The sequence below is a fragment of the Podarcis melisellensis genome (genome assembly GCF_964234715.1).
Source record: "Podarcis melisellensis genome assembly, chromosome: 11".
Lineage (NCBI taxonomy): Eukaryota > Metazoa > Chordata > Lepidosauria > Squamata > Lacertidae > Podarcis > Podarcis melisellensis.
Window position 1 is genome coordinate 11,653,971 of NC_138543.1, and position 288,358 is coordinate 11,942,328.

At 44.2% G+C, this 288,358-nt stretch overlaps 4 protein-coding genes and 2 long non-coding RNA genes across 8 annotated transcripts; 3 read left to right on the forward strand and 3 right to left on the reverse strand.

The window, feature by feature from the left end:
- Positions 1-12,621: 12,621 nt before the first annotated feature.
- Positions 12,622-15,004, forward strand: CKS2 (CDC28 protein kinase regulatory subunit 2). Its single transcript, XM_081930844.1, has 4 exons — positions 12,622-12,696; positions 12,739-12,864; positions 14,237-14,364; positions 14,580-15,004. The coding sequence occupies exons 2-4, from the start codon at positions 12,806-12,808 to the stop codon at positions 14,630-14,632; spliced, it is 240 nt and encodes a 79-aa protein (XP_081786970.1). The 5' UTR covers positions 12,622-12,696; positions 12,739-12,805; the 3' UTR covers positions 14,633-15,004.
- A 3,118-nt stretch (positions 15,005-18,122) lies between these two features.
- On the forward strand, positions 18,123-45,663 carry SECISBP2 (SECIS binding protein 2). The gene is made up of 18 exons (XM_081930502.1): positions 18,123-18,287; positions 21,590-21,735; positions 23,871-24,132; positions 25,547-25,652; positions 27,027-27,262; positions 28,427-28,490; positions 29,323-29,468; positions 30,889-31,023; positions 34,044-34,145; positions 34,984-35,124; positions 35,583-35,712; positions 37,920-38,089; positions 38,813-38,954; positions 40,566-40,725; positions 42,134-42,354; positions 42,560-42,714; positions 43,620-43,821; positions 45,539-45,663. Exons 1-18 carry the CDS (start codon positions 18,258-18,260, stop codon positions 45,601-45,603), a joined length of 2,613 nt encoding a protein of 870 aa, XP_081786628.1. The 5' UTR covers positions 18,123-18,257; the 3' UTR covers positions 45,604-45,663.
- Positions 45,664-50,334: 4,671 nt separating this feature from the next.
- Positions 50,335-52,911, reverse strand: LOC309380647. Its single transcript, XR_014172990.1, has 3 exons — positions 52,752-52,911; positions 51,676-51,773; positions 50,335-50,605 (listed from the first exon to the last, which is right to left on the reverse strand). It is a non-coding gene; the product is annotated as an uncharacterized lncRNA (long non-coding RNA).
- An 18,433-nt stretch (positions 52,912-71,344) lies between these two features.
- On the reverse strand, positions 71,345-183,502 carry SEMA4D (semaphorin 4D). Of its 3 annotated transcripts, XM_081930506.1 has the most exons (18): positions 183,125-183,502; positions 163,043-163,085; positions 112,175-112,294; positions 109,928-109,983; positions 100,501-100,890; positions 97,335-97,480; positions 95,562-95,624; positions 93,502-93,600; positions 91,110-91,203; positions 90,085-90,198; positions 89,172-89,323; positions 84,039-84,214; positions 83,792-83,948; positions 82,175-82,397; positions 80,948-81,063; positions 80,559-80,731; positions 76,223-76,269; positions 71,345-73,740 (listed from the first exon to the last, which is right to left on the reverse strand). In XM_081930506.1, exons 5-18 carry the CDS (start codon positions 100,589-100,591, stop codon positions 72,821-72,823), a joined length of 2,571 nt encoding a protein of 856 aa, XP_081786632.1. In that variant the 5' UTR covers positions 100,592-100,890; positions 109,928-109,983; positions 112,175-112,294; positions 163,043-163,085; positions 183,125-183,502; the 3' UTR covers positions 71,345-72,820. The 3 variants fall into 3 exon arrangements, with proteins under 3 accessions (XP_081786632.1, XP_081786630.1, XP_081786631.1); XM_081930504.1 differs by lacking the exon at positions 109,928-109,983; XM_081930505.1 differs by lacking the exons at positions 109,928-109,983; positions 183,125-183,502 and adding an exon at positions 182,935-183,049.
- Positions 183,503-220,075: 36,573 nt separating this feature from the next.
- Positions 220,076-226,668, reverse strand: LOC309380761. Its single transcript, XR_014173118.1, has 3 exons — positions 226,404-226,668; positions 222,522-222,667; positions 220,076-220,223 (listed from the first exon to the last, which is right to left on the reverse strand). It is a non-coding gene; the product is annotated as an uncharacterized lncRNA (long non-coding RNA).
- An 18,532-nt stretch (positions 226,669-245,200) lies between these two features.
- Positions 245,201-247,419, forward strand: GADD45G (growth arrest and DNA damage inducible gamma). Its single transcript, XM_081930270.1, has 4 exons — positions 245,201-245,489; positions 245,699-245,830; positions 246,019-246,232; positions 246,638-247,419. The coding sequence occupies exons 1-4, from the start codon at positions 245,437-245,439 to the stop codon at positions 246,746-246,748; spliced, it is 510 nt and encodes a 169-aa protein (XP_081786396.1). The 5' UTR covers positions 245,201-245,436; the 3' UTR covers positions 246,749-247,419.
- The last annotated feature ends 40,939 nt before the right edge of the window (positions 247,420-288,358 follow it).

The window sequence follows — 288,358 nt, forward strand, 5'->3', positions numbered from 1 at the left end:
CGGCACCCTTTTTTCCTAGAAGAATAGCACTGTGTGAAAGGATTTTATTTTGAGCATTACTTTTTGACTGACACAAAGTCAACTCCGGTCTCTTCAATAGCCGTCAAGCAGGAAGCAATAGAGAAAATATGCTCTGCAATTTATACAGGACAACGGTTACACGACAAGCACAAGCTGGATCTATCAAAGCACTCATTAAGGAACAAAATCCCTCTAGCAATCAGGATACGAGATCCATTTTCAGGGGTGAGATGCTGAAAGCTCATATCTAGGGCTGTCTTGTACATTAAGATGCATCAGCTAGCACTTTGTAAAGTGGTACCTCGGGTTACAGACGCTTCAGGTTACAGACGCTTCAGGTTACAGACTCTGCTAACCCAGAAATAGTACCTCGTGTTAAGAACTTTGCTTCAGGATGAGAACAAAAATCACGCGGCGGCAGTGGGAGGCCCCATTAGCTAAAGTGGTACCTCAGGTTAAGAACAGTTTCCAGTTAAAAATGGACCTCCAGAGCGAATTAAGTTCTTAACCCGAGGTACCACTGTACTTCTTATTTATACTGTGGTCGCTGTGTGCCTTCTTTGTGTGAAAAGAACAACACCCAAGAAGCCTGCCAAAGCTTTGGCCATAGTAAATGTGTTGATCTTTTGCAGTGTCACACAATTCTTTGCTGCAAAAGTCTTAACACGGCTACTCCTCTGTTGTTGTTGTTGTTTTAATGTGTGTTTACTTTGGGTATCTCCGCGAATGGAAACCTTGGGGCGAGAAGCGCATCCGAGAGTTTCTTTCTCCTGCACGAGAAGATAAATGCTCATTGTGCTCCCCGCCCACTTTAACATCCTGTCTCGCCCAAGGTGATGCTACTGCTGCCTTGATGTGAGTGGGCTAGCAACGTCGCCATAGCAACATGGGCCTGTGGGTGGGAGGTTTCAGATGGCATTGTAGGTGTTCCCCTTCCATTCTCCCTGTGGGTTAGTGATGATGAGAGTTGCTTCAGCATGGCTTATCATGAGAGGTATTGGTTGGGATAACTCGAATCTTGTCTGCCTTCTGTCTGTGTGACTGTATGTCTTCCGCACTGCATTTGTGGATATAAGCTCTGTTTCTTTGGCTTAGCAGCTTTCAGTAAGGTTACAACGTTCAAATTTTGCTCTCGATGCTGGGTGACAATGTGGTCTAAACCACTGAGCCTCTTGGGCTTGCTGATCGGAAGGTCAGCAGTTTGAATCCCTGCAATGGAGTGAGCTCCCGTTGCTCTGTCCCAGCTCCTGCCAACCTAGCAGTTCGAAAGCACACCAGTGCAAGTAGATAAATAGGTACCACTGAAGCGATAAGGTAAACGCCATTTCTGTGCGCTCTGGTTTCAATCACAGTGTTCCATTGCACCAGAAGCGGTTTAGTCCTGCTAGCCACATGACCCAGAAAGCTGTCTGTGGACAAACGCCGGCTCCCTAGGCCTGAAAGCGAGATGAGCGCCGCAACCCCATAGTCACCTTTGACTGGACTTAACTGTCCCAGGGGTCCTTTACCTTTTACCTTGATGAGTGTGTTTGGGTATAAGCAACGTTGCATGCCTCCAGTCAGAAGAGGGAAAAGTTGAGATTAACAGACAGGCAGGGGAAACTAAACCTTGGGGTGGGGGGCGTTTTCTGTCCCAAACTCCCAGGTTCCAACTCCCCCCCCCCCCGTATGAGGCAGCCATGAAACAAGTTCTCATCATGCAGACTTAGAATCCAAAGCCATCCTTTTAAATATGAAGAAATGAGCCTTTTTTTCCTGTCACAAGTGGCACCTCTGGGTGATTTATCTACTCTTTTTAAGTAATGCTGGTCATGTGTGAATGAGACAGAACGTGTAGTAGGAATGGTAAACTTCCAACTTCTGGGCATCTAAATCTGCTCTATAAACTAGAAACCTATTTTATTTTGAAACCGAAATGAGTGTTGTATTGTTCTTAGATATATTTCAAATCTAAAGTAATACAAAATCAACCCAAACCCCAAAATGACACCCTCCCGCTGGATAACGAAAAAGAGAAAGGGAAAGTTGGAAACAGGGAAATGGCATACCTCTGGATCTGACACCCCCCCACACACACAAAAAAAGCTTCGTGTTTTTCATAGTAAAGCAATGTTCGTTTTCTACGTGCAACCAGAAGCTCATGCAGTAGCCCACCTCCTGACAAGCATGAGTCATCAGGAGCAATTTACGCCAGCTCTCCACTTTCTGCACTGGTTATTAGCAGCTTCAACCCAACATACTGTGGGTCCTGTCCTCTCTGCTATCGTAAACATGAGGATTAACTGAGAACATCTTCTTAAGCGTACCGTCTGCATGCAGTGAGGCACGTCGAGAGATGTTCTCAGAGGCTGCCTCACAACTGCAAACTCCCTTTCTTGTAGAGCTGCTTTCCCTTGTTTGGGTCCTCAGATGTTGTTGGACTACAATTCCCATCATCCCTGACCACTGGTTGTACTGGCTGTGGATGATGGGAGTTGTAGTCCTACACATCTGGGGACCGCAAGGTTGAAAAAGGCTGCCCTAGAGGTTTGCTGGAGATGTGCATCTTTCAAACACGTCACATATTGGAGCTCATATCCCGACATATTGGAGCTCATGTCCCGACGTTTCCACCAAGGAGTTGTACATGGGATATCTCACAACAGCCTTGTGAGGCGGGTGGCTGACCTGAGGACCTAAAGAGTATGAGAAAAGGACAAGATGAAATACAAATGATGGAAGGAAATGAGGGGTTAGACTTTGTTTTACAGTGGTACCTCTGGTTACGTACTTAATTCGTTTTGGAGGTCCGTTCTTAACCTGAAACTGTTCTTAACCTGAAGCACCAATTTAGCTAATGGGGCCTCCCGCTGCTGCCGCACCACCACTGTGCAATTTCTGTTCTCATCCTGAAGTAAGGTTCTTAAGCCGAGGTACTATTTCTGGATTAGCGGAGTCTGTAACCTGAAGCATATGTAACCTGAAGCATAAGTAACCCGAGGTACCACTGTATGTGTTTAAGGAAACTATCGAATGCTCAGCTTATGCTAATGGTAAAGGTAAAGGTAAAGGGACCCCTGACCATTAGGTCCAATCGCAGACGACTCTGGGGTTGCAGCGCTCCTCTCACTTTATTGGCCGAGGGAGCTGACGTACAGCTTCCGGGTCATGTGGCCAGCATTACTAAGCCGCTTCTGGCGAACCAGAGCAGTGCACGGAAACGCCGTTTACCTTCCTGCCAGAGCGATACCTATTTATCTACTTGCACTTTGACATGCTTTCGAACTGCTAGGTTGGCAGGAGCAGGGACCAAGCAACGGGAGCTCACCCCGTTGCAGGGATTCGAACCGCCAACCTTCAGATCGGCAAGTCCTAGGCTCTGTGGTTTAACCCACAGTGCCACCTGCGTCCCTTATGCTAATGGTAGCACCTTGGAATTTGAAATAATTCCTGGGCGCTGGTGGATCTAAGCTACGAATGCTATGCCTAAGAGCCTCATGCTGGCATAATGTCAGTGGTATACCAGTGCATCCCCACTGTTGGTGGAACTCTACCAGTGGAGGTGCCAAAAAGAGGGCGGAGGGAAGCTCAGTTTGAATCCTATTCTTCTTCACAGTCCACTGTACTCCTCTTCTTCTTCTTCTTCTTCTTCTTCTTCTATTTAATTTCTATACCGCCCTATACCCGCAGGTCTCAGGGCGTTTCACATAAAATATAAAATACATAAAATCAAAACAAAACCAACAACCCAATAAATAAAACCCCCAAAAGAGCCAGCATTTTTAAAAACGGTATCAGATGTAGATCAGGCTTCCTCAAGCTTGGCCCTCCAGATCTTTTTTTGACCTACAACTCCCATGATCCCTAGCTGGCAGGACCAGTGGTCAGGGATGATGGGAACTGTAGTCTCAAAACATCTGGAGGGCCGAGGTTGAGGAAGCCTGATGCAGATCAAGTCAGGCAAAGGCCTGGTTGAAAAGACCCATGACAGCAAAGATGCTGAGGCTGAAAGTGAAAATGCTACCCTTTAAGGTTGCGTACGCCCTACATTGAAAGCACCTGACTTCCCCCAAATAATTCTGGAAACTGTATATAGTTTAACCGTCACACAGCTACAACTCCAAGCACCCTTAACCAAGTACAGCTCTAAGTATTCCGTAAGGGAAGTAAATGTATGGTGTGCAAACTGCCTAACTCAGCCGGGGGATGAAAGACAGCTTGCTTCTCGTTGCTTAGCTGGTAATAATAATAATAATAATAATAATAATAATAATAATAATAATACTAAACATTTGTACCCCGCCCATTTGGATGGGTTTCCCGAGCCCCTCTGGGCGGCTTCCAACAAAGATTAAAAATACATTAAAATGTCGCACATTAAAACCTTCCATGAACAGGGCTGCCTTCAGATGTCTTCTAAATGTCAGGTAGTTGTTTATCTCTTTGACATCTGATGGGAGGGCGTTCCACAGGGCGAGCGCCACTACTGAGAAGGCCTTCTGCCTGGTTCCCTTTAGCTTTGCTTCTCGCAGTGAGGGAATCACCAGAAGGCCCTTGGCGTTGGACCTCAGGGTCCGGGCAGAACAATGGGGGTGGAGACGCTCCTTCAGGTATACCGGGCCAAGGCTCTTTAGGGCTTTAAAGGTCAGCACCAACACTTTGAATTGTGCTCAAGGGTCCACCCAATGGGTGGACAGGGCATCCATGGTGCCACCAGAAAAGTGAGGAGAAGCAACAGCAGCTTCTGGTGAGTTCTCACAAGAGCCCTGCAATATCTTGCCAGATCCTGGGAGACACTTCTGCGTCCTCGCTTCTCTGGCAGCGGGGGTGGTGGCACCAGAGAAGCCAGGAGAAGCAGCGGTAAGATCCCAGAGAGCCCTCCAAACTCTCATGAGCTCTCACGAGAACCTGGAACCCACCATCACTGCTTCTCCACGGGTTTCGCTGCCCGAGGTGGCTGTCTCAGTGTGCCTCATGGATGCGCCAGTGATGCACACATCTAGGCTTCCAGAGGGTCCAATTCAACCTTATGCCAGCAGATTTAGGTTGCACAGTTGACGTGGACTTGCTACTCTCACCTAGTTCCAGATTTACATATAAGCTAAACAAACTATAGCTTAGGGCCCCACTCTCTTGGGGGCCCCAAAAAAATTTAAAGGCGAAAAAACTTAATGTACATTTCCAAAATATAAGATAAAAAACAAATAAAATCAAACCTACATACAGCAACAGGGTTTGTGTTGTGTAGGCTCCTAGGATGTAAGTAATGGGCCCCGCCTGCTAGCCTGCTCCCTAAAATATCACTGGTTTGCTCATTTCTAGATATAGGGTGCCTACATTCTGCATGGACTGGCTGCATGGCAACATGTGCAAATGGATTTAGATACCTATTATATCCATACATTACCATATAGCATATATTCAACACAAATAACAGAAACAATTTGTTGTTGACAAAGGACTGCTGGACATATAAAGGGCCCCATTACCTTCAGTAGCTTAGGGCCTCATCGAACCTAAATCTGGCCCTGCTCACAACAAACATGCTTCCAAAAAACACATTAGATCAAACTTTTTATGGTAATGAAAGTGATGAGGAACACACTGGGAAGTGTGGAATAACAACTACTTGCAGGGTTTTTTTCCAGCCAGAACTCATTGGAACTCTCAGGTGGGTACCACTGCCACTATAAGAGCACAAGGGAGGTGTTCATGGTGAGTTCTGGCACCTCTTTTTCTAGAAAAATAGCACTGACTACTTGACACGATATTGCATAACCTCTTCACAAGGTGTTATGTACTGAAGTTCTCACCCTCGGCCATCAGGGGGGATACTGTAGATAGTTATGCAAATGAAGGATCGAAAGTGATGTTCGGTGATTGGATAGTTTTAGAAAGTTGCTACAGTTACGTTGTTCTGGAGTTCTATATAAGCAGGCTGACTGAGCTCTTCAGTTCAGTTCTGTTCTGGCCTCTGAATAAACAAGAGCTGTTAGAAGAATTGCTATATCGTCTGATATGTTCACCCACAACTTAACACAAACAAATCAGAAGTGTTCAATAAACAAGCTTTCAAGAACCATACTGTTGGTATTTGTCTGCTTCACGAGACAATGCAGTGACAATGGGTGAAGTCAAACTGCTGTGTTAGCAGCACTAAAGTTACCTCCCCGGGGCCCAAGCCTTGGCAGTGTGTATGGTGGTCCAGGGCTGCTCCCTCAGCCTCACTGATAATACTCCAAAGGAAAACAGAGCGATATGTTTGGCATCAGCTTAGCTGCAGGAACTGCTGGAAGGAGGCGCTATCCAAGCACCTTAGGGACTCCACTCTGGATATGTGTAGGCTTTACTTCTTAGCCTTTTCTTCTCCTGAAGATATCTCGCAAAGCAATGGATGTTTAGGATCAGTTTTCCTTCTCTTATATGGGCTACCGTCCTAGGTTGATGAGCCCCATTTGCCCCTCACTTCCCTCTACAGCATGTGCAGAAAACCTCTCTCTCTCATTTTTATTAATCTTTTTTGTTTTACAATTTAGAGTATTCATTTCAACAACCTTAAAATATCAATGACTTCCCTTCTTCTCTTTCCAGGGTTCATTTTGCATAGCATAATTCCCTGCATATGTTATATAAACTAAACCATTCAGCGTTCCATTATTACTTCCATCAAAACTTATTTACACTGCTAAATTTATCTTGATGCTGCCCACGTTTTCAAGTGCACACAATTTCCCCCCATATATTCAATAAACATTTTCCAATATTCTTTAAACGAATGTTCTTCTTGTTCTCATATTCTATATGTTATATCCGCAAGCTGCGCATATTCCATCAGTTTAAGTTGCCATTCTTCTTTAATTGGGACCTTGCTCGTTTTCCATTTGGGGGCTAACAAAACACGGGCCGCCGTGGTGGCACACGTAAATAACCTTTTTGTGACACCTGGGAATTTCCATCTGAATTATCCCCAACAAAATGGACTCTGGTTTTTTTGGAAAGGGGCTTTTAATCCCCCCCCAATTCATTATAAATTATTTCCCAATACTCTGTTATCCTTTTACAGGTCCACCACATACGAAAGAATGTACCCTCAACTTCATTGCATCTACAGCACTTATCTGATTCAGTCTTATACATCTTAGCAAGTCTAAAAGGTAAAGGGACACCTGACCATTAGGTCCAGTCGTGGCCAACTCTGGAGTTGCGGCGCTCATCTCGCTTTATTTGCCGAGGGAGCCGGCGTACAGCTTCCGGGTCATGTGGCCAGCATGACTAAGCCGCTTCTGGCGAACCAGAGCAGTGCACGGAAACACCGTTTACCTTCCCGCCAGAACGGTACCTATTTATCTACTTGCACTTTGATGTGCTTTCGAACTGCTAGGTTGGCAGGAGCAGGGACCGAGCAACAGGAGCTCACCCCATCGCGGGGATTCAAACCGCTGACCTTCTGATCGGCAAGTCCTAGGCTCTGTGGTTTAACCCACAGCGCTACCCGCGTCCCTTAGCTAGTCTACTCGGAGTTAAATACCATCTGTAAATCATTTTCAAGTAGTTCTCCTTCAGGGAATAACACGTTCTTGACCATTGGACCCGCTATCAGTCTCGTCCGGAGTCTGTCTGTATGCAGGGGAAGAAACATTCAAGTAAATGCAGTCATTATTTCCTAAGGCTGCAGTTCTCTGGAATCCTATGAACCTAGCAGTACTTCTAACAGTACAGTCCTATATATGTGTCTATGCAGAAGTTAAATCCCAGTGAATTCAATGGGACTTACTTCCATACAAGTGTGCGTAAGAGTGCAGCCTAAGTAAAAATGTACAGGACTGAGCTGTACACGGGCAGATTGTTACCTACGGTATATTGCCCTACAACCAGGCGTTGTAAAATGGGATCAGTGAGCCCTCCAGTGGTATTTTTCAATGTTACATGATGAGAAAGTAATACCAAAGTATATTGCAGTATGGTAGTCTATTTATATAGTATTTGCTTAGTTTTACACAAATTCAATTTTTTAGAAGTTTCACGCAGCATCATTATAGAAAACCAGTTTGAAGCTGTTGGAATAATCGCCAACCTTGGTACCATCTGTTCCCTTTCATCTGCCTCCTCGTTTGAAAAATATATAAATTACCAAATCTAAACCGAATGTAAGACGTTGAACCCAAACCATTCATAGACCTGAAAAAAGACAAACATTTTGGTTGGCTTTGAGTTTGTTTGTTTTTAGCACAGTGAATAATGCTTTCAAAGGTGAGTGCTGAACTTTTCTTCTGAGTTAGGACCTTTGTTTTGTTTTCCTCTTTCTGTTTAGGTGATCTTCTGCACAGCCATCATGCTCTACATTTAACAATTATGAGAAGACTTACACCACTGTAACTAGAAAATTATGAATATGATATTTTACATACAAATGATAACTGGTTGAGATGAATACACAAAGCTTATTGGGCCCTTGATGTTAATCCTGGGGATATAACATTTCAAGATTCATAGGAAGGTGTCATTGCATTACTTTACTGTGACTGCATGCACACTATACATTTAAAGCACATGACTTCCCCCAAAGAATCCTGGGAATTGTAGTTTGTTAAGAGTGCTGGGGTGAACTACTGTTTCCAGCATTCTTTAGTGGACCTCATGGGCTTTAAATGCAAGGTGTGTACACAGCCAGAGTCTGGAACTGCAATAGGTAATCTAAAAAAAAAAAAAGAATTAGGAAAAATTGAGTACCACACTATTTTGCCATCAAATTCTGCATTAATAAAAGGAAAGTAGTTACTAAGGGGGAAATATTCTAAATTACCAGCTCCAGTAGAGAACAGGTCAACAGTGACTGCTTTCTAAATATTTCTGGGCCTTGGTTTATCTGAAGACTCCCAGGCGATGTATATTGGTCCAGGAACCAATTTCTGAAAGGAAGATGAAGGGCAGGTTGGATGAGCACAGGTGCAAGGATAGGCATTCAATTCAGTTGCACTTCCGGCTTAAACAACAATGGCACAGACATTCTGGCATTTGTAAGCCAATTAACACATATAACGTGCTATATACATATATCTAAGTCTCAATCCACAAGTGATAGATCATGAAAGCCATTATGTCAGAATAAATAAATCTTCAAGGTGCTTCAACACTCTTTGTTGTTTTGCTTTGCAGAAGAATGACAGGCTACTGCCCTGGAAATTGATACTTTATCTGGTCAGTGACACTAAGGCACTGGAAGTAAACACAACACCAATCAGATGCAAACAATGCTCAGACAAGATAAGAAGGCCGTTGGAAATACAACACCCTGACAAATGGATAAGCACATCTGTCTCATTTTGAGAAGGGGCTGGTAGTCGAGAAAGCAGATTCCAACCCATTGGCTAAATGGCCTTTTGCCACCTCAAAGACTAATAAACATATTTATTGTACTCTCTGGAAGTTCATTGTTTGTGATGCTAGAGAGGGCTCTTCTGGACTGGTTTGCCTAGATGTTCTGTCGGGAACACTATTTTCTCCCTCTGGCATGGTGTCCTGGTGAGTTTGTGACAGAAGAAAGGTATGAACGAGGGACTTCCCTACACAGGCTTAAGCCTAGAGAAGTGCTGCTCAAAGGGCATGAATGTAAGGCACAGGTGGGGAACCATTTTGAGCCCAAGGGCCACATTGTCTTCTAGGGTAGTTTCTGAGGGCCACATGCCAGCGGAGAGCAGGATCAGAAGTAAAAGTGTGCAGAGCCACGAATGCAAGATTTTACCTTTTCACAGCAGGCTACATAGACTTGCACATCCCTTTCTATCCTCCATCCTGCCGAGCAATAGGCATTTTCAGAGTTCCAGGGCACACTCCAGCTAGGCAAAAGCGCCCATAGGCGTGTGGGCTAGGGAGAGATTGTGTGGTGTAGGAAGAGTCCCGAGGACCAACGAGAGAAGTCTGAGGGCTGCATCCGGCCCCTGGGCCTGAGGTTCCCCAACCCCTGGTGTAAGGTTACATTTCTGATCCCTCTAACCCCTGGCAGCTTCCCCTCCTAAAAATATATCCTTCAGATCAAAGGACCCTCCAGAATAAAATGGCCTAGGTGCATGGACTGAGAGGGGGGAGGCGAATTACAAAAATCCAGGCAGAGGCACATTTAAGACGTTATAGATTTTTTTGGGGGGGGGGATTTGCAGTCAAACAGTGCTAGTTAGTATGTGAAGAGGTTAAGGACAACAGAGTTCTAAATTTCTAGAGTAGGCACTGTGATGTCACATCCACTCTTCTCCAAGCAGAGAGGAAGTAAGGTTTGCTTCCTGTCCCTCCTTGCCCACCTCGCTGTCTCTTGAACCATGTAACTGAAGCTGAGCTCCAGACTTAGATCATGTCTTTGATTCCAACTTCTGTATTTTGTAACCAAGAATACCTAAGCTGTGTTGTTTCTGATGTGGTATTGAACAATGTGTGAATGAGACCTCTGATTACTGTAAGTAAAGCTTTTAAACTTACTTGACATTGTAGTCTATTCCCCCCAAGATGCTTAGAGGCAAGGGGACCACATTGACAGCACTGAGATAGTAATAATAATAATAATTTATTATTTATACCCAGCCCATCTGGCTGGGCTTCCCCAGCCACTCTGGGCGGCTTCCAACAGAATATTAAAATACAATAATCTATTAAACATTAAAAGCTTCCCTGAACAGGGTTGCCTTCAGATGTCTTCTAAAAGTCTGGTAGTTGTTTTCCTCTTTGACATCTGGTGGGAGGGCGTTCCACAGAGCGGGTGCCACTACCAAGAAGGCCCTCTGCCTGGTCTAACAGCCTATATTTGCCACACTTTGCAAACATTGTGCCCATTTCATTTCTGGCTAGAGAGTGAGTCAAGCCCAGCAGACCTTTTGAATTCAGGCAGTCAACAGTTTTTCTTTTGCACTTTCCACACACATGTGGTACTTCAGGATTAACTGGTACTCTCCAGTTATTTCCCAACATTGTGTGGGGAAGGGCTTACTTTACACTTACTTTGACAGTTTTTCTTGCAGCTCCCTTAGCTTGTTGTTGTTTAGTCGTTTAGTCGTGTCCGACTCTTCGCGGCCCCATGGACCAGAGCACACCAGGCACTCCTGTCTTCCACCGCCTCCCGCAGTTTGGTCAGGAATATGACCTTGGAATATGTCTAACTGACCTTGTTTCTTTGTATTTGTTTCTCCAGTGTGCATAATGAGGTGAATGCATTTCTGCACACAGGTGAACCTCTGAATGAGACATCAGCATCCATAAGCAACCATCAGGTGGTCTGGTAGATATAGTATTTAGGATGCTTCAGAGGCTTTTTATGGACAAGTTAAAGCCCCATTTCCATTGTTTCCAGTGTGCGTGAAGGAGGCACTTTGCTTGAGGTCATGTCACAGACAAATGGGGGCCGGGGACCAGTTGTGAACACACTGGGGCTTGTAAAGTAATTCAAGATCAATCAAGCACCCTTTATAAAACAAAACAAGCAGAAGATCCAGAAGTCTGTGAAAAAAATAACAATAATACATTGAAGCTCAGAAATTCAAAGGCCTGGAAGAATTAAAAAATAATAATTTATTGAGAACTAGAAACTGCAAATAAGAAAGTGGGATTTGGGAACAAACTTCAGTCTATACATAAAGCAACTCCCAGTGATTTGTGTGCAATTGCTGTCTGCTCTCCTTGTTTCCCGTCTCCCTTTCTTACTTCCTTTCCCCTTTGTGCCATATATTTCAGATTGCAGACCAGCAAGGAGGGACTGTCTTTATAAGGGAATGTTTACAGCACAGCGGGGTGGGGGAAATGCTTTAAATCCATGACACACCAAATGCGAATTACTTCCATCCTAGTTGTGCAAGAACCGCTGTCTCGTTTAGAAATAGTTTGGGGTGGGGAGAGAGCATATACGCAAAACTGCACAGGAAATTAAAGCACTGCTTTAGCAAACTTTGCACACGGCCAGGAGCGATGTAGGTTGCCATAATACCCGGTGGGAGTTTGCTTCCGTGAATTCAAAGGGGGCTTACTCCAGAGTAAGCAGAGAGCTCTGCGTTGTTTGCAATTCCTAATGGAAAAGGATGCCGAAAAATCCACCCAAATATAATGGACGCATTAATGTATGGGTAGGTAGCCGTGCTGGTCTGCCGTAGTCGAAACAAATTAAATTAAATTAAATTAAATAAAAAATAAATAAAATAAAATAATAAAATAAAATAAAAAATAAAAAATAAAATAAAATAAAATAAAATCCTTCCAGCAGCACCTCGATCGCTCTGCAAGGAGGTAGCCAGGAATACAACCCCTTCCAGGCGTGGGACAGACAGCGGAAACTACCCAAGCGCGCTCCCGCGGCGGCGCGCAACGGGAGGGGCGCGAGGGGAAGAAACTCAAACTCCCACCCAAGTTAAACACGGAACTCGCCCAGGCGAGGAGAGTGTGGGGCGCGCACGCGCACTTCGCGGCGGCCTTCCGGGGAGGAGACAGAGAGAGAGCGAGAGAGAGAGAGAGGGGCGGGGCGGCGGGGCGTGGAACCGACTCCCGACAGGCCCGCCACAGTCACGCGGGCAGCGCGCGCCCCGATTAGCCCTCCGCCGCCCAATCAGCGTCGAGCTGAGGGATTCAAATCGAGTCCGGGCGGGCGGGTGGGCTGGCTTTAAGGGGAGAGTTAGTTTAGCGCTGCCGCCGCCAACGCCGCCGCTGCTTGAGGTGGGAGAAGGAGGAGAGAGAGAGAGAGAGAGAGAGAGAGAGAGAGAGAGAGAGAGAGAGAGAGGAAGGGGGCGGTTTCCGTGAGGCGCCCGTGGTCGCCGCCATCATCGTCGCCTTCGTCATGGCCCACAAGCAGATCTACTATTCGGACAAGTACTTCGACGAGAACTACGAGTACCGGTGAGGGAGGCCGGGGGGGGGGCGTCCCGGGGTCGGTGGGCCTCTTCCTGCCCCTTCGCCTGACGAGGCTCCCGCTGGGCCCGCCGCCCTTCCATGGCGTCCCTCGCCGCCCTCCGCTTTCCCTCCTTTCTTCCCGCCCAGACTCCCTTCCCAGTACCTCAGGAGAGGGGGAGGAAACGAAAAAACGGCGGGCCTCTTTTTCTCCCTCCTCCTCTCCCGCCGGCTGTGGGGGTGGAAACGGCCTCGGGACAAAGGGCGGCGCGGCGCGAGGCCGGAGGAGGCCGTTGCGCCTGCCCGCTTCCCTCACAGGCCCTTTAGGGAAGGGCAGGCGCCGCGGAGGGAAGCGCCTGTTGCTCCACGGCGGCGGCGGCGGCGGCGTGCGCGTGATTCGAACCCAGCTCCCTATCCCGCCGCCCCGCTCCGTTTTAGCCCCGTGGTAACTTGCTGGGCCAAAATCCGCCGCCGATTTTGGGGTGTTTGGGTCAGGGTCGGCCGAACGCCACGGCCATTTCAATAGTCTGTTAACTTTGGGCCCTTCCAACGTTGTCTTTGCGTTTTGCGAACGGGCAGTCTTGCTAGTGGCATAGCCTCCCAGCATTTCCCCGACGAAAATAGGAACGTCCCATTCCATAATAATAATAATTTTATTATTTATACCCTGCCCATCTGACCCGGTTGCCCCAGCCACTCTGGGCGGTTCTCAACAGACTATATAACAAAGAAGAATATTAAGCTTTTTTTTTTTAAACTTAACCTATACAGGGCTGCCTTCTGATGTCTTCTAAAGGTTGTTTAGTTCCTTATCTCCTTGGCTCTGCGGTTGCTTCACTCCCTAACTGCCAACATTTCTGGAATGAAAATAGGGACATCCTAAGGAAAAGCAGGGCATTCCGGGATCAAATCGGAAACTGGGATAGCTTCTGAAAATCTGGGAATGTCCCTGGAAAATAAGGACACTTGGAAGTGTCTACAGATAACACCATAAAAGTCACAGTTAGGATATTTATTGCTCAGTAGTGGGAGAGCCAGCTTTTGTTTCAGGTTTCCTGCATGGATGCAGCTTGCAAGAAGCAAATGGAAGTTTACAAGCCGCCTGATCCTGAGTTTTCTTGTTGCATAGCAAGCTGCCGGGTTTCTCTAAAAGGAGTTAAAAATCTAAAGTTGATATGAAAGCACACCTACAGTGCCATTCCTTCAACTTAGGCTATTCTGTACAAATAATCAAAAATCACAGGCAGAGGTCTGGCCTGAAACTTATATGTTAAAGCAGTTCACAAATGCTATGGAGTCTGATATAAAGCTTCTTTACAAGTTGTACAGAACTAATTGTGGCTGTATAAATGTGACTTGGTGTGTTTTCTGTCCCTGGCAGGCATGTGATGTTGCCAAGAGAGCTGTCAAAGCAAGTACCAAAAACTCATCTAATGACTGAAGAAGAATGGAGAAGACTTGGTGTTCAGCAAAGCCTTGGCTGGGTCCACTACATGATTCATGAACCAGGTAAAAAAGGACATCTCTACCTAACAAGCTATTCCAGAAATACTTTCTGTAAAGCTTTTATGATGTCTTGACGTGGGAGAGGGACAAAGTCACTTCATACATTAAGTAGCTAGCGCTAGACAGAAAATGTTTACTGAAAACCCTATATTATCGGCCATTAAGTGGGATGTCTGGCCACAGACTTATAAACAAGCTTCCATTTTTTCTCTTTACAGAACCACACATCCTTCTATTTAGAAGACCACTTCCAAAAGGCCAGCAGAAATGAACAGCCTCTCTAAGCTTCTGGAACTTTATGTATAAATGTATATATGTTGGTAGTATTCAGTGAATACTTAAGAAAAATATACAAACAAGTCATTACCTGTGCATGAGCTGTATTATTCACAGCAACAGAGCTCAGTAAAATGCAAAGTAGGCTGCTATGGTCTTGAATTCTCACTGAACAAGTTAACAAGTGCCTATTTGATTTTTTCAGTTTTGTTCAATAAAGTTCACAACTTTCATGTAATGTGTTGATTATAAAAATCTTCAAAGATCTGTGCCTTTTTATTCTTAGTAATGAAGCTTCTTCCAACTGTTGAAGCAATTCATCCTGTGGCTTTTCAGCTGCTGAAATAAACATATTTTTAATGCTAAATCTATGCATTTCATGATTTTAGTTTACTACTGTCCACCATATAAAAGCCATCTATTGGTACTCTCTGTATAAAATGCAATACAATTGATGACAATAATATAGAGATTTGTTTGTAGTATTTATATCACTTACCTAGTTTGTTTTACAAGAGAAGGAAAAAACCAGGCTTAATGACTCAGGTGAGTACGAATAAGAAAGATCTACTGCCCTCATCCCACCTGGCTGCTCTCCACTAGTGTGTCTTTTTATTCAGAGCCAGGTTGGGATAATAGGAAATAGGAAGCAATTGTAAAGGAGGGGTGATAGCAATAGGTTCAAGTTCATTCTTTGGTAGATGCTTTTACCCTTATCAAACTGCACTGAATAGCAGAATACATCCCAAGTTTCCTGGCCCAGTGGTTGAAGTTTAGGGGATGGTTGCTGACTAGTCCAAAGGCATTTGCCTAGCATGTTTACCTACTGCAGGGTCACAGCAAACAGATTGTGGCTACCTACTTGGGGTGGTCAGAAGTCATTCACTCCTGATTATGGCCGTAGTTGGTAGGTAAAGATAAATGTGGTTTAATTTGACAGTATTGATTTGCATTATCAGCTCTCCATGAAGTTTCTTCAGTCTCCATGAAATAGTAAAGTTCTTTTTTAAGTATCAGCCAGAACTCTTTATAGACCGAGTTTTATTGCCTCTTGTAACCTGGAGTCTATTTTCATAGGTCCCAGCAAAGGGAATATTTAATGTGATGCTAAAACATGGCAGTTACCTGGAGCATGTTCCCCTTTGATTACTTGTTGCTCATGTACAGCATTTTATTTTATTTTAAAATGTAGATCAATATATTCTGTGTATGAAAAATTCTGATTCCATTTCCCCCCCTATAAATTATGGCAATATAGCAGATTTGCAATTCTGGTTTTGCTGGTTATTGGAAGGTGGAAATCTTGTTGAATCACTTTGACTTCAACAAGTTGAGCGTGTTTTGCACAGACACAAATGCATATCTTCAACCACAAGAGCTACCACAAATTAAAGCAAGAGATTCTTAGGTAGCTTAATTCTGTACCAGTGCCACACTGCAAGGTACCTTGCTTGCTCTCAGAATGACCACATCCACATTGCTTCTCAAAGCATTCAGTAATCACCAAAATTAATATACTATTAATAAGATATTCTGAAGACAAATTAATTTTATTTTTAGTTGTACAAGGATATATTTTTAATTAAATGCTAGATCACGTACCTTTCCTAATGTAATTTTCAAAATGGCAGTGCTATAAAATCCAGCTTCATTGTTGCCTATGTCACTGGTGTTGCAACCTTCACGCCCTGCCCCATACAGATGCAGTGCGAATTCAACTGCTGATTTAGGCCACAGTTGTAGCCAGGTCTATTCAGAAGCAAGCCTTATTCAATTCAATGGGACTTACTCCTAGGTAAGTATGTTTAGTATTACAGCCTTAGACATCTCTGGTGTGGCATTACAGGAATTAGGCAGCTGTACAGTTTACTGTTATTTATATTGCACCTTTCCAAATGAGTCCAGGGTAGTGAACAAATCAATTTTTTTTAAAAGCGTTATAAAAATAGACATCCGACCAGTGATTTCAGGGGTGCCAGGAACAGCCATCAAATGCCTGGGTAAACGGAATGTTTTTAAATTCCTACTGAAAGCCAAATACTGAGGGGAGCATGCCTTGCCACAGATGAGAAGCTACCACTGAAAAGGCAGTTGGGTCAAGTCCAGCCCCTAGTGGTGGAACCACCAAACTCGCATATGGAATGTAGGGTCCAAGGTGGTTGACAATTGGGGTAGGTGCTCTGTAGTTGGGAAGTCCAAAGCCATTTTGAGCTTTATATCCCAGTATTAACACCTAGAATTGAGTGGGTGCTCACTTCCCCAGATATTGGCACAAATGGAAATCAATAATGTCCAGAGCAATAAAAGGCTGCACTGCAAAGTACACAAACTGTTGTTTGGCTATGTACTTCTGCAGTAGTCTTAACAGGCTTTTATAAATTATTTTTAGGCTGTTTCATACTTTATCTTGGTGACCGTTTTTGAAAGGATAGCTCTGTTTTGTTTAAAACTGCCCTAATAATAAAGTATTATTAATACAGTTGCTATCATTCAGTGTATTTTGTTGTAAGACATTTTGGGTGGGGTACATCCAAAAATGCAGAGTATAAATGATTTTATAAAAAAAATAGGGATGTATGTATGTTTTTACCCATAAAAAAATATACATAATTTATGGGTAAAAACAATTCTTAAAGAAAAACAATTTCTATTAAAACTTACAAAAATGTTTACCGTTAGTAATGCTGTATCTATAAAGATTGCTCATTTTTGTAGATAGCAAGAGATTGAAGCTGCAAAATTTCTGTTGTACACACTGCCTATGCGGTGAAGCTAAAATTTATTTTTATAGTATATAATGTTAGATAAGAAACAGGAAAGTGGTGTCTGTGTATTCATAGTAGTGGTTACATGCGGAGAGAAGTAAGTCATGATTGTCCTTTACACAACTGATTAAATAATGAGACAAATATATTAGAAAATATTTGACACAAAAAAAGTTTGGAAGTCTAGTTGCATTGCTTTCTATTTGTTTGTTGGGAGCAATTGTAAACACAGATGCAACCTTAACTGCACAAACTATGACTAAAAACATTCAAAACACTGGATGAGACATCATAAGGAAAGTTCTGCATATACATATACATGAAACCCGCTTCCTAGTTGAATCTGGTAACTTATAACGTACGGTTTTCCTATTACTGCCGCTGTTTTGTTATTGTTCCAACTATTTTCTTCACTGGAGGAATCGGAAGGTAATGGGTCCATAATATTGATAAGGTGTATTGATACGACCCAGATAATACCATGTGCTGAAAGCACTTCTCTTCCTTGCACTCCGTTATTCGTATATAAACAATAAAACCATGCCAAGCAGCGTGGAAAAACTGGCTGTATTATTATGAACAACAGCCCATCACCCGCATTAGGAGACGCTAAACAGGCGCGACGCTTTCGGTAGAGCTACGCCGGCCTTTCCCCGTTGCCCCTGGTGTCATGGCGAAGGGTCACGCGAGCCGGGGTGCGGCTGCTGATTGGCCGCGGCCTCTCGGGTTCAACCCTCGCGTCGCGCGCCCGCCGCGTCTTTAGTGCGCGCCGCCGGGCCGGTGGTAGAAGGGCAGGGTGGAAGCCGCCGTTGGTGGGGCGTTGACCTTTTGTCGCCCCCCCCCCCCACCCGCGCCATGTCTTCAGAGAGGGAAGCGGGCAGCGAGGTAAGGCGGGGAAGCGGCGGCGGCGAGGCCGGGTCTGTGGAGAAGGGAAGGCGAAAGAGCGGCTCCCTCCAGCCTCCCCGCGCGCCGCGGCCGGTTGTTATGTAAACGGCGGCCGGAGAGGTCCTGGAAGGGGAAAGGCAAAGGCGCGCTCCATTCTGGTACCTGCTCTCGCTTAACGTGTGTCTCTATGGCTCAGGTCCTGGCAGGAGTCCTGAACAAACAAACAAAAAGGGGGGGGGATGCCCTTAAAAAAAAAAAAATCCCAATCACCCCGAAAGAAGTCTGTTTCTCTCTGCAGAAAGGAAAATGAGGGACAGCAACACCTGGAGTCCAAAACAAGCCTCCCCTCCCAAGTGGGGAGTGCTCAGGAAATAATAATAAGTTTGATATGGCATGTCTTCTGCTGCTGTCATCGGGAGAAGGCACTGCAAACTTTTTCCTCTCTTTTTTTGGAAGAAGTGCAATATTGAGTATATTGGGCAGAATTTTTTTAAAAGGACTACTCCCCCCCCCCAGGGTTTTAAGCCTTGCCTCTCTGCCCCCCCCCCCCAATGTCTTCTGCTTGCAACCACCATTCTCTTTTCAGGACACTACTGCTTTGTTTTTAGTGGTTGTGCAATAGGGAAAGGAGCACCTGTTGAATTTTTTTTTTACCAAACGCGCAAAATGCAAGTTTCACCTCCTGAACTGTTGTCGTCTTTGCAGGCAAGACGTCTGACAGGAGAGGGGAATGGCCGCAGCTTGTTTTAAGAATACTGGCTGCGTCGTATGTCCTGGTCATCAACTTATTGTTTTTATTTTATTTTATTTGTTTTTTATTTAATTTGTATACCACTCTTCTGAAGAACACAATATACAATATAAACTATTGTAGCACCTCGTGCACTTAAAATACATGTATAAAAACAGATCACCTTTCTTGATACGGTTACAGAAACCCAACATTACGGTTTGGCCAAATAGATTTGAACTAAACCAACTTGGTCAAGACTTTGTCAGTCATAAGGCTCTGGTTTGGGAAGCAGCTTTTGCTTCCTTCAGAAATTGCCTCTTTCCCAGGAAAAAAATTCTAGAAGTGTGACAGTTTTTGGTGCTAGTGCTTTCCTTCCAGTGCAGATATAGTTTACAAACACCGAAAGAGGATAAATGCTGTGGAGCAGAAAAATGGTAGCAAGAGACCTCCCACAGCTGCTGCTCTTTTCACTCCTCTATGCCACCCTAGGCTTTGCAAGCTAAGCCAAAATAGTTGGTTACTATTATTTGTTTGCATGTAATGTGTAATTTTGTCCAAATGCTTACTACTGTAGCATGGCCTAAGTTTTTAGAAGCAATCACCCATTTTGATAACTAGGATTTTGTTACAAATTTCGTGTCAGATTACGCCTAGTAGCTTCAAGGATTACAAATTATTTTTGCTTTGCTAGAGATGCATGTTCCCATGGGGAGAAGTAGTAAAATCTTGTTCTTCACATGGAATTTGATAGGTTGTGCATACACTCCAGCGTAACTCTTGACCATGTGTGCTTTGCAGAATCGCTTCAAATATTTTCCTTTTCTGAATGCAGTTAATCAAAATTTTTCACTCAGATTGGAGTAGAAGTGTCCTGTTTTTACCTGTTTAAATGATACGATAGAAACAAATGAACAATTTGCAGTTTTGCTTTGAAATCAAGCGTGAAAGCTTAATCTTGACTAATTTAGTTTCACTTTGCTGGGGAACAGCTAGATTGGGGCCATTCCATATCTCTGTCCGTAGTAAGGAAGGCGAGTAGTAGAACACTTATATTGCATGCAGAAAATCCCTGATTCAATAGCTGTTATTTCCAGGTAAGGCTCGGAACTATTTTTGCTTGAAGCAGCTGCCTCCTGGCAGTGTGTAGACAATATTGAACTGGATGGACCAATAATCTTGACTCTGTATGAAGTAGCTTTCCATATTTTAGCCATTATATAAACCTAAATTCTGTATAATTTAAACCATAGCATTACCTTAATGGTAATAGTGGGAAACCTGTGGCTTCCAGAGGTTGTTGGACTTTAGGATCCAGCAGTCCCAACCACTATGCCCAGTGTTTGGGGATGATGCCAGTTGGAGTCTAGCAACATTGGGAAGCCACAAGTTCACCCTATATATGGGTGGTATATATATTGGGTGTGGTGAGCAGGTGCTGCTTTACAAAGTTTTGTAAAATCTGTGATTCTAATATATTTTTTGGCTGTAGAATCTGAACACTAGTTCCTGATGTAATAATACAAATAGGTCAGGCACATATAATGTGTCCAGTAAACTCGGCATTTGTGCAACAATATGTACACGGTTTCTATTTCTCTTCTATTATATTAGGGTACGTTTGCCAAAATTCTTGTCAACCATCTTTTCAATGAGCTGCAGAACACAACTATTCATATTATGGACGAAACCTCTAGGCTTGTTTTCAACTAAGTCCTACTCAAAGTAGACCCATTGAAATTCAAGAGCCCAAGTTAGTAATGGCCATTGGCTTCAACGGGCCCACTCTTGAGTAGGTCTAGCATTTAATACTACCCTTAGTGTCCAGTTGTCACTCTTGTTTCAAATGCAAGTACAACCACCAGAGGGTTTCAGTCAACAGACTTTTGACTGTCAGCTGAATGCTTTCTTTTCTCTGATTCTTGTAGGGCCAGTGCAGATGTAATGCTAGTTGGTCATTAATTAGAGTGATGGTATTGGGAGTGGGAAGCAGGCTCTTCTTCTTCGTTTTCATACTTCTCTGTACTTCCCTTTTCCCAGCTTTAGCATTATTTCACACCAAGAAGCTGAACCTGGGTAAAGGCATGTGTGTGTCTAAGAGAGAAATTCTTGCATGAGAGGGGAAAAGTTGGGGCCAGAGGGTGCACATGAGCCTGAAGCCTGCTTCTAGTCTCCTAATCATTCTTAATAGCTAAACCAGCATTGTGTCTGTATTGCCTGCCTATAGTGTATTTTCTGCAGCTGCAGAGATTAGTTTCCACCCCCCCCCCTTATAAATGCAAAGTTGAGATGTTGCATGTGCTGCAGCCAGATACACTCAGAGTTTTTACATTAAAAAGTGAAATGAAACTTCTGTTCTTGAAGCAGCAGTTTGCTTAAGCACTAAAATTCTTGGTGCATTTTTCAGTGTTCTGTTACAGATTTAATTTTTGCCTACTCGTTTTGGTTGAGCAGAAGAAGAAGGCACCAGCTTTTCCTTCTTGTGTGACAGTTTGGTTCACATAGATGGGGCTTTTCACTTATTTTGGTTAATCTCCAAGTGCATGTAGCCAAAACCCATTTTGTTTCTCAGGGCATCAAGTTATCAGCAGAGGTCAAACCGTTTGTCCCCAAATATGCGGCAGTAACAGTGGCATGGTCAGAACCCTCAGAAGCATGTGTCTTTCCTACATACTATGGTACATGCTACCCATATGTTCAAGAGCCACCAGTGGATAAGTATGTACCCTTCTACGTCTCATTTCTTGGGGGACTGTTAACATACCTAAGTCTTTAATTTAGATGCCTTAGCTGTTTGGCAAGTTAAGTGCATTTTGGTCATTAATTGGGTAAGCTCATTCAATGTTTTAGGCCACAACATTGAACCCACCTCTCACGGGACACATTTCAAAGACGATGGTGACTTTGGGCTTTTGATCCCTAAACATTTGTTCTATTACATGTGGAATTACTGTAACTGGGATTTTGCTCTCAAAGCCATCTCTTTGCTGCTTTGTGGGAAGGTTTTAAACTGTCCTTATTGTTTTTGGGTATACATATTGGGGGTTTGTTCTGGCAACTTTTTTCAGTAATCTAAAATCCGCATATTAGCAATCATATATTTCCTCAACCTCGGCTCTCCAGATGTTTCGAGACTACAGTTCCTATCATCCTTGACCACTGGTCCTGCTAGCTAGGGATGATGGGAGTTGTAGGTTAAAAACATCTGGAGGGCCAAGGTTGAGAAAGCCTGGTCTAATGCTACTAAGGATGTGTAGGGGGTTGACTTATTTGAACAAATTAAATCAATTGCAGTACTTTCCCCAAGAACGGACCCCAAAACACAGTGTATTGGTTAGCAATCATACCATGCTCTTTGGTGGGGTGTAGAATCATGTTACCTTATAAATGGGGTTATTTGTCTGTGTGATAGAAGTCCCAGCCCACTACAGCCCCTAAGGCTTGCATACCTGGGAGGTGTATCATAAGTTCTACAGTGGTCATATGGCTACCATGCTTTTCTTTGATATTTACCTAAAGCTCTAAAGGCTCAGAATGCAGTGTGCTCTTTTGCAACATGGTGCTCTAAATTGTGTGTGATTAAGATATAGCTTCAAGTACTTGGGATGGTGGGGAGCTAATTGACTTTCATTGGAAGCAATGGAGCTTCTTGGGGATTTCTAATTTTTTTCCATTAAAAAAATATAGTCTACCATTTAATCACCATAGGCAAAATCATGCTCTTTTAAAAGTTAATTATTGTGAAAGGGGAACAGTTCCCTGACCCACCCCAGGACATATTTTTGAAGGGCACTGGAGACTTCTTGGGAGAAGGAGAATCTGCAAAAAAAAATCTTTCTAGCTCTTCCGTAATTAGTTGGCTCCTGCCAACCAAGCAGTTCAAAAGCATGCAGTGCAAGTAGAGAAATAGGTACCGCTCCAGCGGGAAGGTAAACGGCGTTTCCGTGCGCTGCTCTGGTTCGCCAGAAGCAGCTTAGTCATGCTGGCCACATGACCCGGAAGCTGTACGCCGGCTCCCTTGGCCAGTAAAGCGAGATGAGCACCACAACCTCAGAGTCATCCACAACTGGACCTAACGGTCCGGGGTCCCTTTACCTTTTTACTGGCACAGCATCACTAAGATCAGCAATAGGATATCACCTTTTGAATATAATGTACACCTTTTCATTATATTATTGCTTGCCGCTTAGGGAAGCAGTTCCATACCCTAAATTTGATGCATGCCCCTCTGATTTCAACAGATCAGCCTTACACCACATATTTTGAACACTACCATTTTATGGTTACTGTTTCTCAAAGGGTTGCTTGGGCTGCAATCCAAACGCCTGGTTGGCTGTGACTGGAGCAGCACCAGTCAGCGCAGAAAGTGGGAAAGGAAATATTGCCCCTTCCCTGTACCAGCTCCCAAGATGACACAGTGAAGAAACCTAGAGCACACCTATTGCCATCATGTGATGGGCAGCAGGGCTGGCCCCCGGAACCACTATCCTCCTTCTCCCCAGCCCCATTTTGTGGGTTTGTGCTGATCGCCGCCAGCTTCTGCCCAGCTTTCAGGTGACTGCATGAAGTTCCGTGATGGCAGGACTTCATTCCCCCACCTCCATGGGTGGTGGGGAAGCTGTCAGAGCTGAGCAGAGGGAGATTTTCACCCCCTCCAAGGCAGATTTGGGGTACCCGTGTTAGTAAAATAAATTGGTTATTATGCTTATGGCTTAAATAGAAATTGTTTTGTAATCATATGATAAATTCTGTTACAGCCCAAGCATTAGTTTTCATTCTATTTTTCCTTGCAAACCTTGTCATGTTTGTCATGTGTCCAACTAAAAAAATCATAATATGTTTATTTAATTTAGACAACAGACACATACTCAAGATGCGCCCTGGGATACTGCCACCTCTCATTCTCAATATCGATCTCAGAGCCTTATGGGATGTAGTTCGCTTGGGGAGTATACCAGTTCTCCTTATTCAGTTAATGCTGCACCAAATGTATATGCAGTTACCAACTTTCAGTGTCCGAACAACAGCCCTAAGCTTTACAGCTCTTTGAAACAGGACAGAGACTCTGCCAAACAAACTCCTCATATCCGAAAAGACGCTGCAGCTTTTTGCCAGGTAAGTGAAGACAGCCTAGTAGATAACACCTTTCTGTCTTGCTACAGCTTGTATTGAAGGGACAGGATACCCAAATCCTGTCTGTCAAATCACCCCAGGCTTCAATCATCACCCCAGGCCTCAAGCAGGCTTCTTTAGCGCTCCATTTTCAAAGAGGTGGAGTACTCCCCCCCCCAGCATTTCCCCACCCCCCCACAATGGGTCTTTCAGCTTTCATTGGTCCCTGCCAGTGCCTGTGGCTACTAGGGATCTGTGCGGGACCTTCAGTGACTGATCATAACTAGCTTCTGATTCTCTTTGTATTGGGAGTGAGTGGGTTGACTCTACCAAACAGCGGCCGCGGTCTCTACAGGTTAGATATACTGGCTAATATTATAGAGCTGAAACAAATTGTTAGCTGTTAAACTTCAGCGAAACATTCATAGCCCAGGTTTGTGTGCAACATGAGCAGCTCTGCAGATTCTAGTGGAACAGTCTGCTTGGGCACAAATGAAACCTTATCCAAGGCAGGGAGCAGCCTGCCCACCTTGCATTTGTCTAGCAAATACCCTGCCACAGAAACTTAGCCCTGTTGAAGTAGCAGGCCTGCGTTTTCCCTCTGCTACTCAACAGTTTGTGAGAAACATGAGCTTTATAAAATGCTCGGCAGCTAAAGCAAGAATTGGCTGTCATAATCAGCCCACGTTCCTAGTGTGCGTTTTGGAGAAAACTGCACTGGAAATGAAAAGTGGACCAGCAATTTATGAGGACGCCCTTCCTGCTTTGAATGATCTGCACTTCTCCATGGCACAACAGATGGGTTGGGGCGGTTTTTTAAGGGGTTACTGAAAGATATACGTAAGCTAGGACCACATGCCTAGAGGAACTAGACAAAGTTAGCTGAAACCCTGAATTTATCAGGAAATTCAATATTGGATAATAGCTAAGTGAAGCTTGTTGCAATGCTTCTTTGGATGTTTAATGCACCTCTAGTGACAACTTTAACATTATTTGTAGCTTGACTTTGAAAAGTGCAAAAAACAAATTGTACAGATAAAAAAAAATATTCCTTTTGCATTTGCTCTTGAGCAACAGATACCATTATGTACTACTTTTTAGTGTTTGTGTACTGAAATTCTGCTCTGATATAATTTGAAATATAGATCTAGTTACAGGTAGGTAGCCGTGTTGGTATGCCGTTTAAATTTTTTTTAAAAAAAAATCCTTGCAGTAGCACCTTAGAGACCAACTAAGTTTGTTATTGGTATGAGCTTTGTGCATGCACACAAAAGCTCATACCAATAATAAACTTAGTTGGTCTCTAAGGTGCTAACTGGAAGGAATTTTTTAAATTTTGTTTGGAATATAGATATAGACATAAAAAATTAAGCCCCTTTTAAAAAAGATTGAAAGGTGGTGTTATTATTTTGTACAGAGGCGCTCAAAAGACCATGAATCCAAATGGGAGAGTAAGAGATCTGATGGATCCACAGAGTGTTCACCTTACACAGCTCTGCATGGAAGAAATCCTATTAAAGCAGGTACTACGATAAGAATTGCAGTATTTTGCACATTGGTGTGAGTAGAAGTTCTGCAATTGCAGAAAAAGCCAGTGTATGATTTAGGGCAGTGATGGCGAACCTTTTGGAGACCAAGTTTCCAAACTGCAACCCAAAGCCCACTTATTTATCGCAAAGTGCCAACATGGCAATTTAACATGAATAATGAGGTTTTGGGACGCGGGTGGCGCTGTGGGTTAAACCACAGAGCCTAGAACTTGCCTCTATCGGGAAGCCAGATTCAGACCCAAAGTGGCATATTTCTGAAACTTGTACTGGATTAAAGTGCAAGACTTTTGCTAGTTTTGTAGCTTACCCCCCCCCCCCCATGAGTGTATCATTTTTACCCAGTTTGGTAGATAAACAGGTACCGCTTTATAGCGGGAAGGTAAACAGCGTTTTCGTGTGCTGCTCTGGTGCCGGTTCGCCAGAGCAGCTTCGTCACGCTGGCCACATGACCCGGAAGTGTCTGCGGACAGCGCTGGCTCCCGGCCTCTAGAGTGAGATGAACGCACAACCCTAGAGTCTGTCAAGACTGGCCCGTACGGGCAGGGGTACCTTTACCTTTCCTTTACTTACTGATTATATGTGGTTAAGATGTTGTTAACTTCATTATTTTATGCTTGTGCAATATTGTTAGCTGTTTTGTTCTCTCATTGGGATGTGAAGCAGGATCCAAGTATGAATGAGATAATACCGTATTTTTCGTTCTATAGGACGCACATTTTCCCCTCCAAAAATTAAGGGGAAATGTGTGTGCGTCCTATAGAGTGAATGCAGGCTGCGCCGCTAAGCCTAAAGCCAGAACAGGAAGACGGAGCACTGTGGAGCACTCCGTCTCGCTGCTCTAGCTTGGGGATGGCTGCGCGCACAGCCTCTCCAGGGCAGCGGGGTGCCTTCACCCCGCTGTCCTGCAGAAGCTAGCAAGGCTGTTCCCAAGCCAGAACAGCGAGACGGAGGGCTCCGTCTCGCTGCTCTAGCTTGGGGACGGCTGCGCGCAAAGCCTCTGCAGGGCAGCGGGGCGCTGCGCTCCAAAGGCTTCAGGGATCTTTGAGGCTGGCGGTGGGGGAAAGCAGCGCTTCCCCCCACCGCCAGCTCCACAAGCTCTGGTGAATGTACCTTGAACGCACCTTGTTTTAGAGGGGGAGAACAAGAAAAAAAAAATTTCCCTGTTCTCCCCCTCTTATGGTCCGGTGCATCCAATGGAGCGAAAAATACGGTAAATAACTTTTTTTTTTTGCTAAAATGCATTGTGTGTGATGTGTAATGATTACTAAAAGCAATAAACTATTTACATATCGTGGAGAAATACGTTACTTTGCATATAAACTCTCTTTTTTTCTTTTTCTTTTAAAGACAGGCCCATTAAAGCAGCGAATGGGAAGTTCAAGCAAATTCCAGCTGCTGAGTGTCTTCCGGAACCTGCATTTGAAATTACCCTCTCAGATTTTCCAAAATTGCAAGGCTTGGGAAGTAGTGATCTGCTGGATATTAAAAAATGTGCATGGGGGCCACTGGGCTCGGCTGAAGGAGATAAGCTGCCTCCGAAACCTCCAGGAAAACCGGCCGTTTCAGCTCTGATAACCAAAGAGGTTAGCTATTTCATAGGCTTAGATGCTGAATGATAGTGTGTTAATATGAAGCTACTTGCCTGAACAATGTATGCATGTTTAAAAATAGTGGGAAATATGCAAGAGTAAATAGACACTTTTTCTTTTCAGTATTATCACATCCTGTTACATGTTAGACTAGCTTTAGAACTGAAATCTTCACCTGTCAGTCAGATTTTCCTAAAGGCTATTTGTCCTATTAGTTTTGTAAGTCCTTGTTCTCCTTTTCTTAAAAAGGCAATCCTATATCTTTCTGAAGATCATTTCTCCCCTGTAGCATTAACAGATAATCTTCCGAAAGGTCATCAAGAATATTATTGTTCTGGTGACTTATATTTTATACCCAAGGAAGGAACAATAGAACTCAACAGGAAATCATTTTGGGCTACAGAGAGAGGTAGGCATGGTTAGACTTCCTAGGGTATAAAGGCACTTCATTTTCTTTCTTTTTTTAATCTTTAGATTTTGTACCTGTTTCTATAATTCCTGCAAATGGTGACTCATGGTACTATTTCTCCCTGCAGTAATTTCTGTAGTTCCCTCATGGTGAGATCAGTACATCTTGTGCACGAATCCAGTGTGGTTTATATTCCCTCTGCCAGGAGGCACTTAGCAAATGTTAAAAATCATCCTTGTCGAGTACATGTTGTTTGGGAAGCCCATAAACTATTGATCAAGCATTAATTCTAGTGTGTATAAGGGCAAGATGATGGCCATGTGAATCGGCCCCTTGTATAACAAAAGTTCAGCAACATATGGATAAAGTCAGGCTACGTCTTTCCTGCAAGGCAATTTTTATTGACTTGGTGAAATATAATAAACAAAGAAGGTAGTTCCATTTCTCTCCCCTTCCCCCCCCCCATTTTTTTTTCTGAAGATGAAATATGTCACAATTTTAAAGATGAGTTTCAGCTTTGGTAAATTGCTTGAAGAAAGCAAAGGTTTTCGCACCTCCACTGGAAGAACTTTTTATATCTTTTATTGATACTTGTAAGTTTAGGAGCCAAGGTAAAGAATTCGAATGTGAGCTCAGTTCCAGGAAGTTTAATACAAGTTTTGATCTTTTAACTGCTGCATGGATTGGATAGCGGGACACAGCAGGTTGCTGCCTTGCTTTTATGCTAAAGACTGAAATATTCACTTTAGGGAGAAACAACTCTGAAAAAGCATTTCCCAGCAAGACCGTTAAGTTCTTCATCTGATCCTGGAGGTAAGGGCTATCTGTAGTAATAAATATTTCTTTACTGTTGATATAGCATTCTGTTCATTTAAGGTCTAAAGTGCAAACTTCAACCTAAGCATGCTTTGAAAGGGTAGAGAAAAGGTATTGGCATGTATCCAGCTAAGTTCTAAGAAGATCCACTAAAATTAATGCACCTATGTTGGTCACACCCATGAATTTCAGTGGGTCTACTCTGAGTAGGACTTAGTTGGCAACAACCCTGTTATTCTGGCTGAAGAAAATCCTTTGGAGGTTACAGAGTATCTGGGCTGTTTTGAAGTAATTGTTTAAACATTTGTTTGAAGCGTGTCATACAAATCTTGGACCGAAGTACCGTATTTTTTGCTCTATAAGACTCACTTTTTCCCTCCTAAAAAGTAAGGGGAAATGTGTGTGTGCGTCTTATGGAGCGAATGCAGGCTGCGCAGCTATCCCAGAAGCCAGAACAGCAAGAGGGATTGCTGCTTTCACTGCGCAGCGATCCCTCTTGCTGTTCTGGCTTCTGAGATTCAGAATATTTTTTTTCTTGTTTTCCTCCTCCAAAAACTAGGTGCGTCTGGTGGTCTGGTGCATCTTATAGAGCGAAAAATACAGTATTTTTTTTTAGATTTCAGCACATAATACATCAAAGCAAAAGGGCCAATATTTTATCATTCAAATAGCTACATTAGAAAGATCAATATAGAATGTTGCTGTTTATTGTATATCTCTCAAAATTGCACCTTTTGTAATGGAAAAAACCCTGTGAACATTTGGCACAGCCCCACTAAAGATTTGTCTTTGTCTCATTCAGTGAAGAATTTGTTCTGTCTCACATCAGTTTCTCAGGTGTCCCCTTGGCCTGCTGTGTCTTGGGCCACGGTGCTGTCGCAAGCTCCCAAGAGAGTTGTTTCAACTCCAGCTACAGTTCCTGCCGGTAATAATTCTGGCAGTAAAGGAGAAGATGAGGTTCCCAAAGTTCGTAAGGTAGGATGATGGTTTTTCCAACCCAGTGTTCTGTTACTGTCTTTCGGAATAGCAGCTAACCAGAGTCCCGGACTCAACTCCCTAATGGATTTATTTGAAAAAATAATGTGTTGAGAGAAAATGGTCTTATGGGACAGAAAGAACAAACATCAATTCTCCCTTTCTCTTTTAAACCCTTAATTCGCTGTAGCACCCTTCATGTCCATTGGACTTCACACTTTCTCTTGAGTCAGTCACTTCTTAGAGGCTAAAGTTTCATATATATATATATATATATATATATATATATATATATATATATATATACACCTTTTTCCTCATTGCACTGTGCCTAGCCACTTTCCTGATAATTTCCAAAGGACTTGTATCTTAGTTCATGATCTTGCTCTGTGATCTTCTTCTGTCCTAGATTGTCTTCCAGCCTTTTAGTTAAAATCTCTTGCTCCAACTGTTCTTCCTTTTTAGCTCCTCTTTTTTAAACTCTTCACATTCCTCTTGCATTTACCCTTCTTACTATAATGTTTCTCCCACTTTGGGATGGAAAACAAGCTTCTGTTGACTCTTTTCTACCTTGTCTTATTTTTGTGTGTTTGGTTTCCTTTCGAATGTTCTTCAACATGCTATCTGATGCCTTAATTTGCTTTCTGTTTAGATAATTTTTAATCCGGATTCAATTCTTGTCGCTTCACTGAACCTGCTCTGACTCCTGTTGTTAATAATCTCTTGCTTCTCAAATCACGTGGCAGTTTTCTGTTCTTTTAGTTGATTTCTCTTCAGCTTTTCTGTTACTCTTCACAATGTTAACTGAGTTGAGTTTTGTGTGCAGTAAATATGGCGTGTAAATATATATGTATGACATATTTTTATATACAATTTCAGTGTATATATGTTAGTTTGCGGTATGGATGGATATGAGATTTAGAAAAGCCTTTGGCTATCTGCACTAAAGTTTATTACTCCCCTCTCCAGAAAGTCTCCTGGCCCTCTGGAGGTACTATTGATTGATTGATTGATTGATTGATTGATTGTATATCCCATTTTTTTTCCTCCAAGGAGGTCAAGATGGTGCACATGGATCTCCCTTTTTTCATTTAATCCCCACAACAACCCTGTGGTGTAGTTTAGGCCAAGAGGCAGCGACTGGGCCAAGTTCACCCAGTGAGCTTCATGGCTGAGTGGAGATTTGAACAATCTGAAACAGACAGTAACAAACAGACCTTAGGGAACAGAACAAAGATTTTGTGGACAGATAGATATATTAGGGGGTGTTTTCATATCCTATAATTCCAGATCAGAGGCTTATGAGAAAAAGATAGAGTTGTATTCCGTCAGCTTAATGTCTTAACTTTAGCTTTCATTGCTATGCGAGCTTGAGTGTAACTTTTCAAAATCCTGTATTGTTTTACTCATTTTGCAATAGTCAGAAACAAGAGAGAATGCTAATGACCATGAAGCTGAAGAAATGGCAGATAAGAAGAAGAAAAAGAAGAAGAAGAAAAAGAAAGAGAAAGTTCAGAGCCAAATCACTATAGTTCAAGAACCTCCAAGAATTGAGGTACCGAAGTTGGGTTTCTGGTTGCATCAAAAGCTTTGTGTATGGGCCATTAAGCAAACTGTGTATCAACCTGAAGTTGCAGATATTAAGGAGTACCTATGCTTAGTGATCAAACACAGTGTCTCTTTTTATCTATCAAATAGGACAGTGAAACATTTTGAAAGATTATCATAAGGTCAAACAAGTCTACCTTGGCTGTACTGCATTTAACAATCCATGTGGCATAATGCACTTCCAGATCACATTTTTTAAAAACCTGTATTTCAAGTGAGGATTAGTGGTGTGACCCCAAGGCTTCTCTCATGTCCCACCAACCCTTACCTACCATTGGCCATGATGGGTGGGCCTGGGGGGAGTTGGGTCCAACAACATCAGGAAAGCGCCACCCCTACACTAGTAGATCTGACTTAAGAGTTGAAAGTTGCTGTTTTCCTGTCTCCTCTGCTTTTAGATGGTAAACTTCACAGGGCAGAGATCTTTCGTCATCTTTCTGATTATTGTCTACAGTGCTGTGTATAGTGATAACCTTGTATAAATTACAGGCATTCGTAATTGTACTCTGCGTGTCATGATACAAGGACTCTCACGAGTCTGATAATCTTGAGTGATATACCTTAAGCATATTTTAACTTCTTTGGATCAGTACAATCCCCATCACAGACAGATAAACAAGTAAATTTGTCCACATAAGGATTTGTTTTTTCAATCTGAATGTGTGAATTCGGATTTTATGTTTGTTTGTTTGTTTTCACAAATAGTAACTTCTTCTGTGGCATTTTTGCACAAGTCGTTTAGCTTAGCAAGCTGTAGAAGCATTTCATGTAGTATCCTACAGCTGAAATGATTTGTGTTTGCACTGATCAGAAGCCCCAGCCAGAGATTATAACATTTTCACTTCCAGTGGGATAGGGAGAAACACATTTTTAATTGTTCAGTTGACAGAATGGGACTTGAAAGTGCTTAGCATCGGCTGGGTCATGCTCGTTGTTAATAATAATAATAATAATAATAAATAGTTATTGTAATTAAGAGTACTCAGCATATATATTTTGCTTTGTAACATTAAAAGCATTTCACATTCATTATCATATTGCACTCCTTACCATAACCCTGTATGGTAAGATAGCATTCATATATTCATATTACTGATAGTGTGAAGGTGCTCTAAGGTCACCTAGTAACTGCATGGCGAAGGAGAGGTTCAGAGTTTGGGAGTTCCTTATACTTAGAGCCTGGGGATATCGGCTGCAATCCTAACTCCATGGGCATGACAAGGACTTACTTCTGAGTAGACACGGTTAGGATTGCGCTATTACAGGGGTCGGCAAGGTTTACCCTGTCTGGGCCGGTTCACTCCAGCGGAGAACCCTCTATGGGCTGGACTGCATGTACACGGCCCTGATTTCCGGCATCTGAGCATGCTCAGACGCAATTTCCGGCATTGCAGAAGCAAGTCCCTGCACCATGCTGCCCCAGTTTAGCGCAGCGTGCGGGGACTTGCTGAGCAGGCAGCTCAGTTCGGGGGCAGCTTGGGAGCCGGTTAAATGACCCCTGTGGGCCGGTTATGGCCCATGGGCCTTAGGTTGCCTACCCCTGCGCTATTTGCTACTACAGTGGTATCTCAGACTAAGTACTTAATTCGTTCCGGAGGTCCGTTCTTAACCTGAAACTGTTCTTAACCTGAAGCACCACTTTAGCCAATGGGGCCTCCTGCTGCTGCCACACCGCCGGAGCACAATTTCTGTTCTCATCCTGAAGCAAAGTTCTTAACCCGAGGTACTATTTCTGGGTTAGTGGACTCTGTAACTTGAAGTGTATGTAACCTGAGGTACCACTGTATACTACACCAGCTCCCAAATACTGCAGGTTCTTTTTACACGTCGCAAATAATTCAGGGGTCGTATGTGGTTTTCCAGCAACTTCTCTCCCTCCCCCCTTTATCAATGAGAAGGGAGAAACATATTGATATAAAGTGTTTGATTTCTTTAAAAAAATAAAGATCTAGAACAGTGGTGGCGAGCCTATGGCACGCATGCCAGAGGGGGCACTCAGAGCCCTCTCGGGGGGCATGCGCACCGTTGCCCAAGTAGGGCCATAGCTAGGGGGTGAAACTGATGCTCCAGCACTGCAGGAGGCTCCTGGGCGCTTCCAGCATGGTCCCAGCGCTGCTAGGGCACCATTTTCACCCTTGGGGCTGCTCCGGGAAACTGCCGCTCCGTCCAAAGCCTGTGGGACCGCTGATCAAGTCACCAACCAAGCCCATCTGCCACCGCAACCAAACCTAACAGCTGCCCCTGGGCTGGTTCTGCCTCCCCGCCATCAAGCTCGGTTGTGCCTGACCCGCATTCCTGCTCTGCTCTCGGGTGCATTTAGCGCCATGGTAACCCTGGCAAGTGAGGGGCTGAGCAGGCGTCAACTTTTGATGCGCCAGGGCCTCCCGCCGGTCTGTTGTTCCTACTCGGGAGTAAGCTACCTTGAGTTCAGCAAGGTTAGACAAATTATCAGCATGCGTTCAACAGCAAAAAAATCACATTAATTGTTCCAAAGCATGCCAGATGCAAACTTTTACCTTGCAGTAACAAAATTGTATCACTGAAAACTCTATTACTGTGTTTTTCTTTTAAGACAAAAGATGTTAATGTGCGAGTTGTTTTTTCTAAACTAAAACCTCGGTATTCAGATTAAATTGCCGTGTTGGCACTTTGCGATAAGTAAGTGGGCTTTGGGTTGCAGTTTGGGCACTAAAAGGTTCGCCATCACTGATCTAGAATATGAAGGATGCACAGCAATGCTAGCACATCAAATAGTCCCAAGTGCCATACCTGTCAATGTTTTTCCTTTTTTAAGGGAAATTCCCTTATTCCGAATAGGATTCCTCACAAGAAAAGGGAAAAGTTGACAGCTATGCCGGGTGCTGAAGTGGGGAAGGCCACTTTTAATCTAAATTGTGTGTATGCTACAATGTGTAAACAACATGGTGTAATGTTGCCTAAATTAACACTTTATTTCCATTTCCTCAGGACGTTGAAGAATTTCCAAACTTAGCAGCTGCTACTGACAAAAAAACCAGGCACGCTCAAAAGCAGTTTTGTTCCACGCCACTTACCAAGGAGCACATTGAAGTAAGGCACCTTCAGTTACCTTGCACTTCTAGCCAACCTTCCCCATTTGTTTTACCTTATTGGCAATTCTTACTCTTCAGCCATTTCAGAACTCGGCAACTCTATCAAATTTTAGATTATGGCGTGGCATAATCTAGTGTGACTCGCAAGGGGGCGCGGAACGTGAGGGTGGCAAAACAAGTTCCCACATTTTAATGTTGAAATCTTTAAATTTCGTGTGTGGTGCTGCGGCTATTCTAGAGGAACTGAGATTTGAAATGTGAAGTCCTTACTGCTAGAGCTTGTTTTCTGCTGTAGAATCTGGCTACTGTCAAAGTCGTGGGCCTGTGCAGCAAAGAAACTCCAAAAATCTTCCTCTTGAGATATTTATCTGAGTGTAGCTTGCGCACACCTCTTTGTTCGTTCATAGCATTTGCCTTGTATTATTTTATTTTTGATGAAAAAATTCTTTATTGAAAGTCATTAATGTCAATACAGATTTAACTGCACACATACACATTATATACATGTATACATACATATATATATATATATATATATATATTCTTAAATTAGTTTAACTTAGAATGTTAATTTGACCTTCTAATTCCACTTAGATATCAGCTAAGCTAAAATCTTACAATGGTCCATAAAATAAAATAAAACAACAACAACAAACTGAAGTAAAATAAATATAGACTTCCCATCATTTCCCGATATAGTTGACATTTGTGATTTTGAATGTACTTATAATTATTACCTTACATTTAATATACTTTCTTACAACCTAGCGTACCAATTTCCCTTTATTTCTTAATATTTTATGTACACATTTGTCTTGTATTTCTGTACTTTAAAGGGAAGAACAAGGGAATTTGGGTTTGAGTCTCACGTTGGTTCTCCTCAAAATGAATTGGTAGCTCCCAATTCAGACACGTCATTGGCAAGAAAAGCTCACAAGCAAGTGCCGCCTACTCCAACAGACAAAAGGAAAATGCAGGTAAAATTGTTCTTTCCACATTACGTTATTATTATTATTATTATTATTATTATTATTATTATTATTATTATTATTTATTTTTACCCCGCCCATCTGGCTGAGTTTCCCCAGCCACTCTGGGCGGCTCCCAATCAAGTGTTAAAAACAGTACAGCGTTAAATATTAAAAACTTCCCTGAACAGGGCTGCCTTAAGATGTCTTCTGAATGTCAGGTAGTTGTTTATCTCTTTGACATCTGATGGGAGGACGTTCCACAGGGCGGGCGCCACCACCGAGAAGGCCCTCTCTGGTTCCCTGTAACCTCACTTCTCGCAATGAGGGAACCTCCAGAAGGGCGGTTGGCTCGCTTCAAAACAAAAGTAATATTTATGAATTAAGTATGTGCACGTAAATTTTACTCACTAGATAAAATGCAAGACCAAAGGGGATGAAATGTGTTTCCCTTTCTTCTCCTGCAGCAAACACCCAAGAGCAGTGGAAAGAAGAGTCAGGATCCTGTGCAGCTCGATTTGGGAGGGATGCTGGCTGCTTTAGAACAAAAACAATATTCAGAAAAATCAAAACCGTCCAAGCCTGTGGTGCTTTCAGGTAGAAGTTTTGAGACTGCTTTCGTTGTATGATGCTTTTTCAGAGTCCTTTTTTTATTTTTACAATGGCTATCTCCTGAGGTAGGCTAAACGTTGCAAGAATTCACTACAGTGGAAAAGGTCCGGCAGAATGAAAGAGAAGCCAGCTTTGTGAAGTAAAATAAAAAAGATGAACTGCAATTTCCTGAACACACTGATGTCTAGGAGAGATTACTGGAAGTATAACGATTTCTCTTCAGCTGTTTCTCAGGTGGTGGTTTTTATTTATGAAGATTAAGGATGGTCAGTTTTCTACAGGGTTTTTTTTTTTGTAATTCAATAGCTGGGAGAGAGAGTATTATCAAAATGATTGGCTATAAATAGATAACTGTCAAATTTTACATGCTATACTTTGAAAGCCTTAGTCTGGAGTCCAAGTCCACATTTCAAAGTAATAGCCTATCTTTTGAAGGAAGGTTTTACTCATCCGGCATCTAAGAAAGTCGAACTACAATACAAAGTACAGTGGTACCTCAGGTTAAGTACTTAATTCGTTCCGGAGGTCCGTTCTTAACCTGAAACTGTTCTTAACCTGAAGCACCATTTTAGCTAATGGGGCCTTCTGCTGCCGCCGCACCGCCAGAGCCCGATTTCTGTTCTCATCCTGAAGCAAAGTTCTTAACCTGAAGCACTATTTCTGGGTTAGCAGAGTCTGTAACCTGAAGCGTATGTAACCTGAGGTACCACTGTATGCTGCAGAAGCTCCCATTGCTAATCACAGTCTGTGTAATAGCACATAAAGTTATGTTGATTGAAATTCTTTACCGTTGCTTTCCAAAAGTGGTGGGGAAATAGTGCTTAAAGTGTTATGGATTTTTCAGTATTCACAGAATTAGATTGCTATCAGTATAGAAATTGTCAAAAGATGGCATGCATCTATGTGGAGGATAAAACAGCTGTTAAATCAGCAAAGGGTTTGCTTGTACCATGCAAGTTGTCCACAATAAATCATGTCAGACTTTGTTCACAGATCTGAAGTGCTCTTTGGGAAATAATAAATACAGCAGATGTCTCCACTGAGATAAAGTGCTAATGTTTAATGATTCCTCTAAGTATTATGTCCATGCAATGCAACTACAAAACTGCTTTGCTTGCAATAAGTGATATCAAAGATTGGGCTTAAGCACATTCTGGAAGGAGAGCAACACATGGGTGAAAGAAATTCCAAGATAATTTAGTAGCATTTGTCCAGAAAGAATTCTAAACCAGACTGTTTACTACTGAATACTTTCAGTAACATCAAAAGCTGTTATACTGACTCAGACCATTGATCTAGCTAGCTGACACTGACTGGCAGCGATTCTCCAGAGTTTCAGACATTTGCTGCCCTATTTGGGACCTTTTGCATGCAAAATAGATGATCTGCCACTGAGCTTTCCCGAGTATTCGCCATATTGTACTGTATTTTCCGTTTCCGTGCGCTGCTCTGGTTTGCCAGAAGCGGCTTAGTCATGCTGGTCACATGACCCGGAAGCTGTACGCCGGCTCCTTCGGCCAGTAAAACGAGATGAGCGCTGCAACCCCAGAGTCGTCCGCGACTGGACCTAATGGTCAGGGGTCCCTTTACCTTTACTGTATTTTTCAGATACATAAATAAGAACTGCTTGTTTTATTTAAAGGTTATAGTAGATTTAAGTAATGAGGTACAGTGGTACCTCGGGTTAAGTACTTAATTTGTTCCAGAGGTCCATACTTAACATGAAACTGTTCTTAACCTGAAGCACCACTTTAGCTAATGGGGCCTCCTGCTGCTGCTGCGCCACCGGAGCACAATTTCTGTTCCCATCCTGAAGCAAAGTTCTTAACCTGAAGCACTATTTCTGGGTTAGCGGAGTCTGTAACCTGAAGCATATGTAACCCGAGGTACCACTGTATTTTACAAAAATGCAGCATTCACAGTACAGACCTGTTGAAATTGAAAGCCACACTGACGAAGCTAAGCACACTTTGTAATGTGCTGAATCAGGAAAGGAATGCATTCTTTATATGTATACCTGGGTGTCTGTGTAGCTTGTGTGCTGAGCTGAGTGCGAAAACCAAGTTATGCTCCAGTCCTAAACATATTTGTTCAGTAGAGTCCCAACTGATACTGATTGTGCTTGCTTCCAGTTAAGTATGGATTTCAGACTTGGCCATTGTCACCTGATAGCAGGTTTGCTTTCATTTTAGTTGGTAGCGCAGTAACATTGCATTCCAAGGAACCCGTGACGGTAACGAAAAGTCAGCAATTAAACCAAGGGAAGACCCCACACAACCCGTTGGACTCAAGTGCGCCCTTGGTTAAGAAGGGAAAGCAGAGAGAGGTCCCTAAAGCGAAGAAGCCAACGTCACTCAAAAAGGTACAACATGCAATAATCCTTTATTAAAGTTTAGTGTAGCTGTTGCCTTTTCAAATTTAGCCAGACCGGTATTTCTTACTTTGGTTTGTGCCTGGCTATAACTTTGTCTTTTTTATAAAAAAAATAATAATAATGGGAAAAAGTGTGAAGTTCTTTCAGATTGTTGCTGTAGGAAAGGACCAACTAAACTACGTAATCTTATCTAATCCCAGAGGTGGGAGGGAAGTGAGCAGGTCTAATTTGGGGTTAATCCATTCCTTATAAGACTAGAACAGCCCAAAGGTGATTTGAAAGGGCAGCTTGCAGTGATTATATTAATGTTTTCTACACTAGCACTCTGATGCGACCCACCTTTCAGTCTGCCAGTAGAACCGTCATGTATTGCTTATATGAACTAGAACAAAATTTAAAAAGGAGAATATTTTAAGAGTGTTTCCATCAGTTTAATTTTTGAAAGAGGTCTCTCCCTAAATGGCTATAAGTGGAGATGCAGTTAGCAACTTGCCTGGTTTATCAGTGGCGTAAAGCAATTGCCGCAGGTAAGCAAATTGAATGATAACTCAAAATTGCCACACTCTTCAAATTAAATCAAGCCTTCTCCCAACTCCCATGGAAACGTAAACATTAAAGGCTGTAAAGTACATACATATGTGCTCAAAAAGTATTTCAGAAATAAAGAACTTTGTCTGGAAACTATATTGCAATGGAGTGTTTCCTTTTCAGATTATTTTGAAAGAGAGAGAACAGCGGAAACAGCAGCACCTTTTGGAACTGACGGCGATACCAAATGAGGGTGATGCTGTCCAGCAGGCTGCAAATTCTGAGATGACTGAGAATCAGACATTTTCTGAGGACACCAAAGCAGGTATCTCTTGAATCAGGGGTGCTGCTCGTTTTCATTTCTGACCACGGGGTGTCTAAGCATGGAAATGCTGCTTTTGCAAATTTATTCAGCAAGGGGTCTTAAAAATTGGTTTTTGGGTGTGAGGGATTCAAATCTGCGATTATTTTTGTGACCGGACAACATTTAGTTTGGTAAATCTATAATTATAAAGTGCATAAACTGCTCTCAGAAAACCAAATAATTTTATCTTATGAAAATGTCAGGTAATGCTATAAAAAAGAATAGTTTCTCCACATAAAACATACCCTACTAAGCCTACAACATTATCTTGTAATCATAAAATGATATTAGAAAGTAATGATATCCTTTAAGAATAAATTTAATCAACTAGTTTAATCAAGTATTGCTTTAATTAGTTCTTGGACATCAGCTGCCAACTTACTTCTTGGCCTCTGATGTAGCCGTTATGTTTCTCATGTGTATATAATTTAGCAAAGCTACATTATATTAATTTTGAATTCCCAAGTCATGTTACAACTTTTTAGCATCCATCATTTTTGGAATTCGAAAGTTGAAAAATTCAACACTCCATCTTGCTGAATAGCTGTTGCAGTAGTGTTTTCTGAGATGCAGCTGCCACAGTAATGTAAAATAAAGGTCAAAATGAGCTGCTTGCAATACATGGTAATTCAAACGATGATTTAGTGAGATGTGGACTCCTGCAGAGGAGATCACACCCACTGTTCTCCTCTCCTGTCCTTTTTACTGCTGCACTGAGCCTAGGTTTGGCTTAGCATGTTGTCTGAACCTCAGATTCATGGTAAAGCTAACTAACTACAAACTGTAACCAAGACCAAACCTGGGATTGTTCTTTACCCATTTTATTCTTTAAACCTCCAAAAGATTAACTGAGTATTCTTGTTTGGGACTGGGATTGAATTTCCTCCTGAACAAATGCCTTTTCAGAAGAAGTGGAAGTTTGAAATGGAAAGGTCTGCCAAGTCACAGGACACCTCTTCCTTTGTTTTGCCTTGTTCAGTTTATTTGCTCCAACATCCTATGGGAGATTTTGCCTGCCGTTGGCAGAAATAGCTGTCGAGACAGTTCTCTTCAATCCCTTTATTTCATGTATTGCTAATGATTTGCTTGTATGTTTTTAATATGCATTTTTAAGCCCTGTGGTCAAAACAGTGCATGTGACCCTATTTATCACTGGGGTAGCTCTCCAGCAATATTGAATAGTTTGTGTAGCTATTACAATTTTTTACTGCTAAAACTGACATTCTGCCTACTTTAAACTGCAAATCATAAATATGGAAGGCATGCCATGCTCTTTGTGGTCTAGCTGTTGTTTTTCCCTAAATCTAAAAGTTGCCTAAACTGTAAATGGATATCTGTAAAAACAGTGAAACTGCCCTAGGCCAGAGCCTTGTCTATCTTTTTTGCAGTTGTCCCTTCATATATGTTCAGGGCTTCTTTTTCTTCAGGGCTCTTAAGCACATTTATTTCACGCCATTTTCATCTTGACCCTGGGCTGAAACTGAAACAAGCTCCTAAGGTTTCTAATAGTGAACTGAAGTTCCTCTTCAACCAAAATAACCCCTTTTGTATTCAACTTTCCTTTGGATTCAGAAAGCGCAGATGAAGGCCCTACAGATCCTGCAATTGCAGCCCAAGATAGTTCAGACGTGTCACTGGAATGTACAGCACTGAGTGGATCCACGAATAATTCCCCTGTCCCAACACAGCTGAATTCCAACCTTCCCAAAATCCACAGCCGAAGGTTTAGAGAGTAAGTATTCTGGTGTTGGTCATGCCAATCCTGTCCATGCATTTTTGTTGTTGAGCTTAGTTTGAATGTGATATCCTAATGCAGGGGCTGGCAAACCTTTTCAGCAGGGGGCCGGTCCACTGTCCCTCAGACCTTGTGGGGGGCCGGACTATATTTTGGGGAAAAGAATGATGCAAGAGCAGCACGAGCCCCGGTGGCTACTTACCTGTGTCTTGTGAGCGGCAGGGGCTGGCGGCGGTGGAGAGACAATGAGTGTGGCACGCGAAAGGGCTCCAGAGAGGGGCTGCTTAAAATGGCGGCCGCTCTAGCGCTGCTGCTGCTGGCACCAACGAAGCCCAGCCCCCTTCCTCCTCTAGGCAGGGCAGGGTCCAGAAGGCAGTTGGGCCTAATCTGGCTTTGCCGACCCATGTCCTAATGTGTTTACATGAAGGCTTTTGACTCTTAGTCATACATGTATTTCTCGACCTTCAAATATCAAACTGTTGATATTTTCACCCCTCCCATTGACAGAATCTCCTGATCTGATGTTTTGAGAAAGGAGGGGGCAGAAACTGTTCTTCTACTCTTCCGTTCCTGCCTGACTGCCTGACTGTGTGTGTGGAGAGAGTCTTATCTATGTAGTGACTAGATGGCTGAGTGGGAGCCGTAACATTCATGCAAGCCAGTAGTTCTTTAGTTTGTAGTAGCTATTAGAAATAAAAGGAGTTATGCTTCACAGCTAGCTTCAGTGTTACTTAGTCTGCATGAGTCTGGTGCTCACAATGCACAGTTGTGAGTCCAGGGCACTGAGACCGGTTTTCCAGGATTGGAAGGTCTCTGAAAGTGCTCCAGTCGCCTAGCCCAGTCGGGGCAGAACCAGTTACTGAGCCCAGTCGCTGACATTGGTTGAAAGGTGTACTGACACAAACATGCTAATTACTTCTGGATATAGGGACACAGGTGGCGCTGTGGGTTAAAGCCTCAAGCGCCTAGGACTTGCTGATCGAAAGGTCGGCGGTTCGAATCCCTGCTGCGGGGTGCGCTCCCGCTGCTCGGTCCCAGCGCCTGCCAACCTAGCAGTTCGAAAGCACCTCCGGGTGCAAGTAGATAAATAGGGACCGCTTACCAGCGGGAAGGTAAACGGCGTTTCCGTGTGCAGCTCTGGCTCGCCAGAGCAGCGATGTCACACTGGCCATGTGACCCGGAAGTGTCTCCGGACAGCGCTGGCCCCTGGCCTCTTAAGTGAGATGGGCGCACAACCCCAGAGTCTGTCAAGACTGGCCCGTACGGGCAGGGGTACCTTTACCTTTTACCTATAGTTTGCTAATTTTTTGTGTGTGTGTCTTTGGATAGAGTGGATGAGAAAGAAAGGAACGTGGGGAGAATCAGACACTTGCCATAACACTGAAACAATTGGTTCTTTCTTTAGTTACTGCACCCAAGTACTCAGCAAAGAGGTTGACAGCTGCGTAACAGATCTCTTGAAAGAGTTGGTGCGCTTCCAAGACCGCCTTTATCAGAAAGACCCAGTCAAGGCCAAGACGAAGCGCCGGCTTGTTATGGGGCTCAGAGAAGTGCTGAAACACTTGAAGCTGAAAAAGCTGAAATGTGTCATCATCTCCCCCAACTGTGAAAGAATCCAGTCAAAGGGTGAGCCTTTCTATTAAAAGTATCGCTAACTGAAGCAAATGCAGATCAGATTTCCGGTGGAGGGGTGTAGCTGAAGGAACAAGCGATGCTGGTTTTCTCTTAAGATGTATCTGGGCGAATGAAGCCCTTTTGCCAGCAGTGATAATGAAATTGACCAGTTCTGATGCCTCCTCCTCCTTTTAATCCTCTATTTGTTTTACCCCAGGTGGGTTGGATGAGACTCTGCATCTCATCATTGACTCCGCTTGTGAACAGAACATCCCATTTGTGTTTGCTCTCAATCGCAAAGCTCTCGGGCGTTGCGTGAACAAAGCCGTGCCAGTCAGCGTGGTGGGGATTTTCAGTTACGATGGCGCTCAGGTGAGTTCTGCAAAAGCTGCCGTTGCACCCTGTTCTGCATTATACATTTCAGTTTAAATACAGTGGTACCTTGGTTCTCCAACTTAATATATTCCGGAAGTCCATTCCAAAACCAAGGTGCGCTTTCCCATAGAAAGTAATGCAAAACAGATTAATCCGTTCCAGACTTTTAAAAACAACCCCTAAAACAGCAATTTAACATGAATTTTACTATCTAACAAGACCATTGATCCATAAAATGAACAGTGTACTACAGTCGTACAATCAATCAGTAGCTGAACACACAGTCACAAAAACAAAACAAAAAGAGCCACAAAAACACAAAATAAATAGCAAAAACAGACAGACCTCAGCATAACACTCAAAACGGAAGTGTGGCACTCAAAACGGAGCACGTTTGGCTTCCGAAAAAAAGTTCGCAAACTGGAACACTTACTTCTGGGTTTGCAGTGTTTGGGTTCAGAGTTGTTTGAGTACCAAGGCGTTTGAGAACCAAGGTACCACTGTAGAAGCTTTTAAAGTCTTTGGCAGCTCATGCTGAAATGTTTAAAAATATTAACCATCCTTGTCTGGGAGTACTGTGTCCTTAAATCACCTTAGCCCTGCTGAGGTGTTCTATTTACTTTCATACTAGTGCCCTTCCCATCACCCTCCGCACGTTTGAGTGCAGTAACCTGAACAAATAGAGCTTAGGGGGAATCAACAAATAAATCCTCAACAACGTTCTGCTGCTGGGACCACTGAACAACAATTTTGGGATCTTTGATCTTCTCCTCTTTCAACATTAGTGTGAAATAAAATTGTGGAGCATGTTACCTTCTTGGGTTTGTGGAGAAAATGCTGAAAGCTTGGCGAAGCACTAACCCAAAATCCGATCTTAGTTTCTCGCTGCCTTTATACCCTAGGACTATTTTCACAAAATGGTGGAGCTGACAATGGAAGCGAGGCTGGCCTATAAGGAAATGATTGCGGCATTGCAGAAAGAGTCAGCTGAAGAAGAGAAGGAAAGTGACTCTGCAAACTTGAAAACCCTTTGTAGAGAGCCCAGTCCACTAGATGCTGGTGAAGTGCCCCTTCCAGAATCTGATGAGGATGTCCCAAATTACAGTGAGTTGTGTGTGCGCGTGATTTAATGTGGGCAGTCTTCTCTCTGGTATTAATCGGCCATCTTGACTGTTTGGAACAGGGGTCAGCAACCTTTTTCAGCTGTGGGCCGGTCCACCATCCCTCAGACCATGTGGGGGGCCGGACTATATTTTTTTTGGGGGGGGGAATGAACAAATTCCTGTGCCCCACAAATAACCCAGAGATGCATTTTCAATAAAAGGACACAATCTATTCATGTAAAAACACGCCGATTCTTGGACTGTCTGCGGGCCGGAGAGAGAAGGCGACTGGGCCGCATCCAGCCCCCAGGCCTTAGGTTGCCTACCCCTGGTTTGGAACATGAATGGTCTGACACAAGTCTTTAATTTCTGGTCTTTCTTGATTTGTTAGATATGCTGGTGCTAACTTTGCTCACTTCAAAAAAAAGGAACAATCTCACGTCCATGTGTGTTGCCTTTTGTGCTGCCGAGTACAGTGACTTCGGCCACATAAATATGAGTGGCTGCCCCCAACCAGTCTCTTCTGGCTATGAAATTGCTATGACAAGGCCTCTTGGGGTGGGTGACCAGCACAGTGTGCAGGGAGTTCTATGATACCCATATGCAAAGGAGCGTGTGTGAGAGGGAAATAGAAAATGGTGTTGGCCTGTCTGGGGAAACCAAACCTCACAAGCAAAACAAGCGTTGCTTTGTCCATCTCAGTTGTTGTATTGAAGGCTGGCATTATGGTAAACACTCTCAGGCCTGCCAACCTTCTTGCCCATCCATCATCTTTGGGTACCAAACTTAATCAACATTGTAGGATCTCCCTGCAGAAATCTACCTCAGTTCCAAGCTACCTCCAGCTGAGAACGTGATTTCTTTGCACCTGCTGTCAGTGATTCTTTGGGTTTTCTTCATACGGGTCGAAATATTTTTATTCTATCGTTTTGCTGCATTTGACCAGTCACGGGAAATATTGATGCGATAGCAACCACCATGTTTATTTTGCGGATGCCAAACATCACTTTGTGAGAGCATCGCACTTCCTCTACAACAGGATTAATCCTTCACTGATCTTTCCGGAGTTCTGGGGCTCAGAGTGCTGAGCCACTGAGCTACCGTGCGATTGTTTTCAGATGGAGCCCTGCCAGTCTGACTGTTGCTTGTCTGTGTCTCGGAGAGTGAAAGCGAGCTGTTCCTTTCTCTTGTGTCACGGAACATATGGGGCTGTTCATCTCGCTTTGCTGCCCTCTACAGTTTCCAGTCTTAGCTGCATTCTCTTTTCTGATGAACTTTGCTTCAAACGATAGATTCGACTGGGCATTATAAAAGTTTGTGTGACCTAGAGCTCTCTAGCTTATGTTTTCTTTCATAGAAGAGCATAACTAAAAGCAATACAAAATAGATAACTGACAGCTGACAACAAATTAAGCAAAGCTCTTATCGCATGGAGCCTCTGTCCTTCCCCTTCTTTAAACCTGGCCCAGTTCCTCCGCCTAGATTATCTTGTTTCCTGTGTAAGGAGGCTAATCCTTGAGTCCTTGAATTATCAAGCGTTTGGGGATCTCAGTGCCTGGTAAAGCAATTTGAAGGTTTAAAGTGTGTATGAAAGCATTTCCAAATGCAGTTTTCTCAAGGCTGTGGTGCAAACAAAGCATTGCATCCCCATAGCTGTCCTTGCATTTGTTAGTCTGAAAAAAGATGTAACGCTAACCTTCATACATTCTTTTTCCTAGTTAAAATCTGGAAGCGGAAGCTTGAAGAGGAGTATAACCCATACACACTGGAGCTGGAAAAATAGTCAACTTCTGAAATGTTGACCTTGGGTTTTGAAGAACCTCAGTAAATCAAGACTACCTTATTTGGCCTTATTTGACTTTTTCTTTAATTCAAAAAAATTAAGTGTATGTATATATAGATATGTAAATAACTAAATTATCTATGATTAATTATCCAAACAATATGGCTTATAATGTTAAAAAATTGTCTTATGATTGTACCTGGCAAATAATCACAATGGAACATGCCGTTCTGGAAACGTGCTTTGTTAAACCTTAAAAAGCCACTGCTGACTTGGTTGTTTAAAGGTACCTTAGGGTTTTCTGAGATTGTTTGCGGGCTCTTTGATGCTGGAGAATGCAGTGGTTTCATTCCTTCTGCACTGAAGTTGGTGGCCTGTGCTAGTGGAATGATGGAAGCGGACCTATTTAGATTACCCTCCAGCCATAGCAAAGTCCTTTAGACCCAAGAATGTGATGCCGGCCTCTGCTGTGTGTAAACGCAGGGCGTCCATCTGACAGATCTCACAAGTTACACTAGTGAACTTGGCTTTAGGCAATGAGCTGCCTCATCATCTATGGGAGCAGCTCACTTTGCGACCATGTGAAGGAGAGGGTGGACAGAGGAAACAATGATCGTTGCCTTTGTACTTTCTCCATCTGCTGTGCCAGCGGATATAACGTACTTTTCAGTGTATAAGATGATTTATTTTTTTACTGCAAAAGAATGTTAAAAATGGGCGCGGGGGTCATCTCATACACGGATAGTGCAGGGGGGGGGACGGGCGTTTGGTTGCTGTCGCGAGAAGGCGCTTTTAAGCGGCGATTGGGTGGGTGAGTGGCGTCTGCGGCAATGGCTGCTTTGGATTGGCGGCGGCGGCAATTATGCGTGCGATTTGTGGCTGCTTGCGGCGAGCTGGCAGATGCTAGCATTTCCCGTCCCCCAAAAAAGCTTTAGTCTCCCAAAATAGGGGGCATCTTATACACGGGAAAAATACGGTAGTGATTGCTGTTTCAAAGTGCAACAGCCCCGCCACTTACGTGAAGGTTCAGTTCTAGGGGTCCACAGGGAACTGCAACAAAGGCAGAGACCCCTGGAACGACCCACCGGCGAGGTGGATGCTTGCTTGCCAGGCTCTGGGGACATTGTAGGAGGGCTCAGGGTTGTTCTCAGAGCCAGCTAAGCAAGGAAAACCTACTGGGTGTTCGGGGGGGGGGGGATAAATGGAGAGAGGGAAATGGCAGGTTTTCTAAACTCTCCATTTATTCCCCCCAACACCTGCAATTGGAAGTTGTGTGCCCACTGTACACCTTCCTCAGCCCCTAGCTCACACTTCTCAATATAACCCTGTGTAATTGCAGGTCAAGGCTTTCACGTATAATAATAATAATAATAATAATAATAATAATAATAATAATATTTGTACCCCGCCCATCTGGCCCGGCCTCCCCAGCCACTCTGGGCGGCTTCCAACAAAGATGAAAGATACACTAAAATGTCACATATTAAAAACTTCCCTGAACAGGGCTGCCTGTATGAGGTTGCTTTCCGATAAGGTGTGTTTTTTCGTTTTAGTGTTAACTTTCTCTCTACTGATAAGAGTGGAGTGCTGTAGAGCCTCTTTACAAAACTTACAACGCCTCACAGTTTAATGCTTGCAGATACCATAGGGGTATCTGAGACTTCCAGGTAAAGGGCGGTATAAAAATTCAATAAATAATAATGATAATATGGCAACTTGGTGTGTAGATTAACTATTATGGACAAGCCTATTACCAAAAAAAGAAAAAGAAAAAAAGAACTAGGCTTATTTCAAATACAATCCCACCTAGTAGAGCATTCAGCTGCTTATTAAACACTGATAAGTGGTATTTGGAAGTATGGAACACTTTTAAAAGTAATTTCTTCAAAGTCCCTAAAAAGATGCCAGAAGAAAACGGTTAACAAAAAACAAGAACTGTGATGACATGTGATGGCATTTAAGAAGACTGATCATAAACTGAATTGTATTTTACAATAATATAACAGAGAGAAGTACTGAGAAATTTCTGTTCCTCAGGTTCCACTTTGGCACAGCAACAGTTTTGACCCCACGTGAACTGGAAGGTGAGAGGCATGGGGCGAAGCTTGGTTTGGGCTATCATCAGGCCGCCTACAGTGACAAAGGGCTTTTGATTTCAGCCGGGAGCACCAACTGCTGTGGAGGAGTTTGGCACTCTCCTCCCAAAAATGCTCAGCTGCTCATATTCCAGCCAGAGAGACTTGGAGGACTCCTGTCCTTCGCTGACCGTTTTGTACTGTGCCTTCCCAAACTTTTCTATGTCTTCAGCCAGCTTGGGTTATTTGGTAACTGTAAAACAAAGCTAAATGGCTTACAACATAACATTTGTGCTTAAGTAATAGGTGCTATTTCCTGGTACTGTGGCCAGACTTTTATTGCAGGGACCAAAAGGCTGTTTTTTTGCCTTCGCTGTATCTTGTGTGTCTTTTTATTTTTTAAGATGGACACTTCTTGTCCATTCTTGTAATTCAGTAACATCGGGTTTCTTCCCCCACTGTACTGAACTTAGCAGGTGCTGTTTGCCCTTTTCATAGTGTTGCTTTTACGTAAGACTTAAAGCAAGAGACTTGATGTTCGTTCAAAAAGCACATTCTGCAAGGTTACAATTCAAGGACAGGACTGGGGGACAGGACAGGACTGGCTTATACCTGTGGCCAGTTGCCAGGCAATGCCTTAGTGCCAGGTAACTGATAGGCGGTGCTGGAAGCTGTGAGATAGCTCAGTCAGTAGAGCATGAGGCTCTTAATCTCAGGGCCGTGGGTTCAAGCCCCACATTGGGCAAAAGATTCCTGCATTGCAGAAGGTTGGACTAGATGATCCTAGCAGTCCCTTTCAACTCTACACAACTTGGTGGTTATACCAAGCAGGGTCAGTAGCAAGGGCATTTGGCTAGCTATTTGTAGGACCTGCTTTAATTCCCTAAAACTCTAAGCCTGGATACTTCATTTAACAAAACCTACTACCATAAAATGTGTCCGCCGGCTTCAGATCCTGTGACCCAACTGTGACAAGTGTATGGCTGAACACTGAAAAGCGGCACATTATTAATACTTGAAACAATAGTGGAAACTTATTTTGAGGGTTGGCAGTAGTGTTACACAGTAGCACTGGGCAAAGATGTCCAGCAAGCCTGGTTAACGGAAATTGCAATTTATCCCATTTATCTGGGAGTAAGCGCTATTAAAGTTCTTGAGACTTCCTTCCAATTAGATACGTACAGGAGTGTGATGTGAAGAACTTTCTCTGTTGAATTTGACCTGGCTCATACTACTGTTTGGTCAGCGGCCATTGCCTTTCGCTGATCATGAAAGCAATTGTTTCCACCCCAGTTTCATTTGTGTTGTTAGATCTTGGCTTTCTAACAGGAGAAGTGGATAACTGCAAGTGTTTATCACAAACGTATGTGGATTATTGCTAGTACAACAAAAGGCACAATTTTAAACTAGATGTGGGGGAGCACAGACCTCTTCTCAGGGAGGGCTCCAGGCTTGGCATGTGTGTCCAGCTGCCTTGGCACGTTCATTCATAACAAGGAACGATAATCACTGGCATTATCTGGCAAAAGTAGGCAGCGCCGTTGGGAGTATACAAGCTGCCATCTGCCCTGTAACAATTCTGTCGAAATGCTGACCCCATTTCAGCTGATGAAACATTAAATCGCAATCAAACAGCAAACCTTTCTCACTTTCACCAAGTGATTCGTTGATGTATTTATAGTGTAGTGATCCAAACCAGATCGTATGCTCGGCAAAAATGCTCGTGCCCAATATATATTTTTTCCTGTTTCTCCTTTCAACATCTGCGTAAGAAGAAGTTTGAGTGGGTGGGGATGCTTGTGAAAGGGAAATGTAAACAATGTTGAGCATTCAGATCTGGTATGCACTTATCTCTGCCACATGATGCAAGAGTTTAACTTGATGAGTCTTCGTGTTTAAAGGTAAAAGTAGGTGTGTGTTTTTTTGTTTTAAGGAATTTTGTGGCAGTGGGAGACTTCTTAGACTTTGGTTTTGGTTGCTATATATTTTAGCTCAGAGATGGAAAACCTGTAGCAGCCTCCTAGCCATTGGACCACAGCTCCCATCTTCGGTTACCAGTGGTTACTGGGTGGACTTGATGGAAGCTGGAGTTCACTATAGTCAGGTAGTCCCTATTTTACCATTAGTTTCACAGGAAAGTGAGGCGACCAGTAGGACTGGGCCATATATCAATACATCGTCCAAAACTGCTTTGAAGCCCACATCGGTTTTGCAATTTTTGACCTGGCACTATATCGTGAATCATGGTGTGTGTATGTGCTGTGCAAAAATCACAATGTGGGAAAAGCCATGAAGCCAGTACGTTGTGATGTTTAGCTGGTGGTGCATGACAACGTTGAAAGCCAGATACCGCCCAGCCCTACTGTCCAGCCAATGTAGGTGATAGAATTGCCACATTGTGGGTATGAAACTGTATTTGCACAAATGAATTCTCTGGGAAAGTCACAACTATTTGTTTCTACAGCGCTCCTTGAGGGAAATCGATCCTGTGGAGAAACACAGAGGGCTGAAAGCCTTCAGCCACCTGCTTTGCAGTCGGCATTCTTAACAATATTTTAATTGATGCTATGCAGCGGTGAAATTTAATTTACTATAGCCCATTGCCGAAGCACAAGAGACCCAGTACTCATGGTCTCTTAACAGGCTGAAACAAAAGTCAGGGCTGTGGAGTTTATAAACAACACATTACCAAACCTCATATATTCATTCTTTTCCTTTTGATGGTGGAGATAGATGAGTCTAATAGCAACACACATATATATTGTTCAAGTCAGTCCCAAAACAAGAGATAGGAAGCAGTGTTCTTCAAAGCAGTGAAGAGACTGTTGTGCTGCCAAATGTCAAAGGGCTCTTCCATCGTAAGCTGTTTCCAGTTCTCAGCCACCACTTCCTGCTTCTCATACTGCGCCTTTCCTATTGCAGCTTTCCTGAATAAGAATGAATCAGGAGAGAGAGAGAAAGCATTTTAATTCTTCCGTGCCACTAGTCTACATAAAACATCGTTTTCCATGAACTTTAGTAGTTAAATTACGAATCTCATTTTCCACTGATAATCAAGACTTTGCATGTTCTCCATAATTTGCGCTGCACTGTGATATCTTGTTCAGCCCCATCACTGTGTTTTCCAGTGAATTACAGCCCAGCAGAACTGACGAAAACTGACAGCAGTTCTGTTAATTCTGCTCAGAAAAGAGAGGTGTGGTGGGAAGAACAACTGAAGATTGGTATCTCACTGCTGTGTGCAGAGCAATAAAGCGCAGCTTAGGAAATCTAAAATTTATCTTAAAAGGATGTCCATGAGAAAGTACAGATCCTCAGTAAACTTTTATGGGAAAGGTCTATCTTCCATAAAGCAGGGAAATTTGGACTGCCTGCAGGCTTCAGTGCTTACTGTCTCATAATTCTGGGGTTTGGGGCCTTCCTGTTCAAGCACATAGCGAGGCTCTAGCTATGTTCTGAACTATGCAATTTGTGAGAAGTAACAGTATGCCTTGAGGGGGCTGGTGCAGATGCCAGCTTCCTTTCTTGGGACTGCCTTGGTGTGTGTGTGATGCTTTTGGTCAAGAACGCCAGAGGCATGTAAGATCAGGCAGGAAGACTAGTGGGGAGCATTGCTTTAGCAGCTGTATGTGTCACTCTGATGGGTCTCGCATCTCAGCATGGCTGTGTAAGCAACACTCCCATCACCTTTGATGTGTAATGAGCATATGTCTCTAGCTATCGGAATCAAATGTGGTGGTAAGAGGAAAGGGGGAGGTTGGTCTGCCAGGCTGCATCGAACCAGTACCGAGAGATATGCTGGGTTTGATAGTCACTGCAATCTCCAAACCATTGTGGGGCGCACGTGCGTGCATATTAACACTTCATATGTTAATGCAAAAATGCCAAGGGTCTCTTTTCTCCTGGCCAGGTAACAGACCTCAAATGCAAAGCACCAAATTTCTCCAAACTGGGCAGCAGAATGTGGGTACGTGTTTGCCTGTTTCATACCACCTACCCAAGCTTTTTTCCAGCTCTCCATCTTTCTGTCATGCTCGCTGACGACGCTTTTCCAGTTAGCAAATTCCTTTGACCAGGTATCCTGGTAGCTGCTGCCTGCAAACAGTAAGCAATTAAATGACAAAGCTGGCACCTGTTGAGAATTCAAGCACTGGTTTCTTTAAAAACATCATATCAAAGAACCATAACTGGGACTTCCCTCCTAAACATTTGACCCTTTCCAATACTTAGCATACCCGAGTAGCAATTGTGAAAACCAAAACATTCGTTCAGCACGGCAACATTTCTGGGAACGCACACACAAGCAAACACCCCGCCCTTGCAAATGGCAGTCAACTCTTGTGCAGTTTGCGAAACCTAAGAAGATGAATATGAGTTTCACATATAGAATGGATTATGTGGGAGTAAGACCACATATATGGGACGCGGGTGGCACTGGGTTAAACCACAGAGCATAGGGCTTGCCGATCAGAAGGTCGGTGGTTTGAATCCCCGCGACAGGGTGAGCTCCCGTTGCTCGGTCCCTCTCCTACCAACCTAGCAGTTCAAAAGCACATCAAAGTGCAAGTAGATAAATAGGTACCGTTCAGGTGTGAAGGTAAATGGCGTTTCCATGTTCTGCTCTGGTTCGCCAGAAGCGGCTTAGTCATGCTGGCCACATGACCTGGAAGCTGTATGCCTGCTCCCTTGGCCAATAAAGTGAGATGAGCACCGCAACCCCAGAGTCATCTGCGACTGGACCTAATGGTCAGGGGTCCCTTTACCCCTAAGAGCGCATATGCGTGGACCAGTGTGTTCGCTTCTATTAAACTGCCCAGCATCAGGATTCCAGCTTTTCCCACAGTTCACAACCTCTGCGGCCTTCTGTTGTGACCACAACCAATGACTTGTGGCCAAATGAGTCTGTATTTTTAAGTGCCACTAACTTGTATCTCACAAAAGGGAGTGAATCAAAATAAAGAGGGATTTTTATGCCTCTCTGGGTTTACGCCGCCTTTGTAGGTGACACCAGATCTGAAGTTCTGCCTGCTTAAATTTCCCAAAACACGTCACTCCTTGACATGGCACCATTACCTTCAACAGTGATGTAGGATGTGGAGGTTTTGGTTCCAGCTTTGGAGATCACACGGCAGCAGTATTCCGAATCTTGCACTACAGCATCTTTCACCCAGCTTAGAAGATGCAGTCTTCCATCAGCCAGAGCCTGGGTCTGCTGGCTCACACACACTTCCATTTTCTGCCCATTTTTTTCCCAAACAAAGTATGCATCTCTGGGTCCTGTGGAAAATTGCAGTTGGCTAATTATTATGACAGATGGTATACGAAGTCCCTTTAAAGCAGGCATTGGGAACTGCAGGTGACAAGGCCTCACCTGGACTCCTCATTTGGCCCATGAGGCCATCTTCTCCCAGCCACACCCACCTATCATTCACCTGATGTCACATGATATACTACTACTACTAATTAAATTTATATACCTGGGGAGAGCGTTCCACAGACAGGGAGCCACTGCAAAGAAGGCCCTTTTTCGTGTTGCCACCCTCCGGACCTCTCATGGAGGAGGCACACGAAGGAGGGTCTCGGAAGATGATCTCAGGGTCTGGGTAGGTTCATATGGAAAGAGGCAGTTCTTGAGGTATTGTGGTCCTGACCCATTTAAGGCTTCATAGGTCAAAACCAGCACTTTGAACTGGGCCCGGAAACTAATTGGTAGCCAGTGCAGTCGGACCAGGATCGGTGTAATATGCTCAAACCGTCTTGCTCCGGTGAGCAACCTGGCCGCTGAATTCTGCGCTGGCTGAAGTTTCTGAACCGTCTTCAGAAGCAGCCCTTTGCAGTAATCTGACCATGAGGTCACCAGAGCATAGTCAACAGGCTATCCCTGTCCAGATAGGGGTGTAGCTGGGCCACCAGCCGAAGCTGATGGAAAGCACTCCGGGCCAATAATAATAATATAACAACTACTTTGTTATTTGTGCCCCACCCATCTGACTGGGTTGCTCCAGCCACTCTGGGCGGCTTGCAGCACATACAAAAACATAATAAAACATTGAACATTAAAAACTTCCCAATACAGGGCTGCCTCCAGATGTTTTCTAAAAGTTGTATAGTTCTTTATCTATACATCTGATGGCAGGGCATTCCACAGGGCGGGTGCCACCACTAAGAAGGCCCTCTGCCTGGTTCCCTGTAACCTCACTTCTTGCAGTGAGGGAACTGCCAGAAGGTCCTTAGAGCTGGACCTCGAGGTCCGGGCTAAACAATGGGGGTGGAGACGCTCATTCAGGTATATATAGGCGCAAAGGAACAATGCTGACCCTTGGAGCACACTTCTTTGCAAGCGTAGCTTGTGTTCACTGTCTTTTTCAAATGTGGATTTTTTTTCCAACTCTCCCTAGGAAATGGAAATGGAAGTGTTTTGCACTTTAGCAAAAACACCCTTTTTTGAACCTGGAAACTGATCTCTTTCTTCGTTTACAATGAGATGCAACACTTCTCCCTTCAAAGCACTGGTCTCTTTTCATGCACTTCTCTTTCATGTGACGCCTTTGGTCCAGCTTGTAAATTTTGCTGTGACTAGCTATCCTTTTATTTGAGCCTTTTAACTGAGACCGTGGCAAGGCCCAATCGGCAGGATGAGAGCTGAGAGCATGGCAGGGCCAGCTCACAGCTGTACCAGGTTATATTGGGTCGACAATATTTTAGGGGTGTCAATGAAGCACACTGCACATAGCAGAATGCCCTGACAACTTGGGAGTCATATGACTGTGTGTGATTCAAGTGTTGTCCGCCAGCACAATCTATGGCGTTTGCAAGAGATCATGGAGAGAACTTCTCAGATCACACGACATGGGGCAGCAAAGTATCCGGAAGTGCTTTGAACACATAGGCCAAAGTAGTCTACAAACTCCTGCCTAATTTCCCTTTTATAGCAGTAGGTGGAACAAGAGACTATTGGGGAGATGTGTGTCCACACAAGCAGAGGGTTAATACAATCTGCAGATTGGGGGTGGGGGCGGGAAGGGGGAAGAATATGAAGGAGCTTCTGGACCAAATCCACCGCTCTGCAATTCTAAAGACACAATTATCTCAATATTATTTCCAAAACGTCAGTCCTCTTGGAAGCCGGTCAAAACATATAATTCACACAACTCATTTTCCAAGCAGGCTACCCAAAAGAAACAATCTGTTCCGATATAGCCTGCAGATAACTTCAGCAACCTACAATCTTTTTGGTGGCTTCCCAGTCGTGGACAGGCAATCTGGGGGGGTGAGAGAATAAGTGCTAGCTGAGCTGCTTTGCTCTGTTTCCTGTGATCATCTCAGGAAGCAGGACTTGTCTCTCTCCTCCGTTTCCTCCAGCACAAACTATAGATGTGCATTCATTTATTTTACGCAAAATGAAAATCTCGGTAGCAAGTCCTTTGCCGAATCCTCTTGGTTGCACTTTGTGGAAGGAGATGCATCTTTCTTGGGGCTGTGCATGTACAAAGAATCCAATTCACAGCATCCCATAAAAACCTACCCTTTCTGTTTGTAGGAATGGAATGCTACAAAACATCATTATCTCCCTGACACCTTCATCTGTTTTCTTTCTTTCTGATGGGCGAGGGAGCGCTTCAGTGAACAGATATCATTTGCTCCCTCTCCCTGCAGCCATTCCCCATTCATTCCAAGGGAAGAGGCAATTCAGCATGGCTCCTTCACGGGCATGAATGGGGTGGCAGAGATCCAAAAGCACCGCTGAGTGCAAGCACCATCTCTCAACCTTTCTGAAGAAATCAAAGATCTCTGAAATATGCATAGTTTTTCCCGTATCAGTGGGCTAAAAAGCAACTTCAAGTGCATTGCCGTTTTAGGAAAGTGTTGTTCTACTTTAAAACATAAGAGCGGCGCTTGTGGATGTACGAAAGGTGCAACTAATTAAGCATCTTGTTCCACAAAGAGGCCAGTAATAATAATAAATGCCAAGCACGTGGCTCTAAGAAACTGACATGGAAGGCAGGAAGGAAATAGCCCTCTCTTGCTGCTACTCCCCAGCCCATTTCAGTTCCTTGTATGCTTGCCCTATACTTGCTCTATAGCGTATCACAAAATGCTATTTGTATTTATTTTTTAAGTGGCAGCAGCCCCAATTTGGATCGCAAGGGTCTCTACAGTCCGTCAAGGAAACAAAACATTTTGAATACTTACATTCCACTTTATCTCCTCCTCCTGGATGCTTGAAGGATCAAAGAAGTCAAAAGTTATAGGGTGCGTCAGTTAAAAGGCACACACAATAATTAGTACATTGGGATCGATAAGGTATTCAGAAGAACATATACTGTCAGCATTTTATTTTTTGAAAGTACAGGAATGCACAAAAGGATAGAAATAACCTATGTGGAACTCGTAGACTTTGTAAGTGTGTTTTCCAGAGTTTTGCAGGACACGCACCTTCTCTATGAAAAAAGGCCGGCCTATAGCTATTTCCACATGGAATCAGTATCTGACCCAGGAGACAGCTGCCTCAATGTAAAATTCTATGCAGCTCTAGTGAAAAACAAAGAATTCAAGTGAGTTCGGCCACTTGGTGAGCCACTACTAAGAGCCTTCTATCAGGGTTCTGAGTCCATCTTCCACAATATTGTCCACATTGACTGATGGTGGCTCTCTGGGACTTCAGACACGTTGCCTCTCTCTGCCCAAGGACTGAACTTGGGAGCTTTTGCATGCAAAGAAGATGCTCTACCGCAGAACGTCAACCCTTCCCCAGGCATAGCTCCCCTAAGGAACCCCCACACAGATGCAATTTGGATTTGCAAATCTATGCGCAAGAATAATACAAGATTAAATCCCACTGGTCACAATGGGCCGTACCGCTGAGTAGATTTGTATAGGATTATGTTACATTTCTTCTATTCGCTCAAGGCTCTTAATGCAATTATATTTTGCAAGTACACAGCTCCCTACTTATCAGATTTATCATCCCGTTTGCTTTCATTCACACAGTTCAATCAACGTAATTGGCATTTCACAAAGCCTCCTAAGCGGGGAAAAGGGGTAGCTGACATGGTTCACTCCCTGCCTCCCTTGGTTGAACACTACTTGAGGGTCTGTGCTGTTAAGGCACGTTGGGGAAAGGTTCCTGCTCCCTAGGGGTTAACCTAGGGATGCAGGTGGCCCTGTGGCCTAAACCACTGAGCCTCTTGGGCTTGCCGATTAGAAGGTTGGAATCTGCACAACAAGGTGAGCTATTGCTCTGTCCCAGATTCTGCCAACTTAGCAGTTCTAAAGCACACCAGTGCAAGTAGATAAATAGGCAGAAAGCTAAACGGCATTTCCATGCACTCTGGTTTCCGTCACGGTGTCCCATTGTGCCAGAAGCTACTGTTAGATCCATCATGAGAGGTCCGCCAGCTTCTAATCACAGATACCAGTAGCCTTCCAAAAAGCAAACTTGCCTTATTATCGCTCCCTAGCTCCCTAGGATTGCCTCCTTTCATTGTGGCAGAAACCTGGGCAGTGCTGAATGTCACATCCATTGCCAGGTGTGTCCTGATGGAAATAGAAAAGGGCTTTCCCCTTGGCCTGCCTGTATATCCACTCAGTTGCCAAGTCCTTTTGTGACATCACAAGAAACCCACAGCCAATGGCAACAGCTGGGGAGGCATCATCTTCATTGCTTTGAGCCTCACAATGGTGGGTGGACCTATTAGTGATTGTGTGCTTGTTTATTCAGGAAGCGGGTGGAGCTCTGGTCTAAACCACTGAGCCTCTTGGGCTTCCCAATCAGAAGGTTGGCGGTTCGAATCTGTGTGACGGGGTGAGCTCCCATTGCTCTGTCCCAGCTCCTGCCAACCTAGCAGTTTGAACGTACGCCAGTGCAAGTGGATAAATAGATACCACTATGGCAGGAAGGCATGGGACACAGGTGGCGCTGTGGGTTAAAGCCTCAGCGCCTAGGACTTGCTGATCGAAAGGTCGGCGGTTCGAATCCCTGCTGCGGGGTGCGCTCCCGCTGCTTGGTCCCAGCGCCTGCCAACCTAGCAGTTCGAAAGCACCTCCGGGTGCAAGTAGATAAATAGGGACCGCTTACCAGCGGGAAGGTAAACGGCATTTCCGTGTGCAGCTCTGGCTCGCCAAAGCAGCGATGTCACACTGGCCATGTGACCCGGAAGTGTCTCCGGACAGCGCTGGCCCCTGGCCTCTTAAGTGAGATGGGCGCACAACCCCAGAGTCTGTCAAGACTGGCCCGTACGGGCAGGGGTACCTTTACCTTTACCTTTATGGCAGGAAGGTAAATGGTGTTCCAATGCGCTCTGGTTTCTGTCAGTGTCCCATTGTGCCAAAAGCAGTTTAGTCATGCTGACCACATGACCTGGAAAGCTGTCTGCAGACAAACGCTGGCTCCCCCGGCCTGAAAGCGAGATGAGCGCCGCAACTTCATAGTCGCCTTGGACTTGGGAACACACCTTGCTGCCATTACAGGACAGACGTTCCTTTCTCTGCAAGAGTAACAACCCTGGGAAATCAGACTTCTAAAACACATGTGGAGCCTACAAAAGTGTTCACCCTCCAACTACTGGAGGGGTCAGGTAAGAGCACTCCTCTCCTCTCTCTCCTCTTCTTGATGCTAATTGTGTGGTGAAAGCAGAACAAAAAAACAGCCTCTCTGTGGCAGACGCTCTCTGTTGGGCCTGTGATGTTTGCAAGTATTTGCCAGGTAACTCACCCATCCCTGTACACAGTTCCAGGAATATTTGGTATTGCTATGTTTCATCTTGTAACATGTTGCAGGTGAGCAGTTTAGGATGCTCCAGGCCAGGTCAGAATACCAGTTCCAGGAAAAGATGTCTTTAGTGGCATCTCTGTTGTACCTATTTTCTCCCTCCACCCCACATCACCCCCTTTAAAGGAACGCTATTAAAACCAGCCCCATTGTTGCAGGGCATGACACTTTCTCTAGCTGAAGCTCTGGCAATATGGCTGGGGGAGGGGAAAGAGACTCAGGCTCAGGAGACTTGTGTACAGTCGTTCCAGATCTGTTCTGGAAGTCCGTTCAACTTCCAAAACGTTCGGAAACCAAAGCATGGCTTCTGATTGGCTGCAGGAAGCTCCGGAAGCCAACTGGAATCCGCAGAAGCCCCATTGGACGTTCGGCTTCCAAAAAAAGTTTGCAAACCGGAACAGTCACTTCTGGCTTCGAGGTTTTGGGAGCCAAAACGTTCTGGAACTAAGCTGTTCAGAAACCAAGGTACAATTGTACTTGTGGCTGCTGCCACAAGTCCTTTGTGTGCCACAGCTCACCAACTAGACAAGAGACCTGCCAAGTAGATTCTCTCCCCCACACCCATTCGCCACCTTCATGCGACTGCGAAACATTCCTTTGGAGATGCTGAGGAAAGCACACGCTAGCAAGCTAACCTACATGGTCAACCAGTGGACATTAATTTCTTGGGAGTCGCCACCAAACCCCGGTGGCCTCCGCCACTGCACAGCACAAAGCTGTCCTTAGAAGAAGAAACCAGTTCACACAACCAAGTTCCTTCTCAGGTGGTGAATTTCCTCCCACCTGCTGCTCCTAGGCTGACTTGGATTTTGGAAGCCTCAGAAATGGGTATCGTCAAGATTCATGGAGAACCTTGAATTCCATGTGGATCGAAGTCTAGGGAGACTGAAAAATAAATTAATAAATGACTGTGTGTTGGGGAAACTGGTTAAACCTGTGTATCGTTCCAGGAATCTGTGAAGACTTGCGGAATACTGAATGCTTGAAGATTATCTACTTCCTGCTACTATTGGGCAATAGTCAATATCAGTTGTACCCACAGCAGACCTGTTGAAAACAATGCCCTTAAATCCATTACCGTATTTTTCCCTCTATAAGACGCACTAGACGATAAGACGCACCTAGTTTTGGGAGGAGGAAAACAAGAAAAAAAATATTCTGAATCTCAGAAGCCAGAACAGCAAGAGGGATCGCTACGCAGTGAAAGCAGCAATCTCTCTTGCTGTTCTGGCTTCCAGGATAGCTGTGCAGCCTGCATTCGCTCCATAAGACGCACACACATTTCCCCTTACTTTTTAGGAGGGAAAAAGTGAGTCTTATAGAGCAAAAAATACGGTAATTTCAGAGGGTCTACTCTGAGTTTAACTAACAGGGTATTTATTATTATGATTCACATGAAAAGCTTCCTTGGGTTAGTAATAACACTGGACTGAGCAGATGTGCAGATGAATGAGCCTTCTGCTGTAAAACTCATGTTTCCAGAAAGTACCCCCCCTTGCCAAAACAAACCCAGTGCAGGTAATATCAAATCACCTAAGAAAAGCTTTGCAAGTCAGAATAAACTGAGAGGTGGCCAACGCCATCCTTCAAATTAATTTACTGCCTGTCCTATTTCTGGAGCTAATCTTAGATGAGGTCTCCCTGAAGGTCGCTGAAAATGAGATTATCAAGGATGGAAATTAAGTAGAGAGATGTGAGTAGCGGCGAAGTACGACTGCCAGGTAAGCTGCCAGGAAGAGCTTAGAGAATTGCTGTTGGGCTGCGGAAATCTTCAGTTGGGTACCAATTCAGTGACATTAGCTGTGATCACCATTCTGGTGGCACACAAAGGAACATAGGGGCCAGACCAATGGTCCACAGAGCTCAGCATTGTCTAAAATGACCGTCAGCGGCTATCCAAGGTTTCTCCTGGTCCTACCTGAAGACTGAATGTGGGGTCTTCTGTAAGTGCCACCCCTCAGAGCTATAGCTCCTCCACATGTCAAAACGGAAGACATTTGGACCAACCTAATAAAAATGTGTCAGGTTCCACTGGTGCTTATCACAGTCCATCAGGGGAAATAATTGAACCAAGACTACCTTATCACCAATTCCTAATAAAGTTGTAAACAGCAAGAGATTCTAATCACTACTATCTGTCCGTCTGTTGATGCATCATATATTTTGTTTTCTGTCACAAAGGAAATCTGCTAGACGGAGGCTCCTGAAGCATGAAAAGTGTGTATGTGACCACAGTACAATTTAATCTCGGAAACGAATGCAACATCTGGCGCAATTCCCCCATGTTGAGCTTTGCTGTGAGCTGAACGTGTAAGGATTTGAAACGCTATAACTTTGAAGATCCTTTCATGCAAAGCAAGCATTTGCTATGGCTTCTTGTCGCCCGGGTAGGAGGGAGAACTGGCAAGCCATGGCAGATCCCTTAAGTGGTGGGCAGGAAGTGTTTTCCCTGTGATCCTGCAAAGGCATGCCCATATCCAGCTGATGTTTGGGATAATTCATGCAATTGCAGGAAAGGCTACAAGCTGCTGTTCAGAAACCCAGGGAAAGAACTAGAAGAAATCAGGACCCAAGTTTTTTAAAAGAGAGACTGCAATCTCTCTTTAAATGTTTTAAAGGGAAACGTTTTAAAGGGAAACATTTTAAAGGGAAACATTTTAAAGGGAAATATTTTAAATTCTCGTTCAGCAAACCCTGTGACTCCGTGGGGAAGAGATGCACAAGGAAACATCATAATGAACTGGCACAGGAGGCTCTGTGCCTGGCCGTGGCTTGAGATAACTGAGGAACATTAAGGGGCTTCTGCCGTGTCAGCTCCTGCCAAATCCAGCATGAGGGGGAGATGGCCTGTGGTCCGCGCTGGATTTCTAATGCAGTGTTTCCCAACCTTTTTTGGGCAAAGGCACACTTGTTTCATGAAAAAAATCTCGAGGCACACCACCATTAGAAAATGTTTAAAAAATTAACTCTGTGCCTATATTGACTATATATAAAGTAACTCTCTTTAATAGGAATCAAATAAACACAAAGAAAGTATTTTATAATTACTTTATTATGAAATAGTAAGTAAACAGAAATATGAAAAATTATAAAATACTTTATTCAGTGCGCAACCTGGGCCTGTTTGGCTGAACACAAAGCTGATATTCTGGCTGGAATCATAGAAAGACACACACGTAGCTCTTCGTCAACAGCTCTCAGTCTCTCTGTGTATTTAGTTTTTATAGTAATCATGCTTGAAAAGCTCAACTCACAGAGATATGTAGTGGAAAATGGGAGCAATGTCAAAATAGCTTTGTTTGCCAGAAGGGGGAACTCCTTGGCAGTTTCCAACCAAAAACTGTCCAAAGGTAGATCAGCAAATCTTAGCTTGAAACCACGATTTTGTCTCAGTTCAGTTAGTTCCTCCTGCTCCTGTAAAGTCATGTCCTTTCCACCAACTGATGCTGAGCTATAAGGGTCCCTAACCCAGTCAAGGCATTCAGTGGAGACTGAAGAGAAATAAAATGGCAACTTCCCCTCGAGAGTTTTTAAATGTTTACCTATTATCTCACACAGTGCAGCAGTGTGAACACCTTGCCATTGCTTGGTGAGTGTGAACATTTCAAGATTGCCACTTTCCACGTGTTGATGCCAGAGTTGCACCTTTGAACGGAATCCATTTATTTTATCTGTACTTGTAAGCAGGTTTTCATTTTGGCCTTGCATTCATGTGTTCAGTTCATTCAGATGATGAAATATATCTGCCAGGTATGCCAGCCTTGCACACCACTCATCACTTGCAAGCAGCTTTGCGTAATCTGACCTCTCATTTGTCAGAAACACTTTAAGTTCCTCCCGCAGCTCATACACACGAACCAAGACCTTGCCACGCGACAACCACCGGACCTCCGTATGAAACAGCAAGGTTTTATGCTTCGCTCCCATCTCCTCACACAAAGCTGCAAATATGCGACTTTTCACGGGTCGTGACTTTACAAAGTTTACCATGCGCACAACATCGTCCAACACATGAACTAGGTCTGCTGGTAAAGTCTTGGCTACGAGGGCCTCACGGTGCAAAAAGCAATGCGTAACAATCACATCTGGATTTCTTTCCTTCACTCTGCTTACAGAGCCTTTGGTGTGCCCGACCATGGCTGCAGCTCCATCGGTGCAGACACTTGTGCAGTTTTCCCACTTAAGTCCTCCTTGTTCAAGGTATTCTGATGTGACCCGAAAAATTTCTTCTCCTGTTGCTTTTTCTGGCAATGCCTTGCAGAAAAAGAAGTTTTCTCTAATTGCATCACCATCAACATAACGCACATTGGCCAAGAGTTGAGCATGTCCACTGATATCAGTAGACTCGTCAAGTTGTAATGCAAATTTCTCACTGCTATGGATCTTTTCCAAAACCACACTTTCAATGTCTGCAGACATGTCATTAATACGTCTGGAAATTGTGTTGTTTGAGAGAGGGACTTTGGCTATTTCCTTAGCTGCTTCAGGTCCGAGCATCTCCTCTACAATAGCTTTGCAGGCGGGAAGTATTAATGTCTCTGCCACAGTGTGCGACTTTTTTGACTTGGCTATAAGTTCAGCAACGTGATAGCTAGCTTTAAGACCTCTTTCATTTACCTTTCAGTGGAGATGGAAGGAACCCCGAGGGTCGCCTCCTCCAACCCCCTGAAGCACCTGGCCGCCAAAAGGCTCCTTCCCGCCGGATCTAGTCCACCGCCCCGTCTCTTTCTGCACCCCCCCATCCTCCATTTATAAAAGCATGAATAAAATAGTTGCCTTTTTAGAAAAAAAAAGAAAAGAAGAAGGTTCAGTGCCTTTTGCTCCTTGCAAATTGGTGTATCTGATGGTGGGGGAGGGTTTTTTTTTAAAATAAAAACAAAAACAAAAAACCCCACTAGAACCCCTTTGTGACACCCACCCTGCTCACTTTCAGACAAACTTGGATGGGGGAAGGCGGCTTTTCTCGCCCAGGTTTTCCTCAAAGGAAAGTTTGCGGGACCACTGAGACAGCCGCCAAAAGCTGCCTGGGTGATGGAAGGAGCCGTCCATTCGGAAGAGCCTGAAAATTATGGCTAATTAATAATACCAGAGGAGCCCCCCCCCCCGCCTCCCTCTTCCCCTCGGGGAAGGGCACCATTCAGTCTCGACTGGGCGGGGGGACCATCTACTTCCCCATCCCCGCCCCCCGGAGCCGCGCCCGGCCGCCCCTTCGCAGGAGCTGAGATCCCAGCGCGGCGCCCGCTGCACCTGCCGGGGGCCAAGGAGGGTCCAGGGCCGGGGGGGGAGTTTGCTCTCCGGGAGCCCAAACGCGGCTGCTGTTGCGGCTGCTGCTTGTGGCAGGCTCCACATTGCGAGCGCAAAGCCGGCGAGCCCGTCGTCTCAAGAGCCAGGAAAGAGACGCCGACTCGCCCGCGCCGCTGCTGCTGCCAGACGGTCCGTCCTGCCCGGGCCACCCGCCTCCCGTCGCGGCTGCTTGGGAGGCTGCAGGGCGCTTTTATGAGCCGCAGCCGTCCGACGTTAAATGCACTGCAGAGAGTTCTTAAGGAGCCTGGGATCGATTTTGGTTAATCGCGGCTAACCGCGTCTGGGACCCTGTTTTACAAGCAGCTCGCAGCTCGGCTCGTTTTCTAAGCCACTGCCGCCCGACTCGCCCGCCTCCCGCCCACGGCACACCAGGCAACGTCTTGCGGCACACTAGTGTGCCGCGGAACACTGGTTGGGAAACACTGTTCTAATGAGAGATTCTTGGACGAGCTTCCCTGGCTGCCCACCTCCAGATGTGCGATGACAGTCTCGGATTGCCGATTGGGGAGGAAAACACTTTGCACAGCAGATGCTTGCTAGCCCTCTCATTTATTGCGCAGGAAATAATGAATGAGCCCAGGCATTAAAAATAGGCCCTGGCCTTGGTCTGTGTGGAATCAGGAACCGGACGAGATTGTATCTCTTTGAGGTAGAACATGGCCAGTATTTCCAGTACAGTAGTACCTCGGGTTATATATGCTTCAGGTTACATACACTTCAGGTTACAGACTATGCTAACCCAGAAATAGTACCTTGGGTTAAGAACTTTGCTTCAGGATGAGAACAGAAATCGTGCTCCGGCGGCGCGGCAGCAGCAGGAGGCCCCATTAGCTAAAGTGGTGCTTCAGGTTAAGAACGGTTTCAGGTTAAGAACGGAATTAAGCTCCAGAACGAATTAAGTTCTTAATCTGAGGTACCACTGTACTAACTGCTGTTGCAGTTCTTCTGCTGCTCCCCAGCCTCCTGATAAACAGCAAAAAGGTCCTCTCTCAGAGTGAGGAACTGTGGGTATCGTATCTCAGAGACTGCCTTGTGAATGCTATTGTGAGCTGCCATGGTGGAGAAACGCGCTCTCTTCCAGATCCTGCGCTCGGAATTCCTCACTCTGTGGAAGGACCACCTCGGTCCCTCGTCATTGAGGAGGTGGTTTGTGTGTGTGGCAGAGACCCTTGCCTTGCTGGATAGCTGAAGGCACCAGAAAAAGGTGGAACTGGGGGCGAACAATGAGGCAAGCAAAGGGGTCAAACTTGCTGCCCGCGGCCAAAGGCAACGATATAGTTCTGTGTACCCAGGCTACCTTGTGCCCTTGGCAAAGAGCTGTATTGGCACCTCCAAAGTCGGGAGAGACCGTGTTTCCTTCTGTGCTCCACCAGTGCAGCCATTGGGGTTGGGTCTGCTCAGTCCCTCCTCCCCATCCCCTTCGTCAGTCCATCTGTCTGTCTGCTAAACTCCCTCCCTCTGCTGGCTGCTTTCCCTTCTGCCTCCATCTTCCCTCCCTTTTTCCTCTTCCTGCTCCTCTTGCCTGCTCTTTCTTCCCTCCACTTACACTTCTAATAGTGACACTAGCCCACTGGGGAGGGGGCCCGAGGGCTGCTGAGATGGCCGACGCCAGTGACTGGATTCCTTGTGGACGGGCTCCTGGCCACTCTTAAGATTTTTTCACCCTTGGCAGGGGCCAACCTACCCGGCCCCTAGGTATGCCCTTGAATCTGCATTCCGATTGGGCCAGTCCTGGCCACCTTGTTCCAAATGGTTATTCTATGTCAGAAGGTTCCTTCTCTCCAGGAAGTCTATATTTAGAGAAAGAACCAGATAGCATGGAATTGGAGGTATGTAAGGCCCACACCAGACCTCCAGAGCCTTGATTTTTACAAGAAATGCCACAAGTCCACTATTTCGTCCATCTCACATTCCTAAGAGCAAGAGTTGCAAAATCAGATTCTTACGCCAGTTCAATGAATCCAGAATCCACAATCCTAGACAGAGACTGAAAAGACGACTCCACACAAAGAATCAAGAGAAAAAATGATCAGAGAAGTGGATTTAGGGGCTAAATTCTCTTTTGAGGCATCTGCCTTACGAGCTGAAACTGATAATTAAAACAGTACAGAAGAGCTTTCTTGAAAACCAGGCAAAGTCAAGAAGTGACTAGTGTGAAGTCTAGGTCCCTTGTAACTGCTGAAAAGTAGTTTTGTTTTCACAGGATGAGAAAAGCTTATGGCTACATTTCTGCAAGCAAGAAGACGGCCACATCAGCAAGTTTCGGACTATGCAGAAGTTCCATTTTAATCTCTGCCTCTTGCTATCCTTTTCAGAATTTTGGCTGAGAATCCTAGCTGATACAGTACTGTGTTTTCTGAGTAACACCCTATCTTAAAAGAAACAAAATGAAAAAGTAACCTGATTTTGCACAGTGAGCTACTTTGTTCAATTGCTTGTTATTCTGCAAAAAGTAAAGGAGGAATCAGATCTCTCTCGACGATAAGCTGCTTTGTGAATGTTATAAACCACAAGCAAGCCGGGAAGAGTTGCCACAGCCTCGTTCAGGAATGTGAAACTCCACAGATATATCAGGATAAGAAAACACAAGACTTGAGAAGCAAAGAACTCCGCTAAATCAGATGAAACGTCCACCCACAGCCAGCTGCTGCTTCTGGAAGTGTGGAGAGATGGAGGCTACAAGCTTCCTCCATTTCTTCCCTAGCAACTGATATTTAAGGGCGTGCTGTACCCTTAGAGGACGCCATTGCTTATTTCCTTCCACTGTGAAGACTCTTTAACTCTCCCCTTGTGTTTCCAGTTCTTTTGATCATTTACTGACTTACAACAGGCGTCTTACGTCTTCTCCAAGGTCTGCCAGACTTACTCAGGAGCCTCTAGTGAGGGACTTTATCAAAAGCTCCTTTGAAGTCTGTGGATATGGTATCTACTGAATTACCTGCATCTACACATGCTTGGAGGGACACGGGTGGCGCTGTGGGTTAAACTACAGAGCCTAGGACTTGCCAATCAGAAGGTCGGCAGTTCGAATCCCCGCGACGGGGTGAGCTCCCGTTGTTCGGTCCCTGCTCCTGCCAACCTAGCAGTTTGAAAGAGCATCAAAGTGCAAGTAGATAAATAGGTACCACTCCAGAGGGAAGGTAAACGGCGTTTCCGTGCGCTGCTCTGGTTCGCCAGAAGCGGCTTAGTCATGCTGGCCACATGACCCGGAAGCTGTACGCCGGCTCCCTCGGCCAATAAAGCGAGATGAGCGCCGCAACCCCAGAGTCGGCCACGACTGGACCTAATGGTCAGGGGTCCCTTTACCTTTACACATGCTTGATGCTCTCATAGAAATCCAATGGCTGAAGAGGCAGAACTTCCTCATGCAGAAGTTACTCCAGTTCTTTTTCAGAAGTCTGCTGTCCCAACTCTTCATCCTGACTTACCCCCAAGAACCTAAAAAAGTAGTCTTAAATTGCATACCTTCCAATTTTTGGCAGAGACTGATTTTACTGTCAAATGAATTATTATTAGAATCCAGTTCTCCAAGGACTCTTTACTATCTGGGTTCAGAGATTAGTTTTTTAGCCAGTCCACTGGACCAGGTTTTGGGGGTCCCTCAGACAAGTCTATGAAGCCTTTCTCCCTTCAGTTTGCCATTGCTAACGTCTGCTCACTCGCCCAGACAACTAGCTGGCAGACAAGGCGTAGTGAGGAAAATGAGTGTCTGTCACAGATGCTTCCCAATCAACACACTTTGATTTTATTTTTGCTTTCTTACACTTTTACCCATCTTCTTGTTGTTGTTTTTTACGCTGACGTCAATTCTCAATGCAAATCATTTTGGAAAGAAAGGCAGGATGCAAACACTTCCAATAAAATAAAATAAAAACCTTAGTTGTTTTTATGCATGGGTTTACAAATAAAATGCGTATCATGCTCTTGGACCCCAAGGTTCAAGAACAGTTGGACTTGCTGACATCTTGTTGTATGTTAAGAGCTGCAACAGCTGGTGGCAGAAAACGTGCCCGTTTAGATTTATCTAATCCTTCATTAAACAAATTCACTTAAAATGTAGTTTTGAACAGAATCTGAACAAGTTTATGGAGGAAATCAGAATTTAAGAGCAGGTTTAGATGTTGCATTTCTCAATTCACGTCGGCAATGCAGGATGTCAGCCTGTGCTTGTGTTTATGCCTGCATTGTGCCTACACCACGGAAGCCCTGCTCCTCTTCTCTGGCTTCTGTAGTCGCAGCAGCTGGAGAAAGCACTGAGAAAAGTCTGAAATTGCCGTAGTATCGTAACACGTCCTTGGCATACTTCTGAAATTGTGCTGCTTCAGAGCAAGACTGGATGTGTATCCTAAGCTACATTTTGCAATTCTTAAAGTTGTGAAATCCAGCTGATGAAGCAAGGGTTTTTGTTCTTCTAAACGAGACCTTGTAGAAATAATTAACTAGATCTCTGGGAAGACAGGGGAGGGGAGGAGAAATACTTTTATTATCAGAAGAGGGAAGAAGGGAAGTACCAACCAAGCAAAGTTGTATGTACCAAACTAAACATAGTACAAAAGCACATCTGATATTTGACGTCAATGGGCCAATTTCAGTACAGTGGTACCTTGGGTTACATACACTTCAGGTTACAGACGCTTCAGGTTACAGACTCCGCTAACCCAGAAATAGTACCTCGGGTTAAGAACTTTGCTTCAGGATGAGAACAGAAATCGTGCCCTGGCGGCGCGGCGGCAGCAGAAGGCCCCATTAGCTAAAGTGGTGCTTCAGGTTAAGAACAGTTTCAGGTTACGAACGGACCTCAGGAATGAATTCAGTATTTAACCCAAGGTACCACTGTACTGTACCTACAAACTGAATCACAAGAAGGAGAATAGCATAGATAAGATGTTTCTTGCCGTGCAGATGCAGAAAAGAGTGTGATTCACACAATATTCAACATTCCCATTGCCCAAGATAAGACTCACACAACCTACTTCCTTTGGTGTGATAGAATCTACAGGTGTTTTAAAAAAATATTTTTAGTAGAGTATATTATTTTAACTTCCCTTGTGCAACGTCTCAACCCTTGCACAATCAAGAGTTTGCTAGACCCTTAAAAATGTAGTATAAACACCAACAATTAGGAAACACTTGGCTGTGAGCGCTCCAGTTGGAGAGCAGCCTTTTCCAAAAGTGTCATGGGCTTTGAAAACACTCAAACTCAGGACGCAAGGGAGAAACGTGCTAAGAGGAAGGCACGCTTGGCAAATCCACACCGTGATCAACTCCCGCCCGGAAACCAATGTCCCCACTGTGGAAGGACGTGTGGATCCAGAATTGGCCTCCACAGTCACTTACAGACTCATTGTTAAAACCGTGTTTATGGAAGGCAATCTTACTCAGCTACGAGTGATCGCCAAAGAAGAGGAGACCCTGGAAAATCCAGGAAAAGGTGAACCAGGCCGTGGAGAGTCCTGACTTGGGGAAACATCTAACCATTCTGCAATACCAGTTCCACACACCATTACACATAGAAAGCATCAAGCAGAACTTCATCAATAGTGTCCATATGCTTATATTGTAGCAGGAAGTGGTAATATGATTGAATCACCATGAGCGAGGAAACAACTGCAAATAGAACCTGGGAGGAAGCAAGAAGCAGCATTACGTTTGTAATCTGATCAGCTGGATAACCAGCAGGACTAAGTCATGGCGGCACCTGATGATCTATAATAAATCACATTAAGCAGCCCAAGGGCAGTTCTTACCAATGTACTTATGGTGCTAAGCCCTTTGGCCTAATTAGAAGACACACAACAGCTACAGGGATGCATCATTTTATTTATTTCATCAGCTTGGTATATTAAGAGCAAGCCGAGTTATGGGATAAATCTTCAACACAGATTCCAAGGTTGAAGAAATGACAGAAAATTTCATTTAACTAGATTGGAGTTTGAAGGGACAAGAGGTCATGTTGTTCAGCAATGGAATGGTACATTCTATTCATTTAAAGAATTCGGTTTTATAGCTTTCTTTGGATTGCCATGTTCCAAAATTCTGATTTGTATTCCAAGCAAACAAAGGAAAATCACCTAAACCAGTGTTTCCCAAACTTGGATCTCTAGCTGTTTTCAGACTACAATTCTCATCATTCCTGATCACAGGTCTTGCTAGCTAGGGAGGACTGGAGTTGGTGGTGAAAGAATGGTGAGATGGTTTACTTGGAAATTGCATGCCTATCCTGAAAAGTGTAGATCTGAAGAACTGTAAATAAAGGGCTGGATTATTTAAAGAACCAAAACTAAAGATCACATCCCACCAACCCATGATTTTTTTAAACACAGATCGGGAGACATACATCAACACAGCATTGATTTCTAGATGGAAAACCAGTGCTTTAGCCTTAATATGGTTAACTCCAGCAGATATTTGACATAAGCCAGTTTATTAAAATTGTGAGTACGGTGGACCCTCCAGATATGAACTTAATTTGTTCCAGGGGTCAGTTCGCACCCCGAAAATTATGTAAATAGAGGCGTGCTTCTGCACATACACACACGGCAAAACCTGGACGTATACACTTCCGGGTTTGCCATGTCCGTAACCCGGAGATTCTGTATCCAGAGGGATACGTAAGTAGAGGTCAGACTGTACTTGTAAGTACAAAATTCCTGAAAAAGACGCTCTCAAATATACAGCACAAATAAACCAAAGTTTGGCAATATTTTTTGATCTGGAAAATGTTTCTGAAATGTCATTAAAGTTGTGGCAATGCTCCTATTTCCTGTAGCCACGTACGAAGGAAAAGACATTGGGGACTGATTCTAATGACTGACGTAAGAGAAGTTTTTAGAAGGGATGCTTTTAAAACCTGTGTGCACAACTTGCAGGGTGCGTAAGGCCCTTCCAAGCCGACATCACTGATTTCTGCTGCCTGGGGAGACCCTACGCCCCCATTTTTTGCCACCAAACAATGCTGACTGTGATGGGAGGAAGGATCGCAGTTTCCCATCCTCAACACAAACCTTTTTGGCGCCCTGACCTCTCTTGCCATTCGACTTCTTGGACTCGTGCACAAAAGAAGTTAAAGCAAATGCAATTTGGTGAATGCAACCCTCAGGGATGGGTAACAGCATCCTCCGACTTACCCGTAGCTTGGCAGAAGAGGAAGAAGGTGGTCTGGGCACCCACGCGCCGGATCTGGTCACTTAGGAATGGTGGCATCAAGGTGACTGTGGCAAAATCTGCGCTAGACCAAACATCGGGCTGGGGACTGATGGATGGAGGGCGCGAGTCACTTTCCATACAGGACAAAGAGGAGGAACCAGTAGGAGGGAAAGTTATGGGAGATGAAGCTGTGGCAGAGGAGGACAGAACAGGAAAAAGAAGAAGAAAAGGGCACTAAGGAAAAAAGTTCTAAGAACATGCCAAAGAAACAGTTTGCAAAGGAGGGAGAAATGAGCAGCAAACATTTAATCAAAAGAAAGTTCCTTCTTATTTCTGTTTTGAAATACAGGAAATCACACCTGTTCAAATCTTACAGCGAGAAAACCCTCTAAGGCTTCTGGTTTTTTAAAAGACAAGTTGTTATTGCTCAAGGACAAGGATGAAATACAATGAACTTCAATATTTATTTCCTTATTTTTTTCATATATACAGAATCAAAAATAGAAAAATAAAAGCAAAAATGAACCATACAAAATCTAGAACAGTTTACACTAAGACCATCTAAGGTGTGTGCTGGGGAAATATTTCAACAGGAACAAAGAAAAGAAAAGGACTTTGGGACATGTTGCCTACTCAGTCGTCTCTATTTCTAACCATATTTACATGAGACACAAAAGACAGCGAGAGACAAGGGTTTTTAAAAACTGTACAGCACAAAGGAGTTTTACAGACAAATAGTGCCGTTGTTGAGTCCCAGGAGAGATAAAGTGGTCGACCCTTTGGGCAGTTTTCTGCTCTTCTCTGGTTTCTTTTCTCCAGTTGCCTTTTTGGAAAACATTGGTGGAAGTTGTGAAGAAACAGTGAAAATATTTGGCAAAGTTGATTATGGGAGTGAGAGAGGCTGGAGCCCTATTGCTTCCCAACTGCGGGGAAAAGTTACAAAATGCATGCCATCCTCAACAGTCTCTTTTGAGAGGTCCATCGCATGTTTGCCAAGGTCCGCATTGTATCTCTGAAACAGAAGCCTCTCACACTGCTGCGGTTCAGTGACTACTGTTTGTCCACAATAATCCACTTTTTAAAACATTAAAACGATTCCATAAAATCAGTTAATGTGGCAGTGTCCAACTACATCTTTTTAACATCTTTTTTTCTAAAGCCAAACTCCCCACAACCCAAAAATGAACATTAAGCTCTCAAAATGATTACCATATCAACGCCTCTAAAAAAAAAGGGGGGGGAGAGAGACATTTAACCGAAGCTTATCCCTGAGAACCTTATGCAACTCTAGAATACATCATATTCTAAAAAGGTACACAAACAGTTTTGGAAAGATCCAACATTTCTTTCACCAGCTAAAACTACCAGACAAATGCATTAAAATCACTAGATGCAAAGAAATGTCCCAATCTGGACAAAAAGGCTATTATTTACCAATCTGATAAACTAAACATCATTTCCAATTTGGAATTAAACTGAAATTAGATTTTTAATGGCAGTTAAATACGTGCAGGCAGGAGCTACTGAAATCCTTTTTGGTATGGCTCTGCAACAAGAGTTAATTTTACCTTCTATGAAAAAGAGGGATTAATCAAAATAGTCAGTATGTGCAAGTGTTAAATTTCCCTTGGCTGGGGAACAGGGGAAGGGCAGCTTAGAAGCTCACCGTGTGAAACCGTAACTGGCCATTTAAAATAAAAAAGAAACACATAAGAAATAAGTGTGTAACAGAACCGTTTTCAGAAAATGCGAGATCTCTCTCTGCTCTATCCAGGTGTGAAATGACAATGTGTCACTTAAAAAAAAGCTTAGAACACGTAGCCCTTTCTGGCCCAGTTATCACATCTAAAATGTTTTGTCTTCGGAAACAAATGATTCAGAATGACAGTACTTTCATTAGGGAAGGTGGGGTTTTTCTCCTTTAATCCCCCTCAGCATCCGAGTCAGCAAATTTCAGTTCGCACTTGACATCAAAAGGTTTGTCCTTGACTTCCTTGTAAGACTGTGAATGGTCCTCATCGTGTTGAACGTGGCCGTTTCCATAGTCGGCTTCAGTCTCGTATCCCGTGTCATGTGCCGGTTTCGGGTGCTCCCCGCTTTGGGTCAGAAGACTGCCTGGCTCCACCAGGGTCTCCTTCACGCTTTGCTCACAGTCAGAGAAATCGGCCTTGGGCTTCTTCTTCCCCAGCAACATAGCGGATCGAAACTTCAGGCACTGGTCCGGCAGAAACCCTTTGTAACAGTTGTAGGCAAACAGGCACAGGAAGAGCACGAAAAAGAAGAGGAAGAGGAACATCAAGAGGGAGTTATCGTTGGACCTCAGAAACATGGTCTTTGCAGAGACCTCGGGAGGCGAGTTCAAGAGCTCGATGTCAGGTGCAGTGCTCATGAGGGTGGGGACAATGGGATTCGTCACTATCCTGGACGTTGTGACTGGTACCACCGGGGAGGTGGACGTGTGAGCAGCCGGGTCTTGGATCGCGACAGTCGGCATTTTGGCTGCTTCCGCGTTGCGTTCCGTCGGTGTGGTTGGCTGGGTGGGGCTCAGCGTAGTGTGCTGGACTTTCCTCAGTTCCAAAACATGTTTCGCCAACACTTGCGAGAACTTCTGGTTCTTCACTTTTTCTTCCGACAGGCACTGATAGACGCCGCTGTCGCCCTCCGACAAATTGAAGATCAGCAGCGCCTTCTCCAGCAGCCGGTACTTTGGACTTTCCACCTTGAGCACATCGTCCTTGAATTTCCAAACCACCTGGGCCAGGTTGGACTTCTGAGAGCATTTTAGCTCTGCAGTGCTGCCATGCTTGAAAGTGTGCTGCAGATAATGCTCTCTTACTTTATCTGGAACAGCAAAATAAATGCAAACGAGAACAGAAATGAGTTTTCTTTTCGGTGTGGGGAGCAGGCCTATTCAGCCATGCAGGCATATACTGGGGGGAAAACTACCAGCCCACAACAAGTGTCACGCTAGCCTGAAACAACAACACTTATATACTCAACACAGGGTACAACTTACAATAGATGTGTATTTGTCTAGGGTAAAGTGGTGGCATTCCTAAGTATCTCTGGAACTGCTTGCTAAACTGCTGTATTCCAAAGATGGAGAAATCTGTGCAATTAGCGTAAGATTTGTGTACGGGGATGAGGGGAGTAACACATGAATGCTGCTTTAAGCCTTAAGTGTTAAAAGGTGATGTTCTGTCATCACAGGAACAAAGACTGCGTACACAGGCTCATCCCAATAAAATGAGCACACGTGAAATTGCCAGGGGGAAAAACCCAAACCAACCCAGAAAGTGCAAAACCTCAAAAAAAAATGAATGATCCGAAGAGTCATAAACATTGCTGAAATATTTAAGTGCAACTACCTTTTATCTGAAATACTGCTTTGCGTTGAAATTCTTTTGCAAGAAAACACAACCACCTGGTTCACACAACACAGTAAGCCAAACTATGGCTTTCTGAGACCATAGTATCTTCCGAGTCTGGCAGCGTTCCATGTGTGCAATAGGCTTTCAGTAACTCACACGTGGTGGACAAAGCCAGAAAGTATTTGACCATAAGAAGCTGTGAGTCTATGAAGCTTTGGATCATGTGCCCATTGCAAAGAAAATACTTGGGAGTTCTACTACACCAGGCCTTTTTGGTGATGGCTCCCCACCTATGGAATGTTCTCCCCAGGGAAGTATGCCTGACACTATCGCGGGCTACTTTTAGGCACCAGGCAAAAAACCTTTACAGTCAGGCTTTTGGTCTTTAGATAGTGTGGTCTCTTTTAGTAGACGTCAATGCCTTTTTATGCATATCACTGCTTTTAGCTTTTATTTGTTTTAACTCTGTACTGGTTTCAATTTTGGTATTCTAAGTTGCTTTTCAGCTTTCGTTAAAAAACTGACTAAAAGCCCAATAAATAAATAAAAAAGACCAGAATCTCTATTCAATGTATTCACACCATATTTCTTTCATTAATATAGCAGCAATAGCAACAGCAACTCTTTGCAGAAAATGTGCTGTTATGGCAAGAAATCCCGCGTGTTGCAGCCAAACTGCTGACTGAGGTTGGTTACAGGGAACACAGTTACTCCCTCGTTTAAAACAACCAGATACTGGTCCATTTGCAGGAACAATTCAAATTGCTACTTATGATCCACAAAGCCATATGTGGCTTGGGCCCAGGCCACCTGAAAGATCGTGTCTCCCTGTGTGAACCTGCCTGGGTGCTAGGACCCTTGGGCCTTCTCTCGGTCCCATCAGCATCACACCTAGTGGTAACACACGAGATAGCCTTTTCTGTGTCTCAAGAGAGGCTGGACTGCCTCTTTCTGCCAGTTTTCTTTCTGTCCTATTCAGACAGGCCTTTGGAAAGCAAGGAGCAAGTGATACTGATCAGCGGCGTGCTGTCAGCACAAACTGTTTTAACTGCTGATTCTAGCTGCGCCCTGATGTGTTTAAATTAATGTTTCTATTCTATAATGTTTTTAAATGTAAGCCACCTTGAATCCCAACTTGGGAGAAAGGTGGCATATCAATATGTTGATGATGATGATGATATTCAAGGGTTTGAGGCGGCATCTCTGGGCATGCAAAACTTGTCCTTTTGGAAGGCACACCCAAAAGTATTTTCAGTCAGAAACATTACATTAGACATTAAAATGGTGGTACCTCGGTTTTCGAATGTAATCCGTTCTGGAAGACCATTCGAGTTCTGAAACGTTCGAAAACCGAAAACTCAATACAGAAGCAGTGTGGTATGTTCAACTTCCGAGGCATGTTTGAATACTGAAGCATTTACTTCTGGGTTTACGGCGTTCGAAAACCCAAATGCTCATCAACCGAGACGTTCGAAAACCAAGGTACCACTGTATTGATTTCATAAACCTCATGACAATTCAAGGGTATAAAAGGCAATTTCCTCAAGTAATTACAATAACAGCTAACAGAGGGGTCAACAACATGTGCCCTCAGAGACCTTCTCTTCTGCCCCCTGCCCCTCCGTTCCTCTGAGAGAAGCCTCCTTCAGCCAACAGAAGACTTTTTTGAAGCCTAATTGGGGCATGGAGGAAAGGTTACAGCTAGGGAACAGTTGTAGCACATGAGAGGTGGCCATAGACTGCGAATTGGCCCTATTTTTTTGGGGGGGGGGAAGGAAGGCAAAAACAAGCCAAAAATAAAAAGGTGGGGTGTTTTTTTTTATTGTAACAAAAACTACACATTAAATAGAAGCGTTAGATATCGCACCAAGCAATTCTGTGAAGGAGCTCGGCCCAAATGTTTATTACGCTTATTATTTCCCCACCTCTTTTGGAAAGAAAGATAAGCTTACCAGCGGTACAAGAAGAAGCATCGCCACTAATATTCTGAATCCAGTCCCTACAAAAGTAAACAGACAGTCAGAGAGTCAATACATTTACCATCGCCTACCCTCCCTACCCTCTGTGTGCAAATCTCTTCCCACCTGCAAATCTGTTATCTGCCTCCCTCCAAATGCCTGAAAAGGCGGCACTGACAGGATTTGATAATATCCAAACAAGTGACGCAGGAGAGGGGGAGAGGAAGGAGCGCAGAAGCCGTCGGATCACCTTTTTGCTGAAGGGCAGCATTCCACAAAGTGACAAACAGACCCTTTATTTAAATAAACAAGTTGTGTGTGTTTGCAATAGTTTGGAACACGGTTTGGGAAAGCCGCTGTTCAGGAACCCTTTTGGAAAAACACTTCTCAATCATGGCAGTGATTTTGAGTCTGCTGACTCCAAATTTGTGCCGAAGCCAGGTAGCTTTCTTTACAGACCTTTAAATGGGAAAAATCATTTAAAATATCTGCAGTCTTCTAATACCTTTCTCCTATAGTGTGTGTGCTTAGGATATCTGGTTTTACTTGTGCCCATGGAGGCAAAAGAAAGATCTAGATAAAGAATAGCCCACAATTTTTTTCAGGCTAACAGCTGGCTGCTGTGGATTTGGCGGTGAAATGTTTCATAGGGGAAGTTAGAACCACGTGTGTTATGTCTTGACATCCCGATACCACGTGTGTGAGCATCGTGCTTCCCTTTACTAAACCATGCAGAAGATTTCTAGACTTTGGGAAGGAGGAGCCAGACTTTAATACTTCAATACTCTGATTTACCAGGAACATTCAGGGGACTAGCCTAGTCCCGTAGTAGTAGTAGTAGTAATATATTTATACCCTGCCCATCTGGCTGGGTTTTCCCAGCCACTCTGGGCGGCTCTCAACAGAATACTAAAAACACAATAAAACATCAAACTTTAAAAACTTCCCTAAACAGGGCTGCCTTCAGAGGTCTTGTAAAAGTCAGATAGTTGTTTATTTCCCTGACATCTGATGGGAGAGTGTTCCACAGGGAGGGCGTACCCACGAGAAGGCCCTCTGCCTGGTTCCCTGTAACCTCACTTATTTCAGTGAGGGAACCGCTAGAAGGCCCTCGGAGCTGGACCTCAGTGTCCAGGCTGGACAATGGGGGTGGAGACGCTCCTTTAGGTATACTGGGCCGAGGCTGTTTAGGGCTTTCAAGGTCAGCACCAACACTTTGAACTGTGCTCGGAAACGTACTGGGAGCCAATGAAGGTCTTTCAGGGCCAGTGTTACATGGTCTCGGCGACCACTTCCAGTCCACTGACTGCACACCACAGGGTAGGGAGGGATAATGTAGTGCTGCTGACAGGCTGCCTGCTGTAATGGGAAACTGACCCATCCCACCTAATTGGTGAGCTAGAGAGGAGGAGTGGTGGAAAGTAGGTGGTGATCTGACTTGCGAATACTGTGTACTGCAGCTGTCAGCCTAGGGTGCTATTGGAAGGAAGCTCCTGTAGTGGCCTGATATTCGTGCCCAGCTTCCTGGATGCTTAAAGAGGTTCTCTCAAGGGGATTTGTAGGGAGCCCTGGAATTACATTATGAACAGTAGAACTGGGCCCTGAGGTCATCAGTTGGGGTGCTTCCCCAAATTCCTTCTCAAACAGAGATACTTTTGTTCTGTTTGAGACCTCCGGGTGGCATATACCGTATTTTTCACTCCATAAGACACACTTTTTTCCTCCTAAAAGGTAAGGGGAAATGTCTTTGTCTTATGAAGCGAATGCTGCATGGAGGAGGGAAGGACGGGAGCTCTTCCCTCCTCCGTGGCTCGCTTTAAAGCAGCAAAGCGGGACAGGAGCCACTTACACAGGTGTAAAGCAAGCACAGCAGGAGCCATATAATCCCTCCGCCCCAGCGCTTGGCTGCCCCATTGGGATGGGCTCAAGCACGCACGTACCACCCCCTTGGGATGATGCTCACGTGGGTGATGTCCCACGTACCCACAGGCGATGTGCTGCCACGCAAGACCCTCCCTCTGCCACTGGTTTTGCCGGTACAGTACTGCCTTCCTTTGCAGAAATGTGAAATTTGAAGGGCAGCTGTGGTTTTGTCCTTGTTTTGTGTACGAAGGTGTGAATTAGGTAGGCTTGACTTTAAATGGGAATTGAATCAGATTTCTCCCTCATTCCTCCCGTCAAAGAGAGACTAGGGGATCAAGTCTCTCTTTGACGGTGATGATGCTTCTTAATGCCACTTTTGACTGCTGTTCACTTTACATGGTTGAAATATTATTCTGATATACCGGTAGTTTATTAAATAGTTTAGTACAACATTTGATTCAGAATTTTTTCTTTCTTGTTTTCCTCCTCTAAAAACTAGGTGCATCCTACGGAGCAAAAGTACAGTAAATACAATAAAAATAATAAATAAAATACAGGCGGGGGTGGTGAGGAACAGGCCTTCCAGCAGTGGGCTATGCTCCTCAGAGAGGCTCACCTAGCGCCTACTTCAATGTCCTTTGGGTGCCAAATACCTTTTTCGTTTTCCCAGGCTTTGAAAAAGTGAAGTCATTGCTCTTAACAGCTAAGGGCTTCCCTTTTAAAACTCGGCTGCAGACTGGAGCAAAATGGCCGCCATGCTGGCCCACGCTCCCAGTAAACCCACGCTCAGCTGCCAGGCTAGAGAGTAGGGTGCCCCTATAGACAATGTGAATCATCAGCTTCTTCCCACCGTTTCCCCTGGGGCCAGACAAAATGGGCACTCCTATCTGGGAGAAGCTGTCATTATCTTTGTTTTGGCTTTATGTATGCCACCCGGAGTGTTTTTACCAAGTACAGCTTTAAAACTATGAAATAAATATATAAAAGCAATACGAAGATGCGGTAAACAATGATTACGAAGATAGTTATCAATTGCAATACCGGTATGCTCTGTAATGACAAAATATCTTTAACTATGGAGCTTCTGGTTGTTGTTTTAAGAACAGTAAGGCAGGTTTGCATGGTTGGAAGATGAACAGCTGGATATGCATCTAGCCAGGGGTGTTCTGACTTGGGCAATTTGTTCTTTCAGAGCCTATGTTTGTGAACTTGTTTTCTTACACTTATAGTCCACCAGTCTTCCAGGCCTGCTACATTTATATTCTAAGCCTGCTTAGCTTCAGCAAAGAGCCCTTCACAGGACCATGTGTTTTTCATATGTAATGTGAAAAAATGTGTAGGTTCTGTTGGTATACAGTAATTATTAGTTGATTTTGAAAGTCAACTGAAAGTTGCAGCATTTGCGCTGTACATTCTCTGTGCTGCCTTTTAAGTAAAAGCCTATGCCCCCAAAAGCCTGAACTCTGAACAAATCTATTTTGCATTATTTACTCTGCCGCTCTTGGTTATGCTAAGTGGCAAAGAGCTCTGCACTCCATGATTCAGTAGGAACTTTTTCGGAAATCACTTCTCCTTCTCCCTACAGATTTTTGAGATTTCACTAAAGATTGCCCACACACTAGAAGTGTCTTGCGGTACCTGTTTAGAACAAGAAAGATGACTTGTGAAAATCCTATACATGTTTACTTCAATGCAAGTTCCACTGAGTTCAAAGGATCTTATTCCCAAGTTAACATGTATAGGATTGCAAGAAGAACAAGGAAAGCTGCAGAGGATTCTTCTTAAGGTGTTGCATTTTGTACCAATTTCTGCTGACAGTGTGCTCTTGCAATTATAGAATACACAGAGAGCGAGAGAGAGAGGGAGAGTTTTGCATTCCTTAGTTGACCCACATAAATACCGTATTTTTTTGCTCTATAAGACACACCAGACCATAAGACGCGCCTAGTTTTTGAAGGAGGAAAACAAGGAAAAAAATATTTTGAATCTCAGAAGCCAGAACAGCAAAAGGGATCGCTGTGCAGCGAAAGCAGCAATCCCTCTTGCTGTTCTGGCTTCTGGGATAGCTGCGCAGCCTGCATTCGCTCCATAAGACGCACACACATTTCCCCTTACTTTTTAGGAGGAAAAAAGTGAGTCTTATAGAGCAAAAAATACGGTACATACATTTCCTCTACTTTGCAATACATCGGTGATACTGCGGTACCTCTGGTTGCGAACAGGATCCGTTCCAGAGGCTCGTTCACAACATGAAAAGGACGTAACCCGCAGTGGCGCATCTGCGCAGGTTGTGATTCGCCGCGTCTGCGCATGATGTCATTTTGTGCATTTGCGCATGCGGCAAAACCCAGAAGTAACCCTTTCTGGTACTTCTAGGTCGCCGCGGGACGTAACCCGAAAGAACGTAACATGAAGCGGACATAACATGAGGTATGACTGTAATTAGCAAACATTTAAGTGCTTTTACCTTTCGGTCTCCCTCTCTTTGAAGATATCGACACAGAGAGAGGCACGGGCATTCCAAGCACAGTACGGATCTCTTGCCAGGACGCAGTCCACACAGCTGGTGTATTTGTCACAAAACGCAACGGGAGACTGGACTACTCCAGTGTTGGACCCGGCATAGAGATATTGCTTGCCCTGCAGAAAGCACACGGGGGGAAATTACAACTTTCTTTAGCATCTCGCAGGAACAGTGCCTTTGGGACAGTCCAGGACAGGCTACAAAACCCCCAGCAGAAATGACTGAATTCAACAGCTGCTTTCCCTCCACTCCACCCCAATGGCAGGGTTGGGTATTCTTGCTGTTCTGGTACCTCTCTCTTGCCCCCAGCCCAAATTCTTACTCAGTCCTACCTTTTTCGAAGAAAGCAACAGAGTCTGAATGGGCTCAAAGTTTGGGAAGAGCTGCGTTTCTTCAATGATATGCATTCCGTTATCGTAGCCAATGGCTTTGTGAAGGGCTCCTCGGTCTGAAACAAAAGGGCCACACTTTGGTATACGTAAAAATCAAAATACAAAACCAGCACACACAGACTATAGTCTGGTGTTTTCACCCTAAGGCCCCTGCTTCCTTCCCCTCGTGCCTTTCGTTGTGTGTTTCACTACACAGCTATCCAACCTTGAGCATTTTCATTCTCTATCCAACTTTCATTTCATCCTTTAATTCCATTTCTTCTCCTAAACTGCAGTCGTTTCACCCCTTCTGAGCAGTCTGCTACCAGGACATGAGCTGGATTCTTATACTTTGGCTGTGAACTTTTTTTTTTTGGTTAAGCACCAACCTTGGAATCCAGCAACATTTAAGGTACAAGTTCCCTCAGACCCAGAGAGCTCAGCAAACCTAGGAGCTGTGTTCCATAAATATATGGGGACCCAAGGCTCGGGAACATTATGGACTACTCAAAGTGTCATACTCAGATGAGGAAATTATTCTTCAACCTGTTCTTAAATCAACATAATGTTAAATGATTTCCTTACAATGCTGGTCTGATAGAGCCATTTATTTATTTTTAAAAGTACAATCCACCTTTCCTTGGAAAGAATAATTAAGCCAACTAACAACTGGCAATTAAGCAATTGCTTTAAAAAAAGGGGGGGATCACAGAAACAATTACTATACAATTAAACAAAACCACATACAAACAAAACTAAGGTAGCAACACTAAGCAGCCATCACCAAAATCTTTACCACATAAAAAGTGAGCAATTCTGAGGGAATTTCACAACAACGGTGCCATGACTGAAAAGGCCTTTTCTCTTGTATCCAAACTGCTGAAGCTCAGAGATCTGGGTGTAGAGGAAGGTTCATATGGGAAGAGGAAGTCATAAACGTATCGAAGTCCTGGGCCATTTCAGAGCCTCAAAGGTTTAAAATGCAGGACTCTGATTTACAAATATATGTGTTAGCAAACTAGTTGGCCGGAGTTCAGCCCCGATCTCACAGGCAATTTTTGCCAGTCTTAGAACCCAGGATGCTCTGAATTGCAACAAATATGTAGCTCACAAGACTAGCTCAATGAGCTGAAAAGCCACCTTATCATACTGCAATGTTGTCCAGTTCTCAGAGTGCGGAAAACTCACCTGTGCTGATGAACATGACATCATACAAAGTGCCATTCAGGGCCTGGACTCGGTCTACCACAATCTGTGTATACTTCACATCTCTCTTCACCAGTCGGGGCCGGTCTCCAATTGGAGTCACAGAGTCATCCATCAGAGGATGGTCTTTGACAAACTGCAGGGTTTTGTCGGGTAAGTTGAGCGTAGTCGTGATATTGTCTGCTCTAGCCTCCTTGTTTATACACTGTCCCAAGAAGAATGTATGTCACATGATTAATGAGAGCTTTAAAAAGGAAGAGCAACAGAATAAGCAAGACAGGGAAGCAGTTCTAAAACAGTTAAAGCATTGTTTAAAATAAAAACATTACAGCTGCTACCTTTTAAAATATGTATTTATTCACCGTGGGATAAGCCAGATTCATATCTTTCTTTTAAGCAGAGGTGTGCTCATTCCATTGACAATCAAGAAATAAGCAAAGCGTCTGCGAAGTTTGTGCAGTCTCCTTCCATGGAGGCCTCTGTTACTTGTCTCAAACATTATCTGATTGTATGAAGCAACAGCCATGTATGGCGAAAACATAACAAGGAGGTTCCAAGAAGTGGATAAAATTGTCCTAAACCGTGCAAGTACTCTTTTGTGCAAGCTTTCACTGTATCTTAAAGTGGAAGAACATCTCTGTTCTCAGTGGCTAAAATATATCTTGATGATGGGATGCAAATATCTTTATAGGTAAATTACATGTATTTTGGTCTTTTTGCATAGTGCAGTTGTTTTGTGTACAGTGGTTTTGTGTACAGTGGTACCTTGGTACTCAAATGGCTTGGCTCCCGAACAGATCGGCTCCTGAACACTGCAAACCTGGAAGTGTGTTCTGGTTTGAGAACCTTTTTCAGAAGCCAAACGTCTGATGCGGCTAAACGTCTCATGCAGCCAATCGGAAGCCGCGCCTTGGTTTACGAACGGTTTCAGGAGTCAAACAGACTCCCGGAACGGATTAAGTTCAAGAACCAAGGTACCACTGTAGACTGCATTCAGATTTTACTATTCAGCACATTTTCTTGCTGGATTCTGAATTGCGTAAGTAGCTTGCAGCCAAATGTTAAGTGTGAAGACCTCCTCACATGGTTCAGGTCACTTCTAACCATGCCTGGGACTCCCACCCCAAGGAACAATTTGCCTTGTGTGAATAGGATTGGTTCAAAACATACGGGCTATCATTTACACTGATAGCTTTGTGGGACTCATGCCATGCAAGTTGAGGTCCTGGAAGCATCCACACCGCACAGGAACATGTGAATGAGGCTGCTGGCAAGCACCCCAACACCTGCCGCTAGGAGATAGAAGAAGCTGCAAATCTAAAATAGCAACCGACTAAACTAGCCAACCCATATTCTCTATGGGTGTGTTTGCAAGGAGCTTCCTGTGGCAAACAGTAAGAGGAGTATGTCATGGGAGAAACCATAACTGGCATTGGGTTGTGTAGGCATCACACACCTGCTGTGCTGGTCCTCTGCATCTGCCAGGAAGGGATTAGCACAGTTGGGGGGCCCAGAGGCCCTGAATGAGTGCATGTGGCACATGAACATTTGCTTATTATGAACAGGATCATAACCACCCCTCAGTTTATTCAGACTTACCGCTCCAGGCCGGGGTTTAGGAATCTCTCCGTTGTATCGCAACCATTTTGTGTGGGACTGCTCGACGGTCGCGATTTGCATGTACTTCCCTTTGGCAAAAACATCCTCCACTGTCGAGATGTTGTAGGCACAAACAGCTGATAGCCCGACGTTGTTCCTTAAAACACACCCCAAGGAAACCAAAATCAGCAACTTGTTTCACGCTTCCTCAGAAAAAAATACTTCCAAATGTTCAAGCGTTACTTACAATTGTGGGGAGAAAACCCCATAGATCACTGGCTCCTTCGAACTTGGAGTCTTCAGGATGAAGACATCATTGACAACGTTGAAAAACAAATTTTTCTCTGGTACGGAGCAAAGCAACCTGGCCTTGAGATAGGATGTCCATTTTTTCTGTAAAGTTCTGTGACCACCTTGATCCCCCTTTAAAAGAAAAATGCATTCAAAAGTAAGCAGATTCCTTTTCCAAAGTATACAGAATTCTGCTACATTAAACTGAATAATTGCAACCAATATTTCAAGTATATGGACAAATTCGCCAAACAAGGTGGATTGAGATTAGCATTAAGAGGTTACTATTAGCACATATAACCTGTGAGAGATAGTAAATTCAGTTCTACATTGTATTGTGTGTTGGCCCATCTAGTCTAGCTTCCAGTTCTTGCATTGAACAGCCAGATGCCTTTGGGGAATCTGCAAGCAAATCCCGAGTATAGCAGCACTGTCCGCACTTACAATTCCTAGTAGCTAGAATTCAGAGAAATACTGTCTTCCACAGGTGAGGCAGAACATAGCCTTATCCTCCATGGATTTGTCTAGCCCTCTTTTGAAAACATCCAAGTTGGTGGCCATCACCACCTCTTGTAGGACCAAATCCCACCCTTTAACCATGCACTGTGTGGAGAAGTCTCCTCTCCTGGACATGAACTGCAGACACTTAGGGCCTCAGTACTCATGTGTCAGCTGCTTCAGCTGCAAATCAGCAGAGAGACTCCGAGGTGAACGGTAAAGTTGATTCTTTTTTCCAAGGAAACATAATACAAACAAGAGAAACCTACAGTGAGACTGTCCACAGGTAAAGCAGTTGCCAGAACTGATGATCTGGTCCTCCCACTTCCCCTTAAGTCTCTTCCCCATCCAGCTGTTTTCCCGGCAGTCTTAAACTCCATTAGGGGACGGGACCCGTTGCATTTTTTGTTCTGCTACATGCAGAAGTCTCTAAGCCCTTGGAGACAAGGAGCTGAATACAGTAGGACTGGCAGGCTCCCGTGAATCTGTTCCAGTCTCAACCCCACACCTCTTTCTCCGCTGCCTTGTCGTACGTCTGCAGTGCTTTCTGCCTCTCCTTCCTCCCTCTCACTCAAGCCTGTTGCTTGTTCACCATCCAACCATTCTGCCCCCCACTCCAGCCTCTGACCTGTCTTCCATGTCCCACCACCACTCCTCTAACTCTAAGCCTGGTTTATGGGTAAAGGTAAAAGGACCCCTGACTGTTAAGTCCAGTCGCAGACGACTTGGGGGTTGCTTTTACTGGCCAAGGGAGCCGGCGTTTGTCCGCAGACAGCTTCCGGGTCATGTGGCCAGCATGACTAAGCCGCTCTTGGTGAACCAGAGCAGCGCACGGAAATGCCGTTTACCTTCCCGCTGGAGTGGTACCTATTTATCTACTTGCACTTTGATGTGCTTTTGAACTGCTAGGTTGGCAGGAGCAGGGACCAAGCAACGGGAGCTCACCCCGTCGCGGGGATTCGAACCGCCGACCTTCTGATCGGCAAGTCCTAGGCTCTGTGGTTTAGACCACAGCACCACCCGCCTTATGAGAGGAACGCCCAAATCTACCCCATGTCAGCATTACACCTCCCAAAATAGAGCCAACGCCAGTTTGGAGAGCAGCTTATGAGTGGGCTCCCTTCCACCACAGTGGGAAGAGCCAGGCTTACCAATCTAAAAAATGTAACCTTCATCCAGCAAAGAAGGAATTTTAAATGCGAGCCTCTTATGGGTGAAATATACATTAAGCATTAAAATACCAACTGTGCTCTCCCAACTTTTGCCATGTCTGCACTTTTCGATAAAAGCATGTCTTAATATGAAATGCATTCGAGGTAAGCAAGGATTTTATTTTTCACCGAGGCGGTTTCAAAATAATGGTAGGCAATTTATTTTCCTATGTAGCAAAAAATGCACATATTTTCCTGCTCCAATCTATATATAGCTCCACACAAATCGTTAAGAATGAGAACCCAACTTGACTGCAATAGTGCCGGTTAAAAGCAATGACAGTCAGTCAGCAGACAAGAGGACACAACCACGCCAAAGCAGATTTACTTCAAGCTACTGAGATCTCATAAATTTTGCAGAGTGTATCAGGTTCTGTTGCTTAATTACATCCAATGAGTTTTTAAGCATCTGGTTTTAAAATGCAACCTCACTGCCCCTGGAGATATCTATCTATCTATCTATCTATCTATCTATCTATCTATCTATCTATCTATATCTATCTATCTATGGCAGACAGCATGCTCAGTAAATGTTTCTGGAAATTTTGCAAACGTTTTAAAAAATTTAACCTTGTTTCACATCAAGAGGTTTCCCCCAAAGCCAGGCAGCTACTATTATGTTTAAAAGGCATGAGAACGACAGAATTAGGGCTGGTTGCAATCGTTTTCTTCCAGGCTATGGCAGCTCGCCACCTGTCACATCACAGTCAAGCAAGAAATTTTCTTGGTGTGAGAAAAATGTTGGCTTTGTCTGGTACCCTTTAGAAATGCGTCTGGCATAGCTCAGGGATCCGGCTTCCCTTGAAATTACGATGGCTGGAATTCAATCGACAGCTTATGAGTGATGCGTGAAGGGAACGAAGCGGGAGAGTATAAAGAGTTCTTAGTCTCTCTTTTTTAAAAACTAAGAAAATTAATTTCCACCATCATCTAATAATGGGAGCAACTCGGTTTCCCTCACTGACACAGAATCAACCCGTTTTTGAATGCAGAATGCAATCTTGAATCCTTTTTCTTCTTCTGAAGTCTCGCTAAAGCTATGTCCACATGGAAGCATCCAACAGTCAGGGATTGGAGCTACGGTGGTCTGTTGGAAGCACTGCCAAAATCTTGAGGAAGGGAAAGACTCTCCTCCACGGAAAAAGCTCTGGATGCACAAAGGACACACAGAACCATGAAGACTGCACTGTTCATGCTAGCTGAGGGACATGCGCAGTGGACCCAGAACACCAGGGCAAGGGGCGGGGAAGCAATACAAACAACATGACAACATCTCGGGATCGAAAGGGCCACAACTTTATTCATTTGGTGTAGGCACTGGGAATGTGTTCTGAATCAGCCAACCCAATTGCTGGCTGATTACTTTCAGCAGGGGCGATTCGGGTTAAGGATCCCTCCCATGACACACATCAAATGTGGGTGATCTCTCCAGGATGCCATTTGAAGAGTTCTATGGCCCATTTGCCCCTGTCAGGGCATTCAGACAGAGTCCTTCTCCCTGGAGGCCTTTACAGTGGTACCTCGGGTTAAGTACATAATTCGTTCCAGAGGTATGTTCTTAACTTGAAACTGTTCTTAACCTGAAGCACCACTTTAGCTAATGGAGCCTCCTGCTGCTGCTGAGCCGCCGGAGCACGATTTCCGTTCTCATCCTGAAGCAAAGTTCTTAACCCAATGTACTATTTCTGGGTTAGCAGAGTCTGTAATCTGAAGCATCTGTAACCTGAAGCGTCTGTAACCTGAGGTATCATTGAACTTAAACTTCTTGATAAGGAAGGAGGGAGTTAGGCTCCTTGCTACCTGTTCGGCTTAGACCAAGGATACATGCCAATGACTTTATCTGCCAGTAAGTTGTGACAATTGCTGTGAAATAGGCAACACCTTCAAATGTGGCCCACTTTGTCCCCAGGCAAATTCCTTCCTGGTGCCAAATACATCGACAGAGGACAAAAGGTAAAAGCAGTGCTTCTTTCGGGGGGGGACGGGACGCAGGCGTACACACACCCCTAAACATTTTGTGAATCTAATTTTGGCCTCATTGAGGGGAGGTATTTCAATATGAGTAGGAAAATGAGAGTACCCCTAAACATTTTTTTAGAAAAAAAAACCACTGGGTAAAAGGTAAAGGACCCCTGGACAGGAAAGTCCAATCAAAGGTGACTGTGGGGTTGCGGCACTCATCTCGCTTTTCACACCAAGGGAGCCAACGTTTGTCCACAGACAGCTTTCCGGGTCATGTGGCTAGCAGGACTAAACTGCTTCTGGCACAACGGGACACTGTGACAGAAGCCAGAGCGCATGGAAACACCGTTTACATTCCCGCCTAAGCAGTGCCTATTTATCTACTTGCACTGGCATGCTTTTGTACTGCTAGGTTGGCAGGAGCTGGGACAGAGCAACGGGAGCTCACTCCATTGTGGGAATTCGAACCGCCAACCTTCCAATCCGCAAGCCCAAGAGGCTCAGTGGTTTAGACTACAGCACCACCCGTGTCCTGAATAAACAAGCACACAATCACCATTGTGAGGCTCAAAGCAATGAAGATGATGCCTCCCCCGCTCTTGCCATTGGCTGTGGGTTTCTTGTGATGTCACAAAATCACTTGGCAACTGAGTGGATGTGACATTCAGCACTGCCCAGGTTTCTTATACTTGGAGGAGGCAATCCTCTGGCAGTGGGATGCTAGGAAGCGATAAGGCAAGTTTGCTTGTTTGAAGAGTGCTGGTATCTGTGATTGGAAGCTGGCGGACGCCTCATGAAGGGCCTAACAGTAGCTTCTAGCACAACAGAACACCATGACGGAAACCAGAGCGCATGGAAACGCCGTTTACTTTCCTGCCACAGTGGTACCTATTTATCTACTTGCACTGGTGTGCTTTAGAACTGCTAAGTTTGGCAGAAGCTGGAACAGAGCAATAGGAGCTCACTCCGTTGTGCAGATTCCAACCACCAACCTTCTGATCGGCAAGCCCAAGAGGCTCAGTGGTTTAGACCACAGCGGCACCTGCATCCCCTGAGTGACAGAGTAACATGTAAGGTGAACAAGTGGGATGTCCACTGCCAATTGTGCTGCTGGAAACAGCCTATTAAAATACACTGGACAGACCTGAGTGATAGCTGTGGTTCAGCCAGGTACACCTCAAAAGTACCGCCTCTTAACTTGGCTGCGACTGGCCAGTTTGAATTTAATTGTTAGAGGATCCCACTGCCAGAGCAGCAAGTCGTCTCTCTGTAGGCCTGGACATCTGGAAATACAGACTGCACATCTGGACTACAGTGATTGGGGGAAAACTGCTAGCACACTAAACAGTGAGAGTGGTGTTTTCTCTCACCCCAAAATTATTTGGAAACAATGGGGAAATGGTTCAACTCATTCTCACCTTACAAACTCTGGCTATCCTTGGAATCATCAGCTTGCCAAGAAATTCATATTCCACAGAAACCTCAGTGAAAAAGAAATACACTTTGTCGTCATCCTCATCGGCACTGTTTGGATCAGCTCTTATCACATCAGCAAAAATGAAATTTGGTTCTAGAGAAGTGAAATACAAAATTGCTTAATTTTAATAATTTTCCCCACCTCTCAATATTTCCTGTTAATTACTCATTGTGGACACTTTATATATGCACACAGTAGCTGCTCCTTGGTCCTAATAGTATATGATAACCTAGATCTTTACTGTACCAAATATTACAATTTCTATATTTCACAAACCCTTCAAGAAAATCTGTATTCAAAAAGAGCTATTTTTGAGATCAAGATCCAAACACACTTAAACTGAGAAATCTGCTCTACAATTCCTTGAATTTTTGGTGGAAGTATTTATATAGCCACAAAAACAACAACACTGCTCTTATGGAATAATCCTTGAAGGAAACCTTGTTAAGTTATTACAATTCAGCACTGACTTACAGGAAGGGGTTGTTAGTCTATATTGCATTGTCATTTCCCCCCAACCCTCATCCCCTTTTAAGAGCATCTCAAAAGTCTCCTGATAATCGAAAATCAAATAAAGGATAAACCAAACCACAACACAGTTTCTTCAAGCTGCTTTAATGGATTTCATGAACTAAACCAAAGCTGTTTACAATTTTTGTTATTTCAAGAGGCATATAGTCTCCAACCCAGACAGAAGACTGAAATAATTGTGTATTTCTTGGGGAATGGCAGCAGAAAGAGATCTTTCTGGCTTTGGAAACATACAAAAGGGGTACTATTTCGGTAAAGAGATTACTAGACAGTACATTTTAGGCACATTCCAACAAATGTTTATTTCCCCCTCCAGATCTTACCGTTAAGCCAAGGAATTGCATATTCTGTCCGTAAAGGATTTTGCAACGAGTTCCTTGAAATAATTGGTTCACTTCCCAGGAAGTTGTAAGACGTTCCAGAGTAAAGATCCCCATCTTTGCAGCAACAAAGGATTACATGGATTAAAAATATATAATAGTATTTAGCAATATTTTTTCAAACTGAATGATGCCATAAGTAAAGGTAAAGGGACCCCTGACCGTTAGGTCCAGTCGTGACCGACTCTGGGGTTGTGGCGCTCATCTCGCTTTATTGGCCGAGGGAGCCAGCATACAGCTTCCGGGTCATGTGGCCAGCATGACTAAGCTGCTTCTGGCAAACCAGAGCAGCGCACGGAAAGGCTGTTTACCTTCCCACCGGAGTGGTACCTATTTATCTACTTGCACTTTGACATGCTTTCGAACCGCTAGGTTGGCAGGAGGAGGGACCGAGCAACAGGAGCTCACCCCGTTGCGGGGATACAAACCACCGACCTTCTGATCGGCAAGTCCTAGGCTCTGTGGATTAGACCACAGCGCCACCCGCGTCCGCTCCTCCTTTTACATCTTCCATCCCCTCCCAACCTCTCCCTCCTGCCTGACACCTGCTTGCAGAAGGCCTGCACTATATGGCTATATTCCCAGCTGCCAGGCTCCAAAATACCTCTCCTCCCTCTCAATGAGCTAAGTCAAATTACCTGTTGTGTACGGTCCCCAATGTACCATTATTAAGATTTAATTCAAAAATTACTCCACTGGGTGGGTATTTAGTGCTGACCCAAATGACATTGGTTCAAAAGGCTTTTAACCAAACTTGATAGTTTAAGAAGCGGAGGACACGATGGCTGACATCCAAAAGATTATGTGTCTGGTCATAATGGGAGGAGGAGCTTTTAACAAAACAATGGGGTAAATAGGAGCGGCTCAAAAAAAAGGAACTCAAGATATTAGTACTAAGCATAGGGTCTTCTTTGGATCCCAGTTCTTCCTATAACAAGATACAGAAACAGCAGGAGGTTTGTACTTACCAACCATAACTGATGTATAACTTTGTGCCGGATCAAATGGACACCTTCCTTTCCCATCATCGTTTCTACCCACAAGTTTAAACGATGTCAGGTTCTACAAAACAAATTAAAACCTCTTCTTTACTTTCCACATGGAATGCAAACAACCACAACTCAGCATACAGCCATCCCTCAGGTTGACGTAGCTTAGGGATGAATGTTTTCAGGTTGCGCTCTGTGGCGGCCCGGAAGTAAAGGTGTGCGTCATTTCCGGGTTTCACCGCTCGCGCATGCGCAGACGCTCAAAATTATGTCACGCGCATGCGCGGAAGTGGCAAAATGTGACCCGCGCATGCGCATTTTACATTTACTTCAGGATGCGAATGGGGCTCCGGAACGGATCCCATTCGTATCCAGAGGTACCACTGTATAGCTCTGAACGCTTCGAACCAACCCTTTCAGTAGAGATACAAACTCATGCAACCACTTTCAGCTCTTTTTTTTACATTATAAAGCCAACCTGGTGGAATAACCATGACGTTTCCAGATTTCAGCTTATTACATTCAGGCCCACGACTTAAGCAACAGATGGGTGAAATTCAACCTTTAGATATGCTGAGGCAATTTACAGGCCTGGTTCAGTACACAATGATTTCTACACATCAAAACGAAGCTGAAAATAGTTGTGAGAATCAGCCCTCTGTCTCTTTGTTAGTGTATAAGAAGTATACACTTATAAAAGAAATGTGCAAAATATAATGCTTGTGATCCGGGGGCAAGGAGAGAGAGACTTAAGTCTTTAAAGTCTGTGGCAGTTCCAGTGAGATGAAATTAAGGTTGTGCTTAATTAATGCTGGACTGTACATATTTTTAAACAAAATATTTATTTATCAGTGGCATGATATTGTTATATGAATGAATTAATAAAACCATAAAGCGCAAAGTGCCAAAGGTTATGATTTGGTGACATAGGAAAAGTTTGTGTCTCTGTAACACAAAGTGTTTGCCTTTAAAAAAAAATTATAACCTGGTGCTGTTAATTCTCCCATTGCACATACAGGCACATATGCATGGAAGTTGTCCCCTGAAACATATGTGAGGATACCATGGGATTGTGGGGAATGACAAATGAGGACAAATGAGGAATGGAACAAATGAGGACTTCGGTGTGTTATCCTGGTGTGCTAATACATACAGAGCAGCCAGCAGGAGGGAAGGAAAACATGGAGGTAGGAAGACAACACAGTTTAGATAGCCAGACAGACACTAGGAAAAGAACAGAGAGGTCAAGCAAGCTGCAGAAATAAAGTAGATTGTGTCATGAAGAGTGATTGCACTTGGACCATCTTCTCTTGGCTGATTAAGCAGTTTTATGCATGACCCTTTCACCTGCAAATGCCTTTGTGCCTTCTATTGAGGTGTGCACCACTGAAACCAGGAAGTCATTAATTGGCCTAATTGTTTTCTGAAACTGTGTATTTAAATGTCAAAAGCTGCCTCGAGTGGTACATTTGCACAAGATGGGGAGAAATAAAATAAAATAAATAAAATAACCATAGTAATTTGTACAAATTGGGAAACTATGGTTACCAGCTCTGATCTATTAAATCACAGTTTGACGTTAGTTTAATATTGTTCCAAAGGTGGTGCCACAGTGTCAGAATTTGGATAAATGGGAAAGTTCCTGGTTTAATCATGAACAGATACGTGAAAGCACTACTTGCTTGCGCCAAGATATGGGCCTGTTGAGTTGGGCTGAATATACCTATGAAGAATTCTTGAGTGCCAGAAATGTCTCCAGGAAAATGAAAATGAGAAAAAGCCAGTGTATAGGTTGCAGCTGAGAGTAGAATAACCTTTCTCATGCCAGAAAGCGCCAGTATACTACCCAAAACTATTCTGATGGAAGAGAAGCTTTTTAAAAGGATGAAATTGCATTAATGGAACTGGAAAGTGATTAATATGTAAATAAGGAAGCCGGCTGTGGCGAGGCCAAGAAAGGACAAATTCTGGCAACGTTGCGGAAAAGATGAGAGACAGACTTACAGATAAGGGAGACAAGAAAGGTCACAGTCTAACGTCAAAAATCCTGTTCTTGGGAAGAAAGTAAGGTCCGAGTGAAAGGAGAACGATGGTAGAGTCAAGAGACATGGAAGGTAGACAGAGGTGGATTTTTAAACACAAGGAGGACTTCATTCTGAAGTATTCAAGACTATGAGGCTATGGCATAGCCAGGAGCTGACAGAGACAAGACAGGCAGAGAAGGGAATCAGAGTATTTAGGGAGAGACACAAAAGGGATGTCAGTCACACAGGAAAGTTTGAAAACTTATGTACATGTCCATGTACTTTCATCACCAAGCTAAGGAAAACTGCTTCCGCAGTTACCCCTAAAATGTGTTCTTCCCGCTTACCAGATGATCACAGATGGGCTGAAACGCGTTAGTTCCACATACATAGAGTGAAGAATCATCCAGCTGTTGTAAGACACGGACGTAGTTAAGGCACTCTGTCTGTAAAAGAGAAAAGGAGGAGGAAAATACAGAGATTTTCAGAAAGTGCAATGAGAATAAGAAACCCTATAAGTGACTTGCACGGCTTCAGACCTATACACACAAACAAGATCAAGTCTTGGTTTTATTAGAAGAGGCATGAACGATCCTCACGGCTGTGCATGCAACTCCTTTGCTCTTCTCTTGCACAAGTGAGCAAACCCAGGAAATATCCTATTAACTACAGTTTCCTGTTTCGTCTTGAATAGGAAACCGTGGTTGACGGCTTCAGAACAAGCCATTATAGTAAACCATGGTTTTAAGTTTCCTTAACATCCTGGCTTGTTCAGAAGCTGTTAACCATAGTTTCAGAGCTTTGGCAAAACTGAAAACCATGGTTAATGGAACACTTCTTGTTGTGTTTGCTAAAGGGGCTGTATGCAACAGGTTGCTCATATTTTGGCTATGGACGTCTGAGCATGGCTGAAAGTTCACTCAAAACCCTGCTTGTTTTTCCTCTAAAGCAGGGGTTCCCAAACTGGTCCACGGACCACCAGTGGGCCATGAACATACAGGTGTTTAGCAGAGTGTTTGTAAAAATACAATTTAAGATCATATAGCGTCTAGCACAGGACATTAAAATTCCAACGAGAAGCAGAAAAATAAATGGTCCATCAAGACCCTCAGCCTTCCTCAAGTGGTCGGGGGTGGGGCAGAGTTCGGGAACCAATGCTCTAAAGCAGGGATGTCCAACAGGTTGATCACGATCTACTGGTAGATCCCTGTGAGGTTTTGGTAGATCGAAGTCAATCTCCTTAGCATCGATAAAACTGACTCCTGCCCTGCCCTCCATTGTTATTTGATCTCTGGAAGGGAAGAAAGATCTTTCTCTGTGCTGCTGTTTTCATCCATAGCAATCTTTTTGTGAGTGACTTTACCCCTTTGTCCCTTGCCTTTAAACCCCCCCCCCAAAGCTTTTATTTTAACCCCCTTTCTCCATAAAAAGCTTAACAACTTTGAGCTGCCCCCCCAAATGGTGCTTTTCTCCTCCCCCCAAAAAGCTGAACCTTTGAGCTGAAACCCCCCCCCAAAATGTGGGTAGATCACTGCCAGTTTTTAATTCTGAAAATAGATGGCAGTCTCTTGAGAGTTGGTCACCCCTGCTCTAAAACATACATGTTCAGCTGATGGACCGTGATTGACAGGTAGATTGCCAGGGTGCTCCAGGTTGACCTTGGGATTTTAAAAAGGGATTGCCTTTGTTCTCCTGTTTGAGCGTGCATTGCCCTGGCCCCAGCTCTCTGACCCATCGCTGTGGAAGCTTGCCTTCCATTATGCAGCTGCTTTGTGCATGAAGGAGTGATAACTGTGGGTTGTTGTGATCAACTCTTGCCAATCCTTCTGAAAAGAATCTCAACAACTCTTGCCAATCCTCCCTCCAAAAAAGCTCGACAACTCTGGTCTATGCTCCCAAGAAAGCTCGACAACTCTTGGCAACGACAATGGGTAGATCACTGCTAGTTTTATTTTACTGGGAGTAGATTGCAGTCTCTAGAGAGTTGGACGTGCCTGATCTAAAGCAACAGCACCAAGGAGAAAAGCTAAGTAAGTTAATCCATCAATGAACTGCTACTTCCCATCATCCGTAACTTCAAATATGTTGCAGCACAAAGCCAAGGCTGCTTACAGTTATGGGAGAGGTTGGCTCTTTTTCATACTTGGTACTGCTGCATTTGAAGAAGGGAAGAAAGCAGCACTATCGTTCGGCAAACTATCAGCTCTACATTTTTTATCATACACGCACACACAACCGTTCAGCATCATGACTTACAGGAACTAACACAGCAAAAGAGACACATTAACTCTGCTGAAGGTTTAATTAAAGGGGCATGGAAAATTAATTACTTCTGCAATACTACTTAAAAAAAAAAACTTTCTTGAAAGTCAAGCTGATAAAGAGACAAGCAAAAAACTCTTCTCACCTGTTTGGATTTGCCCTTTTCGGCACATTTCGTCTTCTTGTCTTCCGTGACCTTCCAAAACACCTGGAGGAAAACAGAACCAGGGTAAGAACAAATCAAAGGACCTTTTCAGTGCTCCCACAGATAGCAATTAATATTACGGCGTCCAAAGCCATCCTGGGGCAACTGCAAGCAGCTATACACCTCTTTAAAAAAAACAATTCTGCTGTCTTGGAAATGGGACTTTTCCAAACACACCTGCAGTACTAGAGAACCTTAAGCACATGTGTAAGATTACAGTAAATTACTTCAAATGATTCATTATGCTTCCCATGAATTTGATTTGCGTAGGAACTGTTAACAAACTATAAAAAGGTAAAGGTACCCCTGCCCGTACGGGCCAGTCGTGTCCGACTCTAGGGTTGCGTGCTCATCTCGCTTAAAAGGCCGGGAGCCAGCGCTGTCCACAGACACTTCCGGGTCACGTGGCCAGCGTGACGAAGCTGCTCTGGCGAGCCAGCACCAGCGCCGCACATGGAAACGCTGTTACCTTCCCACTATAAAGCGGTACCTATTTATCTACTAGCACTTAAGAGTGCTTTCAAACTGCTAGGCGGGCAGGAGCTGGGACCGAACGACGGAAGCTCACCCCGCCACAGGGATTCGAACCGCCGACCTTACGATCAGCAAGTCCTAGGCACTGAGGTTTTACCCACAGCGCCACCCGCATCCCTTAACAATCTATAGTGGTGCCTTAGTTCTCAAACGCGTTGGTTCTCAAACGCCTTTGTTTCCAAATGCCAAAAACCCAGAAGTAAGTGTTCTGGTTTTTGAACGTTTTTCAAAAGCCGAACATCCAGTGAGGCTGTAAGCTATTGTTTCCGGGGCCCCTACACCAATCTGAAGCCGTGCCTTGGTTTTCAAACATTTCAAAAGTCAAACAAACTTCCGGAATGGATTAAGTTTGGCGCTTTTGTTTTTGCTATTTATTTTGTGTTTTTGTTTTTGAGGCTTTTTTGGTTAAATTGTTTTTGTGACTGTTTGGAACCCAGTTCAGCTACTGATTGATTGTGTGCCTGCAGAAATGGATAAAAGCCCTCATCCATACAATGACTATCATCAGTGCAGGTATGAAAAATATTTAATTTTTATAATCCACAATACTGTCTTATTTATTTTATAGTACAGTACATTGATTATTGCTATCATTTTATGGATCAATGGTCTCATTAGATAGTAAAATTCATGTTAAATTACTGTTTTAGGGGCTGTTTTTAAAAGTCTGGAGTGGATTAATCCATTTTGCATTACTTTCTATGGAAAAGCGCCCATTTGGAACAACAGACTTCCAGAACGGATTAAGTTTGAGAGCCAAGGTACCACTGTATAGGGCAAATGACAACCACTCCCCTTCCATCCATCCATTTCCCAAACTGAGAAAACAATATAAGCAACAGGAAAGCAATAATATAAAATGATCTTGCATATTAAAGACTACGCAGCTAGAAAATGGCTGACAGGTTTCACCTGGTAAAAGCAGCTCTCTAGCTTTAAGCATGAATGTAGCAAGGGGATTGCATTTTGAAGCCCTACAACAATGCATATTCAGATGCACTCCTATAGTTACAGAGGAATGAATCATATTACTTTGAGCATGCATGTTTAAATATTAATTAATTAATCATTTTATTATTTATACCCCACTCACCTGGCTTCCAGCACATATAAAAACACAGTATGTTTGAGCTTGGGCTGCTGATCATGAATATTTAGTATACAAAACTTCAAACTTACCTCTTGCTTTTTTTCAGTAATGTTCAATGCATTTAGCGCAAATATGACTTCTCTAGCTCCTACGTACAAAACATCCTTATCTTCCCTTAGCAACAAAGTTGAGTAGTTAAATATTTCGGGCTCTTGAAAATATACTAGATGAACTTCTGTTAAAATACAATTAAGGCAAACATTAATTCAAAATGCATTCATTTCAAGGCAAACTTTATTTACAGTTGACTAAATAGTTCCTTGATTTCAAATCCTGGCCTAGATCCATTGATTTTGAGATCGTTAACTAAAGTGGCACAACCTAATGACTGGACATTAGTGGAATTGAAGGGAGAGAAAGCAATCCAAAAGCTTAAGCAAATGCAAATTTGCTGCCCTGGAGGCCAGGATTATACAGAGGGTCCTTGGAAAGTTTGAAATGGGGTTCTTCCTGAGTGAGAAACAATGAAAAAATTGAGGGGGCCCTACAAGTGATATGCAGAAGCCACAGAATAATAATGGCTTTTATTAGGACCAACCTAAATGTGAAAATCTATGTAAGATTTCCGTATCTGTTCATCAGGCTGGAAGTTGATCAAAACTTGGGAGGAAGATGGAAGAAACACTGACCGTGTTGTCACCCAAATTCTACAATGTGAAGATGGAGGAAGGGAGATATGCAGGCGTAATTTATTACAGTGGTACCTTGGGTTAAGTACTTAATTCGTTCCAGAGGTCTGTTCTTAACCTGAAACTGTTCTTAACCTGAAGCACCACTTTAGCTAATGGGGCCTCCCGCTGCTGCCGCGCCGCAGAAACAATTTTTGTTCTCATCCTGAAGCAAAGTTCTTAACCCAAGGTACTATTTCTGGGTTAGCAGAGTCTGTAACCTGGAGCATATGTAACCTGAGGTACCACTGTATCTACATTAGGTGCCTAAGGGATTTCAGGATGTCTTGTGAGATGCTGGGGAGCTCAAAATGGCGGCCTTTTCCTTTTTTTGAAAATGTAACGTTGAGCAGACAGAAACAATTGGCACGATGGGGTGGTGCTGTGGCCCCACTCTCCCAACAGCAATTTTGGGGCCGCTAACCAGGGTGGGAAAACAGCAAGGGCAGGGCTGTGTGGGTGCACAGCTGGCCGGCGATTGATGTATTGGCTCAGGACCAGTATGAGGGGCAGACCATGATGGCGGTGTATCGCAGGTGAAGCTGCCATCGTTCAACTTCCTCCAGCATGTGCTGGTAGCAGAGGGACTCAGACACAGCGGCCGTTTCACCAGCGATATACCGTTGAGCGAGGCCGCCATCCCACTCTGCCCTCACACCGAAGCAGAGGGAGAAACAAGTTGCAAGGCACCAATACAGCTTATTCCTCAATTTGCTTCTTTAAACTGTTCGGCTGAGGAGCGCATGGTTGCCCTTGCCCCAGCCAAGCTGTCCCAACTCACCGCCAGCTCGTGTGAGCCAGCAGCGGGGTGGGAGCTCAGAGTGTAGCCATTCAGCAGCTGAGGGAGCCCCGATACTTCTCCAGCTCACTTCCAAGCCAGAGAAGCACGGGGCTCCCTCACTTGGGGGGCAGGAGGCTTCGTGCTCCCCAGCTGAGTGGCCCTAATCCTTCTCCTGCTCAGCTGGGGAGCGGGAGGGTGCTCCCTCACTGGCGCAGAGAAGCTGCTGCCTTAGAGATTTCCCCGATGCCTTGCAGCACTGTGGTAGGAAGCAGGGTTTTGAACACTGTGATGTAGTAGTAGTAGTAGTAGCAGCACTACTACTGCTACTACTACTACTACTAATAATAATAATAATTTATTATTTATACCCCGCCCATCTGGCTGGGTTTCCCCAGCCACTCTGGATGGTTCCCAACAGAATATTAGGTAAAGGTAAAGGGACCCTTGACCATTAGGTCCAGTTGTGGCCGACTCTAGGGTTCTGGCGCTCATCTCGCTTTATTGGCTGAGGCCAGAGCAATGCACAGAAACACCATTTACCTTCCCGCCGGAGCAGTACCTATTTATCTGCTTGCACTTTGACGTGCTTTCGAACTGCTAGGTTGGCAGGAGCAGGGACCGAGCAACGGGAGCTCACCCCATCGCGGGGATTCAAACTGCTGGCCTTCTGATCGGCAAGTCCTAGGCTCTGTGGTTTAACCCACAGCGCCACCCGCGTCCAACAGAATATTAAGAACACGATAAAACATCAAACATTAAAAACTTCCCTAAACAGGGCTGCCTTCAGATGTCTTCTAAAAATCAGATAATTGTTTATTTCCTTGACATCTGATGGGAGGGTGTTCCACTGGGCGGGTGCCACTATTGAGAAGGCCCTCTGCCTGGTTCCCTGTAACCTCACTTCTCTCAGTGAGGGAACCGCCAGAAGGCCCTTGGCGCTGGACCTCAGTGTCCGGGCTGAATGATGGGGGTGGAGACACTCTTTCAGGTATACTAGTATCGACAGATTGCGAAGTTTGCCAGGCAATACATCGCAATGTTGAAAACTTGACATTGACCAGCCCTACTACACAGGTGGGAGCTCAGGATTTGACTTGGCCTGTGTGGTTGACCAATTGACCTCCCCCCACAACCAACCATTCTATATGTGGCAGTGACGCTGTTGCTGAGGGGCAGGGAAGCAGCAGTCCACTGTGCCAACTGAAAGGAATTACTTGAGTCAATCCAAAAAATAATGGTTCCTTGTGAGGCACAGAGAAACGTAGGAAAACAACGATTGGCAACTAACAATGAGGTAGTTGTTCTTCAAGGTCTCCTCATTAAATGCCAAGGAGCAACCAAAAAATTGTTGTTTACTGTACGATGCCAGACTTCCAACTCTTGCTAGAAAGTTCTGAGTATGTCTTCCACCTCCATTATTTCACTGAGTTGCTGTGCCAATTCTGTAGATATCAACACTATTTTGCATTGGCTATACCAGGGTTTTCCGAACATGGGTCTCCAGTTGTTGTTTTTGGCCTACAATTCCCATCATCCCTGACCATTGATCCTACTAGCTAGGGATGATGGGAGTTGTAGTCCCAAAACAGCGAGAGACCCAAGTTTGGGAAACCCTGGGCTATACTGTATGATGACATTAAACAAGCCTTTAATCTACTGCTATGGAGGATTTTGTATCAGCAAAGTACAGAACTACTACTCATTTATTTTGTGAATCACTATCCTTACCGTAAGCTATGCTCTTACCTTTGTGTTCCCAGGTAATCCGGGGCACTGGGCCAAACGTTGCTGCCATTCCAAGAAATAAACTCACAGCCCCGTATAGAACAAGAGCCATGTTAAATGTCCTTAGTCTATGACTGCAGATGGGCAACCACAGCAGCAAAAGTTCATTTGGCAGAAGAAATGCCTTTGGAGTTCAGAGGGTCTGCGAAGATATGGGCATCTTCATACTAAACGCACGAGCCGTCGGTTCCTTGCGAGGGTGTTTCCGAATGCCTGCTATCTGACAGATCACTTCCCCCAAGAGGCATGCATTTGCCACAGCAGAGAACGGAAAAGATTTCTAGAAGGAGCCTCAGCAAAACCTCTACTTCTTAAGCACATGCTTCTGATCCGTTGGGTTGGTGTATAAAGCTGCAGAAATAAAAGGCAGAAGGAAGGAAGTTGTCAGATTTTCACAGTAGCTAATGATTTCCAAGCTACACTCTTTCCTTTGTTAAGAAACATCCCCACAGCAAAGACTCTGGTTTTATAAAAGGAAACAGTGGCTCATTTTCAGAAATAGCCACGGGAAGCTATTAACAACCATAATTTTCCATGAGCTCTCATGATTTATATCTGTCATATCAATACTTGTAGACAAGCGTTTTGGGGATATGGAAGGGAGATGTTGCATCTTAAATATTTTAACAAAAGATGAAAATGAAACTATATATTGCCATGCAGAGGTTTCAGATGCAGGCAGCTCGGGACATTTCTGTGCAACCCATGGGCTTTCTGTAGGAGTTGTATGAATCCCAGGCTTTTGCTTCAAAACTGTGAAGCGTTCAGAGTCTTAGATTCCCAATTCCAGATACCATCTGGGGGGGAATCTTGAAGATCATGAAGTGAGCTTTGTGGCTAAGTGAGAATTTGAACTGTGCGGAAATGACTGGCAGAATCCGAGACCAGGGAGAAGAGTTGGTAGAAGAAGATTGGAAGAAATTTAAAAATTATTTACAGAAACATTGTAAAACTAAAAAATGTTAGAAGGATGCTGGAATGAAGTTATGTGGTTTTAGCAGTAATGTTATAGAATTAAGTGAAATTGGATTAAGAATAGGCGAGAATGTAAAGATTTAATATATTAAGATAAATTATTAAGATAAAAGCAAAAATGGAAAGGGTTTGCTGAAACAATTATTGAATTAGAATACAAAAAGGGAGGTGTGAGGAGGTCAGTGAAATAAGCAAATGAAAGAAAGGATATGGAATGACTGATTTGTTTTTAATTATTTTTATTTTTCTGTATTTTGTATTTTTGTTCCTTTTTTCTCTCTTTTTTTCTTTTTCTTTTTACATTTTTGTAACTTCTTTGAAATCTTAATAAATATTATTATTAAAAAAAAGAGAATTTGAACTGTGGCTCCCATCTCTTCTAAAAAGAAAGGCAACTCTGAAAATTAATTGCCAAATGCACTATAATCTACTGAATTCAATTTTTTTGGTATATTTCACCGAATTAGCAAATTCAGTATATGACTCTAGACAGCGCTATGCATTTAGCTGAATGTTTTGCCCACCCGTTCTCTGCAGATAATGGTACAGAACAGGCTTGTGTTTGAATGCATGCAAAACTGTCCCTATTTTCTAATTATTTCAACCAAATGCCTTTCAGTGGAACTCTAGGCATGAGACCAACAGGAGGTCAGCACAGGTGCATAAATATATAAGATGGCAGTTTTAATGACTCAGCTAGATTTATTGTGTCTGGGCAAATTATGTAACTTCTTTGTTCGAGCTATTCCAGTTCAATTTCTCATTTTCAGTCTACATAAAAGGTGAGCCAACGGAAGAATGTAACCATGGCAACTAATAAGCACCGAGGGATCCTGACATCAAGACAGATGCTTACCAATACCTTTCCTGGGCCTTGCATCTAATATATATAGGAGATTTACAGATTTACTATGGAGATCCCTCCACTGTGGTTCACTGGAGGTGAATACAGACCAGATGAACATGGGACAGTTTTGGATTCCCCCCCCCTTAAAAACCCTACCATTTTCTCTTCTGTGTTCTCTTCTTTTGTCATGACCTGTGGCAGTCTTCTATGCATGGACGTATACCTATTTTGGACTGCGCTTAGCTCTGTATTTGCAATTCTGAGCTTGTGAATCAAGGTTGACAAGTCATCACAGCTATCGAAAGCCACCCCTGGCTCTATCTAATATTCCACCAGGATAATCCTACTGAGTCCATCTGGGTGACCCATTTTAATAATACTTGATAACTACTTAAGCTTCGCTATTTGCTTAGTTCTCAATTTATGAATATTTAGAACTGTAATTCCCAGTCGTAACCACCGTACTTCCCATTATTTAGGGGACATTCTTCTGCTTAGTAACTGCCAACCCTCATTTCTTTAAAATTCTGGTCACTTGGAATTCTAGTAAACGGTTATTATCTTTTACACTCAAGTGTTTCTGAGCAAATATTAAGTTATTCAATGCACTATTTTCTAAAATAAGAGAATTGTTTGTGTGTGTGTGTGTTCCTTAAATAGTATATTGGAATAGCCATTTGCTGTGATTTGAAGCAAAAGACAAGTATTGCTTATTTTACACAGTGTATATTTTCATAGACTACAGTCCTACTTCTTTAGATGCCAGAGGTGGTGCGGGAACTGTGCCTGTATACTTCTAAGAAGTATAAAGTCAATTTATTTTAATGACTATTTCAACTAATTAGTTTGCACCTTTGTTCAGGAAATAAGTGGCGTACTGATGGGATAAGGCACTGCACAGAGGCCAATTTATCATACAGCAGCAACTCAGGAAACTTCATATACAGTCGTACCTTGGAAGTCAAACGGAATCCGTTCCGCAAGTCCGTTCAACTTCCAAAACGTCTGGAAACCAAAGTGCGGCTTCTGATTGGCTGCAGGAAGGTCCTGCAGCCAATCGGAAGCCCCATCAGATTTCCGGCTTCCAAAAATAGTTCGCAAATCAAAACAGTCACTTCCGAGTTTGCGGCGTTCGGGAGCCAAAACGTTTGAGAACTAAGCTGTTCAAAAACCAAGGTACGAATGTAATTTCCTCTTTCCAAATCATGACTAAAGGAGAGAAGTTGCTCCTACCTTCGCCTGCAGAGACATGAAACAGTTGAATCTAGCTAAATGAAGGGCAAACAAACAAGCAAACCCAATGGCTAACCCTTCAACAATAATCTTTTTGTTTAGCTCAGTATGTTTTCCTGTGAAGGCATTTCCCCAACTTACTTTGATTTCTGTTTTCTCTCTAGAGTCTATACTTGGGATTGATATCCGAGGATGGGAGGGTGACGAGGGACACCTAGAGTTAATACTACCTTCCAACCCACCCTGGAAGCAACCCCCCTGGAATTATTTTGTTGTCTCTGTTGACTTCATAAGTATGAGTTTGGGTGGTATTTAGGGGTTGACTGTATGAGGTGGGCTGGATAACTTTTTCAGCCAAAGGGCTGCAACTCCACTTCTGGTGGCAGAGTGGCAGTTTCCCAGAGAGAACAATTGACCCAGCTCTGGTTTAGGCTGCAAAGCAGCACCAGCAAATGAGAAGGAAAAGTGCTGAGAAACGAGAGGCCTTCGTTGGCTCTCAGCACATTTCCGAGCACAATTCAAAGTGTTGGTGCTTAAAGCCCTAAACAGCCTCAGCCCAGTATACCTGAAGGAGTATCTCCACCCTCATCTTTCAGCCTGGACACTGAGGTCCAGCTCTGAGGGCCTTCTGGCAGTTCCCTCCCTGCGAGAAGTGAGGTTACAGGGAACCAGGCAGAGGGCCTTCTTGGTGGTGGCGCCCTCCCTGTGGAACGCCCTCCCACTAGATGTCAAGGAAAGGCAGTCCAGTTTAGGGAAGTTTTTAATGTTTGATGTTTTATCATGTTTTTAATATTCTGTTGGAAACCACCCAGAGTGGCTGGGGAAACCCAGCCAGATGGGTGGGGTATAAATAATAAAATTGTTGTTGTTGTTGCTGCTGCTGCTGTTAAGATGCATGTTGTGTATTGGGAGGACAAAATACATGCACAGGTAGACTGAAAGTGCTCATCCTTGATGCTGTTTCCATTTCTGCCCCAGACCAAGGGAGATAAACTTATTTCTTTTCCTCGCCCAAACTCTTTCTGAGGAAAGGACTGGTGGCCTCGAACCCTCAAGTTGTGGTTTTATAGGTGGCATCAGCATCAATGAGGAAGATCTTTGCAATGGGTATAATGAGCACTTCATGCAGACAGGAATGGCTGTTGCCATCAACAAGGAGATAGGAGGAGATTGTGGACAGATGTCTAGTCTAGTGCCCTAATCTGTGAAATCACTCCATTCTGGTGGGAACTGATAGAACTACACAATTAAACAAAAGATTACATGTGTGAAGTTGGACACACAGACTTGCAGTGAACATGAGCAAAGAAACCAAAAAGAATGAGCATTACTCAAAGTTCTATTTGCAACAAGCAGAGACATTTAGACGATCACTTAGAAAGACACCCAACAGAAGGATAATTTTATGACAGGAATTCTGTTACACTATATAATCACCTGCCTCACATAATTAGAAATCAGACAGATGGATGGGGACTGTGTATATTTCTCTCTCAAAAATATGCTTATATTTATTCTTTCACACTGGTTCAATGGCAGCACTAATAATCTTTGTGCCGAGAGAAATTAGTATGTGTCACCAGAACATACAGCTGGTGCAGCCAGCAGAACTATGCTAAAAAATGATATAACAGCTTCCAAAGTTGGGGGGGGGGGAGAGACACAATCACACAAGCCAGGCCTTCTTATTTTTAAAGGCACTTGCTAAAGTCAATTTATGACATAATGTTATGTTTAAAAATACCTTCCTGTGGCTTGAACAAAATACTAATGGATGGCAGATATGCAATGGCCACCATTAGGGAAACTTACATTGGTTTAATGCAGGAGTAGCTCAAGAGCTCAACTGAAAGAATGCAAGAGAAGCCCATCTGTTTCAGGAATGGGGGTCCCTGTTATTGCACTCCAACTCCCACCAGCCCCGGCTACCATGGCCAGGGGTCAGAATGATGGGAGTTGTAGTTCAACAACATCTGGAGGGCTAAAGGTTCTCCATTCTTGGTCTGCCTATTCAAGGTTCCTGTTTTCTACAGAAGTCAAGAGGTCCACAAGCCAAGGTAGGGCTCTCCTCAGCAGCTGGAATTTCCAACTTCTGAACTGGAGTTCCAGTTAGCCATCGTAGCTACTTAGTCACTGGTAGACTTATCCTCCGTGAGTTGGTCTAATATTCCTTTACAGCCATCTAAGTCAATGGCTGTCACCACTGTGGTGGTGAACTCCCTAAGCCAGGCATGTCCAACCAGTAGATCGCGATCTACTGGTAGATCCCCGGCTGATCCTGGTTGATCGTGGGACTCTTATCGATCAAGGGATTAAATAAAGTTTACTGAAAGTTAGCAAATAAAAGCTGAAGAACTCTGGGCAATCCTACCCCCAAAAAGCTCAATAACTCGGGGCAATCCACCCACCCTACGCACACTCCTCCTCCTTCCAATGAGGAGATCACTGCCAGTTTTTTAATACTGTGAGTAGATCGCAGTCTCTTGGGAGTTGGATGTGCCTGCCCTAAGAAGAAGAAGAGTTTGGATTTGATATCCCGCTTTATCACTACCCGAAGAAGTCTCAAAGCGGCTGCCATTCTCCTTTCCCTTCCTCCCCCACAACAAACACTCTGTGAGGTGAGTGGGGCTGAGAGACTTCAGAGAAGTGTGACTAGCCCAAGGTCACCCAGCAGCTGCATGGGGAGGAGCGGAGACGCAAACCCAGTTCACCAGATTACGAGACTACCGTTCTTAACCACTGCACCACACTGGCTCTCCATTAATGCTTTGGGTGGAAGTAGTTGTTTTGTTCTGTGCATACTGAATCTATCACCAATCAATCTCATTGGATGAACTCTGCCTCAGCTATTATGGGAAAGCAATGAAAAAATGCCCACTTTCTCAATGCCAAACCCCTTTCATCCTTAGCTCTATCACACATGCTATACAGCTTACAACTGAGATCTTTACACCACCAAAAGAGTACGCAAGCCTCGCCATTCTGCACTGGTAGTCGATTCTACCCAATCCCTGGGAGAAGCAGCAGCAGATATTGGCTTTTCTACATGTTAGCATTCTGCGTGCAAGGAATTTTCAAAACAGCGATGGGGTGGGAGTATTAAAAAACGCAACACTCCTCCTGCCTGCATTCTCAACTGGCTTTAGTCCTAGGAACCATGCAGGACCTATGCTTGGCCTGCAGGTGTGCTCTGGCTTCGAGAAACATGGCCGTGCACGATTTGTGGCTAGCCAATCAACAAACAGAACCCGATTCCAACAGATTTTCCCTTTTGCCTGTAAAGAATACTGCATATCTGCAGCATAAGTAAACAATACGATTTAAGCATTCAATCCGACAGTTGGCTGCTGCTTAATAAAATCCACCGACAAACCATTTCTCTGCCAAGAGCTCATTTAATGTGCCCCTTGGGGATGCGGAAGTACCATTTTTCAGGTATGTGCACCAAGCCCTACTGATGCGATCTGGGGCAGAGAGCCAAGAATATGCGCTTCACATCCAGTTCCACTTGGCTGCTAAGGAAAGGGTCTTTTGCCTGCTACAAGTTATGCGAATACAGATAATAAGAGAACCTGGAATGCTTCCATCATGCCTTAAATGCACGGTTATTTTACTGAAAGGGTCTTTTGTGAAAATGGGTGTGTCTCAATATGCATCCCATTTCCAGCGTTTGTTTCCAATAAAGTAGCAAAATTCACTTGCAAACAAAGCATGCTGAATTGGATGAGTATGAAACAAATGTAAATGAAGATTAAGGCTGTTAATTTAAAGCTGCTGTTTAGACACAAGCCCCATATAAAAATCTATCCACATAAGCATCATTCGAAATGCAGCAAATAGTTAAAAACTTCTTCTTTTTATTATTATTCATTTCATTTCTATATTTTTAAGGGGGGAAATCTCAAGGCCGTTTACAACCTACATTAAAACATGCATGTGTTTGTAAAAATGTTGCTGATTCATAACTGGTACAGCTACGCATCTCCATGTATTTTCAAGCACTTTCGGCCAAAATATTTTATATACCACCTTTCAAGTCCAGTTCTCAGGGAAACTTACAGATATAAAACAGTATCACATGTACAAACAAGCTATAACAGAATTTGCCAATAGCAGTCGGAGCTGTAACAGAACCTAATTTATCAACCACTTAGAGCCTGTGTGAACTGTTAGAATTCCTGCTCCATAACTGCAGTCATGGGATTGTTGTCTATCACATGACGATATATGTTTTGACTCCACAAAGAGGGAAGTGACAGAGACAGGATGTTTGTGTTACTGTGTTCCGTGAAGCGGGACTATTGTCCTTTGTTCTTTCTTTCTTTGCTGTCAGATGCTAGAGAGAGAGGGAGCCATGTTGCAGTGCTCCATGTGTGTTTATATGTAAATAAAGTAGATTAGCCAAAATGCTGAGTTGCTGAGGTCTGTTACACAGCTACGCAAACTCTGCGGATCCCTAAGTGTGCCGGTGTCGGTTGGCATTGGTCACTGTGATGTTTGAGCAGAAGAAAGCTTTTGAAGCTCCCAAACAATCAACCAGGAGGGCATGTGTCTCTACCAGGGTCCTACTCGAGTATAAATTGAGCTCCTGACATGAACATCATTTTAATCTGGTGGTTTAGAAGTTATCAGATTATGTGCCAGTTCATATGGATTTATATGGAATGGACTTCAAACAGCGCACCAGTACAGAGAAGCCACCACTACTGGTAACCAACTATCTTACTTTTGAAGGCTTCTAAAGAAGACTCTTGAGGGCTCACTCGAAGGACAGATCCTGAAGCTGAGGCTCCAATACTTTGGCCACCTCATGAGAAGAGAAGACTCCCTGGAAAAGACCCTGATGTTGGGAAAGATGGAGGGCACAAGGAGAAGGGGAACAACAGAGGATGAGATGGTTGGACAGTGTTCTCAAAGCTACCAGCATGAGTTTGCCCAAACTGCGGGAGGCAGTGGAAGACAGGAGTGCCTGGTGTGCTCTGGTCCATGGGGTCACGAAGAGTCGGACACAACTAAACAACAACAACAAAGAAGACTCTAACAGCCAGATAGAAGAGTTTGGATGAAGAAGAGTTTGGATTTGATATCCCGCCTTTCACTCCCTTTAAGGAGTCTCAAACGGCTAACATTCTCCTTTCCCTTCCTCCCCCACAACAAACACTCTGTGAGGTGAGTGGGGCTGAGAGACTTCAGAGAAGTGTGACTAGCCCAAGGTCACCCAGCAACTGCATGTGGAGGAGCGGAGACGCAAATCCAGTTCCCCAGATTACGAGACTACCGCTCTTAACCACTACACCACACTGGCTCTCCAGATAGAACCTATCCTCCAGATAGGTTTTCATATGAGAGCATTTGGTCTTTCTGATACACTTTTTAGGGATTTATAGATCAAAATCAGTGAGTTTCAACATTAGCCATACCGGGGTAAAGGCGTCTTCTTCTATTTGTCCCTGTGTCAGTTTCAGTTTATTGGTTAATTTTTCTAGTAAGGCTGTTTCCCATACTATTTGGTACCATTGGTCCATGCTTACTCCTGACAGATCTCTCCAGTGTCTGGTTATGGTTGAAGACCACCCTTTTATAAAAAAAGATCTTGTTTGATGTTGTGGGCCACCATCCGTTCTTGAGTTGATGCTCCATTGCTACACAGACATGCTACACAGACATTGTTATGCAGACATGACTGATTGAACACGTAACCAAAAAGGTGTGGGCAAGTGAGGAGGTGGCAGAAAAGTGAAGAAGTAGCCACAGGTAATGAGAAAGAATGTGTATGCATGGAGGTGATGTGCCTAGCATCCAAAAGAACCTGGAGGTGGTTCTAGGCCAGCCTTCACCACCCTGGTACCCTCTAAATATTTTGGACTGCAACTCCCATCAGCCCAGCCAGCATGGTCAATGGTTAGAGATGTTAGGAGTGGCCTGGAGGGCAAGTGACTGGTGAAGGCTGCCCAATATATGAACAATGCAAAAGTATTGTTTAGCTGCAAGGAGATGCAGATGTAGACTCTGAAAATGGCACTACAACCATTTCATGCTACTTCAAAACCATCCAACTATCTTTTTCTATCAATCCAAGGGAAATAGCAGTGGACAACTGTTGCAATTAGCCGGTAGTAATTTAGAGGCAGTGGCAGACAACTGCCACTGTGGATTCGATATTTGCTAAACAAGACCACTGGCCTTTAGCCATTCACAAAAACAAAGCCTTAGCCTTCCTAAGAGTTAACGGAGTGTTTCAACAATCATTCCTTAAGCAGCAGGGTTCAACATGCTGTGAGGGCAATGGGAAGCAGCTAGATAAAAGACAGAGAAAACAACATGCTCTCATACCTATTTACAGAGTGCAAAGTCCTGCAACAAGGGCCTCAGAGTTCTTGGGGAGATGCCTGTCAAGATGGGTTAAGAGGTCTCAAGTTAAGCATCTCAGCCTGACAGACATTAGTTGCCGAGAAATATTCTTTAAGTCATTCATTACTGTGCAAGTACTACAGCCTTTCCAGACAAGTGACTATGCAGGCTATTTTATCGAATGAAACTCCAGCTCTATAATTGTTTAATTATATGGTTGTCAAAGCCACAAATAGCTTGTTTGAGGAGTACAAAGTTCAATACACACAGACAGAGAAGTTTTCATGATGTTTAGCTGAACGGCTTCCGTTGGCAGAAAGAGAAGCAGTATTTTTCATCTGTCACATGAAATTACTGTTCATTTTCTGAGGAAACTTCACCTACCCCTCCTTTATCTGGTTCATTCCAGACATTCACATTGTACTAGTTCGCTTTCCTGCAACTTTAAAGACACTGATTCCCAGAAGTAAAAAACAAAACAAGAATGTGTTGTTGTTTTTAAAAAACACCACTTTTGCCATGCCACCACAGGTGAATTGAGGTACCTAAGAATATTTTGGTTTGTCAGACAACTGGCTGGTCAGGATTCACAAGTGGAACATGCCCTGATCTTGGAGTTGGGGGTCCTTAAGTGACCTACCTAAACAATTTATTTTTATTGCTGGGTTTAAAAAAAAACACAACTAAAAGTTGTAATAGAAAACGTCAAGGAAGGTAGGCTCTATTAGTTATAATATGCAATTGTATTAGAAGTAATATAAATTCTATTTGTATTAGAAATAATGTGCGACTTTAACATGAAAAGAAACAAGTTTTTCATTGCTAGAGAAAAAAGGTCAGAAATTAGCATCCATATAATGCCAATGACACTAGTTTACTGATCATTCTGAAAGAGAAAGGGGTTCCCCAATCCCATCCCCATTTTCCTCCCTTCCAAATCAGACTTTGTACTGTGGCAATAGATCGTCTTGTGCCCAATTTTTTCAACCCAACTGCACAAAAAGCCATTCCATGATAAACCGAAAATACAAGAACATAAAAAGATTTCTGCAGTGAAGAAAGATACCCAGTTTATCAGAAAATTCAACTAACCAGGCCATTCTACTTTGAAAATATGGTAGAGTCTACTGCTGTTTGTCTATTTATTTCATAAAAGCTATATATCAGTACCACTTCATTATAGAAGAAACCTCCAAGAGGTTCAGAAAAAAATGTCATCTTCTCTAACCAGTATTATATTATTGTTCGGTTGTTTTAATGTAAACTGATAAGCATTAGTTATGTAAAATGCAGGCAACCTTTATGATCTATGCAAATAATTTGTTATCTGTAGTTAAATTGTGAAAGTCATGTAAGAAGATTTCAGAAAAGAAAAGACAAGTCAGTTGACAATGTCAATGGCAGATCCTTTTCTGCACTATGGACTACTTGGATGGGGGAGGTATATAAAGCAGAATAATCCATAAAGTGCTTGTCCCATAAAATTAACATCTAAGAGCCCATTATTGTATCGCTACCACAGCAACATAAACATTTCTAACACAAAGATTTGCTTATTTTTAAAGAGAGAAGTAAAGGACTATTATGATTCTTGAAATAATAAAAAGGGTGTTTTGAGTCATACATTTCACAGCGCTATCTATGAGCCAATGAACACTTTTAAAGATATGCAAAGAAAAAACGGGGGGAAAGGGGAAATGTAGAACAGTAGAGCCACCAGGGGAAAAAATGAACAGAATAAGAAGCTGGCTAGAATCCACTCTGTAAATCAGTAAACTTAACAGCAAATTAAGCTGCAAGATTCACTGTGCTAAGGGTCAAGCTGTTGGAAGAATTTGGATCTAAGTTTCTTTCTACCGGGCAAAGATCACTAGCAGCTGAATTTGGGGTGGGGTAAAAGTGATGTAAGGGATGTGGGTGGCGCTGTGGGTTAAACCACAGAGCCTAGGGCTTGCCGATCAGAAGGTCAGCGGTTCGAATCCCCACAACGGGGTGAGCTCCCCTTGCTCAGTCCCCGCTCCTGCCAACCTAGCAGTTCAAAAGCACGTCAAAGTGCAAGTAGATAAATAGGTACCGCTCTGGCGGGAAGGTAAAAAGAATCCCCACTGAAAGCTCCTAAATATCAATTAAACATCAATTAACTTACTTTGACAGATCTGTGTGTAGTATTAACACACACAAAGGGGGGGAGGATGGAAGTGAAATTGAAAAAATGATATAATACAGTACCTGTCACCATTTGGATTTTTTTTTTCTGTTTTCCTTCCCAGGAATTAACTCTTTAAAGTATCTGATTTCTTTATGGCATAGTAAATGAGGTCCAGCAAGGTAGCCCAGAAATCTTCAGTTCTGTTAAAGAAAACAAAAAAATATTATTATTTAATAACTTTTATTAGTCACTTTTGTGCCACAGCAACTCAAAGCAAGTTACAATATTAAAAACAAACACGGACGTCCATTAAAACCAGCACTATAGAAACAACCTAAAATATAATTCTTTTTTGTTGTTGTTGAAAAACTAGGTTAAAACACCAACACACAAAAATTGTAGGTTATGAAAAGGGAAACAATCCCCCTGTCTCTCTCCCAAAAGAGGTAGTAACAGTAACAACAACAACAACAACATATTTATACCCTGTCCATCTGGTAATCATTGTAGAGCAACCTAAGAAGTTTCTGTGCCAATACTAGGCCTAAAAACCAATTGAATTTGATCTAGAAAATTCATGCAAGACAGCCTAGTATGACAACATCTGGAGGGCCTCAGGTTCCCCACCTAGCTATGCAGAACCTGGAAATATGAGTGATACACAAATATAATGCAGCCTGTATTGGCTCTGGCAGGGTCCCAGTCTACATGCAGATCATCAGGAGGCACGATGGGTTCAATTCACAATGTGCAGGGATGTGAACCGCCCTGAGACTTATGGGTATAGGGCAGTGATGGCCAAACTTGGCCCTCCAGCTGTTTTGGTACTACAATGCCCATCATCCCTGACCACTGGGTCCTGTTAGCTAAGCATGATGGGAGTTGTAGTCCCAAAACAGCTGGAGGGCCAAGTTTGGCCATCACTGATATAGGGTTATATACAAATTTAATGAATAAATAATAAATATTCTGCACAGGTGAACAACCCCCTACCTTCAATGAAGCCCCACACTGGTGCAACTGGACAATCTTGTTTAATACAGGGTTTTTGATATTCAAGTTTTGAGATTAGAAAAGTCTTCTGAAATAATTTTTAGGGCTCCAAAATGGCAGCATTTGTATTCAGCCGACCACTAAGTTGTCATTGGTACCACACACAAACCATTCCTGGTATAAAAGCTGAAGCATGACACGGCCGAGCGGGTAGGCCGTACCGTACATTCAAAGTTAGTAGCCTCATAAATCTGACAAGTCTACCATTGTGACAAGATATAGCTGCCAAATGTTTAGTACTTATATGAAATGAGAGGCGGGCAAGAAAGCAGTATGATGAAATCTTGCGCCCAATAAAAGCAATAGCAATTCCTCTACCAACTCAGATTAATTCCAGTTGGAAGTTTATTTCAAGTGGAAGAAATTCCAGGCAAAGTGGAATCGTCAGCCGCCACTGTGGTGATCTAATGTAGCAAAAGCCATATTAAGTGCAGGATGCTTTTTTCTGCCAGGCTGCTTTTAGGGAAAGCAAATGCTTAATTCACACTTTAACATCCCCTCCCCCAGCCTTGGTGGCTTTTAAACAGATTTAAAAGGGGTGAGTGGAATCAAAGCACTTTTGCAGCTATTACACAGGTATCTCAGCTTTTGAAATAATCACACCGTTAAGTATTTCAAGGCTTTCTGGATAGTCAACAATAGTATCGGGTTGCATTAATTCATGACAGGGCTGGTTATAAATGGCATGAAACAGCTGTTGCCCAGAGGATTTAACTCTGTAGTGTTATAGAGACCTCAAAGAACAAAGAAGACGAAAAAGAAGCAGGAGAAGGAATGCAGGAAAGCTTTTCAGAAGGGAAATGTCTTGCTAAGAAACTTTGCCCTGGTTACTCTTTTGGGTCCCATCAAATGCAACCAGTAATTTAGAAACCAAGAGAAGGTGCTTCCCTCTCTAAGACTGCAATCTTATACCCGGCTGCAATCTTATACCCGCTTTCCTGTGGACACGATAAAACTTACTCCAAGTAGACATGCATATCGCACTCTAAATTATGAACAAATTTTGAAGTGTCTATGTGCACACGAGCACACACACACCACACAGGTGCTAGCATTATCTGGAAATGTTAAATGTTATGCTGCCTCTGTTGCTGTTTGACGATATAATCAGCAGTTTATACCTCCAACATCTGATTTGCAAGACAAAGCTCTACTTACAATGGAAGTTTACAGTCTGTAGATTACTGAATGATTACTCTTGCTTCTGAGACTCTTGCTGAGTAATGCCACTGAAAAGTTATAGCTCAAAAGACAATTCTAAAGAAAGTATGACAAGCAAAGAACTCAAATTGGTTTCACCAAAATGCAAGATCTTTTTGCATTCTGCAATACATTTGGTGTTCAGTTGAACTTTTACAAACACTCGTTCACTCTTGCCACAAAACTACACTCTCTCTCTCTCTATATATATATATATACTGTATATATAGGTGCAGGTGTTTAAACACGGTTAGCCACATCAAATGTACTTTCGCAAGAAATTTCAGTCACATCTTCCTCCAAGCCTACAACCCCACAAAGTCTTGTATCAAGGTGTTCCTGACCAGCAGTTGAGCTGCCTTAAAAAAAAAATAGTTTGGCAACCTTGAAAACTGCACACAATTCAAATTCCACGTTTCAAGCAATCTACAACTAAGTGAAAAACATTTGCGGAAGAACTAAATGAGAGACTCCCACAGCCCTAGATAGGCTTTGTATTTTCATCTCAAATCCTCCCACCTGACGCAGTATTGCATGTTTATTGCAGCTGATTTTACAAGACCTTTTCTTAAAACAAAAAACAGCCTACATAGATTATTTGAGTCTACGCACCCTGGGCTAAGCTAACCACAGTAATAGTTTATGACATGATAAATGGCAAGCAGCAGCACCCACCAACATCTACGCCATTTTTGTATATTCTGTAGTTCTTATAGGGCTGGGTACTCTTGCAAGAAACAAGTTGTACACTAGACCAGTAAAGAGTGCTTCATTGATATGCAGAAGCCCAGCAAGGCTATTTCCATCTAGACTATCTCAGATGGTTACTAAAAAGTCATTTGTGGGATTACTATATGTTAACTTTAATGTGCCTGTGGCAGCAATCGTTCCCCCAATGCCAAGCCTGTGAATTGAGAACGCTGCCCTCAGTTCAAATGAGTGCAAGGGAGGATAGAACTCTATTATTACACGCAGAGCTGGCCTTCCAGCACTTAATACCAGCCATTGGCTTCCTGCCTGCTCAGAAATCAAAACTGTAGAAATAAATTGCTATTCACAGCGTGCCAGTAACTCTGACACAGTTACACATATAAGCACACTGGGAAATGAATCTCAGGCCGTCCAAGACGACATGTTGCAAATAAACTCCAAATAAAACCCTTCATTTATCCCTTTTTAAGCCACGTCCGCCTGGAGGGAGAGGTGTGTGCTTGGGAATAGTCAACCGCTCTGAGGTAGTGATGGATGAACCACTCGTTCTTTGTGATTTGCATGAATGATTGTTCAGAAGTCCGCATGCCTCGTTTCTACATTTCTCTACAGGCTCTTTTCGCAGACGTCCATACTAAAGTAGTGGCGTCCAGCAGATTGCCAGATGAAAGTGCCAATAGTTACTGGCTAAAGCTGTGTCAGGGCATTCAACTCGCTGCTGACAACAGCAACATTTGAAAAATGCACCAAGGCATGAAGACATGCCAACTGTCAGGAAAACAGCATTGGTGAAAACATTGCTGGAGAGCTCATCTCAGACTTCAGCAAGCAGATGAAGGGTAGGTAAAGGTAAAGGACCCCTGGGTGGTTATGTCCAGTCAAAGGTGACTGTGGGGTTGAGGCACTCAACTCGCTTTCAGGCCAAGGGAGTTGGCATTTGTTCACAGAAAGGCCAAGGGAGCCAGTGTGGTGTAGTGGTTAAGAGCGGTGGACTTGTAATCTGGGGAACCGGGTTCGCGTCTCCGCTCCTCCACATGCAGCTGCTGGGTGACCTTGGGCCAGTCACACTTCTCTGAAGTCTCTCAGCCCCACTCACCTCACAAAGTGTTGTGGGGGAGGAAGGGAAAGGAGATTGTTAGCCGCTTTGAGACTCCTTCGGGTAGTGATAAAGCGGGATATCAAATCCAAACTCTTCTTCTTCTTCTGGCTGATGTGGCTGGCATGATTAAACCGCTTCTGGAGCAACAGAACACCATGATGGAAGCCAGGGCGCACGGAAACGCCGTTTACCTTTCCGCCAGAGCGGTACCTATTTATCTACTTGCACTTTGACGTGCTTTCGAACTGCTAGGTTGGCAGAATCAGGGACCGAACAACGGGAGCTCACCCCGTTGTGGGGATTCGAACCGTCACCCTTCCAACCAGCAAGCCCAAGAGCAGGGGTCAGCAAACCTACTGTACCTCGGGACGGTGTCTCCAGCGCCGATTCTGCGGAGGGCCGGAGGAGCGCGTCCCCATGTGTGCACATGCTATTTCCGGAAATAGCTTGTGAGCATGTGCACGGGCCTCCCCTGACCCAGAGGTGCGCATGCACAAGCGTTATTTCCGGTGCTCCTCCGACCCAGAAGTGGGCAACCACGCAGCGCAGCGCAGTACAGCACAGCGCACCACAGGTAAGAGCGGGCAGCACGGGTTGCAGCGGGCCAGATAAACGAGTCCCTCGGCCCTTATCCGGCCTGCAGGTCTTAAGTTTGGGGACCCCTGCCCAAGCGGCTCAGTGGTTTAGACAAAGCGCCACCCGCGTCCCCATCTGCAGCAAGCAGATGACGCAATGAGCAGAGCACCAACAAGAACTATACTTGCATAAAGAAACCATGGTCTCAGAGACTGCAGTAGACATCATCCAGACTCTGCCTGTCTTGTAAGAGTTAGATATCCCTCCTCCCCTTGAAGAACTGAAGGATGCCATCAACTTCTAGGCAGGTGGAAAAGCCTCAGGACAGGATGGGATCCCAACAGAAGTGCTGAAACCAACCTCATTTCCTCCCTTAGGACACACCTCCATGGCTTTGTCTTTCAGTGATGGGGGAAATCATCTGTGCCACAAGACATGCACGACTCCGGCACTGTGACCCTCTGTATTAGAAGAAAGGTGATTGCCATGATTGTAACAACTACCGTGGAATCTCCCTACTCAGTACTGTGGGGGAAAGCCATTGCCTGGTGTTGTTCTCAACAGAACACAGTTACTCGCGGACAATGCGACTGTACCGACATCCAGTCTGCTGTCAACAACACAGATCTGGATACTGAACATTTTTTACTGGATTTAGAGGCAGGAGAGAAAGAGCTGGGAGTCAACAGCGCATTGGTCTTATATACAGGCGCACAAACCAGGTGTATGGGAAATTCTCGTGCATACTTACCCCAAACTTTAAATCTCTTCATAACTTATAAAGATTTAATTTGCTTTAAAAATTATAAACAAAAACGCTGATATTTTTCACCACATATGGGTTGTTGTTCTTTGTCCTTTTAGATGCACCTAGCAGTTCTCCGTTACTCTGCTGTAGATCAACTTTCAGATATTTTGGACGGCAATTCCCATCAGCCTTAATCCATTTATATGTAAAGCATATTTTAAAAATACAGCTGTGACTGAAAGTTGCATGTGTGTGCAAAATTATAGGCGTTTCATGTATAAAACCAACTCGCAATAGCACATACAACCAGCTGTCAGAGCATTCACAGAAACTAATTTAAACGGACCTTTTAGATACTAGCAAAATCCTGGGTAAGCACCATTTTAATCAGGTGGCAGTTTGTGTGGATATTCATTCTACTAGCAGGGGCTGATGGGAGTTGTAGTCAAAAAAAACCTGGAGGATACACCAGGTTGGCAAAAACTACTGTAGATATTGAGGTCATGTGATCAATCACACAGCTTATTATCACTGAAGAAAAACAAACCACTAATTATTTTGGCAACCACATCACACCAACAGGGAGTGGGGAAAATCCATTTGAATATGAATGACTGGAAGCCTGGAACAACTTAAATAGAATAGCATAATAGTGATCTTCAAAGGAAACGTAAGTTTTCTTGAGGCTCTGTTATACGAATTACAACAACGCTCTAGATTCATTATAAAAGCTGGAATTATTACAACTTTGCAGTGCAATGTTCAAAGCGTCCAAATATATAAAAGGAAAAGATACTCCAAGATGCAATTAAAGCATTTATAAACCTCTCTCTTTCTGCTTCCTGTTTATGCCTCCTTACTAGGAGACCCAGGCAAATATCCAACCGCTAAATCTAAGTGCTTGTTAATTTCAAAACCCTGCCAAAATAAAAGCTCTGGGGGAAATTAGGCAGTGGGGAAAGAACATCCCCTAACCCCCAACACTGGAAGGCTAATAGTGAACACATACTGTAGAATATGCAAATTTTGGGGGGAAATCGGCAAACTTTATTTATTGTTTTGCAATAATTTTGTGGTGGTTTCTTAGGGGAACCAGTATCTGTGTCACATTCATTCACTTTTAGTGAAGGCAGATCAAAAAGTTACATAGCCGCCTTTTCCACATTCCCAGTGTAGCTCTCCTAACTTGACGAAGGACAGGGAGTGCAAGTTTGCAACGTACTTAATTGTCGAAGGTGGAAAAAAATCTTCCAATATCAGGCATTTTGCTGTGCTCCGGAGATTCCATAGCTCATGAGCCATGGGATGGTTCCAGAAACTTAATTCCCAAATGGGGCAACGGCAGAGAAAGTTGGACAGGAATCCACACTTCCAACAGTTATAGTTAGACAACCACATCCTTACAACAGAGGCCACTGCAGGGTCTATTAGGTCAGAAACGACAGGGTTTTGTTGAGGCAAATTTATTTTAAGGTTCACAGAGGATGCAACAATAAAACCGGCATACACTTAAAACGACCTCGTAAGGCTTGCAGCCCCAAACCTCACTAACTATAAATATGTACGTATGTGTTGGCTACTACTGCAAGTACCGTTCTAAAAATGGTAGCCACAGAACTGTCCTGCGCACGCTGTGCTTCACCATGAAAGTAAAGTGAGAACATCTGCGAAAAGAAACTTCTGCCAGAGGATGAAATGCTAAACCACAAAGCCTGCATTTCGGTCTACTGTGAGTAATATGCTCCTTGACACTTAAACCTATTAACTTAACACTCCCGTTTCCATTTTTTATTTTTTTGTATTTTTACAATAGGTTTAACTGTGAAAATAACCACAGGGTTTTACTGTGTGGTGAGGCTACTATTTCTCTTTTTATCACACCGGACCCTGGGACCTAAAACGGCCGTCAAGTGGTTCTCCACCTCCTGCCTGAGAGGTTTTCATAGCGACTTGCTCAACTGCTGTTCTGTCATGGCATGTCAATGCAGTCCAACCATATGGGCAAACCACAGCAAGAGAATACTAATGAACACCACAACTTTTCCGAGGTAAGTGAAAGGCAATTCTGTTAAAAACCTTGCAGCAGGCCTGGCCTGACTATGAGGCAGACTGAGGCATCCACCAAGAGGCGGTGTCATGCCTGCCCCGCTGCCTCCAATGGAGAAGGGGCAGCAGCTTCTTGCGAGATCTTGTGCGCCCCGTGAGATCTTGCTGATGTCATGGGAGTTCTAACTCAATATTGATCCACTTTTCAAAATAAACCAACAAGGAAAATATGGAATAAAAGCCCCCCCCCGCATGCTAATTAGATCTAAAGATCTGTTAAAACAAGATTTTGAGTCACATAACGGAGAGTGACAGACTGATAAGATGAAGATGGACAATTAGAATTAGGAAATTGGAACCAAGAGGCAAGAAAGCAGAATATAAACAAAAGATATTGCCTCTAGAAACCAGGACATGGGGAGTCCCCTGAAATTATTTGAATCTGGAATATATAATTGGTGATATTGTATTGTATTGTATTTGATTTGTTAATAATCGGAAGATTTTTATTGGAAACTGATATATATATGTCTCCAGAGCAGATTCCAGCATATAGTTAGCAGAGTAAAAACTTAAACATGTTGCAGGATTCCCAAACAATAGACCAGAGGCAATGGTATTTCATCCAGCAGAGCTGTACTGCTACTGAAGGCAAATGAGCATAATGGTCGCAAATCCAATACATTCAGGATTGGCCCTGTCCATAAGAAATCCAGTTGCGGCAGACTTAATTTAAACTTACAATAACTTATAAGAAGTCTAAACCTCAACACTAAGCATACTATGTACAGAACACCACTCCAGAAGGAAAAGAGATAGAAAGAGAAAGTGAAACCAGGCTCCTTATGGCCTTACTATTATAGTCAGCATGACCTTGAAGAGGAGATAACAGGACCAGTTTAAGCCAACTGTACTCAGCTTCTCTGAAGGAATAACCCAAACATCATAAACCTTCTTGCTAGTTTCTTTCACACGGGGAAGCCTCCCAAACCCTCTTGAAATAATTAGAATAGGAAAGATCTCTACACATCAGATCAATACTTTCTGTACTAAGAAATGCAAACCAACAGCTGGAACCTGCCTCACAACCCAGGTGTGGAAGGCTTTGGTGTGACACATGCTGCGCCTGGTCTGGGGACAAATGGAGGTGTGTTTTTTCCGTTGGCAGAAAAGTAGGGCAGATTCAGACAGAGTCTCTGGGCAGGCAGGATTTCGCCCCCATATGTCTTCTCTTTTCGTCGTCGCCCGCCACATTTCATAAAAATGTACCGTATTTTTCGCTCTATAACACGCACCCAACCATAACACGCACGTAGTTTTTAGAGGAGGAAAATCCGTAGGCATGCCACCCGTAGGCATTTCGTCCATAACACGCACAGACATTTCCCCTTACTTTCTAGGAGGAAAAAAGTGAGTGTTCTGGTGCAAAAAATACGGTACTCAATGGTATGTGACAGTCATTAAAATCAATGTGCTCAAATGAACCTTATTCTTTCCATACATGCCTTCCTTGACGGGCCTAACCCATAATCAGCACAAGTCGAACTCACCGGTATGCGGCCCAAGAACATCATCAGATGGAGAGATTGCCCTCGTGTCTACCTTACATAAAGGCAATAGACAGACAGACAAGGATGTTTTGCATTCTTTTCTCGTGCCAACCTTCCATGATGGAATAGGACTACTTAGCAAGAACATTCTTCTCTATATTAAAAAGTGTGCGTGGCATCGTGGCAATCACGAAAAGAAAACAAAGGTAGTTTTGAAGATCTGCCTCCTTGTTTGTTTTTCATCCTCCCTTCCACACAAAAAAGCTCTGTCTCTTTTTCTGAAGGCAAAAGCAAAGAACAGGAAGAAAACTAAAAGGAAAAGCACCCCGAGGAGTCTTCGCCCTCCTTATAAAAACAAACAACAGCGGGGGAAAGAATACTACTAAACAGAATACAGGGGAACGTTCTGGGAAGGCTGCAAACCTGTTGTCTTTCTAATAACTCCAAAGAATGAATCCACATTATATAACAATCAAATTTAATGTTACCAAGGAAGTAAGAATGAACAATTCCCTTGAGGCCAAATCCTTCTGGAAACATTAATTCAGCCACATTCAGCCAACTCAACATATCAGCGCTCAGAAGCAAAAAACTTTGATTTTGGGGGCTTCACTTAACAGCCTGTGCTTTGAAAGAGAAGCCCAGATCAGAAACAGGAATGAGTTATGTCTGAGTGACCAAACCATTTTAATGCATTTTACCTGTCTTCCAAATCAGTCCAATGGCCGGCACGCCGGCACAAATTCTCCATCTGTGGTACCGCAAACAGATCTGAGACATCGTGAAAGGCAAACATTGTGGGTTGGTTATGGGAAGTGTCAGATTCAGAGTCATGCAAAATTGTTATGTGGTGCAGAAATCCTTACTGCCATAGCCAGTGTGGTGTAGTGGTTAAGAGCGGTAGTCTCGTAATCTGGTGAACCGGGTTCGATTCCCCGCTCCTCCACATGCAGCTGCTGGGTGACCTTGGGCCAGTCACACTTCTTTGAGGTCTCTCAGCCCCACTCACCTCACAGAGTGTTTGTTGTGGGGGAGGAAGGGAAAGGAGAATGTTAGCCGCTTTGAGACTCCTTTGGATAGTGATAAAGCGGGATATCAAATCCAAACAACTCCTCTTCTTCTTCTTTGACTACATGTCCAATGTTCGTCCTTTTTCTTAGTAAGGTCCTAGGACAGGATGGCAACTAGCAGGCAACACAACAGTTAAGAACTTCCCTTCTTCCGCATACATAAATGAGTGTGCCTTCTTTTGTCAAACGGTGCTGTCATGGCCACAACCAGGGTGAAGTAGTGATCCTGAGTGTGCTAACTTTGTTTCATTTTTTAGATTATTGTTATGGGCCCCAGTCTAGCCAAAAATGGTGGTGAATAAGTCCTACTGAAAGTAAAAGCATGTACCGTATATTCAACCACAGCTTAACTTGTTCCATTGGTTTCCAATGGGACTCTCGGTGTAACTACATTAAGGTTGCCTAAAGAATCTTTAAGGGACGCGGGTGGCGCTGTGGTCTAAACCACTGAGCACCTTGGGCTTGCCAATCAGAATTGCACCTAGATTGGGGCATTCAGCCATACATTTGCCCTGCAGCGTTTTAAACACCACAGAGTAACACAAGAGTTAAACAGTGATGTGAGTTTGCTGGAAATTTTTGAATTGCAAAATTTGCCAAAAAGCCTTCCTGTGCAAATTGAAGGTAATTCACGTTTGTTTGTTTGTTTTTGTTTGTTTGTTTGTTTCAGTCTGCATCAGAAAAGTGATATGATTTAGCATGTTTACTGCATTTGTGTTCAGTGAACAAAGCTTAAAAAAACAACAGTGAAATGGTCAAACTTGTCTAATATTTATTTACAATTGGCATCCATTGGTTGTTACAAATGAACTTATAGAAGCAGAAGATTTCCCTGAAGAAATAAAGTTCTGGGAAATTTTAGGCCCTGTGTCACTAGAGCAAGGTCCCTGCCTCCAAGCAGCTTACAGTCCAAAGGAGCCTAGGACTGGAGCTACCGTATTTTTCGCTCTATAAGACGCACCAGACCACAAGACGCACCTAGTTTTTGGAGGAGAAAAACAAGAAAAAAAAAATCTGAATCTCAGAAGCCAGAACAGCAAGAGAGATTGCTGTGCAGTGAAAGCAGCGATCCCTCTTGCTGTTCTGGCTTCTGGGATAGCTGCGCAGCCTGCATTCGGTCCATAAGATGCACACACATTTCCCCTTACTTTTTAGGAGAGAAAAAGTGAGTCTTATAGAGCAAAAAATACGGTAATTTGACTTAGCTAATTTGATCTGCAAAAAGAAAGGAATGATTTACAACAGCAATTGGCTGTGTGTGTGTGTGTGTGTGTGTGTGTGTATGGAGTGGAAAGGAAATCTGTATAAACTGTGGGGATTCGTTACGCAATTCAACACCACTATTTTTTAGCAGCAGGCCCAGATCAGAACAGAATCGCAGAGAGCAAATTGTGAAACAAACCTGTACTGCCATGTCTTATACATACTTTTTGGGTCATGTTTTAAATGCATCAGTTCAATTAAGGAGTAACGTTAAAAAATAACAACACTTTTTAGACAGCACTGTTTGTTCCTTCACACAAAGCTTTGGGTTGGCATGAAGTATAGGTCACTTTGACCTTTATGCTAATAACTGGGTATCAGAAATCTACTGCATTTTTGTATCATATAATTTGCCTCTCTCCTCTGTTCACAAACCCAGGTGCAGATCTTTCAATACATGCACTTCAAATTTCATATCAAGTTGTGCAAGAGCATGACTGCGTGGGGATTAATGGAAGCTCTACTTGCACAACAGCCTCATTGGTGTTACATGAGTTTTAACTCCTGCAAAGCTTAATACGAGCTTTTCCCCCACCCAATCAAAATGAAATACAGTGTGGAGAGCCATTTATGACAAGCTGATGATAAAAAAGAGGCACATATGAAAAGTAGATAAAAAGAATTTTCATATCCCAAGACTCCACTGCCATAACTATTAAGAGTCATGCTTACAAGTGTGCGTTTCATGCGTAAAGTGATATGGCAAGACAGGGAGGGGACAAGAAAACTGAGAACTGATCACAGATGCATCATAGAAGGGTGTTGATAGCCTTGATCCCAGGTTCTGCTAGAAGGGACAGGTACTGAGTCTATTCTTTCACACTCACAAACACAAACTCAGAAGGTCCTGCAGATCTGGTTACTAGAGCTTCAAGTTTCAAGGTGCACAGTCCAGTTTTGCTTGAGAAATTGAGAAACAAAACGGCACAGCAAAAACACTCAGGTCACACGTAAACTGCAAGTATGTGGCCTACCAGAAAGGAGGCCATGGCTGCTTCGCTCGTGCTTTAGCTCTTCTGCTGCTGTGCTGACCTAACCCATGGTTTGGCTTGGGCTGCTGTCCAAACCTAGGCTAGCTCTCCCAGTCAAATCATGAGCTGTAAAAACCCTTTGGTTGCAGCTTGTGGTTTGTGATGGCTGAGCCCAGCTCAGCAGCAGAATGACTTGAGGAAGGGCAAAGTGATCATTATCTCTTCTCCAAGAGAGCCTGCATGTTTCCTCATTTGCGCTATGCCATGAACTGGCATGAGGGATGCAGGTGGCGCTGCGAGTTAAACCAGAGCCTAGGACTTGCCGATCAGAAGGTCGGTGGTTCGAATCCCCGCAACAGGGTGAGCTCCCATTGCTCAATCCCTGCTCCTGCCAACCTAGCAGCTCGAAAGCACATCAAAGTGCAAGTAGATAAATAGGTACCGCTCCGGTGGGAAGGTAAACGGCGTTTCCGTGCGCTGCTCTGGTTCGCCAGAAGCAGCTTAGTCATGCTGGCCACATGACCCGGAAGCTGTACGCCGGCTCCCTCGGCCAATAAAGCGAGATGAGTGCCGCAACAGCAGAGTCGGCCATGACTGGACCTAAGGGTCAGGGGTCCCTTTACCTTTATGAACTGGTTTAGCTTTATGTGCAAACGAAGTCATTCTCACTCACCTATATAATTCACATTACCATTCTACTATATACAGTGGTACCTTGGTACTCAAACGCCTTGGTTCTCAAACGCTGAAAACCCGGAAGTGTTCCAGTTTTCGAAAGCCAAACGTCCAATGCGGCTGTCGGCTATTATTTCTGGGGCGCCTGCACTAATCAGAAGCTGCGTCTTGGTTTTCGAACATTTTGGAAGTCAGACGGACTTCCAGAATGGCTCTTTTGTTTCTGCTATTTATTTTGCGTTTTTGTTTTGAGGCTTTTTCGGTGAATTTGTTTTTGTGACTGTGTGGAACCCAGTTCAGCTACTGACTGATTGTGCGCCTGCAGAAATGGATAAAAGCCCCCCATCCAAACAAGGACTATCATCAGTGCAGGTAAGGAAAAAAAGTAATTTTAATTTTTATCACCTACAATACTGTCTTATTTATTTTATAGTACAGTACATTGATTATTGCTTTCATTTTATGGATCAATGGTCTCGTTAGATAGTAAAATTCATGTTAAATTGCTGTTTTAGGGGTTGCTTTTAAAAGTCTGGAACGGATTAATCCATTTTGCATTACTTTACATGGGAAAGCACACCTTGGTTTTGGAATGCTTTGGTTTTGGAACGGACTTCTGGAACGGATTAGGTTTGAGAACCAAGGTACCACTGTACATATGACAGAAACTTGAGTTCCACCTGGCCCATAATCAAACACATGCAACCAGAGCTTGCCTTGGTGCAAGTTGGGCTGTTTACCTTGTAGGGTTTTCTTTGCAAACAGCAGGACTTTGATGGAAGACAAAACAGCTGCATTATGCATGGCCATTCAGTGCACTGTGGTTGGCAAAGTGCTTATCAATTACCTGGGTTTTGCAGCCACAAATAAGGAGGTTATCAAATAAGGAGCGCCCCACAGCTATGATGTCACAAATGACAGTCTGACAGTCCTGGGAGTCAGAAAGTACAGACCGCAGTTCATGGAGCTCCCTGTGCTTCTGCTCATTATTATTTATCAAAGCTTTCAAACAGAGAGGCTGGATTCAGCATTCAAGAAGAAACAAATAAGAAAAGATTCACCAAAAGGGCATGAGCAACGGCAGTGCCACAGGGAACAATTACACCCACCCACACCCACACTGAATGTAAATATTCTCAGGGTGCCTTACACAATATATGTATCACAAGATAGTTACAAAATTAAAAAGCATAAAAGAGTGAATAAAAACCTTGTGGTAATAAAATCGTTTGTGGTGTAACAATTAAGCTGAGAAAAAAGAAATGTTTTCACCTGCTGCCAAAACAAAGGAGCATAGCAGGCACAAGGTGAGCTTCCCCGGGGATAGAATTTCATGAACAGGGTGTCACCATTGACAACGCTTTCTCCCACTGCCACCCACCTCCCTTCTAATGGTAGTGGCGCCTGGAGGACAACGTCAGATGATGATCTGGTGCAATCTTCCCCAACCCTGGATGCCCAGATGTTGTCTGAGCACAATTCCCATCATCCCTGACCATACTGGTTTGGGCTGATAGGAGTTACAGTCCAACAACAGCTGGGACTCAAGGTTGGGAAACGATGATCTGAGGTGTGGACAGGCTGATGTGGAGGGGCATGTTCCTTCAGGAGGCAGGTGTTTCTTCAGGTACCCAAGCCACATAGGGCTTTAAAGGGTAAGCAATGGCGCTCATATTGTGCTCAAAACGAACCAGTAACCAACATGCTTTTGGCCGGGTTGGCCTTCAGTACAACCTTGATGGCAGAAATTGAGGAGGAATTAAAGAACCTTTTATTGAGGGTGAAAGAGGAGAGCGCAAAATATGGTCTGAAGCTCAACATCAAAAAAACGAAGATTGTGGCCACTGGTCCCATCACCTCCTGGCAAATAGAAGGAGAAGAAATGGAGGCAGTGAGAGATTTTACTTTCTTGGGCTCCATGATCACTGCAGATGGTGACAGCAGCCATGAAATTAAGAGACACCTGCTTCTTGGGAGGAAAGCAATGACAAACCTAGACAGCATCTTAAAAAGTAGAGACATCACCTTGCCAACAAAGGTCCGTATAGTAAAAGCTATGGTTTTCCCAGTAGTGCTGTATGGAAGTGAGAGCTGGACCATAAAGAAGGCAGATCACCGAAGAATTGATGCTTTTGAATTATGGTGCTGGAGGAGATTCTTGAGAGTCCCATGGACTGCAAGAAGAACAAACCGATCCATTCTTAAGGAAATCAGCCCTGACTGCTCACTGGAAGGACAGATCGTGAAGCTGAGGCTCCAATACTTTGGCCACCTCATGAGAAGAGAAGACTCCCTGGAAAAGACCCTGATGTTGGGAAAGATGGAGGGCACAAGGAGAAGGGGACGACAGAGGACGAGATGGTTGGATAGTGTCTTCGAAGCTACAAACATGAGTCTGACCAAACTGCGGGAGGCAGTGGAAGACAGAAGTGCCTGGCGTGCTCTGGTCCATGGGGTCACGAAGAGTCGGACACGACTAAACGACTAAACAACAACAACACCAACTAACAATAAATAAAATATATAGCGTCTTCTCCTACATGGAGAGCACGTGTTGCGGTGGGGTCTTACAAGACACCCCACTGTTGCTGGGCGGGTAAAGGTAGTTGGCCACAATTGCGATTGGGCTCCTCTTGTCATTGGGGAGAATTTTATGTTGCCGTTTTTCGACTGACAGCCAAGAAGTTTTATATTCCCTGTGCACAGCGTTGAGCTTCCTCTTTTCGCTGCGTGCATCAGATTACCCGCCCACCCTCCCTATATTTAGGGTTGTTCGCTTTGACCTTGCTATGCCTCTCATGGGGTCGTCTTCTTTGGGGCAGGGGCCTGATAGGAATTTTGTCCATTTGGCTGATTGGCTGCTGCCATTTGGTTTTTGCCTACTGCGTAGCAAATCGTCACAACTTGTAAGGTTGCGGTTAGGCATTGGTTTTATGAATTGGTTGGTGGAGGGGCATGGATTGGCTGTGCCTGCCCCTCCAATGCTGCTGCTGCAAGGCAATTCCGGTAAAGGAATCCAGGGGCTCACCATGCTTTTGTCCGAACCCCTGTCAAGGGGCTAGGGCCACACAAGAGCCCCTGGGATCATTTGAGGAGAGGTGAGGGCATGGTCCCCAGCTCCATCTTTCTCCCCAAAATGTTTTCCCTTTCTGACTTTTGCAGCGGTGCGAATGTCAGTCTGTCCCCAGGCAGGGTCAGATAGTCGCAACCAATGCCTAAGCAACCACTCACATTATTTGTATTTTAATAAAGTTGTGGCCAAAATTATGCCAAAAACCTTAAACAGAAATTCTGTGTGAATTGTGTTTTATTGGGGTGGCTTGGGGACCTCGACACGCAAACAGTCAATAGCTCAGCAGAACGGCATGGCTGGGGCTTCATTGCTCTCCTGCCTTCCCAACAACACACATCACTGCCGCTAAGCAAAAGGTCAAGGAAGGTTGTGGGAGCTCGGTGCATGAGCATTGGAGGACTGGTTCTGTTGCTGAGTGAGTCTGCACCATGAATAGCTCCTGCTACCTTGACCTTCTCCTTCTCAGTAAGAGGCAGGGACATGTGGAGAGCCGCCTTGGCTGCTACTGTGCACAGTCTCATCCTTTCCCAGTCCAATTTGCGTAGTGTAGGAGAGAAATAGAAGACTCCTTGTTTCGTATCCTGCCAACACTTCCCCTCAAATCCCTCTTCTCAGAATTATGAATCCAGATGATGTCATATAGAAGCTGCTTTCTGTGAACACCTGTTTCTACAGCAAGGTCAAGACATATCTAAAGAGCCAGGAAATGAAGGATTTGTGTTTTGAATTGCACCACACTTAAATTTCGGCATACAGTGGTACCTCAGGTTAAGTACTTAATTCGTTCCGGAGGTCCGTTCTTAACTTGAAACTGTTCTTAACCTGAAGCACCACTTTAGCTAATGGGGCCCCCTGCTGCTGCTGCCGCTGCGCCACCAGAGCACAATTTCTGTTCTCATCCTGAAGCAAAGTTCTTAACCTGAAGCACTATTTCTGGGTTAGCAGAGTCTGTAACCTGAAGCGTATGTAACCTGAGGCACCACTGTAATGTTTTTTGCTTGAGAAACCAGACTGAGCACTTCATCTTTTGAATAAGTGTAACAGGTTTTTTTTACAAATGCAAGTAGCGAAATTAACAATGAACTAGCTTCAAACCACCTCATAAATTTATGACAAGTTTTTAAATGTGTGCCTTCCAACTTCTGAAGTCTTCTCCACCCCCAAGACTTTTCCTAGTATCAGAAAGCAGATGCAGGGAGCCTCTGGAATAAAAAAGCACCACACCAGCACTTCTTAGCATATTAGAAAGATGTATATTTCCCTTTTACATGAATTAGCTGGCCTAATTATAGTAATCACACGAAATGTCACATAAACCCCCCCCCCAAAACCATTGGCATGCCTTATTACCACATGCAACAAGCCGTGTTTTTCTTCGCACTTGTTGCAAACAAACCAGCTTCCCACATGAACTGGGCTATGACACCAACTCAGCCTAGAAAACAAAGACCAGCCAAATCCAGACTGCCATTTCTCCCAGCACTTGTTGCTAGGAAACCTTTCATCCGCTGGCTCATTTGTCGATTATCATTTATTAGGCAGAAGTTTAAATCATTTTAAAACACAGGCTTCATTTTAGCTTTGTTCACGCAGAGAGAGAGAGAGAGCGCGCACACAAACTTTTAACAGTTTATTACCCATCAGTTGTAGGTTCACCCTGAGGGCAGATTTTGAAATAAATGTATTGTAGCTCCTGTAGGAACCAAAAGAACCTTTTTGGTGAGCTGCTTGTTCTGAACACCTCACAGCATGTGTAAGGTATTTGTCATAATAAACCATTTCTTCCATGACTGAACTAAGCTAATGTTCTAAATATTGCTCAAGAAAGGAAAAAGGGGGGGGGACTTTAAGTATTTATGGTATTCTGCTATTAAGCTTTTTAGCTTGAACTCATTTTTAAAAATTAAAATAAAACACGTTATTTTTAGCTCCGATATTGCTTAAAAGATTAGAAGCCTGCCCTCAGCATCACGGCAAATTGACTGCTAGCCATTACGCTGCTGCACTTACAATGACCCCCATTTTCAAGATTTCCAGCATGCCCTTGACAGGATTGGAGGCCATTTGTTAATGTGGCTTGACACCGCGTTTTTAAAAGCAAAAGGTGACGGTGCCAAGCTAAGCTTAGCGATGGCGATCCAGCTACTCGCACTTTAAAAGCTATGTGCTCAAACTAAATGCAAGCTATCAATCCAGTGCCCTAATATTTTGTCCCATTCATTCAAGTTCCTGTGCAGAGATCATCCTCTCGATGAGCTATCACATTCACAAAAAGGATGCTGCGCACACGGTCCCCGTAACCGGATTGGGTGTGGTGTATTACATTGGGCCCTGGCCTTCGATCAGGGAGGGTGAAATATAAATCCCAGCTTAGGTATTAAGTCCTGAGCAAGTCATTGGGAGGTCACTGATTGACTGCAGCGCTCCGTGGCTTAGAAAGAAGCTTCCTGAGGCTTTCTACCCCTCAAGATCCTATACCTTGGTTCTCAAACTCAATCCGTCCTGGAAGTCCGTTCCAAAACCAAAGCGTTCCAAAACCAAGGTGCGCTTTCCCATAGAAAGTAATGCAAAATGGATTGATCCATTCCGAACTTTTAAAAACAACCCCTAAAACAGGAATTCAACGTGAATTTTACTATCTAATGAGACCATCAATACCTAAATTGAAAGCAATAAACCAGGGGTCAGCAAGTTTTAGCTTGCCTGGGCTGGATCGGTCCCACGGAGATCTGTCCGTGGGCCGGATCACGCGCCCGCCCGCAATTTTCAGCATCTGTGTCTGTGCATATGCGATTTTTGGTGCCACGGAAGCAAGTCCCCGCGCCACGATGGGGGGGAGGTCAGCGGTTCCCCCAGTTGACATGCTGGGCGTCCCTGGTTCCCCCTTGGCAATGGCAGCGGCAGTATCGGCAGCCCGGAGCCAGCCTGGTAGTGCAGTTGGCTCTGGCTGGCTTCAGTGGCTGCTTGCTGCCGTGGCGCCCGCCATTTTGCCTCGCCGGAAGTCCCCAATGATGTGTCTTGTGCCGCTGAACCAGTCATGCAACAGTCATTCCCTACTAATAAATCTACAACACTTAAAATATAAATCCGGGGACATCCCAGGGACAGATTTTGTCCGGGGACAGATTTGTAAATCCGGGGACTGTCCCCCGGGAAACAGGGATGTCTGGTAACCATACCCCATACCCCTCGGGGGTGAGCCCCACATGCCTGCCCCGGGCAGCGCAGGCGTACGCTCCGCCGCTGTTGCCAGGGTCCAAAATAGCATCTTCCACATAAAAGGCACCTTCTAGCACTGAACGGCAGCCCTTCAAGTATACCCAGGCAATTATAGCCACTTAGCCAGCAAAGAAACTCCCATTATATCAATAAGAGTATTTTCATTTTTTTAAAAAAAGAACTCTTCAGGGGACTCGAGGGAAAAAGTATCTCACAACAAGAAGACGGAATGGTTCCTGCTGCTAAGCTCCTGGCTTCATTCACACTTCCTTCGAGCTGTGAACAGAAGCTTGTCTCCCTTTTACACAGGAGAAATTGACTCATTTCTGAGTGGGGAGTTCACCTTAAGGAATAAATCCATCACCACTGCTACTATTGTTATCAGTGATGTGTGAGAAGTTTTACAGTGAAAACTAGGGTGATTTGCATCAGTAAAAAATCTGATGTCCCAGAAAGTAATCTAATTTAGCCTTCTTTTGGGGGGAGGGGTGGGCGGGTTACGTGCACTGAAAAGCTAGAAACATCGAAACTGCCAAGCATTGACTAACACTGTATTTGCAATTGGCAACAAATCATTGTTACTAAAAGGATATTTTAATGTGGATAAATAAGGCAGCTGAAATGTTTCAATTGTACATCACCGTTTGTTAAATATTATTTGTATACCACTTGCAATAGAGGCTAATTGCTGGCAAATGAAGTAATGACGAGACAAAAAGAGGGAAGTTTGGACAGAGAAGAAAGGCAGGAAGATTGGACTCTGCAAAGGTAATCTGTAATTAATAAAACACAGCACCTCTATTAAAACAAACAATTGCCATTCCAAATGGGCGAGAATATCATTTTTTGTTGCTTTTCTTAAAACACACACACGGGTTCCCTATAAAGAAGAATCAGAAGTAAAAACATCAAGTCACAGGAAGTTTTTAAGTGAGAGAAATAAAGAACTGTTATGTAGCCTACAGCAGAAAAGAAAGAAACTATGACACAAGGCAAAGTGAAATAACAGCAAAAGATGACCAAGGAAGCGTCAAAAGGAAAGCCAAGTAGCAGAAGAACTATAGGAACAAAAGTGCAAGAGATTGCTTTACTTGCAACATGGACATTTGAATTTAATAATTTTACTATAAAAATACCAGATTGTTGCATCAAGCACTTAATATTTTCCCTAGTGAGAAACTAGTTTTGCTCTACAGCAACTTTTTCTTTTTTTTATTTTTTTTGGGGGGGAAAGGGCTTGCTGCCATGGCAAAAGAACTAAGCCGCAAGTACCAACTCTAGCCAACTTTGGCATCTGGACTGGCAGAACTCCTTTGAAGACCACATTTGACCCAGAGGCTGCCAGTCGCTAACGCCCAACTTAAATGCACAATTAATAATGTGCATTCTATGTGCAATTTATCCAACTGTATGGGATAACCATATTAGCCTGATCTCCTTTATTTACTTCCACTGAGAGCCAAATTTACACAAGCACAAAAGAATCTTTGCTAAATAATTCTTAGGAAGTTTAGTAAACCTCTGGATTCATTCAGTCTGTCTGCCACACCTCTTCGTTTCAATTTGTTCTGCTAGCTACTTCCTTCTTGATCCAAAATATCATGTATCCAACACTTCTAGAGAGTGACAAATTGTGTTTTTCCTGAAATAGCCGCTACTGTCCAGTCATTCGTACTAGTTTCTAACCCTGATATCTTTGCACAAAGGTACCTAAAATTCGGGACGCGGGTGGCGCTGTGGGTAAAAGCCTCAGCACCTAGGGCTTGCCGATCGAAAGGTCAGCGGTTCGAATCCCCGTGGCGGGGTGCGCTCCCGTTGCTTGGTCCCAGCGCCTGCCAACCTAGCAGTTCGAAAGCACCCTCAGGTGCAAGTAGATAAATAGGGACCGCTTTCTAGCGGGAAGGTAAACGGCGTTTCCGTGTGCAGCTCTGGCTCGCCAGAGCAGCGATGTCACGCTGGCCACGTGACCCGGAAGTGTCTTCGGACAGCGCTGGCCCCTGGCCTCTTGAGTGAGATGGGCGCACAACCCCAGAGTCTGGCAAGACTAGCCCGTACGGGCAGGGGTACCTTTACCTTTACTTTTACTACCTAAAATTCAGATGAGAAAAGGTCAACCTGCGGGCTAGATACTGCATCAACTGACGTGGTTGTGTGAGCGCTTGTGTATATTCAGAAGTTGAAATCAATTCCAGAAGCATGGGGTCAGGGCCAGCAACATAAAATCCCCATTGTCTTCCAATTATTGTCACACAGAGCCAGAAACAGAGCCAAATAAATTGATTATAATTACATACTTTAGCAGGGAATAAACAGCAAAACCAAACAAAGGCATCTTGAATCACCAAGTGTGGTATCCCTGAAAAAGTATCCTATGTCAACGTTTTATCAAATTAGGTGTTTGTTCATGGATTTGAAATAGGTTGTATGATCAAGAAAGCTCTTCTGCTAATGCTCATCAGGAATGTAAGAACAAGTTTATTTATAAAATATTTAACAGCTTACAATGCAACAATTATTTTCAGGGAAACAACATATTCAGTGCAGCCTGAAAATTTTAAGAGATTCCTAGGTATCTGGTATGCAAGGACTTAAGGCAAAACACCTAATATTTTGAAAGGTTTCCGTGACTTTTTAGGTTACCTGTGCCACTGAACTCTTCAGAAGTTAGAATATAATACTAAACTATAATGAAATTTTATTAGCATGCATATCAAAAAGAACTGCTCAGTGGTTGATACTTATGCATATAAAATACAGCCTGCATTTCCAGTTGAAACAAAAAAATGCTTTCTTTCACCACTGCGCAAACAGACTCGAATGCAGAACACAAATTGCTTCCAGAATTATAAACAACCGAACACGAGCCTACATAATGGCAATTCTCTCTGCATTTGTGGGCAGATGCCAAAAGTTAGAATAAGCAGAGTGAATTTGTTTAATCATAACCACTGTAAGCTGCTCATCTTTGTAGGAGAATGCCATTGATTTGTAGCTAGAATTCCACTGCGTGAACTGATGGAAACATTTGCTCAGATAAGCTGGTTAGATGTAATTCAGCCCAGATGTCTAACGAGGCTACCAGTCTTTATTAGATGAGATTTCCAAAACACGAAAAGCGAGAAGGACAAGGACGATCATGCTATGTACATATTAAATTCAGATTATATATGAGCATTTGCCTCCAAACTGCAAACAACTCGCAAAGAGAAAAGCCTATATGAGTTCTAGTACCAAAAACAAATTCCTAGCCTGAGCATATGCTCAGAGACACCCTGTTCCCCAATTCTAAGTGTTTATCTATCATCCTAAGTCACTATTTTGCAACCATCTTCAGTCGGTGCATCTTCGGATTCTAGTAAAGATAAATGAATTCCACAAGTTCTGCCTACCCCTGGTTTATGAAACAAATCAACTTCAAGCTGTGGTTTATGAAGCTGGCTTGTTTCAATATTCAGTCGTGCCTTGGAAGTCGAACAGCCTAGTTCTCAAACGTTCTGGATCCCGAATGATCGAAACCCAGAAGTGACTGTTCTGGTTTTTGAACATTCTTTTGGAAGCTGAACATCCGACAGGTCTTCTGCAGCTTCCGATTGCCTGCAGAATCTTCCTGCAGCCAATCGGAAGCCACGCTTTGGTTTCCAAACATTTTGGAAGTCGAATGGACTTCGGGAACAGATTTCGTTTCACTTCCAAGGTACGGCTGTACCACAGTTAAAATTTGACTATAGGAATTGGACATGATGCTATCTGCAGTTAATTGAAATCAGACGTAAAAGCTTTCAATACCGTCCTCACAGCTGCACCGGAGGATTGTACAGAAGTCTGAGGCTTAGTCATTTAATTATAAATCGTTTGTGGCTGCATCTGTAACCCAATTTGCAGGCAGCAATGTGGGTGGACGCTTGAAAAGCCACTAGCAGCAGCTCTGCACAACAAACTGTGTGTGTGTGTGTGTGTGTGTGTGTGAAGTACCTCTCCCCAAACAGCACAAACAGATCCAACTGTTGAAACTAGTGGTGACTTTGGCAGGTTTAAAAAGCATATAACCCACTTGGAAAATGGCTTTACAGAAACAGCTGTCCACAAGGTTCTGTCCCAATGCAGTCCATCTGAAATATAAATTGGACCTGAGCCATGTTCATTGAAATTAATGGAGCAACGTTTTGCTGACACCCCAGCATTGTTCTCATCTCAAGGGAATAAATCTGTGCATCGCAGGCCACTGATTACATATTAGCGCTGATTATATTTATTCAGTGCCTTGGAAAAGGAATACACCAAAATAGATATCAAAGCGAACACAGACACGTTAAAACATTTTATCTTTTTTAAAATTGCAGTTTTAAAAGACCTAACACTAGAAAAAATGACAGACGCCAGCAGTCTAGGCATCCAAAGATATCTGTGTGATGATGGGGTCATTTTGTAATAATGGGGTCAGTGGTATAGCCATCCAACACAAGGTCATTTTCCTTTCTCCGAACGTAGAGTTTATTGATTGTAATTAAGCACAGCCTCCTGCAGCAAGAGTAGCTCATGTGGCATCTGGGTCAAAAGAGTTTATGGAATTCTTTTTTAAAAATAATAATATTTTACTAAGTTTTAAGAATAGCAACAAACAGAAAAAGGAAAAAACACATACACAAAAACATAAAGTTATAAAATACAAAAAATACATAAGTTTAACTTAGAAAAAAAGAAAGAAAAGCAGAATAAAAAAACACATTAAGAAAAAAAGAAACACAAAAATCCCTCTTTTTAATTCCTCATCTTTGATTCACATATTTTCCTGACTTCCTCACATCTCCCTTTTTTGTATCCCTTTTGAAAATTAATTCAGCAAATTCATATCCAATTAATTTATCTATTATCAATCCAATCTTATTTTTTACCTTGTTGCTAGAACCCCTTCAGTTCATAAAAAGAGTTTATGGAATTCGTTGCATATGCACAGTACAATTCTACCCTTTCAATAGCAGGCACCAAAATATTGCTTTGTATACTGCTCCCACCACAAACCTCCCCCCTCCCCCCCCCCCCGGTTGCAGGAGCATATAAATTGTGGGTTTCTCAACTGGGGTTAAAATAAATATTCTTATTACAGAAAGGTTACACACCAATGTAGGCACTGCACTTAACTAATTTTAGGGCTGAACAAGACATAGCATAAGCAGTGGTGGCGGGTGCAACAGTTTGGTGCGCCACAATTAGACCATCTATTGCACACAGTTGCTGAGTGGACACTTAACCCTGCGCAGGCTGCTGATTTCAGCAGGGCAACTATCCATTCAGCAACCAGGAACTGCTATGTTGTCGGCTGCTGCGCTTCTGCGCGGCCACCTCCTGATGCCAAAAGCTAAGAGCGGGAATACACTCTCCCTACTCGAGTGCCACACATCAGCTACTGGCGAGCCACTGAACTGGCTATTTCTGTGAGGAATCGGGTAGCTTGCTTTGCTGTTGTTTTTACTAGCTATTATCCCCAGGCAGCTACTTTGAAGAATGAGGAGGTGCCACTCTGGCAAACCCTTTCCCCAGTCGAAATTGCCCCAAGCTTTTTACGAGCTCCTCAAGGGGGGAAAGACAGGTTTCTCCCTCTGTAACGAACCACCTCTGCAAGGGGAAACGGTAAAAGCCACTGTAACTAACTTTGGGGAGGGATTTTGGAATGGGAAAAGGACAAAAGACTAATTATGCTCTTCCCAGGCACAAACTTTCTCTATCTCCATGGGCTCACTAATTAGTTTAATCCACACAGAAAATCCTGAATGTACATCTCCTGTATCCCATATGGGTGGGTTCTTAAAGCTTAATCCTGTCATATTTACTTGGAAAAAACTCCCATATGCAACATTTGCACCTAAGCCATAGTTAGTTACCCAGGGCAGGTTTGGACATTCAAACTATGGCTTGCTTTTCTGCAACAAACCACAATTTTAAAACAGTGATTGGTTGTTAGCTTACAAATTTGCTTTAGCTATGGTTTGTCATTTGAGCATCCTGGCTTAATTCTGGTTTGTTCGGTGTCCCTTCTCAAACCACAAAGGCATGAGGTAAATGTGACTAGAAATCTTCTCCTCAGGCTTTCTTCCCCAACTTTTGCTGGTCCTTTTCCAGAAGCAGTCTTCTTTCTGCCTAGCAATAAACTACTTTCTCCACTTCTTCCTGACCAGGTCACATCACACCAACCCACCTAGCTTTGTGAAAGAAAATTTTAAAGGGACATCTTTTTAATTAACTTACATCTATTCAGTACTGCATGTTGAAAGCGCAGAATGTATAGGTTACCACTCCAGAGTTGTGTGCTGCATAGCAAAACAATGGGAATTTTATGTGGGGTGTTATATAGGTCATGACCTGTTCTTGCTTACTAGGCGGTCTCTGAGGAATAATTTGGTAAAACTAGTTTTTCTGGAGGCTTGGAGCTAATTGGTGATTGATACCCCTCAAGATTGGTGAGGGATGTTTTGAGACTCCATGGGGGGAAATATGATTATTAGGCCTGGGTGATATATCAATATATCACACAGGACTGGTATGAGAAGCAGACTGCAATGTCATTTTCATTCAGCAGTAAGGTAAAGGTAAAAAAAAACCCTGGTTAGTTAAGTAAAGTCAAAGGCAACCATGGGGCTGTGGCGCTCATCTCGCTTTTCAGGAAAAGCACACAGCTTTCCAAGTCATGTGGCCAGCAGCACCAAACCGCTTCTGGTGCAACAGGACACCGTGACAGAAGCCAGAGTGCACAGAAATGCTGTTTACCTTTCCACCGTGGAGGTACCTATATATCTAGTTGCCCTGGTGTGCTTTTGAACTGCTAGGTTGGCAGGAGCTGGGACAGAGCAACGGGAGCTCACGCCATCGCGGAGATTCGAACTGCCAATCTTCTGATTGGGAAGCCCAAGAGGTTTGGTGGTTTAGACCAATCTCCACCTGTGTCCTCAATAAACAAGCACACAATCACTGACAGGTCCACCTGCCATTGTGAGGCTCAAAGCAATGAAGATTATGCCTCCCCAGCTGCTGCCATTGGCTGTGGGTTTCTTGTGATGTCACAAAAGCACTTGGCAACTGAGCGGATATACAGACAGGCCAAGGGGAAAGCCCTTTTCTCTTTCCAGCAGGACACACCTGGCAATGGATGTGACATTCAGCACTGCCCAGGTTTCTTCCACTTGGAGGAGACAAAGTGGTGAATGGAAGGAGGCAATCCTCTGGCACTGGGGTGCTAGGGAGCAATAATAAGGCAAGTTTGCTTGCTTGAAGGCTGCTGGTACCTGTGGTTGGAAGCTGGTGGACGTCTCATGATGGACCTAAGAGAAGCTGGAGGATGTTGGTGAAAACATTATCTGGAGAGCTCATCTCAGACTGCAGCAAGCAGATGAAGGGTAAAGGTAAAGGTAAAGGACCCCTGGGCAGTTAAGTCCAGTCAAAGGCGACTATGGGGTTGCGGTGCTCATCTTGCTTCAGGTTGAGGGAGTGTTTGTCCACAGACAGCTTTCCTGGTCATGTGGCCAGCATGACTGAACCACTTCTGGCACAACAGGACACCGTGACAGAAACCAGAGCACACAGAAATGTTGTTTATATTCCCACCGCAGTGGTACCTATTTACATGCACTGGCATGCTTTCGAACTGCTAGGTTGGCAGGAGATGGGACCGAGCAACAGGAGCTCACCCCGTCACAGGGATTCGAACCGCCAACCTTCTGATCAGCAAGCCCAAGAGGCTCAGTGGTTTAGACCACAGCACCACCTGTATCCTCTTAGGAGTGCATTTAAATGGTCCCTGCTCTTCCTTGTGAATTTGGTGTTATGGCTTAACCTAGCTTGAGGTTGTCATCTGAACTACCCAGATGTTTAGCTGAGAATCAATCACACTCAGTCCATCATTTGAAAAATAAGACTTTAGAGCCATCTTACCCAAAAATGGCAACTAGACATTCCATTTTGGTGACTACAACCTTGATTTAAGGAACCATTTGGCTCCTTATATACCTGCATTTCTTATATAACTGCATTTCTAAAACTGAGAAGGACAGGACATGGTTTGGACTTTTCCATGCAAAGAGCGAAACTGGAAGGTCTGGGAGGTGTAAGTAGCCCCCCACCGGCCCAAGGTTCCCCATCAACAATAAACTCAGTAGCCATCAAGCTTTTCAGAACTGGGATCCTATCTTTAACTCGAACATGCACTTTAGGACCTACTCCTGAATGATTTGTTACTATACATTTGTATGGTGGTAGCACTGCTAAGGGGACGCAGGTGGCGCTGTGGGTTAAAGCCTCAGCGCCTAGGACTTGCCGATCGAAAGGTCGGCGGTTCGAATCCCTGCGGCGGGGTGCGCTCCCGCTGCTCGGTCCCAGCGCCTGCCAACCTAGCAGTTCGAAAGCACCTCCGGGTGCAAGTAGACAAATAGGGACCGCTTACCAGCGGGAAGGTAAACGGCGTTTCCGTGTGCGGCTCTGGCTCGCCAGAGCAGCAATGTCACACTGGCCATGTGACCCGGAAGTGTCTCCGGACAGCGCTGGCCCCTGGCCTCTTAAGTGAGATGGGCGCACAACCCCAGAGTCTGTCAAGACTGGCCCGTACAGGCAGGGGTACCTTTACCTTTACCTTTACCTTTAGCACTGCTAAACAGTGAGGCCAGCAGCACAGCTGAAAACCACTGATCTGATTTGCCATCAACTCCTGCTTCTTTGGAGGTGGAGAAGACAATAAAAGTCACTTCCTCCCAATAATTTCATCCTCTCCATGGAAGGAATGTTCCTGAGTGAATCGTCTGCAGCACAGTAAACACCACCAGATCAGTAATTGAAGTTTAACGGCAATGCACATAATAGAAGTAAGGGGAAGGAGTAAGTATATTCACGGTGCTCTTGTTGGCACTTGCAATCAGCAAATGCACAAAACTGCAAGCAGTTCGTTCCAACACACAACTCCCAGGCTTTTCAGCAGAAATTCAAAACAATTGGGAAAACAGAGAAGCTGTTCCCTGGCAAATTATCCAGGGATAAGGAGCCAAAAATAAATCTGTCAGAATGCATTATCTCCTTTCACAAGGCACAACCTATGTGCATCAGTGCAATGGAAGAAAGAGGCTCCACTCTTCCCAATTTTGCATTCTAAGCCACAAGTCACTCACGGTCATCACTCTTCTTCTCTGAATGCTGCCCTCGTTCTCTTCCTCCGAATACACCAACTTTTTTTTTAAAAAAAAACTACTGTTGTATGGGCAGACACACATGCACAAGTATGCTTGGCAATGGTCAGTTTTCACCACAGAGCCAAGGCAAAACTGGAGTGACGCACAGCCCTGAGCTTGTGGGTTTATTTATTTGTCACATTACACAAAGGTTTCAGAGCAACCGACAGTGTAATTAAAAGCATAAGCAGGTAAAAAATACATTACAATATCAGTATACTCACATAATCACACATGCAATTTATAAATAACAGTCACAGGAAAAGCCAGCTGTTTGTAAAGCGTGGAACGGGATGCTCTGCTATATCTGGCTGGAGTTGTTCACCCTTCGCACAGTGGCGCTCAATCTATGACCAGCCTACAACACTGGAATCCCACTAAAGTTGTGCATCTTTCGCATTTGTCTGTTCAAGTTTCAGAAAGTCCTGAAATGTTTCTGCTGGGCATGCCCTGCTTTCTATTCCTGTTTTCCAGCAGCCTTCCAGAGAAACAAGAGAATGAAGAGCAAGACATAGCGTTGCTTGGCTAAAGGAGCTACAAAGATAGCTTTCGGTTTTTCTTCTCCGGACACATGAACTAAAGCTATAAATAAATAAATACGGAGGAGGAAGATGGCAGAGGTTCTTAAGGTCAGGTTGTCCGAAGAGCCTGCTTCCTGTATGCAGCAAAACATTAAGGATATTGATTTTGTTTAATTAAAGCAAATTAACAGTTAAGTGATAGCGAAAGTTAATTGCTCCTTAAAAGCCATTCATGTTTCTCTTGATTTAAATGAAAGCAGCCTTTGTATGAGCAAGGAAGATTAATTTTCCACCCTTGACAAAAGCATTACCAGAATAAGAGAAAGGCAGAACAGAAATTCAATTCATTCCGTCTTTTTTGGGTACATTAATAATTTCCTTTGACATTTCCTGTTGCCGCTTTTCCACATGTACTTGCATTTTCAGAAGTATATAGATGTATCCCCCCCATTAAAAAAAGCTCTATTATCCAAACAAAATGCAACAGCACTTTCAAGAAGATAAACCTGCCCTACACACACCTTGAAAGGTAAGGGGAATCTGCTTCAGAAAAGGAACCTTAAATTCTTCCTATTTTTCTTGAGGGGAAGCATGCAAGTTGATTCCTAAAGGGAGTCAGCCATCTTACTCCACCACAACACTGCTCTTCCTAAGCCTACTTGAAGCCCAGTGGTACACTATTTGAAGGGGCACAAAAAAATTCAGGAGGAACTGTAGTGCTGTGCAGTTTGAATTCCAGTTCTATACACTGTATAGAAGAGGAGGAACACCAGCAAAACATGCCCTATTTAGATGTTTGAATGCTAAATAATTCAATCCTATACCCACTTAATCTGGGAATAAACAATACAAAATATGATTGCTTTTATACAAGGGTATGGTTAATAAATGGGGTCTATAATGATCCCTGAAGTTCTTTTTTTCTGTAAATTCAAAACCTCCTGGAAGTACAGAAGTGAAAGTTGGGGGGGGGGCAACATTTTACTCCCCCCATGCCACTATTTTTAAGTGGGAAAGAGACTGGAATTTTTTAATTTAAAGAAACGTATGCCATATTTTTCTTCTTCGGAATGGTGAGTACAGTTGTAAAATATACTGCCGCAGACAAATTACACTGCTGCAGAACTCCTAGGTTAAAACATTAGAGGCACTAATGTCAATATTGATAATACTGAGGCCGCAGTTATCTGGATTACTGAACAGGCAACACCAGTGGGATCCAATTAGGAGCCTGCTAAGCACATCGCTCCTGCAGAATAGTGGCAAGGACCTTGTACAATACAAGCTCAGGGCCTCTGCTTCTCATCCATACATTTGCTCAAACTGAATGCTTTAAAATACACACAGCTACAGAACACAATTTAAGAGCTGAGCATCCTCTTTTTATTCATGGAAACCTTCCATTTCCATTTATGACCAAACCATTTTGTTGTTTGGTCATTTAGTCGTGTCCGACTCTTCGTGACCCCATGGACCAGAGCACGCCAGGCACTCCTGTCTTCCACTGCCTCCCACAGTTTGGTCAAACTCATGCTGGTAGCTTCAAGAACATTGTCCAACCATTTTGTCCTCTGTCGTCCTCTTCTCCTTGTGCCCTCCATCTTTCCCAACATCAGGGTCTTTTCCAGGGAGTCTTCTCTTCTCATGAGGTGGCCAAAGTATTGTAACCTGGGTTTAATCCCTATCTGCAAAGCAGGGTTGTCTGCCAGTTCCATATCCTGGCTTCTACTTCAGAAATCAAACCAGTTTCTGTCCAGATGTCAAGAGGAAACTGTGCTTGAAGAAAGCCTGGAAATTTCCTAAGAAGCTCCAGAGCATGTCTGTTCCTATTTTGCAATACAGTGATACCTCGGTTTACAAACTTAATCTGTTCCGGAAGTCCGTTCTTAAACCGAAACCGTTCTTAAACCGAGGTGCGCTTTCCCTAATGAGGCCTCCCGCAGCCGGTGCCCTTCCACCATTCAGATTCCATTCTTAGACTGAGGTACAGTTCACAAACCAGGATGCTACTTCTGGTTTTGCGGAGTTCGTAAACCGAATAGCTCGTAAACAGGGCTGTTCTTAAACTGAGGTACCACTGTATGTCCAAATATAAAATTGGGTGTTAGTGTGTATATTTGAGAAAATGAATATAAGGTGGGTAAATGAAGGTAGGAACCACAACATCCTTTGCTTGTTGCTGTTGTATAGTTGTATGCCTGGGGTGGGAGAGGTAAGATGTTTTGCACATTGGAGAGAGACTCAAACCTGCAATTGCCCAGTTGCATTGCATTAATAGAGCGTATCACAGGGCTCCTCTGGCTGTCTCTACGTTAGGGATACTTCCTTACAAGTCATTATCATTGGTCCATCTAGTTCAGTATTGTCTACTCTGACTGGCAACAGCTCTCCAGGGTTTCCGGCAACATGCTCTCTTGAGTGTTGAGGGCATGGCAATGTAACCAACACACAAATCCCTCAGCCTGTGCAGGCTGACTCCCTTTGTGGTAGCAGGGCATGAAGATGTCCTTTTCTACACAAAATAAGTAAACTATATCATACTTATACAGTTCATCATACTGATTTATGATACATTTATTTCTGTGGGTCTGCTCCGAGCATGAGTTGAGCTGGATGCAAATAATAATAATAATAATAATAATAATAATAATAATAATAATAGATTATTTATACCCTGCCCATCTGGCTGAGTTTCCCCAACCACGATGGTCGGCTTCCCATCAAGTGTTAAAACAATACAATCAAGTGTTAAAAACAATACAGCATTAAATATTAAAAACTTCCCTAAACAGGGCTGCCTTACCTTTTTGTAAGAATACTTGAGCAAAATCAAGAATGAACATGAAAGTCTACACTGCCTTGATGGTGGTTACAGTTATTTTTTTAGGACAGGGGTGGGAAACCTTTCTGGTCTGGGTGGGGCATAATGTTAGCTCCCCCGCCTCTCGCAGGAGAAATGTGACAGACAGGTGGGCCTTTTTTGCCTTCAGGTATTTTCAGAAACCTCTTTCAAAGCACTAACTTGCCCAGCGCTTTGAAAGGGGCTTGTGAAGACCCAACCATCAGCTGGTCGTCATTGTATGGTCTAAGCATTGGGTATGTGGGGCGTGGTTTGGAGGCCTGGTAGCCCATGGGCCAGAGGTTCCCCACCCTGGTTTAGAGTACAGTGGTACCTCAGGTTACATACGCTTCAGGTTACATATGCTTCAGGTTACAGACTCCGCTAACCCAGAAATAGTGCTTCAGGTTAAGAACTTTGCTTCAGGATGAGAACAGAAATCGTGCTCTGGCGGCGCGGCGGCAGCGGGAGGCCCCATTAGCTAAAGTGGTGCTTCAGGTTAAGAACAGTTTCAGGTTAAGTACAGACCTCTGGAACAATTTAAGTACTTAACCTGAGGTACCACTGTATTATTCCTGAGACTCAAAACTACCACAAATTTCCTTTTTGTCTCTGTCCAAATGCTAGCTCTGAGAAGTTCATAGTGGTTCTGTATGGGGTAGATTTCATTCCAAAGGGGGGGGGGGGAATCTGCTTGGCACAGAATCAAATACAAATTATCGGCCTCTGATGAGCCGCCACAAAACTGCAAGTTTGAACACTTTGAGCTTGCAATCTGATTTCTGCAAGTCTCAACATTACTCGTCTTCCAGACCTGGTTTTATCACACAGGTCACACACAACACTTCAAAGTTCAAAATGTTGCACCGTCACATATTTAGCCTTAAGAGCGTTAATTTTTTCCCCCTCCAGGCATTTCTCACTGCATATAGTCAAGCCTCATCATGTCCAAAAACAGCCTCTCCCCACAAAATAGGATGAAAACGATGTTCTAGCAATGCCCTTTGCACTACACTGCAATTCAGAGTGTTTAACCCACTGGTGCTTGTCTGGTCTTATGTACGTCAGAAATCCAAACCAAAACTTTGAGGGTTATCCCACTTATTTGCCAAGTGACCACAACATGATAGCTAGGCACATTCAAAAGATTCTTTGAATCTACTATCACGCCTCTTAAAGCAAAAATATAGCCAAGGAGTTAGACTACTCAGAGAGTAAGAAAAGAATGAGCATGTAACACAACCAAAGATTCCTGTGGCATGTTAAAGGCTAACACATTTATTATGCCACAACCCTTGCAAGGAACAGTCTGGGAGTTGCTTTCAATTTGACATAGATGTTTGTACGTGACAAGAGTTCATACCACAACGGACACATGATTGCCACCTTAAATACATTTTTCTACTGCGACACAACCACAGGAATCTGGTATGTAAAATGAGAGGTTGTGTCATCAGAGGTCATGGGAGGGATTCGCTAACGCAGGGGTCAGCAAACTTTTTCAGCAGGGGGCCAGTCCACTGTCCCTCAGACCTTGTGGGGGGCCAGACTATGTGTTGAAGAAAAAAAATGAATGCATTCCTATGCCTCACAAATAACCCAGAGATGCATTTTAAATAAAAGCACACACTCTACTCATGTAAAAACACCAGGCAGGCCCCACAAATAACCCAGAGATGCATTTTAAATAAAAGGACACATTCTACTCATGTAAAAACACGCTGATTCCTGGACCTTCTGCGGGTCGGATTTAGAAGGCGATTGGGCAGGATCCAGTCCCTGGGCCTTAGTTTGCCTACCCATGGCCTAATGAGTCCCATTGGCAAAAGCCTTCAACAAGGTCTTCTGTGTGCACAATGATGCCCCTGAAATGGGGGACAGGGGTTCTGCGAGAACCCTCAGAACAGGAGAGAGGGGCCGTTCCATCTGGCAAACCAAAATGCTTGTGCCGATTTAACCATCAACATAGCAGGGCAATGCATTCCTCCCCGTATCTTTTCAGGTGTGTCCCAGGCAGGCAATGAGTGGACACGGGAAATGGCATTTCACTGAGACCATGGTCTATTTAGCTCAGCACTGACAATACTGAATGGCAGTGACTCTCTGAAATTTCGGGCAGGATTCTCTCCCAGCCCTACTAGGGATGCCAGGAATTGAACCTTGTGATTCAACGCTCAATGAAACAGTTCTTAAGCACGACCATGCCATTCTGATCATATGCCTGTTTGACCCTTTACCAGTGTAAATTTGCAAAGTGGGGCAATGCAGTTGATTCATCATCTCAGTCAGGAAACTTGACAGGCAGAAACAGCACATAGCTTCTTACTGGCATGTCGGGTGGACTGACTAACTCCAGGTGTTTTAAGTTCAGACTAGCTGTCAGAATACCAAAATGTGACTCATTCAGAAATAGTGTTTACTAATCACCTAAATCACTGCAGACGTCTGCATGGATATCTGAAAATGGCTATCCTCCTAGATAAAATAGGCATGTACAGTGGTACCTTGGAAGTCGAACATAATCCGTTCCAGAAGTCCGTTCGACTTCCAAAATGTTTGGAAACCAAGGTGCGGCTTCCGATTGGCTGCAGGAATCTCCTGCAGCCAATCAGAAGCCATGGAAGTTGCGTCGGACATTCAGGTTCCAAAGAACGTTCGAAAACCGGAACAATCACTTCCAGTTTTCGATCGCTTGGGAGCCAAAACGTTCGACTCCCAAGGCGTTTGAAGACCAATGTACAACTGTACTGCTAATAGAAGACTGAGGAATGCCAAAAGGTTGTGAAATATTAAAGGCATCCACTTTGAACTACTGCATTTGGAAGCTCACAATGGAGATGAAATGATGATTTTTCAAAATGCCTCAAGACCTGCTTGCATTAACGTATTGTATATTTCCCAGCACCATCTGTGCAAAGATTACAGACTTTTAAAGAAACTGGGTCGTAATCCTTTGGGGTTATAGCTGAGGAATTTATTTTCTATCTATTCTTAGGGGAGAAAGGTGAGGGAATCCCCCCCCTCCTACCTTTCATTTCAACATTATTTCCCACAAGACAAGGCTAATGCATAACAAAATCTATCAGGACTCACCCCCCCCCCCAACTCTGACAACACTTGCATGTTCCTCTGACAGAAAGGGGGGGCGGGAACCCGAATAAGCAATTTGACCTGAGCAATTAAGCTCATTTCTTTTGTGAAACTTATAATGAAATGGATGGAATTTCCTTTTCAATACAGCTGCCTGTTCTAGTAATTGTCAAGGTAAATTGCACAGAAATACCTAATTTATTCACAAAAAGCCGCTGTGAAAGGGGATACTTTAGAGTATAAATGTCTCCTGGGGTTCACCACTTAAGATTTAAAGTGCCGAAGTATTTCTTGTTCATGAGATGTAACACCACAGGGCATTTTTATGATAACTGGGAAAGGAAACATCCCAACTCTGTAATTTATCAGCAATAGTTTTGCTGTACATAGGAATTTGTGGCCATCTCACTTATGAAATGAGGTTTGTAGCATCTAATTTTTAGTTATAAATATTAATAAGGTTTTTTAAAAAGGAATTTCCATTTCTGAAAGCCAAGTCTTTATAAAATATCCTTTGGTCTATTTGTGTGGCTCAAAATTTGACTAAAAATTATGCTAAACTGCTCCAATCTCAATGTTTTAACTGTTTAAAGATTGGTTATGCAAAAGGAGAGAAAAAAGGAATTTTAAAAATGGGTCAAGTGAGGGCTTTCTGAATCCAAAGGAAACAGTGGCTTATTTTCCAGCAATTTTAGATTTGTGAATCAAATCCGTTTTACACATACCTTGCAAATATTGTACCACAATGTCCAAAGAGGCAATGACAAGCTTTGCACATAGTCAGGATGTTGTGTGCAAAAGATTCCACGGGACTAATTTATTTCTCAAGGCAGAAAGGAGCCCTGCAATGGTTTGTGTGTCACGAGCAAGTATTAGAATACAGGAGAGCTCTCGGGGTCTCAGAAGAGAAAGCAGCGGATAGGAAAAAGCAAGCTAAATAATGCAAAAACCTTCAGCGAGAGAGAGAACGTGTTGGGCCTTGGCCAAGCTCCAAGATGATGCACAACTGGAAGTCCAGTTCTAGTGCCAAGTTGCAAACAGACATGAGACAGGTGACGTTCTTTGAAGGCAGGCAGGTGAGGTGGTCAAGGGCTGGAGAAAATAAAAGGAACACTGGAAGCTGCCTTGTCAGACCGATGGACCATCTTGCATTACTGTCCACAATGCCTGGAAGCAGCTCTCTGGCATTCAGACAGGGGTCCTTCCAATTCTTTATTTCCCTCCAAAAAAAAAAGAAGGTGCGCCCTATGGTCCAGTGCGCCCTATAGAGCTAAAAATACGATATACAGTCCAACCTATTGCGAATTATAAGATATTAAGGGACACAAAAGACATTTCTTGGTGTAAAGAGGACTCTTCTTTAACCGGTATTTTCCCACCTTCTGACGTAAATGACAAGCTTAAATTCATTCTGGCATAGTTTTCCTATTTGATTAGCCATGCTAATTATGTCTCTGACTTTCTCTCTTTTTTGCCAGAATCATGAAACAATGGCAGACGTTTTAGAGAGTAAGAAGAAGCATTGTCTCAGCCTTGCAGGCGCCAACAGAAAAAGTTGCGTGGCCCTGTAATTACTTTCAGAGTTTTCCTATGCAATCCTACTACGCACATCCAACGATACTCACATGAAGTGAGTGGGAAAGGATCAGCTCACACAAATATCAGCCAAGTACGTTTCAAAAGGGCTGGTCAGGTGTTTCCATTCTGAAGATAAATTTAATGTGCTGATACCTGCAGTAAGTGTCAGCAAGACACTTAACCACACCTATTGTTTAACTTCGGAGCAACGTATGAGTGTGAATGGATTCCCCTGACCTTTGCAATATGTTCCCAAACTGAAAGGAAAGGCAGGTCGTTGTGTAAGGGAATTGTGGTGCCGGTTGCCATCTTACAGTGTAAATGTGGCAAATGCGATGAGGCCAAGACTTGCCACCAACCAGCCCCTTGCTCCCTTCAAACAATGGGTATACAAACCTGCACCGTTCTTTGAGGGAAACAACCAAGAAGTTCTTACCTCTAAGAACCCTGTGGAAACCAAGAGCTGTTATATAACTGAAAGCTTACTCAAATCCAATTCCTGTGGCCCGCAGGGCACAGCAAGACGTTCAACGCTACTGGATGTTACCAGCGGTGACAAGTAGCTTAATTCTGCCCCATTTATAACCTGCACCACACATGGGGTGCAATGTGAGAATGCGCTCAACGATGAATGTGGAAAGCCTCTAGGCCAGACGGCACGTAGGCAGCACATGAAAAAGCCATGCCACACTATCTCAACCACAGTGGGAAACTGCTGCAAACCCCACACTGAACTGGCAACCCCTGAAAATCAAGCAAGGGAGGAAGAACAAGAAATCAGTACAGTGGTACTCAAATTTAATCCGTTCCGGAAGTCCGTTCCCAAACCAAAGCGTTCCAAAACCAAGGCGCGCTTTCCCATAGAAAGTAATGCAAAATGGATTAACCCGTTCCAGACTTTTAAAAACAACCCCTAAAACAGCAATTTAACATGAATTTTACTATCTAACAAGACCACTGATCCATAAAATGCAAGCAATAAACAATGTACTGCAGTCACACAATTAATCTATCAGTAGATTTTGTGCAGTCACAAAAACAAAAAAGGAACAGCCACAAAAACACAAAGTAAATAGCAAAAACAGACCTCAGCGTAACACTCAAATCAGAAGTGCGGCACTCAAATCGGAAGCATAACATTCAAAACGGAGCGTGTGCGGCTTCTGAAAAAAGTTCGCAAACTGGAGCACTTGCTTCCGGGTCTTAAATGCTTGGGCTCCAAGTTGTTTGAATACCAAGGTGTTTGAGAACCAAGGTACCACTGTACAAGGTACCACTCGGGTTACATACGCTTCAGGTTACATACGCTTCAGGTTACAAACTCTGCTAACCCATAAATATTATCTCAGGTTAAGAACCGTGCTTCAGGATGAGAACAGAAATTGTGCTCCGGCGGCCCGGCAACAGCAGGAGGCCCCATTAGCTAAAGTGGTGCTTCAGGTTAAGAACAGTTTCAGGTTAAGAACAGACCTCCGGAACGAATTAAGTACTTAACCCGAGGTACCACTGTATAGGTAAGGTAAAGGTAAAGGTACCCCTGCCCGTACGGGCCAGTCTTGCCAGACTCTGGGGTTGTGCGCCCATCTCACTCAAGAGGCCAGGGGCCAGCGCTGTCCGAAGACACTTCCGGGTCACGTGGCCAGCGTGACATCGCTGCTCTGGCGAGCCAGAGCTGCACACGGAAACGCCGTTTACCTTCCCGCTAGAAAGCGGTCCCTATTTATCTACTTGCACCCGAGGTTGCTTTCGAACTGCTAGGTTGGCAGGCGCTGGGACCGAGCAACGGGAGCGCACCCCGCCGCGGGGATTCGAACCGCGACCTTTAGATCGGCAAGCCCTAGGCGCTGAGGCTTTTACCCACAGCGCCACCCGCGTCCCATACCACTGTATAGGATCACACAAAATGCCTGCTAGTTTAAGAGAAGCCATCTACACGGGTCTGAACTTCTCATGTACAATCCTAAACAGAGTCACACCTATCTGCTAGACCAGGGATGGAAAACCTGAGGCATTCTGTATGCTATTGAGAGGGAAAGTCCAATGGTTAGGAATGATGAGAGTCTATGGTAGCATCTGGAGAGCCATCTGTTCCCCATTCCAGCACTAAACCCTTTTCCTTGGAAATAATCACAATTAACATGCACAGGACTGTAGTGCCAATCAGTGTTATTTAAGAATGCACAAAGGGGACTTTCAGGATCACATTTTAACTGCAGCGCAATACATTTCTACATCTACTAACTTAATTTAAGGTTTTCTGGAGAGTGCCAGCTTTACATGAGATTAATCCCAAAGCTTTACCATAAAGAATAATCATTTCGCAAGGAAGATGAATAATATAAGCTTTTCAGCAACAAAACTGCTGAGTATTAATTCCTATTGTTCAACAACAGCAGTAAATGGGAATATGACTAAACAAAGAAATGCCACTAGGATCTCAGAAATCCACTCCATATGAAATTAAGAACGCTGATCATGACCTTTTAAAATCCGTACGGGGAGAGGACAGCTGATGCCAGCAGGCTGACAGATAATTAGATTAAAAGGTTGCAAATTAAAAACAGACAAGTTCAACCTAGAGGGAAATTACACATTTTTAAAAACTGTTGAAAACCACCCTCCATTAGAACAGCAGGTCAGAGCTGCACGAGTTGAAGCTTTAAAGTGCTAGCTTCAGAAATTACTGACTGGAAAATTATAAAGGCTCTGTTACAACAGAATGTCAGTTTAAAGGGGATGTCAGCCTCAGATAAATATTAGAGCACCCTTTTCTTTGTCTTCCATCTTGCACAAGTTATTGTACAGTTTAACGCCCTCCGCTTCCGCCATTAAAAATCCACATTTCCTTCAGATACTGGAAGGGAACTGGGCAACGGTTTTGCTCCCCCCCCCTTTTATGGTATTGGTGTTAAATGACCAATCGCCTCTGGCCCCCACACGCCCTCTGTCCCCACCCATCACACAGATTCGCTCACCAAATTCCCCTTTGCATGTTGAGGTCCCCAGGGCCACCCCAATAACTCTCACATCACACAGAATTTTTTGTTTAAGATTTTTGGCATCATTTTGGCCACAACTTTATTAAAATACAAATTTGTGAGTGGTTGCTTAGGCGTTGATTCCGACTATCTGCCCCCACCATGGGGGACAGACTGACATTCCTCACGATGCGAAAGTCAGAATGGGGGAATACACTTGGGGGTTACGCGGAGCAGGGAACCTGCCCTCACCCCAAATGCAACCAAGAGCTCATTGCTATGGCCCGAGCCCCCTTGACAGAGTGGACAAGCAATAGTTAGCCCCCAATTCCTTTAACGGAATCCCTTGCAGCAGCAGCATTAGAGGGGCAGGCACAGCCAGTCCATGCCCCTCAACCAACCAAACCATAAACCAATGCCTAACCGCAACCTTACAAGTTGTGACGATTTGCTACGCAGTAGGCAAAAACCAAATGGCCCCAGCCAATCAGCCAGATGGACATAATTCCTACCAGGCCCCCGCGCCAAAGCAGACGACCCCATGACAGGCATAGCAAGGTGATGCACTGTGAAGGAGAACACGCTTTATCACAAACCAACATTTGTCCTTACATCCAAATGAGCAAATGAGTTTGCGGTCAACCCTCCAAGGCAGAATTACAAGAACCATAAAAAAACCACCATGGTTTGGGATTCTGGTACGGATGGAGCACAGTTTAATAATAATTCAGCTCTAAGGGCAAAGGCACTAAACTTTCAGGGAGGAAAAGGGGTTGAAGGAACGTGTGAGCCCAGGGCTTTCTAACATAACTTCAAATTATAGTCTGGTTTTAGATGCATCACAAACTTACACGGAATATGATCCAGCATTAGGGCACTGCCAGATATCTTTAGAAAGGGAAATGAAAAATAAATTTTTGTTCAGCACTGGTAAAGCATCGCAAAGGAATCCCGCCCACACTAAAATTGTGAGAAGCAAAGGCAACGCTGATAAGAATAGGAATGTGACGGTAATATTTGTCAAGCGTGAACATTACAAAGAAGCCTGAAGATGGCATGTGTATATATAGATTCCATTCTGAAGGTACACTGTAAACTCCGCAGAGCTTAAGAAAGGTGACTTGGTCTCAGTTATCCACCCTCTGGTAACCTCCAGGTTAGACTACTACAATATGCTACGTGCAGTACTGCCTTAGAGATGTTGGTAATCTAGAAACTGCATTCAGTACTAATGGGGACTGCATGCTGTGACCTGTAAAATGTAAAGTGCATTGCTTTCAAAGTGCTGGTTTTGATGTTTAAAGCCCTTCACAGCCTAGGACCAGGACAACTGAAGAACCAATTTTCTCCACACAGTCGTACCTTGGAAGTCAAACGGAATCCGTTCCGGAAGTCCGTTCGACTTTCAAACTGTTCGGAAACCAAAGCACAGCTTCTGATTGGCTGCAGGAAGCTTCTGCGCCCAATCGGAAGCCGCGGAAGCCCCGTCGGACATTCGGCTTCCAAAAGAACCTTCGAAAACATAAACACTTCCGGGTTTCGATCGTTCGGGAGCTGATTTAGGTATGACTGTATATACTTCCCTTCCATTAATATATTCTCTTCCTGCAGCTTTTCCTGCTCAAAGGTAAAGTTAGTGGCTACTCTGAGAAGTGAGGGACTTCTCAGTGGTAGCACCCCTGTGAGGCTCATCTAGCACCTGCTTTATTGCCCCCAGTACCAGGCAAATACATTATTTTAGATGCAATGTTAATACTGCTATTTATGCTGCTGTGTTTAATTAGCGCATTGCAACTTTGTTTCTCCCCATTCACATTTCTGCTTTTTTGATCCTTCCTAGACATACACTATCACAAATAAGATTTTTAAGGGGAATTCAACCATGCAATGTGATCAATAGCACATGGAACAATATCCCCATATTCCTCCTGCTGTTCCATGGATTTCCCCAGCCCCTCAAGCCAAATTCAGGGTGGGGTGTGCAGGGGCTGGTTGCACAAGCAGAAACTGACAGGACTCACTAGCTGAATCCCAGCCTTTCTTACATATTTCTGAACATGGCTTTTCCTCCATTTGTCTCATTTTGATCCCAAACTTTCAGCCAAAGAGCTCAAGGAAAAATACAAAGTTCCCATTCAGATAAGTGTTGCAGCGAGGGGCAGTAATTGAAGAACTCAAAGGCAGGTTTACATTTTTAGAATGAAATTAGTAATAGGACACCTATGTGTTTTCCCTGAACAAGTAAAATTACTAAAGAGACATACTACTACTTTTCATGTGAGTTGAAAACTCAAGAGGTGGCACACAGATTATCCCTGCTCCAAAGGCCACTCAATGAACTTCAAGGTCCAGGTGGTGTCTGAACCCGGGTTTCCCTGGCAGAAGCCTGAGAGTCTTGGTGTGAAATCAGCCAGAGACTATTTGCAGCATATAGTTTGTACTTGTTTTGCAATTTAAAAAAAAACTGGAGGGAGAAGGCAGAGACATTATTTTACTCTCTATAAAAACCTCTTAGTGGCAAAGCAATAGCTGAATACTTTAGAAGCAAATCAATTTGGCTCACACCATATACTCTTTCTCTTTCAGTGCCAATGTTCTAACAGGAAGGCTGAAAGTCTAACAGGAAAAGCATGCAAGCAATAGGAAGAAAAATGTTTGTATGTTTCACACCAATTTACATCCTGCCTTTCCACAAAAACAGCACTCATGGCAGAGTTTCTCCCGATAAATGGCCTAACTCAGAGAGCGTTCCCGTCCTATTTGCATTGATGGCACTTAAAAGCAACTTCCTTTTAAGTGAGCTATGCTGTTCAGACCTTCTTTATTTCCAAGGAAAGCAGGCAACGGCAGCCCCACACCGACATTTATTGTCCCAACAACAGGTCTTCTCATATTTTAATTCCAAGAACTCCTCAAGAACTGTTATGTACTGAGTTGAATAGGATCCAAAATGCAGCAGTCTGATTGGTCCTGGAACAATAGGATCCAAAATGCAGCAGTCTGATTGGTCCTAGAACAATGCAGCAGTATGATTGGTCAGCAGGAGCCACCCAATCCAGCTCCAGATGGAAGTGAATCCACAACCTGATTGGCCTACAGGAGAATTCCGGAATTAGCCCAGGAGAATTCCGGAATCACGTGCATCCCATTGTGTAAATAATGTATATAACGAAGATACTTTGGGGAAACATTCATTCTTCCTCACCACTATGAGCTGAATAAAGAGCATGAAATCCACTCTCGACTCGGAGTATATTTCACTGGCGACGAGGATGGGATTCGAACCCACGCGTCGACTCTGAGTATATTTCAAGAACCACTCATGCAAGCTTCCTCAAAACAGCCCCCCAAGAAAAGACGGGGAACTGTATTTCTCTCTAAGGTCACCTACTTCAAGGGTAACCTGTCATTATGGTAGTGCATGGGCCAGAATCACAAACAAGTTTTTTCCACCCTCTCCTTGCCCTGCTCTTCCCAAGGCCTCCCCTTTTTGCCCTTGCAGAAAGCTTCCCTCCGCCTCCTACAGGCCTTCTGTTTCAGCTTTCCTTGAAGCCACTTCCCTTCCTCAGTTTCCCACAGACACATGAGATTCGGCTGAGGGCCACGTGCAACTCTTGGTCCACAGGTTGCCCAACTCTGCTCTGAATGCAAGCTTCTCAAGTTTCCTAGGCCTAAGAGAAAAGCCTTGATTGCCAGTCAAAAGTACTTGCAGAGAGACATCAGCAGGAGAAGTGATGAAGGCATCACAGAGCCATACCAGTCTTGTTGTTGTTGTTTAGTCATTTAGTCGTGTCCGACTCTTCGTGACCTTATGGACCAGAGCACACCAGGCACTCCTGTCTTCCACGGCCTCATGCTGGTAGCTTCGAGAACACTATCCAACCATCTTGTCCTCTGTCATCCCCTTCTCCTTGTGCCCTCCATCTTTCCCAACATCAGGGTCTTTTCCAGGGAGTCTTCCCTTCTCATGAGGTGGCCAAAATATTGGAGCCTCAGCTTCACGATCAGTTCTTCCAGTGAGCACTCAGGGCTAATTTCCTTCAGAATGGATAGGTTTGTTCTTCTTGCAGTCCATGGGACTCTCAAGAGTCTCCTCCAGCACCATAATTCAAAAGCATCAATTCTTTGGCGATCAGCCTTCTTTATGGCCCAGCTCTCACTTCCATACATCACTACTGGGAAACACCAGTCTTAGGCAACATTAAATATGGTACTTTGATCCATGTGCCCTGCACAAATTCATTGCACTGATGCTAGATTTCAGGACACAGTGCAAGGAGCTATGACCTCAACCTGGAAGACAGACCGTGGCACCAGATACTGTACATAACACCTGTGAAGACTTCCAGTGGTGCCCTCCATTGCCAGGTGTGTCCTGCTGGAAACAGAAAAGGGCTTTCCCCTTGGCCTGCCTTTATATCCACTCAGTTGCCAAGTGCTTTTGTGACATCACAAGAAACCCACAGCCAATGGCAACAGCTGGGGAGGCATCATCTTCATTGCTTTGAGCCTCACAATGGCGGGTGGACCTATCAGTGATTGTGTGCTTGTTTATTCAGGAAGTGGGTGGTGCTGTGGTCTAAAGCACTGAGCGTCTTGGGATTGCCGATCAGAAAGTCAGTGGTTCGAATCCCCGCGACGGAGTGAGCTCCTGACAACCTAGCAGTTCGAAAGCACACCAGGGCAACTAGATAAATAGGTACCGCTGCGGCAGGAAGGTAAATGGCGTTTCCGTGCACTCTGACTTCCATTGCAGTGTCCTGTTGCGCCAAAAGCGGTTTAGTCATGCTGACCACATGACCCAGAAAGCTGTCTGTGGACAAACACTGACTCCCTCGGCCTGAACGCGAGATGAGCACCGCAACCCCAGTCACCTTTGACTGGACTTAATCGTCCAGGGGTTGTTTATCATTTTTACCTAGCACCAGCAGGACAGAGCTGACTCCCCACGGTAAGCACAAAGTTGTTGGGGTGCTTGTCTGTTGAATGGTGCCTCCAGAACTCTTATTGAAATTCAAAATGTGCCCACTAATCCAAAAAGGAAGGCAGCCCCTGATGTCCGGCCTCAGCCAATGCCTGCTAGAATAAAGTTATTAAAACCGATGTTTAACATCCTGATTCCCAGCAAGTCAATGGTGGGGCTTTTTTCTGGGGGGGGGGGTCACAGCTACGTTACTGGAAAGCAGAAACACTAAGATCAAATGGGATTTTGCTTCCAAATAAACCCATTGGGTTGAGTTCCTTGATCCTGGCTTGGAAAAATATCTCAGGAGGCCAGTATTAATTTAGACAGTACTGATTTTAACAAAATTCTCTTGGCTTTCTAAGGAGAAGCTAAAGAAAATGCAATCCAGATCTTAGCTGCTTCCTCGCCTGCAGTGATGGAAGCTAACGTGATCGGACGACAATGTGAGCAGTATTTTACAAGCCATTTTCATAACTAAAGCCAGAATGTACTATTGGATCTCGCTCTGGCATGCTGTGCTTTACAAGCCCATCTGGTCCTGTTTAAACCAAATGATAGAATAATCCCCCCCAAGTTTGGGGATTCTTTCAAAGGGGGATCATTACTTTCACAACGCTTCTTGGGAGCATTATTTGATATAGACTGAAGCAACACAGGCGTCGTGGGAAGAACAATGGCTACTCTGTCTACATAATAAAATGCCCAGTGCGCAAGCTGTCTGGCCCATTTAGACTGCTGAAAATATTATTATTTTTCCCCCTGGGTGGAAGAATTAAATTTACATTTTTCTCCCTGACTTACAGGACGCTTAGAAAATCCAACAAGCGAAAAATATTTAAGGACCACCACGGCTAGTAACTGTCACAGTTTATTGCTGTTTCTACCATCATGGTCATAGCAACCACAGAAAATATATATACAGTATACACTAATCCAATATTAAAGAACAGAATCAACCCAAGTACATCTTTACATTAAAATGTACCTCAGCCTTTGGGCAGCCAGTGCAAATCTTGCAGCTCGCAGCTGATAGTTAGCAGAAACTTCAACGGGTATCTATTAACAGAAAAGGGTTTTGCCGCTGTCCCAGGGTTTTCTTTCTTACTTGTTGCAGGTTGAGTACCTTACTATGTGTGTATGTTTAGGGGTTTTTTACCTCCTGGCTGATAGGATACATAGCTTCTGTTCAACCCCCCCCCCCCCATATTTGTATATTTTTGTTGTTTTCATGAACTATATAAGCCAAAAATAAGTCAGAGAGACTTAAGGGGCTGTCCCTTTGCTCATGCTGGAATCCCCTATGACTCACTCAGCCAGCTCACAGGTAAAGACAGCTTGTCCCATTTTTAGCATAAGGTTAAAAATTGCAGCTCACTTTCAGAGCTGGATCTGAACCTAGGACACTCATCTCATCATCCAGCTCTACAGCAGACTCATTGTATGAATTTGGGTGTTTGCTTCTAACATGGAATTAATCCCCATATTGGGGGGAAATATCCACACTATTCTCTGTGCAGGTGAACTTTACACAGAAGTGTCTATATTGCTGTTGATGAACATGTCAGGAAGCTACCAGCACCCTAGCTTCCCTACAAAGCCACATGTAGCAACTGAAACATTCTTCTAAAATGATGTACATCATGGGTAGGCTAACTAAGGCCCAGGGGACAGATCCGGCCCAACTGCCTTCTCAATCCGGCCCGCCGACAGTCCGGGAATCAGCATGTTTTTACATGAGTAGAATGTGTCCTTTTATTTAAAATGCATCTCTGGGTTATTTGTGGGGCATAGGAATTCGTTCTTCTTTTTTCAAAATATAGTCTGGCCCCACACAAGGTCTGAGAGACAGTGGACCGGCCCCCTGCTGAAAAAGTTTGCTGGCCCCTGATGTACATGGCTCAACATTTTCCTGAAGAGATTAATCCTGTCTTTGAACCCCAATTGTTGAAGACAAAAGTACTGCAGTGGGAAAGGTAACAAGGTGTTATGTTCATTTTCTCTAACAAGGTGCTCCCATATCTATAAATCATCACCCTAGCACAAATGCTATAACTCAAATTCTAAGGACTTTCAAACGGATTATAAAATGTCTGTGACTCCAAAGGATTTGGTCACATGCTGAAGCCTGCAGTTTTCAACTATATTCATGGCTTTCAGGCAGAAAGATGGAACAGCTGCATGACGCATTCATCACGAGAGACAGGGATTCATTTAAAATTGCTTGGGGGCAGGAAGTTGGGGTGAAAATCAACTTCTCTCCATTCACAAAAGCTATGAGCTATCAAGCAGACTGCATGCCCACAGGCATTACAAACCCTCAGGATACCAGCCTCTTAAATCAAAACAATTCATCCCTTTGGACAGGTAATATTGTGTGACTAAGCAATACAATAAAGGACAGAGACATTTGCTTTCACCGTGAAGCAGACAGGAAAATGACTTATTTCCTGTTAGTCCCCCTTACTCATATCTCCCTTGTAATGCTACTCTTGCAAGGCACCTGAGCAAAAAACAAAACACAAATTCTGAACTAAGGGGTGTACCTTGCTCACCTTCTGCACAGATGGTTCATAATTCGCAAATGCATCGCCTCCATGTTTTGCCCTGTTTTGCCCCTCCACCCAAGATTCCTTTCGTAGCCCCGGTTAGAGTATGTGCATATTAAACAAGGGGACACGGGTGGCGCTGTGCTCTAAACCACTGAGCCTCTTGAGTTTGCCGATCAGAAGTTCGGCGGTTCGAATCCCCGTGAGGGGGATGAGCTCCCATTGCTCTGTCCCAGCTCCTGCCAACCTAGCAGTTCAAAAGCACACCAGGGCAAGTAGATAAATAGATACCTCCGCGGCGGAAAGGTAAACGGCATTTCTGTGCACTCTGGTTTCCGTCACAGTGTTCCGTTGCAACAGAAGCAGTTTAGTCCTGCTGGCCTCATGATCTGGAAAACTGTCTGTGGCCAAACGCTGGCTCCCTCGGCCTGAAAAGCGAGATGAGTGACGCAACCCCATAGTCGCCTTTGACTGGACTTAACCATCCAGGGGTCCTTAAAAGGTAAAGGGACCCCTGACCACTAGGTCCAGTCATGACAGACTCTGGGGTTGCGGTGCTCATCTCGCTTTATTGGGCGAGGGAGCCGGCATACAGCTTCCGAGTCATGTGGCCAGCATGGTGGACCAGAGCAGTGCACAGAAACACTGTTTACCTTCCCACCGGAGCGGTACCTATTTATCTACTTGCACTTTGACGCGCTTTCGAACTGCTAGGTTGGCAGGAGCCAGGGGTCCTTATTATTATTATTATTAAACAAGTTAATACGTAGATGCAGAAGTAGGATCACAACCACTGGACCCCAACCTTTCCACATTTTCAGCAGAAGGCATAAAATGAATTATAGGAGTGTGTGCTCTCAGTACGCCTGAGCATGCAGATTCCAAACCATGCGGAAGAACCTCTGCACACATAGCTGTATGTCCCCAGAGCCCTCTCACACCTTCTACTGATCAAGTGGTTGTCAGGACCAGCAGGCAAGAACTCACTCCCCTGCCCGCAAGCTTTCAACACATGTGCAAAGTGAACAGGGCTTGCATTGCCTACCGCCTAATGATCACACAAATATTAGTGAGCCACAGTTGAGCCCGAATACCTTGACCTAATCAAATACAGTCCATCGAAGAGCTAAGTATTCCAGTTTTTAACTGGCGTACAGTTGAATCTAGATTCTCCACAAGGGCTGGGGAGTGCATGTGTCACAAATGGTGGCTCTTATTCTTTTTTGTCATTTGCACTAATAGCAAATGTCACATACCCAAAGAAGAGCCCAAATGTCTTAACTGAATTATAGTCAGGTTGGATTGATTTAAAATCAAGTTGAGGGCTGCTAGGGCTTCCTAAGGAAATCTGCAAGAGAAGGGGAAGTCACACACATACAAATGCCATCGATCAAGACAGAATTTAAGTTAATGAAGGTTTCTTCATCACGGCATCTCCGAATAAAGTTCTGCCTGCCACGCAGCTGTTAAAACGTACAGAGCTTTATTTTTTTAAAAGGACACCAAACTTAGATCATAGGAAGTCACAGTGTTTCAAGAAACAAAATTATGCAGAACGGTGGATTTTATTTCTGAAAACGGTTTTCGTTAGAATACTCTATTCGCCTCATCCCCAAAGGATGATGTTTTATTTTTCTAAGTAGTTCTACCTGTGCGGTTAGTATCACTGCTGTGCAGGCTTAGCCCCACTGCTAGAGATACATTTCAACAAGCCACATATAAACGAAGGTGTACTAAAATTAACATGCTTAAATATAGAAAGGCTCACACTGGTTACTCAGTGTGCGTCTGCAAGCTCTGCATGAGCTGCCACATAAACCAGTAGAAACACTTCCCACAGACCCACATGATAGAAGACCTGCTACTCAAAGCTTGCTACACAGGCTGGGGACGGAGGGGACGGATTGACAGTCATTAACAGCAATAATTGCCTAATATAGGGATAGAACCTAAAAAGCTTTCACATGTTCCTATAAACCTTTCTCTATTAAAAAAACAACAACCCATTTATGCCCTGATACATGGAAAAAAGTGATTTATGATTAAGATTTTATTTATTATGATTTTCACATCTTTTTTCAGTTTTGGATTAGAGCAGGGCTCAGGAAACTTTTACAGCCATGTCCCTCAGATCATGTGGGGGGCCAGATTATATATTTTTTTGGGGGGGGAGATGAACGAATTCCTATGTCCCATAAATAAACAAGATCTGCATTTTAAATAAAAGCACACATTCTACTCATGTAAAAGCACCAGGCAGGCGCCACAAATAACCCAGAGCTGAATTTTCAATAAAAGGACACATTCAACTCATATAAAAAACATGCTGATTCCTTTCTGCCAGTGTAGCAATGGCATATCTATGGTAAGGTAAGGGACCCCTGGATGGTTACGTCCAGTCAAAGGCAACTGTGGGGTTGCGGCAATCATTTTGCTTTTCAGGGCAAGGGAGCCAGTGTTTCTCCACAGACAGCTTTCCGGGTCATGTGCCCAGCATGACTAAACCGCTTCTGGCACAACGGAACACCATGATGGAAACCACAGCGCAAAGGAACACCATTTACCTTCCCGCCACAGCGGTGCCTATTTATCTACCTGCACTGGCGCACTTTTGAACTGCTAGGTTGGCAGGAGCTGGGACAGAGCAATGGGAGATCACCCCGTCGTGGGGATTCGAACCGCCACCCTTCTGATCGGCAAGCCCAAGAGGCTCAGTGGTTTAGACCACAGCGCCACCCGTGTCCCTACGCTTATCTATGGACCCAGCATAATGCAAGTACAGGATTGCTCAGTTCAAACCCTCCCTCTAGTCACAGCTTGTGGCTCCTCAACACAGACCAGTTTACACTGACACAGATTCTTCAACGCTTTACTGAATAAAAAGGAAGATAAGATCACTGATGAATGAAGGATAAAAACACTAGGAAGGAAACACCTTCTTTTTAAAGAGGTATGCAGACCAAGTAACAAACACATCTTAACCTGTTTCTGAAGAATCTTTGTAATTGAAAATGCAGCTGTTTTGTAAGTCTTTTGGTTTTTTTGGCCATATCCATTTAGTAGGCACGTTTTTCATGCTTGAGCAAACCGTGAAAACCTATGCATGTTTACTTATAAGTAAGCCCCACTGTGTTCAATGAGGCTCCTCTCAGGTAAGTGTGTATGGGATTACAAGTTTGTTAAAACGAATGCTTTTTGGTTTTGTTTACTGTAGTTCAAGAGCGCAAAGCAAGTCACACTGGGACTCTTAAATGTGCTGGAATGCACTGAACCTTGTATCCTTGATTTGCATATGGCTGCCTGCTTCCAAAGCCTCATTTGGTTCTTCAGAAAAAAGGAACAGATTCTTGCAATCGCTCTGCTCAAGCAGAATTACGCAAATAACCAATGCCTTCAGTTTCTCGTACAGTAAGAAACTGCAGGGTCTCACACTATTGTTTACACAGTCTGAAGCAAAAAAACGCCTTCCGTGGTTCTAGGCAACGGCGAGAGATTTGCTGTCAAGTGGAAAGTCCTTTGAGAGAAGAATGACAGCATTCTAAAGCCAGCCACATTTTTAAATCCCATGCAGCCTAAACTGGATTTGAGATCAATATTACTTTCTTTAAAACAAAACAAAGCCAACACTGGGAAAGGGAAGGGGAAAACACACAGTGAATCCATAAGGGCAACAGCACTCTGCTTCCGCTTTTCATATTATTACGCAAGATCTGGCAAACCATCAATAATTTTAAAAGTAAATACAATAAGTGTATGCTCACTGGGTCTTGCCAATCCAAAGTACATTTTTACCTGGTGGCAGGCCTCGTGGGGTTCAAGGGGCTTTCTTACAAGTGACCGTATCTAGGATCACAGGCCGATAGCATAATCCTATGCTCTCTCTTTTTCTAACTCAGAAGTAAGTCTCATTGAGTTCAGCGCAGAAGTAAGTGTACCTAAGATTGCAGGAAGTAACCATAAAACTACTCACCGTGAAGATCAGAGGGTGGTTTATTATGGGACTCACTGTATTCCTGCAGGGAAGGGAATAAAGAGTTTAATTGGTCTTCATTCTGTCAGTTTCTCGTCGTCCCCCCTCCCAGGATCTGTATCACAATTACACTCTTTCTGGCTGAAAATGACTCCTTGGGACTCCCACTGGAAGTAGTCAATGTCAGTCCCTAATCACTGGCAGGGAAGGTGAGTGATGGGAAGCACTTTCACCTTTTCCCTTGGGGAAGGATCCTGGCTCCGTGACATGGAACTACCGTGTCTAGAATTCAAATGAATCATTAACATTGTATTCACCTCCAGGAAGGGAAATCAACAATGCAACAAGCAATGAAAGAAAAACCTACTGAGCATTCGTAAGACTGCTCACCATTTTAAGCTGGTTATCAAGGATTGCCAGAAGTCCATGCTAATATATGCAAGTTCATACTCGATTACAGAGCGAGAAAGAATTGTGATGCAACAAAATGTGATGTGCCCCACCTGGTAAACATATTGCCATGTATGCAGGATTTGTATAAGAGTCTAAACCATGGATGATATGTAAACAATATTAAAATACAGGGAAATGTTTAATGTACACAGAATTTAATACATACACAGAACAAAAAATAGTTTCTAAGTACTTGGAAAGCAGCACATAAAATACATTTCAAATTGTTAAGTCCCAGTACCAATTTTTAGGTGTGACCTATATGCAGAACTGAATATTTCAGATGAGTAGGAGCCGGGTTGGATTTCTGGGCAATCAGTTAATTAGAGCAAATTATATTCTAAACAACAAATACCCTTCAATTAATACAGTATTTGTGAACTGGTGTCCAGTTAGGCCAAACTACTGCAAACTGAATATACTTTAAGAAGAAGAGAAATGATGGGGGAACTCCAGCAGGAATTGTTAACATCAGTGTTACGTAACAGCATCAGTGTTCCAGCTACAATGAATCAAATTTCTCCCAAAATCTTCCTCTGCTGATTTTTATTTCAGATACAGTGGTACAGTACCTTGTTTTGCGACCAGGATCCGTTCCGGAGCCCCGGCCGCTAGCCGAAAAGGACACAGGGCAAAGTGCCATGCCTGAGTGTGCATGTGGAGCGGTTTGCGCTTCCATGCATGCGCAGATCACAATTTAGCACTTCTGGGCATGCGCAAGTGGCAAACCCGGAAGTAACCCGTTCCAGTACTTTGCCGCGGACGTTTGCCAGAATGGATGCTAGACGAGGCAGACGTTTGCGGAGGTATTACTGTATATCTGTTCAATTACTTGTGAAGCTGATCTGATGTGCCGAAAATAATTTACTTAATTCTTATAAATACTTAAGAGCACCCACAAGTATTAGATTGGAACTGCTTATTAAAATACCGTATTTTTCGCCCTATAGGACGCACTTTTCCCCCTACAAAAATGAAGGGGAAATGTGTGTGCGTCCTATGGGGCGAATGCAGGCTTTCGCTGAAGCCTGGAGAACGAGAAGGGTCGGTGCGAACCGACCCCTCTCACTCTCCAGGCTTCAGGAGAGCCCCAGCGCCAGCCCCACAAGGTCGGGGGACAGAGGGAGGTGGAACGCCACCATCCCGCTGTCTCCCGAAGTGGTTTGGAGGCTGACGGTGGGGAGACCCCGCCGCCAGCCCCACAAGCTCCGGGGACAGTGGGGAGGCACAGCGCGTCTTCCCGCTGTCCCCGTACCTGATCTGAAGGCGGGCGGCGGGGAGAAGAGCGCTTCTCCCCGCTGCCGGCCCCACAAGCGCCTGGGGGGGAAATAATTTTTTTCTCCTTTATTTCCCCCCCAAAAAACCTGGTGCGTCCTATGGGCCGGTGCGTCCTATGGGGCGAAAGATACGGGACATGAAAATTATTTTTTCCACAACTAAATGATGAGGAAATTGAAAAACAACCTGATTTTACTCAATCGTTACAGGTTTATGAATTGCAAAGAACCACCATGATCAGAAAAAACAGGGATTGAGTAGAAAAAGATGCCTTGCTCCTCCAGCACAACAGCATTGTTCTTAAGCTGTCCCATGAGAAACCATATCTAAACATTTCCTCCTATTATCCTGTTAAAGGAGGAAAAATAAATGCAAAATCTGGATGATGCAGACACTTGTTTCACTGGCAAACATCCACTGATAGTAAAATGTGCAGAACAAGGAAACACCTCATAAAAAACGATCAATGACCACAAATGAGAACTGGAAGACACAAACTAAGATGATCAAATATACTTCCAGTATGGCATGGCTGGGATTGAGACGAGACATATGACTGGGCCAAATCTGTGCAAGCGACTAGAAACAATTTCTCCTAAATTTGACAACAGACTAGAAAGGGCTGTCACTGTACAGTGGTACCTTGGTTCTCAAACTTAATCTGTTCCAAAACCAAAGCATTCCAAAACCAAGGCACACACCATAGACAGTAATGCAAAATGGATTAATCCATTCCAGGCTTTAAAAAGCAACCCCTAAAACAGCAATTTAACATGAATTTTACTATCTAACGAGACCACTGATCCATAAAATGAAGGCAATAATCAATGTGCTGTACTATAAAATAACTAAGACAGTATTGTAGATGATAAAAATTAAAATTATTTTTTCTCTTACTTGCACTGATGATAGTCATTGTTTGGATGGGGGGCTTTTATCCATTTCTGCAGGCGCACAATCAGTCAGTAGCTGAACTGGGTTCCACACAGTCACAAAAACAAATTAACCGAAAAAGCCTCAAAACAAAAACGCAAAATAAATAGCAAAAAACAAAGCGCCAAATACAGTGGTACCTTGGTTCTCAAACTTAATCCGTTCCAGAAGTCTGTTTGACTTCCAAAGTGTTCAAAAACCAAGGCACGACTTCTGATTGGTGCAGGTGCCCCAGAAACAATAGCCGACAGTCGCATCGGATGTTTGGCTTCTGAAAAACCTTCGAAAACCCGAACACTTAATTCCAGGTTTTCGGTGTTTGGGAACCAAGGCGTTTGAGAACCAAGGTACCACTGTACTATAAAAATGAGTCTGCTTTCATCTTGAAATAAACTGAGTACACTGTGGTCTTATGCAGCCCTAAGCAGAGGTGCTGGGGACTAAACACATGGCCTTCTAGTTGCTTTCACGGCGCCGGAAATCGCATTTCTTTGTTCTGCATTTCTTAATTTCTCTATTACTTTTAATTGTCATTAACTGATCATTCTTTTCAAAGTCCTCTCTCTTCCACGCTATAGCCAACTGCTTACCCTCCTCCTCTCGTCTAGCTCTCTGGAGCTACAACACCCACCACCCGAAGTAGGATTTCGAACACTCAAATTTCAGGCTTTCAGTTTAGTTGTTTTGTCTGGCTGCCAGGGGGCTAAGCGGAGCATTAAGGTCAAAGTCCAGCAGCTCTATAACGAAGATTTAAGTAGAATTAATGACATTTGATATGTACATACTGTGGGTTCGCTCCTGGAAACATGAAAATGAGTAATTTAATTTCAAGAAGGACTGCTGTTACTTACATTAAGGAAAGCAAATGTACACATCCCTGCCTTTCTCTTCCCATCCTACATTTAATGTATGCACTGAAAAACCTGTTACATTTTCACGGCATGTTTCATGACTGGAACAAGGACAGTAGAGCACAGGATCAAAGCACTTAAGATACATAGTACAAGGGTGGGGTCACATTCTGAGTCTGAGGGCCACTTTCTCTGTGGGCAAGCTTCTAAGGGCCATATGGGCTGGGAGCGAGACAGTGGATGGAGCAACAAACGTAAACTTCACCTCTGTAGCGTAGTTTCTACCGGGGTGGATAAAAATCAATCAATCAAAAAATCAGATTTTTAAAATTTAAATCGGATATTTAAAATAAAATACTTTTGGAGGAAACATCTTTCTAAAGATTGTTTTCTATTTAAGTTACTTTATAGTCCAAAGACAGCATCTTAAAACCTAGACAGCGTCTTAAAAAGCAGACACATCACCTTGCCAAAAAAGGTCCGTATAGTTAAAGCCATGGTTTTCCCAGCAGTGATGTATGGAAGTGAGAGCTGGACCATAAAGAAAGCTGATCGCCGAAGAATTGATGCTTTTGAATTATGGTGCTGGAGGAGACTCTTGAGAGTCCCATGGACTGCAAGAAGATCAAACCTATCCATTCTGGAGGAAATCAGCCCTGAGTGCTCACTGGAAGGACAGATCGTGAAGCTGAGGCTCCAATACTTTGGTCACCTCATGAGAAGACTCCCTGGAAAAGACCCTGATGTTGGGAAAGATGGAGGGCACAAGGAGAAGGGGATGACAGAGGCCGAGATGGTTGGACAGTGTTCTCGAAGCTACCAACGTGAGTTTGACTGAAGTGCGGGAGGCAGTGGAAGACAGGAGTGCCTGGCGTGCTCTGGTCCATGGGGTCACGAAGAGTCGGACACGACTGAATGACTAAACAATGACAAAGAGGGATTTCACAATAATTCGATGTATAAAATGGATAAGGAAGCGTCCACAGTCGGTGAGAAAGGACAGGTGAAAGGACCACCAGGGAGGCAGGAGGGCATAATCTATTGTTGTCTTCAAAGTCCAGTCCTCCCTTGGTTTTCGAACAGCTTAGTTATTGAACATTTTGGCTCCCAAACACCGCAAACTCGGAAGTCATTGTTTCAATTTGCGAACTATTTTTGGAAGCCGAACGCCCAATGGGGCTTCCGACTGGAGCTTCTTGCAGCCAATCAAAAACTGAGCTTTGGTTTCTGAACGTTTTGGAAGTTGAACGGACTTGCGGAATGGATTCCATTCGACTTCCAACGTATGACTGTATTAAAAAGGCCAGACAAATGCTCCGGATGAGTATCTGACAACCTAGTCCCACTATTGATCCACAGCAGCAGTTAAAAAAACAGGCACCCAGCATTAAGAAGCAACAATGCAGAGTTGAAGACTTGTGTTACCAAATGTAGGAAGAATAATTTATCACTCTAGCAAGCCAAAAATGGTTCTGGCACCACCGAGACTTAGAAGGATTCATGCTATGTTGATAAGAATATGAAGAGAGGTCATTTGCATGTTCAGACCCAGAAACCTGCCCCCTTAATAAATTCACACTTGACTCAAATTTTTGGTTTGGTTTTTGGCAGAATTTAGGCCACAACTTTATTGATTACAGAAAGTGACTGGTTGCATAGGCTCTGGTTCGACTAGCTTCCTGCTATGCAGGTAGCGCTAACCCAGGACACCAGCATAGGTCAGCCAAGGGTGAACACCTGGATAAGTGGAAAGGCGGGAACGGGCTATCTCTGCCACCCAAATATCCCCCTGGACTCAGGCACGGGCACAACCCCCTCACAGTGGTTGACCAAACCATTGAGTCCCTGGATTCCTTTAACGGAATGCCCTTCACATAGGGATGGCGAGAGCTTTCTCTCATCCCTATCACCTGAACCAGAGCCTATCCGCAACCTTACAAGTTGTGATGATTTGCTACACGGCAGGCAAAACCCAATGGCAACAGCCAACTAGCCAAGTGGGGGAAATTCCTGCTGTGCCCCTGTCCCAATGACAGACGACGGCATAGCAAGGTCAAGTGCAACAAGCCCTAAAGGTAGGGAGAGGTGGGTGGGTGTTGCGAATGCACACGCCGAAAGAGGAAGCTCTGGGTCACGTGCATGGGCATAAATAGGTCCCTCAAACTATTTGGACTGCGTCCCATTGGCCAGATTGTACCCGGCTTTGAGGGACATACCAATTGGGTGTTGTGTATGACCAATTGTACCCACCCACAACACAGGGTGCCGGTTGTCCAGGTCTCACCACAATATGTGCCCTCTTTAAGGGAGGACCCGATTTGCACACCTGGAGGGAACTGAATGGGCATCTTAAAGCAACGTGTCTGAACAGCTTCGTGACTCATGGCAGCAAAGCCTTGGACAGCCAAGGTTCCTCAAGAGATTAAGAGCTGCTCTTTACAAGGGTCTTCTTCATTCACCACCAAGCCAGGCTTCTGCAATGAGCTTGACTTACAGTAGGTTACATGGTGCAGCGGAGAGCAAATGGTGCTGAAATCTCTGTGCAAAAATACGACAGAAGAGGCAAAAAGTAGTCTTGAAGGCCCGAGCATCCCTAACTTTGACCCTATGTTTGTTTTGATATACACACCTGTGAACCAGCTCCTAAGTCCCAAACAAAATACTTTGCATTTCTTTGTGGATTGCTCCGGACTGCCTCGAGCTTATGTTTTTAAAAATAATAAATAAATACAAACCAAATTGCTTTGTGCAAAACAACGTGCCCATGGCAATAACTTGTTTCATAGTTTTCTGAAAAGCATTTTTTGAAATACAGTGATACCTCGGGTTAAGTACTTAATTCGTTCTGGAGGTCTGTTCTTAACCTGAAACTGTTCTTAACCTGAAGCACCACTTTAGCTAATGGGGCCTCCTGCTCCACCGCCGGAGCACGATTTCTGTTCTCATCCTGAAGCAAAGTTCTTAACCAGAGGTACTATTTCTGGGTTAGCAGAGTCTGTAACCTAAAGCGTATGTAACCCGATGTACCATTGTAAATAAAACAATTAAAATAACTGGGGTTCTATTGCACGGGAGGCAGCGAAGAAACTGGACAGAGGCCCTTTGCCAGAGGGATGTGAAGCTCATAAAGAGAGCAATTAAACAACAGAAGGCAGAACTCACTGCCTTTTGAAGGTTGTTTGCACCCCACACCCACTTCCTGTAGAAAGTTTGATAGCGGAGGAAGTGTTAGAAAAAGTCTCAGAGGAGCGGCTTAAAACGCCTATTTACTGAAGTGTTAAGAAAGAAGCTTGGTTTTTTTAAGGGAAAAAAAAGCAAGGGGATGTGTTAGGCAAACCAATCTTTTCCTTGACAAACCACACACAAGAAAAAAAGTAAGGTAGAGGTTAGAGGTACCAACTAAAAAAACCCCCAGACAATACAGCTCTGCTCTTTTGTCTTTAATAGGTTATCTAAACTATAGCATGATTTGCATGATTCTAATCTGTATGATTCATTATATGCAAGTCTATCAGATTGAGGCCATCAGGATGCTTGTAGCTATAAGACGTGTGTGTGTGTTTCTGTAGTTATAAATTTGAAATTACAACCTGCCTTTCAGCCTTAAGACAAACCGCAAGTCAGGTTACAACAACTGTCTATTCACTTTGGCCTATTTGAGGCACTGATAAGATTTTAACGATGAAATAAATTATTATTATTATTATTATTATTATTATTATTATTATTATTTATACCCCACCCACTCTGGGCGGCTCCCAACAAAAGATTAAAAATACATTAAAACATCAGTCATTAAAAACTTCTCTACACAGGGCTGCTTTCAGATTTCTTCTAAAAGTCAGGTAGTTAGTTATTTCCTTGACATCTGGTGGGAGGGCGTTCCACAGGGTGGGCACCACTACTGAGAAGGCCCTCTGCCTGCTTCCCTGTAACTTCACTTCTCGCAGTGAGGGAAGTGACAGAAGGCCCTTGGTGCTGGACCTCAGTGTTTGCGCTGAACAATGGGACTGGAGATGCTCCTTCATGTTTACTACTGAAAGGACAAACAGGGAATGGAGGCAGTGAGAGATTTTACTTTCTTACGCTCCATGATCACTGCAGATGGTGACAGGAGTCACAAAATTAAAAAACACCTGCTTCTTGGGAGAAAAGCACTGACAAACCTAGACAGCATCTTAAAAAGCAGAGACATCACCTTGCCAAAAAAGGTCCATATAGTTAAAGCTATGGTTTTCCCAGTAGTGATGTATGGAAGTGAGAGCTGGACCATAAAGAAGGCTGATCGCCGAAGAATTGGTGCTTTTGAATTATGATGCTGGAGGAGACTCTTGAGAGTCCCATGGACTGCAAGAAGATCAAACCTATCCATTCTGGAGGAAATCAGCCCTGAGTGCTCACTGGAAGGACAGATCCTGAAGCTGAGGCTCCAATCCTTTGGCCACCTCATGAGAAGAGAAGACTCCCTGGAAAAGACCCTGATGTTGGGAAACATGAAGGGCACAAGGAGAAGGGGATGGCAGAGGACAAGATGGTTGGTCAGTGTTCTCGAAGCTACCAACATGAGTTTGACCAAACTGCGGGAGGCAGTGGAAGACAGGAGTGCCTGGCATGCTCTGGTCCAGGGGGTCACGAAGAGTCAGACACGACTAAACAACAACATCAACTCTTAGAGTGTCTCTGCAGTAAGGATGAGGAACCTGTTCCCGCTTGCTGCTGGTGCTGCTAGACTACAGCTCTCATCATCATCCCCAACTATTGACCATGCCAACTGAGCTGATGGCAGTTGTAGTCTAACAACATCACGGCTGCAGGTTTCCCATCCCTGACCTGTGGGAAATCTAGGAGCTGTAAGTAGCATACTATAGGTAGTATACCTACAGCCAAGCAGTGTTAGAAACTTGGATATATACGCTAGGGGCCAAATGGCTCCTTAAACTAGGGTTGCAGTCGTCAAAATGGAATGTCTAGATGCCATTTTGAGGCCAGACGGCTTGAAAGTCGTTTATTTCCAACACAACTTTTGGCTTCCTGAAATTCGTTCTGATTGTGCAGATGAATTAATGTGGGTAGAATTCTACTGGACATGTTGTTAGTGTGTGAAAACGGGCACGATCCAAGGATCTCCAGCTCCAGATGGTGGCAACGTTATGGCGCCCGGGCATCTTCATTTGGTTGCAAGTGGGCGACAGCTGGGTGCAAAATGTGCCCGACAAGTTTTGAACGCTGCAGTCAAGCATCTTACATATGCCAATCTATACCAGGCGCAAGTTTGATATTTGTCAACTATTGTATTGGGAGTATGTTAGCTGTAGGCAAAGGCCAATTTTTCAATACAGCAAAACAAAGCAACAAGTATGGGTAGAAATTCCAGCAGGGTGTGACATTCCTGACATCAGCTACTCTTTGTGTGTGTTTAAAAAGAAAGGAGGGCAGGAGCGGGAATGAATTCAATTCTGAAATTTTTTAGGTACTGATTGCTACCCATAATGCTCAATACAATATGGCCACAGCAACAACAAAAATGGGAAATACATAAAATGTTCGGTTTTCCAACAGCGTGCATCATTTTACTATGCTGCCTATTTTGTGCCAGAGAATGTCACAGTATGGAGATGTCTATACACTGGTATAGATCATGGGTAGGCAAACTAAGGCCCAGGGACCGGATCCGGGCCAATCGCCGTCTAAATCCAGTCCGCGGACAGTCCGGGAATCGGCGTGTTTTTACATGAGTAGAATGTGTTCTTTTATTTAAAATGCATTTCGGGGTTATTTGTGGGGCCTGCCTGGTGTTTTTACATGAGTAGAATGTGTCCTTTTATTTAAAATGCATCTCTGGATTATTTGTGGGGCATAGGAATTTGTTCATTTTCTCACCCCAAAATATAGTCCGGCCCCCCACAAGGTCTGAGAGACAGTGGACCGGCCCCCTGCTGAAAAAGGTTGCTGACCCCTGGTATAGATGCATCTATACCTGGTACAGATGTCAGCCAGAAAAGGCCTTCCTGGGCCACACATTTATTAGAACCGCCAGCATGTCACCTGCAAGCTTAATACGTGATAATGCTTAACAAGTGATAATGAGCAATTTTTCATGCAAAAAGAGACGAAGAAAAAACAAATTGCGACAAGACATTACAACACTAAAGGCTACTAACATTAAATGGTCAGTATTTCCCTAACCCAGAGCTTTCCAAACATTTCATGTTGGTGACACACTTTTTAGACATGCGTCATTTCGCGACACAGTAATTCAGTTTTACTAGCAAACCGGAGGTTAAACTAACGCACAGGGAGCATTTGTGTGACACACCCACACACTGCAGCTGATACACGAACGTGTCGCGACACACAATTTGGAAAGCTCTGCCTTAACTCAAAGAGTGTTTGCAAAATACTTTGAACAGGAGTAGTGTGGGATTTTCGTATGTGATTCCTCTAAGGTCATAAATCAGTTTTACTTAGACAAGAAGTTAGTTATGGAAAAACCTGAAAATCTAGGAACAGCTGTCGAAATTATGCATTTCTAGCCAATACAGGAACAAATAAGCAAAGATGAGGGGAATTTCTATGGCTCAGTTAGTCCAGGTAGCAGAACAATATTTAGCCACCTAAGGGTGAAGGCAGGCAGATATTCTGATATTTGTTGAAAGGGGTTCAAAACACATGTTGCCTAAGCAGAAATCAAATGCCTCTGACTTCAGGAAACTTATTCTAACACGCTTTTAAAAGTGTATGTCTACTTAAGGATTAACAGCAACCAGTAGTCTCTAATAATAATAGACTCCATCTTTCCAAGAATGTACACAGAAGAAACCATAACATCCCCTGGCACTTGTAGCCCCGGCAGGATGTGGCAGAACTGTGCCTTGCCAACAGAACCTGCTCAAAATAGCTATGTTGCCAACCCTAGGAGAAACTAGATCAACGTATGCACAATTCATGGTATGCATACGCTTAAAGCTACTTTAAAATACTTCGGTTCTTAAAAATTAAACATGCTAGCCTATATGCTAACAACTATCTCTTTCCGTTTTCAAAACAAAAACGCAATTCTGTAGTTAGATATTTATCTGCTTGCAAGGGTGCTGCCAATGGCTCTAAGGTCAGCAGGCCCAGAAGTTTGGACTCACTTCCATGTATCTCATTTCCTTTCATTCTGCGAGGCAGGAACACTTGAGAAAGCCTTTAACACACAAGTTGTTGTTTCGGCACTTTAGCCGCTACAAACATTAGGGACTTTCCACATGGAAAGAACTTCCATATGGCTGGCGTGGGCGGTATAAAATCTGAGTGCCCCATTATCACCGTGTGCAAGAACCGCCACGCGCACCCATCTATTGGGATATTCCAGAATTTCCTGCACTGAAAATGTTGTGCTGGATCATAGGTAGGCAAACTAAGGCCCGGGGACCGGATCCGGGTCAATCACCGTCTAAATCCAGTCCATGGACAGTCCGGGAATCAGCGTGTTTTTACATGAGTAGAATGTGTTCTTTTATTTAAAATGCATCTCTGGGTTATTTGTGAGGCATAGGAATTCATTCATACTTTTTCTTCAAAATATAGTCCGGCCCTCCACAAGGTCTGAGGGACAATGGACCTGCTGAAAAAGTTTGCTGACCCCTGGACTAGACGACCCACCCCTTCCAACTCTGTAATTCTATATGTATTTTAGGTTGCAGAAACATCTCTAAAAGGATTTTGTGAGCATGTTTTTAAAAAAATACTTGCAAAACTTCAGTCCGCCTATTTGCCTCTACAGAATCAGAATAATCTTTATTTGAATCAGCCACTAGCCATAGCAATAAAATAAAATACAATGCACTGAAGACAGGGGTAAAAGCTTAACTATACAAAATACATTCTGGAGGTTTACGTCAATAATCAAATAATAGAACTTATTCTAATTGCCCCTGCTAAACATTTTTTTGCAAGGACACAGTACAAATGGTTGAGGCAGTGTTAGAAACTGAGATATGAAAGCTATGAGCCAGGGGTAGGCAACCTAAGGCCCATGGGCCACAAGCGGTCCATGGGGGTCGTTTAACTGGCCCCTCAGCCGCCCCCGAACCGAACCACCCGCTTGGCGAGTCCCCGCGTGCTGCGCTGAACCGGCACAATGTGGCACGGGGACTCACTTCCATGGCGCTGGAAATCACGTCTGAACAGACGCCAGAAATCGCAGGCATGAGCATGTGTGATTCGGCCCACAGAGGGGTTTCCCTGGGGTGAACTTGCCCAGGCAAGGTAAACCTTGCTGACCCCTGCTATGAGCTAAATGGCACCTTAAACCTACAAATGTCTGGGCGCATTTTTTTAAAAAACAAGAATACAAAGTTGAAAATGAATGAACTGTAGCTGAAATATGACAGTGGACCCTCCAGATACGAACTTAATTCGTTCCAGGGGTCTGTATGTACCCCGAAAAGTCCGCACATCTAGAGGCGCCGCTTCTGCGCACCCATGCGGCACAACAGAGCGCTTCTGCACATGCGGTAAAACCCAGAAGTATACATCTCCGGGTTTGCAGCGTTCGCAACCCAAAAGTTACATTACCCAAAGGTAATGTAACCCGAGGGTCCACTGTATCCTCATTTTTCACATGGTCTAGCCCACCCCGCCCCCCAATAATCTGAAATCTTAGGTGCCGTACTGCGTCCAGAGCTCAGAAACTGGTGGCGCTAATAAAAATCCCTGTCGCAAAACACACATAGAACAATGGAAGTTTTGAACGCTGGGTCCGGCAGAAGAAAGCATGTGACGCCTGTGCTAGATCTATAGTGAAGTTAAGAGCAATGCAGACCAAGTGTATTAGACTTCACATAACTGTGGATCAGGCTGCAAAGGCTTAAATAATTCAGGTTTGTAAAGGAGTTGCATAAACATGTGGGATACTATTGAGCTCCAACAGTTCCCTTTACACCACCACAAATGGGTATTTTGGGTTATGAAATGTTCTTTTCTCACCCTCTAGACTCTTTTCTCATGCAAAGCAGGATAAATAGGTTCTCGGCTAAACATGAGGCGTTATGAATTTTAGAAGTATTTGGTTTAGCCACTTTGATAGAAGGAAAATTGATCCTAAAAGCTGTATGACTAAAAAGAGCATTTTTTCTGAGAACTAAGGAGGACAGCCACCCAAACACCTCATGGCAACTCACATCTCATCACGGTTGAGGATTATCCAATTCCTAGAACATGAAGTTGTGGAGGACTCGCCAGTGGCAGCGTTCAAAATTAGCCTGCGCATTTTCACCTGGCTTTCAACTACAGTGGTACCTCAGGTTAAGTACTGAATTCGTTCTGGAGGTCTGTTCTTAACCTGAAACTGTTCTTAACCTGAAGCACCACTTTAGCTAATGGGGCCTCCTGCTGCTGCTTGTGCCGCCAGAGCACGATTTCTGTTCTCATCCTGAAGCAAAGTTCTTAACCCAAGGTACTATTTCTGGGTTAGCGGAGTCTGTAACCTGAAGCGTATGTAACCTGAAGCGTATGTAACCCGAGGTACCACTGTACTTGTGACCAAGTATGGTGCCTGACATCTCCACCATCTGGAGCAGTGTTCGAAACTCCCATTGTTCTAGGCCGGGGGTCGGCAAAGTTTTTGTGGCTTGGGCTAGTTCATGGTCCCGCAGACGCCTTGGTGGGCTGGAGTGTGTGTGTGTGTACATGCATGCATGCGCAAACGCTATTTGCGGTGCTCCTTCTGGCGTGGAGGAGGCGTGCGCAGCTTTCCATTGGCTTCAGGAGCTTCTTGCAGCCAATGGGAAGCCGGCCAGCGTCGCAGAAGGCAGTCCCCGCTCTGCTCTACGCCTGTTTAGCGCGGCGCATGGGAGCCAACCGAGCGTGGGCGGGGGTCCCCGAGTGGACAGTGGGGACCATGGGCGGCTTGTGGCCTATGGGCCTTAGGTTGCCGACCCCTGTTCTAGGCACATTTTGCGACAGGGAATTTCATTAGCGAGAGCAGTTTCTGAGCTCTGGACGCAGTACTGTGCCTAAGATTTCAGGTTAAAACTGCAGAGTGGAAGGAAAAGAGGGTCTTTTTCTGCCTCCCCTCTTCCAGCTACTCTCTGAAGACTGGAGAAGAGACCTTCTGAAGAATATTAGAGGGGTGGGCAGGAGAAGGGACTAGACCATGTGAAAAATGAAGATAATATTTTAGCCGCAGTTCATTCATTTTCAGCTTTGTATTCTTGTTCTAAAAAAGCGTGCCTAGACATTCCATTGTTGTGCCCATAACTTGGGTTTAAGGTGCCATATACCATAGTTTTCACTTTATAAGACGCACCAGACCATAAGGCGCATCTAGTTTTCGGAGGAGGAAAACAAGAAAAGAAAAAATCTGAATCCCAGAAGCCAGAACTGCAAGAGGGATCTGGCGTCTGGGATAGTCTCTGGCTGTTCTAGCTCCTAGGATAGCATCACCAAGCCTCTTCAGAGCAGCGGGATGAAGGTTCCCCTGTCCGGAAGAGGCTGCGCGTCGCTAAGGCAGAAGCCAGGAGAGGCAGCATCCCTTCAGCAAAGCAGGAGGAGGAACAGAAGGAGCTCCTTCTGTTCTTATTCCCGCTTCGTGGGACAGGCACGTCGCTGAAAGGGCGCTGCTGCGCAGTCCTCCCTCTCTGCGCAGCGCATCTCCTTCGCAGGAAAGGCTCTGCACTGAGAGGGAGAGCTGTGTGGCGCCCCTTCAGCGAAGCGGGAAGAGGAACAGAAGGGTCTCCGTTCCTCCTCCCGCTTCACAGCTCTCCCTCTCTGCGCAGCGCCATTCGCTCCGTAAGACGCACTCACATTTCCCCTTTAGGAGGAAAAAAGTGCATCTTATGGAGCTAAAAATACGGTAGCTTTCATGTCTCACTTTCTAACACTGATCTGGAGCTACATGCCTGTGGATCCTTGAATCTGGACTGTTTTCACACACTAATATCACATCCTGTAGAATTCTATCCCTTATATTTTATCTGCACATTGGAGTGAATTTCTGGAACCAAAATGCTTTTTCTGTGCAGCCTGAGAAGTAGCAGTCACCATTAAGAAAAAGAGGAATAGGCCAATATATATGGGAACTGTCCCTGAATCGAGTGGCCTTTCTTCTTTAAGGTTCTTAAAACCCTTAACCTAGCTCGTGGTTGTCATCTGAACTAGTCAGATGTTTAACTGAGAATCAATCACACTCAGTCCATCATATGAAAAATAAGACTGTAGAGCAGCCTTGCACCAAAATGGCAACCAGACATTCTGTTTTGGCAACTGTTACCTTGATTAAAAGAGCCATTTGGCACCTAGCTTATATATCTGAGTCAGTGCTGGTGGGGTCCAATTGACTTCTACCAATGCTGGTAAGATGTATTTACACCAGAACAGTCCTTACAAGTGCACTTCACTTTTGTTTGGGTAGTCAATCCAAACCGTAAATCAGCCTGGAATATACTTGGAGGTAAATTCCACTGAGGTCCGTGCGGCTCTCTTCCTAATAAGCATACTTAAGATTTCAGTTATGCAGTACAATCTGAAACATGTGACACAAAATAAAGGCCTTCTGATTCTAACTAGTCTGACTCCCACCTAAGTGCGCATTAGGACGGTAACCGCAGCCATCATAATAAAGTAGCTGGAACATCTATGAAATCTTGAAGTCATATACTGCTTTCATTTTATGGATCAATGATCTCGTTAGATAGAAAAACTCATGTTAAATTCCTGTTTCACGGATTGTTTTCAAAAGTCTGGTACGGATTAATCCATTTTGCACTACTTTCTATGGGAAAATGCGCCTTGGTTTTGGAATGGATTTCCGGAACGGATTAAGTTTGAGAACCAAGGTACCGCTGTAAATAGGTTCCATTCCCAGAATGCTACCTTCCAAGTCAGCTCCCGTATCTCGATCACAACCGCTTTTCTTTCTCACAAGGGTGGCGCAATTCAAACTGTGACATGTGCCTTTCCCTCTGCTGCTTGCCTAAGGCCTGAGGCTCACAGGATGCGCCATAGTGCGTTAAACAACTAGAAACACAGCATGGGATCTGAAAAACAACAACTGATGCAGAACCTTCTTGCACCAACATCGGAAAGGTTGTAAAATAAGCAGCCTCTGTACAATCACCCTATGGGAACCAGAGCTTCATGCGAAGCCACCAGTGTTTATTAACTGCCATGCACAAGCAGCATATCCTATCCCCAAACCATGCAATCAGTCTCTAGCTCACAATCCATGTACGTTAGGTGCCTATTCATAAAAACATGAAACTTTCATAAATTGCACCATTGCTGCGCTGCAAAGCTGCAGACTCAGTCAACAGGTAAATCAACAGGTGGGTGGTTTGTTGCCCAACTTTCAGAAGCCCCTGGATTTGGCTCTGATGAAACTCATGCTAATGATTTAAGACGTCCGCTCTGTTGGATGCCTACTGAATAACAATTAAGTTCGCTACCATACATACACAAGGGGAAAGGAGGACAGAGAGAGAATAAGATATTGCATCTTGAAAATGGATCTGCAAACAAAGGAAGGGTATTTTGTTCTTCATCTATGAGCATTTGTAACAGGAGATTTATTTAATCTCCTGTTCAGAAAATCACACAGCTCACTTTAACCCTCTCTTCGCTACCCATGGGCCTGGTGCTATTTGAAGCATGATGGGGGAGGGTAATTTTTCTATTGAGTGCTACTCTCAAACACATATTGCTGGAAACAGCGCAGAAAAATCTGATTAAGGAATGGAATGCAATGTTGTAGGACAACAAGTTAAAGAAGCTTCAATATTGCAATACCTTTTGTGTTCCAGAGAATATTATCAGGGAATAAGGCATGGTCTGTGACTAAATAGCAGAAGAATAGCATCTTTCTTTCAGTGTCCAGGGCAAGCTTTGTTTCTCAATCAAAAAATGTCTCATTGTCTTACATTTTTGGAACGCAGCACAACTTGTGCCTTTCTGGGTTCCCCCTCATAGTGGAAAACTATCCTTCTTATCAAATCAGTCAGGAAATCAGCTCTGCAACAACAGAACCGCTTGCATGCTGGCCCTTCTCACATGACCAAGCTGACAGTGACAGCAAATATTAGTTTCAATCCAAAAACGTTCTTCATTCATAAGGGCACTATTGCTATTACCTAGAATCAAAGCCTTCTAATATGAAAAATCACAGCCTTTCAGATCAAGCAGAAAGCTTAGTACTGACAAGGCTATGAGACTTCTTAATTAAAAAATGCACCCCATTAAAATTCAGCAGAAGTGCAGTTTTGACTTGTTCCTTCACTGCACAGAAGAACTTTATATGCACAAGATAAATGCAAAATCAGTCCAAATAGAAATCAGAGGAAAATGTAAGCAGGGATAAGATAATGAAAAAAAAAGCAGCAATGGATAACTGCATGGGGTAATCTACAATTTCTTAAGTAGTTTGCAATTGGATTACATGGACAAGAGAGATATTTACAATGGTACCTCGGGTCAAGAACTTAATTCGTTCTGGATGTCTGTTCTTAACCTGAAACTGTTCTTAACCTGAGGTACCACTTTAGCTAATGGGTCCTCCCACTGCCGCCGCGCGATTTCTGTTCTCATCCTGAAGCAAAGTTCTTAACCCAAGGTAACATTTCTGGGTTAGCGGAGTCTGTTACCTGAAGCGTCTGTAACCCGAGGTACCACTGTACTGTTCCACTATCAGGCCCACCTAAACAGACAGACCATCAGGTGATAAGACTGCAGGGATTTGAGGTGCTGGGTGAACTAGTCTAATCCTTGGGGAAATAATGTGTACATACATCTCTAGAAGCGTAGGAGAAAGACAGCCTTTAGATTTTTACTGAAAAGGGTGGAGGCTCTCCCATGCAAGGAGAGTCTTTGGTTCCTCTACCTATTCAACTTTTAAATACCATTTTTTTGTTGCATTTGCAGCCCATTTCACAGTTCTGGTGCACAGTTTTCCTGGGTGATTTATTCCCATTAATATAATTTTGCATGCATGAATCTGACATCATGTGAATGCACAGTGACCTTGCAAAATTTGCACACATAAAAACCAAGCTAGTCAGGTCCGTGTCGCCAGGTCTGCCAGTGAATGGTTTGCACCATGGGTCTTTGCTGTCAAGAAAAATGGTGAGAACACAGCCCCACGCCTCTCCCCACAAACAAAGCACCCTAGCTCAGATCTCCTATACCTAAACCTGGCTAAGATGGCAGATGTACAATCCCAAAAACTCATGTTAATAGGATAAAGGGCTCCAAGGAGGAACTCTCCGCCCAATGTTATTCTTGTCACTCAATAGTATCATTGCGGAGTCAGTGAATTTTGGTCTCCTCTGAAGCTGCTGTCAAGAAGGTTCTCTCACCATCTGCCCATCCCATGGCACAACAGCATATAATAGTGCCAACCACTTGTTAAAACCCTTTTATCAGGCATCCTTTTTATTGTGGTATTTTTTTTAAAAAAAAATAATATTGTGTAATATTACTCTGCTGTGGGCACACCCATTCGTGAAGCACAAAACCCCAAACATGAAAGCTATACATGAAAGCTGCATGGTATCTTCAGACCACAGTCCCAAATAACATGAAAGCATGAGAGAAGCATCCCACTTCGAACCAGTTTGGAGAGAATGAGGGATTGCCAAAGGGTACCTGATGTCATCTCAGCCCATGCCTTAAAAACAACAACAACACAGCGTCACTGAAAAGGGTTTGCCTTAAAACCCATTAAGGTCAAAAGATAATGTTTTGAAAAACGTATGTATACACAGAATTAGGTTTTGAATGACTTAATGCTAAGAAAATACACATGCAGGTTTAAGCTCAGAAATAGCCCCCAGGGAGCTCTTTGCAGTGTTAGATTTGTCAAAAAGCAGGGGGGAGCCAGATCCTGTATCTTTTCCATGTTTACACTGGCAATCATCAGAGCCCAACTGAGGACAGGCGCATGGGGACAACAGGTGCACTGCGGTCCCACTCAACATCCTCTTCTCCAAAATGCTCTGTCCATGACCTGAAGACACACAGACTCCGATTCCTTGCCCTAACCCACCCCAGTTTCAGGGGGATATTTCTACTACCCCTATTCCATTGAACAAGATGTACAGCACTCTATACTGCTGCAGGCAAGTAGCTTTCTGAGGGAGGACTTGTCAACAGATCCAGAGAGGAAATTTATCAACCTGTCAAACCGCACTGGGTTCGTGTTTTGTTTTTTAAAACTATCCAGAGCATCACTGGTTATTTTCCACTGGGTCAGTCCGGGCCCATAAGCACCGGCTATTTTTTAATTCCCTTAGCTAGTGGCACTATATTTCCCCATAAATATAAACATTAATGATAGGGGCAAGACATCAGCCACTCAACCCGGATTAAAATGGAAAGCTAATGATATTGCATCCGTTTCCAGGGAAAAGTTTAGCAGATTAATTCTTCTCTCCCCCACGCCCTCCTTCCTTCAGTTCTTTCCACAGCAACTCCATTATTGCAAAAGGTCCCTTCCCTTCAGCCTTATGTAAAATCTCACCGGGGAGGCAGGGGAAAAAAGACCTTTTAAACGCCCTCACCAACCACCAGGCGGAAGAAACACAGACGCAGCCCCCTAAATCATGACAGGGCAATAGTGGAAGCCCACCTCTTCCCTTGAAGCCTGCACACAAAGAGAGGCTGCGTTGCCCCCATTGATAAAAAATAAATTAAAAGGGCGTCGGGGAGACGAGGCGGATTCACCGGAGCGTCTGCGCAGGCAGGTGAACATGTTAGACACCGGTTGCAGAGGATGCAAGCATGCATGCACTCCGGCTGCAAAGCGCCCAAGCGGGGAGCCGTGGGTGGAAGCGCTGCAGCGAAATAACGCTGAAATAATGCAAAACGTCCAAACCCACGCCGCGGTCTCTTTCTCGCCGCGTCCAAACCCAAGTTACCTTTGGACGGCGAAAGGGGTTGGGGTCGTGTTTTGTTTTTTTTAGCGTATGGGGGGTGTGTGTCTGGAGATAGGCAGCCGTCGCCACGCCAGTTTCTCCTGTATCCCTCCCCCAGCCCGCGATGGCAAGGCGCCCCCCACTCCCTGCGCGCCCACCGGGGCGGCAAGCGGCGTCGATCGAGACCCCGCGCAACCCCCGCCAAGTCCTCCCGGGGCCCGCAGCCCCGGTCCTTTCCACCACCCCGCCTCCCGATCGGAAGAATTATGACTGCAGCGATTACGATGGTGATGGGCTTGCCGCTCGCCCTATCCCCAAACACACGCATGCACACAAACACAGCGAGGAGAGAGTGCCTTTCCTCCAGCAACCACCGGCGTCCATAGCTCGCCCTTGCGCTCCCACCAGCAAAGCCCCGCAAATCGCATTCCGGCGCCGCCCTCTCCCCGCGCAAAAACCGCTCCAAAAAAGCCCCGTCTTTGCAAACCTGCGAAGGGAGAAGAAGCGCTTCTTTCCTCCCAGCCCGAGATCGTCCAGCGGATCCGAAGGGGGTTGCAGAAGACGGAGGCGGCGGCTCCTCCCGCACGCCGCCTTCTCCTTCCCCTTCTCCTCCTCCTCCCTCCCCGCCTCCCGCGATCCGCTGCAGCATGCAGAAAAAAGAAGCAAGCGCCCTTTACCTGCTGCTGCTCTCCAACTTCTTGATCCTCTCTGCTGTTTTGTTGCATTGATCCCCGGGAACAGGTTCGCTGCGCGCTCAGCAGCAACTGATGGGAATAGCAACGGGGGCGGCCAGGGAAGGAGGAGGAGTTGGTGCCAGTGTGTAACAAGTTTGGGTTGCCCCGCAGTATGGCGGCGGAGGGAAGAGGAGAGGCAGCAGCAGCGCAGCGGCGAGGCGCGCTCCTGCTCTGCAGCCAGCCAAGCCAGCCAGCCAGCCAGCTAGGGGAAGGGGCCGGGGGTGCCCCGGCCGGCGTCGAGGGGCGGGGAGATTCAAAAGCTTGGAGCTCGTCGGGGAAAAGGAAGAAAGGAAAGCGCACGGCGGCGCTGCCTGCGTTTTGTTGCTCTGCCCGCCGCGGCAGGGAGGCGCTTCGTTTCCCACAACCTCTCTCCACGTGCGCCTTCCCCAACCTCGCCCCATGCGCCCTCCTCTCGGAAGCCAGAGGCAAACCTGGGCGTCCGAGGCGTAAAACACACAAACACACGTAGCCCTCCGAGATTGGGACACCACACACCGATTTGCACATTTTGTGTCCGCGTGCTACTGGCCTTTTCTGGGAACAGGTTGCATCAACGCTGTTGGTCAACATCAGGGTGTAAACCCGTGGTTCCCAACATGCACAGGGAGGAAATTTGATTTTTAAAGGGGGGCAATTCGAGAATGAGTTATTTAACAGTGAATGGCCTTATAGGCTTCCTCCACGTGAATAGGACTTCACTTTTTGAATAATAAGAATGATTATTGTCACAGGGCCAGATTTAGGTATAAGCTGAACAAGCTATAGTTTAGGGCCCCACTCTCTTGGGGGCCCTCAAAAAAGTAAAGGGGAAAAACTGGATGTACGTTTCCAAAATATAAGATAAATAAACAAATAAATAAAATAAAACCAACATACAGCAACAGTGTTTTGCCTTGTGTAGGCTCCTATGGTGTAAGTAAAGGGCCCCGCCTGCTAATAATATATCACTGGTTTGCTATTATTATTATTTCATGTTATAGCAAGTTTCTAGACACTGGATTATGAGTCTTTGTAACTTGTGTTACTAAAGGAACTTGTTATTGCCAAATGCCAATGTGTTTGCATTATTTTGTTATGAATAAAAAAATCATTTTAAGTTAGAGCTTAATAATTATTTCACTATTAATATACTTCTTAATTGTATTTCAGTTCAACAATTAATTTGATAAAATACATATTTTTGTTATGTGCGAATGGCTTTAGATACCTATTAGGTCCATAAATTACCATATAGCATATATTCAACACAAAAAAAAGCAACAATGTTGTTGAGAAAGGACAGCTGGACATATAAAGGGCCCCATTACCTTCAGTAGCTTAGGGCCTCATCAAACCTAAATCCGACCCTGGGCAGGCATCAGGATTTTAGAGATGCTTAGGCGGGGCATGGCCAAAAAAAGGTTGGGAACCAAGATGGTTTTCTTTTCTTTTTTGTAATATTTTCTATTAAATTTTCAAAGGTTTTTAACCAGTTTACTTCACGTACAATATACCTGTGGTTCCCAGTTAGCTAAGGACTGCAGACCCCCTGCTGTTCAAAAGCCAAGCCATGGACCCCCTACTTTTTGAAATTTATGATACCTCTATGGTAGTTTTTGTTATGTGAAGGGTGTCACAGACCCCCCTGGACCACCAATGGTGAACCATAGCAATATAGGATTCACTTTTGTTTTTGACTTCCCACCTCCCTCTCACCCTGATGTTTTTATTCTTATCCTTAGTTGCTGATTTATTTATACTTGTTGCTAAACCCCGTCCGGTCATCTTTTTTTCTGCCTCTCTTATCTTGAATCCTGCTCACGATATCGCTAAAATACTGTGGCAAATAGTAAAAAAGGCCTCCATAAACAGTTCATCATTTTGTTGATGGCTTGTTTTTCATAAGGGGGAAGTGTGAGTATCCCACTTTTTTGTTGTTATATTGAGCAACACTCTGCATTTTAATGTGTGTCCCTTTCCTGCTTCAGAAGTAAAATAGCCATGCAAATTATTTACCCCACATAAAAGGTCTCAAAAAACTTTTGCTCTTTCTGTCTAACTTCTTGTATAAACTGAAGGAAACGAAATGCAGGAGAGCTGATCGTGATGAAAGGAACAATGATGGAGGCATGAAGCAAAACTAATTTAACGATGTATCATCACACCCATTGGTTGTTCTAGGTAGGATTTGATTGCAAGTATGGGTGGCGGTTGTTTTGTGTTTTGCAAAATATTGGTTTATCCATTAATTTTCAATTCATTATATATCATTTCCCAGTAAGCTTTAACCTTACTATAAGACCAGCACATATAATAAAAAGAACCTTCTTTCTCTTTACATTTCCAACACTGATTTGATTTGGATTTATACATTTTTGCCAATTTACTCGGTGTTAGGTACCATCAATATATCATTTCCATATAATTTTCTCTTAGAGAGTAACATGCTGTAAATTTTTATATCCACATTCCGCAATCGTTCCCATGCTTCCATATCTATATTGTGACCAATATCTATTTCCCAATGTATCATTGAGGATTCTACTTGCTCATCCTTTGTCTCCCATTCCAGTAATATCTTATACATTTTAGACAACACTTTTACATTACATTCCAACAAGTCTCTCTCCAGTTGTGATATATCCCCAAACCCTTGTATCCTATCTTTCTTAAATACTTCATTCAAATGATGATATCGTATCCATGTTCTTAATTTTCCTGATAATTCCTCAAATTCTTTTAATTTAAAAACTCCTCCCTCTTGTTTTACTTAAATTTTTATAAGTTGTCCACCCTTCTATCATATTCTTTTTCTTTACCACTATAGCTTCCAAAGAGCCAAAGTGGTGTTTTTACCTGTAATAGATTTTTGCATTTATACATTTTTTTCCTAATTATATGATTTGTAAATCCTTTATGTACTTTCACCTTTTCATACCATAGATAAATGTGCCAACCAAAATTTTTATCATAACCTTCTAGGTCTAGAATATGTGAATTCTCCAATGTCATCCATTCCTTCAACCAACAAAGACAAGATGCTTCATAGTATAATCTCATATCCGGGAGGAAGAAACCTCCTCTCTCTTTTGCATCTACAGTGGTGCTCCGCAAGACGAATGCCTCGCAAGATGGAAAACCCACTAGACGAAAGGGTTTTCCGTTTTGGAGGCGCTTCGCAAAACGAATTTCCCTCTGGGGTTGCTTCGCAAGACGAAAAAATCTTGCGAGTTCCCGCGGTTTCCCCCCGCTTTTTTCGCCCTTTTCCTAAACCGCTAAGCCGCTTAACAGCTGATCCGCTGATAAGCTGCTTAACAGCTGATCGCTAGAAGCCGCTAGACCGCTGTAGCACTAATCCGCTAAGCTGTCAATGGGCTTGCTTCGCAAGACGAAAAAACCGCTAGACGAAGAGAATCGCGGAACGGATTATTTTCGTCTTGTGAGGCACCACTGTATCAATATTTTATATTTTATTCTCGGTTTTTTCCCTTGCCAAATATATTTAGAAATATATTTTTGCCATACATTGAAACAATCTGTCTTGTCAATCACCGGAATTGTTTGAAACAAAAATACCATTCTAGGTAATACGTTCATTTTTATAGTCGTTTAATGGTTTATCCATTCATTTTGGTGGGTCAATTCCAATGTATTCAGCAACTTTATCCCCTTATATTCAAATAATACCTTTTAGTGTGGAAAGCTCATGAAATGGGCAAAACGATTTGAAATACCACTGGTCTCTGCCCTTGGCAATAGTTTCATATTACAGTATTGGAAACCAGCAGACCGAAAAATCTGGACACTGTAGTTTTGCCGGCTCTCAAGTAATTTCTTAGAATTTTACCTAAAAACCACTTTGAGGTTGTTGCTTTTTATAATCAAGCAGTGTATACATTTTATGAAATAAACATAGGCGCCGACTCCATGGGGCTTGAGGGGGCCCGAGCCCCCTCAAAAATTCGTTTGGGGGGGCTCCGCCCCCCCAATAATCTCCGGCGCCCCTCCAGCAGAGCGCCATCGCCGCCCCTCCCCCAGCCCAAAATGCACAGGGAGGGGCGGGCTGCATGCCTCCTGCCCTCCCTCCCGAGCAAAACTCCACCCAATTTCCTTTGGAGCTGATTAATAGGCGCAGCACGCTCTCCCCTATTCGCTCACGAGGAGGCGGCGCCACTTTATTTGCATATTCATGAGCTTATTTATTATTCATGAGCTTTCCCGGGCCCCCCCAATATTTTTTATAAGTCCGCGTCCCTGGAAATAAAGTAAATAAATTATTATTTGCCTTTCTTCCAAGGAGCTAAGTTGGGTACCGTTGTCCCTTCCTTTTATCTTCACAACCCCCCTGTGAGGTGTATTAAGCTGAAAAGAAATGACAGAGGCAAGGTGAGCATTGTGACTGAGTGGGAATTTGACCCAAGACTCCCCAGCCGATCATAACCACTGTACCACACTGCCTTGCTTTCTGCTCATGCACTTTCCCCTCAGTCCCTCATGCACAATAAAGGAATACATCGCTTTGTCACACCTAACTCTCTTCCAGCTTTCAGAAAGGAAACAGTTAAAGGATGATACAGCCAGCCTCTCTTGTATGCAGCTGCTGTTAATTGTGTTTATCAGTCAATGAATGATTATATGACTGTGTCATCTCAGGATAGTTGAGTATTTATTAGTATAAAGAAGAACAGGGGCTGGTAGTATCTTCAGGAATCATTGCACTGTGCTGACGATTGCTATCATAAATAAAGCTCATCTTTTGTGGGGGTTTGCTGTTAATCGCATTCTTAATTTTGCATGTCATTGTTGGTGTTTTGTCTTGCTCTAAACTATTGGACCACTTGTGCAGAATCCTGTAAATAAATGGCCTGTAAATGAGTGTTTAGCACAGAAATTAGAAGAGAGAAAAATAATCAGTGTCATTTCACAGCATGTGTCCATGTGGAAAAAAATGGGGGAACCAGTTTATCACCTCTTCCTTCCCCAGAGTGCAGATACGTCAGAGCAAACCAGCTACAATCTATGTCATTTTGTAATGGAAGCCCTATTCACAGAACCTGAATTACATCCTTCAGACGGGCAGACAGTGCGTGGGTAGGAAACAGCAGAGTGAGATGCTACGTTTATGACCAAAGATGCTTTTGCTGATGAGCTATCGATCGCCATCATGCTCATTTTGCAGGACTGCAATGGCCACTTGGTTTGCATTATAGATTACTTAACTGCTGATATATGTGTCTATTTTTTTCCCCTCCTCCACAATATGAGAAAATACAAGAATCAGTGATGCCTAGTTTGGCTGTAAGGCTTGAAGTTGGCATGTTTGAAAAACAGTGGACATTTGCATTTTTGATTAAAAAGCATTACAGTGGTACCTCGGGTTACATACACCTCAGGTTACATACGCTTCAGGTTACAGACTCCGCTAACCCAGAAATAGTACCTCGGGTTAAGAACTTTGCTTCAGAATGAGAACAGAAATCGTGCTCCGGCTGCACAGCGGCAGCAGGAGGCCCCATTAGCTAAAGTGGTGCTTCACGTTAAGAACAGTTTCAGGTTAAGAACGGACCTCCGGAACGAATTAAGTACTTAACCCGAGGTACCACTATATAGTAATTAAAAGCACCTGAATTTTAAAAGTGGATCACAAACTAGGAGGCAATAATAAATGTCTTTCGCCCTGTTGGTCTCTTGCTCCCTTCCGGAATGCCAGAAATTTACTTCAAGACAACATTAGAAACTGAGATATGAAAGCTAGGAGCTGAATGGCACCTTAAACCAAGGTTATGGGCACAACAATGGAATGTCTAGGCACACTTTTTTATAACAAGAATACAAAGCTGAAAATGAATAAACTGCAGCTAAAATATTATCTTCATTTTTCACATGGTCTAGTCCTTCTCCTGCCCACCCCTCTAATATTCTTCAGAAGGTCTCTTCTCCAGTCTTCAGAGAGTAGCTGGAAGTGGGGAAGTAGAAGAAAGGTCCTCTTTTCCTTCCAATGTGCAGTTTTAATCTGAAATCTTAGGCACAGTTCTGTGCCCAGAGCTCAGAAACTGCTCACACTAATGAAATTACCTGTTGCAAAATGCACCTAGAACAATGGGCGTTTCAAACACTCCTTCAAGTAGAAAAGAAATATCCCGAATGATAACACCTATCCTGTCACTCTCGTAAAAAGTTTATTTGCAGCGTCAGCCTAACCATGTCTATTAGTAGGTAAGTCCTATGGAATTCAGTAGAGCTTACTCGCAGGTAAGTGGGGTTAGAATCGCAGCGTTACACAACATTATTTTGGAAGCAATATGTTAAATGAGTTAAAGGAAGGCAATATGCTATATAACTATTCACCACTTAGATTTCTTACTAAGAACCACTAAGATGTATTATTTTATGTGTGCATTCATTCACTTGAAAGACTTCTGTACTGCTTTTCAGGCAAGACTGCCTCTCAAAAAGGATTGCAATCAACCAAACACCAGCCATTTAAAACACTTGCAATGCCCAGTTATATCTGCTCAACAACTTTTGTGTCCGGATTTTCATTTTTTGAAATACAGCGACCCTACTTAAACCAAAGTTACAAATCCAAATCCAAACTCTCTTGCAGTCGCCGAAACAGAATCTCTCGTTGCCATTTGGGGGCAAGATGGCTCTAAAGTCTTATTTGTCAAATGATGGTCTGACTGTGATTGATTCTCTGTTAAACACCTGGCTAGTTCTGATAGAATACAACAGATAGAATTCTACAGAACGGGGTGTTAGTGTGTGAAAAGAGTCCGACACCCAACGATCCTCAGGCATGCACCTCCAGATGGTGGAGACATCAGGAGCCATCCTGGTTCCTAGGCATCTTCACTTGGCTGCAAGCGGTCCAAAGCAGGGTGCAAAATGCGCCTGGCTAATTGCAAACCTTGCAAATGCCTAATGATCGTGCATGAGAGGCGGATGCAAAACAGGCCTGGACAGCATGTGACTTGCCTGCCAAGCTGAAGGTACAAACCAGCCACATTTTTGTGGTAACCTCTATCTTTTCCAGCCCTGGGCAGGGATCAAACCCACGTTTCAGCAGATGTAGCTGATGGCCTGTGCTCATCTTCATAGGTCACATGCCGTACGGCCCTTCCTATGATAGAAAAACAAATTAACATCACCTGTGTCATGAGGATTACTGTTAGTGTTTTCATAGCAAGAATGAGACTTTGCAGAAGATGTCAGGGTGCACTTAGTGAAGTGTGCTGCTGTTGCAACATCTGCAAACTGTGTCTGTCGATGTGTGCCCTGAGGCTGTGTTGCTGTAATTCCTTCCTTGCAAGGGTCTCTGCTGGCACAGCCTAACCAATTCAGAATCTTGTACAATAGGGAGTTTGCACCTTAAAAGAAAACTGAGAGCTGCGATCCTGCACATCAAATCCAAACATGCCTCTCTGGCCCTTCTGTTCTGTGACTCAGCCAGCCTCTGTCCTGTGAGGAGTGACAAGATCGCTCATAATGTGTGACGTGGAACTGAGTACCAAATATTTATGTGCAAACCACAAAACTTGTGGGAAGATTAATCATGGCTAGAATCTAGAGCAGACCAGTCAGGCTGAAGACCAGTCATTCACTTTTTTCCCCCTTTTTCTTTTTTGCAGAGTCATCCAGACGCATGGTCTTGAAGTTAGCTTGGTTAATTTAGGTTCCAGTAGGAGCTGTTGCAGAGTGGTTTTGAGACCAAAACATACAAGACGTAATTAAACACCATTAGAAGCCAAGCACACCCTTTTAAGTAGACATGAATAAGTACCTCAAACAAATATTCAACTCTGGTTCAGTTTGAACATATCTGCTGTTGCGTTCAGAGGAGTCCTTTGCCCCAAGGCATGACCCCCCCATACATATTTTTTAATTAAATACTGTGTTTCTACAACATCAGAAGGAAAATAAATTAAGAACAGAAAATCGAATTAAAGTGAAACGTAAAGACCGTTCCTACTCGCACACAAAAATCATTTCACTCTCACACAGTAAGAGCTATGAATTAAAAAAAATTAAACATAGAGCAGCACAAGGAAAGACGCAAGTTAACTTTAGTCAGCACTGAAGGTAGAAAGCTTTTTGCAGGAGGGACTGCATATACTGTTTACAGTTGTACCTCGGAAGTCGAACGGAATCCGTTCCGGAAGTCCTTCAGCCAATCAGAAGCCATGGAAGCAGCGAGGGTGTTCGGGTTCCAAAGAACTTTCGTAAACCGGAACAATCACTTCCGTGTTTGCGGCGTTTGGGAGCCAAAACGTTCGTCTCACAAGGCATTTGACTCCCGAGGTACGACTGTATTTGCAAAAGGGAAGAGCAATGCAGGTCCCAACAAGGTGTCCTGCCTTGGGTTAAAGTAGCTTCGGGTTGAGCATTTTCGGGTTGCGCTCCGCGGCGACCCGGAAGTAACGGAACGCGTTACTTCCGGGTTTCACCCCTCGCGCATGCACATACGTTCAAAATGATGTCACGCGCACGCGCAGATGTGGCAAATTGCGACAAGCGCAGGGGCGAGTTACGTTCGCTTCAGCATGCGAACGGGGCTCTGGAACGGATCCCATTCGCATCCAGAGGTACCACTGCTTTATATTGTGCATATATTCTGACTTGTTTATTTCTTGCATTTACATTGTACCTATGACTTCAAGGAGTTCCAGGTAGTGGACATTATTCTCCCCTTGCTCCTTTAATCCCCAAAGGAACCTGTGAGGTAGGTTAGGCTAAAAGGCAATGACTGGCCCAAGCTCACCCAGTGACCTTCCTGGCCAAGTGGGGATTTGAACCCTCGGTCTCCCAGGTTCCAGTCTGACACCCTAACCACTACACCACACTTGCTCTCTCATTTCTGCTCAGATGGTATTGGGACAGTCATACACTTTCCCACTTTCAATACTGTTGGCTCCTGCAAGTGTTTCGGGGTGGACATATTGCTTCATTTCCTGTCAGTTCATGGCTTGTAGCTTCCTTCTGAAATCCAGTGACATTTTCTGCTGCAAATGTTGTGGTGGTCTTTTTTTTGTTCTCCTTTTGGTTGCGTTAGATCTCAGGGGTGCCCCTCCAGGTGGCAAAAACGTGTTGACATCGCAACATCACCACAAAACAACAGATAAACTGGAATAATCTGTGGACACTCCAATATCAATCCAAAACTATTATTGCATCAATGGCATGTTGCCAAATACACCTGTAAATAGGGGGGAGGTGCCCCTAAATGTGTGATGGCATTGCTGACAAATAATACAGTGGTACCTCGGGTTAAGTACTTACGGTAATTTGTTCCGGAGGTCCGTTCTTAACCTGAAGCACCACTTTAGCTAATGGGGCCTCCTGCTGCCGCCACGCTGCCGGAGCACGAGTTCTCTTCTCATCCTGAAGCAAAGTTCTTAACCCAAAGTACTATTTCTGGGTTAGCGGAGTCTGTAACATGAAGCGTATGTAACCTGAAGTGTATATAACCCGAGGTACCACTGTATAAAAAGCGTATAGATCAAGGATGATGATGTGAAAGAACCAGGTATTTTGCATAACCAGAAAAAAGAAAAAAAACTTAGCATATAAGTTCCTGACAAGCGTAAAATTTCAAATTTGTAATTCCTTGACAAATACCATGCTGGTAAATGAGGTCGTAAGTGATACATTCACTCAGTTTCCTAAGTGAATGAAGAAGCTACGTTGCCACTTTTAGCAGAGGGCATAATTAATTGCACAAACCGAAAGTTCAGTTATGCGCTCGAATCCCTCTTACAGAACACTGACAGTCTGGAGCATGGGTGGGCAAACTAAGGCCTGGGGGCCAGATCCGACCCAATCGCCTTCTAAATCCAACCCGTGGACAGTCCAGGAATCAGCGTGTTTTTACATGAGTAGAATGTGTCCTTTTATTTAAAATGCATCTCTGGGTTATTTGTGGGGCACAGGAATTTGTTCATTTTTTCTTTCTTTCAAAATATAGTCCGGCCTACCACGCGGTCTGAGGGATGGTAGACTGGCCCCCTGCTGAAAAAGTTTGCTGACCCCTGGTCTGGAGGCACTGCGATTTCGCTCTTATTCTCATGTTAACACTGTACCGTTTATGGTCCTCCCCTTCCCTTCTCTAATCAGTGGCTCATTCACAGGAGCAGCAAGTACAAAATGTAAGCTGTCAATTGACAGAATGGAGCCACAGTCACTTTATCCTTGAAGCACACCTGGATCTGCCTTGATCGCAAGGTAGTTCTTACTGTATTGTGAGAATGGGCAGAGGCGGAGCTAGCTGCCCCGGCACCCGGCATATGCTGTGCACATGGGGGCACGGCCATGGGGATGGAGCAAGCCACCCATGGCGGACTGCTTCCTGGGCAGGGGAAGAAGGAACCGCTCCACTTTGCCAGCAGCCTTCCTCCCTTCCCTCTTCCTTTTGACAACTCAGGGGAGGCTCTCCCCCCCCCCGGAAGCAGCCTGGGAGTGGGGGGCAATGGCGCACCACCCGCCTGCGACTCCCAAGTCTCCCCCGAGCTGTCAAAATGAAGGGGGAAGGGGGGAAGGCACATAGCTGTCAACTTTCAGATTTGAAAATAAGGGATCAGCAGCCTCACCTGTCCCGGGGACAGTCTATGGGATATCTAACAATCCGGGATAGCAGCGGGAAACGGCACTGGAATAAGGGAATTTCCCGCAAAAAAGGGAAGGTTGACAGCTATGGCAAGGCAGTGCAGCTCCACCCCTTCCCCTGACGGCTCAGGGAAGGCTTGGGAGTCGCTGGCGGGTGGCACGCCGAATGTCACCCCCCCCAGTGATGACACCCAGGGCGGACCGTCCCGCCGCTCCCTTCCTCCACCCCCTGAATGGGCAGCTCATCCCACACTGCTTGCATGAGTAGATCACTGCACTCCTAACCGTGAGGGCTGCCCCAGTTACTGCAACAGAAGTCTGACCACCTGCACACGGATTGGTGTGCAAGCATACAGACCGGCTGCCTTCACTGCAATGAATGGGACAACCTGGAAAAGCAAGGATGGAGAAAGGGGGGGGGGACAGAAGGGCCATTTGGCCTGGGGCCTCAAGCTCAAAGTGGGCCTCAGATTCAGCCACATTAATTTTTTGCCAGTTGAAACGTTTCACTACTTGTTTTTATGAGCATCGGACCACATTGTGACACGCTCTCTCAGCTCAGAGCTGCAAATTGAAGTAAGAGGTGCGTTTTGGTAAGAGATTTTTATGACTGTTGTTGCTGACACACATTTCTTGTCATATGCTTTATTATCAACTGCAACATTGCATAAAACTGAGGTTTCCCCCTCAATAATTAATGCATTTGCACAAAAAAGGCCAGAGGAGTATTTTCTAAAACGAAAATTCAATTTTTCTCACTCTATTTCATTTTTGTATTTTATCATTTCTTGTTTTTATTGTGGTGGGGGCCCTCTGACAAGGCCTGGCACCAACACTCGTGATGGCCGAAGCCCAAGATCAGGACAATCGCGGAAGATAAGAAATGCCAGAACTGATGGGGTGAGGTGCGCCATGGGAGATGGTACAAAAAGGGAAATTTAACGGAAAGTCCCTCTGTGGTTTCTGCTTCCCCTAAAATGTGTGTGATCAAGACATCCTGAGGCTGTCATTTAGCAGGAGCAACATTAATTAGGAATCTTGCTGCTGTCATGGCAACATTAAGCACTGTTGTTACGTAAGAGTCCATTGCCACAATATATATGCCTATTCCTTTCTGTACTACTACTTACAGACCCTCCATGTTCCCTATTTTCCAGGAACGTCCCTGATTTAGAGAAGCCATCCCGCTTTTTGATTTGATCTCGAAATGTCCCACTTTTCCTTAAAGGTAAAAGTAAAGGGACCCCTGACCATTAGGTCCAGTCACGGAAGACTCTGGGGTTGCGGTTCTCATCTCGCTTTATTGGCCGAGGGAGCCGGCGTACAGCTTCCGGGTCATGTGGCCAGCATGACTAAGCCTCTTCTGGTGAACCAGAGCAGCGCACGGAAACGCCGTTTACCTTCCCTCCAGAGCAATGCCTATTTATCTACTTGCACTTTGACGTGCTTTTGAACTGCTAGGTTGGCAGGAGCAGGGACCGAGCAACGGGAGCTCACCCCGTCGCGGGAATTCGAACCGCCGACCTTCTGATCGGCAAGTCCTAGGCTCTGTGGTTTAACCTACAGCGCCTCCCTATTTTCATTGTAGAAATGTTAGAGGGTATGGCGTTACCCGACCTCTGAAAGCAATCCTGTAAAGGGAAGATTTTTGTTAATGTTTAATGTTTTCTTACGTTTTTATAGATGTTGGAAGCTGCCCAAAGTGGTTGGAGCGACGCAGTAAGATGTGTGAGGTGTAAATAGTAAAATTATCATTATGGAATAGGACATCCCTATTTTCATGTCGGAGGGTATGTACTTATGTTCTGGTACTTCATAATCACCGGTAATGAATTCTATTGCTTTCAGACTGTTAAGCCCTTCCTGCATTGCAAGGCATTGAAACGATGCTTTGCATCAAGATGGATTGATTCCGAAGGCATTGGTAACTAACACTCAGAATGTTTGTGAGTGCCCTGACATAGCAGTCAAGCCCCATTTCTTTACTGGTGCTGCAGTCCTTAGGAATGGAACGGGGAGAGAAATTAAAGTGTGATGAGTAATACCGTTCTTGCAGCTGCTTCTCTAATTTCCCTAGAGTCAATTGCGGGTGAACAAGGCACTGCTCCACCAACCTCAGGCTGCTCTCAGCCAGTCCCAACCTCCCGGCCTCTATACTTGCGACCAGCTGTGAGGCTGTGGCTGTTAGCATCTTTCCTCCTTAATCTCACTTTTGCTCTTGTAGGGAGGAGGATGGGGACAAAACCAGAATGAGTTGGCCTTGCCCGCCATTTTCTCTGCCTCTGCTTGTCATTCGCTCTTGCGCTACCTTAGTGTTGCTGTAAAGTAAAAACCAGGACTTTTTAAAGACCCCAAGATTGTTGAACCACCAAAATTGCTGAGTTTTTTAGAGGAAAACCCGAAAGTTGTTGAGCTTACTTTGAACAAACTGTGATTTTCCGTTACGTGATCTTCCGTACGCGAAGATCCAGGACAACCCGCTGCCTTCCAGAAATACACCCCCATGTCACTTCCGACTTTGAAATCCCAGTAATGTCCAGGAAAATCTGGACGTACGACAGCCCTACTTCCATGCTTTCTCTCCCCGTTCCATGGGGCACCAGCCACCGCTGACTAGGGCTTGAACTGTTGCAAAAGCTGAGTTCCTGTAATGAATCTGTCCAGCCAACCGCTGAACCACAGAAGAAGAAGTTATCGTCTAAAATAATCCCATGAATGAAATGAGAAACGAGACACTTCCTTTTCATCTGTTCCCTTCTCTTAACTTGCCTTTGTTTTACTGGTAGGTTTTCACTTGCCTAAGATCTTTGTCCTTCTCAGTTTATAAAGGCATGCAAAGACCTGATGTAACTTGCTGCCCCGTTAACTGAATCCCTTTTACCTAAGCAAAACCAGGTCATCCTTCCCCGAAGGATAGAGTTTCGCAGGCTTTTTGGTTGTTTCTTAAATTATTATTATTACCCGCTTTGCAGGGAGACTTTAACGTTCCCTCCACTTGCTCCTATTGGATTTCTGTTATTTCAAAAGGGCAAACAATCGTGGATGATCTGATTACCTCTCAAGCATCAATTGAACAAAAGGCTACCAGGTAGTTTGGCGAAGGGTGCATTTTCTTTTGAATAAACATTTCCAATAAACACCTCTGCTGGGAACTCTGCTCTGTCTTCCGAAGAATGAGACACAGACTCATAAAGAATAGACTGGAAGGATAAAGATCAGGGATGTCCTTTGATAACGGGCTATTTAAAAGTATAAAAGAGCATTTTATTGTGGCATAAAATGCAGAGTGGTTTTCAGTCATGCATAGGAAATGAAGAGAAAAGGGCCTTGGAAATTCATACAGAATTTATGGGTCAGCCATTAAAAATGTGACTTGCTCAACAAGTTCAGTTGCACAAGCAGCGATTACCTTCCTCTGTGCGCTTGTCAGACTTACAAGTTGTCACATGCTAGACCCAAATACTGATCACAGCCCTTCTAATCATGGAGAGGAAGATCGCCCAGATCCAAATTCCCTGACCGTAAAAAGGCAGCAGCACTGAATGCTTATTCAAGAGTTAATTTCTTTATTTGTTGTGCTTCACTGTTTGCCCGTGTTTCCATCTGTAAAAATGTTGCAAGGCTTGTACTAGAGTTTCTAAGAAAAGCTCCAACCTTCACATAATTTAAATCACCAGGCCATTTAACTAAAGCTTTAGGTGATTCATTGTTCATGGTCAGCTGTAACTGGTGTGACTGTGAGTCAAAATCCCTCACCAAAGACTCCTGATTAAGCTTAGCAGTCATGGAATAAGAGGTGAGGTCCTCTTGTGAATTCGGAATTGGTTAAGTAACAAACAGGAAGCAGACAGTAGGAATTAATGGACAGTTCTCATGACAGAAAGCGGACCCGTACTTATTAACCAGCTCCATCTGGTACGCCGGCTTGAGACTCTACCTGCCCGCAGACTGTCTCGCCAGAGTGGTGCATGCTCTAGTTATCTCCTGCTTGGATTACTGCACTGCACTCTACATGGGGCTACCTTTGAAGGTGACCTGGAAACTACAACTAATCCAGACTGCTGCCGTCAGACTGGTGATTGGGAGCAGCCACCAAGACCATATAACACAGGTCCTGAAAGACCTACATTGGCTCCCAGTATGTTTCCAAGCACAATTCAAAGTGTTGGTGCTGACCTTTAAAGCCCTAAATGGCCTTGGCCCAGTATACCTGAAGGAGCGTCTCAAATCCCATCATTCAGGCTGAGGTCCAGCTCCGAGGGCCTTCTGGCGGTTCCTTCACCGCGAGAAGTGAGGTTACAGGTAGAGGGCCTTCTCAGTAGTGGCGCCCGCCCTGTGGAACGCCCTCCCATCAGATGTCAAGGAAATAAACAACTATCTGACTTTTAGAAGACATCTGAAGGCAGCCATGTTTAGGGAAGCTTTTAATGTTTGATGTTTTATTGTGTTTTTAATATTCTGTTAGGAGCCACCCAGAGTGGCTGGGAAAACCCAGCCAGATGGGCGGGGTATAAATAATATATTCTTATTATTCTTATTATGATTCTTATTATGATATTCTTCTTCTTCTTATTATTATTATTATTATGATACAGACATAGGGGTAAGCAAGGTGGTAGCCAAGTTGGCTTACAATACTCAATTGTTTAGGATGGCTAAAATGAAAATGGAATGTGTAGTTCTCCAAAAGGATCTCTCCAAACTGAGTGAATGTGAATGGGCAGTAAAATGGCAAATGCAGTTCCATGCCGGACTAGATAGGTGACTGGCCTGATCCAGCAGGGCTCGTGTTGTGTCCTTATGAGTAATTCTGTTTTCATACTGTTATGATTCTCGTAAGTAAATGAATGTTCCCTGGAGAACGTATCCTGAACAAACTGCTCTAGCTGCTTAACTAGATGAAGACACATCATTACAACATACCAAGGTACTTCCTGCTGAAGATTCTTCATAAAAATGTGTTGGGAAAATTCACATATTTTCCAGGTCCAGTTCTCCCCTATCCCCTTCTCTATTTAGTTATCCAGTGCTGCCTCACCTTTCCATATGCTAGAAATGCAATTGATGAAACCATCGTCAACGTGGAGAAGGGAGCAATGCCGAATTTCTTACTACATTGAACCATGAAACCAAATTCCTGTGACGGTTGTCTCATAGGGCAGGATTATTACAAACCTAGCTTGAAAACAATGTTTGAATGGAAGGCCCCTGTCTTCTAGCTTGCCTTCCTGTAGTTCTTCCCATAGCCGAATCTTTACCTGGCATGGTAAGCAACCGCAATGTTCAGGGTTGTGGATGGCCAAGAATGCTTAGGAACAGTAGGTGCCTTGGAAGGTAAAGGTAAAGGTAAAGGTAAAAGGGACACGGGTGGTGCTGTGGTCTAAACCGCTAAGCCTCTTAGGCTTACCAATCAGAAGGTCAGTGGTTTGAATCCCCACAACACTGTGAGCTCCTGTTGCTATCCTAGCTCCTACCAACCCAGCAGTTTGAAAGCATGCCAGTAGAAGTAGATAAATAGGTACCACTGTGGCAGGAAGGTAAATGGCATTTCCGTGTGCTCTGGATTCCATCACAGTGTCCCATTGTGCCAGAATCAACTTTTAGGTCCATCATGAGACATCCGCCAGCTTCCAATCAGATACCAGCAGCCTTCAAGCAAGCAAACTTGCTCCCTAGCATCCCACTGCCAGAGGATTGCCTCCTTCCATTCACCAGATTGCCTCCTCTAAGTGGAAGAAACCTGGCAATGCTGAATGTCACATCCATTGCCAGGTGTGTCCTGCTGGAAACAGAAAAGGGCTTTCCTCGTGGCCTGCCTGTATATCCACTCAGTTGCCAAGTGCTTTTGTGACATCACAAGAAACCCACAGCCAATGGCAACAGCTGGGGAGGCATCATCTTCATTGCTTTGAGCCTCACAATTGTGGGTGGACCTATCAGTGGGCTTGCCGATCGGAAGGTCAGCAGTTTGAATCCCCATGACAAGGTGAGCTCCTGTTGCTCTGTCCCAGCTCCTGCCAACCTAGCAGTTCAAAAGCACACAACCGCAAGTAGATAAATAGGTGCCGCTGTGATGGGAAAGTAAATGGCGTTTCCGTGCGCTCTGCTTTCCATCATGGTGTCCTGTTGTGCCAGAAACAGTTTAGTCATGCTGGCCACATGACCTGGAAAGCTGTCTGTGGACAAATGCCAGCTCCCCCCACCTGAAAACAAGATGAGCGGCGCAACCCCATAGTCACCTTTGACTGGACTTAACTGTCCCGAGGTCCTTATCTTTAAGTGCCTTGGAGCAGGAAAAGCAACTCTTAGAGCCACAGATGAGATACGTGGAAGGAAATCACATTATCCCAATTGCAAGGAACTCCCATCAATTCCCAGCCCTTATGCTTCAGAGCTGTTGTTTGAGGCAACCCTTACTTTTTCAAGACTCCCTCCAGAACAGACAATTGTCTAAATTCCCACCTTTCTCCCTTCAGAGAACTCAAAAGTGTCACACGTAGTTTGTGCATGGATGCAGCAGAGACCCAGGTTCCATTTCTTGCAGAGACTATGTGTATTTTGCAGCCTTTAAAAAACAAAAAGAAAAAGTGAGGCTATATATTGTAATACATAAACAAAGATAAAGAAGAAATAGGTTAATAAAAATAAACAGGTTTGAAAATCACCCATTTAATTTTACAAAATAAAATAATATGCCACAACTTTCATAAGGATTTTTTTTTTTAAATTGCCAATGCCCCAACTCTGGATTGTCATCTGTAATAAGGGTGTTTTGTATAACCCAGCTGCACTGTAACAAGCAAGCAATGTTTGCCAATGATATAATAGCTGCCAGCAACCATTTTTTTCTTTATATAAGTGAACAATCGCTGGGCTTTGTTTTTCCAGCTATTTGCACTGTTTGTTTTTTCCTCCCCGTTTCCAAATTTCATTGATTTTCAAATTGCCAATACAATAAAACAGCGATTCGAAGTCCTTATTTGTGGCCTTCCCTGTCTCCCGCTGCTTCTGAATATTCTGAATATTCTTCCATTGCTTCCATTCTCCCACCCTTTCCCTCTCATGTCAGAATTATATTATAGCCTCTGTAAATACGCTGACTAGACACCCAAGCCCAGCGGATATTTTACATGCCGCGTCCTGATTTTTGGTATGCTACTGAAATTTTGCCCCCAAAGAATGATTATTTTGTCTAAAGCAAGGGCGATTGTTAAATGCTGCACATTGCATCATACTCCGTATAAAAGTGTGTGAATCAGCTGACCGACATGTTGCTTCCTTGTCAGACAGGCGCTACATTTCATGGGGCCAGTTACGTGCGCTATCAAAAGTCCCGTTTACCATTTCGTGGGGCATCAAAGGACCATGCAGTCATTAAACTGATCACTCCATGCCCCGCGGTGGTCTATGGTATAATGTCACGATAGCATATCATCTACAATTATGGCCTGAGTCATGTCTAACGTTGCTGAATGCTCTGTTTATCTCTTCCTCACTACAGCAGAAGCTAAGCAGATTGCTGTGGGCAGGGGGAGTTTGCATCAAAATGCCTAATTCACCAAGAATTCTGCCTCCTGAACAAAGGAGGGTGGCAGTAAACAGAAGATGTAGTTGCGTGCTGAGGACCCCCAAGACACCCCCAAATAAAAACACAGTTCACACATCATTTTTTTGTTTTGGTTTTGGCATAATTTTGGCCACAACTTTATTGAATTACAGTATGTGAATGATTGCTTAGGCATTGGTCAGCAACTATCTGTTCCCACTTAGAGGTAGGAACAGAACTGACAACCACAGTAAGGGAAGTCAGTAAGGGTAAACAATTTTGGGGAGAGAATAAAGCTGTGTGCCAGGCTCTCACCTCTCCCCAAATGCTCCCAGGGGCTCTTGCGTGGCCCTAGCCTTTTGCCAGGGATTCGGACAAGAGCATGGCGAGCAACTGGATTCCTTTACCGGAATTCCCTTGCAGCAGCAGCATTGGAGGGGTAGCCACAGCCAACCACATCCCCTCCACCAACCAAAAATTAACCAATGTCTAACTGCAACCTTACAAGCTGTGACGATTTGCTATGCAGTAGGCAAAACCCAAATGGCACCAGCCAATCAGCCAAATGGTAAAAATTCCTACCAGGCCCCTGCCCCAACTGCCGACAACCCCATGACAGGCATAGCAAGGTCAGCATGAACGGCCCTAAATAAAGGAAGGGTGGGCGGGTAATCCGATGTGCGCAGTGAAAAGAGGAAGCTCAACTCTGTGCACAGGGACCTATATAGCACCCCCATCAATCAAATAAAATTGCAACAATAAATTTTCCCCAGCAGCAATGGAGGTGCCCAATCAAATTCGTGGCCATCCAAACTAACCCACCCAGTAACAGGGGATGTCATGGTTGCTCCCACCGCAACACGTGCTCTCCATGAAGGAGAACCCGCTCTGTTCCACCTGAGAAGCGTTTTGCATCTCAGAGCTTAATCCCAATATCCCCCCCCCCATTTGCTTTGGGTTTAGACTAACACATACGGAAAGAGAAGCTTTTTAACTGTTGCCGTCAGCTTGAGGATTGCCCGCTCCCTTAAAAGTGTTCTGGATTTTGTTCTCAAAATTAAGTGCATTAATTCACAGCAGATCCAGAAGAGCGGCTGTTTCTGTGGGTTGGCATCTTTGTCTTCAGCCAATCCCTGAGTTCATCTGCAGTTCCTTAATGTCTTCTCCCTCTGGAGAAAAGAACCTGGACTCTGTCATCCCAGGATAGAAAAGACTGACTCCCTGCTTATACACACATACAGCAACATATCCCTAATTATATTGTACCTTTGTGCAGGTACACTGTAGGTGATTTTGGGAGCAAATGTGGCTGGAAAAAAAATGGGTATACCTGTATATAATAACTTTTGTTCAACAAAACAAAATAAGGCACGAGGGGGGGGTACAACTTTTCTGTGCATGTGTACTAATTGTTGAGGGGGAAAACATCACTTTCGTGCAGGGCCACAGCTCATGTGACAAATCTGTAATTGGTTAACGAAAGAGAAATGTCTTTTGCCATAGCATAAGTCTTCTTTGTTTGAATTTGCAGCACTAAGCCGACAGTGTGTGCCACAATTGGGTCTGATGTTCACGAAAGCAAGTTGTGAAACGTTTCAAATGTCAAAACATTAGCAAGTCTCCAAAACGGAGGCCCTCTTTGGGCTTCATGCCTTGGACCAAATGACTTTCCTGGTTGCCCCTTTGTCTCAGACCCACCACTAACCACTAGTTAATAATGAGCGGGACTCACCCCACTATCTGCTCCCAATTAAATAGTGTACCACATCTCACGGCATCCTCTTCCCAGGCTCCTGTGGGGCAGTGTGAGGATGCACCTCTCTTTGGGGCAGAGGGTGGTGGCTCAGAGACCAGCCTGGTGGACTCCCAAGGAAAAGGGAGAGGAGAAGAGGCTGAGGGAACTGACCACAAGGGAGGGTGTTCAAAAAAGGGTGAGAAACTGCCAGCTCTGCAGGCAAGGAGTGACATAACTGGGCTACTGAACCCCACAGGGGTGCCACAGAAAGAATGTAGTTGGTCATTGGAGCTGTGGACTCAAGAAAGGTTGAAGACCTCTAATATAGGGTGTTCTTCTCCCCTGTGCAACCCCAATCTCACTTCAACCCATCGGCTGCCATAACTGTCAAGCTGGTTGCGTATCTCAAGTTCTGCTGATGTAGAGCAGTTCCATCAGATCCTATGGCCCTTGGGATTGCACCTCAAGAGCTCCCCCCGCCCAATCTCTTTATGATCATCCTTGTCCTTGGAATTCATTTCTTTAACACAACTTGTCTTTCCTGCTTCACAGCAGGTATTTCACAAGTGTGTACGTGTGTGGCATCCAATTTGCCCAAAGTACAGGTGATATTGCCAATAAACCATATTTGGCCTGTGGGTGTGGCGACATCTGAAACAGCTTCTCCTCCGAACAAGAACTGTTTAATCTTTTTTGAAGGCTGACTTGATGCTTATGTAAAAATATCAGCCTACATTTGGTCTCCCTCTAAGGCCTAGATCTTTCCTCACAGCAAAACAACATACAAAATAGTTATGCTCAACATGGCTGAAATCTGTGCCAGCCAGCAGTTTGCCTTCACATGGGCACACAAGATACATGCATATGTGCGCAGGGGGTATTTTGTCTGAACTGTAAATCTGCAATGATGTTACTGAGTGTTTGTGATCCAAATATCAAATGTTGAAAGAACAAAGAGGGAGGGTGAGGCTGGTGATGAAATAAAAACCATTTCAACACCCTGAAACAGACAGTTGTTGTTCTAATGGGAAGATGATAATAATCTTATATAGGACCATTGTATGAAATTTGCATTAATTAGTGAAATTGTTCTACATTTAGCAGAGAATTAGCCGCTTTCTCATCCTGCCCAGAGCAGTCTATGTCACTTGAACATTTGAGTAATCATATATAAGATATATATAATCATATATATTGTGTAATCATATGTAAGATATATAATACAAAAACAGATGGCTACAGTTTGAACAGGGAGAACATTATTACCATTTATTCTATTGAATAAAAGTGTTTTGGCTTAAGCCTGTCAGAATGTCATTGCTGTCTTATCCTTCATTCAGAAGCCATTAAAAACCACAACACACAAATGTCTGGGAACTACGGATGTTGGAGAATTCTGACAGAAACAGAAGTGGAAATTCCCCATGTTAACTTATTTGTCCCGTGTCTGGAGCAGAAATCAGTGCAACAAATATGATCCATATTCACTCTTGTTGTTGCTTTTATTTCACAGTAGATATGCACCATACTTTTCCGTATAGAAGACAAGGTTTTTTGACGCCAAATTAATGTTTAAAAACTGGCCTCATCTTATACATGGGTAGTACCAAGGGCAATCTCCACCCATTTTCTACATTTTTAGTCCCCTTATACAAGGGGGTGTGTTATACACGGAAAAATACGGTAATTGATTACTCCCACCCATTTGAATGACGTTTATTTTGCATTGAAATGAACGGGGTAGTATAACATAATGGCAATGTGACAGCTGTAATTCACACAATTAATGACTGTACATATGCTATGTAAGTTACATAATTTCGCCACAGCAAACAGTATGACAAACTGTTGGCAGAAGACGAACTGCAGCGAAATGGAAACAATGCAAATGGAGGGCAGAATGGAAACAGATGACTGGGGATGCATTTCATGCATTAGGAAATGCACTTATTTTACAATGGTGGAATTGCTTCCGAGTTTCCAGTTCCTCATTTGCATGAAAGTTCCAACATACATAAAAACATAATAAAAGGTAAAGGTAAAGGTACCCCTGCCCGTACGGGCCAGTCTTGACAGACTCTGGGGTTGTGCGCCCATCTCACTTAAGAGGCCAGGGGCCAGCGCTGTCCGGAGACACTTCCGGGTCACGTGGCCAGCGTGACATCGCTGCTCTGGCGAGCCAGAGCCGCACACGGAAACGCCGTTTACCTTCCCGCTGGTAAGCGGTCCCTATTTATCTACTTGCACCCGGAGGTGCTTTCGAACTGCTAGGTTGGCAGGCGCTGGGACCGAGCAGCGGGAGCGCACCCCGCCGCAGGGATTCGAACCGCCGACCTTTCGATCGGCAAGTCCTAGGCGCTGAGGCTTTAACCCACAGCGCCACCTGCGTCCCACAAAAAACATAATAAAACATTTAAAAAGAACTTCCCTATACAGTGGTACCTTGGTTTACAACCATAATCCATTCCAGAGGTCCAGTTGTAAACCAAAACAGGTTGTAACCCAAGGTGCGCTTTCGCCAATGGGGTCTCCAAAAAAATTGGGTTGTTATCCAAAAAAAGGAACACGTTTTTCCGGGTTTGACCTGGTTGTAATCCAAAACAGTTGTAATCCAAAACGGTTCCAAACCAAGGTACCACTGTACAGGATTGCCTTCAGACAACTCGAGGGATGCATAACTCCATGCCCTCAAAAGTTTCCCCAATGAAAATAGGGACGTCCTAAGGAAAAGCAGGAACACAGTGGGTTAAACCACAGAGCCTAGGACTTGCCGATCAGAAGGTCGGCGGTTCGAATTCCCGCGATGGGGTGAGCTCCCGTTGCTCGGTCCCTGCTCCTGCCCACCTAGCAGTTCAAAAGCACGTCAAAGTGCAAGTAGATAAATAGGTACCACTCCGGCGTGAAGGTTAACAGCGTTTCCGTGCGCTGCTCTGGTTTGCCAGAAGTGGCTTAGTCATGCTGGCCACATGATCTGGAAGCTGTACGCCAGCTCCCTCGGCCAATAAAGCGAGATGAGTGCCACAACCCCAGAGTCGGTCACAGCTGGACCTAATGGTCAGGGGTCCCTTTACCTTTACCTAAGGAAAAGCAGGATATTCTGGGATCAAATCAGAAACTGGGATGGCTTCTCTAAATCAGGGATGTCCTTGGAAAATAGGGACACTTGGAGTGTCTGGAATATGCACATAATGGGTGGGAGCCATGAATCTCCTCCTTCTGTAACACAAATGCATTTTTATCCCTTAATTTTGATCTAACAGGCACCCTCACTCGAATTAAGCCCTTTTTATTTGAAAGAAAGTAAAAACAACAAGACCTTTTTATTCTAGTTTCCTAGCCCTGCTATGGCTCCTCACCCATCACTCTTTGTTAGACAGCATCCTAAATCTTCAGTGTTGCAGGATTTCTTCATATCCGTAGCAGTTTCACCCACATTCTGATTTGAACATAATCCTCAGCGGACCACACACAATCTACATACAGAAAGCGCAGCACTCTCAGACCCACTCTGTGCCAGAAAAGAAAAACGTAGAATTGAAAATACATGCGGCAGTGTGAGACGGCCGCAATGCCAGAACAGCAGCAAAACAACACAGAACAATTAAATATCATTTATGGGGAAACTCCCATAAATTCCATTATGGAAACAGATTTCTTGTTTTGAGAGCTGTGCGCTCTCTTGTTTTCTTAATCGCTGGGAGATATTATCACAGTTGCCGGTGCAAATTGGGAATTTCCATAAGCAGGTGGCTGGCTGTGAATCAAAGTGACATGTGAAACTGTTCTGTTTGTGTGTGTATCTATAGTAAATGATCTCTGCAAACTCCTCATGCCTTTTTCACTAGGATGGTTCTGTTGCACAGAGAGGCAGGTTACTTAACAGAGAGATCTGCTGCTACCTGCCTGATTTGAGAACCACGGCTGCTTAAAAGGCCTCAAATCACTCAAGTGGTTATCCAGAAAATCAGGGAGTCTGCGCCCAAGCTGCACAATAGTCCCCAACGCCCTATTTGCTTTTGAAAACTGCATCTGCCTAGACTGTGGGCAGGCATTGCCGCCCAACCCATTTTAATCATTGGAATAAAATAAATTTAAAAGCAAGCAAACACAAAGCAAAAATTTCATGGAAGAATGAGATGTTGCAGAGGTTATGAAATGCTTATTCTAAACATTTATGTGCACTGCTTCAGCTTAGCAAACCCCTGGCTGATAGTGCATTAAAAAAAAGAAAGTATTGGCAGTCATTATTACAACCAGGCAGGAGTAGTCCAGCACAATCTGGTACCCTCTAGATAATACTGGACAATAGTTCCCACTCTAGATAATAGTTCCTCTCTAGATAATACTGAACAATAGTTCAAAACATTTATGTGCACTGCTTCAGCTTAGCAAACCCCTGACTAAGCCGCTTCTTTCGAACCAGCCCCGTCGTGGGGATTCGAACCGCCGACCTTCCGATCGGGCAAGTCCTAGGCTCCTCGGTTTAACCCACAGCGCCACCAGTGTCCCTTTTGCTTGTTTAGCTTATATGTAAATCCGGCCCTGCCCTCCCACCCCCCCCCCAAAGGCAGCAGAAGGCTTTCATCCCCCATCACCTTAATGAAACATCCCAAACTGCAAGGAGCTTCTGTTTCTGGGTGTATTCTAATTCCTGTTTTTGCTCAACCTATTTGGAGCAGGCTGCTTTTCCAGAACGCAGGCATAAACAAGGAAAGGGTGTGGGAAAGGGGCAATGATGTGGGAGAGAAAGATACAGAAGAAGCCAGTTGTTTGAAAGGAACAGGTTTGGCACATCACATGTTTTTGTGTTATGTCCCTGAGGAAAGGCCAAGCCTGCCGCTCGTACAGTTTTCCCTCATCCAAGTGCCTCTTTGAAGCATCTGTATCTTGCAGATTATGCTGCATGTCTGGAAACTGATGCAGAGTTAGATCACATTCTTATGTTGACAAATACTCACACAATCATATTTTGAGGAATGTCTTTCTCTGCTCTGTCTTCCTCTGTCAAACTTGTGGGGCAACGAAAAACCCATAGTGGATATTTGTGAGTGAAATCGAGTGAGCACTGTCTTCATTGCACCTTGACCCTGCTCTAAAGGTGTCTTACATTTTCTTCTTCACTTTGTGCTATTGGATTAACCCCGATAGTCTCCGTAATGAGAGATCGCGCAGAAAGCACAGCGATGGTCAATGAGTTCCTTGTGGATTCAGGCAATCTAATGTGTATATACCAAAGTCCTCTGCTCAGAAAGGCTTCCTCATTCAATGATCAAGAATCGTTCCAAATACAGAACGTGTCAGAAGCTGACTTTCCATTGTCCTTCCATTGAGGTGAAGGGAGAGGCACAAGAATTGTAGTACTTTTCAGAATATACTATCATAACTTGGGGCTCCCTAGTCGCATTGATTGGCAGTAGGCTTAGTGCAGGCATGCCCAAAGTCCGTTTTGGGGGCCTAATCCGGCCCGCCGGCTGGTTTAATCTGGCCCCTGTGGCAGTTTATTTCCTGGGGTAAAATCCTAAAAAAAACCTTAACAAATTCAATCCTCTAAAAAAACTCAACAACTTCAATCCTAAAAAAAGTCAACAACTTTGGTTGGCCAGTATGGTGTAGTGGTTAGGAGCAGTAGACTCGTAATCTGGGGAACCGGGTTCGCGTCTCCGCTCCTCCACATGCAGCTGCTGGGTGACCTTGGGCCAGTCACACTTCTTTGAAGTCTCTCAGCCCCACTCACCTCACAGAGTGTTTGTTGTGGGGGAGAAAGGGAAAGGAGAATGTTAGTCGCTTTGGGTAGTGATAAAGCGGGGTATCAAATCCAAACTCTTCTTTGGTCGGCCTGCATGGCCCTTCGCTTCATCAAATCTGTCCCTCTTTGAAAAAAGTTTGGACACCACTGGCTTAGTGCATGCATAAGAAATCAAGAGCTGTTCCCAACAAAGTTTCCCATTTGCACAAGGACCTCCAGTTTTGCAATGGAACTTCCCCTTCTTCTCCTCTTGCACACTCTCGGATGTTGTTGTGAAGGTTTCCCCAACCATCTGGAGCAGATTGGGGGAAGGTAGGGAGAGGAAGTCCCATTGCACAAGGAGAAGTCCTTGGCGCAAAGAGAATGTCTTCATTGGATACAGTCCTACGTGATCAGGCAACATACAATTAGCTCATGGAATTCATAGCAGTAAGATGTGGATATGGACCCTAGCTTAGATGGCTTTTAAAATGGATTAGATGGATTCATGGGTTATGTCTCTTGAAAGGCATTCGCATTGACAGCTAAGATGGAATCTCCATATCTAGAGAGAGTGCACCTCTGAACATCTAGTTCAGGGGAGGACTTGGCTATTATCTTCGCCATCTAGCTGTTCGCTGAATTCTGATCTAGTTAAAATTTCGGTGGTTACTATGGCTTTGGCATGGAGGACATGCTTTGACTTTGAATCCTACATCAACTTCAAAATTGGTTTCATACAAAACAAGTGTCCCATTGCGTATACCAGCAAAAAGAAGGACGGCAGAGATAAGAATGCTTGAGGAATTTGATCTTTGCACATTTAAATATGAAGTAACCTGACTAATACAGGATGCGGGTGGCGCTGTGGGTTAAACCACAGAGCCTAGGACTTGCTGATCAGAAGGTCGGCGGTTCAAATCCCCGTGATGGGGTGAGCTCCCGTTGCTCGGTCCCTGCTCCTGCCAACCTAGCAGTTCGAAAGCATGTCAAAGTGCAAGTAGATAAATAGGTGCCGCTCTGGCGGGAAGGTAAACGGCATTTCCGTGCGCTGCTCTGGTTCGCCAGAAGCAGCTTAGTTATGCTGGCCACATGACCTGGAAGCTGTACGCCCGCTCCCTCGGCCAATAAAGCGAGATGAGCGCCACAACCCTAGAGTCGGCGACGACTGGACCTAATGGTCAGGGGTTCCTTTACCTTTACCTAACCTGAATAATGCACAAATTGGTTGGTTGGTAGCCTTCAGATTTCATACTTCTCTGAATACAGTTCCTAGTTTAAACAAAAAACGTACCAAAACACATATACAAATGCATATTTCAGCATTGAATACATTAGGAAATGAACATTTTGAGATAAAATACTTTTTAAAAAAATGCACAGTTAAATATAAATGTTCATCTAGATTAAAAGTATATATCACAGGCTGATGCTGAAGTGGGAAGTAATGGACTGGTGAAGGAAAATGTGCAAAGATAATGTGGAGATAACCTAATCCATCCAGTCCTAGGCTGAAAGCACAATTACCAACCCATTTCAGGTAATATCATTATATGTCAAAACAGACTAATTGGTTATCATTATTCCTAGGAAATAATGAATTTAAGCAGGAAATTGCCACATAAATTCTTCCAATTAACGCTTCAATGTAAAAAAAATCAAAAAAACAAACCCGAGAATTTGCAGCCTTCCAAACTGTTCCCTCCCAACACTCTTAATTATAGGCCCTGTTAATTTGGGAGGGTTTAAAAAACTGAGAAGGTCTGAGCAAATTGGTAAGATGGCTGTCTTAAAAGTCATTACCAAAACGAAGGTTTTTACTATGCCTCAAGGTCAAATCCCAACAGTGAAATCTGAAATGGCTTTAAAAGTAAATTTTAAGTTTTAAAAACCAAACCTTCCTCCAGCCTGCTCCTCGCCTGGAGCCCTTCCCCAGTCGAGACACACAATATAAGTCTCAAATATTGGAAGTGAGCCTGGAGAGTATTAAAACTCCAACTGGAGGGGCTGTGTGAGAGGGAAATTAAGGGTGTTGGATGTTGGGTGATGTTATGTACTGAGTTGAATAGGATCCAAAATGCAGCTGTCTGATTGGTCCTAGAACAATAGGATTGAGAATGCCGCAGTCTACTTGGTCCTAGAACAATGCAGGAGCCACCCAATCCAACTCCAGGTGGAAGTGAATCCACAACCTGATTGGCCTACAGGAGAATCCCGGAATTAGCCAATCACATGCAGCCCATTCTGTAAATAATGTATATAAAGCAGATATTGTGGGGGAACTTCCATTCCTCCTCACCACTATGAGCTGAATAAAGAGCATGAAATCCACTCTCGACTCTGAGTATATTTCAGGTGAACTCAGGAGAACAACAATTCAGACCCCCAACCACAAAAAGAGCTGAGGAAATTTTTGTAAAAGCACCCCATTTACCATGACTAGAATCACAGAATCATAGAGTTGGAAGACACCACAAGGGCCATCGAGTCCAACCCCCTGCCAAGCAGGAAACACCATCAGAGCACTCCTGACATTAGATTGTCAAGCCTCTGCTTAAAGACCTCCAAAGAAGGAGACTCCACCACACTCCTTGGCAGCAAATTCCACTGTCGAACAGCTCTTACTGTCAGGAAGTTCTTCCTAATGTTTAGGTGGAATCTTCTTTCTTGTAGTTTGGATCCATTGCTCCGTGTTTGCTTCTCTGGAGCAGCAGAAAACAACCTTTCTCCCTCCTCTATGTGACATCCTTTTATATATTTGAACATGGCTATCATATCACCCCTTAACCTCCCCTTAACTAACATGTTCTGAGTATGATAAATCACTACCCAAGGTAGCAGTCGCTGCTACCCTACTAAATTTCCTTTGTCAGTTGCTCTCGTGAAAGAAAATCCTCATTCTGGAGACATGAAGTGATTACTGCCTGTGATGATGACAAGTAGTTATATTCCAAATGTGTTGGGTGTTACAATAAAGAAAACACAGGTGCTTAAAAATAAATAAATTACATCTTCATCTAAGTGAGCTTCCCCTCTTTCCTTCCTCCTCCCCCTTCGAGGCTCCCTTCACATTTAAAGACACAAATCTGCAGCCCTCACAAGTTGCTCACATCTCTTGTCTAAAACGTCTTGAAATTCTCAGCAGTAAATTAAGCTTAGCTTCACATTAAATTAAACCAAATATCCCCAGGCTAGGGAAGAAACCGTAGAAGGGTGAAGTATACAAGCAAATGCTGGCTTGGCTTTTATAATGAATAAAACAGAGGTGAAAAATATTGCCTCTGAGAAAGAGACAAATATAGAATGTACAAAAACACCGCCTTTGGGGGGCTATTAATGATCAGCTGTGGAACATGTTCAGAGGAGTCTCAAAGAGACATTTTTTTTAAAAAAACCCTCACCATCAGAGGAATGCTGCACATTTCTGCAACTTCTCCCCAAATCCATAGGCACTGAAGGAGTTGCGGGTAATTTGCTTGTCATTACCTTCCAAGTGCTCTGGATTTTATGGAGTTCTCAATTTCCCCCCTCTGCCATCTGGAGCCTGCTAGAGAAATGAATGCAGCTGTGACATCAAGGCATGGAGAGAGTAACGGTATCGCTTTCAGGATGTTTTGCAAGTATACGCTATACATTTAAACTCTTGTGCGCACACATGCACACACACACACACTTGCCCAAGGCAAGCTGAAACCACATCCCATTTTTTTTAACTCTAATATTGACAAGCCTTGGAAAATTATACCAAAGCAGAACAACTTGGATCCCTCAATTCCTCCGTGCAAATTGAAAGTTGATAATGATAATAATACAGTTATACCTTGGGTTACAGACACCTCAGGTTGCGTTTTTTCTGGTTACAGACCGGCAAAACCCGGAAGTACCGGAACTGGTTACTTCAGGGTTTTGGCAGTTGTGCATGTGCAGAAGCACTAAATCGCGCTTTGCGCATGCGCATAAGTGCCAAATCACAACCCGCGCATGCGCAGACGTGCTGCGGGTTGCAAATGTGCATCCCGCACGGATCACGTTCGCAACCCGAGCGTCCGCTGTAGTAGTAGTAGTAGTAATAATAATAATAATAATACCAGTAATTTATTTATAACCCGCCCATCTGGCTGGGTTTCCCCAGTCACTCAGGGCAGCTTCCAACAAAAAATTAAAATTACATTAAAACATCAGTCATTAAAAACTTCCCTAAACAGGGCTGCCTTCAGATGTCTTCTAAAAGTCAGATACAGTGGTACATCTGGTTAAGAACTTAATTTGTTCCGGAGGTCCAATCTTAACCTGAAACCATTCTTAACCTGAGGTACCACTTTAGCGAATGGGGCCTCCCACTGCGCCACCGCTGCGCAGTTTATGTTCTCATCCTGAAGTAAAGTTCTTAACCCGAGGTACTACTTAGCAGGGTCTGTAACCTGAAGCGTTTGTAACCCAAAGTGTTTGAAACCCAAGGTACCACTGTAGTTGTTTATTTCCTTGACATCTGATGGGAGGGAGTTCCACAGGGCAGGCGCCACCACCAAGAAGGCCCTCTGCCTGGTTCTTGCTCATGCAAAGAGGAAGAGGTAGTTTATTTCTCTCTGGCTGCAGCCCCCCGAAAGAAAGACTCCACATGAATGGAAAGATCCTTTGGAGTAGCTTATGAATGCAGTGGTAGGGGCTGCAGCTGGGAGACAGAAATCAGCAGTGCTTCTCCTCATCCTTGCCAGATCAAATGGAAGTGCCTATTTCTTCCACAGGCAGAGCTTTGGATTCTAGCCAATTGAAAATGTGCAAAAAGAAACCTAATTGAAATGAATGATGAAACAAACCCATTTTTATTAAAATGTACAGGGAGAAAAGACAGGGACAATGGACAGGTAGCTTTCACTGGCTGAAAGAAAATATTCTCCTTCCTTCTGATGAGGGTCATTTGGAACAAATTAGGACAGGATTCTTCCACCAACCCCAACCCCCCTTAGTTTGAAATGGAATCTCTCACACAAGAGGGAAGGTTAAGAAGAACTTCAAAAGCAATTGACAAATAGTTACTGAAGAACTCACTTCCTTGTCAGGCCTAGGGAGTTATAAAACTGTTTTCTTCAAAGCAAATGGAAAGGCATCTTTCTTAAAAGTCCATAGCAATATAGGGAAAGTGGGTGCTTACACACAGATGCCAGACTAAAGGGTGGGCGTGTTTGTGTGTGTAATTGTCCTTTTAACTTGAATAAATCTGAATTTCCTCAAATGCTCCTCATGGCTTTGTTATTTGTTTTGCCTTTCAGTAACCTGAGTGTAGTGCTCCACTGTTAGTTTGTAAAACAAAACAGGCTAAGCCTATGCGTATTTACTTGGTAATAAGTCCCATTGAGTCCCGTGGGCTTTAGTCTCCAGCAATTATGCATAGTATTTTGCCTGAAGCTGAGGCTCCAATATTTAGGCCACCTCTTGAGAATAGAAGGCTCCCTGGAAAAGACCCTGATGTTGGAAAAGATTGAGGGCACAAGGAGAAGGGGACAACAGAGGACGAGGTGGTTGGACTGTGTTCTAGAAGCTCCCAGCATGAGTTTGACCAAACTGCGGGAGGCAGTAGAAGACAGGAGTGCTTGGCGTGCTCTGGTCCAGGGGGTCATGAAGAGTCGGACACAACTAAACAACTAAACAACAACAAGCTTAGGTAAAACAACAACAGTCACCACTACACACCTCAAGCACTAAACCCATCGTTTTGAAAATGTTTTTGTACCTATTCCTTCATCTGTAAAAAATGTTGTTGTTTAGTCGTTTAGTCATGTCCGACTCTTCGTGACCCCATGGACCAGAGCATGCCAGGCACTCCTGTCTTCCACTGCCTCCCGCAGCTTGGTCAAACTCATGCTGGTCCTTCCAGTGAGCACTCAGGGCTGATTTCCTTAAGAAAGCATGGGTTTGATCTTATTGCAGTCCATGGGACACTCAAGAGTCTCCTCCAGCACCATAATTAAATTCTGTAAGAAATAAGTTCTGGCAATTCTCAGAGAGTTTTATTAATAACCTCCAGACACATTCTATGCATATTATGGCTGCTGGTTTCTTCTCCAACCTGTTCTTAAAAGCTTTCTGGATCAGACCAATGGCCCATCTAGACTAGCATCCTGTTCTCACAGCAGCCGGTCAGATACCTGTGAGTAGGACCTGAGCACACTATCCCTGAATGTCATAATTAACAGAATACAACATATGTATTATATTGTTGCATAATAGTTTCTAGTCTGCAGTCCTATATATGATTATCTCATTGAACTCAGTGGCAATTACCTCTAAGTATGCATGTACAGGTTTGCACAGCCAGCTTCACAGTCTGTTAAATCCTGTGATGCACTCTTTAACTTACTTTAAAAAATCACATGGCACAAGGGAAATAGAGAATATACCCCGCCTTTATCATTGTAGCGCCTTGTGTCAATGGTGCCTAGGGCTGCCAACTATTTTTTCACAATAAATGAAAAAAGTATGCAGTAGTACCTTAGAGACCAACTAAGTTTGTTCTGGGTATAAGCTTTCGTGTGCATGCACACTTCTTCAGATACATTGATGGACTTCCATTTCAGGGGCTCAATGTGGTGCCTTCCATGAAAGCTTATACCCAGAACAAACTTAGTTGGTTTCTAAGGTGCTATTGGACAATTTAAAAATAAATAAATTGACTACGTCAGACCAACACGGCTACCTACCTGAATCTATTTTTTCCACAGTCAGTTCTTCTGCCTCTAACAGCAGCTTCCAGTTCGATTTGCATATCAATTTGCGTTCTGTGCCACCCTTCCTCCAACCTGGAGCCCAGGGCGGTGAGCAGCATCAGTAATAAAACAAGCGTATGTCAGTAAGACATCATTAAAACCACAGAATCAAATGAAATACAATACGGCCCGCAGTGATAGCATCTGTAGGAGCGCACCCTGCATGAGTAAGAGCAAATTTGGAGATATTAACCAGTGATAATGCTCATCTCCTCTGTGTACAGTCATAGGTAAAGGTAAAGCTAAAGTTACCCCTGGCCGTACAGGCCAGTCTTGACAGACTCTGGGGTTGTGCGCTCATCTCAGCTGTCCACAGACACTTCCGGGTCACGTGGCCAGCGTGACAAAGCTACTCTGGCGAGCCAGAGCCGCACACGGAAACGCTGTTTACCTTCCCGCTAGTAAGCGGTCCCTATTTATCTACTTGCACCCGGAGGTGCTTTTGAACTGCTAGGTTGGCAGGTGCTGGGACCAAGCAACGGGAGTGCACCCCGCTGCGGGGATTCGAACCGCCGACCATGCGATCGGCAAGTCCTAAGCGCTGAGGTTTTACCCACAGTGCCACCCGCGTTCCCGTGTACAGTCATACCTTGGGATAAATGTGCTTCAGGTTGAGCGTTTTCAGGTTACGCTCCGCAGCAACCTGGAAGTAACGGAGCGCGTTACTTCCGGGTTTCGCCGCTCGTGCATGTGCAGACGCTCAAAATGCCGTCATGCGCATGCGCGGAAGTGGCAAATTGCGGTCCACGCACGCACAGGTGCGGGTTGCGTTCGCTTCAGGATGCGAACGGGGCTCTGGAACGGATCCCGTTAGCATCCAGAGGTACCACTGTATTGAAAAGCTTCACTTGATGATTTGGGTGTGCTAAGTTGAATTCCACCCCCACCCCCTTTTGTGGATAGCTGGTAATCTGAACCATATCCATCAAATCTGCTCACATATCTAAAATGGTTGATTTTATTTTTTGAAATCATTTTTAGTTGAGTTTACAAAAATAGGTTTGTAACAAACTCAAGTACATATCCATATGGAGAGATTTTTTTCTGAATCTCGAGACTCCACCCCCCACTCCCTCTATGGGTCCTCTCCATTGTCAATGTTTTCAACCGCATATTATTTCATAATCTCTATTTCAAACCTAACCATAGCGTCCATAGTATTTGTTACATTACAAGTGAGATTAAAATCCTTCTAGTGTTTTCATCTGCTTACAATGGTCTCCTAAATCAATTATAACATTTTCCCATTCTTTCTTGAAGTTTTTATCTTCTGGATCCCTGAGCTTTCCGGTCAGTTTTGCCATTTTGGCGCAGTCTAACAGCTTGATTTGCCATTCCTCTCTGGTAGGGACCCTTTCATCTTTCAATCTCTGGGCTAATAGCATCTGTGCAGCTGTTGTCGCGTACGTGAAGGTGAAGAGTCTTTTCTGTTCCATTGGGGATGGTTTATTTTCTTCCACCCACCATCACCTCCCCGGGTCCAGAGCATGGCTCTTAACCATTAAAATGCTTTTTATTGGTTTTTCCTTTAATACAAGCAAACAAAATACAGTGAAATTTAACAGTCATTTGTCCACATTCTTTCCCCACACTCAGCCGAGCATTGACTTCCTTCCCTCCCTTCAACAGCCTTTCTTACTTCAGTTACTTTTACACCGTTTCTTATTGTATCCAATCCTATCTACATTGTAAGATTTATTTTATTCCTGCCAGAGTCTTCAAATTTCTACAGTTATCACTTATATATTCTATAAATTTACTCCAATCTCTTTGGAATTTTATTTCCTCCTGATTTCGGATCCTACAGATCAGTTTTGCTAGTTCCACATAGTCAACCATCTTTGTCTGCCACTCCTCTAATATTGGTAATTCTGATACTTTCCATTTTTTGGTTACAAAGTTCTAGCAGCAGTCATAGCATACAAGAATAACCTTTGATCTACTTTTTCTATTTCCTCTCCCATCAAGCCTAGCAGAAAAGCTTCTGGCTTTTTTTGGGAAAGTATGTTTAAATATCTTTTTCAGTTTGTTATAAATCAGTTCCCAAAACTGTTTCATTTTCTCACATGTCCACCACATGTGGTAAAAGTCTCCGTCTTTATCTTTACATTTCCAACATGTCTTACTACTCATTCTATACATTTGTTGTTGTTGTTTAGTCGTTTAGTCGTGTCCGACTCTTCGTGACCCCATGGACCAGAGCACACCAGGCACTTCTGTCTTCCACTGCCTCCCGCAGTTTGGTCAAACTCATGCTGGTAGCTTCGAGAACACGATCCAACCATCTCATCCTCTGTCGTCCCCTTCTCCTTGTGCCCTCCATCTTTCCCAACATCAGGATCTTTTCCAGGGAGTCTTCTCTTCTCATGAGGTGGCCAAAGTATTGGAGCCTCAGCTTCACGATCTGTCCTTCCAGGGCTGATTTCCTTAAGAATGGATAGGTTTGATCTTCTTGCAGTCCATGGGACTCTCAAGAGTCTCCTCCAGCACCATAATTCAAAAGCATCAATTCTTCGGGGATCAGCCTTCTTTATGGTCCATCTCTCACTTCCATACATCACTACTGGGAAAACCATAGCTTTAACTATATGGACCTTTGTTGGCTAGGTGATGTCTCTACTTTTGAAGATGCTGTCTAGGTTTGTCATTGCTTTCTATGTGCATCCTATACATACTCGCTAGTTTAACAGGTGTCAAGTACCGGCGATACATCATTTTCATTGTATTCTCTCTTAAGGTGGTACATGCTGTAAATTTTATACTCTCATTCCACAGTTTTACCCAGGCATCATACTCGATGTTATACACAAAGGCTCTTAACCATTAAAATAGCAATTCTGCACCTCTGAGGGAATGTGTGTGTAACTATCCCCCGTTCTTGCTGTGGCATGCAAGGCAATGCAATTGCCCTTGTTAACTTGGCCTCTCTGCAGATGGTACCAGATGGCATCAGACACAGATCAGAGGCAGGGATGGGAGTGCCTCAGCAACAAGCAAGTTGTCTTTGCTAACATGATTATAACCTGCGCGCGGGACCAAAATATATGCTAGGAGAGAGCTAGAACCCTGCAATGTTAAACAACTACATTGCAAAAGCAGTCAGTGCAAGGCTGTCATCTGGTGGGTAATAACCACTTTCCTCTCCCCTGGGAGAGGAGAGGAGGTTTCTGATACAAAGATTGCTCAGTCTGCAAATTCAGTGAATGGGGGGGTTTAGCCTCTGCCTCCTTTAAATATAGCAAGCATAAATTATTCACTCAAAATCAAAGGCTAGGAGGAAAAGCAGATCAGAACAAGGATGCCTGCAATTGCTTGAAATCAGGCTGGGGGCTGGCTGCACAAAGCAAGTCAGGCTTCGGTCCCTCGGGGATGGGCATGATGACCTAAGTGTCTATTAGCGTTTCTCTGATTCTATTAGGCTAATTGCAAGAAGGCAGATAGATCTTTTGCTAATGGAAATCCATGTGACTCCAGGCCGGCAAATCTCCATTTATACCAGCCGTGGGTCTGACCTTTCAATCGCACCTATTTTAAAAAGGGGGGGAAGGAAGATAAGCCGTTTCCAAGAGAACATGGAAATTGTAGCCAATCCACCCTCCTTTCCTGCAACATGCAAGGACAGATGGAAGCAGCAAATGTTGGAAGAACAAAAAAGGAAAACGGCCAACCACAAGATTTTGCTAAAATAACCAAGGGATCCAGAACTCTATAATATAAAAGTTGTTGTTGGCTACAAAGGAAAACCTCTCTAGGCATTATGTTGCCCAAAACATGGTCTTTAACTTTGCAGAAAGAGGAAATGGAGCAAAAAAAAAAAGCCTGAATATGGGTAGTCAGTCAGGGGGATTAAGAAACCAGAGAGGAATGTGTGTTGTCTGGTGGAATGTATCAGTACGCCTCTCCTAGCTTTATGGATAGACCTTCAGTCTGAATATATACAAAAAGGAACATCAACAAAGATGAGAAATTGACTGCAGTGGTACTTTGGTTCTCAAACTTAATCTGTTCCGGAGGTCTTGTTAGATAGTAAAATTCATGTTAAATTGCTGTTTAAGTGGCCGTTTTTAAAAGTCTGGAACGGATTAATCCGTTTTACATTACTTTCTATGGGAAAGTGCGCCTTGGTTTTGGAACACTTTGGTTTTGGAACGGACTTCCGGAATGGATTCCGTGTGAGAACCTAGGTACCACTGTATTTGAAGGTGTCTCCTATTTGAAGGGCTGCCTTTTCCAAGTCCATTTCTGAAGACTGTTCAAGTTTCGAAACGTTCGAAAACCGAAAACTCAATATGGAAGCCTCAATATGGAAAACTCAATACCAAAAACTCAATATGGAAAACTCAATATGGCATGTTCGACTTCCAAGGTGTGTTTGAAAACTGAAGCATTTACTTCTGGGTTTACAGTGTTCGAACACCAAAATGTTCGTCTACGGAGACGTTTAAACTCGAGGTATCACTGTATGCTTCCTTTCACTTATTTATAAACCATTTTGGTTTTCGAAATTATTTTAAGTAACATCACAAATAAAACATTACAGTTAAGCAAATGCTTGATTTAGGGGTTCCATAACGGGAAGCAGAACATCTACAAAATAGTATGTAAACAAAATTTTTGCACTTTATATAATCACAATGTAAAATCCACTTCTGGAGACGTCCCTTCATTGCTGAAGCCTTGTTCTTCTTCTCCTTAAACAAAACAGCAAAACATATATCAAATTCAAATATTGGCCTAAAATAAATTTTAAGTATTTTTTAAAGCATTCATATGTGCTGACACACATACATTTTACATGCATTGTTTTCCAAGGTTCTCCCCACCCCTCCTAATGGACTGTAACAATAAAACACAGAGTCACCAAAAAGGAGAGATGGAAAATGCCCATTAAAGAATTTTCTTGATCCTGTGCCATTATGGGATTATTTTTACAGCATAATGTTGAGAGCTTTGTCTAGACTAGATTTACAGAACCCTGTTAAAACAGCAAGGGCTTGCTTTTTCGCCCATGATAAATTCTGACATCCTTTGTCCCAGTTCTTCACTCTAACTGCACTCACCTTTCCCTCTCTGCTTAATTCTCATCCTCCTCTGCCCCCTCTTCGTTTTCTTTTGTTTTAACTGGCCTTTGTTATCCTTGCTAATGTTAAAACTGCCTTTGCTGGTTCTAATTGCTTTATGGGTTTGTGAGTTGCCTTGGATGAGCTGTGCTCCAAAAGGTGGCACTGAAGTAGTTTTATAAATACAGACAGCTGTCACTTAAGTTATTTGTGAGCAGTCATTATAACACCTTTCATTGCCATCAAACTGCACCTGCGATGACAGATGAGAAACCTCCTTTTATTTCTCTCTGTGTGTGTCTGTGAGAGAGAGATATGTATATATATCTCATGCTGTCAACTACAGCAAGATCAGTTTCGTTTCCAATATTATCTTCCCTCCTCTGTTAGCCCTACTGGGTTTGTAGCAACTGGTATGGGCTTCCTTGCAGACATTGCAGAATCAGCAAATCTCAACACACACACACAGAGACACACACACTTCTGGTTGACTTAGCCAAAGTGTGGCCGACACCTCAGGCAATAAATACTTTAATTGCATTTTGTCTGGCTCTAACACGATGGACACCCAATGGGTGGGGTAGGAAATGATTTTAATGATAGAACCTGGTACCTAGCTGTCTTGGAACTATAATATTTTGTTGCTTCCAAGAAATAGTGTGTTTGCCTCGGGCAAGTTTTTACTTGCTGGCTCCTATTCTAGTTTTTGCAGAGAGTTTTCACCCACCTTTGCTTGCAAGCAAGTAACAGCAGAGGAAACTGCCTTATACCAAGTCAGACGATTGGTCCAGCACATGGGTAGGCAAACTAAGGCCCAGGGGCTGGATCCGGCCCAATCGCCTTCTAAATCTGGCCTGCGGGCGGTCTGGGAATCAGCTTGTTTTTATATGAGTAGAATGTGTCCTTTTATTTACAATGCATCTCTGGGTTATTTGTGGGGCATAGGAATTACCGTATTTTTCGCCCTATAGGACGCACTTTCCCCCCTCCGAAAATGATGGGGAAATGTGTGTGCGTCCTATGGGGGCGAATGCAGGCTTTCGCTGAAGCCTGGAGAGGCTTCAGGAAGCTATTCGCAAGCCTTGAGAGCCCGCGGGAGTTCCCGCTGGGCTCCCAAGGCTTGCAGACAGCAGCCTGCAGCCCAAAACCCGGGGAGCGCAGTGGAGCACACCCCAGACTTCGGGCAGATATCCGCAAGCCTGGGAAGACCGGCGGGAGTTCCCGCTGGGCTCCCTAGGCTTGCGGATAGCAGCCTGTTCTGGAGGCTGGGGTCAGGGGAAGCTCGGGCTTCCCCCGCCCCAGCCCCAGCCCCCCCCGGGGGGGGATAATTATTTTTCTTTATTCCCCCCCCCAAAAAAGCTAGGTGCGCCCTATGGGCCGGTGCGCCCTATAGGGCAAAAAATACAGTAGTTCATTTTTTTCTTTCCAAAATATAGTCCGGCCCCCCACAAGGTCTGAGGGACAGTAGACCGGCCCCCTGCTGAAAAAGTTTGGTGACCCCTGGACTCCAGCACATAGTGCTGTCCACTCTGACTGGCAGCTGCAATCCAGGGTTTTGGGAAGGCTCTGGGCTGCTCCCAACAGAATATTAAAAACACAATAAAATATCAAACATTAAAAACTTCCCTAACTAGGGCTGCCTAAAAGTCAGGTAGTTGCTTATTTCCTTGACATCTGATGGGAGGGCTTTTCACAGGGCAGGTGCCGCTACCGAGAAGGCCGTCTGTCTGGTTCCATGTAACCTCACTTCTCACAGTGAGGGAACCACTAGAAGGCCCTCGGAGCTGGACCTCAGTGTCCAGACTGAACGATGGAGGTGGAGATGCTCCTTTAGGTATAGTGGGCTGAGGCCGTTTAGGGCTTTAAAGGTCAGCACCAACACTTTGAATGGTGCTCGGAAATACATGCGGCTATGAGTGTTCTCCCTACCTGGGGTGAGGAATGGAGAAGCTGCTTTGGAGTTCCAGTCTAAAACAGGGGCTCCTGTATCTCCCTGTGGTTCTTGCATTCTAGGCTGCAGCTCTGGGATTAGAACTGGGTGCTTATATTTGTAGTCCTGAGGCAGGGTGCCAACCCTGAGATATGACAACTGCTAGTAAAACACCCTTCTAGGCTTGCCATACATCAGGAAAATTCCTAACATGTCCTGGTTTTCAGGTGTAAAAACAGCATCGGGGGGGGGGGGGAATTTGCTGAATCAGCAAATGTCAGGGAAAACCCAGATGTACGGCAATGCGATGGAAAAACCAGTGGAAACAGCTACAAAAGCTTGGGGGAGGTTTCCCAAAAAAAGGAAACCTCAACGGGCAGTGGCTCAGTGAATCAGGGCTCCCCTCAACAGCCAGGATCATAGAGATGGGCTGGAGAGGCGCACACTCGGGGAGCACTCTTTCAACCAGCATCACATAGCACCAAAATTCATGAAAAAGTAGAGAAGCGCATCTTGTTTGTCTGTTGGAGTAGGGAGGTTCCAGCTTTGTGCTGTCCAATGAAAACAGGAACTTCCTATTCCATACTCGCCAACATTTCTCCAGTGAAAATAGGGACGCCCTATTCCATGCTCTCCAAAATTTTCTCCGGTGAAAATAGGGACGCCCTATTCCATGCTCTCCAACATTTCTCCAATGAAAATAGGGGCGCCCTATTCCATGCTCTCCAACATTTCTCCAGTGAAAATAGGGATGTCCTAAGGAATCCATGACTGTCCCTGGAAAATAGGGACACTGGGAGGTTCTGCCATCATTCAAGTCCCCCCAGGGTGCCACGGCACACCGGTTGAAAACCACTGCTCTATGGAATGATGTAACTTCATGCTGTGTGAAGGTTCATATTATGTGCTAAAAATGACACTAAACTACTGCAGATTCTATATGCTACAGTCCTACCTGAACAGGAGCATGTAGAAGCAGTCCTATATCGGCTGACTGGGCCTAAGTTGTTGCCTGAATTGCTTAGTTTTCCATGATAAAAGACTGTTTGTGGTCCACTGTGCAGAGCAGGATACAAAACTTGTGGCCCTCCAGATATTGTTGGACTACAACTCCCAGTATCTCTGAACGTTGACTGTGCTGGCTGGGACTTATGGAAGCTGAAGTCCAGGAACATCTAGAAGCCCCAGGTTGCAGGGGACAGAAATTGGACTAACTGGATACTCAGGTGAAAGTGAAGGTTGGGGGATTGCATGCTCCACTATAAACATGGATGTCTCATTGATACATGGATAGAAGGGCATTGGGAATATTTGCAGCAGAAACAAAAGAATGGGACGCCTTAAAAAATGAGCCAAATGTTATGCATCGTGTCAGTTAGGGACTTCTTAATTTTTTTAAAATGGAAACTGTACAATATAATGATAGCTGTTTATCAACCTACTTTTATCCTAGACAATGGGCTATGTTTTAAAACATGCAATTCTTTAAAAAAGCTGCTTTAAAACAAGTTCTTGAAAGACACTAAAACATTTTCCTGTTCATTTATAATCTTATAACATGGCATAATTTTCAGCTGGGCTTGCAAGAACAAAAGAATGAAATCATAGAATCATTAAGACATTTTTATGAACATAAAACCTGTTGATTACATCTAATTGTAGGGATCTGAGACTTTCTGACTGCTCTTGGGATGTGAATAGCCTGCTAATGGTTTTGGCGGAATGTATCAGAAAACTGCTCAAAGATTCCTTTGGGGGGAGGCGGGAATTAATTCTGGCAAGAAGATTTCTGTCCTGACTATTTTGCCTGATTTAATGCCATTTGATTAAATTATGTAGGTAAACATCTATAACACACACAAAACGTTTCCATTTTTTGTGCATCTGAAGAACAGCAATGCTTTACAAAATAGATTAACCTCTTGCATAACTTTCAAACAACTGCAATATGTTTACAAAATTGACGACAAAATGAATGTCCTGTTATTGTACAGAAAAGGGGTGAGGATGCTTGCCCCTGGGTGTTGCTGAATTCCACCTCCCATCAGCCCCAACCAACATGGCAATCCATCTTCATCTAGGATGCAGAATGCTGCTGAAGGACAATTCCTTCCCCCTTGACAATGGGCGTAACCAGGATTTTTGTTAGGGAGGGGTAGGCCTTTTGTTAGGGGGGGGGCAGAACCCCAGTTAGCTATGCATTTGTATTGATTTGTGTTGATTGGAGGGGACAGCTACCCCCTCCCCCCCTTGACCACGCCCATGCCCTTTGGTTAGGTCTCCCTTTGGTCTCCCTATATGAATCAGTGAAAGCTGTTACGGGAGGGGGGGCATGTCTTCTTCACCTTCTTCGCTACAATATATTTGCTCAATTTCTCTAGGACTCCATCACCCCTGCCCTGTCCTCCATAATCCCTCAAGTAAGGTGTCAAGACCCTAATCCTGTCAAAATCACTCTGCCAAACCTTTCCTTCGGGCAATGCCAGGTGACAGACTATGCATACATGGACCATTGTCTTCCCATCACCGGAACTCAGGAAGCGCTTATCTGCGCATATCTCCAGCTCTACATATTCCCCCCTCCCTCCTCCATATGTTAATCCGGTGTAACCCAACCTCTCCTTAATGTATTCATGATGTAATCTGTGTAACCCAACCTTTCCTTAATGTATTCATGATGTAACTGGGATGTATTTTGCACTGTATTCTGGGACATGGAGGGAGTTTCAAAAGTTCATGTCACCCCTTTCTCGCTGTTCAATCTCGTCTTGAACCTGTTGCGCAATAAACCTTGCATCTCCGCATTTTGCTCCTGTCCGGCTGAGCTCATTTTCTTCCACAGGGATCTGCGGACACTTAGTCCGACGAGCTGGGTGGCAGTGTAGCCCCGCAACCAGATTTTAGCCATAACAAAGCCTTGAATGGTTCCAAGATTATTTGGGAGATTTATTTATTTTAATGCCTGATGTTTTTATTTTGCTTTTAGAGATGCTGTAAGCTGCCCAGAGTGGCTGGGGAAACCCAGCCAGATGGACGGGTTTAATAATAATAATAATAATAATAATAATAATAATAATAATAATAATATTGTTGTTGTTGATGTTGTTGTTGTTATTTCAGTATTAAATATTCTGAACACTCTCCGCAATTTGCAACGGGAATTTTAAGTGTATTTTTTTGTTAGTTTGTTGTTCTGGGAAAAGACGCACCTCCCTCCTCAACACCTCCACCTCTACACAGAAAGCATTAAAACTTAAGAGAGAAAGAATCAACATGAGTCTCCTGCAATTTCCCCTCCTTCTAGCAGTTTTAATATTATTATTCCCCCCCCCCGCCCTTTTTAAGTGCAAATTCTCAACTTCTCTTGTGAGGAAAACGAGCAACCAAGAAAGGGAGGACCAAGGTGACAGGGGGACCAAAACAAGTGAAATAATATCAAAAGGGAAAAGCGAATCAAGTCTTCATTTGGAACGACATTGCTTTAGGCCTGCAACAATGCACAATGGGTGGTCACAGGAGTTTTCACAAGAGAAAAATCCTGGGGCTCCTCCGCCATCTAATGGCGAAAAGTATACCGACGGCATTTTTTATTTTGCACAGAATGCCTTGCTGCTACTCAGATCTATTTGCAGCAGGCGAGGAATACCCCTGAATATTTATTTATAAAAGTGTTTGTATCTTGCCAGTTCATACAATATAACTAGATGCGATACAGAATGCACAGGATGTGCTGTGGTCTAAACCACTGAGCCTCTTGGACTTGCCAATCAGAAGGTCGGCAGTTTGAATACCCGCAGCGGAGTGAGCTCCCGCTGCTCTGTCCCAGCTCCTGCCAACTTAGCAGCTTGAAAGCATGCCAGTGCAAGTAGATAAATAGGTACCTCTGCAGCAGGAAGGTAAACGGCGTTCCGTGAGCTCTGGTTTCTGTCACAGTGTCCGATTGTGCCAGAAGCTACTGTTAGGTCCATCATGAGACGTCCACCAGCTTCCAACCACAGATAACAGCAGCCTTCAAACAAGCAAAGTTGCCTTATTATCTCTCCCTAGCATCCCACTGCCAGAGGATTGCCTCCTTCCATTCAGCACTTTGCCTCCTCCAAGTGGAAGAAACCTGGGCAGTGCTGAATGTCACATCCATTGCCAGGTGTGTCCTGCTGGAAACAGAAAAGGGCTTTCCCCCTAGCCTGCCTTTATATCCCCTCAGTTGCCAAGTGCTTTTGTGACATCACAAGAAATCCACCGCCAATGGCAACAGCTGGGGAGGCATCATATTCATGGCTTTGAGCCTCACAATGGCAGGTGGACCTATCAGTGATTGTATGCTTGTTTATTCAGGAAGTGGGTGGCGCTGTGGTCTAAAACCAGTGAGCCTCTTGGGCCTGCCAATCAGAAGGTCAGTGGTTCGAATCCATGCGAAAGGGTGAGCTCCCGTTGCTCTGTTCCAGCTCCTGCCAACCTAGCAGTTCGAAAGTACACCAGTGCAAGTAGATTAATGGGTACCACTGTGGTGGGAAGGTAAGTTGCGTTTCCGTGCACTCCGGTTTCCGTCACAGTGTTCTGTTGAGCCAGAAGTGGTTTAGTCATGCTGGCCACATGACCCAGAAAGCTGTCTGTGGACAAACGCTGGCTCCCTCAGCCTGAAAGCAAGATGAGCACCGCAACCCCATAGTTACCTTTGACTGGATTTAACCATCCAAGGATCCTTTATCTTTCACACACACACACACACACACACACACACACACACACACACTGTACATATAGTGATTTAACTCTCTTTTATTATTTTAACCTTTGTATGTTTTAAAGTACGGTTGTGGATTTTTCTCAGTTTTATTGTTTGCTCTTTTTGTAAACTACTTTGAGGGTTTTGGGCGATGTGTTTTTTTTACAATCAAGCAGCATATACATTTCATGGAATAAAATAAATAAACAAGAAATCTAACAACGATCATTAAAATGATTGGCTGATCAAAAAGCCAAAACCTTTGCATCATAGGCATTAAAAAATAATAATGATTCAACAAACGCCTGAAAAACAAAAACGAGGGTGGTTGCTGAATCTCTGTTGGAAGAGGGCTCCACAGCAGGAGCTCAGCGACACTCAATGCCTCTTTTCTCTAGCAACAGATGCGGCTGCCTCCTCCTGCTCTCTCTCTCTCTCTCCCTACTCTGTCCCCTGCCTGTGGGAATGTTAAGGATGGTAGGGAACGATATATCGAATAAGTATTATCCTTCCCTCACTCATGCTAGTGAGTGACGTAGCAGAGCAAATTCCCCTCAATATAGCTGGAATCCAGTTTGCAGATTCGTTTGAATCTCTTAGTTAGATTATTTCCTGGTGTTCCCTTTTATCCCTCCTAAAAGAATAAAGACACAAGAGTTTTTCTGAGTAAAGTAACAAAACGTTTACTCACTTTATTTCAGTTCACGATATGATCCCTGAAAGGCAGACTTTATTTGGTAGTTACACAAAGAAACTGTGAGTTTATCTTAAGGTTACCAGATTATTTTCAATCAATCCGGGGACACTTTAATTAATTAATTAAATACTACACGTTCTGGACGTTGGTGCTGCAGCGATGGCGGTGGCAGAACGGTCTCCGCTGCCTTGACCTCAATCGCCACATTTCCCCTTCCTCCGAGGCTTCTATCTCCTTTCTCCATGAGCCTGGGCAGCCCCTGAGTTGTTGGTTGTTGAGTGGTGGTGGTGGGGAAGCGGTGTGTGGTGGGTCAGGCATGGAAGGTGGAGAAGGAGGGCCGAGAATGGTGGTGGTGAGGCTTGGGCAGCGCAATGCCTCCCTTCCCATCGGAGCGGCCCCAATCCCATTCCTACTTTTGTGAAAGCAGAAGGGGGTGGGGATCCCTCAGCTGGGAAGGGAGGTTTCCCGTTGCCTAACTGAGAGATCCCTGCCCCCTCCTGTTTGCACGCAAGTAAGAGTTAGGAGGCTGCTCCGATAGGCAGCGTAAAGCCTCCCTTCACAGCTTAGTTGCTGGGTTCAGGGAAGGTGGAGGCAGCCTGGAAGCTGCATCTTCGAGCCCCTGCACCACCATCATATGGGGACTTCCAAGCAGCTCCTGAAGCCAGCCAGAGCAACTGCTCCAGGCTGCTGAGACTGCCGCTGCTGCATTTCCCGGGGACATTAGATGAAATCCGGGGACGGAATTTGTCCAGGGCCGTATTTGCAAATCCAGGGACTGTGCCCAGGAAACGGGGATGTCTGGTAACCCTAGTTTATTTTATATGGGGACTGAACTCATGTGCTGCTGCCTGAGAGCCAGCAGACAGCAAAAATATATTAATACAGCAAAATGGCTGCAGGAGAGCAGCATGGCAGCAAAAGATCAGCAAGCGAGAGAAGAGAAAAACAACAAGACTGCAAGTGAGAAAATGCGGCTCTTTTTGGAGTCAGCCAGAGCCACGCCCATCTCCCAGGTCACATGCAGGGGGAGGGTGCTCCAGTCAGCGGAACAGGAAGTTACACTGATTGGGTGTCCCCCTTGCCTGTGGCCACTCTAGGAAAATAAGGAATGTTACATTTGACTGCACCAATGGATTACATCCCACACTGCCCTGCCCCACAGACATGGAAAGAGCAAGCAGAGATGAAAGGGATGCAGCGCTTACACTTGCCTGCCAGCCGCTCGCGGTGCAACCAGGCGGTGGCACAGCAGACAGCATGTCCAGGGGTAGAGAGAGCGCATCGCGGTTCAGCCAAGGGGGAACGGCGCAACCTGTTGACTGAGAGCAGCCCCCCCAAAGAGCCTCCTTTTCCTTTCTGCTGCCGTCTCGGCCACCTGCTTTTCACAGCCCCCCTTTTAGCTACGGCCGCTTGCTTGCTCTCCCCACCTTCCATTTACTTTATCACAAGGTATTTTTTCTGCTGGGGGGAGGTGTCGGTACTCTGTACCTCTGAGTACCACCAGAAAAGAAAGCCCTGGATTAGGGCAATCGAGGCTGATCCATCTCTCTCTCTCTCTCTCACACACACACACACTTATTTATTTATTTATTTATTTGGTTTTTTAAATTAAAGTTTTACAATCACATATCCAACATACATCACAAGAACAAGATTCCAGAGAATCTCCTGGACTTCCCTCCTCCCCTTTGTGGGACCTATTGTTAATCATTTCCTCCTGTATCTTTTATAATAATCCAAATCTTTTACATCTCCATTGCATCCAAAATTCACCATTAAACTACAAGTGCTATTCCAACCCTACTAACAATTTTAACTGTTTACAATGGTTTTTAAGATAAATTATAATTTCCCCCCTATTCCTTATTACAATTTTGGTCTTCCTAATTTCTGATTCTCCTGGTCATTTTAGCCATTTCGGCATAATCCATCAACTTAATCGGCCATTCTTCTATGTTTGAGACTTTATCTTCTTTCCATTTCTGGGTCAATAATCTGCACAATCGCATACATAAATAGTATTTTCTGCTCCATTGGGATTTTGGCACCTAAAATTCCTAAAAGAAAGGCTTTGGGGTTATTTTTAGAAAAAGTTATTTTAAACATTCCTCCCCCCCCAATTCATCAGAGGCTAATCTGTCTCCAGACAGGCCCCAGCTAGCCTGGAGAAGTGCTCTAGTGAACCTGAATGCTTAATTACTACCTTGTAACATTAAAGGCACTCTTTATAGAGGTAGAAACTCTGTTGCTGTAATTATAGTCTTCACTCATAATTATATTTTCTGTGTGGTTGTGGAGGCAGTGAAGAAAGTCTTGCTCTGCCAGCCACCATTGCATTCTCTATTAGGTGTCCAGCGATCCTTTTCAGGGTGATGAGTGCTGTAATGAAAGCTCCAGGCTTGAGAACATCACTGCCATGAAGCCTGCCATGATGCGTTTGAGGGACGATTCCAACAGATTCCACATGAAAAACGCTTATGGCCCTGTGGAGATGGCAGTACTGAATCAGTGGCACATGCCCTCCTGGCTTGCACTCTTTATAAAGACTTGAGGAATGAGATTATCACCCCTCTTTGATTGTCCATTCCGGGTCGCCCAACCACTGCCACAGTGTCCTTTCTCTTGACAGATCAAGATGAGCAGGTGACAGCCAAGGTTGCAAGGTCTTTAGCTGGGTCAATCAGAATAAAGGTAAAGGGACCCCTGACCATTAGGTTCAGTCATGACCGACTCTGGGGGTGCGGTGCTCATCCCGCCTTATTGGCCGAGGGAGCCGGCGTACAGCTTCCGGGTCATGTGGCCAGCATGACTAAGCCGCTTCTGGCGAATCAGAGCAGCGCACGGAAATGCCGTTTACCTTCCCACCGGAGCGGTACCTATTTATCTACTTGCACTTTGACGTGCTTTCTAACTGCTAGGTTGGCAGGAGCAGGGACTGAGCAACGGGAGCTCACCCCGTCACGGGGATTTAAACCACCGACCTTCTGATTGGCAAGTCCTAGGCTCTGTGGTTTAACCCACAGCGCCACCCGCGTCCCGTCAATCAGAATAAGAGCCACTATTTGACTATTGATTCAAAGCCCTAAAATGTGTTTTATATAATTCACTTTTTATTTCTATTCTTTGTATAGCGTATTGTTGTTTTATTGCTAGGGCCGATGGCTGACGCAAATAAAGATTCATTCATTTGTAAAACACTTTGAGGGCAAAGTCACGTGCATTCACTCTGATCTTGACACCAGGCCTGACGAAGTAGTCCAGAGTTCCATTGTCAGGGACTGGGTAGAGGAGGGACAGTGGAGACTGCCTCCTCAGCCTGACCCTTCCAGAGAAGAAGACAGTTCAGAATTACAACAGGGGTTTGAGGGAGATCAGAGCTCAGAGGCAGACGAGGGGAAAAGCTGGGAAATAATGGGAGAGAAGAAGCACCAGAGAGAGGACAGCTGATGGATTCATTGTCCTTAGAAAGCACTCCAGACCCCCTGTCTCCCAAAACCTGGCGAGCCTTGAAAGTAGGAGAGCAGAGAGCTCAAAGGCAGAGGGCACTTTTCAGCACCTGTAACTGTGATGCATGAGAGAGGAAGGGAGTGGATATTAGAATTCCTGCTCCATGATTGCAGTCATGGGATTGTTGTTTATCACATGACGGTGTATGTTTTGACTCCACAGAGTGGAAAGTGACGGAGAAAGAATGTTTGTGTTACTGTGTTCCATGAAGTGGGACTATTGTCCTTTGTTCTTTTTCTCTTTGCTTTCTGATGCTAGAGGGAGAGGGAGCCATGTTGCAGTGCTCCGTGTGTGTTTATATGTAAATAAAGTAGATTAGCCAAAATGCTGAGTTGCTGAGGTCTGTTACGCAACTGCGCAAACTCTGCAGATCCCTAAGTGTGCCGGTGTCGGTTGGCATCGGTCGCTGTGATGTTCAGGCAGAAGAAAGCTTTTGAAGCTCCCAAACGAAAGACCAGGAGGGAGGGAACATGCCAGTCGGGCATGTGTCTCTGCCAGGGTCCTACTTGAGCGTAGGCTGAACTCCTAACAGTGGAGACTCACTCGGGGTTATGCCATTATTTCAAGAAGCTGCCTTTCCAAGCCTCTCTCCGTGAATATTGAATAGAAAGGACTTTTCCTTGTCTTATCCGTTCCTGGCAACCTGCCATGGTGTCAGGGCTGAGTCAGTACGTTCGAGTTCCCTGGATGTGGGAGAGAACTTCAGGGTAGAAGAAGAGGACGCTGTGTCTGAGGGGGAGGGAGCTGGAGGAGCTGGTGAAGAAAGGGCAGTGTCTTCAGGCGTAGAGGAACAGGAAGAGGCAGCAAGCGAGACAGAAGCTCCACAGGGACAGCAAGGGTTAAGTTCTGGATCAGAGACTGGCGAGAGATTCACGACTGGACAAGAGGAAACTTGAAAGGCGGGGAGATAAATTCCCGCATTTTATGAGGTGTTGGCGGTGTAAGCGGAGGCCTCTACCGGTATCTGAACAGAGTGACTCTGATGAATGATAATGAAGTCTTGATGACCAACGTAAATATAGGGCGGTATATAAATTCAATAAATAATAAATAATAATAATAAATAATATAGCAGGAAGAGAAGTCAGTCCAGTTCACATCCACGCTGAATATCTAGTGCACATCCACACTGATGGTTCGGTACAAATACACAAATTCGGTTTAAATCCACACTGACAGCATAAAATGCTTCTTGCTGCATATACTTGCAACAGAACACTAATCTGGAAGTGCCATTAGATTCCTGATAGGACATCTGATAAACGTTAAAAATGGTTTCTTTCCTGCTTTATAAAATGCTTTCTTCCCCACTTTATGGACTAAAAGGATGGGAGTGGGGAGTTGATTCTGATGAGCAGCCGAAAAACACTCTGAATACTCTGGGTGAAAAGTTCAAACAGGTAGGAAGAGGCACAGTAATTTCCAGGAAATTCCCAGTGCGACCACTAGGTGTCGCTTTTGTATGGCTTTGCCTTTTCACAATACCCTGAAAGAAGGGTTATTGACCTATAACTTTTGTATTAAACTCTGCTTCAAGAATGGGGAAACTTTGGTCCCCCATATCCTTTTGGAATCCAGTTCTTATAATGGCAAGTAGTCAAAGATTACGGAAACCGAAGTCCAATACCACTTACTTTCTGTACCAGGAGTTCAAACATCTGCATGCTTTTTATTCTAGAATCAATGGCAACTGGGTACTCCCCCCCCCCCCCGCTATGTAGTCCACACACACACAATCTAGATCTACTGCAAAAAAGATTTGCCCCTGAAAATATTGGCAAAATATTGCTCAAAAAATGATACGCTAATATGCCTCGATTAAAATGTGAAGAAAAATTAGTAAGGAAAGATAATAAGAATATATAGATGATTTGAGAAGATTGTAGAATGCAAAGATTATTGTAAATTGTATAATGTGGAGGAAATCGAGTGGGGGTGGAGGGAAGTGGGAGGAAGGAGAAAAGAATAATATGATGGATTGAGGAAATAGAAATGTAAATGTATGGGGGATGGGGAAGAAATGGTGTTGGCTTTGGTACATCTGTATTGTAATGTAATATGTGAAAACCAATTAAAATAAAATAAAACAAAGCAATGATAAAACTTTTTTTAAAAAGAAAAGTGCTTCTTGAGAACCTGGCATCATTCAAAAAAATAAATAAAAGCTCATTGCAGATTGATTTGGCATTACGCCTCAGCGTGTCTGTCTGAAAACAGATGTAGGCGGCCCTAGCAATGCAGAATGTACCCACAGCCACCGAGTGATGTTGTGTGGCAGCACGCAGCAAGATTACAATTAGCACTTTCTTCTTCATTCACCTGAATAAAAGGCATGAATATCAAACAGAGTTTTTTCAGACATTTGTCAAGTAACTTTTCCTTGTGGAATCAATCTAGATTGAAAGCAGCGTGTTGAGGATGAGCATGAATGATTCTGAATTGAGACAAACGACATTTCTGTGCTACCAATGGATTGGTATGAATGCAGCCTTAAAGAAGATGCACTGAAATCAGTGGGAATTTTTTTTTTAAAGGTCAAGGACTCCTGGATAGTTAAGTCCAGTCAAAAGCAACTATGGAGTGCGGTGCTCATCTCGCTTTCAGGCCGAGGGAGCTTTCCAGGTCATGTGGCCAGCAGGACTAAACCACTTCTGGCACGACGGAACACCGTGACGGAAACCAGAGCGCACAGAAATGCTGTTTACCTTCCTGCCACAGTGGTACCTATTTATCTACTTGCACTTGTGTGCTTTTGAACCACTAGGTTGGCAGGAGCTGGGACAGAGCAATAGGAGATTGTCTCATTGTGCGGATTCCAGCCGCCAACCTACTAATCAAATCAAATCAAATCAAAACTTTATTAGCAAAGCCAACAGGCCACAGCTATACAAGAGTTAAAAGTGAAAATAGGGATAAAAGGAAGAAAAGAACAAGCAATTGGCAAGCCCAAGTGGCTTGGTGGCTTAGACCAAGGCACCACCCATGCCCCAAATAAACAAGCACACAATCACTGAAAGGTCCACCCACCATTGTGAGGCTCAAAGCAATGAAGATGACGCCTCCCCAGCTGTTGACATTGGCTGTTGGTTTCTTGTGATGTCACAAAAGCACTTGGCAACTGAGTGGCTATAAAGGCAGGCCAAGGGGAAAGCCCTTTTCTGTTTCCAGCAGGACACATCTGGCAATGGATGTGACATTCAGCACTGCCTAGGTTTCTTCCACTTGGAGGAGGCAAACAGGTGAATGGAAGGAGGCAATCCTCTGGCAGTGGGATGCTAGGGAGTGATAATAAGGCAAGTTTGCTTGCTTGAAGGCTGCTGGTATTTGTGATTAGAAGCTGTCGGATGTCTCATGATAGACCTAACAGTAGCTTCTGGCACAATGGGACACCGTGATGTAAACCAGAGCACACGGAAACAGCGTTTACCTTCCTGCCACAGTGGTACCTATTTATCTACCTGCACTGGCGTGCTTTCGAACTGCTATGTTGGCAGGAGCTGGGACAGAGCAACGGGAGCTCACCCCGTCGCTGGGATTCGAACTGCCGACCTTCTGATCAGCAAGCCCAAGAGGCTCACAGCACCACCCGCATCCCATGGGACTTAGGATAGTCATGACCCATGAAAACCAATGAGTTAGTCACAACTAACCTAAGTTCCACTGATTTCTGCTGTAAGAATGATCAAGTATGGATCTAGCCCAGTGTATGAATCAAGAGTTCTTGAATTCATTCTTTGTTGTGCAATGCTTGGGAGAACCAGGGAGACCTATGTCCAAATGCCCACTTGGCCATGAACCTCAACGGATGGGGCATCTTGGACCAGTTGCTACTTCTTAGCCAAAAGTACCTCAAGAGTTGTCATGAAGAGACAATGGATCAGTGGTTGGTGGAGAGAGCTATATTTGCTGAATCTTTGGAGGAAAGGCAGGATACAAAAGGAGTATGTAGAAATAAATGTTATAATCTTTCTTCAAAGTCATCAAAATTTTAAATCCAATTTTTTGAGGAGGTCTACCCATGGATTCATGATTTGCACCTGAAGAGATGGTGATCGAATTAGATACAGTCCCTGATATAGAGAAAAGATATGAATGGTGATAATTGTGTGTGTGTGTGTGTGTGTGTGTGTGTGTGATTTTTATTAAGTTTCCCATTTTACAATTAAAAAAATTCCTTAAGTAACCTTAAAATGTCAACGACTTCCGTTCTTCTCTTTCCATGGTTCAATTTGCATATCATAAATCCGTGCATATTTTACATAAACTAAACCATTCAGTATTCCATTAATACATCCATCAAAACTTGTTTACATTGTTGAATTTATTTTAATGCTGCCCACATTTTCAAGTGTACACAGTTTCCCCCAATATATTCAACAAACATTTTCCAACCTTCTTTAAACGTATGTTCTTCTTGTTCTCTTATTCCATACGTTACGTCTGCAAGATGCGCATATTCTATTAGTTTAAACAGAATGACGATTGTTTTCTACCAGCTTTTAAACTTAGAAAAGGATAGAAATCAAAGAAGAATTAATTTTTTAATGCAATCTTTCGCTGCGTTTTTCTGAAGCATTGCCATGGCTGTTCTTTCAGTGTTTCCTTGACCTGGTTATCCCCTCTGTCCTCATTCCGGGAAGATCTCCTTGAACTCTTGACAAGCAAATATTTTTTCTGCAGTCGCCACATTCCATGAAACGGAGTGCTTCTGTGATAGGAAACCCTCCTCACTCCCTAGAGCAACACCTGCGACCTCACATGCAGATGAGTTTTCTGCAAGCCAGCAAACACACCAGCTGCAGGTGGTTCAAGGAGCAACAGACCCTGGTAATATTGCCAGAGAGAGGCCAGGGATAGGAGCAGTCATCAGCACCAGCGGCGTAGCGTGGGTTGTCAGCACCCGGGGCAAGGCAAGTAATTTGCGCCCCCTAACCCCTAACCTGCTGCCGCTGCCAGCTTCTTCTTGCTGCTGCCTGGGCTGGGGTATTTATGGTAAGGTAGCCACGGCGGCAGCAGCGGGTCCGTGTCAGGTGATCTGAGGCAAGTTGCCGCTGGCGCTGCCGCCCAAACGACGCTGCTTGCCCGGAGGAGGAGGAGGGCAGAGAGGCGAGGAAAATGCAACATGGCCCAGCAGCTGCAGCAGCAGCAGCGGGGCTGTGAGGAGGGGCTGCTTGGCACACCCTCTGCGGCCCTGACACACGGGGACTGCGGTGAGCGCTGAGAGCCGCTGCCTGCCGGACGCCTTCAGCCTGGACGTGTGCACAGCTCGTCGGTTCCGCGAGACATGGGGCTCTGCTACAGCCGGCGCCCGAGGCTCTTCGGCGACTCCGGAGGCGGCGAGCGCGCCCCCCCAGATGTTGTGCCCGGTGCGGCCGGCCCCCCTGCACCCCCCACGCTACGCCACTGATCAGCACCCTCCAGGAAGGTAGTTCCCTCCCCATAATGCTCAAGCACCTCCAGTCTAAATCTTTCGAAAGGCAAATGATGTTTAAATGTTTCCCCCACACATCACATGTGACCTGGTATTCCATGCTAGAGATTATTAGGAAAGGAAGAAAACCTGTCTACATTGCAGTGCCCCTTATTCCAATACAGTTTTCAAGCATCTCGGAAGCCAAACGTTTCAGTTTTCGAACACCGAAAACCTGGAAGTAAATGCTTCCGTTTTTGAATGCGCCTCGGAAGTCGAACGGCTTCCGCTGAGTGTCATCTCCCCCAATTTTCTTCATTGAATTTATAGACCACCCTTTGCGTCTCGGTTTTTGAATGTTTCGGAAGTTGAATGGTCTTCCGGAACAGATTACGTTCGAAAACCAAGGTACCACTGTATACGGTGAAGCGAAACTTGGAACACTGTGCACTGTTCCATTCTCGGTGGCTGTGCACACACGATACATTTCAAGCACACGACTTCTCCCAAAGAATCCTGGGAAGTGTAGTTTGTGAAGGGTGCTGAGCATTGTGGGGGGTAAACTATGATTCCCATGATTCTTTGGGGACACACGTCATATGCTTTAAATATATTGTGCATACACAGGCCATCTTTCAAAAAAGATACAGTGGTGCCTCGCAAGACGAAAAGAATCCGTTCCGCGATTCTCTTCGTCTAGCGGTTTTTTCGTCTTGCGAAGCAAGCCCATTGACAGCTTAGCGGATTTGCGCTACAGCGGTCTAGCGGCTTCTAGCGACCAGCTGTTTAGTGGCTTAGGAAAAGGGGGGGAAAAGCGGGAAAAATCTGCGGGGACTCGCAAGATTTTTTCGTCTTGCGAAGCAACCCCATAGGGAAATTCATTTTGCGAAGCGCCTCCAAAACGGAAAACCCTTTCGTCTAGCGGGTTTTCCATCTTGCAGGGCACCACTGTATTGCTGGAAAAGGTCCACAAATGAACAGGCAAAATGGCCCAGAAAAGGCTGAAATATTTAGTTTATATAATTTTTAGGTTTATAAAATGATGCCTGGTGTGAATAGCTCTTCTCTCTCTTTCTCTGAGATCGTCCAGTTGAGCGGAATAATGGGAGATTCAGGACCGATGAAACGACACACTGCCTGGCTCAGGGGTTGCATAACTCCAACATTTCTCCAATGAAAATAGGGATGTCCTTAGGAAAAGCGGGACGTTCCAGGATCAAATCGGAAAGTGGGATGGCTTCTGTAAATCCAGGTCTGCCCCTGGAAAAAGGGACACTTGGGGTGTCTGGTTCTGAGCTCCAGTTTACTCTTTGTCCAGCATAGGCAGCTGTTAGGGATTGGCTTAAAATGGGTACCATGACATGGGCATTGGCCCTTGGGCTTCTCATCCTTTCTAATGTTTAGTCAAAGCAGTCACAGCACTGAGGTTAACAGACAGCGAATTATGCCATATCCAGTAGTTCGGCTAAAGAGAGCACTCCGCCTTAGCTACCACTGCTAAATGAGGCAATGTTTTGGACTTCTCCCTCCCTCGACAGTTGGGAAATAAATAAAAATAAGGGTGGCGGCTCTGATTTGAAAGGCACACTTCGATTTTAGGCCGAGCAGCTGGCAGATTGCTCAGAGAGCGTGCGCTTTGTCTGACCTAAAACAGATGACACAAAAGTGAGCTCGCAAAGGTCACCAAATTATGTTTGCTCAGTTGGGTCCATCTCTCGCCATAAAAGTTCCATTAGTGAGTGTCTTCTGGAGATATGAGAGAGAGAGAGAGAGAGAGAGAGAGAGAGAGAGAGAGAGAGAGAGAGAGAGAGAGAGAGAGAGGCCATCTATAATCAGGCAGGGCCACACATCCCGCCAGCATCTGGGTAAAAAAAAACACACACACAGAGAGTTCTTGTTTCATTATGACAGAATGCATATTGAAAAACCATGACCCATTAAAAAGACTATCCCAGCAGAAAAAAAGTGATAATAATGCTGGATTACATCCCTGACCTGTTACTTTGCAGATCACTTAACTTTCAGGGGGTTTTCCCCAGCTGAAATAGGAAGTGCGCATTTAAAACTATGTTCATGTAACATAGTTGAAGGCATGCAAAAGTGACCATCTGTTGAAAACAATTTGGATGCCTGCAGAAATCATCTATACCAGTACCTATTTGCGTATTTCCGTACATATTTCCTATATTTCCGTACCTTGGTTCACGAACGCCTTGTGAGTCAAATGTTTTGGCTCCCGAATACCGCAAACCCGGAAGTGATTGTTCCGGTTTGTGAACGTTCTTTGGAACCCAAACATCCGGTGGGGCTTCTGTGGCTTCCGATTGGCTGCAGGAGCTTCCTTTCTGCACGGTTAGTGCTGCAATTCCACCCCACCAGGTGAGCAGACCTTGCCTAGAACCCTAACAGTGCCCCTCTCTCAGAACGTCAGACACAAACACCCAACAGGAACCCCCATGATGGTCCCACAAGTGGGAATGCCAGGACAGAGCACCCCGATAGGTGAGAAAGGGGAAGGAGCACATCACTAAAAACGAGATGAGGGTTAATTATCATTCCATCCTCTGACTGGCAGAATCCGAGACCTAGGAGAAGAGTTGGTGGAAGAAGATTGGAAGAAATTTAAAGACTACCTGCAGAAACACTGTAAAATTAATGAATGTTAAAATGATGTTGGATTGAAAATAAGTGGCATTAGCAACAAAGTTAATAAGAATATGCAAAAATGAATTGATAATGGATGAAAATATAGGGTTATAAAATGTTAAGATATAGAGTTAAGATAAATGAAAGAGGGTAAGGATTTGCTCATTTGATTATGTAAACGGGAATACAAGAAGGGGAGGTGTGAGGAGGTCAAAGAAAGAAGCAAATGAATTTAAAGCTATGAAAAACGGATTTGTTTTTAATTTTTTTCCTTTTTTTCTTTTTGTCCTTTGTATGCTGTATTTTTCTTTTTTTTCTTTTTTCATGTATTTTTGTATTCTTGTATTTGTAAAACTTTAATAAATATTTCTTTTTTAAAAAAATTATCATTCCGTCCTCAAGAGGGCATCCTTCAGTTGTAAATATTACTTGGACAAAGATCAGTAACAGCTCCTCCATTCTTTTCTTTTCTTTTTAAATAAATAAATCAAAGAATTTTTTTAGCTCTGACAGGTTTAAAATTAGGAGCAAATGCTTTTAAGGAGGGCAAATGGGTCTAAGTTACTAATGGTTTAAAATGGATTCTGTAGCTCTTAAAAATCGCTAGCACACAGATGTGCCTTTTAGAAAAGAGGAATGAGCAGAGGACAGAGGAGCTGCTACTCACAAGAGCAGCCGGAAATCTGCTTTACGAGGAGCCATAAAAAAAGAAACTTGGAGGAGCAGACGCTGGCCATGTCCGTACAATAACTTTATTGCTGACCAATGCTGAACTGAAGTGGAATCCACCATCAGCTAATCTGCAGCGTCGACGCAGAAGAGCCAGCCCTCCCATTAGGTAGCTGTCACGAGGGGGCACCGAATAGTGATCAAATATATTAATATCATAATCTTACTGACCAGGAGGGGGAGTGGCATGTGTAGGGTTTTGGGTGCCAAAGCAATCTGCTCTTGATTGTATGCATATACAGCATTTGCAGCGGGATCTCAGAGCAGCCGAATGACCCTTCTAATAGACAGCCTTACGTGGTCACTAGGCATGCTCAGGCCCCAGTGGGCATGTCCCTTATGCCTTGGAAAACCAGTTACTGGTAATAACAGGTGGGCTTTCCGAGAGGGTGGCGTGGTGCTGGTGCACCAGTGGGCACAATCCAGCACTGTCACCAGCGCACTCACAACCATGCTGCCCTCCCCATCACCTTGCCCCTCCCAAAAAGCAAGGGCAACTTATTAAGTTCTCTTTTTTGAGGGGGGGGGGTGTTTCTTCCTCTGAGGACATCTCAATTTTTTTGTTTTGTTTTATACAGTGGTACCTCGGGTTACATACGCTTCAGGTTACATACGCTTCAGGCTACAGACTCCGCTAACCCAGAAATGTTACCTTGGGTTAAGAACTTTGCTTCAGGATGAGAACAGAAATTGTGCAGCAGTGGCGCAGTGGCAGCAGGAGGCCCCATTAGCTAAAGTGGTGTTTCAGGTTAAGAACAGTTTCAGGTTAAGAATGGACCTCCGGAACGAATTAAGTATGTAACCAGAGGTACCACTGTACTTTTGCAAATATTGGGGTCCCCTCCCAAAAATGAGTTGGAAGGAATCATCTATTCTAGTCCAACCCCCTGCAATGCAGGAATATACAGCTGTCCCATACAGGAATCAAACCTGCAACCTTGGCGTTATCAGCACCATGCTCTAACCAATTGAGATATCCAGGCTTCCTGCTTGCCAGGTGCGTTTGGCTGCATAGGCACAGACACGCAGATTGCCGAGATCATTCCAATATTTTTTACTTGACACCCTTCTCCAAAATGTCTGAGGGCAATGTGCAAAAAGGCCAAGATGAAAATCAATTCATGTAATGCAGAAATGCAAGCTGGTTCTTGGCTAGATGTGCCAAAGATGTCGGAAGTTGTTGTTGTTTAGTCGTTTAGTCGTGTCCGACTCTTCGTGACCCCATGGACCAGAGCACGCCAAGCACTTCTGTCTTCCACTGCCTCCCGCAGTTTGGTCAAACTCATGCTGGTAGCTTCGAGAACACTGTCCAACCATCCCGTCCTCTGTCATCCCCTTCTCCTTGTGCCCTCCATCTTTCCCAACATCAGGGTCTTTTCCAGGGAGTCTTATCTTCTCATGAGGTGGCCAAAGTATTGGTGCCTCAGCTTTAGGATCTGTCCTTCCAGTGAGCACTCAGGGCTGATTTCCTTAAGACTGGATAGGTTTGTTCTTCTTGCAGTCCATGGGACTCTCAAGAGTCTCCTCCAGCACCATAATTCAAAATCATCAATTCTTCGGCGATCAGCCTTCTTTATGGTCCAGCTCTCAACTCCATACATCACTACTGGGAAAACTATGCCTTTAACTATACGGACCTTTGTTGGCAAGGTGATGTCTCTGCTTTTTAAGATGCTGTCTAGGTTTGTCATTGCTTTTCTCCCAAGAAGCAGGCGTTTTTTAATTTCGTGGCTGCTGTCACCATATGCAGTGATCATGGAGCCCAAGAAAGTAAAATCTCTCACTGCCTCCATTTCTTCCCCTTCTATCTGCCAGGAGGTGATGGAACCAGTGGCCATGATCTTCGTTTTTTTGATGTCGGAAGTAGCCAATTCCATATCAGCAGTTTTCTACAATAAACCCTGAAAGAGTTGCTGAACTGTTCCAATCTGTTCGATTCACGCCGGGATCACCAGCTCTAAAATCGAACAAGATCTTCCCTCCGCAACTGAGTCAGTTTAAGGAAGATACAGGTCCTTATCTTACTCCTACATGAAAGTGGGAGAAATGTGTGTTTTTTTCAATTCCGAGGGAAAATTCCAAAGTCGACTGATATGAACCTGTTAATGACGAAGCCTGGCATATGGATGTTTGCCTACAGCCTACAAGCTCCTTGAAAATGTAATGCACTTCCTTTTATGGCACAGTGCCATTGGGGTGCTGTGAGCTTTCTATTCTGTTAAGAGTTAAGGGATGGAAGATTTGCAGAGTTCCATGCCTACGTCATTTTCAGATTTATCTCAGCTGCTGTGCATACCACATGATTCAGATGGATGATCAAATCTTCCAGCATGAAGCTCCAATGTGATCGGGTGAGCTAACTTCTGTTTCAACATGTGGTTCAATCGTGTGTAGTAAAGTGCTTCTGAGTCTGTTTACTTTTGGGTGCCATCGGGTAAAATAATGTAAACAGGTATTGCAAGTGTGTTGTCGGCAGAAGGGCTTTTTATGCCTGAGATTTTCTGCAGAAAGTGAGGAATAGAGGGCGGCATTTTGATGCCAACAACGTCGTGTGGACATGGCAAAAGAAGGGGAAAAGCTCATATGCATGTGGAAGCAGCTGGCTCACAAGAAAACTGGAACATACTCTCCAACATTTCTCCCATGAAAATAGGGGCATCTCATTCCACAATGATGATTTTCTATGTATACCCCACACGTCTTACTGGGTTGTCTCAGCCACTCTGGGCAGCTTTCAATATATATAAAAACATAATAAAACATTAAACATTAAAAAAAACACCACTTCCCTATACAGGGCTGCCTTCAGATGTCTCAGGGGTTGGATAGCTCCATACCCTCCAACATTTCTCCAGTGAAAACGTCCTAAGGAAAAGAAGAGGGACACGGGAGCCTAGGACTTGCCGATCAGAAGGTTGGCGGTTCAAATCCCCATGACGGGGTGAGCTCCCGTTACTCAGTCCCTGCTCCTGCCAATCTAGCAGTTCGAAAGCACATCAAACTGCAAGTAGAGAAATAGGTACCACTCCGGCGGGAAAGTAAACGGCATTTCCGTGCGCTGCTCTGGTTCGCCAGAAGCGGCTTAGTCATGCTGGCCACATGACCCAGAAGCTGTACATCGGCTCCTTCGGCCAATAAAGCGAGATGAGTGCCGCAACCCTAGAGTCGGTCACGACTGGACCTAATGGTCAGGGGTCCCTTTACCTTTTTAAGGAAAAGCAGGACATTCCAGGATCACATCAGAAACGGACTTTTCTAAATCAGGGACGTCCTTGGAAAATAGGGACACTTGGAAGGTCTGCTGAAAGCACCAAGAAGCCACAAGGTGGCGCACACCCAAGTACCATCGCTGTCCTTTCAAAGAGTAAAATATGCAAGAAGCAGCTGCCTCTGTATGCCAGGACAAGCCGGCTTCAGGCTTCCAGAGAGAGGGGAGAGAATTTGCAAAGGGATTAGCGCGCAACACATGCCCTTTCTTTGGCTTGCGAGCATGTTCTGCAAGGCTTCACCGCTCCCCACTTAGAAATCTTGGATCTTCCCGTACGGCAGTTTATACCCGTAAAGATGCTCCTCAGCATCCAGTAGGTAGCGCTCCTCGTCCAGAATTACGCATGGGGGGGAGGGGGAAAAGAAACACCACGAGGATTCTAGGATGCCCGAATTTGAAAGCAGAAGAAAATAAACACCAGATCGTGACACGCGCGCTTGACTGGAAAGGGGAATTACGAGCAATGCAATGCACAGTCTGCGTGCCCAAGGGGGAAAGTGGCGCAAGTCAGAAGGAGCTGGGCGCTCCTGGTCATTTGCGCCTCCCAGGCAGGAACAAGCACAAACTTGATGACTCCGGATTGGCCTGGCCAAGCTTGGCCACATGCCTAGGCCGCCGGGGCAGTGTCCCGCAATGTAGCGAAGCGTCTCGGAAGGGTTAAAACAAAGGAAGAATGGGGGCCCCTTTGGAGAAAAGGAGACGATCGCGTGCTTCGAAAGAGCCTCCAAATTCAATTGCACACTGGAAGCGTGCGCCAGTGGAGACATTCATCAGCAAGAACAGATTGGGCGACACAAGAGAGCCAGGCCATTGTGTGTGCCACCCCCCCTCTTCGCCGCCGCCTTCGGCCAAAAGCAAATCCGCGCCCCAGTGGCAGGTGGACAGTGCAGCAATGGGGAGAAAGCGCCGATTGTGTGCGCTCCAAACTGCCACACGCCAGACCTCGGCTATTGTGCGCCTCTCCATAGAAATGCAAACGAGCAGCGTGTGCCACCGACAATCTGCTCCGCGCAGCAGCTGATGAGGCAGGCGCAGGACGGGGCCCCCCCTCGCCCGGGTGAACTTTGCAGGACCCCTGCTTTGTGCCTTGTTTGCTGGCAGCCAGGCACGCTTGGGGAGGGGGGAGGGGGGTCCGCTCTGCAGAAATGAAATGAAAATAATAAGGCCAAAGTCCTTTCAAGCAGATCGTGAGCTGCAAAAGTAGAAACTCAGGGGGAGCGATTCCTAGAAACCACACTGGGGGTGCATTTTCAGTAAAATGATTTTTTTCTTTGCGCACAAGTGGAGTTGCTGCGTTGCTTAAGCTCTCTTTGTTTTAACAGTTTGCAAAAAAGCTTTATACACACCCCTCCAAAAAAGATGCACATCTGAAGCAACATCTCTCCAACCCCCTTTAAAAGATCAAGCACCCCGGCTCTGCAGTCTGCCTAGTAACATCACAACAAAAGCAGCAGTGGCAGATTTGAGACATTGTAATCCCCCTCTCGCCCCTCGCCCCGTCCCCCTCCACCCCACGGCTACGGTCTCTCTCTTTCTCTCCCCCCCCCCGTCTCCCACGTGGCCTCCTGGCACGAGCCGGCTTCTCCCCAGCGCCTGCTTAGCATAACAATACACCCCTAGCCTGGCCAATCAGCGCCGCCGAGATTCCAGCAGCTGCCGGCACAGAAGCTCGGCAGCGTATAAATAGGGCGCGCGGCGCTCCTGGCAGCTCACACTTCGCTGGGGACTTTAAGAGTGAGCAGAGATCGGAGAGCTTCGGTGCTTAGCTGTCTATATTTCCCGATCGCTTTCCTTTTTTTCCGGGAGAGATCTTTCAGCCGCCGAGCAGAACCTTTTCCCTTTGTGTGGATACTTTTTGGGTGCCTGGTTTTTGCTGTTGTTGAAACATTTCTTGTTTGGGGATTTCCGCTTTTTGCCTGTCTCGGACCATTATGACTTTGGAGGAAATTCACGGGCAGGAGACGATGCCGGAAACTAGCGACAGGTAACTATCCGCCGGGCAGAGGCTCAGCCCGGGATGGGGAAGATGGTTGTGGTGGTTGAGGCGGCTTATGATGGAAGGGTCTCGCGCGGAGGGAGGCAGGCAGGCGCGCGGGTTGGGTACCGCGGATGGATGGATGGAGGGCTGGGAATGCAAGCCAGGAAAGGTTTCCCCGCGACTGACGGCACTTGCCCTCTTCTTGTCGTTTGCAGTAGCTCTAGCAGCGCCGCCACCGGCAACCGGATGCAGAAGGCCGGCAAAGCTTTGCAGGAGCTGCTGGTCTCGTCGCAGCGCCGCGGCTGCCTCACCGCGGGCGTCTACGAATCCGCCAAACTGATGAATGTGTAAGTATCTGGGCATTTGCACCGCGCCTGTTGTTTTGCATGCCTTGCGCAACACCAGGAAAAGGGAGGGAATCCGGGCGGGAAGAAGAGAGTGCAGAAAGTGCACAGCTCTTCGCTTTATTTTTTTGCAAGAATCTCCGCTTTTAACGTGGCTAATCGCAAGCTCTCCTCCTTCCCTCTCTCTGCAGTGATCCTGACACGGTCGCTTTCTGCGTGCTGGCCGCGGACGAGGAAGACGAGGGCGACATCGCCCTGCAGATCCATTTCACTCTCATCCAAGCCTTTTGCTGCGAGAACGACATTGACATTGTGCGCGTGAACGACATCCAGAAGCTGGCCGCGATTGTGGGCGCCAGCGAGGAGGCCGGGGAGCCCAGAGACCTCCACTGCATCCTCATCACGGTGAGTTTTCAGCGCCATGTAAGGGGCAAGCCCCACTTTTATTCTGTGCAATGCCATAGCATGCCATGTCTGTCTTTAACGCTCGGGCACCGGGCAGGATTTTCTCCTGTGAATCTCTTTGAGGCAGCACATTTGTTAGCAAAATAGTGCCAGAGCATCCTTAGGCCAGCAAATAGCTGCCACTGACATGATTTAAGTGCTTCTTCCGGTGGCCCATTCCCAATGAAGCACATCTCCTAAAGTGTGTTTCGTTGGTACCTCAGGAATTAGTAGCCCTGTTGTGGCAATTTTGGACATATATATAGCCTGCTTTGTTTTCCATAGCAGTGAGCAGATTTAGTTTCCTGCTGTATTGTGTTTTGGACTGTGATTTTCACTCATGTACCTTTGTTCTCTTTATTGCAGAATCCCAATGAGGATGCCTGGAAAGACCCAGCCTTAGACAAGCTGAACTTGTTTTGCGAAGAGAGTCGAAATGTCAACGACTGGGTGCCCAACATCACCCTGCCCGAGTGATGGTGACGGTGTTGACGTAACCGGTGCACAGGAGAGGTTGAAACCTTTTTGTTGCATTATCACCTTGGAGCCGCACATCTGGGCAACCCAGCGAGTGGCTGATTCTGGAGATTAGCCCGGTCAACAGCTTGGATTAAGTCGCTCAGACACAGCACGTGGTGGATTCTTGTGGGGAGAAAAAAAGAGAGAGAAGCAAAGGCGAGTGGATTGTACCAGCAGTGAGTCTCTCTGCTATGCTGCAGCGCTGGAGAAGCTGGCATATCTGTGGAGCTGAAGAAGAACTGCAGTTTTTATTTTAGGAGCAGAAGAAAAGAGAGTGGGGGAGAAAAAAAAACTGTGGCAGGTTTCCAGGTCAGGTGGAATGTTCATGTTAGAAAGCCAGAGCGAAAGTTGAAAACTGGACATAGGTGAAAGGGCAGGAATGGACACAGTATTGTAACGAGAAACTGCTGGTGGGGGCATCCAGCCCCCTTCCCCAAGAGACTGGACTCTTAAAAGACATTGGTACGATTGCATTTCTGCAGAGATTTTGATGCAGATTGAGCTACCGGAGGAGGTCTTTGGGACTATATTCTGCATTGATAACCAATCTTGCAATAATTCTTTTAAACTGAAATTCATGCTGCTATTGAAATTCTTAACACATTTGTAATAAATTTTTTGATAACCAACTTTTGTGTGGTGGTGGTCTTGCTTGCCAGCTGGTGGGGGAAGAATCCAAAACTACAGTCAGTGGAGTAAAATATATAAATGGGCTGTAAACAGAATGCGGTGAGGGCTGCTTAAGTCATCTTAAAGGTACTGCAGAGAAGCAATGCTTGGGTCACAATCTTAACACACAGTTACGTGCACTTAAAGTGGACTTAAGCACAGTTGCCTGGGTTTTTTACAGTTCCTTGTGGCTTTATCTACAACATGTGCCTGCAAAGGCACTTAACGGTTGATGTGTATGCCATAGAAATCAACACACTTCCCTGGGCTGCCTTTCTGTGGTTTACGCAAGTTTGTCATTAAAAAGATGCATATGGTTTAGCTTGAGTAGGTAAAAGTAAAAATTTACTGGTCAAAACTACAATGTGAGTGGCCCACAGATCTCTTATCAGCTGAAAATATCTGAACCGCTGATGCTGGCTGGACAAAAGGGTATATGACTTCTATTTGAAATGACTTGACCTCTCACCCAACCCATGGCAACAGCTGTTTATCGCAACAGCTTGCAAGACTGAAGAGCTGCATGTTTAATAAGCTCTGTTCTGGGCAATGGTCTTTTGTCATGCACTTAAAAAGACACAGCACATGTTCCTAGGCAGCTGAACATTTAAAAGCTGAAATAATAAAAACCACAAAAATAGTTGTACAGTTTCCGATGCTTAGCATTGGTATCAAAGCTTCTTGCCTCTAACATTCAGCTGCTATGATTAAAAGTGTTGGGAGAAACTATGTATTTCACGAGCCACTGTTACATTTTGTTCAGTCACTTTCTACCCTGTACAAGTCTAGATTTTTTTTCCTTTTTAAGATCCAGACTTTTCAGCCTCAAACCCCAGACACAATTGCATTGGAAATATGCAGATGGAGTGCCAATAGCTTGCATCTGCCTCAAGCTGTCGGCTTCTTGTCTGTCTGCCATATGCTGGAACAAAAGAAGCCGTCATTTCAGTTTCCCAATTGTCTACATGCACTATTTCAATGAATAAAACAGTGGGGATTTTTTCCTCTCTAAAGGAAGGGGGAAAATGTTGCTAAAAGTAGTCTGTGTGGTCACTCGGATTTCTGGCAAAAAAGTAGCCAGTTTGCATTTCACCTTGGTTTTGCATCGGACAGCCACATTTGTCTGCAATAATTCATTTGTTTTAAAGTCCTGCTGCAGAAGCAAGAGAACAGCCAAGTGGCAGCGTTAAGAACATTGTCGAAGGCATAAGTGGCATTAGATGCCTGTAAGGGAACTAGTAGCACACAAGTTGCCTTTTTAGTTCCACACCCAGTCCAGCACGAGAACACTGTGATACAGGCATCTGAGACATTATGATATCACTTGCTGCCCATGCCTTTGTTTAGTGCTCAGAGCTGAAAGGCTGGTTGCATTTTGGAACAAAGATAACTTGCTGCCCAGCCAATGGAATTTGAAACATTCTGTTTCTAAGCGTGGTCATGTGAATGACATTCCATAGTTCCTCTTGGTATTTGCTTTAACTGTATAAGGTATGGCAGAGGCACTGACCATGCAAAACCTTTCAGTGTTGCTGTTGACACAACAAGAGTCGGCTACGGCTTCATCATACACACAACAACTTATAGGCAAAAGTCGGTTGTGTAAACGCATTCTGCTGTACTTGCTACTGAAGCTATGCCATACGAACGATGTGTGATGGCAACAGGAGTTATTTACATCAGTGAAATAACTTTGCTGTAATGAAATCTCTGTTGATAATTGACACAAGTGCTCAAGCTACGTTGTAATCAACTATTACTGAATCAAGTTTTCTGTGCAGAGCTTTTATGCCCTCCAACATTTCTCCGATGAAAATAGGGACATCCTAAGGAAAAGTGGGACATTCCAGGATCAAATCAGAAACCGGGACAGCTTCTCTAAATCTGGGATGTCCCTGGAAAATAGGGACCTTTGGAGGGTCTGAGCTTTGTGTCAACGGCTATGCAGTGGTACCCCGGGTTACATACGCTTCAGGTTACAGACTCCGCTAACCCAGAAATAGTACCTCGGGTTAAGAACTTTGCTTCAGGATGAGAACAGAAATTGTGCTCTGGCAGTGCGGCGACAGCAGGAGGCCCCATTAGCTAAAGTGGTGCTTCAGGTTAAGTATAGTTTCAGGTTAAGAACGGACCTCTGGAACGAATTAAGTGCTTAACCTGAGGTACCACTGTATTCGAAAATGACAGAGGTTGAGGCTTGAAATCATTTGAAAACCTTTTCTGCTAAGTACCAGGTATTTCCTGGGCTTATGGTTCATTTTGGAATAAACATACTTAAGATTGCATTCGATTCATTAGTTTAGGCCATGCATTAGGTGTTAGATGGAGAGTATTCTGTGCAAAGAAGTCCTCTTTGCATTTCCAAGCAATGTGCAGAGCTCTCTTTCTCAGGAACCTTGCACGTTTCACCTGATCAGTTCTTCAGCCAAGGACCATACGAAAACAAGGCAGTATTCCGGGCTATCCTAGAATAACTTTTCTGCAAAGCATGGGCTATAAGCTATGACCTCGAATAACTTAATAAACGGTTGAGCCGATAAGATGGAAGCAAGTCTTTAAAACAAAGCAGGCATATTGTATTATAATCAGAGAACTAACTTGCCCAGTTTGTCCAAATTGTTGTGTACACAAGTTATAGTTGTCAAGAGAAAAGTTACACTTTATTCTTCTAAGCAGGAAAGCAAAACAACATTCCAGGCACTATTTGCCCCGAAGTGACATTGTTTCAGCCACATTGCAAGATGCCCTGTAAAATAGGTCAGAGAATGAAGCAAAATCAGACCAACGTTTTATTTTATTTTTTTACAGGCAGTTCATTCCAAATTTTACTTGCACCCTAGTCCTACGATACACTTGCTTGTTCAGAATTCCAGATAATGGTATGAAGGTGCCTTCTGTAGTGCTGTCTCTGAAGTTCATCAGATCTCTTACCCTGGGTCTTCTCTAGAAAAAATGCCCCAAACCGCATGTGCCAGTTGTAATAGTGACAATCTCTGCAGATGATCTGTGTTGGGGTGTAATCTTGATTTGGGGATGGTGGCTATTGCTTTTGTAACCTTTAAAGCCCTAAACGGCCTTGGCCCAGTATACCTGAAGGAGCATCTCCACCCCCATCATTCAGCCCGGAAACTGAGGTCCAGTGTCTACAGTCTTCTGGCGGTTCCCTCACTGCAAGAAGTGAGGTTACAGGGAACCAGGCAGAGGGCCTTCTCGGTAGTGGCATCCACGCTGTGGAACACCTTCCCACCAGATGTCAAGGAAAGAAACAACTACAGTCATACCTCGGGTTACAGACACTTCAGGTTTCGTTTTTTTGGGTTACAGACCGCTGAAACCCGGAAGTACCGGAATGGGTTACTTCTGGGTTTCGGTGGCTGTGCATGCACAGAAGCGCTGAATCGCAACCCATGTGTGCACAGACACGCTGCTGCAGGTTGTGAACGCTGCAGGTTGTGAACGTGAATCCCGCACGGATCACGTTTGCAACCCAAACGTCCACTGTATCTGACTTTTAGAAGACATCTGAAGGCAGCCCTGTTTAGGGACGTTTTTAACGTTTGATGTTTTATTGTGTTTTTAATACTCTGTTGAGAGCTGCCCACAGTGGCTGGGGAGGCCCGGCCAGATGAGTGGGTATAAGTAAATAATAATAATAATAATAATAATAATAATAATAATAATAATAATAATAATAATAATAATAATTTCAACTTAATGCCTATGCCATGCTGGCTTTCACACTCACATACTATAGAAGGCTTCCTCAACCTTGGCCCTCCAGATGTTTTGAGACTACAATTCCCATCATCCTTGACCACTGGTCCTGCTAGTTAGGGATCATGGGAGTTGTAGGCCAAAAACATCTGGAGGGCTGAGGTTGAGGAAGCCAGTGCTATATGGCCTGCCTTTGAATGTATTTGTGACTCTTCCAGGAATCCACTCTAATGCTTGCAGATGACCTTTCATATTAGCATTTAGTAGTTGGGGAAATATGGTTTGCTATCCAACTGGGAAAGGCAAAATCCAGTTAATACTTAATACATAACTACACCAGCCTGTAGTACGTTACATGACAAACCCACCCCCTGCCCAAATAATGAAGGCAATGTAGCTGGAGTTTCACAGGACAGGGTGCAAGACTAACTGCATTCCTGTAGCTTAAGCAGATCCATAGGAGAGGGATTTAATTTTTAGTTAGCCTATGCATGCTAGAGGCTGGGCTCATATGGTCTTCAGCTGTACATATTTGGGAAATATTCTAGGAGGCAGGCACCATTCCAATAACAAGTTCGGAATGGTGATGGTGTGGCAAAGCTAATGTAGGCACCCTTTTTGGGTCATGGCAACTGGTCCTTCAGAGGCACTGGTATCTCTTGGAACTGAAACACCACACCCAGGTTCCACCTGTGTTTACTATGTCCTCCCTTCCAACTAGGCTGAGATGAGCCATTCTTTCTGCATAGGACAGAACATTAACAAGGTGAATGATGCACCCCAAATGTTAGGTAATGGTTTCTTCACCATGCTATTGCAAAGTTGTTCTGAAGGAGACTAATTTTAAATGGGGGATGGATTCGGCACCCAACCCCTGTTAAAAGACATGGGGCTCAGCACTGCATTGTGAATTTGTGACCCGTTTTCAGCCATACAACACTATTGAGAGATATGTGTAAAAGCTACATGCATTTCACACACACACACACACACACACACACACACACACACTTTTATTAAATTTTCTGTTTTACAATTTAGAATATTCATTTAAACAACCTTAAAGTATCAATGATTTCCCTTCCTCTCTTTCCATGTTTCATTTTGCATAACATAAATCCCTGCATCTTTTACATAGACTAAACCAATCAGTATGCCATTAGTACATCCATCAAAACTTATTTACACTGTTGAATTTATCTTAATGCTGCCAACGTTTTCAAGTGTACACAATTCCCTCCCCCATATATTCAATAAAGATTTTCCGACCTTCTCTAAACATATGTTCTCTTATTCTATATGTTAAATTCGCAAGCTGCACATATTCCATCAGTTTAGGTTGCCATTCTTCTTTAGTTAGGATTTCGCTCGTTTTCCATTTTTGGCTAACAAAACACAGGCTGCAGTAGTGGTATACATAAATAGCCTTTTTTTGACACCTGGCAGTTTCCATCTGAATTATCCCCAACAATATGGATTTCTTAACCACTTGAATGCTTGCCTGTGATAGGATGCTGGAAGTTCTACCACGTTCTGAACTGTGCTTGGTTTCCAAGGAGACCATTGCAGGGAATAGACTTCTTCTGCGCCTAGGAATTTTCAGGCATTCCAACTCCAGTGCAGCTCTAGTTGTGTGCAAACAAAAGGGCTGCGCCTGAATGTGTATGCAGAGGCACCTTGGAATGTACACAGACTGCAAATTCACCCTGGTCTGCATTTGAATGCATGTGAATGGGCATTCGGTTTGGGTGTGCTGTTCCCATTCCAGCATCTGATATAATCAGGTAATCCTGTTTACTCATATGCACATCCTATTCTAGATAAGGGCAACTTTCTGCATAGCAGGAGTCCTGATTTTGCTGGAGCTAGATGCCATAGTCCAGAGCATAGCTGTCAACTTTTCCCTTTTTTTAAGGGAAATTCCCTTTTTCTGAATAGGATTCCTCGCAAGAAAAGGGAAAAGTTGACAGCTATGGACTCAGCAAACTTTTTCAGCAGGGGGTTGGCCCACTTTCCCTCAGACCTTGTGGGGGGCCAGACTATAAATTTAATTTTTAATTTTTATTTTTTTAAAAAAATTATTATTTGTACCCCGCCCATCTGGCTGGGTTTCCCCAGCCACTCTGGGCGGCTTCCAACAAAGATGAAAGATACACTAAAATATCACATATTAAAAACTTCCCTGAACAGGAAGGGAAAAAAAGAACAAATTCCTGTGCCCCACAAATAACCCAGAGATGCATTTTCAATAAAAGGACACATTCTACTCATGTAAAAACACGCTGATTCCCAGACCGTCCACGGGCCGGATTTAGAAGGCGATTGGGCCAGATCCGGCCCCCGGGCCTTAGTTTGCCTACCCATGCCATAGACTGTTTAGGAACATTCAGTCTTTGCACCAGTGTGAAAGTCTACACATGGTAGGTTAGAGAATCAAGGTTGCACCTCTGCAGGTAGCTGTCACAAATATGATCTTAGCCAGGTGCACATCCATATGTCCCCCAAAGGGGTAGAATAAAATAGGGCATATGTACACATAGTTGCAAGCCCCCTGCTCTCATTTGGCATGTAGGTGAAGGTAAAAGGTAAAGGACTCCTGGGCGGGTAAGTCTAGTCAAAGGCGACTATGGCGTTGCGGCGCTCATCTTGCTTTCAGGCCGAGGGAACCAGCGTTTGTCCACAGACAGCTTTCCGGGTCATGTGGCGCAACGGAACACTGTGACAGAAACCAAAGTGCACAGAAACGCCATTTACCTTCCTGCCGCAGTGGTACCCATTTATCTACTTGCACTGGCATGCTTTCAAACTGCTAGGTTGGCAGGAGCTGGGACACAGCAACGGGAGCTTACCCCGTTGCAGGGATTCGAATCACCAACCTTCTGATCGGCAAGCCCAGGAGGCTCAGTGGTTTAGACCACAGCACCACCCACGTCCCATTTGGGCATAGCTGTCAACTTTTCCCTTTTCTTGCGAGGAATCCTATTCAGAAAAAGGGAATTTCCTTAAAAAAAGGGAAAAGTTGACAGCTATGCATTTGGTATGTGTGTGTGTCTGTCTGTCTCTCTCTCTCTCTCTCTCTCTCTCTCTCTCTCTCTCTCTCTCTGTATATATATATATATATATATATATATACACATGCGCACAAGTTCCATGTTTGATCCTAAGGTGTGCATGTTCAGGCCAAGTCCCTTTGTTCCACTTGGATGTATGCTAGAGGGCTCTGGTCAGGCAGATGAAGGAAACCAGGCTAGGTTCACTAAGTTCATGGCTTCCCAGCTCTCAAATCCCCTGGTCATCAAATGTCAGCAGCAGAAGTGCAGTCAGATTACATACTGTCTCAGGTTCAGAATATATAATATTACTGGGAGCCTGTCTAATGACCTATATAATCAGGAATGAGATGGGTCTGGATAGTATCTATGCATTGTACTCTGCATGGATGCATTCATACAAAGGTCAACAGCCTGTGTACAAATGGGGTCCTAAATCCAGTGAATCTGTTAAAGTAGCTGTGACAAAACCCCACAAGAACCAGTCTAAAGGAGGCTTGTGCAATAAATTCATTTTATTCTTTGAGGTGTAATCAAATGTGCCAGTGATTCATTTCACTTTTCATATTTTCAAGATCAAGGCCTCGGGCGTCTGTTGATGGAAAGATGGGATATAAATAATTGTGTTATATAATATAAATAAATACATGGAAATAATTTATGGACAGAAGCATTAATGGGTTGATAACCCCTAACACACACCAATCTGCAAAGGGGCTCATTTCATTTATCTTCAGTACAATCCAGGAAGATAGATCAAAGGCTACCCAGTGCACCTCATAGCTAAATTAAGCTCTCCTAAATACAGCACTGACCAAAGTGACACACTCACTTTCTCTCTGGGAACATGTCGTTTCAGCTTTGCGATTATCCAGTATTGGTGAACTGATTCATTCAGCACTGGAGATACCATTGGCTCTGAAAGCCAAACACAAGGCTTCTGTTGCTGGACAATATCCGATAGCTCAGCTGGTTAGAGCATGGTGCTGATAACGCCAAGGTTGCAGGTTCGATCCCCATATAGGACAGCTGCATATTCCTGCATTGCGGGGGGGGGGGGGGGTTGGACTATATGATCCACAGGATCCCTTCCAACTCTACAATTCTTTGATATCATATTAATCTGCAGCAGTGGCGTAGCGTGGGTTGTCAGCACCCGGGGCAAGGCAAGTAATTTGCGCCCCCTAACCCATGGATTTGCTCCCCCTAACCTGTGGATTTGCGCCCCCTAACCCCCAGATGTTGCGGCCGGTGCGGCCGGCCCCCCTGCACCCCCCACACTACGCCACTGATCTGCAGGGACATGAAGGATCTATTTTCTGATTACTCCCAGAATATACTGAACTAGCATGTCAAGGATGCTAACATGCTAGTTTTCTATGAGCAGAGTTAAAATGGTTATTATTATTATTATTATTATTATTATTATTATTATTATGACCATGCAAGGATTTGAGCATTCACCTGCTGTCAAAGGCTTCAAGGGAGGCTGCTGTATCGTGTGGATCGCCTTTCATTGTTGAGTTTCCATAGCAGGTTTATTGGTGGTTGTTCAATCCGGTAAACAGCAAAAGTATGCTGTGGGGAGGATTCACAAGCTCCTCCTACAGGCATGTGCTTTTTCTTTATCCACCCACATACCTTGCATGCTTTTGGATTGTAAAAGAATGACACACTCACCGGAGAATAATGTCTCTTTGGAAAACTGCTTTCATGTGCGTGCAAAACACTCCCACTGTCCCACCAAGGAGATTGGGTGTGCACAGCAGGCGAAAACTCTGATAAAAACTATTGCTTATACTATTCACTTTCTCCCCACATTTTTAAAGACAATCAGCTTAAGGAGGAATTCTTTGTCCCCTGCAGATTATTCTGGTATTTAGCATAACAACACCTGCCTTTCCAGACAGGTGCTGCTAGCCTTAAGAGGTATGTTGAGCCCAAATGCCATTTGCTTGCCATACTAAGGATTGTAGGTCTTTACCAGCAAAAATGCATTTTTTAACCCTTAAGATACTAGCCTGGCCAGTTCTATGTACAATTCCCCTTGTTGGGCATGGCAATTCTCCACCTTAGACTCTGCCCTTTGCATGAGCACCATCCATCAGTCATGTTCCTGTCCCATGCAATTGCAATTCTCTGCTGCTAGTGAGCCCTGTATCCCTGATCTTGCATTCCGGCTCCCCTGGCCTGTATACCTGACAGCCATCTTGGCAATTTCTGACGTTGGTCTAACTCGTGTGCATGTGCTAACACACTTGCTATCTAGATCCGAATCCTGACCTGGTTTTCTTTTATGCTGGCTATCTCTGATGGCAGGTTGCGGGTGGCGCTGTGGGTTAAACCACAGAGCCTAGGACTTGCCAATCAGAAGGTTGGCGGTTCGAATCCCCACGACGGGGTGAGCTCCCATTGCTCGGTCCCTGCTCCTGCCAACCTAGCAGTTTGAAAGGGTGTTAAAGTGCAAGTAGATAAATAGGTATCGCTCCGGCGGGAAGGTAAACGGTGTTTCCATGCGCTGCTCTGGTTTGCCAGAAGTGGCTTAGTCCTGCTGGCCACATGACCCGGAAGCTGTATGCCGGCTCCCTAGGCCAATAAAGCGAGATGAGCGCCGCAACCCCAAAGTCAGCCACACTGGATCTAATGGTCAGGGGTCCCTTCACCTTATCTCTGATGATGCTCTCATCTGTTCTCGGCAGCCACTCTTCCGTGGTTCAGCAGGACCCTCTGAATGGCGAGGTTTGTCTCCTCCAGCCTTCAGCCAGCATGGCCAATGGATGATAGAAGCTATAGGCCAAAACAGGGTGAGGAAGGCTGGTTGAGGCATGCCCCCATATAAAAAAAATTGGTGGGTGTTACAGGTTTCTAAAGGGACGCAGATGGTGCTGTGGGTTAAACCACAGAGCCTAGGGCTTGCTGATCAGAAGGTCAGCAGTTCGAATCCCCACGACGGGGTGAGTTCCCATTGCTCGGTCCCTGCTTCTGCCAACCTAGCAGTTCGAAAGCACGTCAAAGTGCAAGTAGATAAATAGGTACCACTCCGTCGGGAAGGTAAACGGTGTTTTCTGAGTGCTGCTCTGGTTCGCCAGAAGCGGCTTAGTCATGCTGGCCACATGACCCGGAAGCTGTACACCGGCTCCCTCGGCCAATAAAGCAAGATGAGCGTCGCAACCCTAGAGTCATCCACAACTGGAGCTAATGGTCAGGGGTCCCTTTACATTTACCTTACAGGTTTCTAAACTTTCTGTCTCCTCTAGTGCAATAACAGAACAGGGGATCACCATACCCCTCCAACTGGTTTGGGATTCTTCTCTTTCTCCAGAAGTTCTTTCCCCTTCTCACTGAATGGAGACCCCAATAGCATGTTCCCTAGTTCAGCTGACCCCAAATCAGCTTCCCAGTTTTCCTCTTGTCTGCATACTCCTAACAAGACACTAATCACTGTCTTTCAAACTAAGCTCACAGACTTCCTTCTCTGGCTACAGATATTTTCCTGACTGGATTTTACACACACTGCTCAGGAACTATATCCTAGCCAGGATATCTCAGTTGGTAGAACATGACTCTTAATTTCAAGGTCATGGGTTTGTACCTCATGTTGGGCAAATGATTCCTGCATTAGGGAGAGGTCTAAATCTGACAAGTTTTGGAGATGAAGTTTTGGAGGGTTTAATTAGGCGCCTTTAGACAAAAATGCTCCTTTTTAACCAGGCCTTTGGTTGAACTGATTTACTTCCTATGTGTTTTTGGGTGTGTGTGTGTGTGGTGCTATTGGGTTGTTGTTTTTATTTTTATTAGGTATTTTATGGTTTTATATCTTGATTTTATTCTGTGAACTGCCCTGAGACCCCTGGATATAGGGCGGTATATTAATTCTAATAATAATAATAATAATAATAATAATAATAATAATAGAGACTGTATTACTGTAAAACCACCATTAGCCCCCAAACTTGCCAGGGTTTCCACCCCTGAAATATATTGCAGAATTGATGTTCCAGTACAGCAGCCTTCCTCAAGCTGCAGCAGCAGCATCCTGAACATTTATTTATATTTTGAAGGAAGTCCCACTGGATTCTGTGGATCTCACTCACAGACCCACAACTTTCCCTACTTTTTAGATCAGTTCTATCAATCAGGGACAAAATCTACCCCACACAACTGTGTTTAGAAGGATGTATGCCTTTGGCAGTGAGGAAACTGGGATTCCCAATGGAAACACAACCTTGGTTGCCCTCATGCAGTTCCATATATTCTCTGTCCTTCACATTGTCTTTTGCAAAGTTGCACATTATTTCAAACTTCTAAAAACAACAGCAGCAAATAATAACAACTAAGTCTGCATGACTTGTACTAAACAATTAAATTATAGGTGCATGTTATAGGATAGTACAGACTGTTCTCTTCGGAATTAAAAATCAGTCTCCTAAATTCACTCCATAGCTTTTTTAACCATATAAAACCCCCAGGTTGGCTTGCTTGGCATTAAAACACATAGTGCCTTGTTTCATATGAAAAAGAGAGACTTTGCCAGAGATTTTGAACCCCAAGGCATCCATGTATTATAATGGCCACACTTTCAGGGCTCACATTATGTATCAAGACTCAGTGATACATAATGTAATCTCTCTTCATTAGATTTTTTTGACATTTACATATTATATTTATGCAAATGGGACTCAGGACAATGTACATTGTTCTCCCTGCCGCCCACAATCCACACACAACAACTCTATGAGGTAAAGTAGGCTGAGAAATAGTAACAGGCCCAGTGCTACCCCGCGAGTTTCATAACCATGTGGGAATTCGAACTGCACTCTCACTAGTTCAAATCCAAGCCTTTGCACTAGGATTCCAGATGTTGAGACTCCAGCTCCCATCATCCCTGACCACTGGTCTTGGGAGACACAGGCAGTGGCGTATCATGGGTTGCCAGTGCTCAGGGCCACGCAGAAGGGTGGGTGGATGAGAGGGAAATGGGAGGAGTACGCATGTGCTTTCAGCTGCCTCACCCAGAAGATTACAGCCGCAGAGATAAGAAGAGTTGTTCCGTTGTCTGGAGAAGTCACTTTCTGTTTCGCAAAGAGGAGCCGTTTTCAATGGATACCAGTGCGGCTGCTATATTGAGGCAGCTCCAGGTATTGCGATTTTACGCCCCCTAACAATTTGCAACCCGGGGCAACAGCCCCTGTGGTTCCCCCAGTGCTATGCCACCGGCCACAGGTTTCCTATCCCTGGACTGCATCATGGTGGCTGTCACTCACTTGATGACTCCTCCTTGAACCTGTTGACAGACTGCAACTTTGCAACTTTGGATATTGTTACGAAATGGTGTGGACAGGCTGTATACATGAGCCGCCTTCTAATTCCTGGATCCAGCATGGATTCAATTCGTGGAATAGCCAGGCTAGCTTCCCGGTGAGGCGATGGTCCTGGGTCATTAAGGTATCAAAGGAAGTGTATCTGTGCCAGCTAACAAATGGGTAGACCCCTCTCCTTTGACTCACTGGTAGTTAGAAAAACAAAGGCAGAGTGGAGAGTTGAGTTACGTGAGCAAGAAGCTAGAAGCTGCAGGCTGGGAACCAACAGAGGCAGAACCACGTCTGGAAACCAAGGCAGCGGCTATGGGAGAAGCAGGGCCCACATCATAGGCTCAGGATGTAATAAAGCAAATATGCTAAAGCAGGGGTCAGCAACCTTTTTCAGCCGTGGGCTGGTCCACCATCCCTCAGACCATGTGGTGGGCCAGACTATATTTCTTGGAAAAAAGAACAGATTTCTATGCCCCATAAATAACCCAGAGATGCATTTTATATAAAAGCACACATTCTTTTCATGTAAAAACACCAGGCAGGCCCCACAAATAATCCAGAGACGCATTTTAAATAAAAGGACACATTCTACTCATGTAAAAACATGCTGATTCCCTGACTGTCCGCAGGCCGGATTGAGAAGGCGATTGGGCAGGATCCAGCCCCAGGGCCTTAGGTTGCCTACACCTGTGCTAAAGGTACCACTGTCTCCACAGTCCCTCATCCCAAAGGAAACATGAACCCTAGGAATCTCATACCGGGGTGGTGTACAACAGTATGTTAACACTGTAGAAGTGGTGGAGGAGATACTTACAGGGTCATAAATTAATAACAATAACAATAATCCAAAATTTTGCTTTCATATATGCGGTGGCGTAGCGTGGGGGGTGCAGGGGGGGCCGGCCGCACCGGGCGCAACATCTGGGGGTTAGGGTGCGCAAATCCACAGGTTAGGGGGCGCAAATTACTTGCCCTGCCCCGGGTGCTGACAACCCACGCTATGCCACTGCATATATGGGAACAAGTCTTCACATAAAGAATTTGCACTGTTTGCCCAAGGGGTCTGTGTAAGGCAAGGCAAGCCACATGGAAAGATCCTCTTCTCTCTGTGTGGCTTTTGCTTAAGATCTATGCAGGACCAGGCTAACTTGGAGAGATCCATTCTCCAAAATCTTCAGGAGCCCCACAAGGAAAGGCCCCAAGACAACATGGGTTAGTTCTTTCCATCAGAAACGAGCAATTGGCCCCATCTCATCCATGTCCCAGCAATTGCAGCAATGCTGAAATGAATGAAGGCTAAGGCTATGAGCTGCGATAGCTATATTACTTTCTATATCAGAGGCAAGATATCTCTGAATATTAGTTGTTGGGAATCGCCGGAGAGGAGAGCATGGCTGTGCTCAGGCCTGGTTTTGTTGACTCCCCATAGACATTAGGTTGGCTCCTGTGGCAACAGGATTCTAGATTAGGTGAGGCTTTGGTCTGGCCCAGCGGTGACAAAAATGTTTTGACATTTTAGCTGAATGGCAAGAGGTTTAAATCAGCTGTAGTCCCCTCGTCTACTGAAGTAGAAACAGACTGCAACCACAAATTCACATCTACCAAATGCACTTACATAAATTTCCCCCCTGCTCTTCACAGCAACTCCTAGAACGGATGGCAGAGAAACGGCAATTTCTTTATTCCTCTTTGGGGGGCAATTATGCAACATAATTGCCTTTAAGAGCCCTCTCCTTTCCATGTGTGCTGCTGCCAGCAATTCTATTTTCTTCCAGGAGCATTTCCCCTAACAGATATGGTTTCCGAATATAAAAATATACCAGGCCGATGGGGGGAAATATGCCAAAAACTCTAAGAGCATTTGACACCTTCCCACTTTTGCTACTATAATTATTTCAGCTAGCTTCTGGAAGGAGTGACAATGGCAGGGCAATGATCGGCAAACACTTGGCTTCCAGAAAACCCCAGCCTGTTGCTGATTCATAGGATTGCAGCTTTCTACCAGCAACGCTTTTGTACCTTCAACAGCTGGAGAACAGGCTGCAATTCAACCAGTGAACTTTCCCCCAGCGTGGAGAAGGCAAAGGTACCTCCTCATTCATGTCTGACTCTTGTGCTACAGTTAGAGACAAAGGGGCCTTGCCAGAATAAACGGATGGTTAGGAATATCAAAAGCTGCCTTATATACTAAAGTGAGGCCATTCTAGTTCATCATTACCGTTTTTTCCGCTCTATAAGACGCACCAGACCACAAAACGCACCTGCTTTTTGCAGGAGGAAAACAAGAAAAAAAATATTCTGAATCTCAGAAGCCAGAACAGCAAGAGGGATCGCTGCGCAGTGAAAGCAGCAATCCCTCTTGCTGTTCTGGCTTCTGTGATAGCTGCACAGCCTACATTCGCTCCATAATACACACACACACACATTTCCCCTTGCTTTTTAGGAGGGGAAAAGTGAGTCTTATAGAGCAAAAAATACAGTACCTATGCTGTCTGCATCAGGTTCCCAGCATTTCAGACACTCATTTCAGACATTTCAGAAATTCCAGGGACTGGACCTACTACAGTGGTACCTCAGGTTAAGTACCTTCGTTCTGGAGGTCCGTTCTTAACCTGAAACTCTTCTTAACCTGAAGCACCACTTTAGCTAATGGGGCCTCCTGCTGCCGCTGCACGGCCAGAACATGATTTCTGTTCTCATCCTGAAGCAAAGTTCTTAACCCGAGGTACTATTTCTGGGTTAGCGGAGTCTGTAACCTGAAGCGTCCGTAACCTGAGGTATTGTTAGCAGGAAAACCAAAGAAACCCCCCTGTGTTGCAAAACAGAACGCTCTGAACAACAACAAGCAACATGTCAGCTAATAATATACTGACAATATTTTTACAACACTACACTGTTTCAAAATTCATAAACAGAAGACATGTAATATGTGCATGTAGTCACAAAGTAATAAGAATCAAATAAATGTTCCATGAACAGGAATGGCAGGAGTGGTAAATCACATTCAAAGATCACTGAAACAGAGGCAGAATGCCTTTCCACAGTCAATATCCTACAAATGTGAAATGATGGGTGCTCTGGATGTCGCAATAGGGTGCTCTGAGCACAGCAGCAGACAGACCAGTTCTTCCAGGATAATGAACTGTTTCAATGATCATTCTTCATCAGCAAATTAATTGTCCCCAAAGGTACATCAAATGGCCATGGATCAGCGATCACTTAAAAGTGTAATAAGTTGTAGTAAGTAAGTGTTTGCAGGAACGGCATGTGCTTGGCCACTGAGCTATGGCCCATCCTTGATGGTTGTGCAGGATTTCATTCATGTCTTCCTTTTTATCTCATTTTTCCTTCCTGGAGCGCAAGGCACTACAACCTAGATCTCCACATGCATCCTAGCCATTGCCCCTCTGCCCCTGTCTAATATGTGACCAGGGAAAACATAAAGGCTATGTGCATGATTTGCAGCCTCTTTTGATGGTCTGCAGCATCACAAGAAAATCCAGTTGTAGCTTCTAGCCCTCTACTCATCCTAACTGTCCTTTTTCCTTGTATGGAGGGCAATCTCCCACAACTCCCATCAGCCCCAGCAACCATGGCCAATGGTCAGGCCCAATGGAAGTCATAGTAAAAAATGATGATATGCAGGCTATCTAGCTGAGGAAAGCTGATGCAAGGAAATGAACAACATTATATTCAGTGAGTCATTTTCAGAAATCTCTAAGAGCTAGTTTAGAAAACACAGTACAGTGGTACCTCAGGTTAAGAACTTAATTCGTTCTGGAGGTCTGTTCTTAACCCGAAACTGTTCTTAACCTGAAGCACCACTTTAGCTAATGGGGCCTCCCGCTGCTGAGCCGCCGGAGCACCATTATCTTATCCTGAAGCAAAGTTCTTAACCCGAGGTAATATTTCTGGGTTAGCGGAGTCTGTAACCTGAAGCATGTGTAACCTGAAGCGTATGTAACCCGAGGTACCACTGTAGTTCCTTTAAACCAGTCCTTAAGATGGCTAGGTGAACCATTTTTAAGCATCTGTTTCCCATGTAGAAAATGTGGCTTTCTCTACGCTGTTTGCACCTGTAACAATATGGGCATGGGGACAATCAGATTCATACGACCCTCCTAGGGATTGCCAGATTGCAACCCAGAGATTCACTTTTTATGTTTAAACCCATTCATCCAATGGAATAGGAAGCACCTGCAATTTTTGCTGCTGCTTTTCCTGGGTTCCTGTGTCACCTGCATTGCATTGCTCCTTTAATTCAAGGATGAGGAACTGGTAGTCTTCCAGATGTTGTTGAACTATAGCTCCCATCAGTGGCATAGCGTGGGGGGTGCAGGGGGGGCCGGCCGCACTGGGCGCAACATCTGGGGGTTAGGGTTAAGTTAGGGTTAGGGGGCACAAATCCACGGGTTAGGGGGCGCAAATTACTTGCCTTGCCCCGGGTGCTGACAACCCACGCTACGCCACTGGCTCCCATCACCCCTGGTCGTGAATTATGCTGGCTGAGGCTGATGGAAGCTGGAGCCCATCGAAAAATGGAGGTTCACAGGATCTTTGCCCCTGGTTGAACTCTTCCCAGCTTTGCAGTTTGACTTCCTGCCTGCCTGTCGGTTCAGCAGAGATTAAGCTTGTTGAGACTCTTGGCCTCCCGTGAGTTACCGTAATTTATGGCAATGCATATACATAGGATTAGCTTCTCCTTCCTCTGATGTGTGGTATTTCTGCAGATCTCACTACAGCAAGCCGGGGGGGGGGGGGGTAAAGGACAGAACGAGTTTGGGGAACTATGGTGAGAGGAATCGCATCATCTCTTAATATAATGGGGATATAAAGATGAAGATTTGCATCCTTGAATGGAATTGAGATTGTGTCCACAAAACAGGGTTTTTAATCCCTCTGCCTTCTCCCCTCAATATGCTCCTGAGAGGTGCAGGTCCCTAAGGCATGAATGACATGATTTATGTGGTAGGGAGATGGAGGAGCGTATTAATGTACCCTTCCTCCTTTTATGGATGAACAATTTAGGAGCCAAGGCAAAGATCACATGTCTGGATTATAACCTGCCTAAACCAAACATAAATTGTTTACTGTGTGGCAACACTTGCCACATGAGGTAATTTGAAGCAGTCTCTATGTGGTGGTCATAAAGAGAAAAGAGTTTAACTGTGCAAAAACCTAGCAAACATGCCACAGGAAGCAATTATGCAGTGCAAACAGGTATTTCCTGCTTCAAAGTTTCATTTGATAGATGTACTCTGAGGGATGTTATGAATGCAAGTGTGGCACCAGTTACCTGCCACTTCCTTCACAGACGTTTGGCAAGAACTGTGTTTTTATCCAGATAAAGGAGAGCATCACAGCATATTGAGTTGAAATTAACTCCTGGTGCAACCCAGTTGAGTTTATTGGGCTTATTAAAGTGCTTCGAAATAGCATGATTCTTCTTGGGTATTTGATGAACTGTAGCAATGGCTTAAAAAGAAAATAACCACTCCTTTGTTCATTTGCCTTTTGACTCATCTCTTAAATTCCTGCTTTGACACACCAAAGAAACCTTTTTTTTAAAAAAAACCCTGTAAATTTTACACTTTAAAATATAATAACTCTTTAGAATTTTTGTGACTAATAGTTACAGTGGTGGTATTCAACTATGTTTTACTCATAGAAGACCCATTGAAATTAATGGACCTAACTTAGTCATGGGATGCTGGTGGCACTGTGGGTTAAACCAATCAGAAGGTCGGCGGTTCGAATCCCCGTGACGGGGTGAGCTCCCGTTGCTCGGTCCCTGCTCCTGCCCACCTAGCAGTTCAAAAGCATTTCAGAGTGCAAGTAGATAAATAGGTACCGCTCTGGCAGGAAGGTAAATGGCGTTTCTGTGTGCTGCTCTGGTTCGCCAGAAGTGGCTTAGTCATGCTGGCCACATGACCTGGAAGCTGTACTCCAGCTCCCTCAGCCAGTAAAGCGAGATGAGCACCACAACCCCAGAGTCGTCCACGACTGGACCTAACGGTCAGGGGTCCCTTTAACTTTAACTTAGTCATGTTCCTTATCTTCAGTGAGCCTACTCATAGTAAATTGATGTTACTTGTGTAGAGATCTCTATTCCATCCTTCTAGTGCCTATATGCAGTACTGGAGATGGCTTACAACAATTTAGAATCATAAACAATGTATCCCACACTAATCCTACACATATGCAAATAGAAGTTTTCAGGTTTACTCCAAAGTGCTTAGTGGGTACATGCATGACTTCAAAGCACTGAGAGATGTCCCCAAATGATGCAGGAATCCAATGATAAAGGTTTTGAGAATGCCAGCACAACACAAACTTCATCTCCAGAACAGGAGATGGAACTGAAAGGGCCACCCAAAAGAAATGCAAAATGGTGAAATTGTTTAGTTAAAAGGAAATCATTGCTTTGGACAGTAATTGTCTTTTGGTGCAACAAAGAGTATATTCCTACATACTACAGGAATGGATTTGAAATATTTAGAATGATGCTTTTACCCTCCCTCATTAATACCCTTCATCAAAAAAGGTCAAAACCTTGACACATATTTGCATAACCACAGGGTAATAAGCAGTATTTTTATTTGTGTATTTGTTTACTCTGTAGCCTGGGGGAAGCCTTTTGCTCTCAGCCTCTCCTACCCTAACAACAATGTTTTGCAGATAAAGGAGACTTGCCAAAGGGAATATTTTGGGCTTTGAGAAGGAGACAACAAAGTGAAGCCACATCAGTGAGGATTGCAGTTGGCATGCAAAGTGTAGGCATGCATCAAGATTTCTGCATGGAATTTTTAGAGGGCAAATTGCCTCCATCACTCTGTCATTTTGTACTGAAGTGTGGAGCACATAGAAGGCAGCCGTACTGACTCTGTTCAATCCAGTGTTGGTAAACAAGCTCTCTAAAGGAGTCCTCCACTGGGGATTTGAACAGAAAGCAGCTGATAAGGCTACCACAACATCAGGTTTCTACTCTCTGAAAACACAGAAGGTTATCCAAGGCCCTATCACTTTACTGAGCTCCACGAACAGCATTTGTCATCATCACATGATTCTTCCCTCCAGGGCAACAAACAAAACTATAAAGGATTGACTCCAAGGGGGCTATTATTGAGGTCCTGGAGAAATATGTAACAGGCAAGACTTCCTACAAGGAAGTGGTCTTGCAGACTCCACTGAGAGCAGTTCTGTGCCTCATTCATTTCTCCACGTATATTGATCTTCATTCTAGAAGCAGAACATACTGAATTCTAGGTGGCATGAATGTCCAATAACTAGATTGCAAAAGCCACAGGGCATTTTTCTTTCTTTCTAGGTCATTTCCCCAAGCCTGCTAATTAAGAAACACAAAGGATGGTGGTGAAGAAATATTGCGTTTTCAGGAGCTGAAAGAATCTTGGTGCCTTGGTTAGAAACTCCATCATGGTTGTATTTAATATGACGAGATACTGTTACTTAGGGCAAAGAAAAAGGAGTCATTGAATGAAGATTTTCTGATTCTTGACTATTGAAGCTGCCAATTTTGCTTTTGGGGAAAAAAGAATGGAAAGACATTGTAGTAGAGCTGAACCTGCTGGCTGTAGGTAGTAGGTCAATCAATTCATATTCTGTTTGTCCTAGATAAGATATCAGAAGTTACACACACACAAACACACACAAGTTGGAACAGTCTATCTATCAATTTCTCCACTCTGTTTTGTACCCCACCTTTCCCACCTGTAGTACAACATGGCTAATAAATTCCATAAAATGACAAAGAACAGTAGAACAAGGCAGTATCTGTCCTTTTGTCAGACTTAGAACCCAGTCTTGATGCATGTAGTGAAATGTTCAACAGGCTTGAAGGATGGAGAACCCACACTTCCTCCTCCAGGGGCTCCCTGATATTCTTTATCTTGGTCCCAAGATAAGGTTCAGCCTTCATTGTCTGCCATATGCTGAACTTGTACCTCTTTACCCTAGCCTTTTGACACCTGAGATGCATGTTCTTAGGACTCACCCTTTCCTTTTGATTTCAAATTGTTTAACTGTTTCCAAGAGCGTATCTTTTCTATTGTTGTAACCCTTCCCTCTCAACCTTTTTGCTGGTAAGAAATCTAATAATAATGCAGGCGGAATGCTTTTATCTCATACCTCAGGGCTACCAGTAATGGTTTCTTTATACAGGTATCTATGTAGTGTGAGGTAACTCTCACAGGAACAAGAGCCACACACCTTTAAAGATGTATCGTGTTTTACAAAAGCTCAAACCATGACAAAGCTGTAGTCATTGGCACCACAAAGCTCTTTCCCTGTTCCCACTGTTCTAAAACAGCCACTTCTCTTGAATGTATACAAGATAATTATCAAAAGCTCGAAAAGAAGGGTAATTGCTGCAATGCTATGTTCTACTCAAATTCAGCCCAATCCTCGAAAGCTCCTTGCAGACAACACTATTATGATGCTTGGTGGGTATTGTGAGGAACAGGGGACTCAGTGCACAAGGCTGGCCAATATATGGCCACGGAGGCCTGAATGTGAGTGATAAACCCTTAAGCTCATCATATAGGTTGCAGCCTGGAAGGAGACATATTGGTAATTCATTGCTGAGTCCAACAGAACTTACTTTCGGTTATATTTATTTGATGTTTTTGTACCCCACCCTTCTTCCACTATGAAGCACAAGGTGGTTAAACATTAAGACAACCATGTGCAGTAAAGCATAAAAGCATCAATTTACAACGCAATGCAACAGAGGCAGTAATAGCCTATGGGATTGCTCTCCTAACATGGACCATGCATGATCCAAATGCCTGGATGAACAAAAATGTATTTAAAAGTATGAATTATGGAGACAGACTGAATATCCTTCAGGAGGGAGTTCCATAAATGGAATGCTGCCTCTGAAAATGCCCTTCCTTGTGTCCCTGTAATGTAATGTGAAAATGTATGTGCATGTTGGGATACATGCACTGGCTTCTTAATATGTGGGAGAAAACAAAAACAAAGAAAGCACAGAAAAATGACTAGGTGGTCTGTATTATACCTTAGCTGGGACCTCCAGGAACAAAAAGTAACAGAAACGAGACCTGAAAGGTCTCTATGGCTTTGTTGTAGTTTTTTGTTTTTTTTTTTGTCTCTATCCTAATCCCTTTTCTGGAGTTATAGCCTGCTTCAGATATGGCAAAATTCTAAAATGCAACATGCTTTCTTGTCAGGACAGCATGCAAAATAGCTATGTAGGATAACTATACACAACAACACTTATTTATGCTCCCGGTATATCTTTTGCTTCTTGCCCTCCTTCCATATTTAAGAAACACACAGGGATTCAGCTAACTCCCGGTACTAAGCAAATATTCTGGGAAACGTTTCTTGAAAAACAGAAAGTTCTTTCTGGCCCCAAGGACACAGAGCTGCAAATTCAAAAAGCAGCCGGCCTCATTATTTTTGTCTTGTGAGCAGAGGGATGTCTGAATGTGGCGAGGCCCTTCGTAGAGATCTGTTTACCAGTAGTTAACATAAGAAAGCGAGGCATGCTATGCTGTGAGGTATGAAAGAAAGCCATATTTATTTCCATCTCCATATTTCCAATGCCATTCTCATTCCAATGTGCAGCAAGTGATCTGAGGATTTAGCAAGGGAGCACAACTTTAGAAATGTGGAGCACAGAGTTTGGATTCCCTCAGAAAAGCTGACAGCTCCAGTTTGTTTTGGAAAGCCGGAATATTGCTCCTGCATTGTATGTATATTCCCTGAGTATAGAGAGGAACCATCCTAGCAATGAGTGGCTAAAAACGAGCTTTTATGAGAGGTCAAATGGACTTCAGAGGTTGCCTGAGGTTGTCTCACAAAAATACGTGCAGGCTAAATTATTTCAGGAGCACATGACTGACTTAGCAGCCGAGGCTTCAGTTCAAGAAGTGCTTTGGGATTCAGCCTTGAAGTACACTCATCTGGGGGAAAGCTGTGTCTCAAATGTCTGAACTTGGTCCCCCTGCTTAAATTTATGTTGCCTTTAGCCCCTCCCCATTAACCCTCCACCAATGGTCTGGTCCACAACTGAATGTACCAATATATCTTTCTTGATTCTTGATTTCTTATCTTGGTCAGGGTGCTCACACATTGCATTCAATGATTGGACAATATATGTGCTTTTGCACACAGTTGGGCTATACATGTGCACAGTTATTTACAAGTAACAACGAGTTTACCGTCCATGTACACCATAGCTGAGCTGTGCAAATCAGCAAGTATACACTCTTTTACAAAAATAACAACAACTTGAATGTGTGTAGAGAGAGGGTTAAGTGCAACATGTAAAGAAAGCTGTATGATCTATCTATATCTATCATAATCACTCTGGGCGGCTTCCAACCGGATATTAAAACAGCACAGCATCAAACATTAAAAACTTCCCTAAACAGGGAAGTTGTGTTTTAAAAGTAAAATAGTTGCTTATTGCCTTGACATCTGCTGGGAGGGCGTTCCACAAGGCAGGTGCCACTACCGAGAAGGCCCAAGAAATCATCTATCTATCATCTCTCTCCCTCCCTCTCTCTCTCTCTCTCTCTCTCTCTCTCTCTCTCTCTCTCTCTCTCTCTCTCTCTCTCTCTCTCTTTCTCTCTCTCATATCTGTATGAGAGCTCCTTAGCAAGGGGGAGAGATTCCAATGTGCCTTAATAAAATATGTTTAGATTCAAGTTTTCAAAGTGCTGCATGACCTTTTTAATAGAGCTTCTTCTTCCTCAAGGAGGAATAAACTACCAGCATTTCAACTGCTCCTTTAGTGATGTCACTTAATTTAAAACAGAGCCACAGCCCAAAAGTAGCTGGGTACTAATCCTCACTTGCTTTGTTTCTCTTATCTTCTCCCTGGGTCTCCGGTTCTCAACTGAAATTTATTTGCTGGACTGAGCAAAAAGATGACCTTCAGTTTGCTTCATCTGAGGTCACCAACACTGCTCACTACAGTACTATGACTTCAAACAGGCACTCAGATATCCACTTCCTGGATATTTCTTTTCCCAGTCATGATGGATCTAAACGCTTTCTAAACCTTTAAGACACATTCAGTCACTAGAATGAGAAAGCACAAGAAGTCAGCCTGGAAGTGTTTTATGCTCTTAATACTTCAGAGAAGGGTTAGTTTTGTCACATCTCCAAAAATCTACATTCAAGGTCAACATGTTTTTATTCGCTGTGCACAGTGACGGTGTTTTGTCCCCCCCCCCTCTTTTTTGGGTGCTTGGAGAGAATGTTGTTCTTCTGACGGTAGGAAGTAAAATATCTTGGCAAAACTTGAGTACAAGTCCCATCACTTGTATTTCCCGTGCTGTGTTTACTGACAAAGAATCCAGTGTTTTTATGCTTTTGAAAAAGACTGAACACAATGTATTTCTCAAGGTCTCCCAGGGAGACTTTAGTGATAATTCTACATGAAGCTTGTTGAGAGAGAGAGAGAGAAAAAAAAAAGGGCAAAAGAATCAATGAACTGAGAGCAAATAAGTAGTTTAGTCTGACTAGTTTTGAAAATCATCCTGGGTTATCGCAACCTTTTCTTTGTCATCCTTTTGGTAGGCCTAAAAAATTGGCAGTGGTCCCTCTTCCTCTAGACCAAACTAAAGGCAAAGTTAAGGTGACCTTTCCCATACATTGTATGCCAGCTGGGTGTTTGTGTCTGCCGGTCTGCCACTGCCTGTGGAAATGTCTTGTGGTTTCTTTGAGACAAACTTGTAAAGCATGGGTGACGGGTCTCTACCATTCCAGATGTGGTTGGACTCCGACTCTAATCTGCCCCAGCCAGAGCCAGATTTAGGTTTGATGAGGCCCTAAGCTACTGAAGGTAATGGGGCCCTTTATATGTCCAGCTGTTCTTTGTCAACAACAAATTGCCACTGTTTTTTGCAACTAGTCCATGCAGAATGTAGGCACCCTATATATAGAAATGAGCAAACCAGTGATATTTTAGGGAGCAGGCTATCAGGTGGGGCCCATTACTTGCATCCTAGGAGCCTACACAACACAAAACACTGTTGCTGTATGTAGGTTTTATTTTATTTGTTTTTTTTTCTTATATTTTGGAAATGTACATCCAGTTTTCCCCCCATTAATTTTTTTGGGGGGCCCCAAGAGAGTGGGGCTCTAAGCTATAGCTTGTTTAGCTTGTACGTAAATCCGGCACTGGCCCCAGCCAGTGGTTAGGAATGGTGGAACTGCAAGCTAGCAACATCTGGAGGGCATCAATTTTCCTACCCCTGTGGTCAAGGCTGATAAGTCTTACTGAGTAAGACTGGTGAATCAGGTTACAGCCTGATCCTAAGCAAGCTTACAGTATAGTCATTTCATTTCATTTTTGTGTATAATTTTTATTACACTTTCCGTTTTACAATTTAAAATATTCATTTTTACATCCATAAGATATCAATGACTTCTCTTCTTCTCCTTCCATGGTTCATTTTACATATCATAAATCCCTGCATATTTTACAAAAACTATACCATTCAGTATTCCATTATTGTATCCATCAAAACTTGTTTACACTGTTAAATTTACCATATCTTAATGCTGCCAATGTTTTCAAGTGTACAGTTATTTACCATGTATTCAATAAAGGTTTTCCAATCTTCTCTAAACATATGTTCTTCTTGTTCTCTTATTCTATATGTTAAGTCTGCAAGCTGCAAATATTCTGTCAACTTGAGTTGCCATTCTTCTTTGGTTGGGACCTCGCTTATTTTCCATTTTTGGACTAACAAAACATGGGCTGCAGTAGTAGCATACATAAACAACCTTTTTTGACACCTGGGAATTTAAGTCTGAATTATCCTCAACAGAAAGGACCCTGGGGTTTTTTTGGGGAAAGAACTTTTAATTCCCCCCCCCAATTTATTATGGATCATTTCCCAATACTCTTTTACCCTTTTACAAGTCCACCACATATAAAAGAACGTTCCCTCAACTTCTTTACACTTCTTTACACTAAATTAATTCCAGTGGGTCTTTGCTTCCAAGTAAGTAAGCATAGGGTTGCAGCCTAAGAAAAGAGCTGTGTAAATCAGATCTTTCCAAACTTTTCATGTTGGTGACAGACCTTTTGGGCGTGCATCGTTTCACGACACAGTTATTCAGTTTTACTAGCAAACTAGAGGTCAAACTAACCCCTTTCCAGCCCCAGGAGACGCGTTTATGCAACACACCTATACACTGCAGCCGACACACTAACATGTCGCGACACACAGTTTGGAAAGCTCTGGGGTAGATGTTCAGTGAATGCATGATGCAGGAGATCATTCCTTTGTGCCCAACAGCCATGCACTGCGATTTTCTGCTGCAGAGCATGTGAATAGAATACAAGTCTGTTGCAGTCTATCTTTGGCGATCACTCGTAGCCGAGTAAGATTGTCTTCCATAAACACGGTTTTAACAATGAGTCCGTAAGTGACTGTGGAGGCCAATTCTGGATCCTCATGTCCTTCCACAGTGGGGACATTGGTTTCTGGGTGGGAGCTGATCACGGTGTGGATTTGCCAAGTGTGCCTTCCTCCTAGCACATTTCTCCCTTGCGTCCTGAGTTCGAGTGTCTTCAAAGCCCATGACACCTTTGGTAAAGGCTGTTCTCCAACTGGAATGCTTGCAGGCCAGTGTTTCCCAGTTGTCAGTGTTTATACTACATTTTTAAAGATTTGCCTCGAAAGAGTCTTTGAACCTTTTTTGTTGACCACCAGCTTTCCATTTTTAAGTTCGGAATAGAGTAGTTGCTTTGGAAGACGATTCACTGCGATTCTCTGCTGCAGAGCATGTGAGTAGAATACAAGCCTGTTGCAGTCTATACTAGTAAGTTCAGGGCTATTCACCATGAAATTGTTACAGTAAGTGCCACATTTTTAACCAGTGCTTTTCTTCTAGAAAAAAGGATGGTGGTACTGCATACCTTTGAGAAAGTAAAAAAGCACTGAGTAAGTCCCATGTCCTGGCTTCCACCAAGGGCAAGCTGAGAGATGTCTTCTGCCAATAATAACAACAACCTGGAGATGCTCTCTCAGGTAACTGAGTCCAAAGCAATTCTGGGCTTTATATCCCAGTGGCAAGGTCTCGACTTGGACTTGGCAGCTTCCTGGCAGTCAGGACAGAGCTTTCTGGATCTGTGTGTCATGGTCACTACAAGGTGCACCTGCTCACAGTCTAATTAATATGCTGCAAAAGGAAGAAAGCAATGGGAGGGAGGAGGGGGGGAGCAAAGAACACAGTCAGAAAGAGTGTCATTTGCTCCTCTGTGCCACATTGGGAGCCCCTGTGCAACTTTCAGGGTAGAATGCTTAATGGTGACCTTGCAAGGCCTTTATAATAGGAGCTTGATAGGGCCAAGGAAGTAAATAATTTGAGCTCTGTTGAGGGATATAGCCTCAACCCAGAAAAGAAGGCACATGTTTGATTTTGTGCGTGCAGGAAAAAGAGGCTGTGTCATCAAGATTGCAATCTTTCCCTCCATGTGTTTATTGACCAAGTTCATGTTAGAAGCCTATCCCATTAAGCAGATATGGGGTGCAATCTAGCCAAAGGCACTTGTGCCTAAGGGCTCATCAGCGCTTACCTTTCCTCCGCACTTTCCTTTTTAAAAATTTAAATTTTATTAGCATATAAAACACATACATATACATTTACACAATACACGTACACAACACACTACCTTATTTTCATAACATAAAACATACCTACATTACTGTATATAATACCCACCTATACTGTGCATATCAACATACCTACACTCCTACCCCATACGGACACCCACCAAGTGACTTGACTTCTTGTTACCCTACTTTATTTTTCCAACTAGCTTAAACACATTTCATTATTTCTTTAATCTCTTCTTCTATCTTGACTTTACTCTCCTTTGAGAGTTGGATTCACTCAATATCTGTCGGAAATTCTACTTTTTCCACATAAATTTTGATGTATTCCTTAAAGATATCCCACTCCTTATTCACTTTTTGTACCATATCTCCTCTTATCCTCCCTGTTAGTTGGGCAATATCGAAGTATTCCATCATCTTAGATAACCAGTCTGTTTTAGTTGGGACGGTGCTGCTTTTCCAATTTCCCGTTGCTCGGTCCCTGCTCCTGCCAACCTAGCAGTTCAAAAGCACATCAAAGTGCAAGCAAACGGCGTTTCCATGCACTGCTCTGGTTTGCCAGAAACGGCTTAGTCATGCTGGCCACGTGACCCGGAAGCTGTACGCCGGCTCCCTCGGGCAATAAAGTGAGATGAGTGCTGCAACCCCAGAGTCGGCCACGACTGGACCTAATGGTCAGGGGTCCCTTTAACTTTACCTTTTTAACCTTGCCGCCGTAGTTGCATACATAAATATTGGTCAGCCCTCTGCACTTCCCAGGCACAGCCTATGTGTTAAAGCTCCGTTCTGAGCACACTTCATTTGTTTATTTTGCTCTAGAGCTTCCCCCACAAAAACCGGCTCTTTACTGGATTCGGAGCGAATGACAACCTGTGGGAAACCTGAATTGCCATTTGTTCCACTTCAGCTTTAAAGAGTGAGTTTTTGTGGGGACAGCTCCAGAAAAGAGTGCTTGGACACAGAGCTTTAAAGTGCAGACATGTGCCTGGGCAGGGTAGAATGTAAGTGTGGAAAAGCCCTCCCTATGTCCCATTGTAATTAATAGGATCTAAATAAGTCGGGACTAAGAATGGTATTCAAGCAATTATTATTCAGATGAGACCCACTGAAATTGACCCACTGATTATATTATTAATATAAACATTAATAATCATGCTTATTAAATCCAGTGGGTCTACGCTGAGTAAAATGTAGTTGAATACCATCCTAAGTCTCACACCACCCATTTCAATAGGACTTGCAGTGTAATCCCATGCATATTTAATTAGAAGTTCAATTGGACTCACCCCGTAGTTGCTTTAGACCAGTGGCATAGCGTGGGGGGTGCAGGGGAGCCGGCCGCACCGGCCACAACATCGGGGGGGGGGGCGCGCTCGCACTCGCAGCTCTCGGCCCCTACCTGGCTCCATGGGTTAGGGGGCGCAAATTACTTGCCTTGCCCCGGGTGCTGACAACCCACGCTACACCACTGCTTTAGACAGCAGCCACACAGCCTGATCCTATGCACGTTTCCTGAAAAGTAAGCCTGACCTTGTTTGATGAGGCTTACTCGCAGGTAAGTGCTAAGAGGAGTTCCTCAAATAACGCCTGGTTTGGGGACATGCAGAATTCAGCTCAGCAAAACTCGGGAGAATGATTCACACACTAGATACATGAGAGATGTCTGAAGAACATAGTATGATGAAAACAAAGGATAACTTAACTACCTGGAAATGCCATTGAGAAGGGTGTATCTTCTGTGCACAGTTGGATTTGGGTCATCTTCACCTGACCTACCCGGATTAAAATTGTGGGTTTGGTACTGTTTCGCTAGGGATTACTTTCTTGGGTTTGGTTCAGGGAATTGCTACATACAGTACCTACAGTCTTATCGGACGGTTTCAAGAAAGGTGTGTGTGTGTGTGTGCCAGAGGAGGCAATATTTAATAGGCCTTCAATGAAAAGGAGTTGTTTGATTGTAGGAGATTGCTACTTTTCCAGGGATTGCAGAGGTTTTTAAGCAGAGGTTGGGCACCTTCTCTCATGGATGCTTTCGCTGAGATTCCTGCATTGCGGGGAGCTGGACTAGATGACCCTCAGGGTCCCTTACAACTCTACAATTCTATGATTCTATGAGAGCAGGCTTCCAAAAATATAAATAAAAATGTTTGGATTGTAATAAATGTAAATCTGCCCTTATTCCCTTATGGGGGACACAAGAGCCATTATAGAGTCCTTTGTAGGTTCTCCATCGGTCGGAGAAAATAACAGATGCCAACCAGAGAATATTGAGAAGCAAAGCAGCTCGTAGGCTTGATCTTTATTGAACTGTTGCAACAGGGTGTTCCCCTCATACGCAGGAAAGGAGGAGGATCCCGAACCAAGGTGTTCCCACCCTTATATAGACATTTTAAATTGCCAGCCCTGGAGTCCAAGCCCACCCCCAGAAACATCATACATACATCACAGAAAGGACGGTCTACAACAGAAATCTGTGTGTGTTGTTTACTTCCTGTCTGGCAGGTGACCTGTTAATGCTTACTTGATTGGATACCCTGGGGAGCCTGGCCAGTCTTTTGTAATGATAAATACTTAGTTCCTGAGCCAAGTCACAGGCTCACCCTATTCATACACAGACATACCCTTAAGACAGACAATGGGGAGGCTTTTCCATTTTCCTTGACCTTGCAGAGAAATCATTTGGTCAGTTTGGTAGTCAAAATGGTTCTAGGGCTGTTTTCCTGTGCTGCTTCAGACATGTGGTTTATATATTTATGTACGTGTTTGCTTGGTACATTTATGAACATTTATGATATATATATAAGACCTTAATTTTTTTATTTCAGCATCTTCTCTTCAACTCCACTCACAAACTTCACCATCAAATGGTGAATGATATTTTGCACAAACTGACTCGCGGGAGACCTGGGCCATCTGAGAAACATTCCAGCTCATGGAAAGAGCATGTGGTTGTCCTTTGGTTTGGCAAAGGAACCTGCAATACTCCACTGCCCAGTGCATTCTGTTCTGTGCTTGGTCTAGTTATGTATGTGAAAATCACTGAAATGGAGCAGAGAACTGTCAGTTGCTTTGCCTGGGCTCTCCGATGATAAATGGCTCAAGCAGAGTCCCTGGAGCCTGACATTCATTTGGCACGCTTTTTGACCTTCCAGTCCTGTTTCTTTCCCTGTACTCTTCCAACTATTGTTACCGTTAGTAGAGTCAGATTTTAGTTTGTGCAGTGGGGCCCCTTCTTTAAAAATGCAACGTGCCACAATTGTGCCTCTGCAGAGAACCAGCTATGCATAGCTTTTTGCCAAAATGCGTCTCACATTTTAAAGTCCAAACTCTGATTGCCGATTGGTTGCAGAGGTGTGCCAAATTTTGCCTCCCTTCACGGCTGGGCAACTGGTTCTCTGCACGTGGTTGCAATCAACATGTAAGGAATTGACAGCCTGCCAACATAGATTCACTTGGTTTCTCTTTAAACACGTAGTGCTTAGGAATCAAACATTAGTTGTTGGGAATCATTGAAATGGACGCTTGTGATTTGTCAATCCTTTCTTCCATTGCTTAACAGAACTGCTTAAGAACTCACAGTTTCACACTGAAGTTGTCCACCACCAGAGACTAAGAATACTTCAAATTCTTTAGCAGGTAGGGTTTCTCCCCAGAAAACCCATTATATACATCGGGTTTCTTAAGAGGCACAGCATGACAAGGAAGTTGAAAACAGGTTTGAATCTGGAGTGTAAATGTGCTGTTAAGATTGCAGTGACATTCCACTAACTCACAGACAGCACAACTCCCCCACTCCATTCCAGAAAGTGGATTTGGTAGCACCCTTGCTAGCTAGCAGAACAAGATGACCTCAGTGCAGGGTTAGGTATTAGCAAAGAGGCAATACCTAAAGGCAAGATACTGGTAAAGAGACAAGCATGAGTCTTTGACACACTAGACTTGCACAATAGATACAGCATATAAGTAGCCAAAAGAGGGTGGGGAATGAGACTCCTGAATAGTTTTGTCCATGGAATATTTTACTCTTGTTTAGATTGCAATTCCCAGTGCCCCTTAATCGTATGGGAAGACTTATCTGCTGATTGCATTTGAAATCTATACACGTCTTCCTGGTGGGCTTTGCAGGGGTCTCAGGGTATGGTCTGAAAACATGTGAGGTGGTCTTCTTGCTGAAGCTAAGGAGGTCTGGGTCCAGTTAGTGACTGGATGGCTAACTACCAGGGAACTGAAATGTGGGATGTATACAGTGGTACCTCTAGTTATGAACTTAATTCATTCCGGAGGTCCGTTCTTAACCTGAAACTGTTTTTAACTAGAGGTGTGCTTTCAGTAATGGAGCCTCTTGCTGCCACCGTGGGATTTCTGTTCTCATCCTGAGGTAAAGTTCTTAACCTGAGGTACTACTTCTGGGTTAGCGGAGTTTGTAACCTGAAACGTTTGTAACCTGAGGCATTTGTAACTCGAGGTACCACTGTAAATGCATTAAAAAGGTCCTCTCTACCTATTCTGAGGATACAACTTTCCCCCTCCTTCCCCCATCAATGTAAACCAACTTAAGCAGAAGAGTCCTGCTTGATCTATACTGGACCAGTACTATTTTACCAATCACAAATGACTAATATATCCCAGGGAGGGAGGAAGTCCAATGGCAGGTGAGCCAACTAATTCCAGACCCTTTCCTCCTCCCTGCTGTGTTTCTTGAGGGCAAAACTGAGAGTAAAGGAGGAAGAGGACAACTAGGGCCACACCTGGATATTCACAGGGAAACCAAAATGCTTGTTTACAAAGCTATTGTACTACCAACATTACCGTATGTTTGTGAAACACGGACCACTTATAAACGCCTTCTCCAACTCCTCAAAAGATTCCATCAACGATGTCTCAGAAATTTTTTACACATCACTTGGGAAGACAGGCAAACTAATGCCAGTGTACTGGAAGAAGCAAAAATCACCAGTGTTGAAGCAACGATTCTTCAACATCAGCTTTGTTGGACTGATCATGTTGTGCAGATACCTGATCATCGTTTTCCAAAGCAACTACTCTATTCTGAACTTAAAAATGGAAAGCATAATGCTGGTGGTCAACAAAAGAGGTTTAAATACTCTCTCAAGGCAAATCTAAAAAAATGTAGTATAAACACTGACAACTGTGAAACACTGGTCTGCGGGTGCTCCAATTGGAGAACAGCCTTTACCAAAGATGTCAGGGACTTTGAAGAAATTTGAACTTAGGACAAAAGGGAGAAATGTGCTAAGAGGAAGGCACGCTTGGCAAACCCTCACCATGATAAACTCCTGCCCAGAAACCTATGTCCCCACTGTGGAAGGACATGAGGATCCAGAGTTGACCTCCACAGTCACTTACGGACTCACTGTTAAGAACGTGTTCATGGAAGACAATCTTACTCGGCTACGAGTGATCATCAAAGAAGAAGAAGGTCGTTATAAGTAAGGAGATAGACAAGCAGGGCTGTCTGGGGGCAGACTGTGGGTGGTGTGGCAGTGACCCATTTGGCCTAATGGATCAGCCTCCAGTGACCAGTTCAGATCCTACCTTTACCTGGCAACCTTTGGGCTTTTGAGAAGTATCTGACTGGTCATCACTGGAAACAGATGGGTGGAATAGATGGAGCCTTGGTCTGATGCAGTGTTTTATGTACATATATGCATGCTGGAATCAAAAGGAAATATGGACTGGATCTGATGCATCAGTTATCATTGGGACTTACTCCCAAGTAAGTGCATATTATGCTGTCAAACTCCTACACAGTGAAAGTGAGGCTGTCAAGGCTTCACTATTCAGATATTTGCTATGTTTCTCTAAAACGCTTGAAAGGGGCCCTTGTGTTTTGATGGCCATCTGCTGTTTCACACCTGACATCTAATCATTATTTTTGACATTCATTTTAGGCCCTCCTCTTTAAAAAAAACCATGATATCCAATCACAGGACCAAGGAAGCTCTCCTGGCTTAGATGGCTCATGTCAACAACCATAACAAAAAATAATGAGCAGCTGGAGTGAATGAAACCCAGCCCATCTCTAAGCTCATGTTTTGTTCACATGCGAGGCTATTGAGCAAAATAATGCTGGAAAGGCAAAGACCTTTGTGGAAAGCGAGATCAATTCATGAACGAGATAAAGAGCTAAATTTGCAACATATGTTATTTGCAGCAAGCCAATTGGCCTCTCTAATCAGAGGGTAATTGTGATGCAGAACAAATACATGGGACAATCAGTTTTCCCCTTCATAGTCCATTTTACTATTGACTATTCACAAGGTCTCCCCCCCAACTTGTAGTACATGTTGTCATTTAATGCAAAAACAAATGCTATGATTAACTCTGTAAAGAGTGCAGTCATCGCTGTTCTCTTTTATCGCACCCACAGGTAGCGCTACCTATTTTGCAGAAGATAGTCCCCCATTTGAAGAGCTATGTGGTCCAAGTCCAGTTTAAAGATAAAAGAACTGGGGTCTGGAAGTTGCTCGCAAGCAGTTAGCACTTACTGAGAAGGTACGCAGATCACCGTCTTCTCCACTGTGATGAGATGTATTTCTCTTTAAAAAATTATGGCGATTTCCTCCTATATTTGCATTTATACATATAAATGAGCACATGTGCATTTTTTTGCAAATTGACACTCACTTTCGGGGTGATGCAACAGCGGACACCTGTTCCACTTTGTTTTTTGTTGTTTTTTAATGATTTTTATTTGATTTTACAAACTCATTCACATTCAAAATCACAAATAACAAATATTACACAAGATTCCTCTGAATCTCGGGACTTCTACCCTCTGCGGGTTCTTTAGTTAACTTTTTCAACTGCATACCATTAACCCTCCTAATTTCCAGCCCTCCGTTGTATCCAAAGTCTATGTAACATTTCAAGAGTTATTTAAGACCTGTGAAAGAGTTCAAGGGTTTACAGTGGTCTGTCAAATAGAATGTGAATTTCTCCCATTCTTTGTTGAAGTTTTGATCTTCTTGGTTTCATCTGTTCCACTTGGGTCCTCGAAGGGATCTTCCAATAAACTCTTGTAGGCAGCTTTGAAGTTCTGGCTTATTCTGTTCTACTGAGAAAGTTTCAGCATTTCGGCAGCTCCTAAGAGATGTGGCGAATTAAAGAGCATTGGGCAACACAGTGTTGATGAGGCCTTGATCCCAGGGCAAAGATGCATTGGGGAGTGGGCAGTCATGATTTAGACTTCTGCAGCACTTAGCTCAAAATCAGCACTGGTTGTGGGGAAGGGTTGTCGCACATGCAAAAGGACATCTCCAGTAGACCCTTGTCTGAAACCCTGGAGAGCTTCTGCACATCACTGTAGACAGTTCTGAGCTTTGTGGGCCAGTGGTCTGATTCTCTACCAAGTAGCTTGCTATGTTCCTGTTCCAACAGAAAGGTACACATTTGACCTGACTCCTCACATTGCGTCTTGGGTGTCTTCACCTCTATTCCCATGGCCACGAAGGAGAGTACTCACTGTGCACGATGACTTTCCAAGTTGCTTACCCTAATGCCAAGAAGAAGCAAGAGTCAGGGCGACTTCCAGAACAACAAATAACAACAAAACAACTTAGCAACTTGGGCTTGCTGTGAAGGTTGTGTGAAGGTTCAGTAACCAACACAACCTAACAAGTTCTGACTGGTTCAGGAAGAAAACTGCCCACTCCCAAAGGGGAAGGAAAGCTTCTGTTACAATCCAGGCCTAATTCTTAAAAAGAGTCAGGCCATACATGCTATATATAGAACTGGGATGTGTTCAGTGCCAGACTTATGAACAAACTAAATAAGCCACAGTTTAAGGTATTAGATGATGCGGAGCTTTTAAATACAACCCTCATTCCCACTAAAATTCAAATTTTACATAATTGGTTAAAAAGAATAGAATAATGCATATTTTTTTTAAAAAAAAGTAATGTTATGATGACTGTTCAACCTGGCATCGTTCAGGACCTCAGCATGTTTTAATCTGGTCCGGAATGTGCTATTGCTGTAGCCCCTAATAATTGCTCAACCCATTCCTGTAAGTTCAGACATAACTCATAGTTTTAGACCTTGGCCTGCCAATGTAGTCTTGCACCTTACCACACACTCTATTATTCCTTCTCCTGCCCATTGTAGCACACAGCTGGAGTCCTTCTTGCATTGGCAACGCTCTGCAGAATTATTTCATATTTATTTATATTTCTACAATTACGTTCGGAGGACAGCCCTTGCATGCAGGTTCACAATGGGCTGTATCTAGGAAGCTATCCTATTAGCTGGGGAAACAACAACAACAACAACAACTTATTTATACCCCGCCTATCTGGCTGGGCTTCCCTAGCCACTCTGGCCGGCTTCCAACAAAATATTAAAATACAGTAATGCATCAAACATTAAAAGCTTCCCTAAACAGGGCCTTCAGATGTCTTCTAAAAGTCTGGTAGTTGTTGTTCTCTTTGACATCTGGTGGGAGGGCGTTCCACAGGGAGGGTGCCACTACCAAGAAGGCCCTCTGCCTGGTTCCCTGTAACTTGGCTTCTCGCAGCGAGGGAACCGCCAGAAGGCCCTTGGCGCCGGACCTCAGTGTCCGGGCTGAATGATGGGGGTGGAGACGCTCCAGATGGGTGTGGTATATAAATATATTATTATTATTATTATTATTATTATTATTATTATTATTATTATTATTATCTGAATGAGCATTCACTCTGATTTGTTTGTGGAGAGGTGGAAGAATTTTTCACCAAGCAAGTGCCACCCAAAACTTTCCAGTGCATCTTTCCATTGCTTTGCTTATTGCAACAAAGTCAGAACATTTTTTTTGGGGGGGGGAAAGCAGGGTTTCCCCACAAGAATGCCAAATCAACTTTAAGTGGAGCACCTGGATTTGCCGGGATGAGATGGAATCCTGCCTGAAAACAGCAACAGGCTGGAAGCACCCCATATGCAAATGGTGTGCAACTGTCCATCTTATTGCCTGACTAACTAACTGAAACTAGATTCTGAAGCTGAGGGAAAAAAGATCTTCGTGTGTGTGCATTCCAGAGGGTTGTATACTCCAACAGAAACAAGTGAATATCTTGGGAGGAGACCCAGCCTTGAGGCATTTCTCTAAAAAACAAAAGTCTGAGCTGGAGGCCTTGGCTTGGTGGATTTACCTGAAGAGAGTGATTCATGAATTCAGTCGCTGTCTTCTAATAATAGCAACAAAAGGGAGGGGGAAATGTGTTATGTGCTATTTCTGAGGCAGGACTGGGTTCTTGGCCTTTTCCTCCCCTCCTCCTGCTTGTCTCATTATTAGCGACTGTGGTGTTCTGTGTACGCAGAGTGCATTCTTCACATTCCCATCATCAGCCATCAGGCAGAGTTCTCCGAGCAAGTGCTGAACTGAAACCAACATGGTGGACAGCAGCCAGTTTCTTCTGAGATTTGTTATTTTAGCTCAGGCTGCTCCTGCTTCGCAGGAAGCCTCCTTCTGAGAAAAGCCTGCAATGGGCTCAGCCCACACTGATCCTGCTGTGTATTTAACCACTAAGATACATGCTGCTCCTCAGACGTTGGTGTCCATATGGGGCTTTTAACAAGTGATGCATTGCCAATATTTGCCAAAGTTATCACGAGCCTTTATTAAAACTGTGAGCGTGGAGATGTTCTCATTACGACATGCTCCTCTGTGGAGGGTAATCAACGCAGTGTCTCTGCTCTGCCTTTGTTTTTCTTTTAATCACCTCGGAGATGGCGAGAAACAAAACCTTCTGTAGCTTCAGGTGGACACGCATGTCGATAAAACAGAGCGTGCCTCCTGTAACCCAATTCTGGCGGGGGAACAAAAGAGGTTAAGATAGATTCAAGGAGCCATTTGCCCGGTGGCAGGCATCAATATCCGCAACTGCTCTTTAGCTGACTTCCCAGCAGATCTCAAAATTAGCTCAGGCCGAGACTTTACCAACATTGCATGCTGTAAGTGTAATACACCTCCTTTGTTTCAGGACGGACTTGGAGGTATTCGTACCGAATTGACACAAACTCTATGTTGCCATTTCAGGTGCAATTCTCCAATGATACGGCCAGATGTGTAGAGCTGGTGTGCAGGATAAGCTTGGGTTGCCATGCATCCAGAATTTCCCAGATGTAGCTGGGATTCAGCCATCAGAAGCAATGTCCAGGCAGAAATCCCTGGGATGGCTGGAAAAATCTGGACGTATGGCAACCATGTCGGAAGTGTAAGTTTTGACAAATTTCCTTAAAAATAGCTCAAAAACTTCAATTCTGTTTTTGAGATTTTGCAAATCTCTTTTTTAAAGGCCCCCTCCCCCCAGTTTTTACATTAACATTATTTCCATAACTCCAAACATTTTTCAGATATACAGTACAGTGATACCTCGGGTTAAGTACTTAATTTGTTTCGGAGGTCCGTTCTTAACCTGAAACTGTTCTTAACCTGAAGCACCACTTTAGCTAATGGGGCCTCCTGCTGCCGCCGCGCCGCCGCAGCACGATTTCTGTTCTCATCCTGAAGCAAAGTTCTTAACCCAAGGTAATATTTCTGGGTTAGCAGAGTCTGTAACCTGAAGCGTATTTAACCTGAAGCATATGTAACCCGAGGTACCACTGTACTGGGATTTCAGCATAGTCCATCATTTTGGAAATCCACTCTTCTTTTCTTGGGAACCTCTCTTCCCTCCACATCTGGAATAAAAAGATCTTGCAAATCTCAACAACTGTGGCCCCCCAAAAATTAAAAATGCTGAACAACTTTTGTTTTCCATTTTTTTGAAATATGGCAACCCTAGTATAAACCTCATCCTTCTAAGGGCAGGAATGATTTAAAGGTCTTAGCTAGACTTGCAACTTGTGCCACTAGTTAGCCACTAACCATGAACGACAGCCCACCAAGGTCTTCATGACCCTACCTCTGCCCCATCTTTGCTGCCTGCAAAGCATTTGGCTTCATGGCTCACAAGGAATGCAGGCCTGCTCTAATTCTACAAATTGCTAAGGACGCCCAAAAAGCACTAAAGAAGAAGCAGCTCTGCAGACATGCCTGAACTTGAATCGAGCCTCCTGAGAAGGAAGGGCTTGAGAAATACCTGAGCCTTGTCCAGCAGCAGCTTCTGTTAGTTTTCAGTAGACATTTTGATCCAGCGGAAGGCTCTCCTCCTGCCTGTGTCTTACTCCATTCATCTGATGATCTTGAGGTTTATAAGAGATTCTCAATGCAGGTCTGTGCTATTTTTTCTAGAAAAAGAGGTGTCAGAACTCACCATGACCACCTCCCTCATTCTTTTAGAATGGCAATGGCACCCACCTGAGAGGTGCTGGAACTGAGTCCGTTCCAGCGGAAAAAAAGCCCTGCAAATAAACAATATACAAAACAAGCATATATGTACATTTCTGGATTTATCTTAATGTGCTCATATTGATGTTTTGTTTCATGCTGCAGCTGGTTGAGAGTTCATCTGTGTTGTGAGTCTATGGGCCAAAGATTTTAGCCAAATATTTTCTTGGCCTCCTGAGTTGGCAGAGCAATGGCATTGCGCCTTTTGTTATTGAGTTGTGCCAGAATGACACAGACTTCTCTGGTTTGCTTTGCCCCTCTGCCAGATGCAGTTTGTGCTAACATCTCCACGAGGGCCAAATTTCGCCACGCCAGTAATTCACAGAAAATGCCTTTAAGGTCCCACCAAAACCAGGCTATTGTAAGACAGACTGTGGTGGTGTAGCCAGTGCGTAGCCAGTGTGGTGTAGTGGTTAAGAGCAGTAGACTTGTAATCTGGGGAACCGGGTTCGATTCCCTGCTCCTCCACATGCAGCTGCTGGGTGACCTTGGGCTAGTCACACTTCTCTGAAGTCTCTCAGCCCCACTCACCTCACAGAGTGTTTGTTGTGAGGGAGGAGGGGAAAGGAGAATGTTAGCCGCTTTGAGACTCCTTAGGGTAGTGATAAAGCGGGATATCAAATCCAAACTCTTCTTCTATTCAGCCAACACAGCATTACATTTAGCTCTCAGGATGCTCATAGGATGTGAGTGGGGAAAATAATCACCAAACTCTTTCCCCCAAGGGAGTGCTGCCTAGAAGGACCATTTTTTTTAGCGAGTCATGAAACTGGCTGCGTTTTACTTGATGTTCTCAGGGCCAAGGGCTGAGGGAGAGACCTGCATGTGAGATTTACACTTTTCAGCTACCTAAATAGTACATGAGTCATACATTTGGCGTCCAAAATGGCTGTTCATTTTGTGGTCAGTGTGAAACCTAACTGCTCATTCCGCTTCTGAGAAATTTGTGTTGTGGGAATTTCAATGAAGTCCCAGTTTTGCTTGGAAATATAAACAATAAGCGAGTCACATAATTTTCAATGTGTGGGAAAGTGACAGCTTAGCATGTCAGAGATGATGTTACCAGTAGCATTCCCTAGTTTGTATTCTGGATGATTCTGATATTGCGAGAGATATTACTTCAATGACCTAACTCTAGTTGCAAAGGTCAATGGTTGTGCCACAGTTGTGGATGGGACGCACGTTTCAAAACATACAACTAATTGAAAATAATGCAGTGCATACAATGGATGTCTCTATTTGTATGTACATTGAATCTATGGTTCCTGTTCTAGAAGCAGAAACTTCTTTTTCATGCAGATCATCCCTATGTGGATTGCGGCAAATGGATATAAACAGATGCAGGGAAAATAACATTTTATGAGTTAGTTGCTTGCAGCAGAACATGGCATTCTACCACCTAGCATATAGAGTTGTATCTAGCTAGCTACTTCTCAGAGTAGACTCACTGAAAACAATGGGGTTAAGTTAGTCTATTGATTTTTGGTGGGTCTACTCTGTGTAGGACTTTCAGCTACAACCCACAGCTTGTCTGCTAGCAGCATAGATGCCCAAATTTGAGAGTCACTCCAGTTAGGGTACTTGGATCAAGCCTGTTTTGTTGCAGAAAAATCCATCATTGTGAATTCCCACAACTCCTAAGAGTATTGATATACTTTTGGATGCATTCAGTTTCTACTGGCTCTTCGCTGTTCTCAACAGACACAAGAGCAATTCCTTCATAAATATTCCCATGCCTTTTCAAGCCAAAAGGCAGTTTCCTTTTCACTTGAAACCCACTTACATTCATTCCAGGTTTTTTTTTAAAGTTCTTCAGAATTGCAAGACAACATTTCCACTCCCTCTGCTGTTTTCAAGCCTTTAACATTTTGTTCCTCCACCCTTTTGCATCTCCCAAAGGCAGCTTACAATGCAAGATTAAAAACATACAACATACAAAACATGTCTTCTTTTTTAAAAAATCAAAAGATTGTAACAGGTAAAATAAAGCTGTACTGCCAATTAAAAATAAGATCCAGACAACATTGCGAAAAGCCTGGGAGAATATAAAGGTGTATCAGCGTATTCAAATCTGAATTGTAAGATTGTGTTGTTATTGTTATTATGGTTTTTGTTGAATGTGTCTTTTGCGGTTGTTGTTTGTATCAAAAAAATGACTAAATAAAATTTAAAAATAATAATAAAGGTGTAAGAATGAATGTTTTTGAGATTTCATCGCTTAGGTTTGCTGCCCACCCCCACCCCCAAAGTTTTTCTTTTGCTGCACTTCATAAAAACCTGGGGTTCCACAAAGGCTGCTCATAACCAGCTCCCTGTGAATGAATGTGCCATTTTGGCAACATAAGGATCAATACTATATATTATTATATATATAGTATCATAGAAACTTAGAGCTGGAAGGGACCCAAGGGTCATCTAGTCCAGCCCCCTGCAATACAGGAATCTCAGCTAAAGCATCCATGACAGATGGCCATCCAACCTCTGCTTAAAAACCTCCCAAGGGAGACTGTTCCACTGTCAAACAGCTCTTACTGTCAGAAAGTTCTTCCTGACATTTCTTTAGAATCTCCTTTCTTGTAACTTGAAGCCATTGGTTCAAGTCCTACCCTCCAGAGCAGGAGAAAACAAGCATGTTCCCTCTTTCATGTGACAGCCCTTAAGACATTTGAAGATGGATAGCATATCTCCTCTCACTCTCCTCTTTTCCAGACTAAACATACCCAGCTCCTTCAACTGTTCCTCATAAGGCTTGGTTTCCAGACCCTTGATCATCTTGGTCGCCCTCCTCTGCATACCTTGCAGCTTGTCAACACCCTTCTTAAATTGTGGTGTCCAGAACTGGACACAGTATTCCAGATGTCATCTGACCA

Excerpts from the sequence above, each read along its gene's own strand:
- CKS2 (XM_081930844.1), top strand. The coding sequence starts at position 12,806 with ATGGCCCACAAGCAGATCTACTATTCGGACAAGTACTTCGACGAGAAC. Across the intron at positions 12,865-14,236 it reads GACGAGAACTACGAGTACCG|GCATGTGATGTTGCCAAGAG; the intron begins GTGAGGGAGGCC and ends TGTCCCTGGCAG. Across the intron at positions 14,365-14,579 it reads CTACATGATTCATGAACCAG|AACCACACATCCTTCTATTT; the intron begins GTAAAAAAGGAC and ends TTCTCTTTACAG.
- SECISBP2 (XM_081930502.1), top strand. The coding sequence starts at position 18,258 with ATGTCTTCAGAGAGGGAAGCGGGCAGCGAG. Across the intron at positions 18,288-21,589 it reads AGAGGGAAGCGGGCAGCGAG|GGCATCAAGTTATCAGCAGA; the intron begins GTAAGGCGGGGA and ends TTTGTTTCTCAG. Across the intron at positions 43,822-45,538 it reads TGAGGATGTCCCAAATTACA|TTAAAATCTGGAAGCGGAAG; the intron begins GTGAGTTGTGTG and ends TCTTTTTCCTAG.
- SEMA4D (XM_081930504.1), bottom strand. The coding sequence starts at position 100,591 with ATGGCTCTTGTTCTATACGGGGCTGTGAGTTTATTTCTTGGAATGGCA. Across the intron at positions 95,625-97,334 it reads TTACTGAAAAAAAGCAAGAG|GTGTTTTGGAAGGTCACGGA; the intron begins GTAAGTTTGAAG and ends GTTTTCCTCCAG. Across the intron at positions 84,215-89,171 it reads GGATAGCCAGAGTTTGTAAG|GGGGATCAAGGTGGTCACAG; the intron begins GTGAGAATGAGT and ends TTTCTTTTAAAG.
- GADD45G (XM_081930270.1), top strand. The coding sequence starts at position 245,437 with ATGACTTTGGAGGAAATTCACGGGCAGGAGACGATGCCGGAAACTAGC. Across the intron at positions 245,831-246,018 it reads TCCGCCAAACTGATGAATGT|TGATCCTGACACGGTCGCTT; the intron begins GTAAGTATCTGG and ends CTCTCTCTGCAG. Across the intron at positions 246,233-246,637 it reads TCCACTGCATCCTCATCACG|AATCCCAATGAGGATGCCTG; the intron begins GTGAGTTTTCAG and ends TCTTTATTGCAG.